General features: G+C 37.9%; 3 protein-coding genes across 13 annotated transcripts; 2 read left to right on the top strand and 1 right to left on the bottom strand.

Annotated features, from left to right (window-relative positions):
• Window positions 1-96,756: 96,756 nt before the first annotated feature.
• DNAAF6 (dynein axonemal assembly factor 6) lies at window positions 96,757-135,737 on the bottom strand. 4 transcript variants are annotated; one of them, XM_032331440.1, is made up of 9 exons: window positions 135,637-135,734; window positions 134,786-135,058; window positions 129,047-129,062; window positions 128,889-129,016; window positions 124,930-125,002; window positions 121,734-121,839; window positions 118,828-118,924; window positions 103,324-103,409; window positions 96,758-98,021 (listed from the first exon to the last, which is right to left on the bottom strand). In XM_032331440.1, the coding sequence occupies exons 3-9, from the start codon at window positions 129,057-129,059 to the stop codon at window positions 97,892-97,894; spliced, it is 633 nt and encodes a 210-aa protein (XP_032187331.1). In that variant the 5' UTR covers window positions 129,060-129,062; window positions 134,786-135,058; window positions 135,637-135,734; the 3' UTR covers window positions 96,758-97,891. The 4 variants fall into 4 exon arrangements, with proteins under 4 accessions (XP_032187329.1, XP_032187331.1, XP_032187328.1 ...); XM_032331438.1 differs by having other exon boundaries at window positions 96,757-98,021; window positions 128,889-129,062; window positions 135,637-135,735; XM_032331437.1 differs by lacking the exon at window positions 134,786-135,058 and having other exon boundaries at window positions 128,889-129,062; window positions 135,637-135,737.
• NUP62CL (nucleoporin 62 C-terminal like) lies at window positions 114,815-227,409 on the top strand. Of its 5 annotated transcripts, none has more exons than XM_032331434.1 (10): window positions 114,815-114,970; window positions 177,407-177,511; window positions 179,015-179,113; window positions 183,728-183,887; window positions 191,823-191,973; window positions 192,248-192,297; window positions 192,657-192,791; window positions 194,943-195,054; window positions 198,789-198,855; window positions 226,511-227,409. In XM_032331434.1, the coding sequence occupies exons 2-10, from the start codon at window positions 177,454-177,456 to the stop codon at window positions 226,603-226,605; spliced, it is 927 nt and encodes a 308-aa protein (XP_032187325.1). In that variant the 5' UTR covers window positions 114,815-114,970; window positions 177,407-177,453; the 3' UTR covers window positions 226,606-227,409. The 5 variants fall into 5 exon arrangements, with proteins under 5 accessions (XP_032187325.1, XP_032187326.1, XP_032187323.1 ...); XM_032331435.1 differs by lacking the exon at window positions 114,815-114,970 and adding an exon at window positions 134,796-134,840 and having other exon boundaries at window positions 179,015-179,089; XM_032331432.1 differs by lacking the exon at window positions 114,815-114,970 and adding an exon at window positions 134,796-134,840.
• Window positions 227,410-231,761: 4,352 nt separating this feature from the next.
• On the top strand, window positions 231,762-285,931 carry RBM41 (RNA binding motif protein 41). 4 transcript variants are annotated; one of them, XM_032330478.1, is made up of 8 exons: window positions 231,762-231,808; window positions 234,889-235,005; window positions 235,573-235,765; window positions 236,057-236,261; window positions 238,146-238,217; window positions 264,852-265,255; window positions 282,584-282,731; window positions 284,745-285,931. In XM_032330478.1, exons 1-8 carry the CDS (start codon window positions 231,801-231,803, stop codon window positions 284,909-284,911), a joined length of 1,314 nt encoding a protein of 437 aa, XP_032186369.1. In that variant the 5' UTR covers window positions 231,762-231,800; the 3' UTR covers window positions 284,912-285,931. The 4 variants fall into 4 exon arrangements, with proteins under 4 accessions (XP_032186369.1, XP_032186368.1, XP_032186366.1 ...); XM_032330477.1 differs by lacking the exon at window positions 231,762-231,808 and adding an exon at window positions 231,817-232,118 and having other exon boundaries at window positions 282,656-282,731; XM_032330475.1 differs by lacking the exon at window positions 231,762-231,808 and adding an exon at window positions 231,817-232,118.
• Window positions 285,932-288,358: the final 2,427 nt, after the last annotated feature.

The raw sequence follows: 288,358 nt of genomic DNA, 5'->3' as shown, positions 1-288,358 counted from the left end.
TGGCATTTCAAAAGACACAGTCTAGTTTCCTTCACATTTTGAAGTGTGTAAACTGGTGTGGACTCCCTCAGGCTACAAGACAGTTCATAAACATAAGATGTTATTATTGCAGTATTAAATAAACAGTAAGATGATTAAGTTTTATTTGAAAAAAATGAATCAGCTTCCTTCACGCTGCTGGAAGTTCTCAAACAAGGTGCCAAACTTCATTTTTAGTGCCTGTTGAATAAACAGCTCACTCAGCTGCCTTTCTCCTAGCAGAGCCTTCTGTCTTTGTAATTTCTGTCACCTCCTCAATGCCGGTGGGGGCCTCGGTAGCCAGGAGCAGTCAGTCTCCTCCCCCTACAATTCTCCAAGGCCTGTGAGGCCAGAACTTGGTCTCATGCTCTCCTATCCAGCCTATGTGACTTGTCTCCCTCCTAAACCATCTGTCAGAATTATGACCAATTAAACTTAACAACAGAAACTCTTGAGATTGAGCCTGTCCAGGCTCCTTCTTCTATTGTCTTTCAATTTCCTATGACCCAGGAGATGAGACTGACGAAGAAGCCTGGGGAAAATTTTCTCCACTAGCCTCACCACTCACTAGTGCCTGGAATTCTCCCATGAGTCTAATTGCTTCCTAATCTGTGATCCTAAAAAGCCCTAGGTAATTACAAATAGCCTTGACAGGGAGAATACATAACCAGTCACGCAAATTGTGGTGTGAATGTGCTTGTCATATCTTTTCCCAGTGAGAGAGTAGGGTATATGAATGAAGAATGATGCAAATATCCCACACTTCAATGGAATGGATGTAATCAATCAGAGTTAGCTGTAACATGAATTCTAGTTTTTCACTAGCTGTTTTTCTTCTATCTCCTTTTTGCCTACCCTCCTTCCTCCCTCCCTACCCCTCTCCCCCTCTCTCTCTCTTGCCTTCCTCCCTCCTTCCCTTCCATTTGGGAGGACTATATAAATGGAACTATTACAGGGGAAATTCCTTCAGTAGACTTTAGTCAAACTGTCAGATAACGGTTAATGGGACTTCAGTGGGAGAGAGTGTTGTAGGGTGAAGAGAGGACCCTGTGCCTGTCTGAGATGGCCCCGATGGGATTTAGCCGCTGTGTAAAGCCCGAAATCCAAGTGGTGGAGCCCAGCATGTGCCACAGGTTTTAGTGGGAGGAGGGTTTTAGCAGCTCTTTTCCGAGCCCAACTGGCTCTTGAACTATTGACTTCCATTTCTTATGCAACACCAGGAGCTTGTCTCCTTACTAGCACCTTCCAGAACATTTTCTCACATATTCCCTCCACTTTTTAAAATTAATTGACTGTTTTTCAGAGCTGTTTTAGGTTTTTGGAAAATTTGAGCAGGGAGCGCAATGTTTCCATAGAACCCCTCTCCCTGTGCAAATGGTTGTTTCTACTATTAACATCTCTTTAAAAAGATTTTATTTTTTAAAATTTATTTATTTATTTATTTGAGAGAGAGAGAGTAGAAGGAGGGGCAGAGGGAGAGAATCTTCAAGCAGACTCCCTGCTGAGTGGGGAGCTTGATGCAGGGCTCCATTCTATCTCCCATGAGATCATGACCCGAGCCAAAACTAAGAGCTGGACATTTAACCTACTGAGCCACCCAGGAGCCCCGATTTTATTTATTTGATAGAGAGAGAGAGAGTGAGAGAGAGAGCAGGGGCAGAGTGGGAGGGAGAGGGACAAGCAGATTCCATGCTGCGCATGGAGCCAGACACGGGACTCAATCCCACAACCCTGAGATCAAGACCTGAGCCAAAATCAGGAATAAGAAGCTATATCGACTGAGCCAACCAGGTGCTCCTACTTCAACATCTTGAACTAGTATGGTACATTAGTTACAACTGATGAACCAATAGTGATACATTATTATTAACTCCACATCAGGGTTCGCTCTTCATGTTTTACAGTTGCATGCATTTTGACAAATGTATAATGACATGTATCCACCTTTATAGTATATCATACAGAATAATTTCACTATCCTAAAACTCCCCCTCACCCCAGTCCCTGGCAACCACTAATGTATCTCTGTAGTTTTGCTTTTTCTAGAATGTGATAGAGTTGGAATTGTGAATTGTACAGTATGTAGCCTTGTCAGACTGGCTTTTTTCACTCAAATATGCATTTCAGTGATATTCATGTCTTTTTTTAAAAAAGATATTTTTGCTTATTTATTTGACAGAGAGAAAGAGGAAGAAAGAGAGGGAGCACATGCACACAAGCAGGGGGAGCAGGAGAGGGAGAAGCTGCCTCCCTGATGAGCAGGGATTCCACTGCAGGGCTCTTTCCCAGGACATTGGGATCATGACCCGAGCCAAGGCAGACGCTTAACCAACTGAGCCACCCAGGCATCCCAATATCCATGTCTTTTCATGGTTTTAGTGCTTACTTCTTTTCTTTGAAGTAAGCATCTACTGTCTGGATGTACCCTGGTTTGTTTCCCTATTTACCTATTGAAAGGTATCTTGGTTGCTTCTAAATGTTGGCAATTACGAGTAAAGCTACAATGTGTGTAGGTTTTTTGTGTGGACATCAGTTTTCAACTCATTTGTAAAATGTGTGTATTTGCTGGATTGTATAGTTAAGACTATATTTAACTTTGTGAGAGACTGCCAGCTCTTCCAAAGTGGCTGTACCATTTTGCCTTTCCACCAGCAATGAATGAGAGTTCTGGTTCCTCCATGTCCCCGTTGTCAGCTTTGGTCATTTTTAATGTTTTGGTTTTCCAGCCATTCTAATAGGTATGTAGTAGGTGGTATCTCGTTTGTTTTAATTTGCAATTCTCTAATGACATGATATTGAGCATCTTTTCATATGCTAATTTTCCATCTGTATATCTCCTTCGGTGAGGTGACTTTTCAGATCATTCACCCATTTTTTTAGTTAGTTTTTTCCTTATTGTTGAGTTTTAAGAGTTCTTTTAATTTGGATATTCGTCCTTCTTCTAATACGTGTTTTGCAAGTATTTTCTCCCAGTCCATGAGTTGTCTTTTCATTCTCTTAACAGTGTCTTTCACAGGGAAGATGCTTTTACTTTTAATACAGTCCAACATAACTACTTTTTTTCTTTCATGAGCCATGCTTTTGGTGCTTATCTGAAAAGTCATCACCAAACCCAGGGTAATCTAGATTTTCTCTTATCTTCCATAAGTTTTATAGTTTTACAATTTTACATTTAGGTCTAAGAGCCATTTTGAGCTAATTTTGGGGAAAAGTGTAAGGCCAGTGTCTAGGTTCACTCTTTTTCCCCCACCTTTTCTTTCCTTTTTTTTTTTTTTTTTTTTTGGTTTGTTTTTGGCTTATGGATGTTCAACACCATTTGTTGAAAAGACTATTTTTTTCTCCATTGAATTGTCTTTACCTTATGTCAAAGATCTGTTGTCTATATTTGTATAAGTCTATTTCTGGGTGTTTTATTCTGTTATATTGATTTATTTGTCTATTCTTGTGCCAATACCACACTTTCTTGATTACAGTACGTCTCGAAGTTGGATAGTGTCTAGTCTTCTTACTTTATTTTCTCCCTCTTCTCCTCCTCCTCCTTCTTCCTCTTCCTCTTTCCCTCTTCCCTTTCCTCTTCCCCCTCCCTTCCCCCCTTCCTCCTCCTCCTCCTCCTCCTCCTCCTCTTCTTCTTCTTCTTCTTCTTCTTCTTCTTCTTCTTCTTCTTCTTCTTCTTCTCCTTCTTTTCCCTTCTTCCTCTTCTGCTTCTGTTTCAATACCATGTTGGTTATCTGGTGTCTTATGCTTTTCCACTTTAACTTTAGAATTAGTTTGTCAGTATCACAAAGGAGCTCTCCAGGATTTTCATTGGGATGGAGTCGAATATATAAATCAAATTAGAAAGATCTTTGTATCTATGTTCATGAGAGGTATTGGTCTGTAGTTTTCTTTTTTTGCAATGTTTTTGTTTGGATTTAATATTAGGGTAATGCTGGCCTCATAGACCAAGTTAGGAAGGATTTCCTCTGGTTCTGTTTTCTGACACATTGTTGAGAATTGAAATAATCTCTTCCTTAAATGTTTGCTAAAATTTAATGGTAAAACCATATGGACCTGTTGCTTTCTCTTTTGGAAGGTTGTTAATTATTTATTCAATCTCTTTAATCAATATAGGCATTTTCAGATTATCTGTTTCTCCTTGTTTGAGTTTTGGTGCCTGTGTCTTTCAAGGAACTATTATCCATTTCATCTTAAGTTTTCAAATTGGTGCTCATTGTTACTGATAGTGTTCCTCTATTTTCTTTTTAATGTCCTGGAATGTCCTTCATATTTTACCCACTCATTAAAAATTATGTTTTGAGTACTTACTATTAAAAGCATGAATTCAATGTGTATTTTTTGAATGCCTGTTATGTGCCAGGTACTACACTAAGGTTGGGGATAACATGATGCCCTCTTGGAACTTATATTCTAGTGAGGAAGACAGACTTTGAGTAAATAGACACATCAAAGAACTATAATTATGATGAATGCTAAAGAAGGAAATAAACAGTAGGGGAGAGAGCTTCTTTTGTAAGGGTGCGCAGGGTTACATTATATCTCAAACTAAGAACTGAGAAGGATCTAGCCTTGAGAAAATCCTAGAAAAGAGCATTCCAGGCAAAGGGCACCGCATATGTAAAGATCCTCAAGAGAAGAAAGAACTTAGCACATAGGAGGAAATGAAATTGATTCAGTGTGTCTAGAATATAGTGAGGAAGAGATATAGTGGGCCCAGAAGAGGTCTGAGAGGTGGACAGGGTCCTGATCTTGGAGGACCTTATAAGCCATGGGAAGAAATATGGATTTCATTCTAAGAGAAATGAGAAGCTTTTGAAGGGTTTTAAGCAGGATAGTGACATGATCTGATTTACATTTTTAAAAGATTACTCTGTGATCTTTCCTCACTGCTGTGAAGAAAATAGAACAGAAGGGAGCAAGAATGATGGCAGGAAAACCAGATGGGAGTTTTGCAGTTGTCTACGCCGAATGAGTAGGGTGCGCCTGGACTTGAGCAGGGTGACCAGACAGTGACAGTTGAAATGGAGGGAAGTAAAACTGAATGAATAGGGATCTGTTTTGCCAGGCACTGGACTGGACATTATAAGTTGCATTATATAGGCACTTTCACTGCTTTCATCCAACCACAGAAGGGTGCCTTCTTCCACCTCCAGCTTCAGGATTTCTTCCTGAAGAACCTCAGTTGCCCAGGAGCCACAGAGTCATCCTGTTGTTTCCCCATCCTATCCCAATAAGAGCTAGGAGTGACTATTATAGCTCCCCTGGCCCATCAGTGACATATGCTCAGGAGACCACTTTTTCCATTGCAAACAGGTATTTCTACATTCCAGGCACATAGGAGAATCTGAGGACTGAGGGTCACTCTTTTCATCTCTCCTAGGTGGGTGACACTTAGAATGATTATTGTTCAGCAGCATTCAGGCTTCTACTAAATGGTATGACAGAAGGAAGAACTTTGACTATCAGCATGATTAGACAGTCAAATGGATTGCCAGAGGAAGTTATGAAGGTTCCTTCAGCCAGACAAGCTGCTGAAATATGAAGACATTATGTATCAACGTGAGCAGCATCTTTATATTCTAAGGGTGGGTAGAGAATGCAATTCAAGTTATAAGGGGAGTAAGGTGGAAGGACATTGTCAATGCTAGGTCATGGTTGCTGCCAAACAATGCAAGTCAGGACTCACAGTCAGGTCGGGGCAGCAGGCGAATTGGGAAGCTAGAAGAACTGACCAAGGAGCTAGTTACCATGAGTTATGAGGGTGAAGCCAAGGTCTTAATCCAGGGTGTGAAACCAAACTGGAAGACACAGACAAAGTCTGGAGTCTGAATAAATAGGCAAGAATGAACCTGCAGTGGTTCAATCCAGGCAGAAGGCAGTGTCAGGAAAATCTTGGTCTAAACGTGGTGTTGGCCTGTAGCTGTGCACCAAGCCAAGTAAAGGGAAATAGGTGGAGATAAAATCAGAGTAGGAAAAGTGTCTTCTGAATGGGAACTGCTGGGTGGTCCACACTGTAGCTCAGCTAGGATGTGCCAGTGGATCCCAGAATAGGGACACATCTACCCTCTGTCCTGTTTTGAACCCCCCCCCCCAAAAAAGATGGAGTTTCATAGATTTTTGTGACTTCAGCACAGTTCTAGGGACTCTAAAGGATGGGGCATCACTAGGCTCATCTCCTGCCCTTGTTCCTTACAATTCTATGGTTAGGAGATATCCTTCTGACCTGGAAAACAGGCTAGAAGTAGAATCAAGTTTACAATACAACCACAAAAAGGAATTTCTCTGACTCTGCCCCTGCCTATATTAGCATCTCTTCAAAGCCTTCCACTAACCCAACTATTTCTGTGAGCCTCCCAGAGGTCTGTCACATAGGTTAATTAACAGAATCCTTTCACCTCCCAGGTGACTTCTACCATGTCCTCCTTTCCTTCTCCAGCATCCTGGGGTGATAAACTGCTGCCAAGGCCTCTGATGCCCAAAACAAAGCCATTGATGCACTGCAGTGGCTGCTGCTTCAGCCACTGTCAAAAAGCTGCCTCCCACCCAAGTGAAACTACAAAAGTCAACGCTTCTGATGTAGTCTGTGTACTTAAGCACCCCACAGAGATTTTAGTGAAATAGTCCTTTAAATTGGTACTTAGTCTTAGGTAGCCTTCTCTGCTTAGAACTCAGGTATGAGCCCTGGGAGCTGGATCAGACGATAACCAAGATAGTGGCTTCTGGTAGCAATTGTGTTGTTGTCATTATTTGGGTTTTAGTCCTCCCTACAAGCTTTCACCCTCCTCTTCAACTGGTTTAGAGTTGGCCCCAAGGGATAAGTATGTGAACTAAACCTGGCCAGTCACAGAACATCTATTGTTCTAGCAACATTGATTGAACCAAATGATGGACACATGATCAAAAAAGTCCAATTGGAAATGTTCCTTGGAATAAATCCATGGACTCTGGGAGACAGAAGGTCTCTGCTAAGTGGTAGCTCTTAGAAGCCACATTTCTAACAATACAGAGAAGACCATCTACAACAAGAGAGGATAAGACAAATGGGGCAAGAGAATCAAAGACAGGTGAGATGAAATAGAGACACAGAGAATTCTGGCCCTGTTGAGTACCCAACCCTGGTTCCTCTGACAATCCGACCCTCCTTCCTAGTCTTTTGAACCAGTCCAGTCCTTATTTTTTTCTGCTGAAGTTGGGTTGAGTTAGATTTCTGTTAACTCTTATTTTAAAATGTCCAGATTAATTACAACCTGAGAGCTGTACTCAAAATCCTCCCTTCCCTTCTACCCTGAGGTCTAAGAGGAATCTTGTAGGTCTGTTCTTTCTTCTATTAGGATGAGATCTTTCCTGAGAAACTGCCTGGGCTTTTAAACAAACAGTTTCCCAGTGGACCCTCCTCTTGGACCCCCCATACAGACGCCAGATGTATGTGAATCTTAGGGTGAATCTAATTTAGGTTGCCAAGTTGGGCCCCTTCCACATAACTTATTCCCTCATTTAATGGATATTTAGTAAGCTCTTACTATATGCTAGATGTTGTTCTAGGAACTGAGAATATAGATGTGAATGAAACAGACATTTCTGCCCACATGAAGCTTGAATTCTGATGAGAAATAGATAACAAACAATTTCACATATAGTATAATCTTATCAGATAATGAATAAAAATAGAGCAGGTTAATAAGCTAGGAACTGATTGAGTGTGGTGTTATTTTAGGCAGTATGTTCTGGAAAGGCCCTCAGAGGAGTGAAGAATCCTGAATGAAGTGATGATATGAGTTGCATGGATATTTAGGAGAAACATATTTTAGGCTAAGGGGACAGAATGTGCAAAGACCTGGAGGTGTGTGATGTGTTTGAAAATAGCAAAGGAGGCCAGTGAAGAAAGGTAAGTTAAAAGAAGAGTGGGAGGAAGGTAGGCCAACCTGCAGAGGTAGCCAAGGACCAATCTGCAAAGGGCCTTGGAGATTGAGGTAAGACATTTATATTTTTTCCTAATTTGTTTTTTTTTAAGATGTTATTTATTTATTTGACAGAAAGAGAGAGCACAAGCAGGCAGACCAGCAGGCAGAGGGAGAGGGAGAAGCAGGCTCCCCTCTGAGCAGGGAGGCTGATGCAGGGCTCCATCCCAGGACCCTGGGATCATGACCCAAGATGAAGGCAGATACTTAACTGACTGAGTCACCCAGGCACCCCATTTTTTCCCCAATTTGATGAATCGCTATTAGAATGTTTTGATCTGAGGATTAAAAGTATGAGGTCGACCCTTTTCAAGAATCTTTCTGGCTTGACCCTTTTCAAGAATCCTTCTGGCTGTGGTGTGGATGATGGACTGTAGGGGGTGGGGGAAAGTGAAAACAGAGAAACCAGACAGGACATTATTGCATTAGTCCAAGTAAGGGATGATGACAGTGTCAACTAGGGTGGCAGCAGCAGAGGCAGTGAAAAGTAGGAAGGTTCAGCATATATTCTAAAGGCAAAACCAATTAAAGCTAATAGACTTTGCTGATAGATTGGACGTGGAGTGTGAGAAAGAGTTAACGATGACACCAAATGTTTTGGCCTAAGTAAGTACGTGAATCAAGATGGTATTCACTAGCATAGGGAAGAGTGGGAAAGGCACAGGTATGAGGATTGGGGAAATCATGAGCTTAGTTTGGGATCAGTCAAACTTCAGATGCCTATCAGACATCTAAGTGGAGGTGTGAAGAAGTCTGGGGAAGAAATCCATGTCAAAGAGATGGGAAGACTTGGGATGGAAAGGGAGTTCCTGTGAAGCAACGACTGTCCCAACCACACCCATGCAGAGCACCTCACACTGCTAATAATCGAAGGAGAGCATGTATCTTCATTTTCTCTTTTCTCATTATCTACTCCCCCCCGCCCAGGGCCTGGCAAAAATTCAAGCTATATGAATTGGAGGGAGTTTTGTTACTGTAAATAGAGGTAGGTGAAGGGACCTTGTTTAGTAGCTAACACATAGTAGGCATCCAATACATGCTTATTGAACTATTTAAGGCTATTAAAAGCATCGTCCAAATAGACCGATGTGAGAGTCAAACCAAACGGACATATGAGGAGAATAGGGGGAAAAGAGGAATACATGGAAATGTGAGAGATAAAGCTTCTCTGACTGCACTTGGGGGAAGAATAAGAGGCAAGAGGAGCAGGAAAATTAAAAAAGAAGCCAATTAGGGAGGGTAAGGTTATCATTAGAAAAGAAAGGTAGAACCGAGCAAGATTTGGCTGCCAGCTTTCCTGCCTGACTCCTGCCAACAGGGTGTGCAGCCTCAATGATGAGGACCTTTTCTTGGCCTTGTACAACAATAGAGCAAGCACAGAAGCAAACTCATAGTTTTGGCATTCAGAGGTCGCAGCCAGGCAGTGGGGATGGGAGCCAGCCTTGATCAATGCAGAATTGATTTACAATTTAATGCTTTTGTGTTTCAAAGTAAGATACTGAGAGAGGACAACTTGGGGGCAGACTTCAAATTCCTTCTGCCAACACTGAAAAACTAATAGGAGGAGCCCACGTCACTGAACACAAGATATACAGACAGGGTGACCTGTGGAAAGGGTATGACAAAGAAGGAAGGGCGAATACCCCAAAGGGAAGGCCAGGAGAGTGCCATACAGAGAAATAGCAAAGGAGGGCTAAAGCCATAAAATAGAAATTGATGGATGAGGGGATGAGGACATTAAAAAGATCTTTAAGAGGCTTCAGGGAATGTAGGAAAGAGGGCAAAGCAGAGATGTCATGTGGAGCATCTTATATAACAAGCAGCTAGTGAAAGCTAATATATAACAAAGTAGAAAGAAGGGTGTGCAGGGGGGGGGACCCCAGCATTTAGTGTCTGCATGTAAATAAAAGTGGACATGCCGTGACTACCGAACTAATGGGGCTTTATTAAAACAAAAGAGGATGCCATGGTCTTCTCTTTCAAACGGAAGAGCTTGGAAGAGTGGTGACCAAGCACTGGTGTCAGCTGAGTGGTGCTAGCATCTCAGTTCTGTCATTTCAAAGGGAACCACTCTGGACAAATGTCTTTGATGTTTAAGCCTCTGTTTCCTTGTCTGTAAAATGGAGACAAGAAAACCCAAATCACAGGGTTGTCACTAGGATTAGCAGTGCATGGTGCCTTGTATGTAGGAGGCACTCAGTATTACTATTGATGCTACTATGACCTTTTCCATGATTAGTCAACAATTTATCTTAGAGAGTGGGGAGGGCCAAAGGGAGAGGGGGAAAGTGAATCTTAAGCAGGCTTCTTGCCCAGCGAGGAGCCTGATGTGGGGCTTGGACTTACAACCCTGAGATTGTGACTTGAGCTGAAATCAAGAATTGGACTGAGCCACCCAGGCACCCCTCAACCATTGATTTATTCAAAAAAATAATAAAATGGACAAAGAGAATACACTGTTGGGGATTGTCTCAGCCCTAACGAAAACTTCTTTGTTTGCACAGTGAAGAAAGAGAGTGAACCAAAGGAGGAAAGGCAAAAGGCATAATCTTAGACATAAAGCCCCATCTGAATAGGAAAATGCTGGTATATAGATAGATAGATGCTAGATAGATAGATAGAGCAAGGAATCAGAGCAGGAATCACATATATAAAATATGGGCTAGGGGATAGTAGATGGGGAAAGGACGAAGATTTGAGTTTGGTGAGTGTTGAAGAAGTGATATTGATCATTTCTGGAAAGGTGTTTGGCGATACAAAATGAACTGTAAGTGGGCAGAAATCTTAAACTTTTTATAAGGCAAAACCCCATGATGGGGCCTTCCCTTGGAGCTCCTTAAGAATTAGCTCCTCATCTGTCTGGCATAAAGCTGGAGGCAGCTCCTATGGAGAGACAGAGAGAGGAACTGGATGATGTTCCCCTTTTCAGAGCTTCCTCTTTTTGCTTTGCTTTTCTTCCAACCCAGCCCCAACTTGTATTCAACTGTCCCAGAGCCTCAGAGCTGAGCTGGTCTACGCATCGATAAAACGCTTGCCTGGGAGAGCTGGGGTGGCTTCTTTTCTTTTCTTTTCTTGGCCATTTGGCTCATTTTAGTAACAAGCAACAAGCAATACAGAGAATACTCAGACTGAGGGGGAAGAGGACAAGACAGACAATCCTCACAGCTCTGGTGAGAGCATGTTCCTGGGGGTGGGGGAAGGAGCATCGCCCACAGAGAAATGCATTTCATCAATGTTTCTGAAGAAGGAAAAAGGAAGGGGACTGTAGACTGAACAAGCCACATGAGCAACCAAATAAAAAAGCTGCCAGTAAGAAGAGCAAGGCATAGAGCAGCCCAAGAATTAAATAGGAGAGAGCTTAGAAATGCAAAGAGCTATCTACCTGCACTGTTCTGCAGGTACAGCCTGGCAGCTTGCCTGGGATCAGGGTCAGGGGACCGGAGAAACCCCAGCAAGAGGACTGGCTACATAATTTGCAGGGTTCCATGCAAAATGAAAATGTGGGGTCCTTTGTTCAGGAATTTCAAGACAATGACAGCAGGACATTAATCAGGTCCGTGCTTTCCTGCCAGTGGCATTCCGTGATACTGCACAGATCCCATACCCAAGAAGCCAGCTCTAACTAGGGACATTTTTAAGTGGATCCCCCAATGGAGACTTGTTATTTCGTTTAAAAAATCAAGATGATAGGGCTAGAATAAGTTTTGTGTTATTTCATTCCAAGTTTTTTTTAATGAATGAAAATTTCTATTTCATATAATACATATATAATATATATTATATTAAAAGAATGCAACTGTATTGTCATAACAGCAAATGAAGAGAAAGCATGGCTGTCTTTTGCAGATGTGTGTGAATGGCCAAGCACCTGTCCTTTAAACAGAAGCTCTGTTTCTTATCTCCATTAGTTGCCCCAGACCTGTGTGATTTTGACTGAAGCTCTGTGGAATGGAGAAAAAAGGTGGAGAAAGCGATTTCCAGTATTCTCCTTCTCCCAGCCCCATACTGCTCAGCATGTCCTCATTCTGGGCTCCTCTCCCAGCTGCCCTCCCTCCCAAATCTTTCCCTGAGCTCTTTAATGTTCCTTCTGCTTATTTGTCACCCCTTGTGGCAGCTATTAAACCAAATCCCTACTTTGAGACTTGGTAATTAAAGGGAAAGAATTAAGCATTTATCCTGCCTTTCCAGTAGGAACTGTATTTCAATATAATTAAATAGCCATAGTTTTACTTTTTTTATTTATTTAACATTTTTATATCATTAATCATGTGCCAAGTCTTATTCTTATAGCTTTGCTAATATTACCTCATTTAATTTTCGTAGCAACCACTTTTACATATATAGAAATTGAGGGACCAATAGTTTAACTGACTTAGTTACACAGCTAGCGAGTGGTGGGACCAGGACTTGAATCCAGATAATCTGGGCTCTAAAGTCTACGCTCTCACCCACTGCACTAGGGTGGCCATTGTTGAATTAGGGAAGTTCTCTTTTCCTGAAGAATGCTGGCTAGTAAATATAGATGAGTGATAGAATTCAAAAACCATTGTCCATCCTGATGTGAATTCATCGATCCAGACAAGGATTTTCAAGTGGGATTAAAACTACTATGACTTGCTGATGGGAAGCTGGACATTTGTATGGTGCCAAACAAATAGTCCACAAACTATTTTTTGGGCACCAAGAGGCCAACTTACCTATGCAACGGACCTGGCTGCCATCATGCTGATGTAGTGGTCAATCATAGCATTACTACCAGGGGAGCAACCAGACATGTGTCTCCTGACCACAGTGCTGTCATATGTGATGCACCACCACATTCGTGTATTCTAGCTAAAGATATTTAACTCTAATATGATCAAGCCTTTGGACCCAACGTCCAGTTTACAGGAAACATATGAGATTGAGGAACAGGCTAAATAACATCACAAACGAGCACATAGACAAATCCCACAAGTGGGATATTCTTTTTTTTTTTTTTAATTTATTTGACAGAGAGACACAGCAAGAGAGGGATCACAAGCAGGGGGAGTGGAAGAGGGGGAAGCAAGACTCCTGCTGAGCAGGGACCCCAGTGCAGGGGCTCTATCCCAGGACTCTGGGATCACAACCTGAGCTGAAGGTAGATGCCCAATGACTGAGCCACCCAGGTGCCCCCAAGTGAGACATTTCTTCAGAACAGCTGGCCTGATCTCCTCAATATGTAAACACAACATGAAATTCAAAGAGTATTCTCAAGTTAAGGAGATTTAAGTGACATCATGAGAATAATACATGACTGTGGACAGAATCCTGATTTGGACAAACTAGCCATAAAGGATGTTTCTGGAATAACCGGGGGAAATCTGAATCTGGGTTGAGCATTATATGATGTTAAAGAATCTGCACGCTGAGGTAAAGAATGAACACAATTATTTTTTTTGAAATGTCCATTCTGAAGTAAATTAGACCTTTCACTCTCATAGAGTGTCTTTATAGAATGGTCTCTCCAGTTCTTTGTCCTGGCTCCCTGCTTGCACGTTGCCTCCTGTAGCAGACACTGCTGGTGGTGCTCCACCTACATCCCTGGGCCCTTACCATTTCTATCTGAGCCAGCCTGGCTTCCAACTGCCAGCCCTCAAATCTCTTTGCCTGGAGGGTTTTCTATGGCCTCCAGAGCCCTCTTGGCCTGAACACAGAGAAAGCCAGAAGTGCCAGGGGTTGAACAACCTCCCTAGGACAGCTCTGAATCAGTGACTTACAGCAGTAGGTTATCCTTCAGGTAGAATAACTCTGAGTGCATGTTCTACACCACTTCCTAGAATTCCTCAGAATGATTAAGCTCTAGTTGTCCACAGTGGTAATTTGATAATATGCCCATTCATTGGTTTTCTTCCTTCTCCTATGGCCCTTCCCCATTCCTTGTTAGGTATTTCCTGTGATCACCTCCCAAACAAACTACTTATGCTGAAATCCTTACCTCAGAGTCTGATTTGGGGGACAATTCAAACTAAAACATTTCTCCTGGAGCCCTCTCCTGTGTGTATTTTTCTTTCTCCCAAAGCCTGAAAGCAAGAAACTGCACCAGCATCTTCTTGGTGCCTGCCTTTTTTTTTTTTTTTTACTTTTTCTTTTACTTTTACTCTCTTGCCGCATTCCTTCTTTGATCCTCACACAATTTACTCTCTACGCCTCTTCACTCTTATCATTTATCTGCATCCTGGTTATTACCCAAGATCCAAGGAAGATTCTAGTACTCTCCTTTACCCCAAATTCTATCATTAGCCTAAGGGCTCCACCACCTCCACCCCTGCCCTGATATGGAAGTCCCAAATCTTGGTTTCTTGACTCCTTCATCTCAGGTTATCTTCAGCTTGGCTTCCTTTCAGCCACTGCCTTAACCACACTGTGGACATCATCATCACCTGGAACCACTCTATCTCTAAAACTCTAAGCTCTAATTTCTGTTCTTAGATTATAAGATCTCACTTCGCCAGCTCTCTTACTCTTTTGACACTTGTTCTTGGACCTTGATGCAGATGCCCTGTAAGCTTCCACCCAGAATCAGTCCTGTAATCTGTATTTTCTATTCTTAAAGACAGTTTGAGAAGATTACTGAAGCTTACTGACATGGTATTCAGCCTCATGTAAACTCTCAGCTCTTAGTCAATCCTTCTGCTTATCACTAGGCAGCAACTGCTCTCTCTCCAGTTATGGACAGTTGTCTAGGTCCCTTCTCATTTCTTCTCAGCCTGATCACTCTTTTTCCAGTTGGGTTTCCATTTTGCCTCTGACTCTTGGCTCTGTTCTCTTTTACAGTTTTCCTTTTGCCATCTAGTGGTGCCATTCTTCCTCAAGGTCTTAGCTCAAATGTTGTATGTACAGCATTTCCTCTGCCTGTCCCTTCAGGACCTCAACAGTGGCTCTAGTCTTGGTCTGGCAGCCCTCCTGGGCCCATCCAACTTCACTGCTTCCCCAGTACTTACCTCCTCCCTTCTCAGTCACTAAGAGGGGATTCAGACAATTCTTATTCATTAGCTCATCATTTCAACAAATTGTTGTTGAGTATCTACTGAGCCTGCTGATAGGCATAGTGCCAGGAACTATGTTAGGAGCTAGGATACATGGTAAATAAGAAAGACAACTCTTGCATGTTGTGACAATACAATTAAAGAAACCCTGATAGAAAATACAAAAAAATTACTTTAGATAGGGTAGTCAGGGAACATCTCTGTGAGGAAGTAACAATTTATTCAAGATTTGAGGGTTGAAGAGGAGTCAGACATATGAAGAAAATTATTTCAGGCAGTGTGAACTACATATGAAAGATTTCTGAGGTTAGAAAGAGCTTCACAAATAATTCAAATACAGAAGGCCAATATTGATAGAGCATGATAAGTTGAGAGGAGAAGAGTAGGAGAAGCGAAAATGGACCAAGAGTCCTCCAGACCATGGGACTACATCATGCAGAGTTTGAATTGAATTTTAAGTGTGATGGGAAGCCATTGGAAGGTTTTGCTCAGGAAATTGACATGATTTAATCTCTATTTTTAAGAGATTACCTTAATTTACAGTTTGGGTGAGAGATGAGTTTCCCTTGGAGTAGGGTAGTAGTAGTGGGATTGGGAGAAGTGGATGAATTAGAAATTCATATTGGATGTAGAAAGATCAGGATTTGCTAATGGGTTGAGAGAGAGAGAGAAGGAGGAATGAGAGTGAGAGAGGAGGAGAGTGCTAATGGGAGAGTGAGAGAGAAGGAGGAATCAACAATGATTCCCAGGTTTCTGACATATGTTAATGTCATTTTCTAAGATGGAAAACATGGGTGGGAGGAGAATGTCATGTTCTGTTTACATGTGTCATGTTAGAGATGTCTATTAGATATCCAAGTAGTGATTTTAAATGGGTGTATATATATATATATATATATATATATATATATATGTCTGACTCCTCTTCAGCCCTCAAATCTTGAATAAATTGTTACTTCTTCATAGAGATGTTCCCTGATTACCCTATCTGAAGTAATTTTAATTTTTTTCTATTTTCTATCAAGGTTTCTTTAATGGTGTTGTAACAATGTGCAAGAGTTGTCTTTCTTATTTACCATTGTATCCCAGCTCCTAACGTAGTTCCATATATATATATATATATGAAACCACTTAAGGAGTGACTTGAGAGAGAGGAGGAACAGAAAAGGCTCAAGACAAAGTATGGGTAACTCCAACATTTAGAGTTCAGGTAGAAGACACTGAGAGTAAAGATTGATAAAAATACTGTATTAAAAAAGCCTAGTGGAAAAGTTTCAAAGAAATATGGAGTGATAACTATATCAAATGCTAATGAAAAGGCTAATATGGTTAGGACAGAAATGTGATCATTGAATTTGGCAACACAGCCATCTTTGGGAACTTGACAAGAGTGGTTTTGTTGAATTGATGGATATGGAAACCACACTGGAGTGGATTGAGGAATAAATAAGTCAGGGAAGAAAAGATTGCATATATAGACAATTCAAGAATGTTTGCTGTTAATGGGTACAGAAATGTGGAGAAGCAGCAGGAGGGAGAGTTGTTTCAAGGAAGAGTTTATTTTGGGGATAGTAAATGCTAACTCAAGTTTGTGTATTGTGAGCATTATTTAATAGAGGGGAAAAGTCCTACAAAAGGAAGTAGTGAGGGGTGCATGGGTGGCTCAGTGTGTTAAGCCTCTGCCTTCTGCTCAGGTCATGAACTCAGGGTCCTGGGATCGAGTCCCACATCAGGCTCTCTGCTTGGCAGGGAGCCTGCTTCTCCCACTCTCTCTCTGCCTGCCTCTCTGCCTACTTGTGATCCCTGTCTGTCAAATAAACAAATAAAATCTTTAAAAAAAAAAAAAAGGAAGAAATGATGGTGTGGCAATGTCTTTTAGATATCCTCTAACCTCTGTCTCTGCTTCTTCCACAATAAAATTCCTGATTCATAGCTAGCCTCATAACCCAGTAGAATAAAGATTATACTTTCCAGCCTTTTTTTGTTGCCAGATGTGACCATGTAACTATCTCTGGTCAATAAGATGTAACCATAAGTTTCAAGTGACCGTTCTTGGGAACCTCCTTTGAAAGACAGCTGGCAATGCCCTTCATCCCATCTTTTGTTCCTTCCTCCATCCAGCTTCATAAAATTAGGACATGATGGCCAGAACTCAAGAACTTTTTAGATCTTGAGAACAAGGTTCACACACAAGGGATATGGTGAGGTGAGAGGAGCTTGGGCTTCTGAGGATTTTGTGGAGCAGGGTCACTCCATAGAGTTTGAACTACCTACCTCCTTTTATGTGTGAGAGAAATAAACTCCCTTGCTTAAGCCACTGTTATTTTGAACCTCTGTTGCTCTCAGTGAAGTTAATTCTAACTGATTCAAATGGGAACCAGTGCATAAATGGAAGGAATGACCTTTAGCTGGAGACAGTTCATCCAACATATCAGAAAGCAAGGGTACAGATAGAGGTAGGTGGATAGATGTTGTGGAAGGTAAGGGAATTCCCATTTAATTCATTCTCTTATCTCAGTGAGGTGTGTGGCAATGTCTTCAACTGAGAATGGAGATGGATTGTAGAGGGTTGTAAGTAGACAAGAGAGGATATCATGCAAACTCATATCTAGAAGAACAAGGAGAAAACTGAAACCTGTGAGGAAACTTACACTAGAGTTGAATTATTTACCCCCTTATTTCTGTCAGCCCCATTTCCCCCCGTTTCTGTCAGCCCCATTTTCCTGGATCCTTGACTCCATGAACAACTTTTTATGCTTGATTTTCTATGGAGTACCCTAATTCTGATATTCTCATCATCTCTATTCTGTATTTCCAAAGCTGTGCCCTCTTCCTTATTTTCCCAGATTGGACTCCCCTGAGATTTCAGTACTTTCCTAAAACTAAACCAGACTTGTCATGCCTTTGTTGAGCTAGATTTGAAGTTTTTAAGAGCCTGCCCCATGCTGATCTGGACATTTACATTTACTTTTTAAAGAGTCATTTATTTATGAGCGAGAGAGAGAATGAGAGTGTGGGGGTGGGGGTGGGAAGGAGAGACAGAGGCAGAGGGAGAGAGAAACCCAAGCAGATGATGATCCCGGCTTGATCTCAAGACCCTGAGATCAGGACCTGAGCTGAAACCAAGAGTCAGATACTTAAATGACTGCCACCCAGGTGTCCCTGGACATTTATATATCTGATCTGCTTGTTAGTCCCACTAGCTTTCTTTCTCTTAAGCAAACTCTAACCATCAACAGACATCCTCCACACTTCTCATCCCAACTTCTAGTTTGCCCATCTTTCAAAGTCTAGCTCTCATCCTACTTCCTTTAGGAACTTTTTCTCACTATTTCAATGTATCTTGACTTTGAAATTAGTGAATGAATAGGTTGACACCTAATTATGTGACTAGAGTTGATTGTTGTAGGAATAGCCACACGTAAGTATCCATATACTTATTATCTGTACCACATAGTTGAACATTTATTACATATGGTCTTCTTCTCCAATGCAATATATGTGATATATGGAAGTTTCTTCCCACTCTGCCCGTTCTTTCCTTGCACATTACCCTCTTACTACAAGTAGGCTTTTTGAAAACAAAAGTAAGGATTCAGAGCTTCTTTTCCTCCCCAAAATGAGGCACTGGAGTCATGCTTCAACATGAAGTTAGTACTAGCAAGAGAGGTTTATACTGTACATGTATCACTCTGAAGAACATGAAGGACCAAAGTCAGTGTTTTTTGGACCATTTATATCAGACTCAACCGGGATAGCTGGTTAGAAAATGGAGACTTCTATGAGCCAAGAGAAATATGTAAGAATGTTTATGACAGTGTTATTTGTAATAACAAAACAAAAAATAAATAAATAAAAACTGGAAACAACCCAAGTGGCCATGAACAGGAGAACTGATAAATTGTGGTGTATTCACACAATGGAATACTGCATAGCAGTTAAAATGACTAAACCATAGCTAAATGCATCAGTGTGAATGAATCGCAAAAACAATGTTGAATGATAGAAGTAAGTTACTCCAAAATGCAAATAATATGATGCTATTATATAAAGTCCCCAAACAAGCAAGCTAAACAGGTATCTTTTGTTCAAAGATATAATCATGTGTACAAAATAATAAGCAAAACAAAGAAGAAATTAACAAAATTCAGCAAAGTGCTTGCCTCTCGCAGGAAGAGAAGAATGCGTTTGGGGAGGGGTACACAGAGAAATGCATTATTTTTAAAGCTCAGTGTTTAACGGTTATTCATTTCATTATTATTCTTTAAATTACACATATATATCATGCACACTCTTTTGTATGCATATCTCACAGTGAAAAATTTTAAGTGTAGATTTCTAGGCCTTGCTCTATCTACCAAACCTGAACTATTAATGGTGAGGTCCTTGGATCTGCATTTTCACTTGGCACTTCCGATGGTTCTGAAGTCTGAGAGCTACTGACATGGGGTCTCCCTAAGTAGTCCATAGACCCTAAAGGATCTTCGTGAGCTCCTGTAGAGCCAGGAGCCTGGTTCTTAGAAGCAGGCTAGGAAAAAACCTCGGAGGTATATGGAAGAGAAGAGGAAAAGAATCTCCAGAGAGAAGAGATCCCAGATACTCCTTCCAGATGTCCTATGAGTGGTCTCATAGAAGGCCAGAAGTTTTGGAAAAATCAAGAAATTTTTTTTTTCATTTTTTTTTTCATTTTTTATTCTTTTTTTAATTTTTTTATTTTTTTTTTATTTCCAGCATAACAGTATTCATTATTTTTGCACCACACCCCGTGCTCCATGCAATCCGTGCCCTCTATAATACCCACCACCTGGTACCCCAACCTCCCACCCCCCGTCCCTTCAAAACCCTCAGATTGTTTTTCAGAGCCCATAGTCTCTCATGGTTCACCTCCCCTTCCAATTTACCCCAACTCCCTTCTCCACTCTAAGTCCCCATGTCCTCCATGCTATTTGTTATGCTCCACAAATAAGTGAAACCATATGATAATTGACTCTCTGCTTGACTTATTTCACTCAGCATACTCTCTTCCAGTCCCGTCCATGTTGCTACAAAAGTTGGGTATTCATCCTTTCTGATGGAGGCATAATACTCTATCCCCAGGGGTACAGGTCTGTGAATCACCAGGTTTACACACTTCACAGCACTCACCAAAGCACATACCCTCCCCAATGTCCATAATCCCACCCCCTTCTCCCAAACCCCCTCCCCCCAGCAACCCTCAGTTTGTTTTGTGAGATTAAAAGTCACTTATGGTTTGTCTCCCTCCCAATCCCATCTTGTTTCATTTATTCTTCTCCTACCCACTTAAGCCCCCATGTTGCATCACCACTTCCTCATATCAGGGAGATCATATGATAGTTGTCTTTCTCTGCTTGACTTATTTCGCTAAGCATGATACGCTCTAGTTCCATCCATGTTGTCGCAAATGGCAAGATTTCATTTCTTTTGATGGCTGCATAGTATTCCATTGTGTATATATACCACATCTTCTTGATCCATTCATCTGTTGATGGACATCTAGGTTCTTTCCATAGTTTGGCTATTGTGGACATTGCTGCTATAAACATTCGGGTGCATGTGCCCCTTTGGATCACTACGTTTGTATCCTTAGGGTAAATACCCAATAGTGCAATTGCTGGGTCATAGGGCATTTTCAACATTTTGAGGAACCTCCATGCTGTTTTCCAGAGTGGCTGCACCAGCTTGCATTCCCACCAACAGTGTAGGAGGGTTCCCCTTTCTCCGCATCCTCGCCAGCATCTGTCATTTCCTGACTTGTTTATTTTAGCCATTCTGACTGGTGTGAGGTGATATCTCATTGTGGTTTTGATTTGTATTTCCCTGATGCCGAGTGATATGGAGCACTTTTTCATGTGTCTGTTGGCCATCTGGATGTCTTCTTTGCAGAAATGTCTGTTCATGTCCTCTGCCCATTTCTTGATTGGATTATTTGTTCTTTGGGTGTTGAGTTTGCTAAGAAATTTTTTATGCCCCATTCTTTGAGCTTCATGTTTAACTGTGCTTGGTGACAAAAAAGGCCTTTTGGGAAAAGACTGTATCTATATACCTTCTTAGATATTACAGACATAAGTAAAGAGACACATTTTTTTTCATGTTACTACAAGCCCCATAGATGGAGTGTCTTAAACAACAGAAATGTCTTTTCTCACAGTTCAAGATCTAGGTGTCTGCAGCGTTGTTTTCTGCTATGGGCTTCTCTCCTTGATTTGCAGGGGCCACCTTCTGGTAATGTGTTCACAGGGCCATGTCTCTTTTCATGCATGTGTTTGGTGTCTCTGTCTGTGTCCTAATCTCTTCTTCTTATAAAGATACCAGTCATATTAGATAGTGCTTACATTAACGATCCCATTTCAACCTAATTAATTCTTTGAAGGCTTATCAGTTGCATTTTGAGGTAGCAAGGGTTAAGAGTTCCCCATATGAATGGGGAGGGTAACAATTCAACCCATAATAGTATGGAACATGTATTTTATTTTTGTTTGCTTGCTTTGGTATCAGCTTCATGGTACCCTGCACAGAGCTGGGCATTCAATTGGTGCCTAATTCATATTGAGTGATTGATTAGTAACTTGGCTAGAAGCCTTGGTGGGGAAGAATCCATAAAGTAATGAATAAAATAGATTCATCTTTCTCTGGAGTTGACTATGGTTGTCTCATGTTCATCAGATTGATTAACTGATCAGTTATTTTCAATTCTAAATAACCCAGGCATTAAAAATCCACAAGACACTCACTCCAAAACATTATAAAGCATTAAGCTGCTTGAAGCCTGAACTCTTGTTAACAGTTTGACATTTTCTTTAAAAGCTGTTGGAATCCCTCTCTCCAGGAAGCCCAGTCAGAGGGAGCTTAGTGTTTTAACTTATCCAAGTCTTTGCAGCAATGAATTAAACATGTATCGAAAAGGGAGGCATCAAATCTTGCAGCATCTTCCTCTCCCATGCTGAGCTGGCACGTCCCAAGGGCAAGGCCAATCAGCCTCGTCATGGAGCGGCAGAGTCAGACAGATTTATTGGAGAGGAGGAAGAAAGCGAAGAAAACCCTTTCCCTGGCAAAGAAAGAACCTTTGATTTCTTAGCTCATCATCCCAGACAGGGCTGCTGAGACTGTTTCTTTGGCTCCCACCAGCACCGGCCCGACCTCTGGGGGATCTGGTAGGCATGTAGGGACTGGGAATGAGGGAAAGAATCAGAAGGTAGGCCCTGTTATCAAAAGTGTGTAAAGGAAGGACACAAAACACACCTGGCCAGACCCTACTAATAACCATCCGTTCTGTTCACACTTTCAATTTTGCAGAGCACATTGACATTGACCACTTGATTTCACCCTTATGACAACTTAGGAAATAGACAGAACAGGTATTATTTCTCTGTCATTATAGATAGTGAAAAAAGAAGCTCGGAAAGGTGGGGATGCATACAAACCGCTGGTGGGAGGTAGAGCTGGGACTAGGATCCAGGGTTTCAGACTCCAAACTCAGGACACTTGCAAAAGACTGGCCCTCCTTGGGTTAAGAATTTACTTTCCTGCCACCCAGATTTTATATAGGGAGAAGGAGGGGGTTATTTGCACTTCAGATTTTAGAATCCAAAGGTAAACTTAGAAATGATCAGAAGACAGTACAAGAATTCAGGGGAAAACCCAGCAGGATTCCAAAGGTCTGTTTTTTACCCCCCATAATTCATTTTGTAAAACCATCTCTGTAAGCTTGCCTTGCTTCTGCCTCTTCTGTAACATCCAACTTAATAGTGACACAGGAGGCCTCCCTGTGTTGAGCCTTGCTTACCTCTTTGGTGTCCCTTCTCTAGTTCTCCACCATAGTGCCACAATCCAGCTACCAGGATGATGAAGAGTTCTAGAATGTGCCAAGATGGTTCACACCCCAGCCTTCTAACACTTGCTCTTCTGCCTCACAGAACACTTTAGTCTCATGTTTCCTCCATTCTCCCAGTCTGTCAGTTCCTTCCTGGTCTCCCTTCTTTCCCTACCATGCAGGACCCCATGGCTAAGCATGAAAACCTCTCCCTCTGCATTGTCTTCCCTTTGCTGACACCCTCATCATTCTACCACCCCCACCCAACCAAATGCCAGCTGGGGAACAGCACAACAATCTCTGCTCCTATGATTTCCAGTCTCTGCAGCCCCACTTATCAGTTCTCTCCCTTGTCCTTGGTCCAGTCCCTCTCACATTTTTCTCAAGGACATTTCCAGATTTTTCCCTACCATCCTCAAGCCCTTTACTCCACCCTGCTTGTCTCACTCTTGGTGGAGAATTTTGCTTCTTACCTCACTGAGAAAATTGAGGCCATCAGGGTAGATGTCTCCAACTTCCTACTCCCTCAACCGCCATACCTACAGTCTCATCTCCATCTGCACTGATCTCTCCTTTCTTATCCTTCAGTTTCAGAAGATGAGGTCCCCTCCTCCTGTTTAAGAACAACACTTTTAGCTAGGTCTTGCACCTACCCCTCCTGCTTCCTCTAGGATCTTACTCTGTCAGATGATTCTTCTCCCCCTTTTCCTCTCTCTCTCTCTCTCAACTGGGTTCTTTCTCTCAGCCTAAAAATTTGAGCCTCTCTCAAAAGAAAACAAAGGGAAAACAAATCTAAACATTTTTATGGCCCTTGGTCCCCTCTAGCCACTATTCAGTCTCTTTGCCTTTCCTCATCTAATTTTCTCAGAAGAGTTATTCTACATTTGCTGTCTCCATATTCTTAATTTCAATTCACTTCTCAACCAACTGAAGTCTGGCTTCTGTCCCTCTCCTACCACTCTACTAAATTCTCTCACTAAAATCACCTATTACCTACTCATTTCCAACCCAATGGGCAGTGCTTAATCCTTTCCAGATTTCTCTGCAGTTTTTGATATTAGTGATCATTCCTTCTTTAAAGAAAAGAAAAACTCTTTCTGCTTCTATGGCTTCCTTGTCTCCTTGTAGTACCCTGTGTACATGTCTCTGTGTGTGAGCTCCTCTTCCTGCACTTCCCTCCTCACTGTTGGTATCCCCCACAGCTGTCCTTAGCCCACTGCTTTTTTCATGTGCTAATCTCTCCCTACGTGATCTCATTTGCCTTCATGCTGGTGATTCCTCTTTTGGTTGGGATATAAAGAAAATTAAAACAAACCCTTGCTCAGATTATCCTCAGATGGCTGGGTGTTGACTTGAGGGCACACATAGACAGATGGGAACTCAGTCAGGTAATGAAGCAACTTTAAGAATGCACAAGTTCCTCCATCTTTTTCTGGGGCCACGTGCTCACTTTCTCTGTCTCTTTGCAGCTTTTTCTCCAGTGTCTACTCTGCTCTTCTCTTTCTACTTCCCAACATCCTCTGCTGACACATGGTTTCCATTCCCTTCTTCAGCTTCAAATGTTCTCAGCTTGTGGTGTCCCAATTTTTTTACTATCTTCCAGCTTCAACTCTCAGTGTTAACCAGAACAACTTGACAGAGCAACTTGACAGAACAATTCTGTCAAGAGCTGGGCACAAGAAGCCCTAGAGACAGTTGGAAATGCAGGCTGAAAGAGTGTCAGCTGGGTCACTGATGACAGCTGTAGCAAAAGGGCAGCAGACTGTAAGAGGATGAGGTCCTGCTGGGCTGCTGGAACTAGAGATGGGATAGCCATCAGGTTATTAATAACTATAACTAGGCTGTGGGGGCCCAGAGATGTGACTGCTTCCAACTGGCTAGGATTCCACTTTTCAAATAAGTCATGGCTTCACACATCTGTGAGTAATGGTGCCATTCTGAAGAGGAAGCCAGAGTCCCATCAACCAATCCCAGGGGTCTTGGCTTTTAAACTACATAGAGAAAAGACAAATGGCAAGGGTTTTGAGATAGGAGGCTGAAAAGCTAGAGATTATGAGTGTGGACTTGACTCAAGGATGTCTAATCCTAAGTAGAAGCAGAGAAAAGCCCCTTCCTCCTGAATACACAGCTCCTCCATCCTCCTGTAATCTCTCAACCACTCCTAGCCCAGACTTCCCCATTTCTATCAAGGGTGTCAATGGCTTTTCAGTCACCAGGCTCTTCTTCACACTTCATCGTTAATTAGTCAAAACTTTCCTAATCTTTCTACAGAATTTCTCTTTGCCCATCCCCAGTTAAGTTCCTGTCATCTTACACTCAGGCTGACATATAACCCAGTTGCCTCCTAAAGCCCAAGGTCTTCAGTGGCTCCAAGAGGTCCAACAGATGAAATCTGTACTGCTGGTCCCATGCTTTCTCTCTAATTTTGTTTCTTATCATCTCCAGCATGAACATTTTTAAAAAAATTTTATTTTTAAGTGATCTCTACACCCAATGTAGGGCTTGAACTCACAACCCAGAGACAGAGTTACATGCTCTATCTACTAAGCCAGTCAGGTTAATGAATCCTTTATTTCTATCAACCTAGAAACTCTGGATTCTCTGAATGCTGCCCCCATTCTGCCCCACTGCCCTTATGCTGTCATACCTATGGGCTTGACTGGGCGATTCCTTCCACTTGGAATATTCTTCACCAATCTCTCTTCTCAGGACATAACAGTGGTAAATATTACTCAGTCCATACTCAGAGTCAAGTCTGGCCCCTGTCATTTATAATATATCAGTGTGATACTGGGCAAGTTATATTGCCCCTCTACCCAAGCTTCAGTTTCTTCATTAGTAAATGTGGGTGAAAAAAATACCATTCAGGGCTGTTGGGAGACATACATAATTCTTTTAAAAAGTATCAGTACTCCTTATTGCAAACAATAAAAAACAACTCTAGTTATGTTCAGAAGAGGAATTTATTGAAAGGGTAGCAGGTTACTCAAAGAATCAACTGAAGGACTAGTTCGGAAAAGGTCGGAGACCAGGGAAGCCTGAGCAGGGTAACCCTCAACTAGCTCACATCTCAGGACCAGTCTAGTTAAAATGCTACCTGTTGACTCTACTATAACCCTGGTACCACCCTTGGACTCCTGACCTATCCCACCTCTGTCTTTTCGATAATTCCTCAGGATTCAGAGTCCTGGGCAAGAAAATCAGCTTGTGCTTGTGCTCTCAGATCCATGGGGCTAGAAGAGGGAATATCTGACCTTTCCGCTTCCCATACATACACAGCCTCATTCCTGGTATATATTTAAGTGCTCAGGAAATGCTAACTTTCATGTTAAATCTTTTCCATCCTTCAAGGCTCAACTCAATAACAGCAATACTATCTCCCCCAGTTTCCAATACCCTTAAATGTTGAGATTCTCACTCAGTTGTCCCAAGTACCTTGTCAGGCAGGAAGGGAGCCGTCTGGGACAGAATCTGCTAGCCGTAGAAAATACAGAGCCAATAAGTGAGAGATTGAAAGCCAGATCTTCTTTCTGTTAAGTTCTATAACAGTAAGATGTATGTGGTGATTACTAGGGGCCATGAACTTTTTGAAGAGTCTGCATGTTTGAATTTGTCTAATCTTAATCTAGCAATAAGATAGACATTGTGTAGTCCAATCTTATGGGGCAGGGTGGCGGGAACTGAAGAACGGAGCAGTTTAATAACTTGCCAAGACCATACTGCTAGTACGTACCAGATTTGAGGTCAGACAGTGTAGCCTTAGGTCTATCCTCTTAACTGCAATATCCAAGCCAGAGTGGTTTCAGTATCTAAGTTCTTAATTGCCATACCATATTGCATTGCAACTCTTAGATCCTTTTTCTTAGAGACTAATACTCCTTCTTCACCAACCAATCCAAGCCTTCCAGCTAGAAGTGATGCCTCATACTCAGTTCATCTCCAACAAGGTAGAGACGTATCCTTTACAAGGCAAATGCATTGATCCACGCCTTGAGAACAAGTGTTGAGCTTGTTGAGCAAGTGTTGAGATTCACTTGTTGAGCGAGTGAATGAGGAAAAAGACAAATGAATTTAACTATGAAAAAATGGGCACTGGGTTCAGGACCAGAGTTGGGGGAGAAGCACAACTCTGGTCAAATTCCATGTCAGGGACTTCGAGGATTCAGGCTCAGGGATGGATAGGAGGCTACCTGAGCATTCCAAAGCTGAACAGAAACCCGAGGTTTGCTGATGATTGGATCCCACTTAGTTTGCTAAGACCGCCATAACAAAACGCCACAGAGTGGCTGGCTTGAACAACAGAAATATATTTCCTCACAGTTCTAGAGGTCAGAAGGCCAAGATCACGGAGCCAGGAGAATTGGATTCCTTTGAGGACTCCCTCCTTGGCTTATAGATGATTCCCTTCTTGCTGCTTCTTGGAGTGGTGGTCTTTCTGTGTGTGATCTTGGGCTCTCATTTGTGTGTTCCAAATTTCCTCTCATAACAACATCAGTTAGATTGGATTAGGGCCCACCCTAAGGCCTCATTTTAACCTAATTACCTCTTCAAAGGCCCTCCTCCAAATATAGTCACTTTCTGAAGTATTGGGGCTTAAGGCTTCAAAATATAAATTTGGAGGGATACAATTCAGCTTTAAAATGGACCCCATCGGGCGCCTGGGTGGCTCAGTGGGTTAAGCTGCTGCCTTCGGCTCAGGTCATGATCTCAGGGTCCTGGGATCGAGTCCCGCATCGGGCTCTCTGCTCAGCAGGGAGCCTGCTTTCTCCTTCTCTCTGCCTGCCTCTCTGCCTACTTGTAATCTCTCTCTGTCAAATAAATAAATAAATCTTTAAATAAAATAAAATAAAATGGACCCCATCTTCTTGTGGCACCCTTGGCTTTCTTCCAACTTTGGTAGAAGGGAAACTGGTGTGGAGTGCAGGCAAATGCATCGAGTCACCTAGGTCTTTTTTTTACATACCCTGGGAGTTAAGGCCTGCGTGGCTCAATGCATTTGCCTCAACCAAGAAGTGGGTAAGCAGTATCCTTTGAGACTGGACTTAAGGTTAAACAGGACAATGCTGGGACTTTAGTGCTCCCTTTCCAGATAGACACGAAATGAAAATTGTGCCATCTGGCTTTTAATATTCCACTTGGGTGCTGTCTATTTAGTTAATAAAAGAAAACCCTAATCGCTGTCCTTTGCTAAGTGAGCTGTTATAACATCTGTTTGAAACCCCACCCACACAAGTAATTAAATAAGCACAGTGTCCTTTGGGGATGAGGCAGAGAAGTCATAGCTGTACTCCCAAAGTTCTCCAGCTGTCCAATTCTCAACCTCCCAGAGTGCTAGTTCATTCGGCAACTATTTACTCAATGCCTATTAACCGGGCCCAGGGGGAGGAGGTGGGAAGAGAGAGAGAGAGAGAGAGAGGAGAAAGAGACTGACTTATAGTTCTTGCCCTTAAGGAGCAGACAGTCTAGTTGGGGGTGGGGAGGGGGGAAGGCTGGGATGCAGATAATACAGTACAGTGATCAGTGTTCTGATGAGAAGGGGCATCTCGCCTGGCTTTGGGAGCCAGAGCAGGTCTTCCCAGAGGAGAAAGGTGAAGAGCTCAGTCCTGAAGAAGTAGAAGTATGTTAAGGACAGGGACAGGCTGGGGTGCTGAGGTGACTATACTGAAAGCGCGGGCAAGTGTGTGCACCAATCCAGGGACTTTCATGCCCAGTTTGTCTATGAGAAAACCCTAGACCTTTCATTCACACTGCATGGTGTCGCTTACATAAAATTGTGTTATTCCATTTTTGTTTTCATGTAAGCCTTACCCCAACACTTTGAAACAGGTAGAACAGGGGATACCATTCCCTTCTGGCAGATAAAGAAACTGAGGCCCAGAACAGTTAACTTGCCCCAATTCACAGTACTCTTAAGTGAAGCAAGCCAGGCTAGAATTCAGACCCTTTGAGACTTGGTCCTTGTTTTCACACATCCCAGGGAGAACCTGCCTGCCAACTCCCCTGGCCACGCACCCCACCGTGGGATACTGCACTTCTTATAGCCCCCTGGGAAGATTTCTTTCTTTCTTTTTTTTAATTTATTTTTTATTTATTTTCAGCATAACAGTATTCATTATTTTTTCACCACAACCAGTGCTCCATGCAATCCGTGCCCTCTATAATACCCACCACCTGGTACCCCAACCTCCCACCCCCCCCGCCCCTTCAAACCCCTCAGATTGTTTTTCAGAGCCCATAGTCTCTCATGGTTCACCTCCCCTTCCAATTTACCCCAACTCCCTTCTCCTCTCTAACACCCCTTGTCCTCCATGATATTTGTTATGCTCCACAAATAAGTGAAACCATAGGATAATTGACTCTCTCTGCTTGACCTATTTCACTCAGCATAATCTCTTCCAGTCCCGTCCATGTTGCTACAAAAGTTGGGTATTCGTCCTCTCTGATGGAGGCATAATACTCCGTCGTGTCTATGGACCACATCTCCCCTGGGAAGATTTCTGATTTGTGTCCACCTTCCACAGTCACCCTTTCTAGGCCACACCTACTCCCCTGTACCCAGCCTTTCTCTTATTTCAAGAATGTGTTCATGCAGAGGGGCTTTTTAAAGGTTCTATTCTAGGGGGTAGGGGGGAGGTGAGGGCAGAATCTGTTCACTAACCAAAATTATTAATACCTGCTGAGAAATCTGGTAAATGATTGTCATTCCACCCAGAGAACAGCGCGCTTTAAGAGAAGATCTCAGTGCACAAAGGATGGATGCCAATGGTAAGAATTTAACATTTTGCCCTATTTTTTTTTAAAGATTTTATTTATTTATTTGAGAGGGATTTATTGAGAGAGATCACAAGTAGGCAGAGAGGCAGGCAGAGAGAGAGGAGGAAGCAGGCACCCTGCTGAGCAGAGAGGCTGATGCGGGCCTCGATCCCAGGACTCCGAGTTCATGACCTGAGCCGAAGGCAGCGGCTTAACCCGCTGAGCCACCCAGGCGCCCCATTTTGCCCTATTTTTGAAGCACCCTCAGATCCTACCATATAAGTGAGTGCCCCCACCCTGCAACATCTGGGACCAGCCCCACCTAGGTGAGCTAGTAAGCTACTCAGCTAGTCCTTTGTGCATAAATTAGCCAAGTGCCTTCTTCTCTCTGAACCCCCTCATACCCAGGGATTGCATCGCCTTGACTCACAGCTGGAGACTGGCCTTGTGGCCTGTTCGCAGCAAGAGCACCCCCTCCGAGAGTCAGCCTGGGATGAGCTAACAGCACACTCCTGCCTCATCTGGAGGGCACCCCCACCCCCACCAGGGGTGCTCCCATGCCATCCTTCCAGGGAGCTGAAGTTTCCCTCGTATTCCCCCTGAGGTCTCTGGGATTCTTGCCAGGTGGGAGCCTGGAGGCAGCCGGCCCGCATTTGTCAGGAGGGGAACACAGAAATCACCGAGCACACATGCTCTCTGCTGACCAAGATGCCTAGGCAAGGTCTGCTCAGGCTCCTGGTAAGACCCCAGGAAGAGAAAGAAGGAGCAAGTCAACGAAGTCCAGAAGGGAGAGCGGCTTTCTGTAGGAAGGCCTTATGCCTGTCATGAGCTGGGGGAAAGCAGTCTTGTCCACTAACTAGGGAAAGGGACTGAGCCTCGTGGAGGCCCGGAGGCACTGGGAGGGAGGCAGGGGGCTCATTCCACACTTTGTCCTTGTCCTCTCTCTCACACTGACAGGTACGCCAGTGAGTGCTGACTCCTCTCTCAGTGAGACTTTTATGGAGTCCTCTGCCTGGCTGGAGAGGGAAGTCCTTTGGTAATCCACACCCCAGGGCCCTCAGGCCCGAGCCCCTGGCCCTGATTTGCCTTCTGGGAATTCTCCCACAGAGCTCCCTCTGGCCCCTGGTCTGTCCTGTCCAGGCCCTCAGCCAGCCCTGCCTTGCCCCCAGCCCCCTCCTTCCCTGGTGAGGGCTCCACAGCTTAATATTTCCCCTTGCTATAAAACTGCCTGGCTACTTTAGCCCTCTGGCCTTGATCTGCCAGATGGGGAGTATATCTCTCCCCCTCCCCCTGCCCTTCATTTTCTTTCTTTTCTGGAATCTGTTTGCCTTCCCTGAGTCTTCACAACTGGAACTGAAATCAGAGCTGTAGAACACACCAAGCCAGTGGTGTAATGAAACTAAATCTCTGTGCAAAATGCTTCTATTTGTATTCCAAATGCTGTTTTGTGCGCCAAAGCTTTTACCAGTAGCCACTGGAGTAACAAGTACTAAATGTAAATCAAGTTAGACCAGCCACAGGTCCCATTCGAAATGACTGGTCAGAAAGGGAAATCCAAACAGTAAAGTGGAAAGGGAGTTTCTTTTAACGAAGAAACTGGGCTTCACATATTCTCTCCATCAAAGTGGTTTTATCTCTCTATCTTTTGTGTAGTACAAAAGAAAGAAATACCTAGAGAACGGAGAGGTTGAAAAAGCAAACTAAGGCTAGATTGCAATGTCTAGGTCAGTGATTCTCAAACTTCTACTTTAATGAAAATCACCTATAGTGGGCTGGGCTGGGCCTGTTGAACTTGCATCCGTAACGGGTTCTCTGTTGGTACAGCTGCTGTTAGTCTGAGGACTGCACTTTGAGAATCACTGCTTTAGGAGCTGTGCCGAGTAGGCTTGAAAGTTAGGAGTCTCTGGTCCTGGGGGAACCTGTCCAGAAGCGGGGACTGCCCCATGTGATCTAGAGGAGTTTTCTAGGACAATGCAGCCAGGCCTTGGGCAGAGCTCAGCAACCTACTCCTGGACACCCTTGGTGGCTGAAGAATATGTGTTACAGCTGGGACGTCCTGTCAAAGGCCCTGTCTCTGCAGATGTCCTCTAACACCTGGTGTCCTGCCTTTCTCTTCCTGGGCGGTGGAGGGAACTGAGGCACCAACAAACCCCAGGACATGTGGCCCATTATGAGCTGTGCGGTAGAGCAGGGGTGGCTCCCAAACTGAGCATGTGTTGGAGTCACTGGGAGAGGGGCGTTCTTGGTAAAACCTTCACTGCTGGGCGACAGCTCCAGCACTTCTGATCAGTAGGTCTGGGACAGCGGTGGCTGAGAATGTGCGTTTCCAGCAAGTCCCCAGGTGACACTGACTGACACCTCTTGGCCAAAGGGATAAAAATACTTCTGTGTTCTTGTGCCCAAGGCAGAGAGGCCTTGGCCATGGAGAGAGATGCAGACCAAGGATCAGGCTGAACAGAGACAGGATTTATTTGGGCATCAGATTGAAAGTTCTGAGAGACTTGATTTTTTTTTTTAGTTAAGGATGAGTAAGAAAAATACGAAATTATTTACACCATTTATACATTCTACCTATTTTTGGAGCTAATTGTTGGATGGTGTTGTTTAGGTGCATCTATTTCACCAAAGGGAAGAGTGAAGAGAACGAACATTTATGAGTTATGTTAAGCTTTGCACTAGGCCTTTTTCATATGTTTCCTTGTTTGCTTCTCATAACAACCATATGAAAAGACGTCGATAAAAAGAAGACATTCCTGTTTTTCCAGAGGAGGAAACTGAGGCTCATCTGAAGAGCTTGGGTAACCCGTCTAAGGTCACACAGCTAAAAGAGTTGGGCTCAGGTCCCAGCTCTGGCTGCGTAGGCTTTTCAGTGGCTCTGCTCATGAATGCATAAAGGACACATCCTTACTCAAAGACCAGAGGCAAGGAGGAGACAGTGTTTTCTGAGAAAACATGATAGAAACAAAGTGTTCCCCATGGACAGAATAATGAGGAAGGGGACTGAGGGCATAGGTTAGGGCTAGGTCGTGGTAGGCCTTGAATGTCACCTAAGGAATTTGTACTTTGCCACAGTCAACGAGGAGTCCCTGCAAAAATGTAAGAGGGGGTGGGATATTAAACTGAGTGTAGCTTAAGAGAATGGGAGGTAGTGGTGAGAGCCGAGGAGGTGCGTTGGTGGAATCAGAGAACCCCAGAGCTGGAAGGCACCCGAGAGCTCCTTAGCACCCATGTGACAGATGAGAAAACTGGGGCCCTAGGAACATGGCCTGTGACACTTCCCCATGGTCACAGCCCAGTTTGGTGGACAGGAACCTGTCCTTCTGCCTCTCGACCCTTCTATCCCATCTTGCTGGCCCCCCACACTGATGCTTCTTAGGCTCCCTCTCCAGCACATCCTTCCAGGAACTTGGGACAAGTGACCTTAGGGACCGAGTCAAAGAGGCTAGGAGAAGCCTCTCCTCGCCCAGGAGCACCCTGCATGGTAACAAGTACATGTGTGTGTCATACAAATCGAGCTACCTGTTCCAGGTGAATCAGCTGGGAGGAAATGCAAGGTGCCTTTCTAGTTCTCCCGGGGCTCCTTCATTTGCCTGCAACAACGGCTGGGGGATCTCAGCCTGGACTAGGCAGAAATAAAAAAGATCAGGGAGGGACGCCTGGGTGGCTCAGTCAGTGAAGCATCTGCCTTTGGCTCAGGTCATGATCCCAGGGCCCTGGGATCCAGTTAGGCTCCTTGCTCAGCAGGGAGCCTGCTTCTCCCTCTGCCTGCTGCTCCCCCCTGCTTGTGCTCCCTCTCCCTCTCTCTGAAAGATTAATAAATAAAATCTTAAAAAAAAAGAGAGAGAAAAGAAAAGATCAAGTAGATGGTTCAGGGCTTTAGACCCTAGACCCTGGATCAGGGCAAGGCTGGCTCTGGATCGGGGCAAGACAAACAGGGGCAGGCTGGAGGCTGTCAGAGGGCCCCACCACACCCTGCTTGAGCATTTCCCTGCTCCTCATTTTGAGGCAAGACCCAGGGTTTCACAGCCGCCACCCATGCTCGGCCCCCTGACAGGATCTGTTGGCTGGAGTGCTCCCTTACAATGTGCCAGCTGCTGCCGCAGGCCTGTTGGGTGGCCAAGTATGTGGAACCTCGTGTTATGGCCTTTTTACTGCCCTGTGGAGCCACAGTGATGCGGTTTGTATGGATTCATTTGCTGCTTTTGTTTCTTGCTGTGCTGCGGCAGCAAGGCCCCGAAAGGGCCCAATCCCGAACTTCCAGAAGCTCCCTTGGCCACTGAGGACCGTCCCTCTGTCTTGCAGAGCTGGGGAGGGGCTGAGAGGCAGCCTCTGACTTCAGCTGCCAGTCAGGAGGCCAGACTCTTGGGAGGACACAAAGGTTTTGTTTAAACACCAAATCCCCCAAGTAGTAAACATACCAGTTCTTAGTGCAGCATTCCCAATGGTCATAGCAAACGGGCGACATGGACCGCACAGCTTAGAAGAAAGCAGTAAACGGGCATTTTTAGAAGTTCCAAATCTTCAATCAAATAAAAATGAGAGCCAAAGCGGGCTTTTAAAATGTTGTGTTTTGTTTAGAGGAAGAAATGGCAGTGGGTCACTCAGCAAGGAAAATTCTGAATGCTCGTTCCAGATATGAGGGTTTTGGTTAGAACACCACCAGAGTGGACATTTGTTATTCCTCCTTCTATATCCTGCTTAATACATGTCCCTCATCTGCAAAGACCAGTCTCTCTCTTTATTAAAATGTTTTATCATGGGACGCCTGGGTGGCTCAGTTGGCTAAATGGCTGCCTTTGGCTTAAGTCATGATCCCAGCGTCCTGGGATCGAATCCCACAACTGGCTCCTTGCACCGCAGGGAGCCTGCTTCTCCCTCTGCCACTCTGTCTGCCTGTGCTCTCTCTCCCTCTCTCTCTCTCTCTGACAAATAATTAAATATAATCTTTAAAAAAATAAATAAAATGTTTTATCATGAAATATTCAGATATACAAAAATACGTAGAATGGTATAATGGACACCCATTTATTCGCCACTGTGTTTAAGAAATAAAACCTTACAAATATAGTGGCATCTCCTGCTTACCGTATTCCCATCCACTTCTCCACTCCCAAAAAATAACACCCTGATTTTGGAGTTTATCATTCCCATGCATGCAAAAGCCTTCTTTGATCTTTGTTAATCCATATTCATCAGGAATTTCAAACCTAGTGCAAAACTCACCTTCTTTGCAAATCATCCCTGATTAATCTCACCTCATTTAAATGTCTTTATTCTCTCCTCTCAGTCTTGTATTTCCACTTTTTAAACTGTATTCCTTTTTACCTGTGGCGTGGTAACAGTATACTACTTTCTTGGGCTTCCTTGATCTCTCCAGCCAGCACTGATGTGAGTTGTTTGTTCTGAAAGGGAGATACAGTTGGCTTTTAAGTAGAAACAGTCTTGGATTCAAACCCTGACTACATCAGTTTCTAGCTCTGTGACCTTGAGCAATCAATTCCTTTCCCTGGGCCCCTAGCTCCTCATCTATCAGATGTGGGTTACATTCAGGTTGCTGTGAAGATCAAGTGAGTAGGGTATTGGGGCTTATCATCCGCAATGCATGAAAAAGTCTTCCTCAATGTACTGAAGTCCATAGCCACCATCAATTTCAAACTTGTAAGCATTGATTTGGTGCTTGTGTTTATTTGATTCATCTATTGGTTACATACTGTCTCCTGATATACTATAATTGCTCTGTGTGCATAAATAAGTTTTGTCTTCCCAGATAAGCTGTATGCTTATGATATGCAGAGAGTGAGCTACACAGAATGATTATTTATCTCCCAAACCAAGACTATTTTGATACTGAGGGTGCTACTAATATTTGTACCCAATCCTGGTATAAACCAGGACTGTCCCAGGGGAACCAGGACAGATGGTCACCCTCGTCACATATCTTTTAAGAATCTCTCCTACTGCTCAGTCCAATGCCATGTAGGGAATAAGTGCTTGCTAACTCAATAGTGAGGAGCGGACCTGAAGGACTGGCAGCCTTGGAAGTTAGCAAACATGGCTAGTCTTACATAGCTCATCCCTTCCTTCCTTTGTCTCTTGCACGCCCTTCTCCTTATTCAGTACTAATGTCACCCCCAAATGGCACATTCATCATCCCAAATTAGCCATTATTAAAGCCATCCATTTGCAGGGCTGCAGCTAAAATGAATTGTGTTATTATTCCAGTTACGGCAATGAATGGCTGAACATCAAAAGCCATTTTGATACTGCAGCAAGAAGGCAATCAATTATTGTGCCCTGCTGGCTTGTCCAAAGCAGCATCTAGCTTGCTTCTGGTGAGCAAAACCCTCCCTCCCTACCTAGTCATCCACATACTTCATGGCACTCAGGAGCTCAGGGAGGGGAAGGCCATATTTTTTCTACCAGTCTCAATCAAAACCCGGGGTCTTCTGGGCTTTGGGGCTGAGGTTTGAGGCTCCTCCTGGTTTATACTTCTTCCCCATCTCCCCTGCTTCTGACCCCTATAGACCTGGGCAGGGAGCCAGCCTGGGTTGAGGTCTTGGTTCCATTCCCTCCTTACCTACACTACAAGCTGGTCTTAACAGAGGCCCAGCAAACTCATTTCTGAACCCCTCCTTGAGTCACAGAGATCCCTGGATCCCCAGCCCAGCTGCCTGGTTCCTTCCCATTGCAAAGATATTAATGGATGAGAAAGGTTTGGGGTGAATCATCTCCCAGAGAGTACTGCATCTCAATAGGGTCTTCATTGCTTTGCCTCAAAGGAGTGGCTTAAGGTCGCAGGGTAGTACAGGGGAGGTTGAGGTGGGGTGACTAGACAGGGTGTTAATGGGCAGACCCTTTCTGTGGTGGGAATAATGATGATAGTGATGGGAATAATAACAGTTACTGGGTTTTGACTGTATATATCGACTATGCTAGACATAAACCAAGCAGTCCAGACTCATTCAAATCATGCTGTGACAATCTCAGGCTGCTGGAAAGATGAACTGAACTAAGGTATTGCAGCCTGTCAACACGTATTTTCGGAGGGCCAAACCGGGTGAGACGCTGTAAGCTCTGCTTCTTCTCATCATCTTGCATTGCAGCTCCGCTGCGTCTTCAGCCAGAGTTCCACACTGAGAGCCTTGTTTTCCCATCACCCCACTTTACTTTACGAGTTAGACCTGGGAGTAAGACTTAGTAGGAGTATGCAGGGTGGAGCAAATTTCCTGGGCGCTCTCCCCCATCAGCAGGTAGTGGGAGACTGGGGCCATGTGAATTAGCTGAAATTAAACTCTCTAAGCCGGATAGTGCCTCTAAGGGCTACCAGAAAGGAATTCATTTGCCTGGGTGCGGTGACAGAAATCACACAAGTCCTGGCATTTTCCTCAGGCCTTGGAAACAGACCTGTGGGCAGACTGTCTCCCACTCCTATTTCCCATCATGTGTGTGTGCACAGGCTCACACACACACAGCCACAGCCTACACACAGTTCCCCTCCCATGTTCCCCATCCCCCCACATCCCCCAGACATACCCACACCTCTACTCCCTACCTACCTCCCCTTCCCTGAAACATACCCCACAACACACACACCGTAGGGAAACTTTCTGGTGAGATCTTCTTAATAAGCGGGCTATAAGGACAAAACACTGTCCTCAAGAGTCAGGCCTCAAATAGTCACTGGCTAATAAATGGATTCTTGGTTAATATTTGCATTGCTTGTGGGAACACAAACAAGACCGTAAACTATATGATCTATGTTTCTAACTGCATTTCTGCCATTGCCCGGAAGAGGATAGATAGAAGGTATTCTCTTCATTTATAGGTGAGAAAAGAAGTATGAGAGGTAAGTGACTTTTCAAATTATGTCACAAATCAGAAGCTGGACTGGCATGACAAATGTAACCTTAAAGCTTCCAATTTGTTTCTTCACTTTTAAGTCAGCTCTGAGTTGAGAGTACTTGTTTATTTGTTCCATTGGGTCAGGCAGAGCCAGAGATTAATGTGGTCTTCCAGGTATCTGTCCAACTCAGATTCAAGCTTGTCCGTCTCTCTTCCAACTTTTTTTTTTAATTAATTTTTTATTTTTAATAAACATATATTTTTATCCCCAGGGGTACAGGTCTGTGAATCACCAGGTTTACACACTTCACTCTTGATCTCTTCCAACTTTTTATGTCCTGATAGAGAGCAATAGCCTTCAAAATACAAGTACCAGTCCTGTAAGAAATCTATTATTTGCCACAATTTAACAGTAATACAAGTGTATTTCTGGTATTTAAAAAATGAAGATAAGCAAAACCATACACAACCTGCAGTTCTACCACCCAGACACAATGGCTGTAAGCATTTTGGTGCATTTCCTTTTTGTCTTTTTTTCTGTGTGCATGTGTGTGCTTGTGTATGAAATGTGTACCTATTTTTCTTTTTTAAAAGATTTTATTTCTTTATTTGAGAGAGACAGAGTGAGAGAGAGAGAGAGTATGAGATGGGGGAGGGTCAGAGGGAAAAACAGACTCCCCATTGAGCAGGGAACCTGATGCAGAACTCAATTGGTCCTGGGACTCTGGGATCATGACCTGAGCTGAAGGAAGACTCCCAACCAACTGAGCCACCTGGGTACCCAATGTGTAGCTATTTCATACCATATTTCCTGCATTCTAAGGTACACATTCTTCATTTCTGACATCAGGATGCATCTTATGATGGATGTCAAAAGTGACTTGCAAATGGCCAGGCAGAGGAATTCACTGTTATATTGTCATCATTGCTGATGTGTGTGCAGACTTAGCTGGGCATAGAGGGCATCTATTCATCTTATTGTCACTTCGGTTGAATTATTGTATTGATAACACTGTTTGTGGTTAAATTTTTAACTTAAATTTGGCTTTCTCCCTCATTGTCACTTAAAATGTCTCCTCAAAATTACACGATGATGCATCATTGAAATGAAAAATTATTGTGTCTTCACAAGATTGCCTGTCATATGCCAGACAATACAATTAAAGGCAGTAGAAATTGCCAAATCTCTTGGAATAGATCATAAAATTTTCAAAGCTAGGAAAGGTTGGTGTGACCGTTGCATGCATTGTTGGGGACTATTACTCAGACACTAAACATCCATCTGTCAAAAGCTTCTGAGTGACTTTCAAGAAAAACTGATTGATTTTTAACTAATGTAATTGAATTGGAAAAAAAAACCCAAAGTAAATAATAAAGAAACTAGGAGTTTTTTTTTTTAAGATATTATTTTAAGTAATCTCTACACCCAACCTTGGGCTCGAATTCACAACTCTGAGATCAAAAGTTGTACACTCTAAGGACTGAGCCAGCCAGGCATCCCAGCAAGAAGTTATGAGTTTAACCAAACAGAAAATGCAGACCAACTCCCAGGATTCTTCTACATGCTTCAATATGACTAAGTCACATCATTATTAGCTGAGGTTATGAAAAGCAGCTGTAGGTTACCACAATATGCTGCTTCATTGCCAATGGCCAAAAGTAATACTGAAGAGTCTTTAAACTCTCGAATGTGAAGAAAGCTTAAACTCTCCTTTTGGGGTTGTTCTTGAAAAAGAAAGTGGTATACAATTGTGTGGATATATGTATGCTACCCAGCAGATTAAAATTTAGGTATATCAAAGGTAGTGTTTATTTTCCTTAAAGCTATTCATGAACCAATGTCTTATGATCTATGTCATCTCTGAATCGAGAAATAATAGTTGGGCTCACATTGTCTGACATAGAGTTGGGATTATGCTTTTTAACTGAAATATCGTAAGCATTTTCAATGTCACTAAATGCTTGAAAACATGATTTTATGGCTTGCTATTTTTTATATGACTATGACATATTTCAACCATTCCCCTATTATTAGACATTTAGTGTGATAAATAACACTGAGGTCAACATCCTTATCTTTTATCAGGGATTACTCAGTTGAAAGACAAAAATTGTTAAGGCTCTTGACACATATTGAAAAACTGCATCTCAGAAAGATTTTGCCAATTTACATTCCCATCTGCAGTGTATCTCCATCAAACATGTTGTTTTTTTTTTTAATTGAAAAAAAAAGTCTTACTAATTTGACAGGTGAAAAAGATAGCATCTCATTTTTATTTACAGTTCATTGATTATGATGAAAGTTAAATGCTTAAAAATATAGATGTTGGGCATTTACATTTTTTGTACAACTTGCCAGGTCATATCCTTTACTCATGTTTACTGGTGTCTCAAGGTGTGTTAGATTTGTTTCTAATAATGCACTAGATGCTGTTGATGCCACCCCATATTCTGGCCCACTTTATTTCACCTGCAGCTGCAGTTTCCAGCATCTTCATAGTCTTCCACCTCAAGTGGATTGCCTCTCTTCTCTGCCTGAGGCTTTCTCTGACACAGTGAAAACTTGCTCTGCCTCCACCAGGTGCAACCTGGAAGTGCAGGATAGTTTACACCAGTGGGGCTAACCTTTGATCAGTGGGGATGGAAGTCTGTGCATAAATATCACAGACTCCCTGTCCTCCAGTGGGAGGATTCGGAGACATGTCCTACATGGTTTCTCAGAGAGTTTCCAGCAGAACTGAGTCCCAGCTGCCCACAGAGTAACTTTCTCATTAACATACTCGTTATTAGCTTTTCTCCTTTCTTTGTCTCACTTTGCCCATTCCCTTTTTGTGCTTCATGAACTGTCTCCCCAGTAAACCTCCTGTACCCAAATCCTTTTCTCCAAGTCTGATTTTGGAGCTGAAAGTAAGAAAAAATAAGCAAGAACAGTGTCTGTCCACACACCTTTTTACCGCAATGTTCCTTCTCTCAAATTGAACTCCTCAGTGCAGATGGTACATTTGAAAACAAACATAGAAAAGTGAATACTATCTTCTTAGTAAATTTTGGAGGGCAGAACACAGCAGTGTGGAGGGCTCAGTCACCAAGGGAATGCCAGTTGACTGCTTCTAAAAACCTTGCCCGAGATAGACTGGACTCACAGTGAGGAGACAAAGGTAACTTTCTGAGTTGGAAGGCTAAAGACCAGAGTCTGGACTGAGTGAATTCAAGAAGGTCAAGTCAACTTAAGCAGGCTCACATGCCCTTTTGATATATGAGACTTCTTTAAAAAGTTTGTATTTATATCCATATCTGTCTATTCTCTCTTTCTCTCTCTCTCCATATATATATATATATATACCAATCTATTAATTTACAATGAGAGACACAATTGTTAACAAGCCAAATGCTTGAGTAGGCAGATCGGTGTATTCTTTTTCTGTGGGCAAGTTGTGTGGGGAGCCAAATAAATTATCAAAAGATTGCTTGGTGAGCATAAAATCACAATGATGGGAGTTAGTCGATTGTAAGAATCTTTCGGATTAGTCAACTTGAAGCACTTTCATCAACTACAGGGACAGCCTTGCCAATGAACCCATAATGCTGGGTTCACTTGGCCAAGATCATTAATTTGGATGGAGCTGGCTTGTTACAGTCATTTCTTTGCTTCTAGCTGGCCAACCACTTTCTATCCACTCCAAACAGTGTATAATACAATTAATTTGGTTTCCACTTACAGAATTACAATTGCATTCCAGTTCTGCTTCCTTAAGATTTGTCCTAGATCACCTTGAGCAGAATTTTGAGAGTTTCCAAAACTTCCAGTTGCACAATTACAGATAATTTCCTGGTTGATTCCCAGATATCTCTAATCCTATCCCTTTACAGTGGATTTTCCTAGTTTAACTCCCATCGTGGCAACTTCATTTACTTTTAATAAAGTCTATATAGGGAGCATCATATAGCTGTCTTCCCACTTATGTTGAGATAAGAACTACTTTCAACTCAACAGATTTCTTACTTCTTTTTCAGTTCCATCTTCCACAGTCACTCTGTGTTCCTGTAACAGCTTTCATCTTGCCATCGCCAGAGTAGTCAGTGCTCATTCTCCTCCCCAAATTCCACACATGCTAGAATGTACTTCTTGTCCTCATTTTTCAATGAATTCATCCATTCCTCAAGATCCAGCTCATATATCACTGCCTCTAAGACTACTTTCTTGAACCACCTCTATTCCTACTCAAGCACCAAAGATACAGAGTCTTTTTCTTAGTGTTGCCACACACCTAATTCAAACTTCTATCATAGCATATACCCCATGGTACTACGATTATTTGCATGTCCATTTCCCACAATAGACTATGAGATCCCTGAGGGCAGAGATTATAGTCTTACTTATTTTTATATTCCCAGAGCTTAGCATAATGTCTAACTCTCAGTAACAACTAAATAAATGAATTACCCAAAGTCCAATAGCCGAGCATCCAGGAAGTGTTATATTTTGAAAACTTTAGTCTTGAAAGACATATGATAGAAAATCATCCTGGGTCATTTAGCAAAGTTGTGTGGGGAACCAAATAGATTATATGTGAGAGAGAGCTATGAACTTATATGATACCATTTGTTAACAAATATTTTGTGCCCAGTACTGGGAAAATAGCAATGAGCAAAACACACAAGGCCTCTATTTCATGGAACTTATATTCTACTGGGGGAGATAGATGATAAGTACATATATAATTAAAATAATTTCTCGATTGCAGCGACTATTGTGAAGAAAATACAACAGGGTGACATGAAAGTAAGTGATCCAGAGAAAAGGCTTATTTGTTTGTTTGTTTTTTGGACTGCTTGGTCAGGGAAAGCCTTTTTGAGTGGGAGACATTTGATCTGATAAGTCAATAATGAGAAGGACCAGCTATTCAAGAATCTGGCAAACAGTACAGCAGGCAGAGAAATGGCAAATGCATGGAGCTCCTGAGTGGCTCCATTGGTTAAGCATCTGCCTTTGGCTCAGGTCATGATCTCAGGGTCCTAGGATTGAGCCCCACATTAGGATCCCTGCTCCGTGGAGAGCTGGCTTCTCCATCTCCCTCTGCTGCTTACCCTGCTTGTGTTTCTCTCTCTCTGTCAAATAAATAAATAAGTCTTTTTAAAAAAAGGCAAGTGCAAAGTCCCTGAGGTAGAAATGGCTTGTGGCTATAAGAATAGAAAGAAGTTCTGTGGGGCTGAAGAATCTGTGTGTTAGGGGCATGGTACAAGATAAGATCAGAAAGGTGGGCAGAGCCCAGATTATGTAGAGTTTTGTAAGCCACAGAAAGATGCCTGGATTTTATTTAAAGTACATGGAAAGCCACTGGAGGGTTTTCAGTAGAAGAGTGATATGTTTTGATTTACATTTTAAAAAGATCACTAACCTGTTGCAGGATAATTATACATAGAAATCATGAATCCCATCAGCAATACAAAACTGAAAGCTATCACTGAATTCTGCTACTTAGGCAGCACTCTGTGTAATGATTCACTAATACAGGAGGGAGTGAAAAACCAACTTAAGGCCCAGTCTATCCTCCAGAAAGTTAGTTGAGTGACACCAATTTTACAGATAGTTGGGCAGGTCATGGGAACCTTTAAAGAGAGATTTTTTAGACTAAGGAATGCAGAATCCATTCCAGTTGGATACTTGAAAGATGAAGAAGGAAGAAGTGTAGTCTTCAGAATGGCCTAGAATAGGCTGATTTCCTATGGTATAGGTATGAAGTAGCTTTTAGCTCACTTCTAGTGGTCAATAGGTATGAAGTAGCTTTTAGCTCACTTCTAGTGATCAATAATCTGTACTGGAAACCCCACTTAAACTACCTAGTTAAGGTCTAGGAGCCCTGGAAGAGAAAAAGGCTAAGCAAGAAGCTATCCACAAAACACCTACTTTACCTGTCTGATAAATCCCTGCAGAGAAACCACACAGCAGCTTGGTCTTATCCTCAGCTCCTCTCTGCCAGCTGTAGGATTTGGAGCAATATAGGTACGATGACACTTCCACCATAACTTAGCCTGTGTGCCCTGTGATGTTCTGTATGTGCAAATGTCCCTTAAAAAACGTTAGGAGACATATGGAAATAGAGGCCCATGGAAGTACCCTGTTAGAAGTTAGGGCTTTTCCTTAGAGTGAACCAAGAAGTCTGTATTCTGCCAAAGCTCAAGCTGGACAGAACATCACCAGCTAGGGAGGAATTTTGAGAGGGCAGAGTTATGGAGGCCATTTTAGTCCCAATCCCTCCCCACAAAGAGGCAGGAGCACTGGATAAGAAAGGCAGGCCCAGCACTCATATCTTGGAAGCTATACATATGGACAGTTGAACCCAGAAGGAGAGAGAGAGAGAGAGAAGGGAGATTTAGAAAGACAATGAGCAGGAAGGCCAGATGGATCCTGCTAACTCCTAGGAATCTAAGGTAATAAACGGCCAGATTTATTAACTGCCAGTGATACTGGTAGACAAAGATCTTGCACAAGAAAGAAAACAAAAAATACAAGGCATTGGGACTGCCTAGGCAGAAGAAGGGGGCAATTAATATTATTTGTCCTCAAAGGATATTTAGAATCCAGGTGTTACAGACAAGGGAATCAGAGCCTAGCAGTGAAAGTGAGAGCAGGGTTTAAAATTCTTTCCCCTAATGGGTACACAAAAATTAAGGAAGTGTCCAGGCCATGGATACAATTGAAATGTCAGGTGGGAAAATTAAAGCTGTTCTAAAAACATCAAGAGAATTTGGCCATGTAGATTAAACTCACAATACAAGGATCTTATCCAGTAATCTGACACCTACGTGGGGGCCCCCAAAGAAGGAAAGGGCCTGAAATTGTTAAAAAACCTTCTTCCTAGGGAGAGGTTATACTGGTCCCTTAGTGAACAGGAGCCCCAAGAAGAGGGCAGAAAGAGAATTGAATGAAGGATTTACATGCTGTGAGTAAAATGGCCTACCCAGTGAGAACAACCTAATGGAAGTGTGTGGGAAGGTCTGATTAATTAACTGACTTGTATGGAGGGATATAATTATAAATCCCCCACAATTCTATCACAGTGACTCCAGTAGGGGCAGCCATTTACTTCATAGCCCTTGAGTACCTAAATCAACAGTGCATGCAGTGATCAATCCCCCTTCCACATGAGACCATCATCCAAAATTGACTGTAGAAGATTACAGATCGTAAATGAGTAGTGCGTGACAATGTACTCAGCCAGGCACATGTGGGATGAAGAGCGGAGAGAGAAAACAGTGACCTAGAGGTGGGGAGCCCTTCTTTGGAAGTTGCTGATTGGCTACTCCAGTGCCAAGAGCCTATTGAGAAATACTCATACCAATCACAACCCACCCCTCTTCTTCAACTTATTGCCGAGCTCCTTCAGCCTCGGGAAATCTGACACCTGGTAAATTGGTGGGAAGGCAGAATGCTATGCTGTCCAGAACCTGTGGGTTAAATGCCAGACATCAGGGGAAGGAGGGAACATCATGGCTCCTATAAAGGGACATATCATGAAGGAGTCAATTTTTATCATATTGTTGGATCTGATGTGTTTGAAATATAGCAGACTGTCCAACTCTATGACACTTGAAAGGTTTTGGCCTGACAGTTCATGATACCTTCAATATGGGTGGCATTTCATTTAGAAGGATATATGACCATTGCCAGAGGAGATATAAAACTGCGAGAGAGACTCCGGCAGCAGTAAGCCAAAGCTCTATTGGTCTTTTTCTCAACCTTGGGATGATCTGTCAAGTCTAAGTTGTATTGTGTTTTCACAGAGCCTTTAGTTGTTCTTCCAAAACATTCAGGGAGGAAGTGGGCTGTAGGGGTAGAGTAAGTAATTACTTTTGGGCCATCGAGTTCTCTCAAATGACATGGCAAAAGATATGAGTAGCTTGACCTCTCCAAGCCTCAGTTTGCTCCTCTGTAAAGAGAAATAACACTTCATCTAATTCACAAAGTTGTTTTGAAAGTCAACAGAGAGAAAATAGATAGGCCTTGTAAACTTTATAAATGTGAAGGATTATCATTTATCACCACCATAGATCAGGGTCAACCATCTTTTTTTTCTTTTTTCTTTCTATTTTGTGTGTGTGTGTGTGTGTGTGTGTGTGTGTGTGTGTGTGTGTGTTAAAAGCCACATAGTAAGTATTTTCAGTTTTATGGCCCACAACAGTTTCTGTCACATATCCTTCTTTGTTATTGTTGCTTTTAAAAGACCTTTAAAATTTAAAAACCATTCTGAGCTCATGGGCCTTATGAAACAGGCCACTGGCCAGCTGTGGCCTGTGTACTATAGAAGACCAATATCTGTTCCAGATAATCGACATACCTTGGGACTAATGATCCATCCTCTCTGTATGTTGTAAGATTCTCCAGACGGTCTACTACCTTGACTCTAAGACTGTAAGAGTTGTCTGAATCTTTCCATTTTTTATTGAGATAAAATTCACACAACATAAAATTCTCCATTTTAACCATATTAAAGTATACAATTTAGTGGCTTTGAATACATTCACAGTGATGCACAACCATCACCACTATCTAACTCCAGAACATTATGATCACCCTAAAAAGAAACTCATAGCATTAAGCAGTCACTTCTCTCTTTCCCCTACCCCCAGCCCCTGGTAACCACCAATCTGCTTTCAGTCTCTATGGATTTGCCTATTCTGGATATTTCATATAAATGGAATCATACAATATGTGACTTTTTATGTTTGGCCTCTTTCATTTAGCACGATATTTTCAAGGTTCATCAGTGTTGTAACATACACACATCACTATTTCATTTCTTTTTATGGCTAAATAATATTCCATTGTATGGACATTTTGTCTATCCATTCAATAATTTGTAGATAATTGGATTCTTTTCTTTTTTGACTAATAAAATAATGCAGCTATGAATATTCATATATAAGTTCTGTGTGGACATATGTTTACACTTCCTTTGGGTATATACTTAACAGTGGAGTTGTTGGATCATATAGTAAGTCTATGTTTAACCTTTTGAGGAACTTCCCAACTGTTTTCTACAGTGACTGCTCCTTTTTATACTTTCACCAGCAATATGTGAGTGTTGAAATTTCTCCACATCTTCAGCAACACTTGTTATTTTCTATTGCTGTTTTTTAAAAATCACAGCCATGCTAATGGGTGTGAGATGGTCTCTCATTTTGGTTTTGATTTGCATTTCTGTGATGACTAAGGATGTCATGTGTTTATTGGCCATTAATATATCTTCTTTGGAGAAATATCAATTCAAATCCTTTGCCCATTTTAAAATTAGGTTGTTTCTATTTCTAGAGTTGAGCTGTAAGTGTTCTTTTATATATTGTGGATAGTAGGCCCTTTTCAGATATATGATTGGCAAACATTTTTTTGCATACTGTGTTTTTTTTAACTTTCTTGATAATGTCTTTTGATGCTCATAGTTTTAATTTGATGAAGTCCCATTTATCTATTTTTTTCTTTTATTACTTTTCTTTTTGTGTAATATCAAATAATCCATCACCAAATCTAAGATCACAAAGACTGATACCTAAGGTTTTTCTCTAATAGTTTAATAGTTTTTGGCCCTTACATGTAGGTCTTCGATCCATTTTGAGGTGTTTTTTTTTTTAATGTGGTGTGATGATTAATTTTATGTGTCAGCTTGGCTGGTCCACAGGAAGCTCAGATATTTGGTCAAACATTGGTCTACATGTTTTTGTGAGGGTGTTTTTATATAAATTTTATATTTAAATTGATAGGCTGAGTAAAACAGATTTCTTTCCCTCATGTGGATAGATGTGATAGAACAAAAAGGCTAACCCCTCCCCTGAATAAGCAAGAATTCTTCCTGCCTTCAAACTGTGATTTTGGCTTTTTTTCTGCTTTTAGAATCAAAATGAAACATAGTTCTTCCTGGGTCTCAAGCCTGCTCCCTTTGGACTGGAACTACACCATTGGTTCTCCTCGTGTTTGGGCCTTCAGATTTGGACTGGAACTACATTTTCCTGAGTCTCTAGCAAAACCCCTCCTCACCTCTCTCTTTTGATGGATAGATAGATAGATAGATCTATATATATACATACATATATATGTATGTATGTATGTATATATGAGAGAGAGAGAGAGAGAGAACCATAGATTTATATCTATCTATCATCTATCTATCTATTCTACTCATTCTGTTTCTCTGGAAAACCCTAATATATATTGTATGAGGTAAGTGTCCAACATCACCCTTTGGGTGTAGATATCCAATTGTCCCAATGCCATTTGTTGAAAAGATTCTTATTTCCCCATTTTATGATATTGCTACCCTTGTAGCATCAAAAATCTATTGGCCACAGATGTATGGGTTTATTTCTGAACTCTCTGTAAAATTCCATTAATCTATATGTCTATCCTTATGCCAGTACTATGGTATTTTGATCACTGTAGCTTTGCAGTAAGTTTTGAAATCAGGAAATGTCTGCCAACTTCGCTTTTCTTTTTCAAGATTGTTTTCGCTATTCAGAGTCCCCTGTAATTCAAAACAAATTTTAGGATCAGTGTACCCTTTTCTGCAAAAAGTCATTTGGAATTTTTATAGGGATCACATTAAATCTGTAGATCATTTGGGGTACTACTGGCATCATACTATTAAAAATCCATAACCATGAGATGTCTTTTCATTTATTTAAATCTTCAATTTTTTTCAACAATATTTTGTTAGTTTTAAAAGTATTGTACCTCCTTGGGTAGATTTATTCCTAAGAATTTTATTCTTTATAATGCTTTTATAAATGGAATTGTTTTCTTAATTTGCTTTTCAGATTGTTTATTTCTAGTGTATAGATACACAACTGATTTTGTATGCTGTTCTTGTATCCTGCAACTTTGCTGAATTAATTTATTACCCCTAATATTTTCTTTGTAGGTGGATTCTTTAAGGGTTTCTATATGTAAGATCATGTCATCTGTAAATAGAGATAGTTTTAACTATTCCTTTCTAATTTTGATGTCTTTTATTTTTTCTTCTTGTCTAATTGCCCTGTTTAGAATCTTCAGTATAATGTTGAATAGGAGTGGTAAGATAACATATTCTTGTGTTGTTCTTGATCTTAGAGTGAAAGCTTTTTGTCTTTCACAATTAAGTATGATGATACATTTGGGTTATTTATTTATTTGTCATTTAAAATATTTACTTATTTATTCATTCATTTATTTATTTATTATGTTCAGTTAGCCACCATAAAGTACATCATTAGTTTTTGATGTCGTGGTCAATGATTCATTACTTGTTCTTTATAAGATTGAGGAAGTTTCCTTTTGTTTGCTTGTTGAATTTTTTAAAAGATTTTATTTATTTATTTGACAGAGATCACAAGTAGGCAGAGAGGCAAGCAGAGAGAGAGAGGGGGATGCAGGCTCCCCGCTGAGCAGAGAGCCCGATGTGGGGCTCGATCTCAGGACCCTGGGATCATGACCCAGGCTGAAGGCAGAGGCTTTAACCCGCTGAGCCACCCAGGTGCCTCATTGCTTGTTGAATTTTTTTAATAATGAAAGGATATTGGATTTTATCAAACGCTTGTTCTGCATTAACTGAAATGACATGTGCTTTTCCACCTCATCTTATTTTTATTTATTTTTTAAAGATTTTATTTATTTATTTATTTGACAGACAGAGATCACAAGTAGGTGGAGAGGCAGGCAGAGAGAGAGAGGGGAAAGCAGACTCCCTGCTGAGCAGGGAGCCAGGTGTGGGGCTCGATCCCAGGAATCCAAGACCATGACCCGAGCTGAAGGCAGAGGTTTGGTCCACTGAGCCACCCAGGTGCCCCAGTTTATTTATTTATTTTTAATTAGGCTCTATGCCCAATGTGGGGCTTGAACTCATGACCCCAAGATCAAGAGTCTCATGTGCTACCACATGAGCCAGCCAGGCACCCCTACCCCCATTATTTTAATATGGTGTATTATATTGATTAATTTTCACATGTTGAACCACACTTGCATTCCTGGGATCAATCCCATTTGTTCATGTTGTATGATCCTTTTAATATGCTGCTAGAATTGTTCTGTTGGCATTTTGTTAATAAGTATTGAGTCTATATTCATAAAGGATATTTGTTTTTAGTTTTCTTTTAAAAAAAGATTTTATTTATTTATTATTTATTTGAGAGAGAGACATAGAAAGTGTGAGTGTGAGTTGGGGGGAGGAAGAGGATGAGGAGCAAAAGGAGAGGGAGATGCAGACTCCCCACAGAGCAGGGAACCCAACACAGGGCTTGAGGATCATGACCTGAGCCAGAGACAGATGTTTAACTGACTGAGCCAACCAGGTACCCCTTCAGTTTTCTTTTCTTTTGATGTCTTTGTCTGGCTTTGGTATGAGTAATGCCAGCCTTAGAATAAGGAAGTGTTCTCTCTTCTTCTATTTTTTGGAAGAATTTGACAAGGATTTCTTTAATTCTTTAAACATTTGATTGAATTTGTCAGTGAAACCATTTGATCCTAGGCTTTTCTATTATAATTCTATTTCAGTAGGGTCAGAAACAATGTCTCTACTTTCTTACTTGATTTTAGTGGTGTGAGTCTACTCTATTTCCTGGTCTGTCTAGCAAAATGTTTGTCAATTTTGCTGATTTTTTCAAAGAACTAACTTCTGGGCTTTTTGTTGTTCTTGTTGTTCTTAATTGTTTTACTGTTCTTTTTATTTCCTTACTTCTATTTGCTTTGGGTTTAGTTTGCTCTTCTTCTAATTCCTTAAAGTAGAAGGTTAGGTTATTGACAAGATCATTCTTCTTTAAATGTAAACATTTATACCTATAAATTTCCCTCTGAGTACTGGGTTGACTCCATCATGTAAATTTCAATGTTGTGTTTTCATTTTCATTCACCTTAAAGTATTCTTTTGTTTCCCTTGTGGTTTATTCTTTGATCCATTCATTGTTTCAGAGTGTGTTGTTTAATTTGCATATATTTGTGAATTTTCCAGATTTCTTTCTGGTATTGATCTCTAATTTTACTCTATTGTGGTATAAAAGCAACTTTGTATTATCTAAGCATTTCAAATTTGTTGAAACTTGTATGTGGTGTGATAGATATGGTCTATCATGAAGAATGTTTTACGTGCAATTGAGAAGAATGCGTATTCCCCTGTTGTAGGGTGAATAGTTCTACATATCTTTTAGGTCTGGGTTGTTAGAGTATTTGTTAAGTCTTCTATTTCCTTCTTTATATTTTGTCTAGCTGTTCTATTCATTATTGAAAGTGGGATGTTGACAGGGTGCCTGGGTAGCTCAGTTGGTTAAGCATCCAACTCTTGATATTTGGCTAAGGTCATGATCTCAAGGCCATGGGATCGAGCCCCATGTCAGACTCCACATTCAGCACAGAGTCTGCTTGTCCCTCTCCCTCCCCCTGCTTGTGCCTGTGTGTGTACTCTCGCTCTCTCTCTCAAAATAAATAAATAAATACATAAATACAAATAAATAAATTTTTTTAAAAGGTGGGATGTTGAAATCTCTAAGCATTATTGTTGAACTGTCTATTTCTCCTTTTTATTCTGTCAGTTTTTGTGTCACACATATTGGGGCTCTATTGTTAGCTGTATATGTTTGTTTTATATCTTCTTGATGGATTGACCCTTTTATCATTATGTACTATCCTTTGTGTTTTATAACGATTTTTGTCTTGATGTCTATTTTGTCTGATATTAATATAACCACACCAGCTCTGCTTTGGTTACCGTTTGCATGAAATACCTTTTTCCATCCTTTTACTTTCAACCTATTTATGAATCTCTTGTCTCCAGTGTATAGGTGCATCACAGTTTTTATCCATGTCTTCAACCTCTTAACTGGAGAGTTTAATTCACTTAAACTTAATGTAATTACTGATAAGGAAAAAACTTACTTATGCCATTTTAGTATTTGTTTTTCATATATCTTACCTCATTTTGACTTATCAATTCCTACTAGCAACAAACTCTCAAGGATTTTGTTTATCTGGGAATGTCTTAAATTCTCCTTCATTTTTGAAGGAGAGTTTTCCAAAATATGAAGTTCTTGATTTAACATTTAGAATATGTCATCCCCCTGTCTTCTGGTCTTTATGGTTTCTGGTGAGAAATCACCTGCTTACTGTATTGTGGATCCATTGTATATGAGTTGCTTCTCTTTTGGTGCCTTCTGAATTATCTTTGTCTTTTTACACTTTGGTTATAACATGTCTTGCTTTCAATCTCTGCATTTCTCTTTCTTGGAGTTCTTGATCTTATTGGGCATGTAGATTCATGTACTTTATTATATTTGGGAAGTTTTTGGTCATTATTTCTTCAAATATTCTCTCTGCACCCTCCCTACCTCCTTCAATGACTACCATTATGCATATGATGGTATAATTAATAGTGTCCCACAGGTCTCTAAGGCACTATTAATTTTTCTTCATGCTTCTCATACTCTTTCATTTGTCCTGTCTTCACCTATTCTTTTTTTCTGGTTCCAGTCTACTGTTGTTGAACTCCTCTAGTGAATTTTTTTATTTCAGTTATTATAATTTTTAACCTGAGAATTTCTGGTTTTTTTTTTAATAATTTCCATCTCTTTATTCAATATATTGTCTTTGTTTCTTGTTACATTTTTAAAAATCTCTGAGCATATTTAAATTATTAATTTAAAACATTTGTCGAGTAAGTCCAATGTCTGAGCTTCTACAAGGACAATTTCTATTAATTTCTTTTGTGTGTGTATGGATCCTACTCTCTTTCTTTGCATGAATTTTTTTGATGAAAATTAGACATTTTGAATATTATAATATGGCCACTCTGGACATCATGTTGTCTTTCCCTCTGCATAGTTTTTTATTGCTCCTTATTGTGTTTGCTCTTGTTTGTTTAGTGACTTCTCTTTAATTTTATAAACTGTATTCCTTATTGTATATGGCCACTGAAGTCTCATTTATTTCAGTGGTCAGTTATCGAGTTAAAAGTCATGAAGCTCTCCTACAAAGATTCTGCCCCCAATCCATCTTCATGATTAAGCATTTTCCTGGTTACTATAAAACTTTCATTAGTTTCCAAAGCTCCAATAAAGTTGATTCTGATAGTTTTTGCCCACTTATGCACTCTTTTTGTGGAGGATATATATTTTGACATGTATTTCTTTGTGCTTGTTATACCAGTCAACACAGTGCTATCACATAGGAGATACCCAATACACGCTCTTTGAATCTGTAGTGTGATAAAAATCTCTATCTTAAAAACTAGATGGAATTCTTCCAGCATCTCCATGTCAAAGCAAATAATTTGAGTGATAATTAGTTTTCTGAGTTCAGCTATAAGCTTTGACATGGTTCAGCAGAGAGCAAGGGTCCTATATAAAACTCAAAATGGAGCAAAATTCTTGACCCAAATCAAAGAAATTCTCTTTCAAGGGGAACCCTTCTGTCTCCAAGTCCTACTACTCTCTATTAATCCAGAGTTACCTCCTGCTATATCAAAAGCCCTAGAAACTCTTTTATCCCAAACAACCCTGATTTCAAGGTCAAACTTTCCAGCACATTGTGCTGATTCTCCCTCTCAGACCTTTTCAGAAGTAACAGAAATTTTGTACTTGTCCATTCTCTCCAGCCTATCAACTCAGTTGTAATGCACCAGACTATCCTTCTAGTATCCAGGCTGCCAGAAAGTGATCATAAATGATAGGGGCTCTTCCCCCGGGCTGTTGGTTTCCTTACCCTTCTTAATTATATAGGGCAACCTGACTTATTCTACAGAGTTTCTTCCTGCCATCATATTATTGGCCTTTAGTTATGAAGGCTTTTGCCTGGAAAGCTGTGTCAGAGGTTAATGTGACTACTTTCTTTTCTCCTCCGATTCACTTTACTGGAAACAAACTCCCCAGAATGCTGCTTAGATAGTTATTTATCTTTATAACTTGAAAAGGCCATGTTCATGCTAAGGACTCTGGGTGAATCTTACCATTGTTGTCTTTCCTATGTCAGTTCCCACCAGTCTCATCAACTAAAAAATCCAAAAACAGACTGCAAAAGAGAGTAGGTCAATAGGATGCAGGTCTTGGCCTTCTAAAGGGCATGGCTTTTTTCCCAAAATGGTTTGTCACTGGACACTGGAAGACAAGGACATGGATGGCTCTCTAGGGCTTTCCATCTTGAATTTGAACAAGCCTGGCCCAGGGTGAATCAATAATGATCTTTGCTTTAAGCTTTTCATCTACCCTAATATGCTTCTTTGAGCAACATCACAGTTAAAACACAGGGTGGAAGGCAGTTTCTTTATATTGGAAGACAGTTACATTTTCTTTCTAGTTCAATCTTCAACTCAGGATTTTAGCTTAGTACTTTCTCTGAGACTTGAAGTTTAGGGGAAGAGTGGGTGGTCCACTCTACTATTTCAGAACTCAAGATTGTAGCTTCTCTGGAGATACTTCCTTCATCTGGAAGGATCAGAATACAAAAATCTGAGTTAGGTCTTGGACGTGGGAGAGCCACAGGACTGAATGGAGAGCAAGGACTGGGCCCGCCACAAAGCCTGGTTCAAAGGTGACCTCCTCTGCGAAGATTTAATGGTTCTCTCCCTTGTGTTTTCAGAGGACCTAAGAAAACCTTAAAATATTATTTTTTTATTTTTATTTACTCAGCTAATATACAAATACATTCTTTTTTTATTTAAATGATTTTATTTATTTATCTGACAGAAAGAGACACTGTGAGAGAGGGAACACAAGCAGGGGGAGTGGGAGAGGGAGAAGTAGACTTCCTGTGGAGCAGGGACCCCGATGCCCAGTGCCTGATGACTGATGACTGATAACTGATGCCGGATGTGAGGCTCCATCCCAGGACCCTGAGATCAAGACTGGAGCTGAAGGCAGTTGCTTAACAACTGAGCCACCCAGGCACACCTACAAATACATTCTTATTTAAAGGATTCAAATGATGCAGAAAAAGATAAAGACCTATTTATCTACTTCCTTGCCCTGCAATCCTAATCCCCTCTTCAAAGGTAACCCCTATTATTACAGTTTGGTATGTCTCCTTCTGGACTTCTTCTATGCACATACAAACACATATACGTAGATATACACTAGAACAGGTACTGTTTTTAAGAATATAAATAGCATAATACTGTATATTACATTTTACAATTATTTTTCCTAGAGATCTTTTCATGAATACACTTCATTCTTACAACTACTGCACAGCATTCCACAATAGGATGTGGTATATACCCCTTCTATAGTGTTTATCATGTAGCATTATAGCTAACAATTCTTCTGTCATCATTGCTACCCCCACCTCCCATTGCATGCTCAGTAGATCAAGCTCTATTAGAGTAGAGATTGTGTATCTTTGGTCTTTACAGTCCCCATAGTGACTGGCATATCATACATACCAAATAAATTAGTGAAAAAAATGAATGACCAAATGATCTGAGAGGCTATTTGCAGTGAAGTCTTTATGTTTTCGGAGAGGTCCAGTAGGATTTAGGAGCACTAGACATCTTGAGCTCTTTTCAGACTCTGATGAGACATTGATAGATCAGTGGTAAAGGGGTGTGTGTGTGTGTGTGTGTGTGTGTGTGTGTATTAGGGTGAGGAAAGGAAATGTATACTTGGAGAAAAAAACCTGTAAGCTGATTTCTCTATCTCCCCAATCTCTTTTTCACTTTTTCACCCTGACCCCCACCCACCCCCACTTACCACTGCCTTTTTCAAAAAGCAGTGGCTATAGGAGGGCCAAAGAAATGGTCTCTGTCTTGCTCAGATGCTAACCATTTGCTAGTTACGTGTTACCAAACGTAGAAATCACTCATCTTGCTCTTTAGTACTCTCATCCGTAAGATGGAATGGCACTGGGAAAGGATACTCATTTTACACTTTGAATTTAGCACTTTTCATTTGAGAATCATAAGGCATTTTTATCACTTTGGTCCTTATCATCTCTGCCTCAGGCCTGATAGTTTGTTATCAGAGAAACATTTACCACTTCATATGCAGATACCTGACATATCTCCAGCAGACTTGCAGTATGTTTCTCATTCACATTTCTTTACTAGGGTGTGAATTACAATCCTCTGCTTATTGAATGATATAAATGAGATCACTTATTTATACTATTACCTACTTGTAGCATAGCACTGTGCTAAAGCTTAAGGGCCATAGAAGAATTTTAAGGTGAGGTTTCTGGTTTCAAGGAGCTTATGATAGGTGGAAAGATTAGCCATTTACATATGAAACATTCAAGTAGAGATACATGATGATGTACGATTTGGTGCCAATATGTATGGTATAAATCTGTGTTGTCCGATACCATAGCCGTTAGCCACATGCGGTCATTGAACAACTGAAGTGTGGGCAGTCAGAATTGAGATGTGCTACAGGTGTAAAATACACACCAGCTTTCAAAGACTTAGGACAAAGAAAAGAATGGAAACTATCTCATTAAGAATTTTTATATTGATTATATGTTAAAATGATAATTTTTTAATATGTTGGGTTAAATAAAAATATGTTATTAAATTGATTTCTCCTGCTTCTTTTCACTTTATAAAATGTGGCTACTAGAAAAATTAAAATTATATATATGTGGCTCTCATTGTCTTTCTATTGAATGGAGCTGGTATAGATTATTAAATGTCCTAAAAATTCATAGAATTAAAAGACTAATGAGCTGGAGTGGCCACAGAGGAGATGGGACTCTTGGTTACAAATAATGAAAACTCAACTCAGACAGCTTATTAAACACACAAACACTCACACAAAAAAGATAGGGGTTACTTTATTGGCTCAATTAACTGGGAAATCTACAGGGTAGGTTCAGACCTATAGGAGGCCAATCATTTACCATGTGAAAAGAACAATTGAGCTTCAAACTCATAATGTCCTAGGTAAGCAATCCAAGCAGGAAAAAGTCTCTTTTCTTCTAGTTTCACGAGACAAGTCCTGAGGAGGACCCTTCATGGCCCAGTCACACCTGTGGTTGGGGGAGGCCAACTTGGCCTGCTTGGTAGTGTCACATGGGGAGAGGGAAGTGTTCTCCAGGGGAGCAGGAATAGAAGTTAGAAAGACTACAGAAAACAAAAGCCATAGTTACTCTGTCCACTACAGCTGGACTATACATATGTACATATGATTTAGATAAGAGTATAAATAAGCTTTAGATAAGCTAAAGTGCCACGCAATGCCAAAAGCAGTCTTGTAATTTCTTTTAACTTTCTTTTCTTTTAATTAAAGTCTAGGAGATAATTTCTTTTTTTTTAAATTTTGCCTCACCACTTCTCTCTGGCATGTAGGATCTCTTCCCCTCTAGAGAGCCAGTGTGGTATGGTGGAAAAACAAGGTTTGTATTGATCTTAGACCCCAAATCAAATTAGGACTCTGCCAGTTAGTTTACATGCAACATTGATAAAATGTTTCATCTCAAATCTCAGTTTCCTCATCTACAATATGAATAGAATAATACAGACCTTAAAAAGTTATGAGAATTTTATGGGCTAACAAATGTAGCAGGCACTCCACTGATAGATCCTCATCTCCTGCCTCTTAATGGTAGAGAACATATTTTAGAAAGAAATATAGAACCTTGTGAAAATAAATGTTTGCCAACCAAACCCTGGATCAAAAGTGCTCTGATTTCTAATGTTTGAAAATTCTGTGGTATAAATACTCTAACCATGGCAGATTTCGAGCCACCAAGTTGCTAAGCCACCAACCAAGCTAAAGTCACTGACCTCAGAGTTGGGAATAGATACACAGAATCAGCTCTCTTCATACCACTTTTACAACACAGTTCTGTCCTTGGACATTTAAACCAGACCACTGCCTCTGTTAAAGGGAAATATAGAACAAGATGGAGAAGTGATTATTTGCAAACACTGTCATGGAAATTCTCTCTATATATTCCTTTTCTGCTTAACTCTTCTGACTACTTCAGATGAATCTCCTATAGCTCTCTCAGCTTTTCTTTGGATCTAGGAGAAGATAAACAATTAGTTTGTGGTTTAGGGTGACCAGGCTCCCAGATGAGTGGAGACCTTTTATTGCAAAAGTTCAAAATGGTTTTCCAGGGAAAACTAGTCAGGATGGATAAACTGAAGCAATAAGAGATCTTGTCTCAAAGGAATTTCACAAGTTTCTCCTCTCTAGTTTCCTTCTTTTAAAAATAAAAGGTTGATATTTGATATTCCTACACACCCATCAAAATGACTAACATAAAAAACAGTGACATCATCAAATGCTGGTGAAGATGTAGAGAAACTGAATCATTCATACATTGCTGATGGGCATGTAAAATGGTACAACCAGTCTGGAAAACATTTTGGCAGTTTGTTAAAAAACTAAACATGCCACTAACAAACTGCCCAGCAATTGCACTTCTGGGCATGTATCCCACAGAAGTGAAAATTTATATTCACATACAAACCTGTGCACCAATGTTCATAGCAGCTTTTTTCATACTAGTCAAAAATTGGAAACTCAGATGTCCTTCAACATATAATGAATGTAGTTAAATAAACCATGGTACAGTCATACCATGGAATACTCTTTATCAATAGAAAGGAACAGGCTATTGATACACGCAGGAAGTTGAAGAAATCTCCAGGGAAATTATGCTGAGTAAAAAAAGACAATCACAAAATGTGCATATTATATGATTTCATTTATGTAACATTCTTGACAAATTATAGAGATAGAGAACTGGCTAGTAATGGTTTCCAGGGCTCAGGGATGGGGATAGGGTGGAAAGTGGAAGTCAATTCTGATATAAACAGCTACTTGAAGGATCTTTGTGGTGTTGGAACTGTTCGGTGTCTTGACTGTTGTGGTGGATACATGAACCTAGGTAATGAAATTGTGTAGAACTTCACACACACACACACACACACACACACACACACTGAGTACAAGCAACACTAGGGAAATCTGATTAAGATTGGTGGATTATATCAATGTTAACATCCTGGTTGTGATATTATTCTATAGTTTTATAAGGTGTTACCATTTGGAGAAACTGGGCAAAGCCTACAAGGGCTCCACCTGTATTATTCCTTACAACTGCATATGAATATACAGTTCTGAATAAAAATCTCAATGAAAAATAAAGTAGAGAATGCTGAAAAAAGGAAAGACTAAAATAAGATCCTGGACCCCAGAGTCCTCCATTGTATAAAGGTCTTTAATCTATTTGCTTCCACCAGATGTCTCATCTTTTTTCTCCATTCATGTCTTTTCTTAAATGCCTGTACTTTTTGACTTATCCAAAATTTGCTAGTGTGTATTGCATGTATCACACATAGCATTCCTTGGTCATTCCTTCCTGTCTCATCTCACATACTTCTTCTCATAGATAGTGTTCTTATTGGTGAACTGTTCGTCTTTTTATAGATCTGGTGACTTAAAAACAACAGTGTGCCGACATTGGCTTAGGGCATTTGCACTGTCAATCTCTGCCTGATCTGGTAGCTTCACTTAGCTCTCTAAGCCAGGCCTTCCTTAAGTTATGCCACTGTCCTCCATCTCATTTATGGGGAGGCAGTCTAGAAAAGTCTTACATTTTAGTCATTTCAGAGTGTGGTGGTTAAGAACAAGAGCTTTGGAGGGGCGTCTGGGTGGCTCAGTTGGTTGAGTCTCTGATTCTTGGTTTTGGCCCACATCTTGGGGTTCTGAGTTCGACTCCCATGTATGTGGGGGGCTGAGCACAGAGTCTGCTTCTCCCTCTCCCTCTGTTCCTCCCCTCCTCAAATAAATAAATAAAATCTTTTTTTTAAATAATAATAATTTTTTAAAATAATAAGAGCTTTGGAATAAGAGATTTGAATCAAGGGTTTGCCACTTAGTAGCTCTGTCCTTAATCTACTGAGTCTGTTGTAAAATGGGGATAATAACAATATCTCACTTGTAAAGTGGGGATAATAATAATTTATACCTCATAGGCTGTTGTGAGGATGCAATGAGATAATTTATATCAAATGCCTAGCATACAATAAATGCTTATTGGTTATTATTTCATTACTCCTGCTCTTTCTGCCCTTAGACCTGATAGCACAGCAAAGCCCATACCCCAAGGCTTTTTTCCATATCCAAGGCCAGGATCCATTTTTCCAGTCTTTTGCTTCCCAATGCCTGGTATGCCTTTGCTGCATAATGCCTTTATAAAGCTAAAACAAATGACTGTAGAAGAATGTGGCTACTGACCAGAGATATCTGAAGGTTCAGTCCAACCCTTATTAAAATCCTAAAGTTATACGGTCCTGCAGTCTTCTTGACTTCTCAGCCCTTAGCTGGGTTTAGCAGTGCCCCATCTAGGCCACCATATCTGTGGGGTAAACATCAAGAAGCTGGTAGCCTTATCCTTTTTTCTGGTCCCACCATATCCCTTAAGCCCTGGAGCTCAACTGATCTCTTCTGCACTAGTCCGAAATACGGTTGTTTTACCCAGATAATTCTAGAAAGGGCAATGGAATAATTCTTCCTTCACAACCTAAGGGAAAATTTTTCAAAGTAATTAGAGAAGAGAAGGCAATACTAACATATTCACAAGTCTTTCTACATGAAAGCTAATAAACAATAGGGCAGTGGTTCTTTAAGGTGATCTCCAGACCAGCAGCATCAGCATCACCTGGGAATTTGTTAGAGATGTAAAATCTTGGGCCTTATCACAGAACTTCTGAATCAGAAACTCTAGAGGTGGGACCCACCCACCAATCTGTGTGTTAACAAGCCCTCCACATGATTCTGATAAACACTAAAGCCTGAGAGCCACTGGTGTAGTGGTTAGGAGCATAGACTCTGAAGTCATATTGCTTAGGTTAGACTCCCTGTGGCTCCATTACCAGCTGTACAAACTTGGGCAAGTTATTTACACTCCCTTGCCTCAGTTTCCTTATCTGTAATACAGGAATAATAGTACTCGCTCCTTTCAACTCCTGCTCTTTTCTCCTCTTGATTTCCTTGAAACTACACTTTCCTGGTTTATCTTATACCTGGCCAGCCCCTTGGCTTCTTTTGCTGCTTCCTTATCCTCTGCTTGACCTCTAAATGTTGGAGGTTCCATGGCCCAGTCCAGGTACTTCTTCCTCTTTTCTATTTCATTATCTCCCTAGATAATGTTATCCAGTCCCACAGCTTTAAGTATTATCTATGTGCTTATATTATATAAGCATATATATTATATTATATATAAGTATTATCTATTAGCTTATATTCCTGACCCTGACAGGGCCCAGAACTCAAGACATGTATATTTCCTTGACACTTCAGCTTGGAATTTTATTAGGCATCTCAACCATTACATGCCTAAAACTGAATTCTTGATACCTGACCAGTCCTTTCTTGAGTCGTCCCCATTTTAGTAAATGATCCCACCATTCACCCAAATCAAGAAACCTGGGAATGCCCCTGAGTCTTCTCTTTCCTTTTATATCCTATATTCAGACCATCACCAAAACCTGTTGGCCCTAACTCCAAAATAAACACAAAATTGTCCTCGTCTCTTCTTCCTACCACCTTACTCCAAGATATCACTCTCTCATGTTGTCTACTTGCAATAGTCTCCTAATTGGTTTCTCTGCTTCTTCTATTATGGTTCCTCCACTTCTGCACTCTGTTATGGTCTATTCTCTGAAACTATCAGATTTTTCAGACTGTAAATCTGATCACCTTACTCCTCTGCTCCACACCTTCCAATATCTTCTCTGAACAAGTATTCAGAATAAAAATGAAATCTGGGTCCCTGACCCAGGCCCATAAGGGGGCCTTGATCTAAACCCTGCCTGTCTCTCCAACCTCTCTCACTTGATTCTCCCTGTTGTTCATGACTCTTCCATCACACCAGCTTTCTCTGTATTTCTCTTACATATCAAGCTACTTCCTGCCTTCCATGTCCTGTAGTAGCTATTTCTTCTGCCTAGAACATTTCTCCCCCATGTCTGAATGGCTGGCTTTTTATCATTTACATCTTGGCTCTAATGTCACCTGCTCAGAGAGCCTTTCCCTTACCAACCAATCGAATTAGACCTTCCATCTCAATCACATCATATAGCACTAATCAAAGCACCTGTCATTATCTATTTGTTTGTATGTTTATCTGTCTCTTTGCACTAGAACATAAGATCCACGAGAATAGGGACCTGTAGATCTTGCTCACTGTTGTATCCCAGTGTCTAGCATTGTGCTGGCATACAAAAGGCCCTCAATAAATATTTGCTGAATTAATGAATATCCTCAAATCATTGTAGTTCTTGGAAAATGGTTATTTCTTCACCTATATGCTGATACATGCCAGAGGTATGTCCCTACATGCCTGCCTATGCTCATACCTAACTTTAGGTTGTTTTCTTCTCTAAGCAACTTTCAGCCCAATACATATATATTATATATAATATATATGAAATGTATATCATATTATATATATACCTATATATAATATTATATATTTATAAATGAATAAATGAAGGAATGATATATATTTATATATAGATAAATATTATTAAACATAACACATTTTATATAACTATATAAATATTATATAATATATATTTCAGATATATTATATATTATACATAATACATATTATATATTTTCATATATATAATATATGATATATTATGTATTATATATTTCACATATATAATATTTATATATTTATATAAAAATGTGTTATGTTTAATAATATTTATCTATATAAATTATATATATAAAATGTGTTCAGTAAATGTTCACGGAATGAATAAAGGAAGGAATGAACTTCTATAACCTCCTCCCTGTTTCACCTAGCACATAGATACAAACAACAGTGATGACCCAGACACTTGCTTAGCCATTACGTTGCCCTGAAGGCACTACCCTCCGACTGAAGTAAGAGGGTTACCTAAATGTAATAATGGAAGAAGGAAACAGTTAAAGTGGTTGCAAAAGCAGTGATAGAATGAGACAGCTGCAGGCTAAAGGTGGTCCTCAGTGGGAAGTGGGGAAAGCGGAATGCTTTGGCCACTTCAGCAGATCTCAAACTTCAGTAGTTATAAGAGAGCAGTGATTCTGATTCAGTAGGTCTGGGGTGAGGGTAACCACCCATCCTCTTTTGTCTGAGACTTTCCCCGTTTTAGTACTGAAAATCCAGTGTCTGAGGAAGATCCTCAGTCTGGGGAAAACCTAGATGATTGGTCACCCTAGTTCTGAGTAAGTTATTTTAAAACACCTCCAGGTGTAAGGAAAAATAAAATAAGATAAAAACAGAGAGAGGCAAACCATAAGAAGCTCTTAACTCTAGGGAATAAACAGGGTTGCTGGAAGGGAGGTTGCAGGGGAATGAGGTAATTAGGTGAAGGGCATTAAGGAGGGCACTTGATGTAATAAGTACTGAGTGTTATATGCAGCTGATGAATCACTAAACTCTACCCTAAAACTAATAATACACGATATGTCAACTACTTGAATTTAAATAAATATATAAATACAAACACGCCCCAGGTGTTTCTAAGGTAAGTGATCCCCAGGCCACTCTTGGAGACACTACAACATAGGTAAAAGTCTTGGTGGCAGCCCAGTTTGTCTTACCAACTCTGATCTCCACTCTGATACCAAATAATAGGGTTGGCTCAGCCCTGCTGCTTTCTTTCCAACCTTAGCTGAAAAGAACACTTTGTGAGGCTTCAATTGATTCAAGAAGATTGAAAATGCAGGGCTAAGTGATTAAAACTCTTACAGATGGAAGAACATTTAAATGCCAAAATTGCTTGAGTACTTCAAAAATAGGGAGAAATGGCCAAATTGTCTCACCCAAAAAGTTCTAAAATAATCAACTAAAAGGAAACACTCAGAATGTGAGTGGCATAGTGTCATTTCTTCCCAGTCTGCTGACCTCTTCACTTCAATGGCTATGGGCAGAGTTGTTAAGTGATCTATGAAATGTTAACCTTTCTCTCATGGCTGCAGATGCTGTCACCAGAATAAATTTGAATTCAGTCGATGAAAAGGTGTCAAAGGACACCAATCTCTCTTTCCTCAATCATCCCCAATTCTTTCAAAGATTTTCTCCTCAGTTGTCACTGTGACTTGAAATCTATTTCAGTTTCTTCACCTTAGATTTCATAGTTAAAGTATATACAATTAAGGACACAACCTTTGGTTTCAAAAAAAAAATCCAGGGTAAAGAGAGCCAGCTACCTAAGTAAAGGAATATTTTCAATATAGATACTATTTATGGTTTATGGTATGTGTTGGCAGGGATGTGAAAAAAATGGGAACCCTCACATCACTGGTAAGAATGTAAAGTGGCACAGCTGTTGCAGAAAACAGTCTGGCAGCTCCTTCAACAGTTCAACATAGAGTTACCATATGACCCAACAATCCAAAGAATTGAAAAAAGAGATTCTAATACTTGTACGCGAATGTTTGGAGCAGCGTTATGACAGAGGCAAAAAGGTGGTAACAACCCAAATGTTTATCGATGGATGGATGAACAAACTGTGGAATACACACACACACACACACACACACACACACACACACACACACATATATTCTCCATTAAAGGAGTGAAATCCTTCGCTCACAATACAGATAAGATGCATGCTATAAAATGGATGAAACTTGAAGACATCATGCTGAATGAAAGAAGCCAGACACAGAAGGACAAGAGAAAAATTATTGTTTAATGGGTACAGAGTTTCTGTTTGGACTGATGAAAATATTTTTAAAGTAGATTGTAGTGGCATACCTGGCTGACTCAGTCAGTAGAGCATACAACTCTTGATCTTGGGGTTATGAATTTGAGCTCTATGTTGGGTGTAGAGATTACTCAAAAATAAAATCTTAAAAAAAACTTTTTAAAAAAGTAGATTGTAGGGGTGTTTGGCTGGCTCAGTCCGCAAAGTGTCCAACTCTTGATCTTGGAGTTGAGAGTTTGAGCCCCATGTTGGGTGTAGAGATTACTTAACATTAAAAAAAACCAATTATAGTAATTATTGTTCAACAATGTGAATGTAATTGATGTCACTGGGTTGTACACTTAAAAAGACTAATGTTTGAAATTATATATGTAATAATAAATAGACCTGATGACAAGTAGGAACTAGGAGGTTGAGGATGGCAGTGGGTTGCAGGAGAGAATGAGGAGCCTGATTCCTTAAAGGTAGTTGCCTGCTAAGTCTGCAGCTTTGAAGATAAAGATTACCTAGGGTCTGGAACTCTGAAAGAAGGATACAGAAGGTGGTATATGAGATGCTACTCAGGTGAGTCATGAAGGTAGTCCTTGGAGCACACTTCCATATGCTACAGAGTACATGGATAGGTAGGTAATCAGCACAAGTCTTGTTAAGTGGAAGTCTGAGTGACTAAACAAGTATGTAGAAGCCCAGCACAGCATATGGTAGGTGCTCTAAGAATTTTGTTGCCATTATTGATTGATGGGAAAAGATGAAGACCTCAATAAATATTTTTGAATTAATAAATTCATATTGTGGCTTCTTTTTGACATGACTTTTCCCTCCATTCCTGAGGAAATCCTGCCTTCATCCCTTAAAACTTTGGATAGACACAGCCTCCTCTGGAAGCAGTTCCAGATTTCATGTCCTTTACCCTAAATAGAAGTGTCTTCTCCTGGGACTATGAGGAGTTATGGAGAGGCATTAGTGCTAGGATTCAAGGGAATATTGGTGCCAGGAAGGGACAGCTAGGCTGGAAATGTCAGGAAGGATTACAGGTTTGCATTCAGAGTTTGTACACAGGACTTTGGGCTGCAACAAAGGCAGGAAACTGAGGGTTAGTCAACAATGAAGTTAAGTGAGGGCAAGCCCCCTGATTGGTAAGAAAAATGAACACAAACTACAAACTGGAGGGAAACCAGTAAACCAATGACCAAGTAACCCAAGCCTAGCCCCCTGATTGGTTTCAGTGACAAACCATGAAGCAGCCTCCCTCTTTACCTTTACATTAATGGCCTTTCCTCCTTCTGGAGCATTCTTTCTCCATTTCTGCATGTAGAAATTCTGCCTTCAAGGCTCAGTACAGACTAAAGCCCCTTTGATGAAGCTGTCTCTGTTTTCATGCCTCCCATCTTCAACAGTAAGATGAAACCACTCATACTGCAGTGAAAGAGAGATATGGGGGCACCAGACCTGGGGGCACTGGGATAAAAGAGATGGGACAGTGCTGGAAGGAAGGACTTAGGTTTTATATTAAGATTTTGCACCTGGGTTTGTTCATTTATATTGCAGTTACTATAAAACACAAAGTAACCAACCCAGGATTCTCATGGTAAGAGCTAAGCCAGAGAGACAGAAACACATGGGTGAAGGCAGGAGGCTGGCTGTAGCATTTAAGAACAGAGGTAAAACTGCTAATTGTCAGAACTGGGATCTGAATCCAGGTTCTTCTGACTCGAAAACTCATGATGCCACCTCCTATAACAGTTGTTCTTACACTTCAGTATGCATCCACGTTAACTAGAGAGCTAGTTAAAATGTAAATTCCAGGGGGGAGGAGTCAAGATGGTGGAGAAGTAGCAGGCTGAGACTATATCAGGTAGCAGGAGATCAGCTAGATAGCTTACCAAACCATTGCAAACACCTGCAAATCGAACAGGAGATCGGAGAGAAGAAGAACAGCAATTCTAGAAACAGAAAATTGACCACTTACTGAAAGATAGGACCAGTGGAGAAGTGAATCCAAAGCAACGGGAAGATAGACCTCCGGGGGAGGGGCCGGCTCCCGGCAAACAGCAGAGCAACGGAGCACAAAATCAGGACTTTTTTTTTTTTTTAAAGATTTTATTTATTTGACACAGAGAGAGAAATCACAAGTAGGCAGAGAGGCAGACAGAGAGAGAGAGAGGGGAGGAAACAGGCTCTCTGTGGAGGAGAGAGCCGGATGTGGGGCTTGATCCCAGGACCCTGGGATCATGATCTGAGCCGAAGGCAGAGGCTTTAACCCACTGAGCCACCCAGGCGCCCCAAAATCAGGACTTTTAAAAGTCTGCTCCACTGGGGTACATAGCTCCAGAGGCTAAACCGGGGTGAAGCCCACACGGGGCCAGTGTGGCCCTAGGTCCCGCAGGGTCACAGAAGGATCAGGGGTGTCAGTGTTGCAGAGCTCGCAGGTATTAGAGCAGGGAAGCCGGCTAGAGAGACAGAGCCGAGGAGTGAGCTCTCAGCTTGGGGTTACTTTGAACTGGTCGCAGCTGGGTGAGCTCGGAGCGCGGCCAGAGGCCAGGGAGATGGGAGTGATTGGGCTCTTTTCTCTGAGGGCGCACTGAGAAGTGGGGTCTCGGGCTCTCGGCTCCTCCAGGTCGGAGAATGGGAGGCCACCATTTTCATTCCTGTCCTCTGGAACTCTACGGAAAGCATTCAGGGGGACAAAAGCTCTCAAAAGCAAACCGGAGCGGATTACTCAGCCCGTCCCCTGGTAAGGGTGGTGCAATTCTGCCTCGGGCAAAGACACTTGAGAATCACTACACCAGGCCCGTCCCCCAGAAGATCAACAAGAAATCCAGCCAGGACCAAGTTCACCTACCAAGGAAAGCAGCAGAATTCCAGTGGAGGAGAAAGTAAAGCATGGAACTCATGGCTTTCTCCCCATGATTCTTTAGACTTGCAGTTAATTTAAAATTTTTTTTAATTTAATTTTTTTTTCTGCTAAATTTTTTTTAACTTTTACCCTTTTCTTTATTTAACGTTTTTAACTAGTTTATCTAATATATATATATATATATATATATATTTCTTTTTTATATTTTCTTTATTTGTTTTCTTTTTTTAATTTTTTTTCTGAACTTCTTTTTATCCCCTTTCTCCCTTCCATGATTTGGGGACTCTTCTGATTTGGTTAACGTGCATTTTCCTGGGGTCTTTGCCACCCTTTCAGTATTTTATTTGCTCCTTCATATACTCTTATCTGGACAAAATGACAAGATGAAAAAACTCACCACAAAAAAAAGAACAGGAGGCAGTACCAAAGGCTAGAGACCTAATCAATACAGACATTGGTAATATGTCAGATATGGAGTTCAGAATGATGATTCTCAAGGTTCTAGCCGGGCTCGAAAAAGGCATGCAAGATATTGGAGAAACCCTCTCTGGAGAGATAAAAGCCCTTTCTGGAGAAATAAAAGAACTAAAATCTAACCAAGTTTCAATTAAAAAAGCTATTAATGAGGTGCAATAAAAAATGGAGGCTCTTACTGCTATGATAAATGAGGCAGAAGAAAGAATTAGTGGTATAGAAGACCAAATGACAGAGAATAAAGAAGCTGAGCAAAAGAGGGACAAACAGCTACTGGACCACGAGGGGAGAATTTGAGAGATAAGTGACACCATAAGACGAAACAACATTAGAATAATTGGGAGTCCAGAAGAAGAAGAAAGAGGGGAGCAGAAGGTATATTGGAAAGAATTATTGGAGAGAATTTCCCTAATATGGCACAGGGAACAAGCATCAAAATCCAGGAGGTTCAGAGAACCCCCCTCAAAATCAACAAGAATAGGTCTACACCCCATCACCTAACAGTAAAATTTACAAGTCTTAGCGACAAAGAGAAAATCCTGAAAGCAGCCCAGGAAAAGAAGCCTGTAACATACAATGGTAAAAATATTAGATTGGCAGCAGACTTATCCACACAGACCTGGCAGGCCAGAAAGAACTGGCATGACATATTCAGAGCACTAAATGAGAAAAACATGCAGCCAAGAATACTATATCCAGCTAGGCTATCATTGAAAATGGAAGGAGAGATAAAAAGCTTCCAGGACAAACAAAAACTGAAAGAATTTTCAAAAACCAAACCAGCTCTACAGGAAATATTGAAAGGGGTCCTCTAAGCAAAGAGAGACCCTAAAAGTAGTAGATCAGAAAGGAACAGAAACGATATACAGTAACAGTCACCTTACAAGCAATACAATGGCACTAAATTCATATCTCTCGATAGTTACCCTGAATGTTAATGGGCTAAATGCCCCAATCAATAGACACAGGGTATCAGAATGAATAAAAAACCAAAACCCATCAATATGTTGCCTAAAGGAACTCATTTTAGACCCGAAGACACCTCCAGATGTAAAGTGAGGGGTGGAAAACAATTTACCATGCTAATGGATATCAGAAGAAAGCTGGGGTGGCAATCCTTACATCAGATCAATTAGATTTTAAGCCAAAGACTATAATAAGAGATGAGGAAGAACACTATATAATACTCAAAGGGTATGTCCAACAAGAAGACATAATAATTTTAAATATCTATGCCCCTAACGTGGGAGCAGGCAACTATATAAACCAATTAATAACAAAATCAATGAAACACATTGACAATAATACAATAATAGTAGGGGACTTTAACACTCCCCTCACTGAAATGTACAGATCATCCAAGCAAAAGATCAACAAGGAAATAAAGGCCTTAAATGACACACTGGACCAGATGGACATTACAGATATATTCAGAACACTTCATCCCAAAGCAACAGAATACACATTCTTCTCTAGTGCACATGGAACATTCTCTGGAATAGATCACATCCTGGGTCATAAATCAGGTCTCAACCAGTATCAAAAGATTGGGATCATCCCCTGCATATTTTCATACCACAATGCTCTGAAGCTAGAACTCAATCAGAAGAGGAAATTCGGAAAGAACCCAAATGCATGGAGACTAAACAGCATCCTTCTAAAGAATGAATGGGTCAACCAGGAAATTAAGGAAGAATTGAAAAACTTCATGGAAACAAATGATAATGAAAACACAATGGTTCAAAATCTGTGGGACACAGCAAAGGCAGTCCTGAGAGGAAAATATATAGCAGTACAAGCCTTTCTCAAGAAACAAGAAAGGTCTCAAATACACAACCTAACCCTACACCTAAAGGAGCTGGAGAAAGAACAAGAAAGAAACCCTAAACCCAGCAGGAGAAGAGAAATCATAAAAATCAGAGCAGAAATCAGTGAAATAGAAACCAAAAAAACAAAGAACAAATCAACAAAACTAGGAGCTGGTTCTTTGAAAGAATTAATAAGGTTGATAAACCCCTGGCCAGACTTATCAAAAAGAAAAGAGAAAGGACCCCAATAAATAAAATCATGAATGAAAGAGGAGAGATCACAACTAATACCGAAGAAATACAAACAATTATAAGAACATACTATGAGCAACTCTACGCAAACAAATTTGATAATCTGGAAGAAATGGATGCATTCTTTGAGACATATAAACTACCACAACTGAACCAGGAAGAAATAGAAAACCTGAACAGACCCATAAGCAGTAAGGAGATTGAAACAGTCATCAAAAATCTCCCAGCAAACAAAAGCCCAGGGCCAGACGGCTTCCCAGGGGAATTCTACCAAACATTTAAAGAACTAATTCCTATTCTCCTGAAACTGTTCCAAAAAATAGAAATGGAAGGAAAATGTCCAAATTCATTTTATGAGTTGATCCCCAAACCAGACAAGGATCCCATCAAAAAAGAGAATTACAGACCAATATCCTTAATGAACACAGATGCAAAAATTCTCACCAAAATACTAGCCAATAGGATTCAACAGTACATTAAAAGAATTATTCACCACGACCAAGTGGGATTTATTCCAGGGCTGCAAGGTTGGTTCAACATCCGCAAATCAATCAATGTGATACAACACATTAATAAAAGAAAGAACAAGAACCATATGATACTCTCAATAGATACTGAAAAAGCATTTGACAAAGTACAGCATCCCTTCCTGATTAAAATTCTTCAAAGTGTAGGGATAGAGGGCACATACCTCAATATTATCAAAGCCATCTATGAAAAACCCACTGCAAATATCATTCTCAATGGAGAAAAACTGAAAGCTTTTCCGCTAAGGTCAGGAACACGGCAGGGATGTCCATTATCACCACTGCTATTCAACATAGTACTAGAAGTCCTAGCCTCAGCAATCAGACAACAAAAGGAAATTAAAAGCATCCAAATCGGCAAAGAAGAAGTCAAACTATCACTCTTCATAGATGATATGATACTATATGTGGAAAACCCAAAAGACTCCACTGCAAAACTGCTAGAACTTGTACAAGAATTCAGTAAAGTGTCAGGATATAAAATCAATGCACAGAAATCAGTTGCATTTCTCTACACCAACAACAAGACAGAAGAAAGAGAAATTAAGGAGTCAATCCCATTTACAATTGCACCCAAAACCATGAGATACTTAGGAATAAACCTAACCAAAGAGGCAAAGAATCTATACTCAGAAAACCACAAAGTACTCATGAAAGAATTTGAGAAAGACACAAAGAAATGGAAAAATGTTCCATGCTCCTGGATTGGAAGAATAAATATTGTGAAAATGTCTATGCTATGTAAAGCAATCTACACATTTAATGCAATCCCTATCAAAATACCACCCATTTTTTTCAAAGAAATGGAACAAATAATCCTAAAATGTATATGGAACCAGAAAAGACCTCGAATAGCCAAAGGAATATTGAAAAAGAAAGCCAAAGTTGGTGGCACCACAATTCCAGACTTCAAGGTCTATTACAAAGCTGTCATCATCAAGACAGCATGGTACTGGCACAAAAACAGACACATAGATCAATGGAACAGAATAGAGAGCCCAGAAATAGACCCTCAACTCTATGGTCAACTAATCTTCGACAAAGCAGGAAGGAATATCCAATGGAAAAAAGACAGCCTCTTCAATAAATGGTGTTGGGAAAATTGGACAGCCACATGCAGAAAAATGAAATTGGACCATTTCCTTACACCACACACGAAAATAGACTCAAAATGAATGAAGGACCTCAATGTGAGAAAAGAATCCCTCAAAATCCTTGAGGAGAACACAGGCAGCAACCTCTTCGACCTCAGCCGCAGCAACGTCTTCCTAGGAACATCGTCAAAGGTAACAGAAGCAAGGGCAAAAATGAACTATTGGGATTTCAACAAGATCAAAAGCTTTTGCACAGCAGAGGAAACAGTTAACAAAACCAAAAGACAACTGACAGAATGGGAGAAGATATTTGCAAACGACATATCAGATAGAGGGCTAGTGTCCAAAATCTATAAAGAAATTAGCAAACTCAACACCCAAAGAACAAATAATCCAATCAAGAAATGGGCAGAAGAAATGAACAGACATTTCTGCAAAGAAGACATCCAGGTGGCCAACAGACACATGAAGAAGTCCTCCATATCACTCAGCATCAGGGAAATACAAATCAAAACCACAATGAGATATCACCTCACACCAGTCAGGATGGCTAAAATTAACAAGTCAGGAAATGACAGATGCTGGCAAGGATGCGGAGAAATGGGAACCCTCCTATACCGTTGGTGGGAATGCAAGCTGGTGCAACCACTCTGGAAAACAGCATGGAGGTTCCTCAAGAAGTTGAAAATAGATCTACCCTATGACCCAGCAATTGCACTACTGGGTATTTACCCTAAAGATACAAACGTAGTGATCCGAAGGGGCACGTTTACCCGAATGTTTATAGCAGCAATGTCTACAATAGCCAAACTATGGAAAGAACCTAGATGTCCATCAACAGACGAATGGATAAAGAAGAAGTGGTATATATACACAATGGAATACTATGCAGCCATCAAAAGAAATGAAATCTTGCCATTTGCGACGACGCGGATGGAACTAGAGGGTATCATGCTTAGTGAAATAAGTCAATCGGAGAAAGACAACTATCATATGATCTCCCTCATATGAGGAAGTGGAGATGCAACATGGGGGTTAGGGGGGTAGGAAAAGAATAAATGAAACAAGATGGGATCGGGAGGGAGACAAACCATAAGTGACTCTTAATGTCACAAAATGAACTGAGGGTTGCTGGGGGGAAGGGGTTGGGGTTATGGACATTGGGGAGGGTATGTGCCATGGTGAGTGCTGTGAAGTGTGTAAACCAGGCAATTCACAGACCTGTACCCCTGGGGATAAAAATACATTATATGTTTATAAAAAAATAAAGATGAAAAGAAAAAATAAAAAAAATGTAAATTCTGGGGCCTCACACCTGAAAATTTGATTCAGAAGATGGGGCCCAGAAATTGGCATTTAACTAAAATTCCCAACTGATTGTAAACTCTGCTGTCCAAGGACCACATTCTGAGAAACTTTTTTCTATTTCTTGGTGCCAATTCCTCAATCCTAAACCCACCTTCATCATTCATGTATACCAATGTGATAGACATCTAATTTTTTTTAATTTTAAAAAATATTTTATTTATTTGACAGAGAGAGAGAGCAAGAGATAGAGAGAGAGCACAAGCAGGGGGCGCTGCAGGCAGATGGAGACAGAGAAGCAGGCTCCCCGCTGAGCAGGGAGCCTTATGCAGAGCTCAATCCCAGGATCCTGGGATCATGACCTGAGCCAAAGGCAGACATTTAACCAACTGAGCCACCCAGGTGCCCCAAGACAACTAATTTTAGAAAAGACTATTTCCCCCCATTTTTGGTCTTGGCACCCTCATAGAAAATCAACTGACTGTGAATGTATGGGTTTATTACTGGATTTGCAATTATATCTCAATTTATAATATATCTCAATTATCTATATCTCAGTACCACATATCCTTTTCATATTGAGAGAAAATTCACATCACATCATACACCATTGTAACCATTTTAAGTGCACAACTCAATGGCTTTCCCCCTAGTTCCTGGTAACCACTAATCTTTCTGTGTCTATAGATTTGCCTATTCTGGACATTTCATGTAAATGCAATCATACAGTATGTAACCCTTTGTGTTTTCAAGATTTATCCATGTTGTAACACATATCAATCTTTATTCTTTTATTCCTTCTTACAACTGAATAATATTCCATTGACTGGATAATCCCATTTTATTTATCCATTCATCAGTTGGGAAATTAGATTATTTACATTTTTTTCCCATTTTGAATAATGCTGCTATAAACATTCATGTACACATTTTTGTGTGGACATATGTTTTAATTTCTCTAGGAATGGCATTGCTGGGTCATATGGTAGTTCTATGACTTTTTGAGAAATTGCCAAAATGTTTTCCACTATGGCTGTTTCATTTCACATTTTCATCTGCAATGTATGAGGGTTCCAATTTCTTTATATCCTTGCTAACCTCTGTTATTTTCTTTTGTTTTTTTTTTAATTATAGCTATCTTAGTGGGTGTGAGGTTGTATTTCATTATGTTTTTTTTAAATATTTTATTTATTTATTGGACAGACAGAAATCACAAGTAGGCAGAGAAGCAGGCAGAGAGAAGAGGAAGCAGGCTCCCCGCTGAGCAGAGAGCCGGATGTGGGGCTTGATCCCAGGACCCTGGGATCATGACCTGAGCTGAAGGCAGAGGCTTTAACCCACCGAGCCACCCAGGTGCCCCCATTATGGTTTTTGATTAGCATTTCTCTAGTGACTTATGACGTTGAGCATCTTTTCATGTGCTTGTAGGCCACTTGTATATTTTGTCTGGATAAAGGTATGTTTAACTCCTTTGCCCATTTTAAAATTGAATAGTATTTTTTGTTAAGTTATATGGGTTCTTTATATAATATTTATAATAAAATCTTATCAGATATATAATTTGCAAATATTTTCTCTCATTCTATGGTTTGTCTTTTTTTACGTTCAATTAGCCAACATATGGTATAGCATTAATTTTTTATATGTAGGTTGTCTTTTCACTTTCTTGATAGTATCCTTTGATGTCCAAAAGTTCTGATTTTTTAAGTTGAATTTATGTATTTTTTCCTTTGCTGTATGTACTTTTGTCATATCTAATAAGAATTTATTACCAAACTCAAAGTCATGCAGATGTTACCCCTATATTTTCTTCTCAAGGCTAGTAATTTTAGCTCTTGCATTTAGGTTCTTGATCCATTTCCAGTTAATTTTTGCATATGGTATGAGGTAAGTGTCCAGGTTCTTTCTTTTGCGTGTGGATATCCAATTGTCCCAGCACCATTTGTTGAAGAGACTGTTCTTTCCACATTTCATGATCTTGGCACCACTTTGAAAATCAATTGAATTTGAGTATACCAGTTTCTATCTGACTATTTTATTGATTATAGGTCCATCCTTATGCCAATACCATACTGTATTAATTACTATTATTTGTAGTATGTTTTGAAATTGAGAACTGTAAATCTTCCAACTTTGTTCTTTTTCAAACTATTTTGCTTATTTAGGGTTCCTTGCAATTTCATATAAATTTTAAAATAATCTTGTTCATTTCTGGAAAAAAAGGCAGTTTTATTTTGATAGGGATTGCTTTGTGTCTGTAGATAGCTTTAGGTGGTGTTGTCATTTTAACAATATTTTGTATCTCAATCCATGAACACACGATGTTTTCCCTGTTATTTATGTCTTCTTAGTTTTTTCCAACATGTTTTATAGTTTTCAGTGTACAAGTCTTGTACCTACTTGGTTAGATTTATCCCAAAGTGTTTTATTCTTCTTGATCCTGTATAATTGGTTTTTTTTTGTTTGTTTCCTGACCAGATTGTTCATTTTTGGTGTATAGAAATACAAATGATATTTGTACATTGATCTTGTATTTTTCTACATTGCTGAATTCATTTTTTAGCTCTAGAAGTTTTTTTGGTGTTGTTATTTAGCCTTTTCTATGTATAGGATCATGCCATCTGTGAGTAGAGTTAGTTTTATTTTTCCCTTTTAATTTGGATGCGTTTTATTTATTTTTCTTGACTAATTGCTCTGGTAAGAACTTTTAGCACAGTGTTAAATAGAAGTAGTGAGAGTGAACACAGTTGTCTAGTTTTGTTCCTGATCACCAGGGAAAACCTGCCAATCTTTCACCATTGAGTATGATGTAAGTTTTGAATCTTTCAAACATGATCTTTATCAAGTTGGGGGATTTCCCTTCTGTTTCTAGTTTGTTGAGTGTTTAAAACAATATTATAGGGGCACCTGGGTGACTCAGTGGGTTAAGTCTCTGCCTTCGGCTCAGATCATGATCTCAGGGTCCTGGAATTGAGCCCCACATCAGGTTCTCCACTCAGTGGGGAGCCTGCTTCCCCCTCTCTTTCTGCCTGCCTCTCTGCCTGCTTGTGATCTCTCTCCCCCTCTGTTAAATAAATAAATAAATACAATCTTTAACAAAAATAAAAAAATAAAAATAAAACAACCTTATATTCATGGAATAAATCCCATTTGGTCATAGTATATAATTCTTTTTGTATGTTTGATGGATTCATATTTTTATAGTATTTTTCTGAGTGTTTTGCTTTTATATTCATAGGTCCACAGAGACCATATATTCATGGTCATTAGTTTTGTTTTATTGTTGTTATGTCTTGGGTTTAGTATCAGGGTTATAAATCATAATATGCATTAGGAAGTTTTCCTTCTTTTCTATTTTTTTCAGAGGAATTTGTGAAGGATAGGTGTTCATTTTTCTTTAAACATTTGGTAGAATTTGCCTTTGGAGCCATCTCATTTGGAGTTTTCCTTTGTACAAAATGTTTTATGTTCAATCCCTTGTGGGAAATGTTCTATTTTTTCTATTTTTTTAAATCAGTTTCAGTAGTTTGTGTGTTTCTAGGAATTTGTCCATTTCACCTGGGTTATCTAATTTGCCAGCATACAATTGTTCATAGAATTCCCTTGTAATACTTCTTACCTGTATATGGGTTGCCAGCGACGGCCTTTCTGTCATTCCAGTTGCAGTAGTTTCAGTCTTTTCTTTTGTAACTAGTCTAGCTAAAGGTTTAACTTTATCTATTCAAAGACCAAATTTTGGTTTCATTGATTTTTCCCTACTACTTTCTATTTTCTATGTTATTTATTTCCTCTTTGATCTTCAATATCGCTTTCCTTCTATTTGCCTTGGGTTTAGTTTGCTCTTCTGTTGTTGTTGTTTCTTAAGGTAGAAGGTAAATACAGCTATAAATTTCCCTCTGAGCACTGGGTTCATTCCATCTCCTATGTTTTTGAATGTTGTGTTTTAGTCTTCATTCATCTCAATGTATGTTCTTATTTGCTGTTTTGCTGCAGTTAAGAATATGTTGCTTAATTTCCATATTTTTGTGAATTTTCTAGATTTCTTTTTGATTTCTAATTTCATTCCCTTATGATCTGAAAACATATTTTGTATTATGTAAAAGCTCTTAAATTTACCAAGATTTGTTTTACGGCATAACATATCCTCTTTCCTGAAGTATGTTTCATGTGCAGCTTAGAATGTGTATTTTCCTGTTATTGGGTAGAATATTGTTTAGATGTTTGTCATTTCTAGTTGGTTAATACTGTTGTACAAGTCTATTTCCTTGCTTCTTTTTAGTCTAATTGTTCTATCCCTTACTGATATGTTAAAATATCCAACTATTATTGTTGAATTGTCTATTTTCCTCTTCAGTTCTGCCTGTATTTGTTTCAAGTATTTTGGATCTCTGTTGTTAGGCACATATATGTTTTAATTTTTGTATCTTCCTTCTGGATTGGTCATTTTAATCTTTTTTTAAACACTTTATTTTATTTTTTATCATGATAAGTGTACTTTTTAATCCTTATTCCTCACTTCCCCCATCCCTGATGATCATTTTAGTCTTATAAAATATTCTACTTTGTCTTTCTAAACAATTTTTGTCTTCATGTCTATTGGTATATTTTTAGTCTAGACACTTCTACCAATCTTTTGATTACTGTTGCATGATATATCTTTTTCCATACTTTAAACATATTTATATCTTCAAATTTTCAAATGAGTCTCTTAAAGACACCATAGAGTTGGATTTTAATTTTTATGTTTTTTGTCAATCTCTATCTTTTGATTGGTGAGTTTAATCCATTTATATTTTTAAAAAAGATTTTATTTATTTACTTGACAGAGAGGGAGAGAGAGAGTACAAGCAAGGGGAGCTATAGACAGAGGGAGAGGGAGAAGCAGGCTCCCCATTGAGCAGGGAGCCCAAGGCAGGGCTTGATCCCAGAACCCTGAGATCAAGACCCAACCTGAAGGCAGATGTTTAGAGCCACCCAGGAGCCCAAGTCCAATTACATTTAATGTAATAACTGATAAGACAGGATTTATGCCTTGCATTTAGCTGTTTTTTTCCATGTGCCATGTTTTTTTTTGTTTTACTAATCCTCAATTACTACATTGTTTCATATTAAATAGATATTTTCTAGTGTACCATTTTAATTCCTTGTCTTTTGTTTTTACTAATATTTTTGAATATTTTTTCTTTTTGATTGCTCTAGGAGTATAATTAATGTCTTAATTTATAAAAATCTAGTTTAAATTAAAACCAAAGGAATTTCAATAGTATTAAAAATATTGCTCTTATATTGCTTTATCTACTCCTTCTTTATCTATATAATTGTCACAAAGTACATCTTTATATTTTGTATCCATCAACATAGAGTTATAATTATTGCTTTATGAAATTATATTTCAAGTCAGATATTAGAAAATGGAGCTACATACAAAAATACATTTGTACTATTATATTTTTCTATGTAGTTACTTTTGCTAGTGCTCTATATTTTTTCATGTTGATTCAAGTTAACATCTTACATCCTTTTATTTCAGCCTAAAAAACTCCCTTTAGTATTCTTGGAGTATACTTCTGCTAGAGATTAATTCCATCAGTTCTTGTTTATCTGTGAGTGTCTTGGTTTCTTCCTCATTTTGAAGGCAGTTTTTCCAGATATAGAATATTTGGTTGACCTTTAAAAGCTTTTTTTTTTTTTAACACTTTAAGTATGTTGCCCCTCTGCTTCCTAGCTCCCATGGTTTCTGAGAAATCAGCTGCTAATCTTATTGAAGATGACTTCTGTATACTTAGCCACTTCTCTCTTATTGCCTTCAAAATTTTTTGTCTTTTGGCTGTTTGATTATGACATGTCCCAGTGTGGATTTCTCAGTTTGTCCTCCTTTGACTTTATTGAGCCTTTTATATGTAATGTTTTTCATCAAATTTGGGTTGTTTATCAGTCATAGTTCTTCAAATATTTTTTTCAGCTTCCTTTTATTTCTCCTTTCCTTCTGAGGTTGACTGTATATATATATGTTGGTATAATTCATGATATCCCACAGGTTTCTGAGGGTCTGTTCATTTTTCTTTATTCTTTTTTCTTGCTGTTTCTCAGCCTTGATAATTTCAACAGATCTACTGTTATGTTCACAACTCTTCTGTTCAAATATGTTGTTGAGCCCCTCTAGTGAAATTTTCATTTCATTTATTGTACTCTTCAACTCCAGTATTTCCATCTGGTTCATTTATTTTAGAGAAACACACACAGAGAGAGAGCACGAGTGGGGTGGGAGGGAGAGGGAGAGAGAATCTCAAGCAGACTCCCCACTGAGCATGGAGCCCAGTACAGGGCTTAATCTCACAACCCCGAGATCATGCCTTGAGCAGAAATCAGAAGTCAGAGACTTAACTGATTAAGCCACACAGGCAGCCCTCCTTTAGTTTTTTAGACATAGTTTCCTTTAGGTCTTTGAACATAATAATTTTGATGTCTGAGTTTCCTTCTGGATAGATCTATTGCTTGGTGTTTTTCCTGTGTTATGGCTATGGTTCCTCCCCTTTTTTTCATTTCTCATAATTTTTCATCAAATAAAGTATATTTTGTAAAATATAATTGGGCAACCCTGAAAATTATGTCATTCCTTTCCCCCAGGGTTTGTTGTTATTGCTGGTTTTTGTTGTTGTTTGCTTGTTCAATAAATTTTCTGAACTAATTCAGTAAATTCTGCCTTCTTTGTCATATGTGGCCATAAAGTCTCTGCTCATTTAGTTTAGACGAAAGCTAATTATTAGCAATTTCCTTAAATGCCTAGAACTAATTATCTTCCAGTCTTTGCCAAGGGGCTCTGTAAGCATGTTGGGCATACCTTCAACTCCAAGCCAGTTTACAACTCTGCATTAGCCTGCATTCCCTAATTGCATAGAACCTGAAAGTCAGCCAAAGGTGAAAGCTTAGGTCTTTTCTGACTGTGTGCACAGCCCTACCTGGTACCTGGTATTCTAGATTACAAGGAATATATAGTAGCTTTTTAAAGTCTCTATGGACAACTCATTTTCATGTATTCCTTTTAAGCTTTTTAGGTAATCTATTGTTTACCCCAACTGTTATCCATTACATCAGGCATCTGTGCCATTAAAATACTAGCTGAAGTCTTTACAATATTAATTTCTTATTTGAAGCAACAAACCATTTTGTTTACATTGTTTCCTATAAATTCAATGAAAGATAAATTTTAGCTCAGTTATAGTCAAGCTATTTCAAAACAATACAATTTTCTAAGCAATTTCAAATGTAACAGAAGATCAGGTTAGTAAGCCTTTCCAGAGTCTTAGTGCTCAATCATTCTAGGCTTAAAAAAAGAAAGAACATTTAGAACAAGCAATAAGTGGGAGAATGCTAGCACAGTTAATGAGAGAAAGTGACAATGATGCCTTGCCTTAACAAGATTCAGAGTTACTAACTAACTTTAAAGCTGTGAAATAGTAAAGATACCATGGTCATGATGGAAAGAGAGTCACAATTCAGTCTTATGTCTGTCTGACTATAGATCCTGTGCTCTTTAATTACTAGGTTATATATTTCCTTTCATCTCTGTATTGTGTCAATTATCTGAAAAAAATCTGGATTTACTGGATCAAGACTAAGTTCCTCTGCTGATTTTCAAGGTCTTCTCTAATTTTTACTTCACCTACCTTGCCAGATTTATTCTCTGCTAATCTCTAAAGCAATCATCCAATTTAGTCAGATTAATTTCCATATTGAATTTCAAACCTGTCATATTCATTTCTTATTCTGGACCTTCACTTTACCCTGTGTTCCCAAATCTAAGCCATTCTACAAAAGCCAGATCAAGACCCATTTCTTGTATGGGGCTTTTCCCAATCTCCTATTCCTCTAAAAATCTATAGAACTTATCATCTGTAGCAAATGATTTTTTCATGATTTTTAAATTGACTTTTAATTTATAAAACATAAAATTCACCCTTTTAAAGAGTACTATTCAGTGATTTTTAATGTATTCACAAAGATGTGCAGTCATATTTTTATTGCCTGCTCTTCACCCCATTGGTGAGAGATGGAGTCCTACTTTAAGGTTATAGGGATGGCCAAACACATGACACCTGACAGTGAACAGATGAGATTGACAGTGATTTGTTAATCACATATACTCAAATCCTGGGGGGGAGTACACAGCTTGCCACACAGGGTCACATAGGAATTATACTCAGGAGCAGAGTGAATAAACAGGAGCTCTAGGAGGCAGGATTTGTAATATCAGGAGAGTGGAGTAATCATTGGTTCCCCCAAGAGGATGTGATTGATTTGTTTGAATAATTTCACAAACTGGCAGGGGACTAAAATATTTTACTTAAGGATAAACAGGAACTTTGCCTGGCCCCCATGATAAAGAATGTTGTTTGGCTTGGACACCTTATCCACAGAAGTGGATTTGGGATGATGGCTTACAGTTAGGCCATTATAACCACACTTTTCCCCTCATTTCAAATGTTAAAGTAGTACATAATATTGAACCATCATAATACTGAACCACAAACCATCACTACTTTCTTTTTTTTTAATATTTTACTTATTTGACAGAGGGAGATCATGAGTAGGCAGAGAGGCAAGCGCAGAGAGAGAGAGATAGAGAGAGAGAGAGAGAGGAGGAAGCAGGCTCCCTGCCTAGCAGAGAGTCCGATGTGGGACCCGATCCCAGGACCCTGAGATCATGACCTGAGCTGAAGGCAGAGGCTTAACGCACTGAGCCACCTAGGCAGCCCCCCATCACTACTTTCTATTTTTAAAAGAGTTTTGCCACCCCAAAAAGTAGGTACATGCTCACTAGCTCATTCTTGCATATTCTGCTTTTCCCATAAATCTACTTTCTATCTCTGTGCACTTGCCTATTCTAAAACATTGATTGTGATACCTTTATAGTAAGTTTTAAAATTGAGAATTGTGAGTTCTCCAACTGTTCTTCAAGATTCTTTGGGCTATTCTGGGTTCCTTGCATTTCTACATAAATTTCAGAATTAGTTTGCCAACTTCTACAAATGAGCCACCTGGGATTTTAATAAGGCTTATGTTGAATCTAATAGATTAATTTGGGTGAATATTACCATCTTAACAATATTAAGTGTTCCAATCCACAACCATGGGATGTCTTTCTACTTACTTAGGTCATCTTTAATTCCTTCCAATAATATTTTATAGTTTTCCTTGTATAAGTCTTACAATTCTTTTTATTATTGTTCTGATTTTATTATTTTTGATGCTAATGGAATTGTTTTCTTAATTCATTTTCAGAAATACAAACTGATTTTTGTATAGAAATACAACTGATTTTTGTATGTTGATTTTGTTTCCTATAGCTTTGATAAACTCGATTATTAGATCTCAAAGGCATTTTTTAGGGTTCTTTGGGTTTTCCTATATGCAGAAATCTGTAGATTTTTAAAAATATACAAAATCTTCTTGTTATCTGAGAATACTGTTAATCTTACTTCTTTCTAATCTGGGTGATTTTTATTTATTTTTTCTTACCTAATTGCTCTGGCTAGAACCTCCAGTAAAATGTTGAACAGAAGTTATAAGAGTGGACCTCCTTGACTTGTTCCTGATCTTAGGGGTAAAACTTTCTGCCTTTCACCATTAAGTATGTTAGTTTTAGATTTTTCATAGATGCTTTTATTAGGGTGAAGAAATTTCCTTCTATTCCTAATTTGTTAAATGCTTTTGTCATGAAGCATATTTAATTTTATTAAATGCTTTTTTCTGTATCTATTGAGATGATCATGTGTTTCATGTCCTTTGTTCTATTAATATGCGGTTTGTTACATTGATTGCTTTTCATATGTTGAAACTACTTTCCATTCCTGGGATAAACAGTATTTAATGCTGGTCTATAATTCATTCTATATAGTGCTAGATTTAGTTTGCTATTTTGTGGAGGATTTTTACATCTATATTCATAAAGAATATTGGCCTTAGTTTTGTTTTCTTGTGATATTTTTGTCTTATTTAGGTATTAGAGTAATGCTGGGCATGGAAATTTGAAGGAACTCTGTATTAGAGTTCTCTGGCGAAACGGAAACAATAGGAGATATATCTCTTTATAGATAATATTATATTTATATATATTATAGTTCATATTTTATATACACATAATATATTACATATACTATATAAATATATTTTATTGTATATTATAGATAAAATATAATATAGTATATGTTATATATTATTTTATATATATATAAACAATTATATATTTTTATATACATGTATAACAAAAAATATATTTATTATAAGGAATTGGCTCACACATTTATGGAGCTGAGAAGTCCTGTGATCTGCCATCTGCAAGCTAGAGACCAGGACAACAAGTGGTGAAATTTAGTATGAGTCTGAATGCTTGAAAACTGAAAAATAAAAAATTAAAAAAAAAAAAAGAAAAGAAACCTGAGAGAACCAAGATATAGATTCTAGTCTGGCTCTGAAGGCCTGTGAACCAAGAGCGTCAGGGGCAAAAGCAGATCAATGTTCTAGCTCAAGCAATCAGGCAGGAAAGACCAAATCTTTTTTCATCTTCTTGTTCTATTTATGCTCTCAAGAGATTAGATGATGACCAACCACAATGCAGAGGGCAAACTGCCTGACTGAGTTCATAGATTCAAATGCTTATTTATTTATTTACTTTTTTGAGAGCGACACAGAGTGAGTGAGAGAAAACATGAGCAGGGTGAGAGACAGAGGGAGAAGAAGACTTCCTGCTGAGCAGGGAGCCCCATGAGGGACTCAATCCCAGGACTCTGGGATCATGACCTGAACCAAAGGCAGACACTTAACTGACTGAACCACCTAGGAGCCCCTCAGATGCTAGCTTCATACAGAAACACTTTCACAGACATACCAAAAATATATATATTATAAGGAAATATATAAATTATAAGGAAACAAACATGTTTAGCCAAATATCTATTTGGACACTTTGTGACTGAGTCAAACTGAAACATAAAATTAACCATCACAAACTTTAGTCTCATTTTGCTCCCTCCAGTGGTTTCCAGGCTGCTTGGTTTTATCATGATTGTGGCCCACTAGTTTTCAAAGTTACTATGGAGCTAGTGAGAGGTTGGAGGTGGGAATAAGGTAAGTTAAAATGCCACAAATCTTGCTGTTTTTACTCAGATTCATCCCTTTTACTTGAATAAGCACTCCCTAAATTCTTGCAAGCTTCTGGTTAATTTTCAGAGGTCTTAGAAAGTTAATTCTTGAGAGTTTTTGCTAGTTTTCTCACTGCTTTTGTGGAGAAGAGGATTTCTTCTGGTGGTTCTTACTCCACCATTTTTGTTAATGTCCTGTGAAACACAATTTAACATTTATATACCATCTTATTTTTTTGCTTTTGTATTGTTTGTTACTCGTGTTTTCCCAACCATAGATTTTTTTTTTTTACTGTGTATTTCCGTATACCACCTCAACAGTGTCTAGCAAAGAAGTTCATTAATCAGCCTTATTAGAATTAAGACTAAGCTCAAGATTATGTCTTTATGTTGAACAGGTTGTATTTAGGAAATAAAACCAGCTGTCATCCACAAACAAATTCCCTGCTTGGTGGAGTATATGCAGCAAAATATGAAACACATCACAGGTGAGCATGGCAAAAACTAAAGAGAGTTCCAAGCTGCAAAGACAGAGTAGTGATGTTATGACCATAATCCTATAGCTTTCCCCGCTTTAAAAAACATATATTTATTTGAGAGAGAGAGAGCATGGAGGAAGAGGGGCAGAAGGAGAAGGAGAGTGAATCTTAAGTAGATTCTGAACTGAGCGCAGAGCCTGGTATGGGACATGATCCCACCACCCTGAGATGATGCCCTGAGCTGAACCCCAGAGTGACCACCCAGGTGCCCCACTCCTCCAACTCTTTTTAAAAGATTTTATTTATTTGACAGAGAGACACAGCGAGAGAGGGAGCACAAGCAGGGGCAGGGGAAAGGGAGAAGCAGGCTTCCCACTGAGCAGGGAGCTTGATGTGGTGCTCAATCCCAGGACCCTGGGATCATGACCTAAGACGAAGGCAGAAGGTTAATGACTGAGCCACCCAGGTGCCCTCCTCCAACTTTTCAAAGCAAAGTTTTATTCTAAAAAATTGTAGACTTCCAGAAGTGACAAAATTTATATAGCATTCTTACAGCTCATCCAGCTTTCCTTAAGGTTATTATCTTGCATAACTATATCAATCAAAACTGAGAAATCTACTAACCAAGCTAGACTTTATCTGGATACCTCAACTGGCTTTTCAAGTCTGTAGTGCAGCAGAGACTGTAGAAGGGAAAAATGGAGGATGCAGACAAAGACTGCCTGAAGTTGTGTAGGGCCTAACGCATCTGAGCAAAAGGGAGCAAGTTGAGGCCAAAGTTCAACATAGGCACTGTTTAGTGTCTCTTCCCTCTGAGGGGTATGCCTTTTTCTGTTGGTTTCTTTGTGGAAGGTGCCTTTGGGAGGCCTTTTTTGTCAATGTGTGGTGGAGGAAATCTTTTTCTTTCTTGCAGAAAAATTCCATGTTAACCTTGGGCTTGCCTTCCCCTGTACTCTTAGTCATCCACAAGGTAAAGTTTGGAAACAAAAAAATTAACCTTTGCCCTTACTATCCACATGTTTAATATTCCTATCCTGAATGTGGTAATATTCAGACAGGATATTTAGATAAAAACACTGCTTAAGTTGAAAGATCATACTGTCTTTTTCTACATGGAGTAAGAAACAAACAAGCAAAAATAAAACAGATTGGCAAGATGAGGAAAACAGGTGCTTTCCAAATTATCTCTAGTTGGATGTTCATAAGAGAATTCTTAAATCTGCACTGGTATAAATTCAGTGTAAGACCTATTCATATATATGAAACGTATTTTAAAGTCAAATAGAAACATTTAAAAATTATCTTGTCAGAAGAGTTGACTAAAAGTGCATGGCACTCAAATTCTGTTACTTTATAATATATTACAAATCATCAACTGCTCTTCTAACAGTATAATTTATGGATGATTTCATGGTTAAAATTAAATGGAAGAAGTCAGAGTGTGACAGTGAATGTTTTAAATGTATTTTATAAAGCTCAAGTCTAGTATTAGGAGGCTAAAAATTAATTGTTCTAAAATAATCTCCAGATGCATGCAGTTTAAAGTAGAAGATGAGGCCTTAAAACTACCAAAAATAAAAATAAGTGGATAATCTATCTATAAATATGCTACATAAAAATAAAATCTTCCTCTTAAAAATACTTTAAACAAAAGTAAAAGGTAAAGAACATCCTGGGGAAAATATTTGTAAAATATATTACAGATAACCAGATTTGATATACTTAATATATAAGTAGTTTTTACAAATAAATAAGAAAAAGTTAAATATTCTGATACAAATATGATCAACAGGAAACAACAATCCTCAAAATAAGTACATAAATGACTAATTAATATATAAGAACTGTTCAACCTCACTAGTACATCTGTAATGTAAGTACCTGACAATTAGCTTTTTTGATTGTGTCTAACATTAAACTTTTGATTGCTGAGGCATCCATTTCAGAAATATCCGTCTCAAATAAACACATTACCAGCTACACAAGTAGATAAAGAGACAAGCCACTCCCACCTACAAAGTTTCCATTTTATTTTATTATTTTTTTAGAGAGGGAGTGGGGTGGGGAAGAGGGAAAGAGAGAATCCCAAGCAGGCTCCACACCCAGCACAGAGCCCAGCAGGGAGCTCCATTTCACAACCCTGAGATCAAGACCTGAGCTGAAATCAAGAGTTAGATGCTTAGCCAACTGGAGCCACTCAGGTGCCCCAGCAAAGTTTCCCTTTTAGAAAGCCCTGGGTGACCTAGGTAACTGACTGATTTTCCCTTCCTGTGCTTTAATTCCCACTTCTATGTTTTAAATTCACCAATGAAGTATGAACGCAGGAGACTCTAGGCACCTCACTCATGACCCAATAAAAGCAGAACACAAACTCTCTACCTGTGACCTCTCTGTGGCCCTGGTATGTTGTCTACCATCCTGAATATGTAAGTAATAATCCTTGTTTTTCCAGAGTTCCCCACTGCTTGTTGTGGAGAAATGTCTTACAATCACAATAGGAAGCATAAGGACCAGTCCAGCCATACATTGTCTGTGGTTGGGAAAATGTGTGTGTGGCCCCAGGCATTCCTAGCTGTTAGTATCAGTATGGACAGGCTGAGACCAGCACAAAACAATGTCAAAGAAGGTAGTCTGTCAAAGTGATATGATGCTATTTTTCCCTTATGAAATTGGAAATGAAAAAGGATGACGATATTTGGGGTTTCTTAGAGTGCAGAGAAATAAGTACTCATATATTTTTGAGGAAGTATATACAAGTATAAACTTTTTGATAGGCAAATTGGCTAAATCTATCAAAATATTTTAAAATGCATTTATCTAGCGATTTCACTTCCAGCAAGAGCACTCTCCCATATACTCTTGCCTTACATGGAGACAGATTTCTGAGAAATTCAGTCTATAATTGTGCTAAGAATATTTATTAACATGTAGAAATATTCAAAATATTATTCTCAGTTATGAAAGCAGACTAACCATTTCCAATAATATGGCCCACTAAATTAACTGAAAAACATTTTGATACAAACTTCAAAAGTACAAGATAAAATATACAAAAACTCTTTTAATTGCACAAATGAAATAAATTGCATAACTGAGCTCACAAGAAATAAAGGAAAACCCCTGGATTCCAGAAATGAAGAGGAAACTGAAAATCAAAGTTGTAATCTTGTGAGTGGAAGTTGTGATTGCCATGAGAAGGGAGTTTCAGCTTTTAAGAACCACATGGGGAGTAGGGAAAGATGGTGAGGGAATAGGGAAAGATGGTGGGGGAGTAAGAGGAACCTAGGCTCACTTCAACCCATGAATATAACTAGATAACTATCAGATCATCTTAAATACTCCAGAAATTGACCTGAAGACTAGCAGAAAACTCCATGACTTAAAGTAGAGGACAGGTCACATTTAAGAAGGTAGAAAGTGCAGAGACATGGTTTGGGAGAGAAGTGGATTGTGGTCAGTATGGTGGTGAGGGAGTGATAGTTGCAGAGAAGGGTGAGAAACAGACTAGCACACAGGGGAATGCATGGGGAAAACACATCTCCATAGCAATTGCCTTGAAAAGCAAGAGGGGCTGAATTTTGTGGGTTCTTGCAACCAGTGAGGCTAAAAGCTGGAGATTTCAAGACCAGCAGGCTTGGCTCAGATAAGAGTCCAGAGGGCATTGGGATTACTCTTGGAGACAAGACAGGGCAAATAGCCTGTGGAACATACCATGTGGAAATAGCGATCTGAAGAGTGCCTGGGGCACACAGTGGGGAGGTTAGTTGCTCCTCTCATAGTGAGTCTCAGAGTGGCAGCATTCACAGAGAGACCCCTCTGGGAACAAAGGAACTGGCAGGCACCATTTTCCCCCACCCTTGCCCCTCAGCATAAGCATAGGACCACCTGCAGGAACCAGCCCGGTGCTGACACTTTTTACCTAACCAGCTCTGTCCCCCTTACTTCAGTGGAACCACCCTTCCCAGTCACGTTTGCCCCAGTCCCAGCATGGCAGGCCTCGTTGTCCTCCAGAAGACTGGCCTAAACCTCTGCCAATACAATGTCTCTTGACCCAGGAGTTTTCCAGAGCCTTAGTTCTGGCAGAGTTGGCAATAAGTCACATTTCACAAGCAGAACACACCTAATTAAAATGAGTCACATTCAAACAAGGGCCAAACACTGCCCACAATAGGCAAAGACAGCCTCTGCAGATGACTGGCCTGAAGAATAAAGCAGCCAGGATAAAATAGCACAGCACATGCAGCACACATTGGAGACAATCCCAGAAGTGCCAGGCCCTGGGGAAGAGGGCACACTACATAGCAGGGAACTATAGGACCTCTTCTTCATAAGGCCATTACCTTCAAGAACAGGAAATATGGGATGACTGGGTGGATCAGTCGGTTAAGCATCCGACTCTTGATTTCAGCTCAGGTCATGATCTCAGGGTCATGGGATCAAGCCCTGCATTGGGCTGTGTGCTTAGTGGGGAGTTGGCTTGGGGATTCTCTACCTCTTCCTCTACCCCTCCTTCACTGTGAACTTTCTCTCTCAAATAAATAAATCTTTAAAAAAAAAGAATAGGGAATGTAGCTGATTTTCATAATACACAGAAACAAGCACAGAGACTTAGATGAAATGAGAAGACAGAGGAATATGTCCCAAATGAAAGAACAGAACAAGACCACGACCAGAAAAATAAGTGAAACAAATATAAGTACCATGCCTTAAAGAAAGTTTAAAGTAATGATCATAAAGATACTCTTAGAACTTCAGAAAAGTGTGGAGGACATCAGTGAGATCCTTAATATAGAGATTTTAAAAAAGGACAGATCATAGATGAAGAGTGCCATAAATGAGATTAGAATCACCCTCGATACAATGAATAGCCAGCTAGAAGAAGTAGGGGAACAAATGAATGACCTAGAAGACAGAGAAATGGAAAGTAATCAAGCTGAACAAATGAGAAAAAAAAAGCATTATGCAAAACTAGAACAGACTAAGGGAACTTAGTAGCTCCCTCAAATATAGTAGCATTTGTATTATAGGAGTCCCAGAAGAAGAAGAGAGAAAAAAGGGTAGAAAAGTTATTTGAGGGACACCTGGGTGGCTCAGTGTGTTAAGCCTCTGCCTTTGGCTCAGGTCATGATCTCAGGGTCCTGGGATCAAGTCCCACATCAGGCTCTCTGCTCAGCGCGGAGTCTGCTTCCCCCCCCACACCTCTGCCTGTCTCTCTGCCTATTTGTAATATCTCTCTCTGTCCAATAAATAAACAAAAATCTTTAAAAAAAAGTTATTTGAATAAGCGATACCTCAATACTTCCTTAACCTGGGGAAGGAAACAGATATCCAAATTCAGGAGACACAGAGTACCCCCAATAAAACCAATAAAAGCAGATCCACATCAAGACATATTGTGATTAAATTGGCAAAATATGGTGAAGAAGAAAAAATTGTAAAAGCAGCAAGACAAAAGAGGACAGTAAGATACAAGGGAAATCCCATAAGGTTATCAGGGTTTTTTTTTTTCTCTTAGCAGAAACTATACAAGCCTGGAGGGAGGAGCATGATCTATTCAAAGTGTTAAATGAGAAAAATCTACAGCAAAGAATACTCCATCCAGCAAGGGTATCATTCAGAATAGAAGGAGCAATAAAGAGTTTCACAGACAAACAAAAACCTTTAAAGGAGTTCCTAACCACAAAACCATCCCAGCAAGAAATATTAAATGGTATCCTTTGAGTGGAAAGAAAAGACCCAAAGTGACAGTATGAAGGTAGGAAACACAAAAGCAGTAAAAATGAATATTTCCATAAAAAAAGAGTCTAAGAACTCATAAAATAAAAGGATGTAAAATATGACAACATACACCTAAAACAAAAGGAGGAGAGGAGAAACAGTGGATTCAAACTTCAATGATCACTAACTTAACATAGACTTCTCTATGCAGAAGATGTTGTATATAAATCTAATGGTAACCAGGAATCAAAAACCACTAATCAATATGCAAAGAATGAAGAGAAAGAAATCCAAATATATAGTAAAGAAAACCAGCAAACCATGAAAGAAAGACAAGAAAGGATCAGAGGAAACCTTCAGAAACAACAATGAAACAAGTAATAAAATAGCAATAAATAGATATCTATCAATAATTATTTGAATGTAAATGGGCTAAATGATCTAACCAAAACACATAGGGTGACAGGATGGATAAAAAACAAGAGCTATCTAAATGCTGCCTATAAGAGACTCATTTTAGACCTGGAGATACCTGCAGATTGAAAGTGAGAAGATGGTGAAACATCTATCATGCAAATGGATATCAAAAGAAAGCTGAAATAGCAATACTTATATCAGACAAAATAGACTCTAAAACAGACTGTAACAAGAGACAAGGAAGGACACTATATCATAATAAAGGGGACAATCCAACAAGAAGATAAAATTGTAAATATTTATCCACCCAACATGGGAGTACCCAAATACATAAAACAGTTAATACAAACATAAAGAACTAATTGATAATAACATAATGATAGTGGGGACTTTAACACCCCACTTACATCAAAGTACAGATCGTGTAAATAGAAATTCAACAAGGAAACAATGACTTTGAGTGACACACTGGAACAAATGGTTTTAGCAGATATATATGCAGAACATTCCACGGTAAAACAGCAGAATACACATTCTTCTCAAGTGCGTATGGAACATTCTCCAGAATAGATCACATATTAGGTCACAAAACAAATTTTTTAAAAGCTAGAACTACTCTATGACCCAGCAATTGCACTACTAGGTATTTACCCAAAGGTTACAAAAGTACAGACTCAAAGGAGCACATGCACCCTGATGTTTATAGCGGCATTATCAACAATAGTCAAACTCTGGAAAGAGCTCAAATGTCCATCAACTGATGAGTTGATAAAGATGTGGTATATAGGGGCGCCTGGGTGGCTCAGTGGGTTAAACCTCTGCCTTCAGCTCAGGTCATGATCTCAGGGTCCTAGGATCAAGCCCCACATCAGGATCTCTGCTCCGCAGGGAGGCTGCTTCTCCCTCTCTCTGTCTCTGCCTGCCTCTCTGACTACTTGTGATTTCTGTCTGTCAAATAAATAAGTAAAATCTTTAAAAAAAATGTGGTATATATACACAATAGAATATGCTTCAGCCATTAAAAAGAATGAAATCTTGACATTTTTAACACTGTGGATGGAGCTAAAGAGTAGTAGTATGCTAAGCAAAATAAGTCAGTCAGAGAAAGACAAATACCATATGATTTAACTCATATGTGGAATTTCAGAAACAAAACAAACGAGCAATGGAAAAAAAGAGAGAGAAACCAAGAAGCAGACTCAACTATAGAGAACAAACTGATGGTCACCAGATGGGAGGTATGTGGGGGGAGATGGGTTAAACAGGTGATGGGGATTAAGGAGTACACTTGTTGTGATAAGCACCAAGTGTTGTGTGGAAACATTGAATCACTCTGTTGTATACCTGAAACTCATATAACACTGTATGTTAACTAACTGGAATTGAAATAAAAAGTTAGCCAAAAAGAACCACAGGGACAGAAGATAAGGTCTTGAGCCCAATGGTCACATCATTAAGTTCCCCTGGAAGGGCTGTACTCTCCATATAAGGTGGACTAGAAAAAAATCTACATCTTTAACAGAGGGAAATTACAAGAACGTTTATCTGTCTGTGTCTAATTTCTAGATGGAAGAAAAAATATCTGTGAATTAAAGCACAGGCCTGAAACTCATGTGGGTTTTTGATTCTAATTTATACTATCTGCATTACCAGGAGCTTTTACCCTGATACTGTTGGCAGAAGCAAAAGTAGAACTGCTTTGAATGGATGTTCCCACAACATGGACCACAAAAGTCTTCACAGAATTTTTTTTAACCAACCCCATTAAAGAAGACATCACGATAAAAAACTACAAGAATAAATTATCTAACGTGAGTGAGAACAAGTAGACACAAACACCAGCAAGCTCAGAATCCTGAGAACCACTGAGCTGGGGTGGGGGTTATATTTGAGAAAATTACCCAGCATGAAGAACAAATAGACATGGAAAGTATGACAGAGAGGCAAAACAACAAGGAAGAGAGAATGAAGGGTGGAACATTAATCTAAGATGCATTCCGGAAGGAAAATAGAATCAGAGAAAGGCAACATTCAGAGGGAAAATGACTGAGGATTTTCCAGGATTGATAAAAAAGACTTAAGAGGTGCAAGTGTCAAAATAAATAAATAAATAAAATTAAATCTATACTCAGATATGTTAGGGTCAAACTGCAGAACACCAAAAAACGAGCATAAAATTCTTAAAAACTGTTGGAGAGGATGTGGAGAAAGGGGAACCCTCTTACACTGTTGGTGGGAATGCAAGCTGGTGCAGCCTCTTTGGAGAACAGTGTGGAGATTCCTCAAGAAATTAAAAATAGAGCTTCCCTATGACCCTGCAATTGCACTCCTGGGTATTTACCCCAAAGATACAGATGTGAAAAGAAGGGCCATCTGTACTCCAATGTTTATAGCAGCAATGGCCATGGTCGCCAAACTGTGGAAAGAACCAAGATGCCCTTCAACGGATGAATGGATAAGGAAGATGTGGTCCATATACACTATGGAGTATTATGCCTCCATCAGAAAGGACGAATACCCAACTTTTGTAGCAACATGGATGGGACTGGAAGAGATTATGCTGAGTGAAATAAGTCAAGCAGAGAGAGTCAATTATCATATGGTTTCACTTATTTGTGGAGCATAACAAATAGCATGGAGGACATGGGGAGTTAGAGAGGAGAAGGGAGTTGGGGGAAATTGGAAGGGGAGGTGAACCATGAGAGACTATGGACTCTGAAAAACAATTTGAGGGTTTTGAAGTGGCGGGGGGTGGGAGGTTGGGGTACCAGGTGGTGGGTATTATAGAGGGCACGGATTGCATGGAGCACTGGGTGTGGTGCAAAAATAATGTATACTGTTATGCTGAAAATAAATAAAAAATAAATTTTAAAAAACTATGAGATACAGCAGACTTTGAAGTTATAAAGTATAGGCCAGGACACAGGTAAATAATCTCTTCAAAGTTCTGAGGGAAAATATCTGTCAACCTGGATTTCAAAATCCAGCTAAATTATTTTTTGAAAGATTTTATTCTTAAATTGTGTGGCGTGAACTCAAAACCCCAAGATCAAGAGTTCCACCCTCTACCAACTGAGTCAGCCAGGCAACCTCCCAGCTAAATTATTATTCAAGGATGAGGGCAGCAAAAACATTTCCAGAAATGAACTGAGAAGATCAAGAATTCATAAATCCTTGCTGAAAGTAATACTGAAGTATTTACTTCTGAAAGGAAGCACTGAGGTGGGAAACGGAATTGTAAGCAAAAATACTGGCAAACATGTGGGTAGATCTAATAAGCATTGATTGTAACAAAAAAATGATGATGATGAATAATTTGGGGCTATGAAAACAAAGTTGGAGAGTCATGGTTTAGTTAAAATTGTCTAAGTCCTTAAATTGTTTAAAGGGAAGGCAGAACTACTAAGAAAATTTAGACATTTTAAATAAAAGGGAAAGAAAGAACCAAAATGTGTAACTTCCAAACCACTAGGAGAAAAATAGAACTTAAAAATTGACTAATGCAGGCACACCTGGGTGGCTCAGCCGTTAAGCGTCTGCTTTCTGTTTAGGTTGTGATCTCAGGGTCCTGGGATCGAGCCCCACATTGGACTCCCTGCTCTGCAGGAAGCCTGCTTCTACCTTTCCTACTCCCCCTGCTTGTGTTCCCTCTTTGGCTGTCTCTCTCTGTCAAATAAATGAAGAATCTTTTTAAAAACATGGACTAATGGAAAAAAAGCATAAAAGAAAAAAAAGTGTAGGAAAAAAACAGAATAAGAAAATAATCTTATAAGGTGATATAAATAAATCCAAATGTATCATTAATCACAATTAATGTGGTTGGACTCAAACTTAGGAGTTTAAAGACATAATCTTGTTTGCATTTAAAAATCAAAAATTTGGGGGTGCCTGGGTGGCTTAGTTGTTTAAACATCTGCCTTTGGCTCAGGTCATCATCCCAGAGTCCTGGGATCAGCCCCAGGATTCTGCTTTTTTGCTCAGCCGGGTGTCTGCTTCTCCCTCTCCCTCTGCTCCTCCCCCCTACTTGTGCTCTCTCTCAAATAAATAAATAAAATCTTTAATTTTTTTTAAAAAATCCAAAATTTAGCTAAATTTTCATAAAAGTCACTAAAACATCCGGGCATAAGAAATGATGGGAAAAGGCCAAATACTAGCCAAAATTGATGTAGCTATGCTAAAGTTAAACATACAAAACATATAAAGCATATAAAATATACAAAGTGACAAATATTACTAAGGATAAAGAGTATCATAGTATATTTATAAAAGAAAGAATTCACCAGGAAGATATAACAGTTCTAAATTTGTCTGCACCCAAATACATTGCCTCAAAACATGTAAGAGAAAACTTGACAGAATTACTAGGAGATACCAATAAATTTTTTTAAAGATTTTACTTATTTATTTGACAGACAGAGATCACAATTAGGCAGAGAGGCAGGCAGAGAGAGAGGAAGGGAAGCAGGCTCCCTGCTGAGCAGAGAGCCCATGTGGGGCTTGATCCCAGGACCCTGGGGTCATGATCCCAGCTGAAGGCAGAGGCTTTAACCCACTGAACCACCCAGGTGCCCCAGAGGTAAATTTAAATACACCTCTCCATGTTGATAGAGAAAGCAGACCAAAAATCAACAAGAATGTAGAAGAATTGAACAGCCCAATTAAAAAAAAAAAACACTTAAATTGATATATATAGAATTCTATACCAAATAATTACAAAATATTCATTCTTTACAAATACACATAGATCTTTTATCACTTTGTAATAAAATTAGAATTCTAAGAAACAAAAATGAAAAAAGAATTTACTTTAAAATTAAAAGAAAGTAGGTTATAAAACCAGTTTGTGCAATATTATCCCTTCTGGGGAAAAAGAGTAGCTATGTTATACATTGAAAAAAAGGTCAAAAAGAGGCACTAAAAATGGTAAGAGTGGTTATTTATGGTTTGTTGGCTTACAAGTGATTTTTAGCTTTGCTTTATTTATTTTTTTTAGCTTCACTTTATTTTTAAAGAGCTTTTCTGTGTTGTTAAATTTTCCTGCATGGAGCATGTAAGCAAATACACACACGCGCGCGTGCGCACACACACACACACACGCACACACACACACATAGTTCCTAATTAGAAAAAAAATCAACAATGAATTGTACTTCAGGTAATGTGTAGAATAATAACTTGCCTGATTTTGGTCATAGCCTCATAATTGGTCCCACAATCTCCATGCTGGCCTAGTTGAATCTCTTTCCCGAAGGATTGAGAATAAAATTCAATTTCCTAAGTTTGGCTTGCGAGGTTTTGCATGACATTGCTCTAGCCTACATTTCCGACCTTACTTGTGGGCGCACTCCCCAGATTCACTCTAATCCAGCAACACGGGCTTTCATTTCCTTGAATTCTCCAGGTTCTTTTCATCTGGTCTTCCCATTTGCTACTCCTTGAACCTGGAAGCCCTGCTGTTCTCCTTCACCCAACACGCTCTTCACCAGTCCAAGTCCTAAGTATCCTTCATGTTTCAGTTGAAGTGTTAAATCCTTAGGGAAGCCTTTTCTTCTCTCACTTCCCACACTAAGTTTGGTTTCTCTGATCAAGATTCTCAAAGCACCCATTTTTTCCATCATAACAGTAAAAGGAAACTTGAAAATAAACGTTTATGTGTTTATTTGGTTATTGTTTGTCTCCCTTGAGAAACCATTTGCTCTATAAGGACAGGGACCACAGATGGTTTGCTCATTGCTCTATCCTCAGCACCTCATACAGTGCCAGGCATGTGGTAAGTGTTCAGTGGGTATTTGTTGAAAGAAAGCATAAATGAATGAATGAATGTACGACTGAATCCTCCTGAGTGCTCCTGGAGATTAATGGAACCAAAAAAGGAAGTCAAGAAGTTCATAAAGGAGAAAGCTAATGATATGCCACAATGGCGGTTTTAACTTTCAGGTCTCCTGGTCATGGCTAAGATTCATTGAAAGGTGCTGACAAGATAAATTTCCTTTTGTATTCTCTTTTCTCCATCTGCTTTATTGGCCTATTCCCCTTTAAAGGAGGGAAGTCCTATGAATTAGTTTTAAAACAAAACAATAACGACAACAAAGTTGTTATATCTGAGGCCAAGGACAGTGAAGTAGGATCCTGTACAGATGGGTCTAAATTACTGAATCACATTTCATTGTCTTGAAGTTCTGTTTCATTATATAATTGATACAGTACCACATAACCAAAGCCCAATTCAAGTTGGCCTGGATATGTTCTATCTTCTCTTCCCCGGACAACTTGTACACATTCAGTCAGCTTGAATAATAATGGTCTTTATAATTAGGGCTGGTGCATAGGAAAAAGAGATATATTTTCTACTGACTCACTGTTGCTTTCTAAAAGAAAAAAAATTGGTTACTTCTTAGGCTTGCTCCCGAGTTTACACTTCAGGGTGTAATCTTAAATTCTTAAAATACAGCCTTTAAAAAAGATGCTGAGGAAGCAAAGTAGGACACTCTTCTGTTCCTGCAATATCGTGGACTTAAATTCACAGACACTAGTTCCTTTTAGTTAATCCTACCTTCAACTCTTGCCCCCATAGAGGAAATCATGGTGCTAATTTCAATGGCAAATTCTCTACAAGAGTTCAAGACATTCACACAACTAGTTTGGCCCAAGTCTCGGTCTTTTCCTTTTATTAGATCTAGTCACAAATTAGACGCTTGGTAGTCACCTATGAAAGTAAGTCTAGAAAACATCTGCTTGAGTATTTAGTCCCCTACTGGTTCATATAGAAGTAATAAATATCTTTCAATTTTTCATCTCTTCTCAAAATTTCACTCCCAATTACCTTCACAGTTCTACAGTGAGGTGTGAGACCTAGTTACATGAGCTTTAAAATGTGATTTATTCATGAATAATTCTGAAATAAACAGGCAATACAGTCCAGAAGAGGCAGATGACATTGACATAATTCATAAAAATAGGTATGGCCAATTACAAATAAAGATAGGATATGAGAAAGAACAGGTTTTGTAAATGCACTATGCTTTCCTTTATATTCCTTTTAAATGTCAAGGATTTTGATACTAAATATACACACAGTACCCCAAAAGGCATTGCTAGTAATTATTAGTGCACAAAAGAAGACTATTTTTAACCCAACTAGATCCAAACATGGAGAGCAAGACTGAGGAAGCAAAATAATGCTGTGTGCTCTGGAGTATTTCTTATTCAAGTAAAACATGTTAGTATGGTACACCAAACTATTTATATCTTTTGTTATTTGTACCTTCCAGAATTGTGAAAGCCTAACCAGAGAACACTGTAAATCATTTGATAAAATCAATGAAAAGGCAACCAAATAAACTTTTGTGGTAATAATAACGACCAACTGCAATGCAACTGATTGTATCATAGTATACTTAATTGGCTTAAGTTCTTCAGACTCCTGAAATAAGTGGACCAACCATTTCATGGTCATATTTCAGTTTTAATTGACCATGCAGTAATCTAACTGGATAACCTGTCAGCTATATCCAGCTATTGCTATAAAAATGGAATAGCTTATGAATATGAGAAAACAATATTTTCCATCAGAGTAATAGAAATGACTGTCAAAAGATCAGGATCTCACTTGAATTGAATTGAGTCCCTTTCTGAAATATGTCAGAGTAATAAAGAAGATAGAAAACATTAACTAATGTTTTCCAAAGTTTTATTTTATTTTTTTTATCACTCCAATGTACCCCTTTTCCTCCTTACTCATGAAGTTTTAGAAGAAATTAATGAAATCCAACTCCCTTTTCAAAGTTGTGGTGACTTCAAGAGTCTCAGTCTCCAGAATATAGAAAGCTTTGGCACTGTTGCATTCCACAGGATGGGGAAGGGTTATCAACAGCTTCCTAAAAATCAAAACAAAACAAGACAAGAAAAAAACCTAGAATCATCTTCCTAAAGAAATATCAAGAAAATATCACTTAATGAATCATTGAAACTAATATGTTAACTAATTGACTTTAAATTTTAAAAAAAAGATATCACTTTTAATAAGGTAATGGAAAGCAATACATACCATCAGAAGATTGGGAACCAAAAAATATTTAGACAGTATAAGTACTGGGTCAAAAATATGCTTAAATAACACAAATAATATACCAGGTTTTTTTTTTTTTTGGCCTTAAAAATCCAAGCAGGGGCTTTGATCCCCTACTCTTTTTTTTCAAAATTGACCCCATTTTGCATTATAGATACATAGTCTCAGCCTTGGTTTATAGACAGAGGAATAGAGCCATTGCAACTTTAAGATGGCTGGATAGATCTGTTGCCAGCCATGCTTACATGTAGATGGAATGTGACTGACTGATACAAATCTGAAAATTGGAATGGTTTTATAATAATTCTGCTAGCACAATCCCAGGTTGAGTCTCCACTACAGGTATAGTTCTTGAAATTCAGGCCCGGAATGATTTTATTTATTTATTTATTTATTTATTTATTTTGTCTCTCTTAATTTTTTTTTTAATTTTTTAATTTTTTTTTTATTTCCAGCATAACAGTATTCATTATTTTTGCACCACACCCCATGCTCCATGCAATCCGTGCCCTCTATAATACCCACCCGGCCCGGAATGATTTTAATACAAGATCAATGAAAGTGCTTCTCTGTGCTTGCTTTTGGTTCTTTCTACTATACATTGACAAAAAGCCCTGTGAGAGATTGCTGGGTTTATTTTGCTGTTGTGGCTCAGTTACAGGATAGCTGTATGCTTTAGATGCATTGCTGGGATGAGACATCCATAATTCTGTCATAGGGATATGAATCTGAATTATGCATGGGGTCGGCACATGCTGGTATCTGCATAAAATTAAATGCATGAAACTCTTGTTACCTCACATTCTCCATAGAGAAGTCTTGAGTATCTCTATAAAAAGTGGGCCGAAAAGCTCTTTTAGAAGGTAAAGGTCCAAATCAGTAAAGTAATCTGGTACTTTTTAGGGCTACTTATTGAATATTTGTAAAAGTAGTGCTTGAAAACGAACTCTTGAAAACCAATTGCCTCTTTACTCATTTGCAAAGGCCTAAGTTAAAGAAATGGGGCTCATTAAAAATATTTATCACGAATATCTGGAACCAAAGGAAATTTTCTGTGACTCTTGTTCCATTCCAGGTATTTGGGGTAGGAAAAACAGCTTTCTATACCAGAAGTAATGCTATCATAATGTATTTTAATATAGCCCGTAATATTTGGTATCTCCAGAAAGTGGGTGCAAAAAATGTTGAGTCTATCTTTTTAAAATTGTTTACAATATAGGTTGAGCTGGAGTTAGATTTGCTTTATCCCTTATTCTACAAATGATAATGTATTCACTTCAAAAATAAAGCAAAGCTCAGTGGTGGTAGCTTCATTGCACTAAAAGACAACTATAAATCAACTAAAGAAGGAGTTCTAATGATAATGTGCACCTCTCTGTCCAGAAAGAAATAAATTCAGAAGAGACAGTTAGTGGCATTGGGATGATCCATCTATCTCTGTATTTCTGTCTAGTCCTTAATAGTATGGCTTCACATACTAAAATTTTGAAGAACAGAAATGGTGCAACTTATTTAGGCTCTTAGGAGAAGGGAAGTATTTTGTCTGTTTTACTGCCTGTTATCTGAATTGAGATTTACATTTAAACAAAATAAAATTCTACAAATACTTATCCATGTACAATTCATTGAAGTACAGGACTCTATCTTATTTTTGTGTCCCCTCAGTGTTTAGCAGAAGACTTTATAAATGTTTGTTGAATGAATAAATAAATGAATGAAAAGCAAATAGGTCACCACAAAATAATATTTGAATACGTACTATAGATTAGTACTATCACATATGAATAAATATTTAAGCCCAATCCCTCAGCCTTTACATTAATAGTATACTTGCTTTTAAGAAAGTGCAGTTTAGACACTAATCAAATGTCTATCCAGTGTTAATTTTCATTATCAATTATTTAAAAGTGAACTATAATATATGAAAGTCAAGGAAAAAAAACCATAAAGTGAATTTTAATTTAGAGACTTACATACTTACATTTATATTAGCAAAGTCAAGGTGATGTTGCAAGAGATTTAAATACAAGACAACCTTGTTCTGTGCATATTCACATAATGTAGTTTTATTTTATGTAGTTAATAAATTATTTTATCTAAATATCTGGGTTAAAAATATACATGGCTTTTTAAAGGTTTTCTATTGGAGCCATAACTATTTTCAAAGCAAGTACAGAAATAGCTACTGAGTTGAACTTCACTACTTCATTTTGAAAGCATTTTTTAAGTTCAAACATCAGTCAATTCTCAATCAATCTGAGTTAAAGGAGCACAGCAAAGGTGAGAATAATCTAAACAGCATTCAACCAAAATTTAACTCATACTTGTATTTATAATATGTTCTTATTATCCCATTCAAGGAATTCATTTATGACATTCTTAGGATTTACTTCAAAAAATAGTGGAACCTCATATGAAGACAAAAATCCTTGGGAAATTATCCACTTTCCCCTATCTTTCCTCCTTTCTATCTACTCCATTTTGGGAATCAACATGCCAAAACAACCAGCTTTTTAAAAATGAATAACTCAAGAAATTGCTTTATTTATTTAGCTTGTATAATTCCAAAAAATCTGGGCTTTATTGATAATTCTAATGCAACTGACTATTATTTGATTGATATTTCTAGTCCATTAAGTTAAAATAGATTCACTTGTTCTGCCTTATACATACAAAAATAGGATATTTTCTCGTACCTTTCTTGGGGTAAGTAAACAGTGTTAGAGGATGTCAAAATTAGAAACTAAAGAAAGTCAATGTAAATATAAATAAATTCAAAAACAAGACACACTTCCAATAACACAATTTCCTATAATAGCATGGCTCCAAAAATGCTCAAGTGTTTGGGAAAATGGTAAAAATGATATAAGCCTCTCTTCAGTCTTCTACCATAATTCATGATTTTTTTCCTAAGAGACAGCACCTCTCTGCACAGAATACTTAATATATTAAAACAGTATGATCCAAAAATTCTAGTGTAGTCCAAATTCTATGTGGACAGGTATCTCTGTATGTGTTTTTCATTTAGTGGGCCCTGATAGATATCTGAAATGACAGCATAGCCAGAGCAGCTGCCTAAAGATTGATGGAGAACTGCTAGGGGAACGGAAATTAACTCCATGGTGTGTAGATATGTATGTGCTTTTAACAAGCACACCAATATCATGGAAGATTAACTGTTCATGTAAGCAATCTTCCTTGCAGAGTTTGTGTGGAAGAGTAAAAGCATATATAATATGAATTTAAAAAGAACAATACTCCTTGAGGTGAATACATCCAATAGTGGATGTAATTTTAATAACATGAGACAATTTCTTGTGAGAATATAGTTTTGAAATGATATACATGATGAGAAAATATTTTCTGTATATTACCTCTAGTTCATTAGGGGTTAAATGCATCTACTGTGGAAATCAAGATTAAGCTACATATGTACACTGGGTTCTTTACACATAGAGGTCTTGTATGAAGGATGTACTTTTTATTTTTTTTGAAGTCCTAAGATCAACAGAGAAGTACTGATACTGATAATGCAAGAAAGAACAGGTGCCAGAAGCTGACTGTTCGCCACACCCAGCCTGAAATGTTCATGAGTTACAGAAAAAGAACCATTGCAATCAACCCAGGTGTGCTCACTGCTATACATTCAGATGAAAAGTGAACAAAGCAGTGAGATATTTAGATATTTTTTCTGACATACACTGGTTTCCACGGATTCTCTCTTTACGGAGTTGGTTTTGAGAGACAGGACTGATTTTTCCAGGTTTCAGGATAAACACTGACATCAGAATCTTACTGTATGTGTTGTGTTTGGGGAAGATAATTTGAACTTGTGTAATAAGAAGAATATTTTGAAAATATAAAAATGTTTAATTCAATTATTCCACTATTACCTGTATTCTTTTTCAATGTAGTCACACTACTTGAGGAACTAGTGATAAATTATTAGAATTTTTATTTTAAGTAATTGATGACAAGACTTTTCTGTAAATCTTTAGATAAACATAATCAAATTTAGCCTTAGGGCTGCACAATAACCAAAAATTTTAAAGATATTGCTTCTCTTATACCATCACTGTATAAAAAAACCACATGAGAGACTTACAACTTATGAGATTTTCACCTCTAGTTATTTTTCTTCACAGATAAGCAAACTGTATCTTAATGTAAATGTCTGTGTTTTGGACACAGTTTTGGTGGTGTCAACCTATTCACAATGTATGGGGGCAAAGCAGAAAAAAATCAGGTGTTTCCAAATATATTTATATTTATATTACGCAGATCAAACATCTGAGTGACTTTTCCACTTTTCTTCAGACTTTAGGGGTAGTGCAGAATAACTATGTATGGAGGTTCCTCAAAATGTTGAAAATAGAACTGCCCTATGACCCAGCAATTGCACTATTGGCTATTTACCCTAAAGATACAAACGTAGTGATCCAAAGGGGCACGTGCACCCGAATGTTTATAGCAGCAATGTCCACAATAGCCAAACTATGGAAAGAACCTAGATGTCCATCAACAGATGAATGGATCAAGAAGATGTGGTATATATACACAATGGAATACTATGCAGCCATCAAAAGAAATGAAATCTTGCCATTTGCGACAACATGGATGGAACTAGAGCGTATATCATGCTTAGCGAAATAAGTCAAGCAGAGAAAGACAACTATCATATGATCTCCCTGATATGAGGAAGTGGTGATGCAACATGGGGGCTTAAGTGGGTAGGAGAAGAATCAATGAAACAAGATGGGATTGGGAGGGAGACAAACCATAAGTGACTCTTAATCTCACAAAACAAACTGAGGGTTGCTGGGGGGAGGGGGTTTGGGAGAAGGGGGTGGGATTATGGACACTGGGGAGGGTATGTGCTTTGGTGAGTGCTGTGAAGTGTGTAAACCTGGTGATTCACAGACCTGTACCCCTGGGGATAAAAACATATGTTTATAAAAAATAAAAAATTAATAAAAAAAAGGAAATAAAGTTGGATGTAAAAACAAAACAACAACAACAACAACAAAAAAAGAATAACTATGTATACTTTAAGAATATTGGCTAAAGTTTTGTTAATATAATACATTATTCTAGTTCTAAGTTTTACTCACTTATCAGGAGTACGGAGGTCAAGAACCATTTCTTGGATGTCAATTTTAATTTCAGAAGGGTTTGTATTTGGCAGTTTAATTTTAACCTGAAAGAGAAAATGAGAAGAAAAATACTGCTGTCTTGAGGAACAGTAAATATGAAGAGTGTAGGAAAATATGGGGAAATGAGAACTAATATTTATTAAGTTACAGCTATGTGTCAGCCTAGACTCTTTCCTCGTAACAGTCTTGAGGGGCAGGATTACCCCCATTTTAAAGATGATGAAACTGATACAGAGAAATTTAATGAGGGCTTGAGGGTAACTGTGTGTAATTGAACTAAGGTCTCTCTGACTCCAAATCTATATAGAAACACGTTGGTTGCTTGTAACTTTCATTGTCTGAAGGTGTGTACTAGTGCACCTGCTAGGGCTGGGGACTTTCAGCTGGCTTTATATCAGTAGACACTTTGAATAAAACGTGGTTAGTTCTCATGTTGGGTTGTGGGTTGGTGATGCCACCTACAGTATCTCAGTGTAAACTCCCATACCACAATTCCTAGAGAAGTGTAGGAGTCCATAAAAGTTGTTAATGTAACAGAAGATAAATAACAACATGATCCCTACACACACACAAAAATGGGACTCTTCATTGGTTTGGTAAGATTTTACTTAAAAATGTCTCATCTCAATTAGCACATGACCCAGCAATTCCACTCCTGGGTACATACCCCAGAGCATATAAAACATATGATGTTTTTGTTCACAGCAGTATTATTCACAATAACTTGAATAAAAGGCACAAACAACCCAAATTTTCATCAACTGATAAATGGATTATCTAATTGTGGTATATCCATACAATAGAATATTATTCAGCCATAAAAAGCAATGAAATACTATTACATGGATGAACCTTGAAACATTGAGCTAAGTGAAAGAAGCCAGGCACATACTGTACGAAATATATTCATATGTAATATCCAGAGTAGGTAACCCATAGAGACTGAAAACAGATTGGTGAATGCCAGAGGCTGGAGAGGGAGAAAAGAGGAGTGACTGTTTAGCAAGTATAGACTTCCTCCTGGGTTGATGAAAATGTTCTGGAATTAGATAGTGATGGTTGCACAACATTGTCAATGTACTAGGTGTCACTCTTAGTGAATTTTGTATTGTGTATTTTACCACAGTAGAAAGTCTCATCTCTCACTCTAATTTAATTAATTCCTTTTTTGATGGAAGTTGATTTATCATCTATCATTTATCAATCTATGTATCTATCATCTATCATCTACCTATTCACCCATCTATCTGAGATGCCATGGCAGATGGTTTCTATAAACAAAAAAAAAACCCCAAAACAAAACAAAACAAAAAAACACAAAAATTTACCTTGAGGTTAAGGTAAACTATGAAGCTTTCTCTAAAATGAGCTATGAGACTTGAAATATCGAACATTGGGTGATTTAAGAACTGGACTGGTATGGATAAAAGTACCAGGTTATGAGGGAAATACATATCAAAATAAATAATGGGGAAAATGGAATTCCTTGTAAGAAGTTTAAAGTAGGCAATAGTGTTTTTTTGTTGTTGTTGTTGTTTTTTTTTTTTAGTTTATTTTTTTAATTTATTTTTTATTTATTTTCAGCATAACAGTATTCACTGTTCACATCCAGTGCTCCATGCAATCCGTGCCCTCTCTAATACCCACCACCTGGTTGTTTTTATAATATAAAATATGTGGACTAATACATGTCTGTGAGTTATATTTTACTTTATTAGATCTGTATATAAAAAAATTGTAAATTGAGCTCTAGAAGTCCTATTTACTAAATATATCCTATCATGGGGTGCCTGGGTGGCTCAGTGGGTTAAAGCCTCTGCCTTCAGCTCAGGTCATGATCCCAGGATCCTGGGATTGAGCCCCTCATGGGGCTCTCTGCTTGGCAGGGAGCCTGCTTCCTCCTCTGTCTCTCTGCCTGCCTCTCTGCCTACTTGTGATCTCTGTCTGTTGAATGAATAAATAAAATCTTAAATAAATAAATAAATAAATAAATAAATAAATAAATCTTATTGCTAGTATTTTCATTAAAGAAAGAATTACCTCCTAATTTATATTTTGAAAATGCAGATGTTCATAATTATAGATGTTTTAAGTGAGATAGAGCATTTGTTTTTATTTCTTTTTATTTATTTATTTATTTATTTATTTTTTTAGATAGAGCATTTCTTAAGAGGTAGTTACAGGTGCTCTACCTCAAAGTAAATGAGCATTCTATTGGATTAAAAAAAAGACCTATTTTTTATAATAACTTCAGATCTGAGAGTTGAGATGCTCTTTAGTTGCAGGATGACTCATATCACCTGGACCAAGGGATGTAAATATGTATTTCTTTAGTCTGAAATATTTAGTTCTTTCAAGGTAAAAGATTATTTCCCCAAGGTTGAAATGACATTTGAGGAAGGAAAAAAATTATAACTTATGTGAAATGTAGATACAACTTCTGGGTAGAACGTAAGAGTGGTTCTTAAAATCATTGGCAACTCTAGTCAAGGGTAATTCAGAAACAACTCATTGATTTTTTCTCTTGAGAAAATTAAAATTGTGTACAAAAATGTTTTCAGAGGAGGGACAGGAAGGAACAAATTAAGTGGAATCATATGCATTAATCTCATAAGATAGAAGGTTCAATAGTAATCTTACCAGAAAAACTCCTAAAACATGAATCAGACTTCTTTAGAAATACTTTTAATGAATTCCCAGAAAAGAGACATGGTTATTTATTGACTTCTGATTATTCCCAAGATCTAACTAGTCCAACATTAATAAGTACAGTATGTCACTGACCAAGCAATTAAAGGAATTGATGTTCCTCTCTTTACATAGGATGCAAATTGATTTATTTCAAAGAATTACTTATCTTAATAGGTAAACTAAGGAAAACTAAAAATTTCACTGGGGACCTTTCAACCTTTTGGGAGCTCAACCTTTGGAGTCAAAATTGGGTATGAATTCTGTTCCTATCACCTATTAGGTATTAATTGCTTAGATTTATCTATTGTTTTACAACCAAAGCCAATTACACCTCCCCCTCCTAATTTGTGGCTCAAAACAATACACATTTTTTATCTCACACATTTTCTGTGAGTTAAGAATTTGGGAGTAGTTTAGCCACGTAGTTCTGGCTTAGGGTCTAAAATGAAGTTCTAACCAAGATATTGACTGGGACTGCATACATCTGATGACTTTATTGGAGCTAGAGGATCTGCATCCAGGGTGGCCCACTCACATGTCTATTGGCAGGAGGCCTCAGTTCTTCACCACATGGACTTCTCCATAGGGTTTAAGGTTGCTTGATTGTCCTTATGAGACAATAGCTGTCTTCTTCCCAGAGTGAATTGTCCAAAAGAGCAAGGCAAAAGCAATGCCTTTTTTACCCCTACATAGCCTCAGAAATTGTACTTTTTCATTTCTGTGATATCCTATTGGTTATACAGGGCAGCCCTATTCAGAGTGCGAGGGGACCACACAAAGGGAAAAATATCAGAAAGTGAAAATCATTGGGACCATCTCATAGGCTGGCTACCACAGTACCTATTACCAACGTCAGTTCAAACCTCTGTCTTCCAGCCTTGTGAATAAAATGTAGCAGGAAAAGATAAACAACTTTAAGGTTTGTGTGAGCCCTTTTTTACACTTTCAGCTTGTCTCTTAGTCTGTCTCTAGGAATGCACTTTGGGACTTTCCTGGAGATAGGTAAAGGTAAGTCAAATTGCTTTCATGGCCCTCTATTTATTCTCCTGTATGTGTTGTAACAGAGCTTTGGTAATATACCAAAGCACTTGGGAGGGGGAGGTCATTAATGTAGGATTATCATTTTGAGTTTTAAATTTCCTCTTTATTGTTTTGTTCTTAGGACAGATTTGTATGACAAGATGGTTCCTGAAATGATAACATTCCTGTAATCTGTAAATGATTAATATAGGCTCCTTAGCTCCTCAGACAAGTGTCTGTGATCAGATTACAAGATGTTGGAAAACTGAAATGAGAAGGCCAAATGGCGAATGTTCCACAGAGGTCATCCATTCTACATTTCCTCTTGAGCTGTCACTTCCTAACAACCAGAATGGAAGAATAAATGAAATATATCTTATATTTAACTTGGCCAGTCTATGTATGCTATTTACTGAAATTCTATTGAAGCTCAAGATATACAGAAGGGTTTGGGCTGAAAATTTAAAAGATATTTAATTTATGGATTCAGGATATTATAAAACTACTTTTGAATTGACAGAAATACAGGAACCACCTCCAATATATTTGATTCTTAGCAAGGAATTTAAGTCTATTTGAGTTTCAATTTGAAACTTAATGTTAGGAAATTTTGATTAACAGAAAAAGTTTGGGTAGGTCTCATTCTGAATTGTTTCAGTAATTTAACTTCCCATTGTTTTACTATGGAAACCCATGTTTAACTATGGAGATATTTTTCCCATTGCAGTCATCTAAGTATTTTACAAAAATCTTCATGAGTATTAATTATCTATAGGAAAATGAAAAAAAAAGTGGTGGATCCCTACTTTGAAATAATATATTTACCTCTGAAGAATAAAACTATAGAGGTATGTGTTCTCTGAAACCAAGACACAAAACCAATAGATATCTTTTTAAAATAAAGGATAAATTTTCTATGATGTTATCACTTCGGCTTTTAAAATTTTATTTATTTATTTGAGAGAGAGACAGAGGGGGGCAGAGAAAGAAGCAGACTCCCCACTGAGTAGGGTGCTAGACGTGAGGCTGGACCCCAGGACCCTGAGATCATGACCTGAGCTGAAGGCAGACAATCAGTTGAGCCACTCAGGCACCCCTGATGTTACCACTTTGAAACATTCCAGTATTATAGTGTCATGCCTGTCTTATGAGATCATAGAAGCACAGCACCTCTTCTCTCACAGGAGTGCTCAGCTCACTCTGAAATAAGAAGAATCTATAGGACCTCCATGTCTCTATTGGCGCCCACAATCACCCCCAAACACTCACGGTCTCACTACCACTAGCTGTCTTGAGACTACCAGAACACAATTCATTATACTTTTATCTCTATTTGTCAAGAGCACAAGAAGCCTCAGACTCCCAAGTCCTTGCTTATCACCTAATAATTACCATCTGGACCTTCATATCCTCTATTTTGTTTCCATTTCCTACCCCTCACCAACTATGAAACACTTCCATAGTTCCTCTGGAACACACAGTCCATCACCCTTTGTCTCATCAGCCTCTGAGTAGTCCTTTCAGTTTCTTGAAATCTGGATCTCCCTTGATGACATTGCTTCCCCAGTCTTCACCATTGGTGCCTGTTTTTCTTTTTTTCCTCCCATTGCATTTGTATCCCTGGACCTGCCCCTTTCCTCCAGCTTTTAAAAATGAGTCATGTCTTTACACTATACCACCAATGACCCTTCTTGTTGGAAACCATCGACCAATTCCTTAAAACATGTTTTAAGAAGGAGAAAGTAATCAAAACAGCAAAATACTGCTGGGTGGTCATCTTAATATCTTTAATAATAATAATAATAATAATTCTTTGTTCTCTATTGATATTTCTAACTTTAAATTTCTTTCTTCAGTGTTGATTTATATATCCACTTAGATAACCTTTCCAATCTCTTACCCTTTCTCATGTCCTTCAAGTCTTTGCACAAATATTTCCTTCTCAGTGAGTCCTTCCCTGACTATACTATTTAAAATTGCAGCTATGGGACACCTGTCTGGCTCAATCAGTAGAGCATGTGACTCTTGAACTCAGGGTCATGAGTTCAAACCCTACATTGGGCATAGAGCCTACTTTAAAAAATGCAGCTACTCAGGCCAGGGTGGTTAAAATATAATGAACGAGGAAGAAAACGTGGTGTCAAATGAAACTGAAAAAGTAGGTAGGTGGCATCATACAAGGCTTCATAGGTCAAGATCAGGAGTTTGGATTTTGTTCTAAGTGCTGTAGGAAGCCAACAAAGAAGTGATGTGACCTGATTTGCTTTTTAAAAGGATCTCTCTGGACACTGTGGAAAGACTGCAAGGAAGGAATTATTGAAGGAGGGAGAAGAGAGAGGAAGGACTCATAACGGTCCAGGCAAAAGATGGTGGTAGTTTGGAACATGATGGTAGTCATGGCAGTAATGAAAATTAGATGGGTTTAGAATATATTTTCAAAGTAGAGCCAATAAGACTTGCTTATGGTATAACAGAAAGAGGAATGAGGGATGATTTAGGCGTTTAGTTTGTGCAGTTGGGTGAATGTTCTTGCCATTTCCTGAAATGATGAAAATCAATGAAAAAGAGGTTTGGGGAAGACAATTAAGAGTTCTGTTTGGGGAGCAACCAAGTGGCTCAGTGCGTTAAGCCTGTGCCTTCAGCTCAGGTCATGATCTCAGGGTCCTGGGATTGAGCCCCGCATGGGGCTCTCTGCTCCGCGGTGAGCCTGCTTCTCCCTCTCTCTCTGCCTGCCTCTCTGCCTCCTTGTGATCTCTCTGTTAAATAGATAAATAAAATCTTAAAAAAAATAAAACTTTCTAAGAAAGAGTTCTGTTTGCGGGCATGTTAGGCTTGGATTGCCTATTAAAGTGAGAGATCAAGTAAGCAGTTGGTTATATGTATCTGAAGATTCTGGGAGAGGCCATGAGTAGAGAAATAGTATTTAAAGCCATTGGACTGGATGGAAAGAGAATACAGAAAAAAGAGACATGGGTTGTTTTGTTTTTTTTTTTTCCCAGAGGCTTAGAGAATTTCAGCCAGGGGAGGAAAAACCAGTGATTTGGGGTCATTTGGGGTCAATAGAGATGAGGAAAGCCCAGTGATTCTGGAGGAAAACCAGGAGAGAGAGGAGTCATTAAAGAGAAAAACATGTTTTAAGAAGAAGGAAGTAATAAAAAAAAAAAACGTAGAATACTAGGTGGTCCATCCTCGTATCTTCAACTCTTACTTTTCTAATTTTGTGCAGGACAACCATTTATTTTTAGGATTGTCCCTCTTATTGCAGGATTTAGAGCATCTCTGGTCCCTAAGTACTACATGCCAATAACATCCTATAACCAAAAATTCCTCTACCCATTTCTAAAAGTCCTTTGGGGGCACATAGCATGACTACTTTTTTACTCTTTGTTCATTCACTCAAGTGACACACAGTAGGCACTCAATAAATATTACAATCGAAGGGATATTTGTCATCAACTGAAAAGCATTCTTAATTTTCTTGTATCCTAAAAAAATTACCCCTAAATCCTGCCTCCCCCTCAACAACCACCTGTTCTCTCTCCACCCCTTCGTTGCTATTCCTCCTCAGAGAACGATCTACATTTGCTGCCTTCTCTTCCTAGCTTCCTGTTCACTTCTCAGCTTTCTACAATCTGGTGTTGGCTCCCAGCACATCACTGAAACTGCTGTCTTCCAAAGGTCACCAAAGACTTCTTAAATGATGAATCTAAAAATTCCTTCTGCACCCTAATCCTGGTTTACCCCTCTATAGCACCGGACACTGTTATGGCTTTCTCCCATCTCTGAATATCTTTCTCAGTTCCTCTTCGCTTATCTACCCCTCAAATACTGGAATTTTCTTAGGGTCAATCTGTTCTTGCTTGCAGGGATTCAGAAGTTTCTGCCTGTTCTCATTCAAGGATTCTGGACCATGTGATTCAGATATTTTGATGAAAGCTCATCAAAATGTAAAATTTCTGATTTTTTTTTTTAACCAAGTAATATGGGTAAGACACATTTCACTTGCGTGCATGGGTGGCTCAATCGTTAAACATCTGCCTTCAGCTCAGGTCATGATCCTGGGTTCCTGGGATCGAGCCCCACATCAGGCTCCTTTCTCAGCGGGAAGCCTGCTTCTCTCTCTCCCTCTCCCCCTGCTTGTGTTCCCTCTCTTGCTATGTCTCTCTCTGTCAAATAAACAAAATCTTTAAAAAAAAGAGACACCTTTCACTCTTATTTCATACCTGACCATAGCCATCGCAAATTCTCCCCATCTCTCTCTCTCCCTGCCCACATGCACTCTGCATCTATCTCTCATTATGGGGGACTTATATTTTCAACTCTACTAATTTTGTTACTATTTAAAATTTTAAATACATCTAACTTTTGTAATCACAAATGTATTAAATCTATACAATTAGATTAGCTTTTAAGGAGGTATTCATCCTTCTACCATCATTATGAAAGAATGTTATGATATTAACCATAAGTGTACATATATTACCAAGAGAACCATTAGAAACTGAATTGAAGGTTTACTGTGCTGCCTGGAGCTGATAATAAGGAATTGTATTACAGCTCAAATATCCTTCTCTCTGACACACAGTCTGATATATAACCAACCAAATAAGGTTAGCATAATCGGAAAGCCTGCAAAAACATGTCCATCCTCTAGAATTTATATGGAAAGGAGAATCTATTCTACAATCAAGCAGCCAAATCCATTTATTCATTAAAGGTAAATGAATACGACTGATTTAACCTAAGAGAGAAAACAGGACTTGAGAAGTAGACCATTCAAGAAACAAGTGAATTCTCAGAAGCTAGGGAGACACTTTGCTCAGAATGATTGATAGCCCTTTTTGAGATGAGAATGTGTGATAAACATGTGACTCCTGGTTGTATCTGCCAGATAGTGACTGATTCCTATCCCATCCTTGACTCTCACCCCATTCTCAGTGAGATTTAGAGATAGAGTAAGGCTCATATCCCAGTGACTGCAGTGATGATGAAAGAGAAACAGGCTTAATGCCTTGCTTTATAGGTAACATCAGAATGTCCCCTTATCAATACAGATACATTAAATCAGAAGAACCAAAATATTATTAATCCATTGCAGGTCAAAAAGAGTATCAAGCTATGTGCAGGCTGCTTTTCCCCTCCTCTAGAATAATTGATGGGTCACTTGGCAGAATATCAATAACCCTAGCCCTATTCACTTTTGGATTTTAGAGATAATCTGCTGTTCAACATGCATGGGTGAAAATAGGAATCCACTGACCTACTTCCCCACTGCACCCATCCCCCTTCCTGCCACAAATAGTCTTATGGAGAAGACAGGCTATCTTCCTACATATCCTTGATACCTTAATTTCCTTTTTCTATGTCCCCCAGCTGGCACCCAAGAGGCCAGGTACTTTGGTCAGCCCTGTTTCTCAGGGGTAGGCAAGTTCTTATTTTTCCCCACCTTGTTTCTGTGACAGCTTTTTGGCTTCCTCCATCATCATTGTTTTTATCTCTAAAGCCATGAGACAGTCTCAACCTTACTTCATTGATCCGATTCCTCTTGGTTTTTGATACCTGGCTTGGAACTGGAGCGAGAATTTCTGATGCCTCTGTGTGAACTCTTCCTCTGAATATTGACCCCATCCCCAAAGGCTCTGTATTCTGTTCTCAGTCCCATTCTGCAAGTTTCTTAGTGTCCCTCTCAACACGTCCCCCTCTCCAAACATAGAGGTACTACCTAAAATCAGTTCTACTTCATTCTAAGCTTGATACAAAGCCAGCACTCAGTGGTAGTATATTCTAATCCTTCAGAGAGCAAACTCCAATTCTGAAAATCAACATCTCCAGTTCCTGTCTTTGAGTTCTGCATGGATTTTATATTTCTAACAGCCTACTGAATGCTTCCAACAAGATTTCTTGCAGGCAGTTTGAATTCAATATAACCAAAACTTAATATTTTTCACTTAGAACTTTGTCTTCTTTTGCATTTCTTACCTGATATTCCCATACCACCAAAAACAACAACAAAAAACCCACCTTGGTTTACTCTTATTCCAGAAGTAATAGATGGTAATTGTAAAAAAAAAAAAAAAAGTCAGATGAGCAAAAAGAAATAGAAACCATTTCTAAGACTACCATCCAGAGATAAACCACTTTACATTCCCATATCTTAATTAATGTTATCACCATTTACCCAGTCACCCAAGCTAGAACTTTTGACTCCTGTTTCTCCCTTACATATCCCATTTGACAAATTTCTAAATCCCATCAGTATTACCTCTGAAACGTCTACTTTGCTCTCTATCCCCACTGCCACACTCTAGGCTCCTGCCTCTCTTACCTGAATTAATGCAATGGTCTCTCAACTGGTTTTCTTACCACCAATCTCCCCAACTCACACCCATCTCCTACCATCACCTCTTCTAATTTTTCCACGATAATCTGCCACTAGAGCTGTTTTGAAATACACACCTAATTGTTTAATTCACCTGCTTGAAGACATTTTATAATTCACCTGTTTGAAGACATTTTATAATTCTAGTGCCCACAAACATCCATAGCTCATGGTGTCTTAGCTGGTGCTGTCATAACAAAATACTACAGACTGGAATTCTGAGCATGCCAAACATGCCAATATGGTTGGTTTCTGGTGAGAACTCTCTTTTCGGCTTGCAGAAAGCTGCCTTCTCACTGTGTACAGAGCAAGCTCTCTGGCATCTTTGTATCAAGACACTAATATCATCATGTGGCCCCTATCCTCATGACCTCATCTAAACCTAATTACCTTCCAAAGCTTCCATCTCCAAATACCATTACAACAGGGGTTAGAGCTTCAACATATGAACTTGGTGTGTGGGGGGGACACAATTCAATCCATAGTACATGGTGTGACATCCAAGGGCTTTTACAACTAACTCTAAACTGCTTATTCTCTTTTCTTTTATTGCTCCATGTCCATTCTGGGACTCCAAGAACACCACAAATAGTTCTCAAAAATATCATATACTTTCATAGCACTAGGCCTTTGCCGATGACACTGTTTATTCTGCTCAGACAGCTTTTCCACCCTGACAAACTACCAAGCACTTCACATGTCCAGGCCAGATGTCTCCTGTATTGTGAGGTCTGCTTGGACCATATCACTTTATACACACTTATATCAAAGTCAAATTGTTTGGGTCCAATTATAGTTCTACCAGATTCTAAGCGTGTGAACTTAATGCAAGTCACTTAACTTCGTTGTGTGTCAGCAACCTCCTCTGTAAAGTGAAAATGATGGCACCAATTTCATAAGGTTGATGTGGGGATTGATGATTTACTATGTGCAAAGTTCTCAGAGAAATGCCTGGCACACAGTAAGTGTTCTATAAATGATTTGCTATTATTATTATTATATCATTTTAAGTAAAAACAAGTATGATCAAAACCTTTATTCATAGGCTGTGAATGTAGGAAAATGGCTCCTTGATGGCACTCTGGTGAACCTGTACTATCCACGTTGGCCACATAGGCAAAGCTCAACTGCTGTTGGCCCCAAGTCTTGGCAGAACATCCTGTGATCCTCCCAGAACAGGGGAAGATAGAGTCTTGTGAGGAGTTGCCTCAAGGCTATTTCTTATCTGCCTTTCTACCCTGTGGGAGGCTCCTTATCTTGCAGGAGGCTACCAGTGAAGCAGTTTCTCACCCTCCTCCCTAGTTCCAATAAGGCATAAGAGCTTTCTACCCCCCTCCCCTTGGGTGTAGATACAGGCTATAAAACAGTCCAGCTACAGCCTAGAGTTGGCTTTTCAGCAACAGAGTGCCCCACCGCTCATGTCACCTGTTATCTGGTCCCTTTAGTTCAGTGGTTTTCCTGTGGGGCAAAGGGACATGTGGAACTGACACCCGGCTGGTCTTGCTTATCCTGTCTGTAAGTAATAACCTTTATGCATTTGGGTTCACTGTTTCCTTATTGAATGGATTTATGGAAGTCTGTGCTGCTGCTTATAGACTGCTTGATCTCTTGATAGTAAGCTCCTTGTGAGAAAGAGAAACTTTTCTATTGTGTTCGACACTGTATATCAAGTATCTGGCCTATAGTAAGTGCTCAATAAGTATTTGTTGAATTAAAAGTACAGCAAACAGGGGTAAATATGTATTCAAGGTTACATAGTCAAGGATATATATCAAACCCATTATGGCAGGATCTTTGTGGGGAGCGATGGAAAGTATAGAGAACAAAAAAGAAAATAAAAAATAGTAAAATCAAAAAAAGTAAAATAGAACAAGACAGGGGCATTATACTCATGAGGTTTAAAGTAAAACATGCATGTTACCTAGGAGGAAAACACCTTCTAGCTCTCTTATTATTCTTCCATTAATTTATATGAATATTTGATGCCTTTACAAGCTTGACCTTATTTTCTCAACTGTAATACAAGGAGATAGGCTAGATAAGCATCTTTCAAACTGTGTTCCAAAGAGCCCCAGTTTTTCTCCTAGGAGCTGCCTCATGGGTGATAGTACCCTTTTATTCAAGGCAGTGGTACTTTTATGTGTTCTCTATGTTGGGCTTTCTCATAGAATTTGGTTTGAAGAAAATGGTTGGCAGCTAAAAATAAAACAAACTTGCAAAAAGCTGACATATAAAGCTGTAGCTCTGAAATGTACATCAGGATGATTACAGTTACTAATACCATATTGAATACTGGGAATCTGCTAAGAGAGTAGATTCCAAGTGCTCTCAACACACACACACACACACACACACACACACACACACACACACACACACACTGGTAAGTATGTGAGGAGAGGATGTTAATAATGCAGTAATCATTTCACTATGCATATGTGTATCAAATCATCATGTTGTACACTTTACATACAATTTTTACTCAAAACATAAAATGCCTAATTATAGATTAAGGCCAGGGAAGCTTGGTAGCTACAAACCCGGTAAAGGAGCAGTAGGCAGAATTTAGATAGTGTAGCTCTTTGGTTTGAGGTTAGAAGGAAAGAATGGAAGATTTGCTGAAGACATACATAATCATAACTGAGAATTTCGTTTAGGACAATTGCTTTGATTTAAGACTCATGAATCCTGCTTTCTTATTTGGAATCTGGGGAGGGTAAAGGAAAGGGTGGTCCTTGTGGATTCTTAAACCCCAAATCACTCCTTGTACTTAAACAGATTGTTCATGCTACTATCTTCTTCAGCTTAAACAGAGGTCTTCTTAAAGTCTCTGTACTGGGTTGTTACATAAAATGCCTAGGTCCAGCCACCAAATAACAAATTTAGCCAGTTCTAAGATTTAATTCCCCCCACATTTTAGTGTTTCTGTTACTGGGTACGTCATGCAATCAATGTGTACAATTAATGGGGTAGCACACTTATTGTTCCTTTGTATTAAATAAATGACAATTTGATGGTCTTAGATCTGGGAAAATGCCATATTACCAACAGGAATAGTAAGCTGATAAATTTGAGCAAGAAATACTTGAGATGTGGTCAATAACCTCTTTAGTCTGAGTCTTACCAGTGGGGTTAAGCAATGATGGTGGATATCATCATTAATATGCCTACAAGACAAAATTCAAGCTACAAATCAGGGGTTATTTTCCCTTTTTTGAGAGTTGGCTTGTAAGTACACCACTGACAACTATTCTTTATTCTTCTTAGGCTCAGAGCTTACTCAAATAAGCCAGGCTATTTCATGCCTGGATACTGCCCCATGTGCTTTACTCTGTTTCTTGGAATGTTGTCCACTGGAAAAATCTTGTCTACCCAATGTTGATCTCTTTCTGCTTTATGACACCATATATGTCACACATATATGCCTCTAAGTATATACTTACCATACTGAATTGCAATGATTTGTTACTTGTCTGCCTCCTTTATTGTAAATTCCTTGAGGGTGATGACTGTATCTTATTTACCTTTGTATCCCTAGTACCTAGAACAGAGCCTGGTGTGTAATAGTACTCACTAAGTATTTAAAAATTGAATATATGCACTATTCCTTATGTTCCACATATGAGTGAAACTATATAATAACTCTCTTTCTCTGATTGACTTATTTCACTTAGCATAATCCATCCATGTCAATGTAAATGGTAGATAAAGTGCAGAGGACAATAGGGGAAGGGAGGGAAAACTGAAGGGGAAGAAATCAGAGAGGGAGACAAACCATAAGAGACTCTTGACTCCAAACCTCTGTTTCCTGGAGTCAGGAAGGTGGGTGAAGGGAGATGGGTTGGGGGGATGGGGTAACTCGGTGATGGACAATAAGGAGGGTATGTGATGTGATGAGCACTGGGTGCTGTATGCAACTAATGAATCATTGAACATTATATCAAAAACTAATGATGTACTATATGTCGGCTAATTGAATTAAGAAAATTGAATATATGAAGAAAATGCAAGAGAAAAAAAAACAGTATACATGTTGTGAAGTGCCATAGCACCAAAAAATATTTCATACATCTTCCATTCCGTGCTGTCTATACCTTATCCAAACCTTCTAAACTCCTGGTAGACTGTCAACACTGAGTTTAACTGTTAATAAGAAGCTGACTTCATTTATGTGAGTTCTGTCTCCCCAGTCGACTAGAAGTTCATTAAAAGGGGGGAGCAAGTCTTCTTCAGCATATACTTGTTGAGTTTGACATAAACTGTGTACTCCTACTCTTGGGTACAATTTGGTTTCCGAGAGTCTTCATTCAGGACACCTTTATTATTAATACTAGTAGCACTTTAAAAGGGAGAGAGATGGAAAGGCTCACAACGGTTATTTACTTAGGGCCCAGAATTTCTCCAGAGTTTATAGCAATCCCCAACACTAGACATCAAAAATGTTATTTTACAGTTATTTAAAAAAGAGGAATTGGGATGTTATTGGAAAACCCTGGGAACTAATTACTTCAAGATCACTTGAAACCTTAACTCATTAGAGTTTGAAAAATCTCCTAAGCTACTTAAACTCACTACTTATGTTACTTGCTTCAATTGGATGTCTTAGATTTTGCTAGTAAGAGAAAACCTGAAGTTCATGCAAAAGATAGATTCCATTTACCATTTGCTTAAGGAAAAAAGATTAAGCATTTCCAATGGGCAACTCAGTACTCCATACTGTAGAGTGTTGTGAGACAGAGAGGGGAAAAGATAGCAGCACAGCCACTGATCTCAGGAAAAGAATTCTCCACACCAGAATTACCAGTGTTTGCTGTCCAAACCGGTTATATCCCTCTTTTTTGGTTAGGCCCAGACTTTTCAACAGGATCATTCTGAGTCTTAAATAGGCAGAAGTAAGGGGATCTCATTGATCTTATTGGTATTGCTATTGTTATTACATAGAATTAGTGTCATTCTGATAAGGGAACGAAGATAACATTTTAGATGTCTTTTTAGAGTTTTAAATTAGAAGTTCGGGTCCAAAAATTAAGAAAAAGTCCCTTTTTAAACTGCACGATGTAAGCTGAGTCATTAGAAAATATAGATATAAGAGATAAGAGAGATTCAGGGAAGGACAGTTTTCACAGGACTAGAAATAGTGTATTATATCTTATGAATCTATTATGTTTATTTGTAAATCTTATCCACATGTGTAAATTTAGTTTATTTTGTATGTATTAGCCAATTTTAAATTGTCAATCCCATTATTCCCTTAGTACCTAAAACATAGCAACCACTATTTTTAAAGAGTTTACTGCCTTGCCTATGGTATTATGCATATAACAGCCAGTCAGTGTAGCCGCAATGGTCATAGGGAAGATAGAGAGGCTCACCACTAGATCTTCACAACATGCGGTTGAAGAGTCTTTTCTTGAAAATCCTAGAAAAATGTCCTCAGTTCCCACTTGCTGTTTGAATATTATCTCATACCTAAAAAAAAAAAAAAAAAGTCAATGATACTGAGACTCAAAAGAAAGCAATTTTCTGTCCCAGAGCAAAAAAAGAAAGAAAGAAAGAAAAAAAAACCCAAAACTACAAACTTATGAGGACATGCTATTACAAAAAAATAAAAGGACTAAAGTGCTGACCATTTCTTTGAGCATGTAGCAGAATCCTAAAGGAATAGAAGTCCAGGAAATTCAGTCAAAAAATACCAAACATGAAATAAATAAAATGAATTGAGGGAACTTCTAATAAGATTAAAAGCAAAAAGAAAAAAAAGGTTTTTTTTTCCTGGAAAATGATGGCTCAGAAAAATTGTAGGCCCATAACCCAGAGTTTGATGGATAGATAGAAATCCTTGTCTGCTAAATTTGAGACACAGAGTTAGAAAATCCAGGTGTAGTTCTTTTTCCGTCATTAACTGTGTGCCCTTGGTCAAATCACAAACTGATGGGGTTCTCTGCTTTCAGATTGTATAATTTATGGGAGAGAGGTAGGTTTGAATTCAGTGATCTCTACAATATTTTCTCCAGGTCTAAAAGTCTATAATAGAAACACTGGTAATGTGGTCAGCACAACAACATTGCAGTATTTAGAATCTAGGCCTATAGAATTCTTACTCTGATGAAAGATTTTCCTGGTATTTCACCTCACACAAGAAGATAATTCACAAATCTTTCTTTTCCCCCACATTTGGGTCCCTAGGGATAGAGTGGTTTACAGAAAGAAGCACCCAACCATAATGTACCCTATATCTTTTTAGACGGAATGAAGTGAGCAAACATTTACAGATGATCTTTACTCTTTAATTCTCCCCTAACGAAGAAACGGTAACTCTCTGGATAGGAAGACTAAAGGACTACCTTGAACTTCTGACCGCTTGCAAACAGGAAAGCCCAAGGATGGAAAAGGGATTTCTCTGAGTTTGAACAGGACTAACAATAAGTAGCTATTTGATATGGGGCACTTTTTTCTTAATAGACTATAACATTTACCTGATATTTACAAAGGTGAAGACAGGTTAAAGCAAAATAGAAAGGTATTGATCCATATGCCCATGACTCCCAAATGGATTTGCTCTAGCTGCTGCTCTTCTCTGCACCTGCAGATGTAATTTTCCAACTGTCTACTATATCCATTTGCCTGGATGTCTCAAAGGCACCTCAGAGTCCACACATCCAAAACCAAACTCATTGTTTTCCCTCTACCTTCATTCCCAGTCCCAGTTAATGGCCTCACTATTCTAATCCACTCACCCTAGTCAGTACCCTCAGCATCATTTCTGACGCTTTCTTGTCATTCATTATATCTAATCAGATAACATATATTCCTTTAAGAATCTCTCAAAGGCCCTCATACTTCTCCCCCAGGCCAGTGACTTAGCTCAGGTCCTTATTACTTTTTATTTGGCCATTTGTGATTTTTTTTTTTTGTGAGCAGCCTATCCCCCTTTTTTCCCAATTTCCTCTTTACTCACTGGGACATTTTGAAATGTACTTGTGTAAGATAGAAAATAAAGATTAAAAAAATCTTATAATTTTCTTCATATCCTGACTGGAGTTCTTATTCATTTAAAACTTTCATGGATGTTCTTTCTACAGAACATCAAACATCAGGATGAGAAGTGAAAGTTTACTCAAATTTGGAACTTGCCACATAAGGATGTTTGACATTCATTAGACAATATGATGAATGAGTGGCTTACTTCATACCTTTCATCGGATGTGTGGGCATTGTATAAACATAACCTGAGATTTACTCTTCATTTTTAAGGTACACACAGAGATGTTTTAAAATCCCCTTTGATCTTTTTTATGAGGTTTATGGGGTTTTTTGACATTGTTTATTTGAAAGCTGGATACATTCTTCCAGTTAATTATCTGCAGTCTCCCACTGCTTCTATTTTCAGAATTGATGTAGAGGACAGAAAGAGAGGGTTGGGTTAAAAAAAAAAAAAAACTTGGACACAATTTTATAGTAAGAATTAGATAAGTTGTCAGATCACTTACCATAGAAGTCCTCAAGAATTCATAAAGTACATTATAATTTAGTAAGTACTGCCTTGGTTTTTCAAGTTATTCTAAATACTCAATCAATATTTTATTTTAGAATACATATATTTAAAGCTTAGTGTATTTAACCATTAATTTCAATTACGAATGTGAACACACTTTCAATTCCTTGAAACTGTGGGTGATTTATTTCATCAGAGTGAAGGGCTATTCATGATAATAATCCTAAATTTCATATTTACAGTTCATATTCATAATTCCTATTGAATAAGCTACAAAGTGAGGCTTCAAGACCGCTTGCAAAATATGTTAAACATAATCCTAAAATCACTAGTAAATAGGTCCAGGTAATAATAGATAATTGGAGAGAGAACACAGCCTTTTACCATAATTGTGGAGCATTGAATAATTAAAAGCAGGTCTTTGACACATAAACATGGTAAAATAATTTGGCTTGTATGAATGCTTGTAACTTAATGGGTTTTCTTTCCCAGTGTTAGATCCACATTAAACAACTAGCCAATAGTAAATATAAATTTGTAATGGAAATGACTGTACGTTTCAGTTTTTGTTTGATAAGAACTGAAAGGAAGGTATTATATTTCATTATTTGTTTCTGCTTCAGAAGGAAAAAAATCATCAATTACACATGCCTTCTGTGTGTCACCATAGTTTTATCTTTTATGTGGTAGAAGTTATTTTATGAATCTTGTCAAAAATAGAATGATATCAGATGACACATCTACCTTAAGCCCCAAACACATTCCTGGCCTCATGTGACTTACTCTGGTATTTCTCTAACATCCCACATGTCCTCATGCTCTGCTCCCTCTGGAACCTCTTCTGGATTCCAGATATCCTCGCCGTTTTCATCACTGCTTTGAGGGATGACTGTGGAGAAAGGGAAGATAAAGCTGAGGCTGTTTCTATTCTTCATGCTCAGTTTGGGATCATCGAAGTAAAACATGTTCTATTTGTAATCACTAGTTTGTGTTTTGGTCCAAACAAGCTAACTTAGTAAAAAAAAAAAAAGTAGAATTTTTGAATCAATCCACAAACAGTACATTGTAAAATTGTAATAACAGTCGTAAAAAATTTGGAAACAACATGTAAGCAAAAAGAAGAAAAAAATCATCTGTAATCCAACTACCCAGAGATAATCAGTGATCGCATTCCGGTCTGTATGTGTACATACAACATATAATGTGTAATATAACATATATATGTTAATATATGTTATATGTATATATTATGTATATATGTATATAATGTGTATATGTATATAATATGTATAGATACATACATATTATATACATATACACATTGTATACATATACATATATACATTGTATATACAGTATATATACAGAAATGTATATATATACATTATATAAACATATATACATATACATATACATGTATATGTATATGTTTATGTTTACATCTATATATACATTATATATACATATATATGTACATATATACATATACATATGTATGTATGTACATATGTACGTATATACATATACGTTATATAATGTGTATATACATTATATATACATGTGTATATACATATGCGTACATATATATGTATATGTATATATAATGTATATATAATATATAATGTATATATAATATATAATGTATATATAATGTATATATGTATATGTATATAATGTGTATATGTATATATGTGTCTATAAGGTATATATGTATATGTATATATAATATATTATATATGTATATATTGTAACATATATATTACATAATATAACATGTAATATAACATATAATACATACTCTGTATGTGAAAGAACATTTTATATGAAACATATTATATATAACTTACATATGTAAAGAAATATACTTTTTTTTTTCAGAAACATCAATAGGATCTTATGTCCAACATTTACATAAAAGAACCAATCAAACATACAATCATTTGATCCGGGGAGCCAATGCCTTATTTTGCTTTGTGTATTACTATCTAAAAATTTTGATACCTGTGTCATAAAAGCATGACATAATTCTTAGAAAACATCAGTTATAGAAACTGAAAACAGGGGCACCTGGGTGGCTCAGTGGGTTAAGCCTTCGGCTCAGGTCACGATCTCAGGGTCCTGGGATCGAGCCCTGCATCGGGCTCTCTGCTCAGTGGAGAGCCTGCTTCTCCCTCTCTCTCTGGCTGCCTCTCTGCCTACTTGTGATCTCTGTCAAATAAATAAATGAAATCTTTAAAAAAAAAAAAACTGAAAACAGTGGATACAATGATCATTTTTTTTATTAAAAAAAAAAGATTTTATTTGGGGCACCTGGGTGGCTCAACTGGTTAAGCAACTAACAGCCTTCGGCTCAGGTCATGATCCTGGAGTCCAGGGATCGAGTCCCAAGTTGGGCTCCCTGCTCAGCAGGGAGTCTGCTTCTTCCACTGACCCTCTCCCCTCTCATGCTCTCTCTTTCTCTCTCACTCTTTTTTTGGTTGACAGAGAGAGATTGAGAGAAAAAGAGCGCAAGCAGAGGTGGCAGCAGGAAGAGACAGAGGGAGAAGCAGACTCCCTACTGAGCAGCAAGCCCAAAGCAGGACTCTTTCTCAGGACCCTGAGATCATGACCTAAGCTGAAGGCAGACACTTAACACACTGATTCACCCCAGTGCCCCAGTGATAATTTTTTAATCTAGTATTTTCCTCATGTAGATGTGAGCCTCAAAGAAAATCTCTATCACTTGTCCTTTATGCAGGACTAAGCATATACCTGGGTTCTTACGTGTCATCTTTAAATATTTAAAAGCAAATGAGGCATGGAAAAGCCCAGCTTACATTTGTTCCAACATTAGGTGCAGAACATTATTTCAAGCTCTCCTTTCAAGCATCCCCAGAAATGCACCTGATTACCAGGTTTTCAATACTGCCAACTCTTTTGTAATTGTCTGCTTCTGTCTAGCATGAGCTTTGCAAAGCCTAATTACAGATTTCATATAAAATAGTTTGCATATGATTCATTTTTCTCAGAATTTAGAGGATATTAGACATACACTATCAGAAATTCAGGCAGCATAGAAACACATCAAAATTTGAACTAGCCTTCCAACATCTCTTGAATGAGGCAAAGAGACTCTTGAGTATGTAGGGGATAATAACTGAAATTTTAAAACCATCCCCTCAGACCTCATTTTAGCCATTATTTTAAACATTTTCCAGATAAAATCTTTAACAATCAGCTAAACTGATGAAGGAACTTCACTTCCTTTCCCTGTTCACCCTCTGGTAACTGTCATCATGACAGAATTAAAGCTTTCTATATTTTTGAAGATGTATAAAATGCTCAACTCTGTGAAAACGTATGGGCCAAAATGGTGGGGAAAATCTCCCCCAAATATTTATTCTAGTTTATAGAAGCCGTGACTATATACATCACTTCATGGGCTTTAATTTATAAGCATTTTGATATAAGATAAAATTGTGTAGCTATTTATTGTGTTCTCCAAAAGACTATTAACTCGATGGGAGCAGAGACCTTTCTATTTTGATCTTCCTCATAGCTCCAGAGATGTTACTACCACCTGGTACACAACAGGCTTTTAATAAATATTTTTTGAGTGAATTAATGAATTCTGTAAAATTGCCAGAATATAGCAGGGTAGAAGATGAAGAAACTAATCATTTTGGGAACTAGACCTTAAGTAATAAAAAAGTTGTTTAACCACACATGACTTTCTTGGTTTTACTTCTCAGGATATATACCAAAAAGTGAACGTCAATAATTCAAGGCAAATTAATTTCCATTAATATAAAAATGACTTACCTATAACAGTAGAATAAAAAAAGCATCTTTATATGTAAACGACTGTTCATCATTTCCGCAATTATCTGAGTTCATCTTTGACAAACTCTAGTGTTAGTATTACTCTCCTTATACTTTTGCTCCCAGAGAAAATATTTTACTGATTATACTGATCTATATGCTTTGTTAAATAACTTACCTTGGAGCTCTTCTGTTGTTGGTGGTCCAATATTCCCAGGACCCATGGCTCCAAGGACAGATGAACAGTTTGGCTTGGAGAAAAGAAAAAAGGTCCAACAAGTAATTATTACTTGTGTAACCTTTATGTCCGGTAATGCTTTGAATTTGATAAGCTTTCCATATAAAATTTCATAGAGCTTCTCATTTAATCATCATTGTTATACAACAAAGCGACAGATGCCAAGTATTATTTAGAACGTGTTTTCCTTTTCCTTTCAAAAAGTATTTAGTTTAATAGGCCGAAAGGCAGAACTGATCTTTGATCAGACAAAATCCCCAGTTCCAGCCCAGTGAATTGTGTATCCCTGCGGATAGCGGAATGAACCACATTCATCTCTTTGAAGGTCAGAACCAAGTATTAGTATAAAAGCATCGACACTTTTGGGTTTCGGCAGTGTCTTGCCAGAGTTAGATGGGGGATGGAAAAGGACGGGAAAGTTTCATAGAAACAAAAACAAACCACTAAATAGAGTCTTAAGTATTTAGATATCAAAGGACTCATTCGAAACTCCCGGTAACTGATTTTACTTTTTTTCCTCCGGGGACCTGAAACACTTTCTAGTCACTCCACCTCATGACACTGAACTAATGGATTTAAACAGAAACCCCAAATTAAGAGTGTCAAATACACGCTGAACCACTTCAGTCATCATGCAAGTTCATTTTGCCATCCCCTCTGCAAGCAAACACACCGTCATAGGACTGCCCCTCTATTCACCAGTACAAGAACAATTTTCCTTTTTTCAACTAAGTATGATACGTATTACACTATCAGAATAGTGGCAACCACCTCATTGGTCCCTCTCCGGGGTCTTTTGATAATTCAAGAAATCCCAATATTTTCCTAAATGTTCTTGCTGATGCCAGACTCTGAAGCTCCAGTTTACTCCATTGCTGACAGTCAAAACATTGTTCTCTCCCTGGATCCTGGCAAAATAGCACATGAGGCTCTCTTTTCTCAGGCCCCTGCCTGGATCTCCCAAGACTTCAGGTATGTACAAAAGTTACAGTGTCCTGTTTGGGCAAGAGGAATAGTGTTTGTCCTTGAAAGCTGGTGGAAAAACTCACCTGTGTCTTTATTATGCTAAACTATTCCAACAGCTATAAATCAGAAATTAATCTGTAACATCTCAATGGCTTCTAAGACAGTAACCATTCCTTTCCAAAAGGTGCTTCAAAAGTGCAATGTCTCTGGTTAAGGTGTTACAGACAGTTTTATGTGGAAATCCCAAGACGGTACTCTACATTTTTTTTTCGTTTTAATCACTAAGGTCATACAAAGTAGTAGTGCTTTCCTTAAGTTATTAATCATCAGAATACTAATAGTCAATCAGGGCAAAGCATTTCTTGGAACATGAGGGCTTCTTGTTTTGTGGAGTGACTCCTTCCAAGGAAAATTAAAATCCATGGAAAGGAAAACTTGAACATTCCTAACAAAAATTGGTATGCCCTCCCTGCATAGTGATGATTGGATCAGTGAAGGAGGGTTTCAGTTTATTAACTTAATGAAAATAAACGATTAAAATCAAATTTCAAGTGGAATGAAAAATGAGGATAATAAAAATATTAAAAACCATCTTGCAAGTGTTTTCCATGAAAATATCATTTCAGCCTTTACCATGGAGCCACATCCCATTATCTGAGAAATTTATCATTGCAGTTCATGCCACTTTGCAATAGGTAAGAGAGTTAGAACAACTTGGTTAAGGTGTCTGTGGAGTGGTGAACCTTATTTCCCACAGGTCTTAAGATTCCCATGTGAGTTTAAAAAACACTCTCTTCCTAATCTCCCAGATTCTTAGCAATGCATGGTAGAGATGGTGTAAATAAGCCAACGTGTATACAACAGTTCTAATGTTGTTTTCAGAGAGGATTTTCAAAAACAGATCACTCTTGTGATCATTCCACAGTTCCCAAGATTAATACATGTTAAAAAATGAAAAACAATTTCTCTCCTGGAAAATTTAAGAGTTCATTGGAAACATTAATTATTCCCCACTGTTCTTATACTCCAATTCTATATCCTCTAATGATATCTGTACTCCAGTGTCTGAGTGACCAATTACCTCAAAATTGCTGGTAACCTAGATACACAGAATCATACATTATTACAGTAATTTTCCTCTATGAATTGTACAATTTGATAAAATTATCCTCGTCTATTCCCATAATCACTCATCTTTCTCCTAGAATCACCTCTAGATGCAAATAAACAACTCCATATGTAAAGGCCAAAGAGAACAGGCTTTGTTACCAGGGAAAATCTTTCATCTTTGAATCTGTCCCAGTTACAAGGTCCACTCACCTTTCTTGAAGACTGCTGTTTCTCAAATATTTAATATGCTTTTTGCATAAGACATAATCCTACCCTTCCCAGGATGTATCCTTCTACTTCAGCTTAAGGTAACCAAAATGTACTTGCTTTCCCAACTTGATACCTTGCTCCTAAATTTTTCTCCAGTGTCCTGTGTGTTGTATATATTCAATGCTATCATTAATGTCCTGATTTTTGTTTGGCCTCTACTAACTTTTCCCTGACTAACACTTCTTGGATTCTGGCTCCAAGCTGATTGTTTCCATCCAAAAATTTTATTCCCATTGCACATCTTCCTTGATTCTGTGCCTTCCACCTAAACTCTTCTTGGGAGGTGGAAGTTCCATCCAGTGTTGATCTGAGCCACTGAATTTGCTGCCTATTCAGATTACATTTGTTTTTCCACACAATGGCAGAAAAGAATTTGGGGGGATGAGCAGACTGCTAGCATGCTCACTGGAAATGGTTTATTCATGGAAAATTGGGCATAATAACAACTTCACTAAGATCATGTAAAGCAAATTGATATATTCTATTATTGTGTGAGATTTCTGGCCCAAATTTTGTTTGTCTTCATGTAGGCAGTCTGACAGCTGAGGTTTGCTGATACCTAAGAAGCAGGAGAATGGAGAGCAGGGGCTACATAGAAGTATTTTGATTATTCTGGGAATATGGGCAGTGACTGAAGGTCACTTTATGGAACTATCCTACCCAAAATGAAGCCCACCTTGCTGCAGCAAGCCTCCCTGGGGCTGCCTGCCATGATCCCAAACACTATCCAACAAATCAGATTTCACAGCTATGTGTGAGCATATACCCAGAAGTCAATTTTAGTAAGCTAAAATTATAGTAGTTTATCCCATTATATGGGTCAAATTGTTCTCTGTTCTGTTGTCATGTGTGGACAAATTTTTAAAAATTAAGGGAGCTGGCAAGATTTCATTTCTTTTGATGGCTGCATAATATTCCATTGTGTATATATACCACATCTTCTTTATCCATTCATCTGTTGATGGACATCTAGGTTCTTTCCATAGTTTGGCTATTGTGGACATTGCTGCTATAAACATTCGGGTACATGTGCCCTTTTGGATCACTACGTTTGTATCTTTAGGGTAAATACCCAGTAGTGCAATTGCTGGGTCATAGGGCAGTTCTATTTTCAACATTGGGATAAAAATATATGTTTATAAAAAATAAAAAATTAAAAAAAAAATTAAGGGAGCTGGTTTGTGGGGGCCTAATTAACACTGTCTCATGGAAATTATTTGTTTTATAGAAATACTGTCTAGGCTTAAAAATCCAAGTTACCACTCTCTGCAATGGTTGTCAAGCATTCTTTGGCCATAAATATAAATTACAAACATTTTGAAATGTGGCTATTGCTACAGAACTATTTTCCTAGTGAGTGTTCAGGTAATTTAGAAAAAAGATAATTATGTTCGCTAGGAATGAACCAGAGGTGATACTCTCATGTATAACGACTCCTGCAACCTCCTGTTGGATGACACAACATTGCTCCCACAGCAAGGTTGGAACGAGTTGTTCAAATACAGTTTAACAACTTAGCGTGAATAGAACTAATTCATCTCTAAGTATACAACCACCTGTCCAGGCTCAAAATCATCCTCTTCTTCGGGATAAAGTAGCTTAGAGAGGGCTTGCAGAGCTGAAACTGAAGAAATTGTTTCAATTTCCATATTTTCATATTCTAGATTTTCAGTTTCCATATTTTCGGTTTCCACATTTTCAGATTCCATATTTTCAGAATCCATGTTCTGAGGAAGAAGATAATCAGAAAGAGATATTTTGGTTTTCTGTTTCATTGAAGACCGAAGATTAAATTTTTAGTCAGCCCTTGATGATGCCTAGCATTATACCACCACCTGAGAATTCTAGCAGGTTGGTTCGTTGGCTTTAGTGAAGAGTTCACACAAAATAATTGAACTGTTTTATGGTTATCATAGTGATACTATATATGTATATAACGAAAATTTTAGGAAATAACACATTAAAAACGTAAATAAGATCACCACGACTTATAATCCTACCAGCCTTTAAATTAACCCTTATAGGGGCGCCTGGGTGGCTCAGTGAGTTAAAGCCTCTGCCTTCGGCTCAGGTCATGATCCCAGGGTCCTGGGATGGAGAATCAGGCTCTCTGCTCAGCAGGGAGCCTGCTTCCCTTCCTCTCTCTCTGCCTGCCTCTCTGCCTACTTGTGATCTCTGTCTGTCAAATAAATAAATAAAATCTTAAAAAAAATAATCCTTATAGTCACATTTAGGGTAGGAATTCAGGGTCCTTAAACATCTTGGAAATGTCACAGACTTTAATGAATAACCTGCATAAAGCTTATTGCAAATGATTTGGGCATAAATATAATGGGAATCTTTTCTACATCTCTGCTCATATTTTTCAAACGTAATTTTATAAAACTAACTCACGGAAAACACTTCTTTAGTGCTGTTATTAAATGATCCACTAAAATTTCTGCATTGTGCCTAGAACAGTAATACAAAGGGATTCTCAAATGTGTGCTCATACAAAATCACCTGTCAAAATCAATCTGCATGCAGATGGTATTTTACAAACCTTCTGTTTTATTATGTTTTACTATTATTTTGACTTTCTTTTTTAAATGGAAAACTGATCTTAATGCTTATTTAAGATGTCAAGGGTATGAAACACATGTGAAATAGCCTTGTATGTCTAGCGTAGAGGCAGTATATCAGAGTGGTTTAGAGTAAGGTCTCCAGAGTCATGCTGCCTAGATATGTATCTATCATTTACTTTGCAGCACTGTGACATTGGGCACATCATTTAAACTCTATACACCCCATCCTCCTTACCTGTAAAATAGGAATAATCATAGTGCTACCTCATAGGGTTATTACAAGGATTGAGTAGCTTCACACACGTCAAAAAGCTTAGAACTCTGCCTCGCACACATTCTAACCATTGTAAGCACTCAACATATGTTAGCTATTATTGGTCCTTTAAAATTTTAATTTTGCTGGGCATGAATATCACTTCTAATAATGTCAAATAAGTTAATGATAAAACTCATTACATTGGAAACTCATTAAATTGGAAAAGGTAAAATAAATGGTGATAAAACAATCTTCTCTCACAGTATGGTCTGGTAGTCTGCTATGGAAATGAATAATTGACACATATTAAATTAAACAAAGAGGCTCTTGTTTATATTTCAAAAGTTCTAGTTGATTATGTGTTCATTAAATATTTACTGAACATTAAAAGCAAAAAGTTTATTGACACATTTTCTACCTTTGACAACAAAAGGGGAAATGGATCCAGGTCTCAGATGCAGTGATATGAACAGTATTTCAAGTTGAGATTGCACAAACAATGAGGTTTTATAAAGCAAATATAGCAGAAACTGTTTTATTATTCCAGCATTTCCACCCCTTACAAAATTGTTGTGATGGCCTTATTATTATTATTTTTAAAGATTTTATTTATTTATTTGACAGATCACAAGCAGGCAGAGAGGCAGGCAGAGAGAGGAAGGGAAGCAGGCTCCCTGCTGAGCAGAGAGCCCCATGCGGGGCTCGATCCCAGGATCCTGGGATCATGACCTGAGCCAAAGGCAGAGGCTTTAATCCACTGAGCCACCCAGGTGCCCTTGTGATGGCCTTATTATTAATAGCAATGTAGGTGAGAGAGTTTGCTAAAATATGAAAAACTGCATAAAATTATCATTATTATTTGGCACCATACATTGTGCCTGCATACACAGATACTTGATGATGAGCCTTGTGAGAGCTTAATGGTGGGCCGGTGAGAGGGGAATAAACTGGAACCGGTAAAGCAAACCCAGAAGAAGGGTATTCAGAAGTTCCAAATACCGGGTCTGAGGTAGCAATCAGAACTCCTATTCATTTATTTTCATCTGCTTGGCAGGGACATGGCAGCAGTTTGGGGATATGAGCAGTGTTTCAGGGCAGAAAGATTGAATAAGTATGGTTGTAGGGAGGTCTGTTTAGGTGGAACAGAACCCTGGTCCATAGGTGGGGATAGAGGAGGCAGGGTCTGACTCTTGAGGATCTTTGAGGAGCTGGCAGCTAGACGAAGGTTCAGAATAGGGCAGGGCTCAACATCACCGCAGGAAAAGAAATCTAGGTACCAAATCATAGGCTTTCTCATGTTACTCTGGGCAGCTACGTTATGAAGTGAGTCTGTCGTTCAGTGAGTACAGTGGATACTGGATTTAGGGAAAGCAGATTTATTCTAAATCCCTACCAGTTGGGAAGTAGCTCTGACCTGGCTCTCTGGTGAGAGACAGGGTGGTGTGGACAGTGGGAAGCCATCCCTTTAAGCCGAGAGTCTCAAAAACCAGAGCTGGCATAGAGTCAGCAGTTTATGAATACTGAATGAAGCATGATTAAACTCACACGGCTATTGTATTTCAAAGTAGTCACCTTAGAAGGTTATACGCTGATGTAAATTATGCTATCAGTGTTCAAAATATTTTGGAATTGCCTTCATATGTATCACCAAGAAAACAGGTATCATTATGGTATCACTCAGTTTGATTATACAACAGATTTGTCTCCAAGTGATTTCTAGATGTATCAAGATATCACATCTACTTTCAAAATATGAAGATTTGCTGCTTTGAGATTCAAAAAAAATGTGCTACAGGCCTCAAGGCGATTCTAAGAGTATTTTCAAAGGTAATTTAAGCCATAGCAACAGCAAGTGGATAGACTCCCAAAGTGACTGCTTTCAAAGGATGCCCCTTCTTGGGATGTATGTTTGAGTATATAACAAATCATTCACAATAATTTATAGTAACACTCTATATATCTCAAGCACATTGGGACTTAGACTTCTTAAATTCCAAATTAGGCTGGCATAAAATGGCACAGATTCATATGTAGCTAAATGAGTGTAGAGATGTCATAATGAAATTGGCACTCTAGCAAAAATATTTTTACTATATCAACTGTAATAACCTGCAAACACAAAATAAGAAATCAAAATATGCTTGTTGATATATTTTGAGAATGAATCACCAGTACTTTGTGAATAACTAAATAGTTCAAAGGATCAAGAGAAAAACAGTGATGTGAATTTTTGGAAAAAAATAGTCTAAATTTAATAGAAATACAGATTCTGCCACCTTTTTTAGAAGTCTAAAAATTAACAATAGTTTATTAAGCTTTGTTGAAAACATTTATTTGGCAGAAACAGATCAACTGGACAAACTAAAGCAAGATGCCTTTTTACAGTGTTATTTATTTGAGGGATATCTTTCACCTGGAAATTTGACATGCATTAGTTTCCTCTTCAGCCTGGCAATCAAAGTCCTTTAAGATATCACCTCAACCTAATTTTGCCACTTCTTACTTATTCTTCTACATGCAATCTGTGTTCTGTTAAAAACTGAACTTCTTATTAAACATACCCTGTGACACGTCGGTGGCTCAGTTGGTTAAGTGTCCGGGTCTTGAATTCGGCTCAGGTCATGATCCAAAGGTTGTGGGATTTGCTTTGGAATGCTTTCTCCTTCTTCCTCTGCCCTTCCCCACTCCCCAAGTAAAATCTTAAAAAAAGAACTTATGATCTCCTGCCTTTATACCTAATGTATACTTCCTTTTGCCTACTCAGTGTAGTGTAGTGATTTAAAAAAAAAAAAAAAAAGAAGAAGAAGAGGAAGGAGAAGATTCTAGAGTGCCACTGCCTGAATCTGGTATTACCACTTAAATAGGCCAAGAATAAATTGAAATTCAGAAAATTTAAGTAATTTCATTAAAAACAAAATATATTGCTAAATCGATTTGAGATTTGGTTCTTAGAAAATAAATTTTCCACAAGTGAAACCATATGATAATTGACTCTCTCTGCTTGACTTATTTCACCCAGCATAATCTCCTCCAGTTTTTGATACAAAAGTTGGGTATTCATCCTTTCTGATGGAGGCATAACACTCCATTGTATATATGGACCATAAGGAGAGGAGAAGTGAGTTGGGGGTAAACGGAGGGGGAGATGAACCATGAGAGACTGTGGACTCTGAGAAACAAGCTGAGGGTTTTGGAGGGGAGGGTGGGGGGTTGGGAGGGCCTGGTGGTGGTTATTAAGGAGGGCACATATTGCATGGAGCACTGTGTGTGGTGCATAAACACTGAATCTTGGAACCCTGAAAAAATAAAATTAAAAATTTTTAAAGAAAAGATAAAGAAAATAAATTTTCTGTGCCCTTTGCTTTCATTTCTCTCACTCTCCTTTGCTAGGCAAATTCCAAAGGCAACATTTTCCAGATAGAGCTTATGATTTGCCCACATCAACTTCAGTCCTTACGGCCTTCATACATAAAGGTGTGATTGGGGGAATCTCTCTTCATACCAGCCACAAAAAGCTAAAAAGACAGACACTTCAGAAACAGCTCATTACGGAAACAGAGAAACCAGTTAGGGACTAAACAAGTATGGGTCCAGACGCCTGGCACTGAAGCAGCATCAGAGATTAAGTCAGACTTTGGTTATGAGGGCTGGGGTTGTGCCTTCTCTTTCATTTGCTTCCACCCACAGTGTCTGTAGGGATGGCTCTTTGACTTGAACTAATTGGAAAAAATCTAGGTGAAATTAGTGAAAACCCTGAATTACAGACTATTCAAAAGGAAATATTTTATTAATTCAAGTATATATAGTAAATAAAACCAGGGTCATAAAGAATTACCACATAATATCCTTTGAGAACTTGTTTGATAGGTAAACACATACCCCTATGTAAAGCACTGTTTACAGCTGGATGATTTCAAATTATTCAAAACTGATTTACTCTCTTAAGTATATTTGGCATTTCTTCTGCAACTTTATTTACATAGTTCTTATTTGGCAATTCCTGTATTAAAATCTTCTGAAAACACAAAAGTTTTCTTCTGAAAACAGATGCTATTAGCATCTCTGCCTATGTCTGAATTAAATTACAGTATACTGGCTATTTTTTTTTTTTACATTTTTGACATCTATGCACATCAATGATTAGTAAAAATAATTCATTTTTGACTTTTTCTTTATAATATGAAGAATGATTGCCTTTTTTAGGAATGTCATAAAATGTACCAAGTCTTAAGTAACTATGAGGACTTAACAGGGTTTTCTTACAAATTTAAAATATATTCAATAGAAGATGATTTTTGGAAATACCTGGAATATTTCATATATGACCTTCCTTTGATTTAATACTTCCTCTATTATTCTTTATTTTAGACAGACTTAATACACTTGGCAGTAATCTTTCTCTCATTCTCATACTCCGCCACTATCTAAAAAGGAGCTGAGACAGCAAATTTTCCTTCAGTACTTTTAAATTTTCTCCCTAAGTCAAAAGGCTTGTTTAATTTCTTGGGGGAAACAGTCTCTGTTCTGAATTCTTGTCATAATAGGAAGCTCTGAGAAGAAATGACTCCTAACTCTGATCAAATTGTTCTCTCCTCATACACAGATTTTTTTTTTTGACACTGTTTCTTACCTTTTAACAAGTATAGTCCCACGACATAGAATACTCAATCTCTGATCAACTGTTGGTGAGTAGCAGCCTCGCTGAGGTTAAGTACAAGTAGTCTTTGCACACGACGCTTTAGCCCACTCAAGCATAGTCTAACTGCTTCTCCATCCTCAACGGATCTGACCAACGGCCGTTGGAACCCTCAGGCCACAGTGTTCACATTCTCGCACACAGGATATTGTCCACGCAGAAAGTGGCACCGGCCATTTTTTTTTCAGTTTGAACAACGTTATACCCCTTAAAAAATAAATATCTATGTAGATATCTATCTACATAGATAGATATATATCTACATATCTACGTAGATATATATATATCTACGTAGATATCTATCTATCTATATCTATATCTATATTTATATCCCATCAAGGCACTCTGGGTAGATCATGCCTGTACGTGTAAAACAAAAGGAACAGTGGGTGCCTTGGAGCGCCCAGATCTACCTATAAGGAGACAGTTTTCATTCTCAAATTAATGTTAAAACCATAAGTGCGTGTGAGTTGACACAGGCATTGTGAAGCCTTCGTGTGTTCATTGGCCTTCAGACGGTCAAACAGCATTTATTCCCCGGCATGGTAAAATTGACCCATCTCTCACTCACATCCTGAATAGACTGAGTTTTGTTATAGCTGCCTCCTGCTTCTAGTGTCCAGGGAAGGAAAACTTAGGGAAAAGGTCTGTACTCTTTGCGACTTGTGGCTTTTTTTGGGTAGCTTTCAGAGTCGTGACCACTCTAGAGTTCACCCTAGTTTTCCCGATAGCCATGGCATTTGGGGACCCTTTCTTTCCCCCTTCTAAGGTTCAGGTTTCCTCACCTGGGTCAGTTTTCGGGTCGCTGGCTGGGCTCCGAAAATAGACAGCTGAGAGCTCTGCGTCTCTCTGTTGCCTAGGTAACAGTTTTGTTGCCCCCTCCACCCACCACCTCCGGGTTCCCGCTTGACTTTCCTGGCCAATCACAGAAGAGTTTCCTTTGAAACAGCCCCAGAATCAACCAATCCGATCGCGTGCCAGTCAGGGTCAATGGCCGCCCTCTGTAGTTAACTAGGTGGACCCCAGTTAAGCGTCTGTCTCAGTTAGCGTCACTCCAGCGGTACCCAGTCCTCTGTGGAGGACGGTTTTTTTTTTTTTTTCCTGCTCGGATTAGGCCGAGGCCCGCCTCTCTGGCTGCAAGACAGTCTTGGAGGTCCTATCCATTTACTTTGGGTCTGTGACTGCGAGCGGCAGAGGCGGCGGCAGGCACCAAGGTAAGTTTGTGGGGATTTCGTTTGTCCCAGTCCTCTGCAGGCTCGCTCATTACGCTTTTTCCTCACGTGAATTCCAAACCGGACAATTCCTCCCGTGGACCTGGGACAACCGGGGTGGAAGGATAGGCTCGGTGGCTCGGGGGTTGAGGTTTTGCTGTAGCTCTGCACGCGCTCCCCACGCCCCCTCCCCACCCCGCGACAGAGACACGTTTTGTGATTCCTTCCCGGCTCAGCGTGTGTGTCTGTTTATACCCACGCGCGCAGTTAAGGCGGTATGGTGCTTCTTTTCCTCAGCCCAGCTTGTGTGTGTGGGGAGGGGGCGTGTAGGGTAGGTTAGTATCGCGCTTTTCCTTAGCTCGTCTTGTGTGTGTGTGTGTGTGTGTGTGCGCGCGCTCGCGCGAGTGGTGGGATCGTGCTTCTTTTCTTGGCTCAGCGTGTGTGTGTGTGTGTGTGTGTGTGTGTGTGTGTGTACGCGCGCGTGCTCGCGTGAGGGGCGTGTTTGTGTGTAAGGTGGGGTCGCGCTTCTTTTCCACGGCTCAGTGTTTGTGGGTGTGTGTGTAGGGTGGGATCTCACTTCTTTTTCTCTGCGGTGGGCAAGACTTCTGGGCCCAAACCCTTGGGGGGAGCATCCCTGCGGCCGCCAGACCTACAGCCCACTCCCAGTAACATAGAGGACCTAGTGCCCTTCTTTTCCCGCCTTGGAGTGGAGAAACGCTGATGCGCTGCCGGCTTGCCGCTGCTTGTCAATCTGAGTGTCTTCACTTCACGTAGAGGGACAGTTGTGACACTGGTTTCCCGTGAATTCCGTGGTTTGGTTTTAAACAAACGGGGGAAAAAGGGAGATGGCTTAATAAGCATTTGGAGTTTTCAGAAGTGATTAGTTTTGTTGGATAGTGGAGCCCCTAATTCATTATTTGAGTGTTGTAAGCAAAGAGAGATAGGATGGCTTTAATGGATGGTTACTTTTGATTATTCACGGATTGGAATTCGATTAATGAGTTAACTAAAGTGCTGTCCTTCTTTTGGCTGTCATGTTTTTCTAGCTTCCACCTTTTCTGGTGAAGGCGAGGGTCAAGCTTGAATAATTTGTCCATTCTACTTGTTATTACCACAGCAAACTAAAGAAATATTTTCTAGATTGCCTAGAAGTAAAGTTACTGGCTTTTTGGCCAAATTAATTATACCACAATATCCCTTATGACTATAGATGATTAGAGTTTAAGTATCTTAAGTTTTTCTATTTCTCTAGAAATTTGTGGAACTTTTCTATATGCTATGCTCTTTCTTTCTTTGAAGACTTTATTTATTTATTTGACAGAGCTAGAGAGCACAAGCAGGGGGAGCAGTAGAAGTAGAGGAAGAAGCAGGCTTCCCACCGCGCAGGGATCAGAGACAGGGCTCCGTACAGGCTCCATGCGGGGCTTCGTGCGGGGCTTGATCCAGGTCTACGGACCAGGACCGAAGCCAAAGGCAAAGGCTTAACCATCTGAGCCACCCAGGCGCCCACTATGCTCTTTCTTGATTTTTTTTTATTACTGTTCTGCCTCATTGTGCATTATCCTAAGTCAGTAATGCCTAGCTAGTACTTCTCAGACCTTTTTCCTGTGACTACAGTAAGAAATAAATTTTTTGTTGTTGCCAAGTATATACGTATACAATATATAATTGACAGCCATTTCACAAAAACAATGCAATTCACTCTGGTAGTCTCTATTATGTATATATTTTTAATGTAGCCATAATCCACTAATGAATTCTTGTTCGCAGTTTGAAAAACACTGGCCTTCCAGTTTTGGTTTTCAAACTTGTATGTATTTAGGAATCACATAGGATGTTTGTCACTTTGGGGAAGGAAGAAAAATTTTCTCTGTCCCTCAAGATTCTTCTAGCTGGACTAAGACTTAAATTGACATGAGACAGATTAAGAGGAGAAAATGAAATTTAATTTTGTACATATGGGGAATCTACAGACATGAAATTTCAGACAGGCAAAATGAGGTATAAAAGTCATCCAGAACTAAGGAGAAAATGGGGTCTGGGATTTCAAAGGAAAGGAACACAACTCACAAGAAGATGAAAAGGGATATATGTTTGGTAAACAAAGGTTTGCTGCACCATTTAGAAACTGTAGGACTTAGAGAGGACTTTAATCAAACAGGTTTTGCTAGGTTCCTTCCTGTCTACTATACCTAGTTCATATTCTAATGTTATCTGTGGTGATAACTCTCTTGCTGGAGCAGGTCCTTTATCTAAAATCTTTTAGGCTGCTGTGGTGGGGGGGAAGGTCAGTTTCTTCCTGAGTCTTTGGACTTTGTTTTCAGCTCAGCATAGTCTTCATGCCAAAGTGGCTCATCTTGGGGCAGCCTACCCTTGGCCTCTAAATTGCATATACAGATTTCCCTGGTTCCATGAATTGGTTCTGTGTCTGGTTGGGAAGGTGGGTCATATAACATATTTGAAGTGCTTGGTACAGTGCCAGATATTCAAGTATTTGGTAAATAATAGTTTACTTCTTGGGAAGCAAATGCTATTTATCTTTGGGGATACAGTTCCCTCTTCAAGGTTTGGCCTGCCCCTAGCAAGATGCAATTGATGTTAAGTGCTGTTTTTCCCAGGGTTTAGGAGGTAGGAAAGTAGGGAATGAGCCCTGGATCTGAGATGAATCTTAGAGTACTTGACTTCCATGGAGAATTTTGTAAATACAGAAACTTAGAGATAGAAGAATACAAACATTACAGCGTTTCAGTGATTAGCCCAGGATCACATTGTCAGTAAATGGATTTCAGAGATAGAACTCACTTAATGAAGTCTAATATTCTTTTTTTTTTATTTCTTGAAGTCTAATCTTGATAGCAGGTCAGATTTAGAGGCAGAAGTTGAAACAGGAAGAGAGCTTCTCTGACTTGCAGAGTCTACAGAATTTCAGGCTTTGACAGGCTTTAATGAAATGAAACTTGAGAGATCTAAAAAGTAAAAAATACACCTAAAAGTTTTTGTGGGTTATAGCTATGAAAAAGGGATTTAGTTTACCTAATACTTCTATAATATATAGAACTGTCTTAAACCCCTACTTAAGTAATTCATTAAGCCAGCACTAAAAGACATTACATAAAAAAATATTTTATTTATTTATTTGAGAGAGAGAGCGTGAAGGAGTGAGAGAGCACAAGCAGGGGGAGCCGCAGAGGGAAATGGAGAAGCCTACTCCCTACTGATCTGGGAGCCTGCCCACTTAGGCTTGATCCCAGGACTATGGGATCATGACCTGAGCCAAAAGAGAACAGATGCTTAACTGACTGAGCCACCCAGGCACCCCATATGTACCCATATGTTTGAATTATCTTAATATTTTCTTATATAACTTGTTCCTTTTATTTAATACTGTTCTGGGAATTTTTTCTATGTGATTGAGAGTTTTCAAATTTTTTTTCTTTTTAATGGTAAAGATATTTATGTTTCTATTTAAAATCTACTGTGACTTTTTTTTTCACACTTCACAGCACTCACCAAAGCACATACCCTCCCCAGTGTCCATAACCCCACCCCCTTCTCCCAACCCCCCTCCCCCCAGCAACCCTCAGTTTGTTTTGTGAGATTAAGAGTCACTTATGGTTTGTCTCCCTCCCAATCCCATCTTGTTTCATTGATTCTTCTCCTACCCACTTAAGCCCCCATGTTGCATCACCACTTCCTCATATCAGGGAGATCATATGATAGCTGTCTTTCTCTGCTTGACTTATTTCGCTAAGCATGATACGCTCTAGTTCCATCCATGTTGTCGCAAATGGCAAGATTTCATTTCTTTTGATGGCTGCATAGTATTCCGTTGTGTATATATACCACATCTTCTTGATCCATTCATCTGTTGATGGACATCTAGGTTCTTTCCATAGTTTGGCTTTTGTGGACATTGCTGCTATAAACATTCGGGTGCACGTGCCCCTTTGGATCACTACGTTTGTATCTTTAGGGTAAATACCCAGTAGTGCAATTGCTGGGTCATAGGGCAGTTCTATTTTCAACATTTTGAGGAACCTCCATGCTGTTTTCCAGAGTGGCTGCACCAGCTTGCATTCCCACCAACAGTGTAGGAGGGTTCCCCTTTCTCCGCATCCTCGCCAGCATCTGTCATTTCCTGAATTAGTAATAGCCTCCTAAAGTTCCATAGAGTGAGACGGCCATGATTCACTCAGCCTAACTAATCCAACAACAGAACATTTATTTAGGGTAATTCCATGTTATCAATAATGCTGTAAAATTTGCGTTTTTTTTTTTAAAGATTTTATTAATTTATTTGACAGAGATCACAAGTAGGAAGAGAGGCAGGCAGAGAGAGAGAGAGAGAGAGGAGGAAGCAGGCTCCCTGCCTAGCAGAGAGCCTGATGCAGGACTCGATCCCAGAACCCTGAGATCATGACCTGAGCTGAAGGCAGAGGCTTAACCCACTGAGCCACCCAGGTGCCCCTAAAGTTTGAATTATTTAAAATCATTTATATAACTTCTACCTTCCATGAAACTCAAGAGGAATCCTAACAGGAAGGCCAGGGATCTGGACCTGAGATGCTAGTTTTGGCTCCAGTTAGATGTATGAATTTACCTATCTAGGTTTCTGTTGCTAGAGCAGCAGTGATCAACCATGATATCTATTGTGATTATGAATTAGACTGAATGTATTTTTTGTGTAATAGGCATAGATATTTTTATCTTTATAAATATATTTAATAGGTATAGACATTTTAAATAATTTTCAAATGATTTACTTTAAAAGATGTATGAATCGTAGCAGATTCAAGCAGATTCAAGTGCTATAAAAACACTCATTCTGATTAGCTTTCTTTATGGATATCTTTTCCAAAGATGATGAGTGTGTATTCATTTGTAATTATAAAATTTTTTTTGTAAAGGAGCCAATTAAGTTGACTGGGAGAATAAAAGCTATAATTGGCCTTTATTAGCACATCTCCCTTTTCAAAGTGCACATATTGTCTTATTTTCTGTCATTCTAAACACTAACTAGTCCTTTCCAAAATTCTAAAGTATTTCAGACAAAAGTACAGAGACTATTCTACACCATCATCCACATACCTACCAAAGATTTAATGTTTGTTAACATTTTGCCGTATTTTCTTTTGGTATTGTTTTTTAAAGAACTAAAACATTATATAGTTAACTCTTTATACCCCTTCCCAGTCTCATTTCTTTCCATCCCAGAGATAATTGTCCTTCTGAAGTTGTTGTCTATTTTCCCAATCTATGTTAAATGTGTTCAAATATAGATGGCCATAAATGATTTGTAATCTGTTCTTTTAAAAAAAAATGATATTTTATTTGTTTATTTGAGAGAGAGCTGAAGGCAGATGCTTCACCAACTGAGCCACCCAGGCGCCCCTGATTTATAATCTCTTCTTTTGTATGCCTTTATCATTTCCATCAACGTGTTCCATACTTGTCTTCTCAACTTACTTACTCTTCTGCAACTTTTTTGGGTCACCATTGTTTTTCAGATTTATCCAAATTGCTAAATATAGATAAAGTATCATTTATTGCTGTATTCCATCATGTAACTATGCCACTTTAAAAAATCTCTAAACCCTTATTGTTGTTGGACATTTAGGTTGTTTCAAGTATACAAATATTCATATAATCCATACAAATACTATACGGTTCTAATATGAAGTTCCTAGAATAGACAAGCTCATAGAGACAAAAAAATAAAGTGAATATTGGGAAAGGGGAATTATTTTTCACTGCCGAACTCTGGCACTGAGAAGGTTTTATAAATGAATAGTGGTGATAGTCGAACAACATTGTGAGCTTACTTAATGTCACTGACCTGTATGCTTAAAATGGTTAAAATGGTAAATTTTACATTATGTATATTTTACCACAATCATAAATGACAAACCTAAGAATTATGCTTATTTTTCAAAGGCATATACTTGGTGGCCTTGTTTTTTGTGGAGTCAAGCGCTGAGAGAAGTGAGTTTTATTCTTGTTTTTTTAAATTAATTTATTTATTTTCAGCATAACAGTATTCATTATTTTTTTTCAAGATTTTATTTATTTATTTGTAAGAGACAGAGGGAGAGAGAGCAAGCGAGCACAGGCAGACAAAGAGGCAGGCAGAGGCAGAGGGAGAAGCAGGCTCCCTGCCAAGCAAGGAGCCCGATGTGGGACTCGATCCCAGGACCCTGGGATCATGACCTGAGCTGAAGGCAGCTGCTTAACCAACTGAGCCACCCAGGCGTCCCAGTATTCATTATTTTTTCACCACACCCAGTGCTCCATGCAATCCGTGCCCTCTATAATACCCACCACCTGGTACCCCAACCTCCCACGCCCCCCACCACTTCAAAACCCTCAGATTGTTTTTCAGAGTCCATAGTCTCTCATGATTCACCTCCCCTTCCAATTTACCCCAACTCCCTTCTCCTCTCTAACTCCCCATGTCCTCCATGCTATTTGTTATGCTCCACAAATAAGTGAAACCATATGATAATTGACTCTCTCCGCTTGACTTATTTCACTCAGCATAATCTCTTCCAGTCCCGCCCATGTTGCTACAAAAGTTGGGTATTCATCCTTTCTGATGGAGGCATAATACTCCATAGTGTATATGGACCACATTTTCCTTATCCATTCATCCGTTGAAGGGCATCTTGGTTCTTTCCATAGTTTGGCGACCGTGGCCATTGCTGCTATAAACATTGGGGTACAGATGGCCCTTCTTTTCACGACATCTGTATCTTTGGGCTCAATACCCAGGAGTGCAATTGCAGGGTCATAGGGAAGTTCTATTTTAAATTTCTTGAGGAATCTCCACACTGTTCTCCAAAGAGGCTGCACCAACTTGCATTCCCACCAACAGTGTAAGAGGGATCCCCTTTCTCCACATCCCCTTCCAACACATGTTGTTTCCTGTCTTGTTAATTTTGGCCATTCTAACTGGTATAAGGTGATATCTCAATGTGGTTTTAATTTGAATCTCCCTGAGGGCTAGTGATGATGAACATTTTTTCATGTGTCTGATAGCCATTTGTATGTCTTGATTGGAGAAGTGTCTGTTCATATATTCTGCCCATTTTTTGATATGATTGCCTGTTTTGTGTGTGTTGAGTTTGAAGAGTTCATTATAGATCCTGAATATCAACCTTTTGTCTGTACTGTCATTTGCAAATATCTTCTCCCATTCCGTGGGTTGCCTCTTTGTTTTTTTGACTGTTTCCTTTGCTGTGCAGAAGTTTTTGATTTTGATGAAGTCCCAAAAGTTTATTTTCGCTTTTGTTTCCTTTGCCTTTGGAGACATATCTTGAAAGAAGTTGCTGTGGCTGATATCGAAGAGATTCTCTAGGATTCTGATGGATTCCTGTCTCACGTTGAGGTCTTTTATCCATTTTGAGTTTATCTTTGTGTATGATGTAAGAGAATGGTCGAGTTTCATTCTTCTACATGTAGCTGTCCAGTTTTCCCAGCACCATTTATTGAAGAGACTGTCTTTTTTCCACTGTATATTTTTTCCTGTTTTGTCGAAGATTATTTGACCATAGAGTTGAGGGTCCATATCTGGGCTCTCTACTCTGTTCCACTGGTCTATGTGTCTATTTTTATGCCAGTACCATGCTGTCTTGGTGATCACAGCTTTGTAGTAAAGCTTGAAATCAGGTAACGTGATGCCCCCCATTTTATTTTTGTTTTTCAACATTTCCTTAGCGATTCGGGGTCTCTTCTGATTCCATACAAATTTTTGGATTATTTGCTCCAGCTCTTTGAAGAATACCGGTGGAATTTTTATTGGAATGGCATTAAAAGTAGATTGCTCTAGGCAGTATAAACATTTTAACAATGTTTATTCTTCCGATCCAAGAGCATGGAATTGTCTTCCATCTTTTTGTGTCTTCTTCAATTTCTTTCATGAGTGTTCTGTAGTTCCTCAAGTACAGATCCTTTACCTCTTTGGTTAGGTTTATTCCCAGGTATGTTATGGTTCTTGGTACTGTAGAAAATGGAATCGATTCTCTAATTTCCTTTTCTGTATTTTCATTGTTAGTGTATAAGAAAGCCACTGATTTCTGCACATTCACTTTGTATCCTGCCACGTTGCTGAATTGCTGTATGAGTTCTAGTAGTTTGGGGGTGGAGTCTTTTGGGTTTTTCATATAAAGAACCATGTCATCTGCGAATAGAGAGAGTTTGACTTCTTCATTGCCAATTTAGATACCTTTTATTTCTCTTTGGTGTCTGATTGCTGTTGCTAGGACTTCTAATACTATGTTGAACAAGAGTGGTGAAAGTGGGCATCCTTGTCTTGTTCCTGATCTCAATGGGAAGGCTGCAAGCTTTTTTCCATTGAGGATGATATTTGCTGTGGGTCTTTCATAGATAGATTTTATTCTTTTTTTTTTAAAGATTTTGTTTATTTATTTGACACAGAGAGAGATCACAAGTAGGCAGAGAGTCAGGCAGAGAGAGAGAGAGAGAGAGAGGCAGGCTCCCCGCTGAGCAAAGAGCCTGATGCGGGGCTTGATCCCAGGACACTGAGATCATGACCTGAGCCGAAGGCAGCGGCTTAATCCACTGAGCCACCCAGGTGCCCCGATAGATTTTATTCTTAAAAATGAACTTTAATTGGGATGCCTGGGTGGCTTAGTTGGTTAAACATCTGCTTTTGGCTCAGGTCATGATCCCGGGGTTGTGGGATCCAGCCCTGCATGGGACTCTCTGCTCCACTGGAGCCTGCTTCTTTCTCTCCCTCTGCCAGTGGCTCCCCCTCCTTGTGTTCTCTCTTGCACTGTCAAATAATAAATAAAATCTTTTAAAAAAATGAATTTTAATTAAGTTATATTATCCAAATCTCCTTTTCATTGTAAAATGATAGTTTTTGAAAATTTTTTTTAAAGATTTTATTTATTTATTTGACAGATGGAGATCACAAGCAGGCAGAGAGGCAGGCAGAGAGAGAGGAGGAAGCAGGCTCCCCGCTGAGCAGAAAGCCCGATGCGGGGCTCGATCCCAGGACCCTGAGATCATGATCTGAGGCGAAGGCAGCGGCTCAACCCACTGAGCCACCCAGGCGCCCCAGTTTTTGAAATTTTTAAATGACTGCTATTACTTGTAGGCTTGTATGAGGTTTTTATGCATACTGTGCTTCAGAAGTCTATGGGTTTTTTGTTTGTTTGTTTTGCTCTACTTCTCAGTGTTTTGGGGAAATGGGTATGCCTTTGAGGCTGGGTTCTTTGTGGGTTTTTTTGCATTTGAATGCCATTCCTTTGGGGTTTTTTGTGGTTTGGTTTTTGTTTGTTTTTTGTTTTTTTTTACTAGCTCTCTCAAGTGTTTCACTCTCTTCTCTTTCTCCTCCCTCTTCCCCATAACCCCGTTCTTTCTCCCTTCCTCAAATCCCCCCACCCCACTCGGTGCTCTGCCCTCTTGGGTCCCTCTGCCTAGATGCCCAGTTTCCCAATAGCCATGCCTTCTCTTTGGGTCTCTGCCTTCCACGCCTGCCCTCTTGTGAGTCCTCCTCCTGCACACACTCCCCCCCCACACTTCCTGCTCACTCTTATGTCCCTCTCAGGACTTCGAAGATTCTTGTCTCTTTAGTCCTTCCGCACACCCTCCCCTTTGGTCCCCCACCCCTGGTGTCTTCCCTTTTCCAGTTTTGTAACTGCTGTAGGCATTCACTGATAATTGAGACCTGTTTCATGGCAATTTAGAGTCTTCCACCATGTCACACTTTTTTTTTTCTTTTTTTTTTTTTAACCATGTCACACTTTTAATATTTGGCAATGTGGTCTTAATTTTGGAATTTTTAAAATTTATTTTATTTTATTTATTCTTGTTGGAATTAAAAAAAAAAACCTTTTTCTAGCTCTTAAAATAAGATTCTGACATAGCTTTGATATGTTACTGGATGAAGGGGGGAAAAGCACTTAATGTGAAAGATAATTGGTGAGTTATACTGCTTACAATGTTTAATATGAACTCACAACTAATATACCATTTTCAGTAGCCCTGTATTTTATTGTGGCATAAAATAAAACAATCATCATTACAAGTTTGCTCCCTTCCTATTTCCCTAAAAATGGGCTAATTTCATATCTCCCTATCCATTTCTTTTCTGGGGACCCAAACATTCAGAATAAAATATTAGTAACTCAGTTTCTACTTCTAGAGTTGGCATCCATAGCTATCAGTGGCAAATAAGGACTCTACTGTACTTGGAGGCTTACATTTTTCTACTTTCTGGGAGGCTTTTTTGGTGAAACAAGGGGTTTCTTCAGTGCATTTGTACTTTCCCTTTGTTTTTCTACCTCTCCTTAGTTTGGTAATTAATGATATGTTAAAGAATCATATGTATTATCAGAAGTTGCTATTTATAGGGATGGCTTTGTAACATGACTAATCATCTGAGATCATTTAGTCATGATGTTCTTGAGAAGGTGAAGTGAATTAGTGGAACGCCACGGTTGTCAAGTACCCAGGCCATTTAGGGGGAATGTGGCCAGCAAGGAAAAATAGTCTATTTGCTTCTGAGAAGGTAGGAAACATTTTTAACAAATTACATGGCTTGGGGCGCCTGGATGGCTCAGTAGTTAAGCATCTGCCTTTGGCTTGGGTTATGATCCTGGAGTCCTGGGATCATGATCCCTGGGTCCTTGGGCTCCCTACTCAGCGGAAAGCCTGCTTCTCCCTCTCCTACTCCCCCTGCTTGTGTTCCCTCTCTCACTGTCTCTCTCTCTGTTAAATGAATAAATAAAATTAAAAAACAAAACAAAACAAATTACATGGCTGAGCTGCTATGCTAGTCACTGCTTTAACATCATTTTTTCAAGTAGTATCAGGGAATAATGGCATGAATGATCCCCCCAAATCATTTATATTTTATAAGACAGAAGCCTCTAAACATTTGTGCTGAAATAGTTTATTTCAGGTATTCTGGTTTGAAATTACTTTAGTTTGAAATTACTGTGTTTGAGATGCAGACTTCTCTAATAATGTGTTGCTTACACTAATATTAAAATGGAAGTTTTGTGTCCATTTCCTTCACTGACTAGTTGCTTGGCCTTGGGGAAGTGTATTAATATTTCAGAGACTCAGATTCCTCAGATATAGAATGGAGATCAAAATAACTTTATGATTTGCTGTGGGTAATTAGAATATAAGGAGTTTCAGATTCAATAAATCCTTTTATCTTTTCCCCCTTCATTTTACCTAAGAGATTCAAGAACTTAAGTGGTAAAGGATGTGTCCTGAAATAACCTACCATATTTGTTGATCCCCATTCAGTTCTTCTACTACCCAGAACGCTCCTAGGTACAATAAATGATGACAGGTTGTATAAAGAGAAAATAATCTCCATGCCAATAAATTAGATAGGTATGTGGTAATTTTTTTGAATTCCAAGTTGAAATCCAGTTTATGTTCACTCTCTGGGCCTGCTATAAGAGTATGATATCTCTGATTTGCTGATCCTTCACTGACAGCAAGGAGAACCCCAACATTATACATTGGAAAGCGTTCATATAGCACTTTACATTAAATCAGGTAATGTAGATGAAGGGCCCTTCATAAACTTATTGTTAAAAAACATTTTGGTTACTCATTTAATGGAACTGCCAGAATTGTCGAGGTCTGCAAACTGAGGCTCCAGTGTGTTTAAGTGACTCTACAATCTGATGGGCAACAGTACTCATTGAATGGTTTTCTTCCCATCCGGCTGTTGAGTTAATTGAGTAAGTCCCATTGAGGTTGGACTGTCTGGCAGGGAGCATCTGCCCATTTCTACAAACCTTTTCAGTGAGCTCTGATGATTTCTTTGGGCCTAGTGGGTTTTCTGAAGAAATCCTTTACCATTTGGTATTTCTTTCTTTGAATATGTGTGCTTGAGTTTAAGGCATCCAAAATAGAACTGTGAGCTGGGTCAACAGAAGCAACTGTAGTTTTGTCAACTTTAAGCTCCTATCGTCAGGCAGTGTGGATGAAGAGAAATAGAGGTTGTCATCAATGACAGAGACAGCTATCTCCACTCATATCCATATATAGGGAGTACAGACTTGTTTTCCATTTTTTAATAAAGCAGTGATATACACAGGGAAGCTAAAGTGTGTGAAGATCCTGTTAAAAAGGATAGGGAATATGGATTAATTTCATACTGTTAGAAAAACATGAATTTAAGTCTGTATGTTAAAAGGAAGAATTAAAAAAAACATACAAATTAATAGAATATGCAATTTCCAAGCATGGGAGAAATAAAAGGAATGAAGAAAATTCCATGAATCCAAGTATGTAAACAAAGATAAAAGATGTATATTGTGAAGGACCTCAATGAGAAAGGAATCCATCAAAATCCTTGAGGAGAACACAGGCAGCAACATCTTCGACCTCAACCACAGCAACTTCTTCCTAAAAAGGGCTGGTGTCTTTTGATTTTGTTAACTGTTTCCTTTGCTGTGCAAAAGCTTTTGATCTTGATGAAATCCCAATAGTTCATTTTTGCCCTTGCTTCCCTTGCCTTTGGCGTTGCTCCTACACTGTTGGTGGGAATGCAAGCTGGTGCAGCCACTCTGGAAAACAGCATGGAGGTTTCTCAAAATGTTGAAAATAGAGCTGCCCTATGACCCAGCAATTGCACTATTGGGTATTTACCCTAAAGATACAAACGTAGTGATCCAAAGGGGCACGTGCACCCGAATGTTTATAGCAGCAATGTCCACAAAAGCCAAACTATGGAAAGAACCTAGATGTCCATCAACAGATGAATGGATCAAGAAGATGTGGTATATATACACAATGGAATACTATGCAGCCATCAAAAGAAATGAAATCTTGCCATTTGTGACAACATGGATGGAACTAGAGCGTATCATGCTTAGCGAAATAAGTCAAGCAGAGAAAGACAACTATCATATGATCTCCCTGATATGAGGAAGTGGTGATGCAACATGGGGGCTTAAGTGGGTAGGAGAAGAATCAATGAAACAAGATGGGATTGGGAGGGAGACAAACCATAAGTGACTCTTAATCTCACAAAACAAACTGAGGGTTGCTGGGGAAAGGGGGTTTGGGAGAAGGGGATGGGATTATGGACATTGGGGAGGGTATGTGCTTTGGTGAGTACTGTGAAGTGTGTAAACCTGGTGATTCACAGACCTGTACCCCTGGGGATAAAAATATATGTTTATAAAAAATAAAAAATTTAAATTTTCCTCCAAAAAAAAAAAAATAAAAAGGGCTAGTGTCAAAATCTGTGTCAGGATATAAAGTCAATGCACAGAAATCAGTTGCATTTCTTTACACTAACAACAAGACAGAAGAAAGAGAAATTAAGGAGTCAGTCCCATTTATAAATTGCACCCAAAACCATAAGATACCTAGGAATAAACCTAACCAAAGAGGCAAAGAATCTATACTCAGAAAACTATAAAGTACTCGTGAAAGAAATTGAGGAAGACACAAAGAAATGGGAAAATGTTCCATGCTCCTGAATTGGAAGAACAAATATTGTTAAAACGTCTCTTCTACCTAAAACAATCTACACATTTAATGCAGTGCCTATCAAAATCCCATCCATTTTTTTTTTCAAAGAAGTAGAACGAACAATCCTAAAATTTATATGGAACCAGAAAAGACCTCGAATAGCCAGAGGAATATTGAAAAAGAAAGCTAAAGTTGGTAGCATCACAATTCCAGACTTCAAGCTCTATTTCAAAGCTGTCATCATCAAGATAGCATGGTACTGGCACAAAAACAGACAAATAGATCAATGGAACAGAATAGACAGCCCAGAAATAGACCCTCAACTCTATGGTCTAATTTTTGACAAAGCTGGAAGAAATGTCCAATGGAAAAAAGACAGCCTCTTCAATAAATGGTGCTGGGAAAATTGGACAGCCACATGCAGAAAAATGAAATTGGACTATTTCCTTACACCATACACAAAAATAGACTCAAAATGGATGAAGGACCTCAATGTGAGAAAAGAATCCCTCAAAATCCTTGAGGAGAGCACAGGCAGCAACCTCTTCGACCTCAACCGCAGCAACTTTTTCCTAGGAACATCGCCAAAGACAACAGAAGCAAGGGCAAAAATGAACTATTGGGATTTCATCAAGATCAAAAGCTTTTGCATGGCAAAGGAAACAGTTAACAAAACCAAAAGACAACTGACAGAATGGGAGAAGATATTTGCAAACGACATATCAGATAAAGGGCTAGTATCCAAAATCTATAAAGAGCTTAGAAAACTCAATACCCAAAGAACAAATAATCCAATCAAGAAATGGGCAGAGGACAGAACAGACATTTCTGCAAAGAAGACATCCATATGGCCAATAGACACATGAAAAAATGCTCCACATCACTCGGCATCAGGGAAATACAAATCAAAACCACAATGAGATATCACCTTACACCAGTCAGGATGGCTAAAATTAACAAGTCAGAAAATGACAGATGCTGGCGAGGATGCGGAGAAAGGGGAACCCTCCTACACTGTTGGTGGGAATGCAAGCTGGTGCAACCACTCTGGAAAACAGCATGGAGGCTCCTCAAAATGTTGAAAATAGAACTGCCCTATGACCCAGCAATTGCACTACTGGGTATTTATCCTAAAGATACAAACGTAGTGATCTGAAGGGGCACATGCACCCGAATGTTTATAGCAGCAATGTCTACAATAGCCAAACTATGGAAAGAACCTAGATGTCCATCAACAGATGAATGGATCAAGAAGATGTGGTATATATACACAACGGAATACTATGCAGCCATCAAAAAAATTAAATCTTGCCATTTGCAACAACATGGATGGAACTAGAGGGTATCATGTGTAGTGAAATAAGTTAATCAGAGAAAGACAACTATCATATGATCTCCCTCATATGAGGAAGTGGAGATGCAACATGGGGGGTTAAGGGGTAGGAGAAGAATCAATGAAACAAGATGGGATTGGGAGGGAGACAAACCATAAGTGACTCTTAATCTCACAAAACAAACTGAGGGTTGCTGCGGGAGGGGCGTTGGGAGAAGGGGGTGGGGTTATGGACATTGGGGAGGGTATGTGCTATGGTGAGTACTGTGAAGTGTGTAAACCTGGCAATTCACAGACCTCTACCCCTGGGGATAAAAATATATGTTTATTAAAAAAATTAAAAAATAAAATCTAAAAAATGAAGATGTATATTGTGGCAAATAAAAAACATAAAATAAGATGAAAGACATAAGTCTAAGCCTATGAATAGTTAAAATCAATGTAAATAAAGTCAGTCATTAAGAGACTCTTAGATTAAAATTTTGCAGCTTTGCTGTTTACAAAAACTGTACTTAAAATGATTCAGAAAGGTTGAAAACAAAGGAATGGAGAAAGATACAATAGGCAAATACCAACCAAAAGAAAAATTGGGAGGCAGCATTAATGTCAGACAAAATATGATTATAGGCAATTTGGTAATAAACAGACATTTCACACTGATGAAAGGAAGAAAATCTTCCAAGAGGCTATCAAACACAAATCTATGCCCGTAACAACATGGTCTTGAAATACATAAAACAAAAAGCAGTGGGATTGTAAGGAGAAATTGACAACCCCTAATAATAAATGGAGGCTTTTTAAACACCTTTGTCAGAAAATGGTTAAAGAAAATAGATTGAAAAATGAAAAAGTATAATATGAAAGATTTAAGATCTAAATGAGATGGAAGGGAGAGAAACTTTGATGCCAAATTCTTAGTGACAAATGCATTTTTAGTGCAAATGTGACTCTTTTTTGTTGTTTCTCAAATTTTTTAGGTAAGAAATATTTAAAGGTACATGCTACATTTAACAGGAAGATTCTTAAATTACTTCCAAAAGAATAGAAGGTCCACAAATGCAGGGGGACAGGAAGAAACATTCCACCTTTTGTTGCCTACCAGAAAGGACTCCTTTGGCCTGCAATGTGACATTGACAATACCTAAATCCCAAAGTGTCGATTTCTGTTACAGCCTCACAACCATGGCTTGACAACAATTTTTCTGTCAACATTTATATTATCATATGATTATATTTCATAAATATATAATACATATAAGTATGTATCATGTAATAGTAATATATTATTATAATATAGGTTATAAACATAATACTTAAAACCTCGGGAGAGTGGTACCCTTGGGAATGTAAGAATAAATATAGCAAAAACTCTTCTCTGCTCAAGATGCCTCTCTTCCTGTGCCTTCTAGGACTGAGTGATTACACTTGAAATGACCATTTGGGGCTTACATTTTAAAAGGTTTAAGATGTATATATGGCTTAAAAATAAGCATGTTGCAACTATGCTGTCTTGATGATGACAGCTTTGTAATAGAGCTTGAAGTCTGGAATTGTGATGCCACTAACCCATTCAGGTAAATATTGTCCTTCAGAATTACCCTAGGGTAGATGTTCACTTATATCCATGCCACAAATACTACTCAAAATACCATATTTCATCCATTTTAAGAGGTAAAGTTTTTCATATTTTAACATCTCTGAAGTTGAAAAGAGTCTGAATGGTCATTGGTGTTTTACAATCCCTTTTGGCCAGGTGGCAGTTGCAGCATCAGAGTTGTTCCTGTATGCACACTTAATATCAAAATGTCTAGGATCAAAACTTGCCTAATGGGTGGCTTGGGTGGAAGCCCTGAGACAACGGGGGATCATGTTCAACTCCTAGAAACCAGTGGTTCTGGGGAGAGAATGGTGGAGATTGTTAACCAGATCTAGTTACTGATTATGCTAAAATGAAAGAAAAATTTTGCTAGTTTACATATTTGCAAAGCTGACTTGAAAGCATAGTTAAATGGCTTTTAGTTTTCTTTTTTTTAATTAAATTTATTTTTTAAATAAACATAATTATGTTATGTTAAATAACAAATATGCTAAATAACATAATTACTAAATTCCTGTACAAGTCCTAGCAGTTTTGGAGTGGGGCCTTTTGGGTTTTCCACATATAGTATCATATCATCTGCAAAGAGAGATAGTTTGACTTCTTTGCTGATTTGGATGCCTTTAATTTCTTTTTGTTGTCTGATTGCTGAGGCTAGGACTTCTAGAACTATGTTGAACAGCAGTGGTGATATTGGAAATCCTTGCCATGTTCCTGACCTTAGCAGAAAAGCTTTCAGTTTTTCTCCATTGAGAATGATATTTGCAGTGGGTTTTTCATAGATGGCTTTGATAATATTGAGGTATGTGCCCTCTATCCCTACACTTCGAAGAGTTTTGATCAGGAAGGGATGCTGCACTTAGTCAAATGCCTTTTTAGCATCTATTGAGAGTATCATATGGTTCTTATTCTTTCTATTATTAATGTATTATATCACATTGATTGATTTGCGGATGTTGAACCAAACTTACAGCCCTGTAATAAATCCCACTTGGTCGTGGTGAATAATCCTTTTAATGTACTGTTGGATCCTGTTTGCCAGTATTTTGGTGAGAATCTTCACATCTGTGTTCATTAAGGATATTGGTCTGTAATTCTCTTTTTTGATGGGATCCTTGTCTGGTTTGGGGATCAAGGTGATGCTGGCCTCATAAAATGAGTTTGGAAGTTTTCCTTCCATTTCTATTTTTTGGAACAGTTTCAGGAGAATAGGAATTAATTCTTCTTTAAATGTTTGGTAAAATTCCCTTGGGAAGTTGTCTGGCCCTGGACTTTTGTTTCTTTGGAGATTTTTGATGACTGTTTCAATCTCCTTACTGGTTATGGGTCTGTTCAAGTTTTCTGTTTCTTCCTGGTTCAGTTATGGTAGTTTATATGTCTCTAGAAATGTATCCATTTCTTCCAGATTGTCGAATTTGTTGGCGTAGAGTTGCTCATAATATGTTCTTATAATTGTTTGTATTTCTTTAGTGTTAGTTGTGATCTCTCCTCTTTCATTCATGATTTTATTTGGGTCCATTATCTTTTCTTTTTGATAAGTCTGGCCAGGGGTTTGTCAATCTTATTAATTCTTTCAAAGAACCAGCTCCTAGTTTCGTTGATTTGTTCTTTTGTTTTTTTAGTTTCTATTTCATTGATTTCGGCTCTGATCCTTATTATTTCTCTTCTCCTGCTGGATTTAGGCTTTCTTTCTTGTTCTCTCTCCCTCTCCTTTAAGTGCAGGGTTAGATTGTTTATTTGAGACCTTTCTTGTTTCTTGAGAAAGGCTTGTACCACTATTATTTTCCTCTCAGGACTGCCTTTGTCGTGTCCCACAGATTTTGAACCATTGTGTTTTCATTATCATTTGTTTCCATGAATTTTTTCAATTCTTCCTTAATTTCCTGGTTGACCCATTCATTCTTTAAAAGGATGCTGTTTAGTCTCCATGTATTTGTGTTCTTTCCAAATTTCCTCTTGTGATTGAGTTCTAGCTTCAGAGCATTGTGGTCTGAAAATATGCAGGGAATGATCCCAATCTTTTGATACTGGTTGATACCTGATTTATGACCCAGGATGTGATCTATTCTGGAGAATGTTCCATATGCACTAGAGAAGAATGTATATTCTGTTGCTTTGGGATGGAATGTTCTGAATATATCTGTGATGCCCATCTGGTCCAGTGTGACATTTAAGGCCTTTATTTTCTTGTTGATCTTTTGCTTAGATGATCTGTCCATTTCAGTGTTGATCTTTTGCTTAGATGATCTGCCCATTTCAGTGAGGGGAGTATTAAAGTCCCCTACTATTATTGTATTATTGTTGATGTATTTCTTTGATTTTGTTATTAATTGGTTTATATAGTTGGCTGCTCCCACGTTAGGGGCATAGATATTTAAAATTGTTAGGTCTTCTTGTTGGACAGACCCTTTGAGTATGATATAGTGTCCTTCCTCATCTATTATAGTCTTTGGCTTAAAAATCTAATTGATCTGATTTAAGGATTGCCACCCCAGCTTTCTTCTGATGTCCATTAGCATGGTACATTGTTTTCCACCCCCTCACTTTAAATCTGGAGGTGTCTTCGGGTCTAAAATGAGTATCTCGTAGGCAGCATTTTGATGGGTTTTGGTTTTTTATTCATTCTGATACCCTGTGTCTTTTGATTGGGGGCATTTAGCCCATTAACATTCAGGGTAACTATTGAGAGATACGAATTTAGTGCCATTGTATTGCCTGTAAGGTGACTGTTACTGTATATTGTCTCTGTTTCTTTCTGATCTACTACTTTTAGGGTCTCTCTTTGCTTAGAGGACCCCTTTCAATATTTCCTGGTTTGGTTTTTGAAAATTCTTTCAGTTTTTGTTTGTCCTGGAAGCTTTTTATCTCTCCTTCTATTTTCAATGATAGCCTAGCTGGATATAGTATTCTTGGCTGCATGTTTTTCTCGTTTAGTGCTCTGAATAATCATGCCAGTTCTTTATGGCCTGCCAAGTCTCTGTGGATAGGTCTGCTGCCAATCTAATGTTTTTACCCTTGTATGTTACAGACTTCATTTTCCGGGTTGCTTTCAGGATTTTCTCTTTGTCTCTAAGACTTGTAAATTTTACTATCAGGTGATTAGGTGTGGACCTATTTTTATTGATTTTGAGGAGCGTTCTTAGCATCTCCTGGATTTTGATGTTTGTTCCCTTTGCCATATTAGGGAAATTCTCTACAATAATTCTCTCCAATATACCTTCTGCTCCCCTCTTTCTTTCTTCTTCTTCTGGAATCCCAATTATTCTAATGTTGTGTCGTCTTATGGTGTCACTTATCTCTCGAATTCTCTCCTTGTGGTCTAGTATCTGTTTGTCTCTCTTTTGCTCAGCTTCTTTATTCTCTGTCATTTGGTCTTCTATGTCACTAATTCTTTCTTCTGCCTCATTTATCCTAGCAGTAAGAGCCTCCATTTTTGACTGCACCTCATTAATAGCTTTTTTTAATTTCAACTTGGTTAGATTTTCGTTCTTTTATTTCTCCAGAAAGGGCTTTTTTCTCTCCGGAAAGGGTTTCTCTAATATCTTCCATGCCTTTTTTGAGCCCGGCTAGAACCTTGAGAATCATCATTCTGAACTCTAGATCTGTCATATTAGCAATGTCTGTATTGATTAGGTCCCTAGCCTTTGGTACTGGCTCTTGTTCTTTTTTCTGTTGTGAGTTTTTCCGCCTTGTCATTTTGTCTAGATAAGAATTTCTTTCTTCTCCTCTGGAATTCCGCTGTTCTCCTTGGTGAGTAAAGTTGGTCTTAGCTGGGTTTCTTGTTGATCTTCTGGGGAAGGGGCCTGTTGTAGTGATTCTCAAGTGTCTTTGCCCCAGGAGGAATTGCACCACTCTTACCGGGGGCTGGACTAAGTAATCCGCTGGGGTTTGCTTTGGGGAGCTTTTGTTCCCTGAGTGCTTTCCATAGAGTTCCAGAGGATGGGAATGAAGATGGCGGCCTCCTAATCTCTGGCCCGGAGGAGCCAAGAGCTCGGGGTCCCGCTCCTCAGTGCGCCCTCAGAAAAAAGTGCCCAACCACTGCCATCTCCCTGGCCTCTGGTTGGGCTTGTAGGAAAGTGCTCAATCGGTCGCACTTGGAGAAAAGCGCCCAGTTGCTTCCGTCTCCGTGGCCTCCAGCCACGCTCTGAGCCCACCCAGCTTGCAACCGGTTCAAGGTAACCCTGAGCTGAGAGCTCACTCCTCGGCTTTGTGGCTGTAGCCGGCTTCCCCGCTCTAATACCTGCAAGCTCTGTGACACTCAGACATCCCCAGTACTTCTGTGACTCCGCGGGATGTGGGGTTATACTGACCCCGCATGGGCTTCCCCCCCCATCCCGGTTTTGCCTCTGGAGTGATGTCCCTTCGTGGAGCAGACTTTTAAACGTCCTGATTTTGTGGTCCGTTGCTCCCCCACTTGCTGGGAGCCGGCCCCTTCCCCCATGGTCTATCTTCCCATCACTTTGGATTCACTTCTCCATAGGTCCTACTTTTCAGAAAGTGATCAATTTTCTGTTTCTAGAATTGTTGCTCTTCTCTTTGATTTCCCGTTGGATATGTAGGTGTTCGCAATGGTTAGATAAGGTATTTAGCTGATCTCCTGCTTCCTGATGCCGTCTCAGCCTGCTACTTCTCCGCCATCTTGACTCCTCCCCCTTGGCTTTTAGTTTTCTTAATGAGTTCCTCTGCTCTATTTAATCTTAAGTTCCCAAGGGTACCACCGTCCTGAGGTTTTAAGTGTTATGTTACCCCAAATTATGTTATAATAGCATATTTTTACATATCATCTAATATATAGTTATTTATTATATATTTATGATATAAAGTTATATGAGAATATCATAAATTTTGACCAAAAAACTCGTTGTTGTCACCATTTTTTAAAAAGATTTTATTTATTTATTTGAGAGAGATCAAGTGAACAGCAGAGGAGGAGAGGGAGCCGCAGAGGGAGAAGCAGGCTCCCTGCTGATCAGAGATTTCCCAATGCAGGACTCAATCCCAGGACCCTTAACTGGCTGAGCCACCTAGGCACACACCTTATTTTTAAAAAAATATTTTATATATTTACTTGAGACAGAGAGAGAGAGAGCAACAAGCAGAGGGAAAGGAAGAAGCAGGCCAGGGAGCCTGATGTAAGGCTTAATCATAGGACCCTGAGATCCTGACCAGAGCCAAAGGCAGATGCTTAACTAACTGAGCCACTCAGGTGCCCCATCACCATGGTTTTGATACTGTGTCAATAGTGCTTCTGGTGGCACAGAAGACATAGAAGAATTGAGTTGATAATTGGATTCTGAATAGTTTTTTCTTAAGGTATGCATGTTTGATTAAAATCTGTCTACATTGAAAAGAGCTCTTTCAAGAAGTATAAAAAAATTTAAGTGATAAGAAGGAGTTATGACAGGGTTTTTTTTTTTTTCCTTACTGGTGCATAAAGTAATGGGACTCTTAACTTTGATGAAATATTTTTTGAAACTGATTTCTTAGAATTGCCTTTCAGAGCTATTGTTTAAAAAATTGATCTTTAGACACATCCCATTTTATAAATTTTGGCTCAGATAGAGTTCTAAGTACATAGTGATTTTCCCTTAACACTTTAAGATATTCCATCATCTAAAATTTATTGTTGCTAATGAAGAGCCTTCTTTCAAACTGGTTGTTAGTCCTTATTAGGTAAATTTGTTTTTTTCTCTCTGGTGATGTTCAGATTTTTCTTCTCTGTATTTAAAACTGTCATATTTCAGTATATTGCATATAAAGGGTGTGCGTGTGTGTGTGTGTGTGTGTGTGTGTGTTGGTGGTGATGGTGGGAAGGGGTTGCCTGCTTGCACATGGTGACCTTTTGAACCTGAGGACTCATTTTTCTTCAGTTCCAGCAAACTCCTTTATTAACTCTTTCAGTATTGCCTCTGCCATTCTATTTTTTTTCCTTCTTATATTCTTTCTGGATACATATTGAAGCTTTTCTTCTGTTTTCATATCTCTGCTCTCATTTTTCAGGACTATAGACTCCCTACTTAGAGGTTTTATAATTTGTGTCTGTGAGTTAATTCTCTGGGGGCTTTTTCTAACCTTGTGTCACTAAGAAGTGGAGGAGTCACCTCTGTTGTATAATGTCCTGAGCAACCTACTTGGCATTGAAGGTTTTATCAGCTCCTAATCGGTTTTTATGTTATCCTTTGAGACTGAAATTTCTACTCAATAAAGATAAATGGAATTTGAGCCATCTATGAATGTCTTCTTCACCAGCTTGGGATTCCTACATGTTTCCATCGTCTTTTCCATTCTCTTGTAGATCTTTCCCAGATTTAAGCTTCACGAGGCCTCTGCTGATTGAGGAGCCTTACCCTGTGGCCTCAGATCATACCCATAACCCATCATATCTCTAGCTGTTAAGGAACGTACCTCATTCAGGTCTCCCCCTTGGGCTAAGCAGCTTCATATTTTGCTTATAGATAAAAATTCCTTCTCTGTCTGGCCCCCAAAAAATTGTCCTGTGTCTTCAAAACCCCTGCTGTGTGCTTTTAAAAACATTTTTTTGAAGTGCTTTTTAACCAATACTTCTAGGAGTTTGGAGTACAAGAGTTTGGAGTACAAGAGTACAATTTGGCTTCTAGCTAACATCTTGACTCGAAGGGCTCATTGACATTTCCGAAATTTGTTTTCTTCCATGCCTCTCTTACCCATATTTAGTGTCTGGAGTCTTAAGTGAGTTTCATTTTGGAGGAACTGGTATCCCTCCAGGTGGGTTCACTTTTGGCTCTGTAGACAATAGCCGCCAGTTCAACTACCAGGTTTACATTCTCTATACCTGGTCCAGGAGGGTTTAAGTTTGAGACTCCACCCCAACTGATTATAAGTGAGTTCCTCTTCTACTGGCCTGTACTGATTCAGTAACACAGCTCCTGCTCCACAGACTAAAGAATTCAGCTTAGGAATACCAGTTGTATCAACTCCTGCCCCAGAAGGAACTGGGTTTTCTGTAGGGTAAGAGCAGTACCCTTTGATTCTTTTAGTGGGGACAAAGGTAATCATCTCTCAATGACAAACTTGCCATTTAGAGTATGGAAAGGCCAAAGAAATGGTATGGCATTTCTATGTCAACTATTTGGAATTATGCTACTCATTCCCAAGATCATCTTACAAACTGAAACCATCAGAGATTTAAGGCACAAGGCACATTGAATTCTGATCTTGATTTCTCTTCATTTTATGTGAGCCATAGGAAGAGTACTCACTGAATTTTGGACATAATTCATCTTGAAATGAGGCTACTTGCTTATTAAATCTCTCTCTTGAGAGATCTTTATCTATTGATCATTGTAATGACCTTGAATATACATTTTTCCCTCCTGCATTTCAGAATTTTATTTTATTTTTTTTAAGATTTTATTTATTTATTTGACAGAGAGAGACACAGCAAGAGAGGGAACACAAGCAGGGGGAGTGGGAGAGAGAGAAGCATTTCAGAATTTAATTTAATTTAATTTTTAAAAAGATTTATTTATTTACTTATTTATTTATTTGACAGAGAGAGAGAGAGAGATCACAAGTAGATGGAGAGGCAGGCAGAGAGAGAGAGGGAAGCAGGCTCCCTGCTGAGCAGAGAGCCTGATGCGGGACTAGATCCCAGGACCCTGAGATCATGACCTGAGCCGAAGGCAGCGGATTAACCCACTGAGCAACTCAGGTGCCCCACATATCAGAATTTTAAAAGGAGCACACTTTTCATGCCTTTCTATGTAAATCCAGATGGATCCAGCCATTTCTTTTGGTAGTACCTGGTGGTCCAATGAATGCTGGAGTATTTTCTCTAGAATTCTCCCTGATTCCGTTATCTAATAACTTGTAATATTTGGTCATCTTTCCTTCTGTATTGAGATAAAACCTATGAACAAAATCTCATAAACTGCTTATATTTAAAACTTATTTTGGTGGAAACTACATTATCTAGCTGCCATTCAATGTGTCAGAACTATTATATTGATTTTGTTCCTCCTATTTAAATAAATGCACCAAAATTACACTTGAGCAACACATGCTCTCACACAGCCTGCAATGGTTAGAGGGGCTTTGGGCTGGGTACCAAGCAGTGTCCCATGACACTGGGTGACAGCATCTAGCCTTTTGTTTTTGGCTCTGTTACTCAGTCTGCAACTGCCACAGGTTTCTCCTTCATCATTGGAAGTACACCCCAGGCTGGGAGGGCCAGTTTCAATGCTTTCTCTGCAGTGGAGAATGCAGCTCAACCAATAGCATTTGCAGGTTTACCACTCACTCCTGCTACTCTGCCTCTGGTGGCACAGTTGCTACACAACCAGTTGTGCCTTTCAGTATCCGTGGACAGCTGACACAGGTAAGGTTGGGACTCTGCTCTCCAGTGGAGAAGCACAGCATTCAAGACCGATTTTGAGATTCTTGTTTGGATTGCTTCAAATCCAAATATGACTCACTTCTCTTGCTGGAATTTAATGTTATTGATGAATGTGATAGAAATTAAGTCCAAACTGCTCCTTCTGGTGTTTTAGGTTTAGAACCAAAGAATGTTTGTTTTGGAAAAAGTTACAACCTTCTGAGAAACCAACAGTCAAGATAATTCTGCATTTAGTAATGCTAGTTATACTGAAATGTTTTGATCAATTATTTAATGCTTGTGTTTAGCATGTATATTTTTATTCATAATCTGTTGGTATGTTCTGTTTTCTGTTTTGAAAATAAAACTCCTGAAATAAAATTTATCAGGAGGTACAATAGAAAAGCAAAGTATCTTGAGGGCGATGTAAAATTTTAGCGAATATCAATAATGCAATAAGTCACTTATATGTTATGGCTGGGGAATGGTGAAATATTTTGACTGGTAGAAACAGCTTACATGTGTGGGTTACCAGTTTCCAAATAATTAAGATTCAGTAGAATACATTTAACCTATATTGAACATTAATGAGAAGCCATTTAGGATCTTGCTGAACAAAAACACGCTTAGTAAAGAGTTCTGGTTTATAAGCTGTATAAACTTGGTTTTATTGTAGATGCATTAGATAGTTTAGAATTTGGGAAATGCACTGAGATGTTAATACATTTTATTTTATAGTGTATTTTATTAAATTAGATATTCATAGTAATAATTTCAGAGCTTTGGGAAAAAACCAAAATGGAAAAAAAAATTTTAAATTACAGATAATATAGAACTAAATTATTTATAATTTGTAGTAATGATAATACCAATTTTGAACGGTTGGCATAACATTGTAGGACATAAAGAGATGAAGTGGAACACTGAAATAATTATGATGCTGGAATATTTGGTCACTGCCTTGCTGGGGGGGCTTCACTGTAATTGTATACAAATGAATTTTTTGTGTTAGAAATAATGCATAACTGTTATTTTAAAAATCTAGGAAATAAATGTTTGAGTCTCAGCTCTGTTCATTACTAGTTCTGTGACCTTGGGCAAGTTATTTTACCCTCTCAATGATTGATTTGCTCATATGTAAGTGCTCAACACTTACCTCATAGGGTTGTTGTGGGGATTCGATAAGTTAATATAGGTGAAATGCCTAGAACCTTGTCTGACATGTAATAGGCACTCATGGGTAACTATCGTTGTTTTTATGAGAATGTACATTTCCCTACAGTGTTGCATATGTTGGCTATTCCTTTTCATGTGTTTTTTGATTTGATAGCTTTATAGTGGAGATAATATCAGCATTATCTTGATTTACATTTCTTTAATTACTAGTAAGATGACTCCTTTTCAGATTATTTATTGAGTAATTATATTTGTGTGTGTTTGTGTGTATGTGTGTGTGTGTGAGAATTAAATCAATTCCTTGTTTATATTTTTTCCTGTTTTCTAATACATTTGTCTTTTTCTTGTTGATAATGCAGTTACAGTATCATAACTCTTTGATATTGTACAAGAAGTGTTTGCCCTGTTAGTTTGCATTTTATTTTTCTAAGAGTTTTATAGACATTAAAAGATCCTAATTTTTTTAAAATTAAGCTTTTTATTTTGCCATAATTATAGATTCTCTTGCAGTTGTAAAAAATAATAGAAATTCCACATACCTTTTGTTAATTTTCTCCTAGTGTAAATGTCAGACATTATCATAGCCAGGATGTTGATCTGGATAGTCAAGGTATAGACTAGGCCTGTCACTACAGGGATCCTGCATTTTGCCCTTTCAGAGCAGCTGTTCCTATAATTTTATCATTTCAAAAATGTTATATAAATGGAACCATACAGTATGAGGTATTTTAGAAATGGCTATTTATTTTAAAGGAATGGCTATTTTTAGCTCAGCATAATTTCCCATAGATTCATCCAGATTGTTGTGTGTATCAGTTGTTTGTTTTATTGATGCGTAGTATTCCATGGTGTGGATGTGCTGCAGTTTATGTAACTATTTGCCCATGGATGGATATTTGTGTTGTTTCTACTTGTTGGCTATTGTGAATAAAGCTGCTGTGAACATTTATGTACAGGTTTTTTTGTGAACATAAGTCTTCATTTCTCTTGGATAAATGCCCAGGAGTACAATTGTTGGATCATATGGTAGTTGTATATTCAATCTTATAAGAAACTGCCAAACTGTCTTCCAGAATGGCTGTACCATTTTACATACTCATCAGCAAGTATGTGTGATCCAGTTTCTCTGCTCTTCACTATCATTTGGTATTATCACTGTTTTTTGTTTTAGCCATTCTTGCAAATAGTGATATCATATTGTGGTTTTTATTTATATTTCCCTAAGGGCTAATGATGTTGAACATCTTTTCCTGTGCTTGTCATCTGTATATCCAATCTGTTCATGTCATTTAGAGTCTGAAAAAAAAAACATTCAAAAATAGTAATGTATTATATGGGTCCTTTTCATGTAGGGACTTGAAAATGTCAGTGAATAATAGGGTTTTACAAAAGACAGAAGTGCTGATCAACTGGGATTTTTTTTCTCTTATTGTTAGATTTATACCTGAGTGTTTTCTTTTTTAAAGTGATTGTAAATGATACTTTATTTTAATTTCATACTAAATTATTGCTAGTATGTAGAAATACAGTTGATTTTGTATGTTTATCTTGTATCCTGTGACCTTACTGAACTCATTTATTCTAGGAGGGTTTTTTTTTTTTTGTAGATTTCTTAGGATTTTCTACAAAGACAGACATGTCATCTGAAAATAGGGACAGTTTCATTTCTTCCTTTCCAATCTAGTTTTTTTCCCCCTTGCTTTAATGCAGTAGCTAGCAGTTCTAGGACTATATTGGATAAGAGTGATGAGAGCAGGCATCCTTCCTTTTTCTCAATCTTAGGGAGAACCATCTAGTTTCTCATTAAGTATGGTGTTAGCTGTAGTTTTTTAATAGATGCCCTTCATCATGTTGAAGATGTTCCTATCTACTCCTCGTTTTTTGAGACTTTTACTATAACTGGGTGTTGAATTTTGTAAAAGCTTTTTCTTCATTAGTTGATATGGTCATATGGTTCACATTGATTGAATTTTCAAATATTATACCAACCTTGCACCCCTAGAATAAATCCCACTTGGTCATCATCTTTAATCTTTTTATACATTGCTGAATTCTATTTGCTTATGTTTTGTTTGATTTTTAAAAATTCTTTCATTCATATTCGTAAGGGATATTGACATGCAGTTTTTCTTTTTGATACTGTTTTTTGTTTTTGTTTTTAGATTTTATTTATTTGACAGAGATCACAAGTAGGCAGAGAGGCAGGCAGAGAGAGAGGAGGAAGCAGGCTCCCCGCCGAGCGGAGAGCCCGATGCGGGGCTCGATCCCAGAACCCTGGGATCATGACCTGAGCCGAAGGCAGAGGCCTAACCCACTGGGCCACCCAGGTGCCCCTGTTTGTCTGGTTTTGATCAGGGTATGATACTGGTTACATAAATGAAGTTGGGAAGTGTTCTCCTGTTTTATTTTCTGAAAGAAATTCTTCTTTAAACATTTGGTAGAATTCCCCAGTGATACCATCTGGACTGGGAGATTTGTTTTTCAGGAGTTTTTAAATTATGAATAAATTCCTTAAGTTATAGGGTTACTCAAATTATCTATTTTATATTAGTGACTTGTGGTAATTTGTATTTTTTGAGTTGGGCCATTTCTTTGAAATTATCAAATTTGTGAGCATAGTATTATTCTTTTGATGTTTACATGGTATGTCATGATACCCTGTTTCATTACTGATATTGGTAATTGCATTTTCTGTTTTCTTTTTCAGTCTTAGAGGTTTGTTAATTTTATTGATGTTTCAAGAATCAACTCTGTATCATTGATTTTTTTCTATTTTTGTTCTCCATTTTATTGATTTTTGCTCTTTAGTATTTTCTTTCTTCTGCTTGCTTTGAGTTTATTTTGCTCTTTTACTAGGTTTTCAGGTGAGAATTTGGATGATTGATTAGAAACTTTTGTTTTGTTTATATTTGTCATCCTTCTGTTTTCTGTTTCTTGCCTTCCTATTGATTACTTGAACATGTTTTAGAATTCTATTTTGGTTTAACTACAGTATTTTTGAGAGTACCTCTTTGTATAGCTTTTTTAGTGGTTGCTCTAAATATTACATATATATGTATATAATATAACTTATATAGTATAGTGTATATATATAATAGTCTACTTGTCATCATACCTGTTTTTGTGAGGTATAGAAACCTTTCCCAGGGTGCCTGGGTGGATCAGTCTATTAAGCATCTGACTCTCATCTCAGGGTTGTGAGTTCAAGCCCTACACTGGAATCCACACAGGTAGTGGAGCCTACTTAAAAAAAAAAGAAAAAGAAACCTTTCTCTCTGTATGTACCTTAACCCACCCTTGTATGCAATGTAATTGTCTTAAAATATTCTGTCTATGTACATTTAGAAACATATCAGGGTGGGTTATAATTTTGGCTTCTACCATCAGACAATTTTAAAAACTTAAGACAAACAGGAAAACCTATTGTATTTACCCATGGTTTTGCTTTTCTATTTGTTGTTTCATCCTTCCTGAAGTTCCAAGATTCCTTCTTTTGTCAATCCCTTTCTGTTTAGAGAACTTCCTTTAGCTGCTCATTTAAGGTGCTCTGTTTGCAACAAATTCTGAGTTTTCCTTTTCAGAATCTTAATTTCCTCTTCATTCCTGAAGGATATTTTCACTAGCTATATATAGGATTCTGGGTTGGCAGTTCTTTTCTTTCATTACCTGAAAAATATGGTGATACTTTCTTCTTGCCTCCATGGTTTCTGATGAGAAATCTGTCATTTAAAGTTTTTTCCCTTATAAGTTAGACACTGTTTTATCTTTAGTGTTCAGAAGTTTATTTATTCTGTATGTCTTAGTGTAGACTTCTATGGTCTGTCATCCATTTCACTGATTCTAGTCTATCTGCTCTATTCTGCTGTTGAATCTTTCGACTTAGCTTTGTGTTTTGGTATTGTCTTTATCAATTCTCAAATTTCCATTTGGTTCATTATATCTTTTATTTCTTTGCTGAGGTTTTCTTGTCATTTATATTTTTTTCTGGTAAGGCTGTTCTTTTCACATGTTTCAAGTGGGTTTATAATTTCTTGTTAATGCATTTTTGTCATGGTTGCTTTCAAATCTTTGTCAGTTAATTCGAACCTTTCTGTCATCTTGGTATTGTCATTTTTCACTCAGTTTGAGACCTTCCTGGTTCTTGGTAGGATGAGTGTTTAATTGAAACCTGGACATCTTATTATAGTATGAGACTGAATCTGATTTAAACTTTTTTTTTCTTAAGCTGATTTTATTTGACATTGCTGTGGCAAGGGAAGTAAAAGGTACTGCTTCATTACCCTAAGGTGGGAGTAGAACTTCATTTTCCCCCTTGGTCTCCATTGTTACCCAAGGCAAGGGTTTCCCAGTTACTGGTGGGCAAAGGTGGAAGTTCTTGGTCCCAGTGTGGTTTCCATTGTCACTGTAAGGAGAGGGTTCATAAACTGCTGGCAGAGATGAAAAACCTGGCTCCCTACTTGACCTTCTCTGTTATTTGACCACTCTGGTAGGGGTATTAGGACACCTCATTACAGTCTCTCATGGGTAGAAGTTTAGGCTCCTTTCTTAGTGTTTAGTGCTTAGTAGGTAGGAAATGGGGCCATAGTTTATGTGATATTGGTTATACTAGAGTGGTTATTGTCTAAAAGTTTTCTGTCCTATTAGTCTGCCCCTTTCCTTGTCTTTTCTATACAGATCAGGCTTTTGTTGGGACCTTTATGAGAAGGGTCTGTATCCATTGGTATTTCTGGGTTGCTAGCCTATTCAGCCCCAAGCCTGGCAAATACAAAGCAAAAAGAAAACCTGTGGACCCACCACCATATATCATTCCTTGGGACTCAAGATCCCTATCTGGTTTGCCTTCTTCTCACAACTTTTTAGGGTCTTCTTAGGTTTGTTTTATGTATAATGTTTTATGTATAATGTTTTAGTTGAATAGGGGTTTTATTTGAATAAGGAAAAGTACATGTATCCCATTTTCGTGGATGTCCTTAATTTAATTTTTATATTATCACATCTCTTATTCTTCTGAGTTTCTCTCTCTGGACAAATAGGCCTTTTCCATATCAAGATTCTTAATTCTTAATTCTTTTTGTACTTTTATTTGGGTTTACATTTATAGGAATCATTTTTTTCTAAATGATTAGTGAGTTGTTTTAATACTTCATTAAATACCCATTCTTTTTCTATTGATTTGAGATGCTGCCTTCCACATACAGAAAATTATTATATATGATTATTTCTGCTTCTGGACTTCCTATTCTGTTCTATTGATCTGCCGTTTATTGTTCTAGTATCACCATTTTAGTTATTGTAGCATGCCCTACTGTCTTTAGTGTAGGGCTACCTTTCCCAATCCTATTAAGAAAATCCTATTAAAAAAAAATTTGTGGCTATTTTCTAGGGCCAATAGTTTATTAAAATAGTTGCCAAGTTGCCTTGGTGGCTGAGTCAGTCACCTGACTTCAGCTCAGGTCCCTGATCTCATAGCCCTGGTCAGCCCCAATTGGATTTCCCACTCAGCAGGGAGTCTGCTTGCCCCTCTGCCCCTGCCCACCCCCCTCATGCTCTCTCAAACAAATAAATAAAATCTTGAAAATAGTTGGCATTTTCTTATGTTCTTAACCATCGAGGAATTAAGGCTGATTTACGTATCCTTATACCACTGGATGGAGAAAATTATATTGAACCCTCTTCTAGTCCGGGGGTTCTCAACTGGAGATGGTTTTGACCCCTCTCCTAGAGGATATTTGGCAATTTCTGAAGACATTTGTGGTTGTTGAGACTGGGGAGGTACTACTGGCACCTACTGGAGAGAGCCTGGGGACGCTGCTTTTGACTTTGAAAATAAAACAGCCAGTTATTTTGCTAGCAAAATAAGTTTGTTTGAATAGCAGAGCAATTTCAATTTTGGACAAGCAAGCTGTGTTAAAGCCACAGGCAAGTCTGGAGAACAAAAAGAGAAGAAAGCTCCTTTATAGAGGAAAGGGGGGCGTGGTTAGGAGGGGCTGTTGTAAACAAAAAGTCCACTGGAGTAAACTGGGAGTAGGAAGTGTGGCTTTAAATTGCCTGAGTCGTGAAGTATCTCATTGGCCAAGTTGTTGCTGCGCCAGGAGAAAATCTTCCTCCTGCTCCTGTAGTAAAAGGTTTTTTTCCCCCTCTTAGGGCCTGCAAAAGGCTGCAACAAGTGATATGGCATGAGAGCTCCCCCTTCTGGCCTCCCAACCCCATTTTCAATGCGGTTTCCTTGATTCCGTTTCACACTGCAAAATATCCTGCAGTGCATATAAAAGAAAACCTTGTGTCCCCTACACTCAGTACCTCTGACACCAAATATGGAGGGTTCTTCCCACACCAACCAGCTCCCTAACCCGGGACACCAGCTGGATTTTGGTTTCCTACATTCAGTTATGATGCTCATTACCTGGAGTTACCACAAGACCACACATTTTAAGGGTTTAGTCCTACAAGACTATCTACTGCTTCAGATACCAATTAGGAGTCCCAGGTTGTCACTTGTACTTCTGACTAATTGCTCAGAAGGTGGGGGTTCCCACGACTCTCTCCTTGGGTCACTAATTTGCTAGAACAGGTTAGAGAATTCTGGAAAACACTTTACTTACAATTACTGGTCTATTATAAATGATACAACTTAGGAACAACCAAATGGAAGAGATGCATAGGCGAGTATGGGGGAGCGGCCCAGATCTTCCTAGTCTTCTCCAGACATGGTCACCCCTTTAGCTCCTCCATGTGTTCACCAACCCATAAGTTCTCCAAACCCCTTCATTTAAGGTGTTGATGGAAGTTCTACTCTGTAGACATGATTGATTAAGTCATTGGCCAATGGTAATTGAACTCAATCTTCAGCCTCTCCCATTTCCAGAGGTCAGAGGGTGGGATGAAAGTTCTAACCTGTAATCACTTGGTTGGTCCCTCTGGTAACCAGTTCTCATTTTTAAGGGCTCTTTAAACTTCACCTTATTAACATAAATCAGGCTTGGTGGTTAAGGACTTGTTATAAATAATCAGAGGCTCCTTTCCCCTTTATTGTTCCTGGAGCTATTTCAGGAACTCGAGACAAAAACCAAATATTCTAACAAAAGATGCCTCTAACACTTTTACCACTTAGGAAATTCCAAGGGTTTTAGAATTTGTCCAGGAAAGGGGACACAGACCAAATATGCATTTCTTACTATATCCCAGCATAGGCTAGTCCTCCACAACAAAGAATTACATGTCCCCAAATGTTGAAAAACCCTGCTGTAATTCTATGATTAGGAAAACAAGACTGTCTCTTAAATCCTTTATTTAAGAGTAAGACTCCTTTAACTTAAAAGCAAATCATGTTAAATGGCATTTGCTTCCTCAGTTACCTCTGCATATGTGATTGAGGGTCAGGCCCTGAAATTATGCCAGTACCCAAGACAAATCAGGATTTTAAAATATGGGGATAAATGAAGTGCAAATTCAATTAGCACTAGTGAAGAAGTTTCCATAATATGGCCAGTTATGAATACAAAAATCAATAGTGTTCCCGTGTTTAAGTAATAGTAGTTTGTAAATATATAAATGGAAAAAGTTCCCATTAACAATTTCAACTAAAAATTTAAAGTGTCTAGCAATAAACGTTTAAAATGTGCATGACCTATATGAAGATAACTTCAAAATTCTACCTTGGAATATAATAGGAGACATGAATAAATGAAGATACCCACTGAATGTGCAGACTCCATATATAAGAATGTCATATATCTCCACATTTATCTACACATTTAATGTAATTCTTATAAAACCACAGTTGGAATTGTTAAAAAGCAAAATTCAACCGAATACATTTGAAGATTTAATTGGCTTTTTAATTGATTCATGAATTGGGCAGCTTCCCATCTAGCAAGTAGAGAGATGGTGTGAGGAACTGTACAAAACAGAAGGTTTTTATGGGAAGGAGGATGGGGCAAGAAGTTATTAGCAAAAGAAAAGAAAGGATTGTTTCTGGCCAGACCTCTTTTGGGTGGTAGGGCACAGCAGGGTTTTTTTTTTTTTTTTTATCATGCAGATTACCTTCCTGGTGCAGATCAGGAAATTTCAGATTGATTTTTGAAAGGTCACATTTCTGGAATAGATTGAAAGTGTAATTAAATTGTGGTTTCCTGTGGTGGGGGACAAATGACTCCCAAATTGGGCTTCTTTTTTTTTTTTAATGGATTTTTTTTTTTTGAGGAAGGAAAGGAAAGAGGGACTTGAGTATAGTTGAATCTGGGGGAATAAATGTATGAGTCTAGTCAACTCTTTTTTTTTTTTTCCAGAGAGATAAAGAGTGCTGGAAGCGAGGTGGGGAGGGACAGAGGGAGAGAGAGAAATCTTTTTTTTTTTTTTAAGATTTTATTTATTTATTTGACAGAGAGAGAGAGATCACAAGTAGGCAGAGAGGAAGGCAGAGGGGGCGAGGGAAGCAAGCTTCCCGATGAGCAGAGAGCCCCATGCAGGGCCTGCTGCTGGCCGACCCCAGGACCCTGAGATCACCACCTGAGTTGAAGGCAGAGGCTTATTAACCCACTAAGTCACCCAGGTGCCCCAAGAGAGAGAGAAATCTTAAACAGGCTCCACACCAGCCCAGTGGAGAGCCCAGTGTGGGGCTCGATTTCATGACCCTGAGATCATAACCTGAGCCAAAATCAAGAGTTGGTTTCTTAACCGACTGAGCCACCCAGGTACCCCTCAACTCTTTTGTTTTCTAAGGAAAGTAATGATGGAATACTTGAAGGAAAATACATGAAAATGTATGTTAAATTTATTCTCTTATATTGTGTAATGTAAGAGCACATGAATTCTCGTACTATAGTAATTGAAACTTCTTTGGGGAACAGTGATAGAAAAATTTTTAAGTCTAGAAACAAACATGGGTCTGTGAAGATGGCATTTCAAATCTGTGGGGAGAAAGGATGGGGTAGTGAGTAAATGAATTGTAGTAGCTGGCTAGCCAGGTGATTTGGGGGAAAGGGGATAAATTTTTGCCTAAGAATATCATTAAAAAGAAAACCACCTCGGGTCCAAAATGTTGTCATTTAGGTTAAGGCCCCAAGTCAGTAAACCTGGGCTTAATACCTAATCTAACTGTAGTTTCAATCTCCCAGAAATGTAAGTCTTAACTGGTCTGTCAGGAATTTTCTGATAAGCACCCATGAGGTAATCTGTCACATGGACATCTGCATAATAAGATTCTCTGCCCTTTCCTATAAGAGAAGGTGATCCTGCCAGAAACAATCCTTTCTTCTTTTGCTTATAACTTTCTTGCCCCACCTTCCTTCCTGTAAAAACCTTCCACTTTATGTAATTCCTGTGAGCGCCCCTCTGCTTGTTAGATGGGTTACTTCCGGATTCATGAATTCTTTAATAAAGCCAGTTAGATCTTCAAATTTACTCCACTGAGTTTTGTTTTTTAATAAGATCAACCAAAAGAAATACTGGGTGAATTAGAGGTAGAAAATGAGGCCATAAACATTTAAAAAGCTCAGGTAAATATGAAAATATGTAAATAATATATCTTAGGTTGGGGAAAGAACCTTTGTATAATTTAAAATATGTAATATATTCAGTCAAATGGTTTACAAATAAGACTATACATAGTATACATGGGTATACTGTACCCCATCTACCCTGCATTACCCCTACCCACTCCACTGCCTCGATTCAGCTGACCACTATGACTATATGTATCCTTCTAGAGTTTCTTCATGAATTTGCTAGCAGATTAAAAAAATATTCTTAGCCCTCTACCTTTATTTTTTTACATAAATGATAGTATACACAGTGCTCTGTACTTTGCTTTTTTAAAAAAATATTTCTCATTCTTTTTTAATTTTATTTTTTCAGTGTTCCAAGATACCTTGCTTTTTAAACTTGCTTATTTATTTATTTATTAAGATTTGATTTGTTTATTTGAGAGAGAGAGAGAGTGAGAGAGTATGAGAGGGGAGAAGGTCAGAGGAAGAAGCAGACTCCCTGTGGAGCTGGGAGCTGGATGTGGGGCTCGATCCTAGGACCCTGGGGATCATGACCTGAGCTTAACCAACTGAGCCACCCAGGTGCCCTAAACTTACAAATTTTATATACTTACTATAAATATTTTGGAGATAGGTCTTTTCATATCAGTCACTATATAGACCGCTCCCTCAGTATTTTTTTGTAGTATCATAGAATTCCATGGTCTAGATGTGCTAGAATTTATTTATTCAGTCCCTTGCTGGTGGGCATTTAGGTTGTTTCCTCATTTGTTAGTACAAACAGTGATGTCATGGCTCTTATTTTACAGGTCATTTTATAGGTGTACAGGTAGATCTTTGTGGATAAATTGTGAGAAGAAATATTATTGGTCCAAAAGATAGGTTCATTTGGAATTTTTCAAACATTGGCCCCTTGTTTTCCAGAGGGGCTCTACCCGATTTACACTCCCGTTAGGACCCTCAGAGGCTGCTTATCTGTTCACAGTGTCCTTAACAGAGTGTGTTACTAGTTTTTTATTTCTCACATCTGTTTGGTGAACTCATTCTCAATATAGTTATAATTTGTGATTTTCTCCTAAAAATGATGTTGAACACCTTTTTTTTTTAAAGATTTATTTATTTATTTATTTGACGGACAGAGATCACAAGTAGGCAGAGAGGCAGGCGGAGAGGAGAGAGAGGAGGAAGCAGACTCTCTGAGAGCCCGATGTGGGGCTCGATCCCAGCACCCCGGGACCATGACCTGAGCCAAAGGCAGAGGCCTTAACACCCTGAGCCACCCAGGCGCCCCAGATTGAACACCTTTTGCAATGTTTAAGTGGGGAAGCCTTTTGAAACATATCATGGAGACATAAACCATAAAGGAAAAAAATGATGGAAAGATTTGACTACATAAAAAAAGAAAACCAAAATAAAATGGGGCTGAGAAATTTTTGCAACATTTTTTTTAGAGAGGGGTAGGGGCAGAGGGATAGGGCTCGATCTCATAACCCTGAGATCATGACCTGAGCTGAAATCAGGGGTCAGTCGCTCAACAGATTGAGCCACCCAGGCATCCCACCACATTTGGCTAAATAGCCTTGATATACACTTCAATAATAAGATAATACTCTAGTGAGAAAATTAGCAGATGACATAAATAGGCAGTTTTGGATGAGGAAATTAAAGTAGCCATTAAGCCCATAGTAAAAATATAGCCTCACCTGTTAGTAATGAATTACAAATACTAAAACACCTTTGCTATAAAACTGATCATCTCTTTAAAAGTATACTACATGTGGTGCTTTTTCTAGATGAAACATGGGGATATTCGACAATACACATTTTAGATAGTTGAAGGTATGTGGTAATGTTCCCCCTTCCTTCCCAGCACCTTTGTACCCTTCACCCTCAGTGGCCTTAGTTAGATCTTTTGGATAGCAGAGTCTTACATTATATATTGCCAAGAGTTGTTCAGCAGTTGGATGTAGGCAGCAACAGATTCAAGTGCAGTTACTTATTAAGTACTTTATCCGTTTGAAGAGGAAATAGAATGTCATTATGTATTGGAGTCTGGAAAAAGTGGGTTCAATTAAGCAGAAACTTTGAGTACTTATTACCATGTGCCATGTACAATGATCTACAATGAGGATGAAAAGATAAACTTTGTGTTTAGTTAACCAGTGAATCTCATTTGTGTCTTTATATACTTCATTTCTCTAGCTTTATTTTTTTGTACTTTTTATTTGAAATTTTAAAGCAAGAGGCAGGTAGTCTGTTTTCTGAAGCTTTATTTCAGACTTCTATTTATTATTTTTCCATAAAATATTATGAATGTTATTTTTATAAAATATTATGTAATTCATATACCATATAATTTGCACATTTAAAATGTACAGTTAATTGGATTTTGGTATATTCACCGAGTTGTGTATCATTACTGCAGTCAATTTTAGACTATTTTCATTACCCTCAAAGGAAACTCTATAACCATTAGCAGTCACTGTCCGTTCCTCTCTGTCTCAATTCCTGACAACCACTAATCTGCTTTCTGGCTCTAGAGTCCCTTATTCTGCACATGTTATGTAAAAGGAGTCATAAACTATGTACTCTTTTGTGATTAATTTCTCTCACTCCACATAATGTTTTTAAGGACTCATCCATGTTTTAGCGTATATCAGTGCTGCTTTTTCCTTTTCATGGCCAAATAAAATTGCATTTTGTGGATATACCACATTTTATTTAGCCATTCATCAGTCCATGTTCATTTGGGTTGTTTCTACCTTTTGTCTGTTGTAAGTAAGTAATGATACTGTGAACATTCACACACATGTTGTTGTGCAGATACATGTTTTCATTTCTCTTGTGTAGATACCTAGGAGTAGCATTACCGGGTCATGTGGTAACTCTATGTTTAACACATTGAGGAAGTGCCAGAAAGTTTTCCAAAGGGGCTGTACTATCTTAACGTGTTCATCTGCATTGTTAGAGGTTCCCAGTTTCTCCACATCCTCACCAACGCTTGATATTATCTGGCTTTTTGATTATAGCCATCTTAGTCAGTATCAAGTAGACTCTCATTGTGGTTTTGATTTTCAGTTCCCTAATGACTAATGACATTGAATTTGTTTTCATGTGTTAGATGGCCGTTCGTATCAGCAGCTTGGTATCTTTCTGACCATTCTTTTGTAGTCATCTCTCCCTCTGGTCACAGCCTGGAAGGAATCTCTACTTTTAAGGATTTATATCATTAGATTTTGCTTACCTGGATAATCCAGGATAATCTCCCTATCTCAAGGTGCTGAACCTTAATCACAACTGTAAAGGCCTTTTTGTCAAGTAAGGTAATACGTTTGCAGGCTCTGGGTATTATGAGGCAGCTATCCTTGGGGACCATTTTTCCGCCTACCATACCATCTTAACAATACTAAATCTTCTGATCCACAAAAATGAGATCTTTCCATTTATTTAGGATGTCTGTCTTTAATTTCTTGCATTGATGTTTTGTATTTTCCTGGTTATAAGTCTTGTACTTCTTTTGTTAGATTTGCTCCTAAGTATTTTTTTCAGCAATTATTAGTGGAATGATGTTCTCGATTTCATTTGTGGATTGTTCATTGCTAGCATATAGAATTGTAATTCATTTTTCTGTGTTGATCTTGAATCCTGCAAATTTGTTGAACTTGTTTAATGTTCTAATAGATTTTTTTTTGTGGCTCCCTTAGGATTTTCTGCATTCATGATCAAGTCACCTGTGACTAGAAAAAGGTTTATTTCTTCCTTTTCAACCTAGATGCCATTTATCTTGCTTTCTTGTCTAATTGTTCTGGTTAGAACTTCTAAGGTATTGTTGGGAAGAGCAGACATCCTTGGTTTGTTCTTTTTTTTTTTTTTAAAGATTTTATTTATTTATTTGAGAGAGAGAGACAGTGAGAGAGAGCATGAGCGAGGAGAAGGTCAGAGGGAGAAGCAGACTCCCCATGGAGCTGGGAGCCCGATGTGGGATTCGATCCTGGGACTCCGGGATCATGACCTGAGCCGAAGGCAGTCGTCCAACCAACTGAGCCACCCAGGCATCCCCCTTGGTTTGTTCTTGATGATGGTGGTAAATTATGCCGTCTTTCACCATTAAATACGATGTTAGCTGTGGGTTTTTTGTAAATGCTCTTTATTATGTTGAAGAAATTCCCTTCTCTTCCTAGTTTGTTGAGCATTTTCATCATGAAGATCTGTTCCATTTTCTCAAATCCTTTTTCTACTTCTTTTGAGATGATCCTGTTTTTTTAAATAATAACATAATCGAGATATAAATCACATATCTTAAAATTCACCCTTTTAAAGTGTACAATTCAGTGTTTTCAAAAAAATATTCACAGAGTGTCCAATCATAACCACTATGTAACTCCAGAATATTTCCATCACCCTCGAAAGAAACCTGGTACCCATTAGCAGTCACTCCCTGTTACCCCTTCCTCCTACCTCCTAGCATCCACTGATCTACTTTTGGTCTGTGGATTTGCCTATTCTGGACATTTCATATAAATTGAATCATACAATATGTAGCCTTCTGTGTCTGGCTTCTTTCATTTAGGGTAATATTTTCAAGATTCATGCAAGGTGTAGCATGTTTGAGTACTTGATTCTTCTGATCTCAGGAGGAGGACTCTTCAACTTCCTCTTTCCCTAGTTACCCCTGGTAAACTAGCTGGCTTATAGCCTAAACTGTTACTCTCATGAACCTGCTTGCTTCCTCTTAAATGTTTAGCACCAAAAATCTCCATTTTTTTTTGAGAGAGTCCTTTGGGTTGAATCTCCTCATACTCCTTTTCAGATAAAGTCATTACTTTCGGGTGTAGTTTGGGAGCTCTCTGATTTTATGTGCCTCCTTTATCCCTGGGCAAAAACCTTTGAAACAGTGCTGTGGGTGTTGTGTAGGGCCGTTTCCTCTGACCCTCTTGCTTATTGCTTCAGGCATGGAATCTAAGTCTTGTGAGCTGGGACAAGGAAGCCAGGGTAGGGGTAACCTGTGGGGCCTGGTGTAGAGCCTCTACCCTATGAATGAGGCCTGACTAAATGTAGAAGTCCCTCAATTCCTGGCTCTACTTGCCAGGAATTTCAACACAGTAAATATGTGTTAGAGGTGATTTGCTGGCTGCTTGGCTTTCCCAATGAAATACTATATCCCTTGGTTGGGAGTTGGCCACTCCCACCTGGAGTGTGGCTTTCTTCAAGGTGAACAGGGGGATAAAGGGAATGAAGGGAATGGGTTGTGGTTCATATACTAGACTCTAACTGGTATAACTCAGTCTTAGCAGATTTTCTTGAATAAATGTTCTTTATTTGCTGTATATCTTTTGGACGATATCCTGAGATTTCAGATTGTTTTCAGTATTATTTTTTATACCAATTATGGTGTTTCACTGGGGAACAGGTCCCTAGGACTTCTTATGCTGCAGTTCTAGAAGTGGATCTCCCTTTTACATTTACTTTTCCAGTAAAGTAGAATTTCTTTGTTATGATGGTGCTAGAAGACTGGCTATACTATGCAGTACTGATAAACTTTTTTTTAAAAATCAGGCTTTTTTAAGATAAATTTGTTTATTTACTTGAGAGAGATAGAGAGATGGGGAGTGAGAGCAGAAGAGGGGAGAAGGTCAGAGGGAGAAGCAGACTCCCCATGGAGCTGGGAGCCCTGTGCGGGACTTGATCCTGGGACTCCGGGTGCTGGGATCATGACCTGAGCTGAAGGCAGTGGCCCAACCAAGTGAGCCACCTAGGCACCCTAAATCAGGCTTTTATTATGTTTTATTTATTAGATATCATAGTATCTGATTTTCCTTGCTCTGTTACAGTTTCTCCTATAAATGAATCTTGTTATAATGGTATTTTATTTTTTAAAGAACTGTTCTTTGGTGACATATTTTTCTGTTTATTACTTTGATTTTTAGGTTTTGCTTCAGCTTCGACCGCTGACGCCACTACTTGTTCAAGCACCATGCTGTTTACTTCAATGTCAAATGCTTCTACTTCCGCTTCTGCTACTGGGCTCTCTTGTAAGTTACTGGTTGCAAAGAAAATACCCGTATTTTGCATCAGGCCACTTAACTCAATTTGCCAATATAAGCTATGGGTCTCTTGCATCTCATAAATTATCGTTATGCTTGTACCCATCTGTAACTGCTGCTATCAATAGTAGCATTGCTTAAGAACCTAATTGTCATGGCTTTTAACTGTAAATTTTATGTTAACATGATTATTCCCGCTTAAAGTGATAATTTTAAGCATATAATTCATTAATGCTGTAATATTTTGAAACAACTTCTTGAAACTAATGGGAGTAAGAAGAGTGGGAGTTTTGCCAAGTATATCTGAAGGGAAGAAGTCTTATTATCTATGTGAGTAAGATAAAATAGGAATTAAATGTTGGAGCCTTGCTATCATATATTCTTCTAGATAGACCAGGTTTGTGGTCCTTACATTTTACCTCTCAGAAGTGATGGATGGCAAAAGGACCAGTTTGGGGTTTTAATTAACACTGTGTGTTGCCTTGTGGCTTCTCTCCTTGAAGAGGAACATCTGGATGCCTTGAGCTGAGAAGTGGGATATTAATTATCTTGTAACCCCAACATCCTTGCTATGTATCTTCCATTAGTACAATAACAGCAAATGTTGAGCAATTCTTTCTTACAGGTCCATATAACTGACTCTGCTTTTGAGATATCTTCACAGTGCCATGCCATTTGTCATTAGACTTTGTTGTTGTAACCCTAGCTATAATATGGTCCCCCCACAGGCCTATTAGAGCAAGGTTGTCACCATTCCTAGATATAAAACTTGCCAGAAATTGCTCATGCCTATTTCAGGATGAAAAATAGTGGTCTGTTGTCCCTGTCCTCTTGTGAAGTTGGAATAGGCCAACATTAGTTAGAATTGCTGGTTACCACTTGAATTGTATTTTCTACCAAATAGACTTCCAGTTTTGAGATGTGACTGGGATTCTGGAAGCCTTTTGATATATGTAAGCGATGTCCTTCTCCAGTACAACAGAGCTCGTGAATATGACCACGTCTGAGGTTGGAAGTTATAATTGTTTAATGCATTCCACTTTCAATCAGACTTGCCCTCTGACCTCTGACAGGCTTGTTTTCATTCCTGTCTTTGATGTCCTTGCTCACCAAATGAAAAGAAATCTTGACCATAGTATTTTTAAAATTAACTTTAATGAGGTCTAACTTAGATATAAAATAACTTATTTTAAGTGTATAATTCAGTGATTTTAATAGGCTGAATTGCATAACTACCACTCAAACTCTAATCCAGTTTTAGAACATTTCTGTCCTCCAAATAAGATCTTTCAGCCCCAGACAGCTACTAATCTATTTTCTGTCTCCATAGATTTGCCTTTTCTGGATGTTTCTTGTAAATGGATTGACTGTAGGCTTTTGGAGTTCAGCCAAAAGTTTCTAAAGGACTCTTCAGATGAAAGAGACTATATCTAAATTGCTCACTGTTTTAAAATTAAAGTGTAATAGGTAATATTATGTTATTCTCTGCAGTTGGTGCTCCAACAACTTCGACTGGAACATTTGGTGGCATAACTTTGGGATTTGGATTAAAAGTCCCTGGAACAGGTGGAGCAGCTCATACTGCTTCTAGTAAGATTTGAGAATTATTGGGGTGTGTGATGTGTTTGGATGCTCAGTGGAAATGTGCTGTATAACAAGCAGTAAGTTGTGTTCCATAGCTTTTAGGACTGTCTAAGTAAGTTGTGATCATTTCATCAGAGTATGCAAAAGGTACACCAGTAGTGATGACTGCCAAAGTATAGTGAGACATTTGATACCAATGATGCTGCTTCTTTGAGATGACCATACTCAGCACTGCTTTCAAATTCTTGTCAACTTATAAATTGAAGAAGTTTTAGTATTGATCATAGTGTTTACGTCGATCCAATATGTTGGCATTGATAGTTCTTTTTCCCTAAAACATAATTTAAGTTTTGACCTGTACTAAAGTTGACCGTATCCTAAAGCTGATTACAGGAGTTCCCATCCTAAATTTGTTTCTGCCAGTTAGGAGCTACTTAGGTTGTAGGTTGATGAGAACTTGGCTAGTTGTAGCCTTGAAGCTTATGGTGAGCTGGGTGGTTAGGGGTCAGTTGCTACTCAAACCTACCATTTAAGTCATTCTCCGTTCTGGGAAAGTCTTATTTGTTTTATTTTAAAAGTTTACAGAAGGCTGAATAAATCTTTCCTCAAATCTGGTCTAAATTAAAGGTCACTCTTTTCTAATTTTAAAATAATTATTCCTAAACAGAGGTGTCCACCATCTATTTTTTTATTCTTTTGCATGAGTGATGCTTATCTGAGTTTGTGCTGTGTACTAGGCAGCTGGCCAACCTACAAGAGTTCTGAAGAGTGTGTCTTGAGGACTTTACAGGTTACCATATTTGCGAATACCATAACCCATAATTTTCCCTGTAAAATGCTGAACAAAACTGATTCTTTCAGACATGGGTTGAGTCACTGAAGGATGAATTGGCAGGCTCTTCGGTGACTCTGCCATAACCCATCCCCTCCCCAGCTAGGTCTCAGATTCCTTCCTACAAACTGGTACCTTTGCTACTAACCCATCCCTCCTGGCCATTCCATCCACCATTAATTTATATACCCATCTCCCTGTCAGACGTATCTCAACTTGACACCCTTAACCTGAAGTTGGTTTTTTCCCCCTAGTCACTTTCCTTCTCCCCAAGCATATTTTCTTGCTCAGACGCTTCACCTCACAAATCAACCTTGTAGGGCAGCTTTCAAGTGTCTGTGTTTGCAGATTTATTGTCAATTGGGATTATTCTCTGCCCTAAGTATAATCAGCAAGTTTTAAGAGAAGGTTGCTTCTTATCAGTCTTATATCTTTTGTGTGGAAAATGTTTGTTTGGATAGGAAAATTGGATAGTAGGATGTTTTAAAGGATATTTTCACTATTTTATATAACAATCTTTAAGACCATCAGAATGAGATTTATTTAAATGCAAATGTGGTGTGCATTTATTTTGTATTTTTTATGGAACTGTGCTTCCTTTTTACTATGCACATAATGTAGAGTTGACTGTATTTAGTTTAGATCAAAGTCATAACGCAAAATCAAACTGGGATGGAATCTTTCATTCTCAAATCCATTACTTTTTGTTATTAATTGAAATACTTTTGTTATTTGAGTATTATCTTCTATGCCAGAGCTAATTTACACCTTTTAAAAATACTGTAAAAAATAAAGAACAAAGATAAATGCTGTGTAAAAAGGTTAAAATAATCATACCATTTTTTTATGACTCAAGATTCTTTTGTGTTTAGGTTGACAGGTATTAATTTCCTAAAGGTATTATTCATCTTTGTGGAGATGTTTTGGTAGTGATGGTAGTTGCTTGCTTTTTTTTAAAATAAAAATTATGCACACATATATATATATATATATATATATATATATATATATATATATATATATCAATCACTGTATCTAGAGTGAATGATTTGGTGTTTATCTTTCCAGCCTTTTTTTCCCAACACATACAAACATACACTGAATTTGTTTTACAAAAATGGGATCATTATAAATACAAACACATTTAATCCTAGAATCTGCTATTTTCTTATATGTCATTTGTCCATGCTAGGAAATACAGATTACTTTAAAAATAAAGAAAAAGAAAAAAACAACCCTTGGGTGAAGAAAAGCTTTTTAAGAAGGACTCTTTCTTAGTTGTTTTTCTGTTTTCCATCTTGAATGTAGTAGTTACACAGTTTTTGAATGAATTAATAAAGGAAGGGTCTCCATAGTGTGATTAAGTTTCAGTATTTCTGGAGGGTTTCTTTTCAGATAAGACTTTATTCTCGGATGAAGACTGATGACATAGAACTGTAAAGAATGCCACATGGAATCCAATCTATAATCTTCCCAGTGTTTTGGGTGATTAAGTGACCTCAGAGATTCTTTGTGACTAGATATGCTCTTTCCCTGTGGTGTTCATTCCACCCTCACAAAGGCTAACTCAAAGAATCAGGGAATTTAGGTGCCTGGGTGGCTCAGTTGGTTGAGTTCCTTCAGCTCAGGTCATGATCCTGGAGTGCTGGGATTGAGTCCTGCATCAAGGTCCCTGCCTCAGTTGGGGGTCTGCTTCCCCCTCTAACCTTCCCCCTCTCATGCTTACGCACGCGCTCTCTCTCTCTCTTTCAAATAAATAAGTAAAATCTTACCAAAAAAAAGGAATCAGAGAATTCTTGTAAGGATTCCTATGGCCAAAAGGGAAATGGAATCTTTTGGAAATGTAACACAGGTAATATCATCACACTGAACTTTAAAGAAATGGAATTTAAGAGTTATTCTAAAGGAATAGGGACCTAAATCTATTGGATAAACATAATTCAGTTCTATTCCCTTAGTCTTCTCTTTTGTAACTTCCCACTGGTTTCCTTACCTCTTTTTCTACCTTACTATTTTAGCTTATTCTTTTTTTTTTAAATCATATTTATTTATTTGATAGAGAGAGAGAGAGTATGTGGGTGAGCAGGAGCATGAGGACAGGAGGGGCAGAGGGACAGGGAGAAGCAGGCTCCCAGCTGAGCAGGGAACCTGATGCAGCCACTGGATCCCAGAACCCTGAAATCATGACCTGAGCGGAAGGCAGGAGGCACACACTTAACCAGCTGAGCCATCCAGGTGCCCCTTAGCTTAGTCTTCATTTTGACTTGCTCAGAAGCCTTAATTCTACTTCATATCCATTCTCTGTTGGTTCTTTCAACCCCCCTGCCTGTAGTTGGATTCTTTCTACACTTTTGGGAATATTTCCAAATTTCTGCTTATAATCTGATTCTTACCCTATTTCTGGAAATATTTCTGTATTTCTACCTATAGTCTGATTTTTTCCATAGTTCTAAATTTTTAAAAATGCGATTTTGACCCATTTTATCCCTGCTTGGCTAGAGCTTTCTGTGTCAGACTTGTATAGGCTGCCAGTAGTATGTGAGATGGATACCATGCTTTGGATACCCACCCTTGTCCCAGTCAACTGTGAACCAGGAGCAAAGGACAGAATTCTTGGAATAAAGAAAGAGTATCTGAGCTTGATCCCTGAGCAGAAATGAGAAGGCCAGTTTCCCTCAGTATAGGCTGTGCCTGTTTTGGCAGGCAGCATGATTTATGTATTTATCTCGTATGGTCATTAACCTGAAAATATTGCTAATTGGGAAAGCAAGGCTAATGTAAAACAAACAATTGTGTACATATGATAATGTATTTTTATAACAAATTTCTTATTACAGAAGCAGCATCTATTGATTACAAAGAACATTTGAAAACAGAGAGAACCAAAAAGAAGAAAACATTTGCAGTCCCCACCAGCTGCAGTTTTCTGAGAATTACTCTTTAAGTGCTCAGTGTGTAGGAAAAACCAAAAGTGCTATGGAAGTTCAGAAAACCAAGGGATGATGATGGAGTAGAAGAGAAGTGGGTGACAAATATGAGGAAGGAAGAATGTGAGTTAGGCCATGAAATATAGTGAGGATTTCATCTAGAGAGGGCTAGGTATTCTAGTAGGGGTACAGTGGAATAAGACATGTAAGAGAGAGGCCTGGGCTGTAGATGAAAATTTAAGAGACTTTCACCTATTAGGCTGTTGAAGATATATGCCTAGTATGGGCTATAACATTGAGAAACAGGAACTCTCCCTTACTGATAGAAATGTAAATTGGCAAAATCTTTTTGGTTGGGCAATATGGCAAGATATATTAAAATTTATAGCATGCTGACCCTTTGATCCTGCAATTTCATTTCTAGGAATTAATCACACAGGTACATTCATGTAAGTATGCAAAGACATAGATGTACAGAGAGTTTGTATAAGATTGCAATTATTCTTTCCTTGGAAGTTTAGTAGAATTTTTCAGTGAGGTCATCTAGGTCTGGAGGTTTTTTTAGTGGGAAGAGTTTTGAGGATTGATTCAATTTCTTTAATGATTATAGGTCTGGTTAAGTTGTAAATTTTCTTTTTCAACACACATATCCAGGATTTTAAATTTTTAGCAGAAAGGTTAATCCGGATGTCTGGCCTGCTGTATATCACTTCATATTACAACAGTGTTGAGTGCTAATCCACACAACTTTGAGTTTAATTTCACATTTAAAAAAATGTTTCTCTAGCTTTTATCCTGAGTGATCAAGGACGAAATAAAATAAGTCTCTTATTTCTTACTAATGTGCATTTTATTTTCCAGCTACAACATCAACGACAACCACCACCACTGTCACCACTACCACCACCACTACCACAACCACCAGTGGCTTTACCTTGAACCTAAGGTCACTGATGTCACCTGGGATTAATAACATTTTTCCAGTTGGCATTAATTCGCTGCCATTTACTTCGACTGTTAAGTAAGGCTGTTTCTTTGAAAATTTATGTGAATTTTATTTTATTTATCATGTACAAGGTATAATTTTCTTGTATAGCGTTTGAAATTTAGATAAATGACTCAGTCAAAGTTGCAGATAAAGGATTTCTGTAGCTTAGGAAGTGGAATGATTAATAGCGCACCTTTGTTTTATTACCATTATAAAATGATTATTACTAATAACAGCTAACATTTACTGTGCAATTACTGTATGTTTAGCTAAGTGACAGTGCTTTACAAACATCATATCATTTAATCCTCACAATAACTCTATGAAATTGTGCTTTCTTTTTTTTTTTAAATGTCCATATGGACACATTTTTTTTTTTAAAGATTTTGTTTATTTATTTGACAGACGGAGATCACAAGTAGGCAGAGAAGCAGGCAGAGAGAGGAGGAAGCAAGCTCCCCGCTGAGCAGAGAGCCCGATGTGGGGCTCGATCCCAGGATCCCTGGGATCATGACCTGAGCTGAAGGCAGAGGCTTTAACCCACTGAGCCACCCAGGGCACCCCGAAATGGTGCTTTCTTTGTTCCTACTTTATAGATGAGAAAACTAGAGCATGTAGGAATTTTATACTCTGTCCCTGGTCAAGGTTGAGCCTGGATTAAAATTCAGGCAGTTGAATCCATGCCATGTTCTTCTCTAATTGTTTGGGTTTTTAATTAATTTTTAAATTTTGAGACCATTGTAGAATCACACGTGCTTCTAAGAAATAAACAAAAAATTCTGTGTGTCCCTTACCTAGTATCCCTCAATAATAACATCTTGCAATGCTGTTGGTACAAGTGGTACCATCAAGATAGAACAATTCCATCAGCACAAGGATCCTTCCTGTTGCCCTCTTATAGCCACACTCACTACCATCCCCTCCTTTCCCTGATCCTGGGCAGTAATGAATCTGTTCTCCATTTCTATAATTTTGACGTTTAAAAATGTTACACAAATAAGTTCTAAATTACTTGATCTTTGGGCATTTTTTTTTCTAGTCATACTTCCTTGAGTTTGTCATGTGCATCAATAGTTTGTTCCTTTTTATTTCTGAGTAGTAGTCAATGGTATTGTAGATGTACTCTATAGTTTACTTGTTGATGGCCATGTTGATGGACTTCTAGGTTGTTTCCAGTTTCTGGCTGTTATGAATAAAGCTGCTGAGAAAATTTGTGTTCAGGTTTTTTTTTTTTAATGAGTGTAAGTCTCATTTCTCTGGGATAAATGCCCAGAGTGCAGTTACTGGGTGGTATGGTAGTTGCATGTTTATTTTTTTTAAGATAATGCCAAATTCTTTTCCAGAGTGACTGTGCCATTTTACATACTTGACAGCAATGTATGAGGGATCCAGTTTGTCCACAGTCTCACCAGGATCTGGTGTTGTCACTATTTTTTATTTTAGCTCTTCAAATATATGTGAAATGTTATCTCATTGTGGTTTTAATTTGCATTTCCCTGATGACGAATGACGTTGGACATCTTTTCATGTGTTTATCTGCCACCAGCGTATCCTCTTTGGTGACATATCTGTTCATGTTGTGTCTTTTGTCTGTTTTCTACTTGAATTTCTTTTTTTAATTTCAGGTATTGAGAGTTATATATTCTAGGTTCAGTCTTGTCAGATATGTGGTTTATAAATATATTCTCTAAATTTGTAACTTGTCTTTTTGTCTTTTTAACAGGGTACTTTGCCGAACAAAAACTTTTAATTGATGAGGTCTAGTTTATCAGCTTTTCCTTTAATGGACCATGTTTTAATGTCAAGTTTAGGAGCTCTTTGTCTAACTCTAGATACCAAAGATTCTCTTATTTTTTTCTAAAAATTTTACAGTTTTATATTTTGCAGTTAATTTTTGTATGAAGTATGAGTTTCAGAGTAAGGTTCATTTTTTATTTTGGTCTGGGGTGTCCAGTTTTTCTAGCATCATTTGTTGAAAGACAGTCTTCAACTTCCTCCATTGAATTATTTGTATACCTTTGTCAAAAATCAGATGGACATATTTGTGTCAAATGTTTATTCTGTCTCAGTTGATACAATATTTTAGGATTTTTCCTCTTTAGCTTAATGATATGGTGAATTACACTGATTGATTTTCAAATGTTGAGCCAGCCTTACATACGTAGGATAAATTTGACTTGGTCATGACATACCATTTTTTTAATACATTTTTGGATTAGTTCACTAGTATTTTGCTTAGGACTTTTTTATTTAAGTTCATGAGAGATATTAGCCCATAGCTTTATTTTCTTTCATTTTTTATTCTGTCTTTGCTTTTGGTATGTGGATAATTCTAGCCTCATAAAATGATCTGGGAAGTATCCTCTTCTGTTTTATAGAAGGAATTGTAAAAATTGTATTAAAATTGTATTTGTTAAATATATGCAGAATTCTCCAGTGAAACCTCTAGGGCTGGATATTTCTTTTTTGGGTGGTTTTAAGTTACAAATCAATTTCTTTAATGGTTCCAGGACTATTCAGTTTATCTGTTTCATCTTTGGTAAATTTTAGTAGTGTGTGGTATTTAAGGAATTGGTTTAGTTTTCTAAGTTGTTGAATTTATGACTATAAAGTTGTTGGTGGTATTTGCTTTTTGTGCTTTTAATAGCTGTTTCATTTCTTCTGTTGGTGTTCTGTACCTTTCTTTTATCAATTTTATTCATCCTTTCCCAAAGAAGTAGCTTTTATTTCACTGATTATTCTCTATTGTTTTCATTTTCAATTGCATTGATATCTACTATTTATTATTTTTTTTCCTTCTGATTGTGTTGGCTTCATATTGCTCTTTTCCTAGTTTCTTGAGGCATGAACTTAGATTACTGATTTGAGACCTTTCCCTTTTCCTAATGTGAATGTTCAATGCTATAAATATCCTCACCATTGCATTAGCTGTGTACCACATATCCTTTAAAAAAAATTTTATTTATTTATTTGAGAGAGAACGAGGGAGCAAGCAGGAGTGTATGTGAGTGGGGGGAGGGGCAGAGGGAGAGAGTCAAGAGTTTTGATCCCTGGACCCTGAAATCATGACCTGAGCTGAAGTCAGATGCTAAACCAACTCAGCCACCTCAGTGCCCCTGTGTACCACATGTTATATTATGTTGAATTTTCTTTTTCATTCACTTCTGTCTACTTTTCAAATTACTTTGTGAATTCCTTTTTGACCCATAGATTATTTAGAAGCATGTTGTTTAATTCCCAAGTGCTTGGAGATTTTCTTGTTTTTTTTTCAATATTGATTTCTAGTTTGATTCTTTTATAATCAGAGAACATGCTCTGTATGACTTGAGTCTGTTTGTATTTCTTCAGGTTCATTTTATAATGAAGATAAGAGTCTTTCTTGGTGGCTGTTCCATAGGTCCCTGAAAGTTGTGTTTTCTGTATTGGGTGGAGTGTTCTATATATGATGATGAGTTCCTACTTCATTGTATTTTCAGATCTGTATCCTTGCAGCTTTTCTCTCTATTGCTTCTTTCAGTTGTGGAGAGTGGCAGTTTGAAGTCCCCAACTAGAATTGTGGAATGCTCTGTTTCTCCCTTTAGCTCTAACAGTTTTGCTTTTTGTATACTGAGGTTCTGCTGTTTGGTTGCCTACCAACCAATGCCTACCATTGTTGGCCTTTCCTGGTGATTTGATTCCTTTATCATTATCCAGTGTCCCTCTTTGGTAATTTTCTTTGCTCTAAAATTTACTTTATCTGCTATTAATATAGCCATCTCTTTTAAAAAATTAATCTTACTTGTATGTCTTTTTCTATCACTTTACTTTCAACTCATTTGTGTCTTTGTATTTGAAATGAGTTTCTTGTTGATAGCATATGGATGGATCATAATTTTTATCCAGTTTCTGCCTTTTAGTTGATATATTTGGCACATTTACATTTAAGTTAATTATTGATACGTTAGGGCTCAAATCTGCCATTTTATTATTTGTCTTTTGTTTGTTACTTCTGTTTTTGTTTTTCTTCTTTTTTTTTAATTTCCCTGTGGGATACTCAAACATTTTTAGGGTTCCATTTTGTTCTATTTTTATAATGTTTCTGAGCATATTGCTTTATATAATTTTCTTACAGGTTGCTCTAGGTATTACAGTATACATATGTAACTTCTAACAGTCTGTTCATGTTGACATTTTACCACTTTGGTAATTCCATTTAGCACCCTTAACTCTTCTTACCTTTTAAGTTTAATTATCTCCAGTATTTCCTCATGTACATTGAACATGATGTTATGTGCTGTTATACTTTTTGCTTTAGCCATCAAATATGACTTAAAAATTCATGAGAAGTTGGATAGTCTATTATACTTACCCTTTTTGCTCATTTTGACTTCTTTCCTTTAAGAAGTTCCAAGCCTTCTTCTGTTTTCATTTTTATTTTCTGATTAGCCAATTATCTTTATATATATATATATATTTTTTTTATTAATTTATTTATTTTCAGCATAACAGTACTCATTATTTTTTCACTACAGCCAGTGCTCGTGCCCTGTATAATACCCACCACCTGGTATCCCAATCTCCCACCCCCGCTCTACTTCAAACCCCTCAGATTGTTTTTCAGAGTCCATAGTCTCTTATGATTCACCTCCCCTTCCAGTTTACCCCAACTCCCTTCTCCTCTCTAACTCCCCATGTCCTCCATGCTATTTGTTATGCTCCACAAATAAGTGAAACCATATGATAGTTGACTCTCTCTACTTGACATATTTCACTCAGCATAATCTCTTCCAGTCCATGTTGCTACAAAAGTTGGGTATTCATCCTTTCTGATGGAGGCATAATACTCCATAGTGTATATGGACCACATTTTCCTTATCCATTCATCCGTTGAAGGGCATCTTGGTTCTTTCCATAGTTTGGCGACCGTGGCCATTGCTGCTATAAACATTGGGGTACAGATGGCCCTTCTTTTCACAACATCTGTATCTTTGGGGTAAATACCCAGGAGTGCAATTGCAGGGTCATAGGGAAGTTCCATTTTTAAATTTCTTGAGGAATCTCCACACTGTTCTCCAAAGAGGCTGCACCAACTTGCATTCCCACCAACAGTGTAAGAGGGTTCCCCTTTCTCCACATCCCCTCCAACACATGTTGTTTCCTGTCTTGTTAATTTTTACACCATTCTAACTGGTGTAAGGTGATATCTCAATGTGGTTTTAATTTGAATCTCCCTGAGGGCTAGTGATGATGAACATTTTTTCATGTGTCTGATAGCCATTTGTATGTCTTGATTGGAGAAGTGTCTGTTCATATCTTCTGCCCATTTTTTGATATGATTGCCTGTTTTGTGCGTGTTGAGTTTGAGGAGTTCATTATAGATCCTGGATATCAACCTTTTGTCTGTACTGTCATTTGCAAATATCTTCTCCCATTCCGTGGGTTGCCTCTTTGTTTTTTTGACTGTTTCCTTTGCTGTGCAGAAGCTTTTGATTTTGATGACGTCCCAAAAGTTTATTTTCGCTTTTGTTTCCTTTGCCTTTGGAGACATACCTTGAAAGAAGTTGATTAGTCAATTTTCAAAAGGTACACTTGCCAGCAACAAAAATCTTGCAAGGGAATATATTTATTTTCCTTTCACTTCTGAAGGACATTTTCACCAGATAGAGAAGTTGTGGTCAACAGGTTTTTTTTTTTCTTTCAGTACTTGAAAACTGTTGTGACACTTCCTTTTAGCCTCCATGGTTTAAGATGAGAAATCTGCTGTCATTCAAATTGGTAGTACCTTTTAAGTAATGTGTTGTTTCTCTCTGGCTACCTTCAAGATTTTTCTTTCTTTCTTTATCCTCAGTTTTCAGAAATTTAAGTATTATGTATCTTAGTGCAGCTTTCTCTGAGTTATTCTGTTTGGGATTTGCCCAGCATCTTGAATTTGTAGGTTTATGTCATTTGCCAAATTTGGGAAGTTATCACCTTTATTTTTCAGAATACTTCTTCATCTAATTTTCTCTTTTCCTCCTAATCTGTCATCCTCCAATGGTACAAATGTTATCTCTTCTGTTATTGTCCTCTAGGTTCTTTTGATTTTTTTTTCATTTTTGTGTCTTTTTTCTCTTTGCTATTCTGTAAATTTTATTGATCTACTCAAGTTCACTGATTCTGTCCTTTGTCATTTTCACTCTTGTATCAAACCCTCTAAGTGAGCTTTTTAGTTTCCAGTTCTATAATGTAATTATAATATAATTTCCATTTGGTTGTTTTTCATAATTTGAGTTTCTTTGCTGACATTTTCTAGTTTTCATTTGTTTCTAGAAAATTCCTAATTGCTTGTTGGAGCATTTTTTTGATGGTTGCTTTGAAATTCTTTTAGAGAATTCCAGTATCTGATACCTCTCAGTGTCAGTGCCTTTGGCTTATCTTTTCTCTTTTGAGTTGTGATTTTCCTGGTTCTTGATAAGACAGATAATTTTAAGTTGTATCATAGACATTTATGTCTATTATGTTAGGGGAGTCTGGGCCCAATTTTAATTTTTTCAAGTCAAGTAATCCTTTCATTGGGGTATAGTACAAGGGTTGGGTGTGTTTGCATCTTCAGCTTCCTACTAGACACTGCCCATACCACCCCAGGACAAGTGGAGTACTGACTCATACTGCCTCAATGCAGATGAGTGGTATGAAAGTTCAGCTACCCACTCAGCCCAATTGACTCATTCCCCATGAAAGTGGGGCAGCGGGTCATACCACTTCATTGCCTCAAGTGGGGATGTAAGCTCAGCCTTCAGCTGGGTCCCTGGGACGCCCAAACAAGAGGAAGTGGGGGACTAACTCATACTGCTTAGTTGCTGCAGAGCAGAGGCAGAATTTCAATTTCCTTTTGGGCACCACTGGTGGAAAAGGAGTGAGGAAGCGGGTTATCAACTATTCTGCATCTTATCACTTCATTCAGCCTCTTGATGCTGGTTTGGTATGGAAGCTTAGCTCCCCACTAGGCCTCATGGACACAGGTTCTAGGGAGAAGGAGGTTGGGGTACTGACTAGCCCTGCTTTGCCCTGCCTCATTCAGGTTGATTTCTCCAGTAGGTGTGGAGGTTAAGCTCCTCACTGAGCCTTGCTGACACCAGGGGTGGTGGGAAGTAGAGTCCTTACTAGCTCCAGCTTGCATTGCTTTGTTCTGTCTCAGTGATGCCAGGTGGGTATAGTGGTTAAGCTCCCCATTGGGTCCCACTGACACTGGAGACAAGTGGTGAAGCCTAATGGTAACTAATCCTTTCTCACTCTACTTTATTAAGTCTTATTGCCATTGGGTGGATATTTAGATTCAGCTTGTCACTGGCCTTTGCTGACAGAACCCTGGTAGAGGAAATAGAACACTACCTGCCTCTCCTGAGCAAAGAATTGATGATTACCTCTCTGCTTCGCCCTGCTGACACTGCTCCAGCAAAGGAATCAGAGCATTGCCTGGTTCTGCCAGTCACAGACTGGAATTTCAGCTACTGCTTAGCTTATTTGATAACACCTGGCAGGGGAGTCAGAGTTCTGCTTGGTTCTGCCCAGTGGAGGATGGACGATCAGCTGCCTACTTTGTTTTGTGGATGCTACTTCGATTTGGAATGGATAATTTTCACTAAGAGCTATGGGGAGAGGGAGTCCTATCTCTAGCCACATGTACCCAGGATGAAACTTGCATCATGCTGAGCTGAGGGCAAGGGAAGGGAGAAGGTGTGGCACAGAATTTAGCTGTTCTTACTGAAATTTGGTAGATTTCTTAATAGATTTTTTTAAATTTGCTGTATTCCTTTAGGATAATTTCCAAAGATTTTAAAATGGTTGTTTTAAAAATAATCTTGACTACCTATGCTGGTTCTGTTGGGAAGCAGGTCTGGAAAATTCATGTGATAATTTCTTCTCTAAGTCCTCCTGTGTTATTCATTTTAAAAATATGGTTATACTTTTAAAAATGTGATCATATGGTCTTACTGTATCCTTTTTTAGTTCAATTATAACTCCCGTGATGACTTATGGTCAGCTGGATGGTCTGATAAACAAATGGAACCTTGATTTAGAGGATCAAGAGAAGTACTTTCTTCACCAGGCCACTCAGGTCAATGCTTGGGATCGTACCTTGATTGAGAATGGTGAGAAGGTAAGAAGATAGTCTCATTAATCTACCTGTATTGTACAAGTATTTTCAAAGTCTCAGTAGTCTGCCTGCATTGTATAAGAGCACAGACCTGTTTTGTGGTTAATTTTCTATCTCAATATTGGTGATCAACTGAAAAATATTTTCCTTATGTAATGAGTGTCCTGAATTAGGAAATTGTTGATATTTGAAGTGTATATGAGAAAATTAGTATTGCCTTAAAATTATAACATAAATTCAAATATTTACATTATCATATTCTTGTGTTCCTTTATAGATTACTACTTTACATGGAGAAGTGGAAAAAGTGAAACTGGATCAGCAGAGGTAGAACCTTAGACTCCCTAGGTTGAAAGATTAAATATCTGTTTCTTTGTCCATTCTTTTTTCCTTGTTGTAGTTTTTTTTTTTTAAGATTTTATTTATTTATTAGAGGGAGAGAGGGGGAGAGAGCAAGCACAGGCAGACAGAATGGCAGGCAGAGGCAGAGGGAGAAGCAGGCTCCCTGCTGAGCAAGGAGCCCAATGTGGGACTCGATCCCAGGATGCTGGGATCATGACCTGAGCCAAAGGCAGCTGCTTAACCAACTGAGCCACCCAGGCATCTCTCCTTGTTGTAGTTTTTGACATTTATTATGACACTCCAAGTTCCTTTCATCAGCCCTTCCGTTGACTTGTTTTTTCCAGGCTGGAACAAGAATTGGATTTTATCCTGTCACAGCAGAAGGAACTGGAAAATCTCTTGACCCCTTTAGAGGAGTTTGTGAAGGACCACAGTGGGGCTCCTTATCTGCAGCTCGCAGATGAGGATCATGGGAAGACGTAAGTAACTGAATAAAGATCAGGGAATGGGGCAAGACTTAGCTACTTAAAAAAAGGAAAAAATAGAATTGAAGGGCAGGTAATAAAAATTGGTAGAAAAGGACAAGTTCTCGTAGTTGCCATTTATCAACCTACTTGGCTGTTTTCCATTTATCTTTTCAGGATGCTTGAAAATGAAGTAATCGTTCCGGCAGTTTTGTTTTATAGCATTTTGTATACTTACTAATCTCAAGCTTATACATGACCACTGTAAAGTTTTTATATTTGTCAAGTTTGCTCTTAAATTAGAAATACAAGTTTTATGTGTGTGGTATCATAGTACCATGGGATATTTATGGTGTCCTGTTTATATTGACTCTTTTAAACTTAATGTTCATGCAATTGCTTCAGTGATAAATCACTATTTTAAAGGCAATTTGTTAATCTGGGGGGCAGACTGCATTGCTTTCAAAAATTGAATGATTTTATCAGTGTCTTGGGCTGAATCTGTGTGTGTGTGTGTGTGTGCATATGTGATTCAGTCTTTTTGTTCATGATATTTCCAAGCAAGTGTCCTCACAGTAACTTCTTCTCTCTGGAACTAAAATTTGGTAATCAGGCCAAATAATGAAGTATTGTCTAAATGTGCTACATAAACCAGACTGAGACCAAATCAGACTCCCTTTGGTAATGGACTATTAGTGAGTTAAGACTGATCTTATTTTCTAAAAGCTTGCAAATTAACTTTTTTGTAGGTACATGAAATACGGCAAATACAGCTAATCTGTATGGGCCCTAGTTCTTTTTTTTAAATTAACATATAATGTATTAGTAGCCCCAGAGGTACAGGTCTGTGAATTGTCAGGTTTACACCCTTCATAGCACTCACCATAGCACATACCCTCCCCAATGTCCATGACCCCACCACTCTCTCCCTACCCCCCTCTCCCCCCGGCAACCCTCAGTTTGTTTTGTGAGATTAAGAGCCTCTTATGGTTTGTCTCCCTCCCAATCTCATCTTGTTTCATTTTTTTCCTTCCCTGTCCCCAAGGCCCCCACTTTGCCTCTCAAATTCCTCATATCAGGGAGATCATATAATTGTCTTTCTCTGACTGACTTATTTTGCTCAGTATAATAGCCTCTAGTTCCATCCACGTCATTGCAAATGGCAAGATTTCATTTCTTTTGATGACTGCATAGTATTCCATTGTATATGTATACCACATCTTCTTTATCCTGGACCTAGTTCTGTTTCTGCTTTTGTATTTCAGCCTTTGTGAATCAATTTTTTTCTCTGCATTTGTTTCTATTCATTCTATCATTTTTTGAAGCCTAGAGAGTTAAATTTTTGGACATGTAATTTGAAGGGATAATAGAAACGTTCTTTTCCATTATTTTTATGTAGTCAGATTTATATTGTGGAATCTTTAGTAGGATTTTCAGCAATCAAGGAAACCAAGTACCTTTAAATACTCTGGGACAGAAAGGCAATAAATAGTTAACAATATTTGTTAACTATTGAATCCTTTAATCTTTATAGATTTTAAAGTTGAAAAACTCTGATCACTTTAATTCATAAACATATTATTGACTAGGTTAAGTGTGTTATGTATGTGTGTAAATATTTTGCGTGGAAATCTAGTTTGGAATTTAGCCAACTAATATTTGCTGTGTACTTAGAAGATTTATCTACCTTTGATTACTGTTAATCTCATTTCTCAAAATATCTTTTGTTGGATGATGGAGTATATTTATGTAAGGTTTTACTTTGAAAATTTATTTAAAATCATTGAAGACATCTCAGCACTTAATGAATACACCTAAACACCAAATAACTTACTATGTATCTAAATGTCTTACGAGTTTAAGAGCTAAAAAGAGCTTTGTTGCTTCAGAGGTCCCTGGAACATTATCCAGAAGGTAAATAGGTGACTATAAAAATGCCGAGTTGGTTAAAAGCCTTCACCTATGGAGTCTTTTTAGAATATGGTAATAATAAGGTCATGAATGCTGCCTACATAAAAATGTGCCATTTGTCATAACTGAGACTTACTTAGAAGGCAGGGGGAATTGGTGCAAATCCAGCTGGCAGTATCATAGTCGTATGTCAGTAACAAGACATAATGGAGAAAGAATTTCTTGTTAATCTCTTTATTTTACCTTCTTTTTCAGTTACAAATTAGCAGAAAATATAGATGCTCAGCTGAAACGAATGGCCCAAGATCTCAAGGACATCGTTGAGCACCTGAATAGAGTTGGAAGTCCTGCTGACACTACTGACCCGGTGTGTGAACTACTTTATCTATTTAGACAACCAAGATTTAGTATGAAATTAGCATTCTGTGAGTTCCTTTAGCTGGTCACCTTCTCCTGTCCTCTTGTGCTCCTTACCTGCTTCTATAGATATGAACTTGGGGTATAGTTAAGTGGGGCAAGAAATATTTAGGAGCAGAAAAGGTTATGAGATTTTTTTAAAGGTTTTATTTATTTATTTAATTGACTGGGAGAGAGATAGCAAGAGAGGGAACGCAAGCAGGGGGAGTTGGAGAGGGAGAAGCGGGCTTCAGGAAGCCCCATGAGGGACTTGATCCCAGGACCCAGGGATCATAACCTCAGCCGAGGGCAGATGCCCAACAACTGAGCCACGCAGGCACCCTAAGGTTATGAATTTTTGTGATTATTCCCAGGAGGGTAAAATAAAGGACTTTCCTCCCTAAATTTTCAGGGGTTTCTCCCTGTTCTTCACAAAGCTAAATATGTCCCTGTATTTGTTTTTCTGTTCCCTTACTCATTGGTTAATTCATTCCTCTTTTCACATATTTTTCTGTGTATTCATATAATTGTGAGTATATGTGTTTGGGTTTATTAGGTATATCCAGGCAGGCCTGAACTTACAACTGGGTTATGTCTTAAATGTTTGATAAGTCAACTACTTGAGTCTTAAAATACATTTTTTCATAGAGACTTTGTTAGATGTGGTTATTAGGTTTCCACCTGCCTCATAGGATCTACCTACCTCATAATGTAAGTGTATTTTAGCATGGGAAAATAAAGCTGAGGCTCCAATTAGAGTTGAGATGTTTTGAATTATTTTGGCCATAAGAAGTGTTTGATACTTTTCCCCTTTATCTATGGCCTAATTAAAGAGCTTATTTCCTCTGCCTTTCCAAGTTGTCTTAGCAACTAAATGGGAGCTCTTTTTTTTTCCCCTCTCTCACTCTATGGGAGTAGTGGTAAGAAGATTCTTCCCATTGTAGGAACTGCCATTGTACATTCTTGGGACCAAGATCTGGGTTGGTGAGGACAAAGGATATATATTGTGATTATTCTTTAGTAAGCTCTTTGTCCAGTCGTACAGACGGTCCTTATCTATTTACACATTACTAGCTTTTTTAATTATAAAGAGACAGCATGGTATAGTTGAAAAAGCATTAGAATTTTATTTAAGTCACTTAATCTCTCTGAATCTTAGCTCCTTCTTTTGCAAAATGTCAAGGGTCGACTTAAATGATCTTGAAATCAGCTATAAAAATTATGCCATTCTCTACTTTGGGTGAATCTAAAATTGAACAAAGATAAATATAAATTAGTCTGGGATTATCCATGCTACCATCTTCTTGTGTTCATATAGATGATCAAAGAGTTGACAGATTGTAAGTTTTCTTTTTATGAAATACTAGCTCACCATTGTGATGATAAAGTCCACAATTCTATGAAACAATTTTTATGTGTAAATAAATACATGCAGATTTAAGCATGAGGCAGAGGTGAAGTCTGATCTCTCTGTGTTGAAATAAAATAAGTTTCTGAACAGAGTAAGTGAAAAGGGACTATAATCCTATCCTTATCCTTTTTCTCTACTTAGCCTTGGATTGTTTTATTTTATTTTGGTAGTGGGGAGTAAATGCTGTGAGTCTTTTGTTTTTGTTTTTCTGTCACAAGGGTGATTGAAATGTTTAAGATGAGTGAATTAAAGATAATTGCTGCTCCATAGCAGGACAAAAGAAGCAAGAGATCAGCAACAATTCATCTCTTTTCTCAGATAGCATAAATGATTGGGTGAGAAGCAGAGAAAACATTTGCTGAACAATAATATTCTTGAAGATAATTTATTGTAACCAGATCAACAAATCTTCCTTACTATAGGCCATACACCAGAGTAGAAAAATAGCCACAGTGTTTAATAGTATTCACAATGATGGCATTTACCTGTTTATTTTTATTGTTTGTATGTGGGGTGGGGGTGGAGGGAGAGGGTATGGGGGAGGGGGTAGTGGGGAGGGGGTACGGAGGAGATGGGAGAGACCACCTGACACCTAAAATTTTTATTAAGCAGATACATATTATGGTATATGGTCTTCAGTTACCTTTTCTTACAAAAACTCATTGTTCCTACTACAAGTTGTATTTCTATTTGTTATGTTAAAATGCATTAAATTTCTGTTTTCATTAAATACTGTTCTTTCAAGTGTAGTAACATTTTCATTTCCTCCTACTTTTATTTAAAAAAATTTTGAATGTCTAGCGTGTCTCATTACAAAGTTATTACATATACTTACTCAATGTATTATGCTTGGGAAATATAGAAATCTGTGAAGAAAATTAAATCATCTCTATTATCAGTACCCTGCTGATAATATTAGTATATTATTAAAAATATTAGTATATTTTTTCCAAGTCTTTTTGCTATGCTGGTAAAAATTCTCCTTTTGTTTTAAATAACATTGGAAGCATACATATATACAGTTTTGTATTCTCTTTTCATTTCATATTCTTTCACATGTTTTCCTAAAATTTTAAGCATTCTTTGAAAATTTTGGAAATCTTTGAAAATATTAATGACTTTATAATATTTCATTAGAGGTGACTTTACCACAATATATTGAATTACTTTTTTAAATTGGTGGAAAGATCGTTTCCAGTACTTCGCCATTATACACTTGATCTCTATGACCACTTATGTATAAATTTGATTATTTCCTCTGGATAGATACCTAGAAATAGAATATATTGAGTTAAAAGATATGAATATTTTAAGACTGTTGATATATATTGTAAAAATTTACATTTTGAAGGGCTGGGTCAATTTTTATTACTATAGGCTGTATAGGCATCCACCTATTTTCTCCACACAGTTGACAACTGAGTATTACCATTTATTAAAAATTGCTGACTTGGAAATCTTGCTCTTTGCAAGAATATGGTTGGAACTTGAGGGCATTATCCTAAGTGAAATAAGTGAGACAGAGAAAGACAAATACCATATGATCTCACTTATGTGTGGAATTTTAAAAAACGCCAGCACCAAAAATACAAGCTTGTAAATACAGAGAACAGATTGGTGGTTGCCTGAGGCAGGGGTTGGGTGGTGGGTGAAATGGGTGCAGGTGGTCAAAAGGAACAAATTTCCAGGTATAAAATAAGGTATGGGGATATAATGTACAACATGATAACTACTGTTAACAATACTGTATTGCATATTTGAAAATTACCAAGCGATTAGATCTTTAAATGTTATTATCACAAGAAAAAAATGTTTTTAACTACATACTGTGATGGATGTTATTAACAAGACATATCGTGGTGATCATTTTGCAATATATACAAATAGCAAACCATTGTGTTAAATGCCTGAAACTAATAGAATGTTATTTGTTAATTATACCTCAACAAAATTAGCTGATTTGGTTGAAAAAAGTAATGTTTTAAATTTTATATGCATTTCTTGTCTTGTGAAATGTCTTTTAATATTTGTTTTTAGTTATTTTTATACTGTGATAGTCAGTGTCTTATTGAATTATAGGAATCAAATTCTTAAGTTACAAAATAGATTGAAGTAATATAAAGATGTAATGAACATTACAAATATGAAATAGCAGAAAAAGCCATTAATATCTTATATATCCTCAGTCCATTTCTTACCCCAAAAATGAAAAGTCACTTCCTAATTTCAGTTTTTTATGTTTGCTTTATCATATCAGAATTATCATAATCTAAAAATTTTGTATGTGTGTTTAGCTCCAGCAGATCTGCAAGATCCTGAATGCTCATATGGACTCTCTACAGTGGATTAATCAGAATTCAGGTGGGAGTTTATTTGTATTGTGAAGCTATCTGTTACTGCAGTTAGAAAATGTGATGCAAGGGGCGCCTGGGTAGCTCAGTGGGTTAGGCCTCTGCATTCAGCTCTGGTCATGATCTCAGGGTCCTGGGATCGAGCCCTGCCTCAGGCTCTCTGCTCATTGGGGAGCCTGCTTCTCCCTGTCTCTCTGCCTGCCTCTCAACCTACTTGTGATTTCTCTCTGTGTCAAATAAATAAACAAAATCTTAAAAAAAAAAGGAAAAGAAGATGTGACGCAAGTCAGGTTTTGTGCACCGTAACCATGCTCAAATGAGAGGTTGGTTATAGGGATATTACTTAACTTACAGTATGTATACATTAATTCTGAAGAACTATAATTGTTGGTTTTTATAAAGTGGAACATGGTAAGAATAAACTAGAAACTAATGAAAATAGCGGCTGTATGGGAATGAGGTGGAGGAGATGGGGACAGAAGCAGGACTTCTGTATGTTTATATCTTAGTATAGTTTTGACTTTCTGGCCCACATAAAGTTTAAATACTCAAAAACTAGAATTAAAGCCAAAAATACTGGGAAGGAAGACAAATGCTAAATTGAATACATACAAATTGAAACCAGACAAACCTATATAGCTATAACATAATCATGCAGCTCAGATAACTTTTTTTTTAAAGATTTTATTTGACAGACAGAAATCACAAGTAGGCAGAGAGGTAGGCTCAGAGAGAGGGGGATGCAGGCTCCCTTTTGAGCAGAGAGCCCAATGCGGGGCTCGATCGCAGGACCCTGGGATCATGACCTGAGCTGAAGGCAGAGGCTTTAACCCACTGAGCCACCCAGGCGCCCCGCTCAGATAACTTTTGAACATGGTGTTCTTGATAGTACATTCTTACTAGGATATAATCTTAAGGACAGAAAGAACTATAAAGAAATCTTTTTTTTAAATTAAATTAATTTATTTTCAGTATAACAGTATTCATTATTTTTTCACCACACCCAGTGCTCCATGCAATCCGTGCCCTCTATAATACCCACCACCTGGTACCCCAACCTCCCACCCCCCCCCGCCACTTCAGACCCCTCAGATTGTTTTTCAGAGTCCATAGTCTCTCATGGTTCACCTCCCCTTCCAATTTACCCCAACTCCCTTCTCCTCTCTATCTCCCCATGTCCTCCATGCTATTTGTTATGCTCCTCAAATAAGTGAAACCATATGATAATTGACTCTCTCTGCTTGACTTATTTCACTCAGCATAATCTCTTCCAGTCCTGTCCATGTTGCTACAAAAGTTGGGTATTCATCCTTTTTGATGGAGGCATAATACTCCATAGTGCAAAGAAATCTTAAAAAGTTATTGTTAGTTTCAGAATTATATTATGTTTCTATCTATTCTAATATAACAATATTATTGCCATCCTGTATATTGTAGGGTAAAACAGAGGCATAAGGATAGTGATGGTAATGGAAGACAAGATAAAATAGAGGATATTATTCTGTTCCTTCTTTTTTGTTTGTATTATAAATTTGATGCAAATATTAGTATGACTTCTGCTCCCTTGTTATGTTTATATAAAGGGCCAAGAAGCAATGACACCCCACTAGCAAAGAACAGCACATCAAGCACCTAAATCTTGGTGTCTAAATACCATTTCTATTAAAAGTAACCAAGGCTTCTTGGGGAAATATCTAATCTCAGGTTTCAGGCAGGGAATGTACAGGGTGAGTTTGGCAATTTTTTATTTTTTATTTTAATTTTTTTTAGAGAGAGAGAGAGAGAGCAAACACGGAGGGAGGGGGCAGAGTAAGAGAGGAGGAGAGAGAATTTTAAGCAGGCTCCTTGCTCAGCACAGAGCCTGACTTGGGGCTTGATCTCATGACCCTGAGATCATGACCTGAGTAGAAATCAAGAGTCAGATGCTTAACTGGCTGATCCATCCAGGTACCCTGGGAACTTTTTATGCAAGCAAATAGATTGTTCGAAACTAATGGGGTTATATCAGGACAAGCCCATTGTGCTTGAATGGGCTTCTATTGACCAAATTAGGATAGTTTGAACATCAAAAAGAGTATCAGTAATGGATTATTATAATACCCTGAGGGGAGATATCCATGAATCTGCAGTGATGGGGATTCAGAGGGGAGGGAGAGAGAGAGAAATGGGATGTGCAGGGAAAAGCTTTTATAGAAGTGTGCCAGCTAATAATTGTAGAGAGAATGATGGACTTAGAGAACTGCAATTAAAAAATTTTTAACAGAGCATTTTTATTAAGCCTACCCTGATCTTGAATACCTTGCCTCATTTATAAAATGTTTCAGCTGTCAGTCATTTCTTGGCAGAAAAAGTATGCCAGAAGGAATGGACCAAGTACAAATTGCATGTTACTGAGTTAATTTATAAAAGCAGTTTTGTTGAAGTATAATTTGCATACCGTAAATTTCACCCATTCTAATTGTATAGTTCAGTGAGAAAGTCACCACTTTGCCTCCCCAGCATCATGATGATTCAAGCAAGGGTCATCAGTGAATGCTAATACTACTGAGTCTAAGATTGTTGAGGAACACCTTTACAACAGAAATATCTGACAAGTACCACTTTAAATAGGTGATACATTTTAATGTCACTAACAGTGGAATAACTCGATGTGCCTCTTGATCTGACATGATAAGAAATAAATAATACCATATATGTAATTTTCTTATCAAAACTGGTTCATCTGAATCTAATCATAAAAAAATCAGACATTCTACAGGTGAGATATTTTGAAAGATAATGTAGTATTCTTATAAAAAAAAGTTTAACTGAATAAAATCACAAGAAAATAATCAGATATTCTATGTGTAACACATTGTTAAACATGTGGGACTTTTTAAAAAAAGTCAGTCATGGGGGGTGCGCCTGGGTGGCTTAGTGGATTAAGCCTCTGCCTTGGCTCAGGTCATAATCCTAGGGTCCTGGGATCAAGGGATCAAGCCCCGCATCAGGCTCTCTGCTCCCCAGCGAGCCTGCTTCCCCCTCTCTCTCTGCCTGCCTCTCTGCTTATTTGTGATCTCTGTCTGTCAAATAAATAAATAAAATCTTTAAAAAAAAGTCATGGGAAACAAAAAAATTCAAAACCAAGTTAAGGGGATTGTCTCAGATTAAAAGAAACATAACAATTAAGTCTATTATGTTAATTTTGGATACTGGATTAGAACCAAGAAGACATTTTTCTCTTTTGTCTTTTCTTCTTTCCTTCTTTCTTTCATTCTTTTGTTCTTTCTCACTCTCGTTTGCTTTCTTTCCTCCTTTCTCTCCTTGCCTGCCTTCCTTTCTTCTTATTTTTTATTGAGGTATAATTGATCTATATCATTATGTTAGTTTTAGGTATACAACATAATGATTCAATATATACACTGTGAAATGATCATTATAATAAGTCTAGTTACAATCATAAAGAATTACAAAAAAACCATTTTCTTGTGATGGGAACTTTCAGTGTTTACTCTCTTGGCGACTTTCAAATATATACTACAGTATTATTGACTATAGTTGACATGCTGTACATTACATCCCCGTGACTTATTTATTTTATAATTGAAGTTTGTACCTCTTGACTCCCTTCACCCATTTTGCCTTTTCCCCTCTAGCAAGCACTGTGCTGTTCTGTGTATTTATGAGTTTTGTTTTTTGTTTGTTCATTTGTTTTGTTTTTTAGATTCCACATATAAGTGAGATATGGTATTTGTCTTTGTCTGACTTATTTCACATAGCATACATAATACCCTCTAGTTCCATCCTTGTTGTCACAAATGGTAAGATTTCATTTTTTATGGGTGAGTAGTATCCCATTGTGTGTGTGTGTGTGTGTGTGTGTGTGTGTGTGTAGTGTGTATACCAAATCATCTTTTTCTAAAAAAAAAAAATTAATTCCAGTATAATTAATGATGTATTAGTTTCAGGTGTATAACATAGTGATTCAACAATTTCTATACATTACTCAGTGCTCATAATGATAAGTGTACTCTTAATTCCCCTCACGTATTTTACCCATCTCCCCACCTACCTCCTTCTATGTTCCAAATCTTCTTTATCCATTCATCCAGCAATGGACACTAAAGATTAGGGCCATATCTTGACTATTGTGAATAATGATGCGATTAACATAGGGCATGTTTATCTTTTCAAATTAGTGTTCTTATTTTCTTCAGATAAACACATGGTACTGGAATTGCTGGATCATTGGTGGTCCTTTTTTTAAAAATTTTTGAGGAACCTCCATACTGTTTTTCATAGTGACTGCACCAACTTATATCCCCATAGCCCCACCAAAGTGCATGAGGGTCCTTTTTTTCCCACGTCCTCTCCAACACTTATTATTTCTTACCTTTTTGCTAATAGGCATTCTGACAGGTGGTGGTGATATCTCATTGTGACTTTGATTTTCATTTCCCTGATGATGACTGATGCTGAGCATCTTTTCATATATCTGTTGGCCGTTTGTGTGTCTTCTTTGAAAGAATATCTATTCATGTCTTCTGCCCATTTCTAATTGGATTGTTTTTCTGATATTGAGTTGTATAAGTTCTTTATATATTTTGGGTAATAACCCTGTATTGGATATATCATTTGCAAATGTCTTCTCCCATTCAGTGGGTTGCATTTTCATTCTGTTAATGGTTTCCTTTGCTGTGCATGTTTTTTAATTTGATATAGTCCTATTTGTTGTTGTAGTTGTTGTTGTTTTATTTTGTCACCTTTGCTTTAGGAGTCAGACCCAAAAAAACGGTTGCCAAGACCGATGTCAAGGAGCATATCACCTATGTTTTCTCAAGAAGATGTTATTTAGAACAATTGGGGAAACTGGATAAGAATTTTGTATTAAATGATATTAATTAATTTTTTATTTTTTTACATGTGTTACTGTGGTTGTGTAGAAAAACATTTTTATTCTTAGAAGCTGTATGCTGCATTATTTAGAGAAGTGTCATGTCTAGTTTTCTTTCAAGTGATTTGACAAAAATCTTGTGAAAAGAAAGAGATTGAGCAATTTGAGGCAAAATAGTAACGGGGGATAATCTACATAGAGGATATACAAGTTTGTGATTTTTTACTATTCTCTCAACATTCTGTAGATTTAAAATAAAAATATGGGGGAAATAATTTTTATAGACTTTTGCCTAAAATATGGAATATTAGTGAGACCTCAGTAATTGAGATAAATGGAGGCTAGTTAGGCAATCAGTTTTTTTTTTCTTTTTGAAGACGTAGTATGAAAATAATACAAATTTTCTCATTTCTCATTTCCAGAATCCTCATTCTCTTCATTCATAGAGGTCATCAACCCTGAACTTCTTTAGCTTTTTTCCCTTCTAGACATACCTATACCATCCTCAACTAGGTATAGAAACTATCCTTTTCTAAACTCTTTTGAATCAGAGTTCTATAGAACTTAACAGAGTTGAGTTCTATACTGCCTTAGTATTCATTACCTGATAGTAAGAAGTTTCTGGATGGGTTCAAGTCAAGGCATTACCACTTAATAGTTGTGTGACCTTAACTGTTACTTAATCTCTCTGAGTCTATATCCTCATTTGAAAAATGAGGGAGAATATTTACCCTTCAGGGTTGGTGGGTTTTTTTGTTTGTTTTGTTTTTTTTGAATAAAGACTAAAAGAAACAATGTTGAACTTTCTTAAGCAGTGCCTGGGCCAGGTTGGCAGTCAGTAAATAACAGTGGCAGAACTGGTTATCAGAGATTACTGTGTATATAGGAGAGAGAGGGGGGAAGAAAGAAAACAAAGCCATTTGATTCGAAAGATAGCTATTAAATTGGCCTAGGAGGCAGTTCCAGGAATATTATCACTGAAAATTACCTACCTTGAAGAAGTTGTAAGAATGGCTAAGATGTGGGAGAATGTCAGTGACTAGAAAACACTGAGGAATAAGATTATGCAAAGTTTGACTCTGTTGTCTTTCTGTATGTTGCATGTTTTCCTACAATGAGCAGTGCATCTTGGGTAGAGTTAGGGGATGTCAAAAAGTAAATATGCTGTAAAGAGAGATAACAGTAATTTTTTTTTTCTCTTGGCTGGGATCTTCTTTGTCATAAGTAAAATATCAAGGCTCTCAGCCAGTGCTTTCTTACTAATAAAATTAAGGTTGCTAGTGCTGCAGAGGACTTACTTTATATAAATGAAGAAACTGTGGCCCAGACAGGTTAAATGACTTCTCTAAGAACACACAGTTACAGGCAAAGCTAGGCCCAGAATCCAAATTTCCTGATTACCAGAACAGTATTTTTTCTCCTTATGCTCTCAAAACAATTCTAATGTAGGCATCACTGGATGTGGAAAAAAAAATCTTAATCATGTACCAACATTAGAGGAGAAGGGTTTTCCAAGTATGATAGTGGTAGTACTTTGTGTGGGACATACTTTCTAAGTGTCTGGGTAAATTTCCTAGTCAATACAGGGTAAAAAGAGTAAGACTTTGGATAGTAGTGATTTCTGGGAGTTACTTTTTTGCTTAAAATTCAATTGAGCTGGAGACGCAATGAGGTTTCGCCTAGGTTCTCAACTGAGAAAGTGGAGGTCATGATGAAGAGGGGGGAAAGCCCAGTAATTCCTGATGCTGTGGAGTCCTTTTTGCTGTTCCCACCTAAGCAATCTTTCCTTTTCATATCAGGAAATAACATGATTAAGTAATGGAGAGTGTCAGGCTTCAATTATACTAAGAGAGTTTTGTTTTGTTTTTGGTGGTGGGCATGGTTCATTTTGCTTTTTAATAGTTAATGAGATCATATCTGCTGAAATGGTCTGTGGACTGAGAAGTTTAAGGTTAAACTTCTCAACAAGTCCTTTTACTCACATGCAAGTGATAGTTCTAGAAAACCTAATTAATGTGTCATTTTAACAATGGAAATAATATATTTTTTCCTAAAGAAAAATCTCTGTGTAGTTTTGTTTAGTTAAAGAGTTTATTTGTGAGAGAGAGAGCAGAAGCAGGGGAAGGAGCAGAAGGACAGGGAGAAGCAGGCTCACCACTGAGCAGGGAGCCCAAGGCAGGACTCCATCCTTGGACTCTGGGATCATGACCTGAGCTGCAGGTAGATGCCCATAACTATATAGGTTTTAAAAAATGATTTTAATGTCAAAATCTGTATTTTAAAAGGTTTCTGGGAAATGTTTTTGTGATTGAATATCCTTAACATTGGTTTGAATTTTTTTCCTCTTGTAAGACATAGCAACTGTAATGTTAATAGGATCATGTATTTACCATAAGAATTGGCTTATCTTTAAAAGTGACTTAGAAACCACACAGTATATTTTAAATATGTTTAAAGATTGCACTGTCCAATCAACTGTTCAGTATTTAGGAGTGAATTATAGAGATGAAGCAGGCCCCCTTTTCCCTCTAACCTCCATAGAACTGTGATGGAACTGAGCTGGAAAGTGGTCAGAGAGAAGTACAAGAGCATTGAGTCAGGGAATGTCTGAACATGTACTGATATTGACCTGTTCTCAAATTTGATAGTCATCCATTTTTTAACATTATTTTTGCCCCCTTTCTTCCTGATCAGGATAGATAATTGAGAGTTAAGAGTAGCAACAGTTAAATACCACTTTCCTCTCTTGTCTTTCTCTGTATAAATTTATGGCCTTATTTCAAGGTTTGCTTGATGGCAATGCTGCAGTCACACATCTGTCTTCTGAGTTGGCAGTCACTGAAACTGCAGCAGCTCCAGCTCTTCTGGGACCACTTAGGACAGAGTTGACAATCAATCTGGGCTAATTTGCTATTCATTTTAAATATATGGAGCTCCTTCTCTTAGAGAGTGGGGGAAGTAGGGGTGAAGGACAGACATTTTTTGCTTCTCCTTATACCAAACCATTGTCTATAACATTAATATTTATCACATGCCACAATGAAGGGTGGACAGCATAAAAATCTTAAACTTATCATTATTTAGAAGTTCCTTGAGTATTTTCATGGCGTTTTGCTTTTTTGGTGAGGTGGCCAAAAGTATCACAACTAAAATATATTTCACCCATGATCTTTGCAGTCTCTTATGGGTTATAACCCCATAATTATTTAATAGCCACTCACAACACTTTGACTGCTATTTAGGGAAGAAAGGGAAGACTCCTTGGAGTAACTAAAAATGCCATAAGGAATTGTGTGCTCTTTCCAAAAGACAGTCCCATTAGCACCGGGTCTCCGATCACCTAGTTTTTCCTTTTTGTTGTAAAACGTTCTCAGTTATCTAGTGTGGTGTGACTAACTCTTGAATAAAATGCCTTTAGGATCATTTCAGAGAAGCAGTTTTTTGTGATATGTCACAGTTGTAATTCATTTTTACCCAATGTTAATATTTATTATTTGAGGGGACTATATTAGAGTTTTCAGGGTTGGGTATTTTTAAACCTTTTTTTAAAAGACAAAATGGAGGTAGATTTGACATATAACATTATATTATTCTCAGGTGCACAGTGCCATGATTCAATATTTGTATATATTGTGAAATGATTGCTACAATTAGGTTGACATATGTCACCTTACATAGTTACAAAAAAGTTTTTTTCTCATCACAAGAATCTTGTGATGACAACTTTTAATATCTGCTTTCTTAGAAACGTTTTTAAAAAGATTTTATTCATTCATTTGAGAAAGAGAGAGAGAAACAGAGAGAGCACAAGCAGGGGAAGAGGCAAAGAGAGAGGAAGAAGCAGATTCCCCTTGAGCTGGGAGCTCAACATGGGACTCGATCCTGGGACTTGGAGATCATGACCTGAGCCAAAGGCAGAAGAGGCCCAGCCATCTGAGCTACCCAGGCACCCTCTTAGGAACTTTCAAATATGCAGTATGGTATTTAACAGTGCCATATTTTTTTAAAGAAGCTTGGTCCAGATAAATGCTTTAAAACTATTTTTATTAGTTTACTTTCATCCCTCTTGTATCTGAAGAGCATCAAATGCTGAGATGCTAAAAGATGCCTTTGAATTCCAAATAAAATATCTTCTTTGTCTTTCATCCTCTAAAATAAAATCTGAGGGGGCGCCTGGGTGGCTCAGTGGGTTAAAGCCTCTGCCTTCGGCTCGGGTCATGTTCTCAGGGTCCTGGGATGGAGCCCTGAGTCGGGCTCTCTGCTCGGCGGGGAGCCTGCTTCCTCCTCTCTCTCTGCCTGCCTCTCCTCTCTCTGCCTGCCTCTGCCTACTTGTGATCTCTGCCTGTCAAATAAATAATAAAATAAAATCGTTTAAAAATAAAATAAAATCTGATTTACTGGTTAAGGTGGCTTCTTTTACCTCCTCTTTTTCTTAAATTCTTTGAGAAGTCTTGGTGACATTGGTTGATCAGTGAGGTCATCTGTTGTGCCCTGGAGTGTAGTGTTCCACTTCAGATACTTGAGAAGCAAATGCTCTTGATCTGCCAGAGATGTGGCTACTCACTCTAAGGGTCTCTTGAACTCAACAGAGACAGGTACTTGCTTCTTCCCATGGCAGTTAACTTAAAGGTATTTTATGTCTTTCCATTGTTTAATGAGCTACCTCCTTGTCTCCACCACCCTTTACAGACAAGATAGATTTATTGTCACATTATTGTTCCCTGATCCTAAATAATCTCTTGTAGGTAAGATTAGGGTACGAAGGTTAAAAATGATGAAGTCTTCAGCTCCTGTTAGGAAATAGTGTGTGATGGTTAACATTCTCAGAGCTCCACTTCTATAATTCCTTTTCTATATGTAAATCCAGATTTGAAATACACTCAATGCATCTGCAAAATTAGATTTCTCACTAATCCTGTTTATGTACATTTTGTGCCCAAGTGAATTTCCTCAGCTGGAGAGCCTCCCCAGATGAATTATATGTAACATGATTTAAATCACTCTCAAATAGCTGGATTTATATTGTTTGTGAGATATACAGAATTTTCTCCAAAGCAATTTTCTTCCTTTTAGTGACTAAAAACTATAAATATGCTGGTGTCTTACTATAATGCTGTTTTGGGGGCCATGCTCTATGACCATCTCATAGATAAAATGGCCTGATAGTATTTCACTGATGAAATTTCTCCCTAGATGGGGTTCAGATAGGCCTGCCTTATTTTGAGCACTTCAGTGTTTGAAAGGACAACGAATAGCATTATTCTGTGGTGCCAGTTATTAGCTCAGCATAGTACTTTTTCTTTAAACCCCTCACAGCATTTGACAAACAGGCACACTGTAATAGAAAAAGCACTCGTAGATGGGAGTCTGAAGATACGAATCCTGATATCATTTTTCATGAGCTTTGGCCTTTGGGAAGCTACTGAACCTTACCTTCTTGACTTTTTAATTCTCTCTATCCTGATGGATATTGTGGGACTCAAATAAGGTGATAGGTATAGCCATTTTGAAAACTGAAGTACTGTTTAATGGGAATGTGTTCTCTCAGATACAAGTTAAAACCGCATAGCTGTGACTCTTAAATACAAAACACCTGTTATGGGCTGAGGCACTGTTAATCAGTGTAGGAGGTATAAACATGAATGGTGCACTGCCTTGAACAGGTTCAAAGTGTGGGGGGTGGAGGCAGCAAAGAAAGAGAAACCTAATCTTTAGTTGATTTCCTGGAGGAAGTAAAATTGAAATGAGGCTTGAATAGTAAGTGATACTTCAATAGGATAACTGTCTGAGGACCACTTAGGATGTAATGTAATGATAATTCTACTACCTTGTTTCTGCCATGTCGTTTCCAAGAATTCAGGATACCTTCACCATCTTTTCTTTTTATGCCTTTCCTTGAAATGTATATTTTATTAATTTTGTGTGAGGGGTAGTGCTATACACAAGCAGAGTATCCACATCACCAACTTAATGTGTCAGTAGCAAGACGGGGACGAGCATTCCCATAGCACAGATGAGAGCTTTGTTCTCTAGAAGTACTCTTCTTCCCATCAGACCATAGTACTGAGAATTCAAGTATATTTATTCTGAGTGTTACTTCAATTTTAATAAGCTGGGAATCTTCTTAAAAGTAGCTAAGACAAATAGGAGGACAGTGTCTTCTCTCTCTCTTCTTTCCTTGCCCCCTTCCTATCTCGTTCTTCCCCTTTCTGAATCAAAAATAATCCTTAATTATATTCAGCTCCTGCGATTTCAAGGTTACTTTTAAACAGCATCCTAACTGAATACAAAACCTTAATATATGGCTCTAGCTTAACAGGCATGCAGCAATGAGGAAACCTAGATCATAAAGCTAAAAAGATGGCCAACATATTAAATAGTGAGAACAGATTTGTTAAAACTATCACATCATGTAAACTGGGGGTCATATTATGTGCCTATTGAACAGGCAATTCTGGGAAAAGAGGTAGGGAATCCAAACCTTATTTGTGTGTGTTAGTCTTCATCCTTGAAATTTTTACACATTCTACAATTTGAGTTAATTGTACATTACAATGCTGAAGAAATAATACAGAGGTCTATTTATTCATTACCTAGTTTTCCCCAGTGCTAATGTCTTATAAAACTGTAGTACAGTAACACAACCAGGACAAGGACATTGGCATAATCTGTCTTGTTCAGATTTTCCTGGTTTTATTTGTATTGCGTTTGTGTGTGTTTCCTTATATGCAGTTTTATCACGTGTAGGTTTTTGTGTGCATTACCATAGTTGAAATACAGAACAGTTCCATTACCATAAGAATTCCTCCTATTTCCCTCTTATTGCCACACCCACCTTCCTCCCACATCTCTAACCCAGTTCCTAATTGCTAGAAACCACCAATCTATTCACCCATTTCTAAAATTTTATCATTTTAAGATACTATATAAATGGAATCGTACAGCATATAACCACATGGGGTTGGCTTTTTTTTTTTTTTCTCAGTGTAGTTCCCCTGAAATCCATCTAAATTACATGTATCAATGGTTCGATCCTTTTAGTTGCTAGTCAGCTACTCCATAGCACGTATGCACCACAGGTTATTTTACACATTTACCAGTTGTAGGACATGTGGGATGTTTCTAGTTTTTGGCTACTCACTAAGCCGAAGGCAGACACTTAACCTACTGAGTCACCCAGATACCCCTTGTTCGTTTGTTTTAATGTTTTGAGACTTTATTATATATTCTAGGGTATATGCTAGTCCTTTGTTGGCTCTGTGGTTTGAAGATATTTTCTCCTAGCCTGTCATTTGTCTATTCCTCTTTAGATTTTATTTGACAGACAAAGATCACAAGTAGGCAGAGAGGCAGGCAGAGAGAGAGGAAGGGAAGCAGGCTCCCCACTGAGTGAAGAGCCCGATGTGGTGCTCAATCCCAGGACCCTGGGATCATGACCTGAGCTGAAGGCAGAGACTTTAACCCACTGAGCCATGCAGGTGCCCCTTGTCTATTCCTCTTAACAGAGCTGTTCATAGGATAAAAGTTTTTTAATTTTGAATTTCTCCATTTTTTTTAATGGATTATGCTTTTGGTGTCAAATCTACGAACTTTTTGCCTAGTACTCTATCCCAAAGATTTTCTCCTTTTTTTTTGCAAGTTTTATTGTTCCACATTTTACATTTAAGGCTGTAATCCATTTTTGAGTTAGTTTTTCTTTAAGATGTGAGGATTAGATCAAGGTTCTTTTTTTCTTTCTTTCTTTCTTTCTTCCTTTTTTTATTGCCTATGGGTAGCCAGTTGTTTCAACACCGGTTGTTGAAAAGACTGTCCTCCCTCAATTGAATTGCTTTTGCATCTTTTTCATATATTAGTTTGGCATATGGATTTCTGGGCTCTCTATCCATAGATCTATATGTGTTTCCCTCCTCTAATATCACACTGTGTTCACTATTGTAGCTGTATAGTAAGCCTTAATATATGGTAGAGGGATTCCTCTCACATTATTTTTTTTCATCAAGATTATTTTGGCCATTTTAATTCCTTTGCCCTCTCATAAAAATTTTCTGGGATTTGATAGAAATTATATTAAACCTGTAGATCAGTTTAGGGGAGAATTGACATTTTTACTATGTTGAATCTTTCCATCCATGAGTGTGGCATAGCCCACCATTTATTTATTCGCCAGCATTTTGTAACTCCTCGCATCCACATTATATATGTTTTGGTTTTATTAGATTTATACTTAACTATTTTATTTTATTTGTAGTAATTACAAATTATATTGTGTTTTAAACTTTGGTTTTCATATGTTCATTGCTAGTGCATAAAAATGCAATTTGTTTTTATTTATTTTTATTTAAATACAATAGCCAACATATAGTACATCATTAATTTTTGATGTAGTGTTCAGTGATTCTTTAGTTGTGTGTAATACCCAGTGCTCATCACATTATGTGCCCTCCTTAATGTTCATCACCCAATTACCCCCTTCCCCTACCCACCTTCCTTTCTACAACCCTCAGTTTGTTTCCTGGAGTCAAGAGTCTCTCATGGTTTGTTTCCCTCTCTGATTTCTTCCCATTCAGTTTTCCCTTCCTTCCCCTATGATCCTCTGTGTTATTTCTTATACTCCACATATGAGTGAAACCATATGATAATTGTCTTTCTCTGATTGACTTATTTCACTTAACATAATTCCCTCCAGTTCTATCCATGTTGATGTAAATGATAGGTATTCATCCTTTGTGATGGCTGAGGAATATATACGAACCAAATCTTTTTTTAATTTTTTAGACTTTATTTATTTATTTGATAGAGATTACAAGTAGGCAGAGAAGCAAGCAGAGGGGTGGATGGGAAGCAGGCTCCCTGCTGAGCAGAGAGCCTGAGGTGGGGCTCGATCCCAGGACCCTGGGATCATGACCCGAGCTGAAGGCAGAGGCTTTAACCCACTGAGTCACCCAGGCGCCCCTAGCCATTCATCTGTTGAAGGACATCTCAGCTCTTTCCACAGTTTGGCTATTGTGGACATTGCGGCTATGAACATTGGTGTGCAGGTGCCCATTCTTTTCACTACATCTGTATCTTTGGGGTAATAACCCCAAAGTAGTGCAATTGCTGGGTCATAGGGTAGCTCTATTCTTAACTTCTTGAGGAACCTCCATACTGTTTTCCAGAGTGGCTGTACCAACTTGCATTCCCACCAACAGTGTGAGAAGGTTCCCCTTTCTCCACATATCCTCTCCAATGTTGTTGTTCCCTGTCTTATTAATTTTAGCCTTTCTTGTATGTATGCTTGCTGAACTTACTTCTTATATCTAGGAATTTTTGTTTTGTTTTGTTTACTCCTTGAGATTTTCTACATAGGTAGTTATATCATCAGCAGATAGGGGAAGTTTTATTTCTTCCTTTCCAATCTGTATGCCATTTATCTCTTTTCCTCACTTTGTACTGGCTAGAACTTCCTGTACTATGTTGAATAAGAGTTATGAAAGCAGACATCTTTGTCATGTTCCTAAGTTTCTATGGAAAGCCTTCAGTCTTTCACTTTAAGTACAGTTAGCTGTAGACTTTTTGTAGATGTTCTTTATCAAGTTTAGGTAATTTCATGCTCTTCCTGACTTGCTGAGCATTTTTATCATGGATGGATAGTGGATTTTGTTGAATGCTTTTTCTGCATCAATTGATATAATCGTGTGTTTTTTTTTCTTCTTTAACTTGTTGATATGGTGAATTGCATTGATATATTTTTTAAATTTAAGTTTTGTCATCATATAATGCAACATTACTTTCTGGAGTAGAATTCAGTGATTCATCACTTACATACAACACCAGTGATCATCACAAGTGGCCTCTTTAATACCCACCACCCATCTAGCCCACCCCTCACCCACCTCCCTTCATCCATCTTCAGTTTGTTCCCTGCGTAAAGAGTCAGTTATGGCTTGTTTCCTTCTCTCCTAAGATTATCTTGGTTGAATTTGTATAATTTATCGTTTTCTAGGAGTTGGTACAATTCTTTGTTGTTGAATTTATAAGCATAAAGTTTTTCTTAGGATTTCCTTTTGATACTTTTAATGACCACAGGATTTGTGTGATCTGCCCTGTTTCATTCCTTATATTGGTGATTTGTGTTTTCTCTATTTTTATTTTTTTCTGTCTTGGTAGAGGTTAATCAATTTTTATTAATTTTTTCTGCAAAGAATCAGCTTTTGTTTCATTGATTTTTCTCTATACTGTTCCTGTTTTCAGTTTCATTAATAACTAGTCTTTATTATTTCCTTCCTTTTGCTGGCTTCAGGTTCATTTTGCTCATATTCTATTTTCTTAAGGTAGGAACTTAGATTATTGATTTGAGACCTCCCCTTATCTCTAATAGTGTTCTCTTTTAAGGCTCTTCTGAATATCAGCACTTCTTAAACCTCAGTTGTCATCTCTAACCATCAGTTTTACTTATGGTTCTTTTACTTTGCATTATAAAGCTCTATGTTAACAAACATCTGCACATAGATACCCCAAAGGCGCCTCAAATTAAACTTGTGTAAAGCTAAACTTATTATCTTCACTCTCTCCTGGGCCTCCCAGATCAGTAACTCCAACTCCTTCAACTTTTCTTTTTCTCAGCTAACAGTTGCTATTATTTGCTCAGGGACTTATGGTAGACTATTTCTATTTCTTTCAGTAAGTGATGATGATTATACTTCTTAATAGCTCCTGAATCTTCTTTTCAGTGGATTACTATCACTGCCTTATTTCAGGTCTTTTTCATCTACCACCTTGAAAGTAGAGGGTAACGTTTTTTTTTTTTTTTAAAGATTGTATTTATTTATGTGATAGACAGAGATCACAAGTAGGCAGAGAGGCAGGCAGAGAGAGGGGTGAGCAGAGAGCCCAATGCGGGGCTCGATCCCAGGACCCTGAGATCAGGGCCTGAGCCGAAGGCAGAGGCTTTAACCCACTGAGCCACCCAGGTGCCCCAAGGATAAAGTTTTTAAGTAAGGTTTATGAAAAACATCAGCTTCTCTCTCCATACCCTGTTTTCCACCCCTAGAAACAATCATTTTCAATTATTTCAGCTGGTTTTTTTTTTAATATTTCTAGATCTCTAAATACCATGTATACTTTACTTTTTAGTTTTTCCATTTTAGGCCTTCTGTATTGGCTTCCCCAAATGGGAAGTAAGGATTTAACTCTTTTATACCACCCTCATTTTGTGTATATGTGTATGTGTGTGCAGTACAATATACCACCATACTGCCCCCCAGTATATGTACATATTACATTTATAGAAGCATATAAATATATGCATGTAAGCACACTTTTCTGTCATCTTACCAATATAACCATATCATAAATTACACATAGAACAATATTTATTGTTTTAATATTTAAGATTGCATAAATTTTATTTACAGCCAGGCCATATAGCATATTATATTGTCTTCTTTCTTTTTTTTTTAAGATTTATTTATTTATTTATTTGAGAGAGAGAGAGAGAGTGAGTGAGCAGGGGGAGGGGCAGAGAGAAAATCTCTAGCAGACTCCCCACTGAGCATGGAGTCCAATGTGGAGCTCCATCCTAGGACCCTGAGATCATGACCCAAGCTGAAATCAGGAGTCAGGCACTTAACCCAACCGACCCACCCAGGCACCACTATCTTACTTCTTTACAAGTTTCTGTTTTCCTCTGAAGTTTATTTCATCATTTGCTAAATTTTCTATATACTTACCAGTAAGTAGTTCATTCTCTGATAGGTGCTTTTTCTTTAAACCCATCAGTTTCACCTTCTTGGATTCCTTTCTCCCAGACCCTGTAATCCCTCTACTCCCGAATCCCTAATCTATTATCTGGTATCATTGCTCTCTTGGTTTACTACTCAGCTAGGTTCTTCCCTCTACAGCAATCTTGTATTCCATCTATTTCTTTCTTTCTTTCATGGCTCTTATATTTCCCTTTTTATGGTTTATTCCCTTGTTTTAGTATAACATGTATTTCATCAGCTTCCTGAGAGAATGCATGGGAAGTAAGTATTTTGAGATATTACGTATCTGAGGTCTTTTTTTATTTCAAGTGTAATTAACATACTGTGTTATAATAGTTCCAGGTGTACAATACAATGATTCCACAATTCTATACATTTTTTTTCTCACTGTAGCACATACCCTCCCAATTTCATACATTTCTAAGTGCTCAGTCAAGAGAAGTGATGCCTGGGGTGCCTGGGTAACTCACTTGTTTAAGCAACTGCCTTCAGCTCAGGTCATGATCCTGGGGTCCTGGGATTGAGACCCACATTGGGTTCTCTGCTCAGCAGGGAGCCTGTTCCTCCTTCTCCCTCTGCTCTTGCCCCTGCTCATACTCTCTCTCAAATAAAATCTTTTAAAAAGAGGTAAGTATACTCTTAATCCCCTTTATCTATTTCACCTTGACCCCCCAATCTACCTGCCTTCTGGCAACCACCTGTTTGTTCTCTGTAGTTGTCTTGTTTTTTGTTTGTCTCCTCTTTTTATTTGTTTGTTTTGTTTCTTAAATTCCACATATGAATGAAATTGTATGATATTTGCCTTCTCTGACTGATTTCACTTAGCATAATACCCTAGGACTATCTATGCTGTTGGAGATGGCAAGATTTCAGGGGATTTTTAGGGCTGAGTAATATTCCAGAGTATATATTCACCACATTTTTAAAAATCTGTTCATCTATCGATGGACATTATGGTTGCTCCCACATCTTGGCTACTGTAAATAATGCTACAGTAAACATAAAGGTGCCTGTGTCTTTTCAAATTACTTTTTTGGGGGCACCTCGGTGGCTCAGTGGGTTAAAGTCTCTGCCTTCAGCTCAGGTCATAATCCCAGCGTCCTGGGATCAAGCCCCACACATCGTGCTCTCTGCTCAGCGGTGAGCCTGCTTCCTTCTCTCTCTCTGCCTGCCTCTCTGCCTACTTGTGATCTCTGTGTTATCAAATAAATAAATAAAATCTTTAAAAAAAAACAAGTTACTTTTTTGGTTTTCTTTGGGGAAAGGTCTTTATTCTACCCCGACAACTGATAGTATTGGCTATCAAAGTCTAGCTTGGAGGGCGCCTGGGTGGCTCAGTAGGTTAAAGCCTCTGCCTTCGGCTTAGGTCATGATCCCGGAGTCCTGGGATCGAGCTCTGCATCACGCTCTCTGCTCAGTGGTGAGCCTGCTCCCCCATCTCTATCTCTGCCTTTCTCTCTGCCTACTTGTGATCTCTGTCTGTCAAATAAGTAAATTAATTAATAAAATCTTTAAAAAAAGTCTAGCTTGGAAATAATTTTCTCTTAAGCATTTGAAAATGTTGTTGATTGTCTTCTAGATTTGAGGTCCATTCTGATTCCTAAACCTTTAATGTGACCCCTTCGTTTTCATGTTTTTTCCCGCTATGGAAGTTTTCAAGATCTTCCCCACAATACTGAAATTTCAGATGTGCCTCCATGTAGGTTTAATTCATCCACTGAGATGGTATTCAGTGAGCTTTTCCAATTAAGAAAGTGATTTATGTCAGTTTGGGGGAATTTTCTGGAATTAGGTTTCTGCTGTATTTTTGTTAAATTTTCTCAGATAAGTACTCAGCTTTTTATTCCAGTCTTTCTACTGATCTTTGCTTCCTGTAAATCTTTTTAGTTCGCAAGAGCTTGTAGTACTGTTTTATGGTGTGTGTGTGTGTGTGTGTGTTTTAAATAGCATCCAGTTCTTATTTCATGGATTCAGTGTCTTCACTCTGACGATATTACTGATTTTTAAAAATGTTTTATTCTTCCTGGGGCACCTGCATGGCTCAGTTGCTGAAGTGTCTGCCTTTGGCTTGGGTCATAGTCTCAGGGTCCTGTAATTGAGCCAATGTCAGGCTCCCTGCTCAGTGGAGGGTCACCTTCTCCCTCTCTCTGCCCCTCCCCCCGTTCATGCTCTCACTTTGTCTCAAATAAAAAAATCATAAACAAATATTTTAGTTTTCCTGGATTCTGTCTTCCAGCTTTCTTTATCTTTGCTTTGTTTTAGTTTTTTGGTCTTTCTATTTATTTATTTATTTATGGGGGAGAGAGAGAGAGAGAGAGAGAGACAGGAGTCAGAGGAGGGAGGGAGAGAAAGAGAGAGCATTCCAAGCAGACTACGTGCTGAACACAGAGCCCAACATGGGGCTAAGTCCCACAACCCTGAGATCATGACCTGAACTTAAACCAAGAGTCAGACATTTAACCTATTGAGCCACCAAGGTGTCCCTGGTCTGTCTTATATTAAAGATATTCCTCAACACTCTGGTGATTCTTGGTTTTCTATTTATATTCAAGAATGAGACATTAAACTGTAGATGGATCTTGCTAATTTACTATAGGATAATTTGGCAAGACCTTTTTACTGGAGGATCTCCAGCCATTACTTTTAGAATTTTTAGGATTCTTCTCTTCAGTTGGTCATTTCTCCAAAGAAGAATCTTTCAGCTTTTGGCTAGAGACTAATAAGCCTAGTGGTACGCCAGTGTTCTTGGGGCTGTTAAAAAAGGGATTGGAGCTCAGTGCTTAGATTGTAGACTTTTACTTCATCCCTTGCAAACTTTCACTTATATTTTTGGTACAGATACCTTGTCCTCAGCTCTCCCTGGTGACTCTGAGCCACAACCACCTGGTTTACCCTTTCTAAACAATAAGTCCTCTGCTAGGCTTGGGTAGGGAGAATTACCCAGATGATGCGGAATGGAGAGATCTGCCTCTTACTGACTGCTTACAGTCCCACTTTAAGCACTTCTTTGAATTACCTAATTCTGCTAATTCCAAATCCTTTTAGCATTCTACCACCACAGTCATCATTCCTTTCTACAATTTATAGGTGAAAATATTTCCATTGTTCAGTTGCATTCCTCCGGTTACCAGTGAAGATCAGCATTTTTAAATATTTATAAACAGTCTGTATTTCCTTTTTTAAGCTGCTTATTTGTATCTTTTGACCATTTTTTCAAGATGTTTTTTACTCCAACTGCCCCAATTGTTTTTCTAAAAGGAAAATAAGAGTTATACTATAGCAGTGTTTATGAAAGTACATTGTTTCCTTTAGCCATGAATTTAGTATTATCTAATAATTTTTATATGTGGGGGCCCCTGTGTGGCTCAGTGGGTTAAGCCTCTGCCTTCAGCTCAGGTCATGATCTGGGGTCCTGGGATCGAGCCCCTCATTGTGCTCTCTGTTCAGCAGGGAGCCCGCTTCCCTTCCTCTGTCTCTGCCTGCATCTCTGCCTACTTGTGATCTCTCTCTGTCAAATAAGTAAATTAAATTTAAAAAAATTAAAAAAAATTTATATGTGTAACTTAAAATAATTATAGTAGAGCACTGTTAGGGTTTAATGAGCAACTCACTTATTTTCATAACTTTATATGAATGTCTTTTAATCTTTACCTAAAATATTTGCAAGTAGGTTTAGATGAAGAAAACATCTGTCCCATACACAGAATAGGACTGGCTAGAAGCAATTTTACCAGAATCTTCTTGGGAGGTGCAAGTGATTTTTAGGAAATGTTTTAAACACACTAATCTATCATCTTAAACAATGGCTGTTTAAAACTCAGAGTTGTGCAAACATTAGACAGTCCACTAGAAAACATTTCTATTACCCTAAAAAATTCCCTTTTGCTTGTTAGCAATTGATCCCTGTTCCTGCCAATACTTTTTCTGTCTTTAGAGATTTGTACTTTCAGGAGAGTTTATATAAATGGAGTCATATTATATGTGGCCTTTGCTGTCTGGCAAAATGGTCTGAGAGATCATCTATGTTGTAATACATATTAGTACTTCATTCCATTTATTGTTGTGTATCATTCCAGTGTGTGGACATCCACATTTTGCTTATCTGCTCATCAACTGATTGATATTTGTGTTTTATTTTCCAAATACAGTTTTCCTTTAAAGTTAGATCCATAATGCACCTTGAGTTTTTTTTAATTTATTTTTTATTTATTTTCAGCATAACAGTATTCATTATTTTTGCACCACACCCAGTGCTCCATGCAATCCGTGCCCTCTATAATACCCACCACCTGGTACCCCAAACTCCCACCCCCCACCCTTCAAAACCCTCAGATTGTTCTTCAGAGTCCATAGTCTCTCATGGTTCACCTTCCCTTCCAGTTTCCCACAACTCCCTTCTCCTCTCTAGCTCCCCATGTCCTCCATGCTATTTGTTATGCTCCACAAATAAGTGAAACCATATGATAATTGACTCTCTCTGCTTGACTTATTTCACTCAGCATAATCTCTTCCAGTCCTGTCCATGTTGCTACAAAAGTTGGGTATTCATCCTTTCTGATGGAGGCATAATACTCCATAGTGTATATGGACCACATCTTCCTTATCCATTCGTCCGTTGAAGGGCATCTTGGTTCTTTCCATAGTATGGTGACCGTGGCCATTGCTGCTATAAACATTGGGGTACAGATGGCCCTTCTTTTCACAACATCTGTATCTTTGGGGTAAATACCCAGGAGTGCAATTGCAGGGTCATAGGGAAGTTCTATTTTTAATTTCTTGAGGAATCTCCACACTGTTCTCCAAAGAGGCTGCACCAACTTGCATTCCCACCAACAGTGGAAGAGGGTTCCCCTTTCTCCACATCCCTCCAACACATGTTGTTTTTTGTCTTGCTAATTTTGGCCATTCTAACTGGTGTAAGGTGATATCTCAATGTGGTTTTCATTTAAATCTCCCTGAGGGCTAGTGATGATGAACTTTTTTTTATGTGTCCAATAGCCATTTGTATGTCTTGCTTGGAGAAGTGTCTGTTCATATCTTCTGCCCATTTTTTGATATGTTTACCTGTTTCGTGTGTGTTGAGTTTGAGGGGTTCTTTATCGATCCTGGATATCAAACTTTTGTCTGTACTGTCATTTGCAAATATCTTCTCCCATTCCGTGGGTTGCCTTTTTGTTTTCTTGACTGTTTCCTTTGCTGTGCAGAAGCTTTTGATTTTGAAGACGTCCCAAAAGTTTATTTTCGCTTTTGTTTCCTTTGTCTTTGGAGACATATCTTGAAAGAAGTTGCTGTGGCTGATATCGAAGAGATTACTGCCTACTTTCTCCTCTAGGATTCTGATGGATTCCTGTCTCATATTGAGGTCTTTTATCCATTTCGAGTTTATCTTTGTGTACGGTGTAAGAGCATGGTCTAGTTTCATTCTTCTACATATAGCTGCCCAGTTTTCCCAGCACCATTTATTGAAGAGACTGTCTTTTTTCCACTGTATATTTTTTCCTGTTTTGTCGAAGATTATTTGACCATAGAGTTGAGGGTCCATATCTGGGCTCTCTACTCTGTTCCACTGGTCTATGTGTCTGTTTTTATGCCAGTACCATGCTGTCTTGGTGATCACAGCTTTGTAGTAGAGCTTGAAATCAGGTAACGTGATACCCCCAGTTTTATTTTTGTTTTTCAGCATTTCCTTAGCGATTCGGGGTCTCTTCTGATTCCATACAAATTTTTGGATTATTTGCTCCAGCTCTTTGAAAAATACCGGTGGAATTTTGATTGGAATGGCATTAAAAGTACAGATTGCTCTAGGTAGTATAGACATTTTAACAATGTTTATTCTTCCAATCCAAGAGCATGGAATGGTCTTCCATCTTTTTGTGTCTTCTTCAATTTCTTTCATGAGTGTTCTGTAGTTCCTCAAGTACAGATACTTTACCTCTTTGGTTAGGTTTATTCCCAGGTATGTTATGGTTCTTGGTGCTATAGTAAATGGAATCAATTCTCTTATTTCTCTTTCTGTATTTTCATTGTTAGTGTATAAGAAAGCGACTGATTTCTGTACATTGACTTTGTATCCTGCCACGTTGCTGAATTGCTGTATGAGTTCTAGTAGTTTGGGGGTGGAGTCTTTTGGGTTTTCCATATAAAGAATCATGTCATCTGTGAAGAGAGAGAGTTTGACTTCTTCATTGCCAATTTGGATACCTTTTATTTATTTTTGTTGTCTGATTTGCTGTTGCTAGGACTTCTAATACTATGTTGAACAAGAGTGGTGAGAGTGGGCATCCTTTTCGTGTTCCTGATCTCAACGGGAAGGCTGCAAGCTTTTTCCCATTGAGGATGATATTTGCTGTGGGTCTTTCATAGATAGATTTGATGAAGTTGAGGAATGTTCCCTCTGTCCCTATACTTTGAAGCGTTTTAATCAGGAATGGATGCTGGATTTTGTTAAATGCTTTTTCTGCATCCATTGAGAGGACCATGTGGTTCTTCTCTCTTTTCTTATTAATTTGTTGTATCACATTGATTGATTTGCGAATGTTGAACCATCCTTGTAGCCCAGGAATGAATCCCACCTGGTCATGGTGGATAATCCTTTTAAGGTGCTGTTGGATCCTGTTTGCTAGGATCTTGTTGAGAATCTTAGCATCCATATTCATCAGTGATATTGGTCTGAAATTCTCCTTTTTGGTAGGGTCTTTGCCTGGTTTGGGGATCAGGGTAATGCTGGATTCATAGAAAGAATCTGGAAGTTTTCCTTCTGCTTCAATTTTTGAAATAGCTTCAGGAGAATAGGTGTTATTTCTTCTTTGAAAGTTTGGTAGAATTCCCCAGGGAATCCGTCAGGTCCTGGGCTCTTGTATTTTGGGAGGTTTTTGATCACTTCTTCAATCTCGTTACTAGATATCGGTCTATTCAGATTGTCAGTTTCTTCCTGGTTCAATTTTGGGATTTTATAGTTTTCTAGGAATACATCCATTTCATCTAGGTTGCTTAGCTTATTGGCATATAACTTTTGATAATGACTTCTCTTGGTTGTTTCTACTTCCTTGTTGTTAGTGGTGATCTCTCCCTTTTCATTCATAATTTTATTAATTTGGGCTTTCTCTCTTTTCTTTTGGATTAGTGTGGCCAATGGTTTATCTATCTTACTGATTCTTTCAAAAAACCAGCTTCTAGTTTCACTGATACATTCTACTGTATCTCTGGTTTCTACCTCATTGATCTCAGCTCTAATCTTGATGATTTCCCTTCTTATATGTGGAGTTGGTTTGATTTGTTGTTGATTCTCCAGTTCTTTAAGGTATAGAGATAGCAGCTGTGTTCTGGATTTTTCAGTATTTTTGAGGGAGGTTTGGATGGCTATGTATTTCCCCCTTAGGACTGCCTTTGCTATATCCCATAGGTTTTGGACCGAAGTGTCTTCATTTTCATTGGTTTCCATGAATTGTTTCAGGTCTTCTTTGATCTCCTGGTTGATCCAAGCATTCTTAAGCAAGGTGGTCTTTAGCTTCCAGGTGTTTGAGTTCCTTCAGAACTTTTCCTTGTGATTGAGCTCCAGTTTCAAAGCACTGTGATCTGAGAATATGCAGGGAATAATCTCAGTCTTTTGATATCGGTTGAGTCCTGATTTGTGACCCAGTATGTGGTCTGTTCTTGAGAAGGTTCCATGTGCACTTGAGAAGAATGAGTATTCTGTTGTTTTAGGATGGAATGTTCTGTATATATCTATGAGGTCCATCTGGTCCAGTGTATCATTCAATGCTCTTGTTTCTTTATTGATTTTCTGCTTCGATGATCTGTCTATTTCTGAGAGAGGTGTGTTAAGATCTCCTACTATTAATGTATTCATATCAATATGACTCTTTATCTTGATTAACAGTTTTCTTATGTAATTGGCTGCTCCCATATTGGGGACATAGATATTTACAGTTGTTAGATCATCTTGGTGGATAGTCCCTTTAAGAATTATGTCCTGTCCTTCTGTATCTCTGACTACAGTCTTTAGTTTAAAATCTAATTTATCTGATATGAGAATTGCTACCCCAGCCTTCTTTTTAGGCCCATTGGCATGAAAGATGCTTCTCCATCCCTTCACTTTCAGTCTGCGTGTATCTTTAGGTTCAAAATGGGTCTCTTGTAGACAATATATGGATGGGTCCTGTCATTTAATCCAATCTGCAACCCTGTGCCATTTTATGGGCGCATTTAGGCCATTCACATTGAGAGTGATTATTGATAGATACGTTTTTATTGACATCATGTTACCTTTGAAGTCTTTCTTTCTGTAGATTGTCTCTATATTTCTGTTCAGTGCTATTCTGAGGATTTTTCCTCTTTTATAGAACCCCCCTTAATATTTCCTGCAGTGTCGGCTTGGTGGTTGCATAGTCTTTTAAGCCTTGCCGGTCTTGGAAACTCTTTATCTCTTCATCCATTTTGAATGTCAGTCTTGCTGGATAAAGTATTCTTGGCTGCATGTTCTTCTCAATAGTGCCCTGAATATATCTTGCCAGCCCTTTCTGGATTGCCAGGTCTCTGTGGACAGGTCTGCCGTTATTCTGATGGGTTTTCCTTTTTAAGTAAGGAGCCTCTTTGTCCTAGTGGCTTTCAAGAGATTATACCTATAATTATGATTTCTCAATTTGACTATCAGGTGCCTTGATGTTTTTCTGGAATCTATAATCTTGGGTGGAGACCATTCGGCCTCTAGTACATGAACCCTGGTTCCATCGCAAGATTGGGAAAATTTTCATGAAGAACTTGTTCCACTGTATCTTCTAGACTTCTTTCTTTCTCCTCCCCTTCAGGGATTCCAATAATTCTGACGTTGGAACGTTTCATGGCATCATTTATTTCCCTGATTCTGTTTTCATGGTTTCTAAACTGTTTGTTCCAGGATTCCTCTTGATCCTTTCTGTTTGTCCTCCAGATCACTAATTCTATCTTCTGTCTCAGTTACCCTAGGTTTGAGATAATTTAAATTAGATTGGAACTCTTTGAGACATTGTGAACCTCAGCCCTGGTAGCTTTTAGCTCTGCCCTAACATTGTGAACATCCTGTCTGGTCGCTTTCAGCTCGGCCCACCTTGAGTTGTTTTTTGTGCATAGTTAAGAAGTAAGGATTCAAATTCATTTTCATGTAGGTAACCAGTTGTCTCTGCACTATTTGTTGCAAAATACTATGTTTTCCCCCACTGAATTGTCTTATCACCTTCATCAAAAATGAATTGACCAGAAATATAGAGTTTTATTTTTGGACTTTCTGTTCCATTGATCTCTATGGCTATCCTATGCTAGTATTACACCATCTTGATTAATGTGGCTTTGTAGTAAGTTTTAAAATTGTGTAGTGTAATTCTTGCAATTTATTATTCTTTTTCAAGATTGCTTTGCTATTCTGGGTCCGTTCCATGTAAATTTTAAAGCTTTTCTATTTCTATAAAAATAGCTTGCTGGAATTTTCATAGGGGTTACAGTGAATTTGTAGATTAGCCTGTGAGGGATTGCCGTCTTACCACTATGGAGTCTTTTAATCCATGAACATGGGATTCCTCTTCATTTCTTTAGATCTTAATTTCTCTTAGCAATGTTCTGTAAGTTTTGGTGTACAGGTCTTATACTCCATTTGGTAGGTTTATTTCTAAGTGTTTTAATTCTTTTTGATGCAGTTGTGAATGGAATTGTTTTCTTAATTTCATTTTCATATTGCTCAATACAGTTCATTTTAATCTCAAAATGTATATGGTGTATTTCCCCCAATTATTGACTAGTCCTGGCATTTATCTTCTAGTATGGTATATAATTTCATAGACCTACAGGAACCAGTCCCTAATACATATCTTCAGAACTGAACTCTGGGCAGTTAAATTTTAGGAGCAATTTTTGCCCTCAAATAATGAAACTCCTAAAAAATGTAAAGTATGTTAATATAGAAATAGTCCTGAGAATTTAATTTGAAGACATGACAAAATATTTATAGAAAGCTCTCTTAATAATGCTGGCTTGTGTTGCTCAACATTTCATTGATTTAAAAAAAATTTTATAAATGTATTCCTTAATACATTATCAATCAGCAAATTAAGTAGATTTTGCTTATGTTGACAATTCTGGCCTCAAGTTAATGGTTTGTTATAGTGCTCATTGTGCCTCTGTCACACTGAAAAATGTAATTTAGTGGTTAAAAAAAATTGCACCCTGCAGTTATTAGGAAAAAAAGGAGATGTATTTTGGCAGGCTCAATGTACACTGTTTTTCTAGCCTTTCAGTATATAACCATTAGTTCTTAAGGTATAATCTTGCAAAATGTCTGTATGTCATAAGATGGAATGATGTATTCTTATACTTTAAAACTGAATAACATTGGGGCTTTTCCAATTGGCTGAAGAAAACTGAAGTATGTTGTTTCGAATTTTTCGTGTTTCTCTTGTGATTTTTTTTTTTTTTAATCGTTGGCACCAGCTATTGCTTATTGGCTAGTAAGCATTAATGAACACTAAAACAAATGACCAACTGCACATTAATAGAAAAATCTAGATTATCATGCTTACTTTGACAGCTTATTTTTACTATAGAATATTGCTGTTTTATATGGTAAAATTAATGGTGTTTTGTGTTGCTCTGCTCCCAAGCAAATTGAGGACCACCAAGTTAAATAAACCATTAGAAAGGAACAGAAATGTGAATATACTATGTGTACTAATTTGCTCATAGACAGCAAAAACCTGTACCAGAATCTATAACCTCAATTTAATGACTACCTTGTATAGCACTTTTAAGCTGTAATGAGTAAAAAGCAGTTTTCACTTCTCTTCAACAAAACATAAATGTCAAGTAGACAGTTATTTACCAGAAAATTAGAGCAAATCAAGAATGGTCTTGTCCACTCTTTTAAGTTTCTAAACAGATTATTTTTTCCTGTATATTCTAATAGTTAAAGCTATTAAATAAAACTGATGTTTTATAAGTCATATTGAAGTGAGAATGTAAGCTATTCTGTTCCTTGGACATTTTGACCTCAAATTAATGATGCATGACTTTTCCTCCTGTAGGCATGCTGCAGAAGAAGGTAGAAGAGGTAACACGGATTTTTGAGGATCATCGTCGTGCGGAGCAAGAACACAATATCAGAATTGCTTTTGATTGAACGACCACATATTCTGCATGCTGTTTTGGGATTATACTTTATCTACAAGTTTTTATGATGTGAAATAGAGTAGTATTCACAATTAACTACTTAGTCTTTGGTTACAATGAATTTTTCTTGTGGTTGGTTTGATTTTTTTTTTTCAATTAAATATTGTGCTGTTGAGAATTATACTGTAGTTTGGCTTTTAGTAGTAGCAAACTGTGACTGTATTAGCCCTCTTGGCTCTAGGCAGTAACCTATTACATGTTGACTCCGTGTGTGTAATTTGTATCTTAAACTCTCCTAGATCCCATATTCTACCAGCAGCACACATTGTCCTTCTTCCTCTAACCGGATCATCGAGAGATGTTTGCCAAGAAATAGATTCCAGCTAGTCTTTACTGGGTGTCTGCTTTCAACATGTAGTGCTAGGTACCGTAGTCTTTTTCCTCAAAGGAACTTACTGTCTAGTTTGAGATATAATTAATGCCTGTCTGTATGAAAACAGTATAGATCATACAAAGAAGTGTGTTATAAAGTATAGAAAGTGTGAGAAATTTGGAGAAGAAGAAATATTAGAGTAGATTTAGTTCTTGAATTAGGTTATGTTAAAAAGCATAAGGTTCAGGCAATTCATATATTTTTGATGTACGGATAGTCTGGTATTTTATTTGGTTTTAGCATATAGTTGCTGGCTTTTGGACATTTGTTTTTCAAGAAAAAACCTTGTTCTTAGCTTGGGAACAGTCTGATCTCTTGTGTTACATGTTTTACCTGTCATAAATAAAGGTGATATTCTAAAAAATAAACGTATAACGTGAAAGCAAACTTACTTAAAAGTTCTTGAGTGACTAGAGCTTAGTCGACTATAATTACTGAGCTAAATTTCTCTAATACTGACTGTACATGTGCAGGGGGGTCCTGCACATATTACAGGAAGAAAATATCTTTGAAATGAGTACTAGTGATTTTCACCACCTTATAAGTAAACTAAATATCAACGTATATGACCTTTTCATTCCTACCCAAACTTCTCAAAGTAGCAGCTTATCAGGTAAGCTTTTGTTACCACTCAAAACTTTAGAATATGAAAATAATCCAGAGACAATTTAATTTTGTGGATGATTTCTGTAGGCAAAGAGCTTTTGGCTATAATTTTGAGTAATCTCCAGTTTTTGAGCCTAGTGTTGTTTCTGTTATACCGTAGATAAGAGATTTTCCTTATTGTTTTTGGAGATTTAACTCTTATAAAGTAGTTGGTGTATGAATTAAGTTCTATGCTCAGGTACATAGTATATTAGTGGAAACACCGGATTTAGTCTTGTCCCTACTTAATTAACTGGACAAATAATTTCATTTTGGGTATCATCTTTCATCTCTCCCATGAAAGCATTTAATCATATGAATAAGTTCTTTCCAAGTAAAAGAAATGATTTTTCATTTCTCTGAAGCTTTGTGATTCCTTTATGTCCTTTCACAAATGATACATGCTTATTCTAAAGTTCCTCAGTGAAATGAGGGGCTCATGTATTCCTGCTGGATTTGTACTGGGAGTTCTAGGGTTTTTTTTACTCCCCAAGAGCTGGAAAAACGGTGGGTGGCGAGGGCTTCCAGATCAATGCAGTTAACAATATAAGATTTACTGGCAGAATCTCCATGTACTGGAATCTGCAGTCTTGGATTAATTCATCTCTAAGGTTCCTTTTGACTTGGATTCTAACGTGTGTCTAGAGAACATGACATTGTTGAACAAATATTAATTAAAAGATCGCAAATAACCCATTTTAAGGCAACATTTTTGTTAGGTACTAGAGTCTTGAGCCTCTTCTAACCATTATTCAAGACCAGCTAGGATTTAGCTGAAGGAAAATTTCTTAAATTTGTCATGTTATTAAATTTGACAGTTGTAGACTTTTCTTTGTCCTTTGAAAAAGATGCTGTATTTATTTTCTCTAAAACAGCATTTATGCTATCTTATTTGGGGTATTTGAAAGACATGCACAGTTGATTTCTCTTAATATTGGATGAGTGATGCTAGCCCTCTTCTAGAGAAGAGTTTTGGTTTTAGCATCTTCTTCCACATCTGGAAATTATCATTGTTTCATAATGTACTCATCAGAAATGTGCTGCAAACAAAGCATCTGAAAAGGACAAACACTGAAAATATATCTGTGTTAAGGAAGAACTTCTGGCTTAATTAAACGAACCTTATTAAATTGTCAGAAAGACAAATAAGGCATATTTTTCAGTTTGTCATAAATTCTTCTGAGATGAAATTGTGAAATTACCTCATGGTAAGATGTCTGTGTCCATGAATAACATCTACAACTCTCAAAGCTTTTTGTGAACTGTCTCAAAGCTTTTATACACTGTCTCCCTTTAAAAGCAGGGAAAGGCATGCCGTGGGAAAAGAAATAGCTATTATTCCACAGTTAATACGTTTGGCAGAACTAGAAATAGCCTGTTTTTCCTTCTAGTGCAATTTTCTGAATGTTTGTCCCTTGCTACCAACCCCTGGGACTAGCTACAGTTATACACAGGTACAGAGAGTACTTCCTCGTGACCTTGCTTTCGAGTTGCAGTTCCACTCTACATGTCTTTTTAGCCATTTATCCTCTACTCATCCCACCTAGATGGATTCCTAATGAAGTGTGTATCTCTTCTGTGCCGATAGGATGTATGTCTTATTCGAAGTCGTACACATGTCTGGTATAGTATTTGTTCCACCCTTTGCCACTTTCCCAGGGGACAAACACACCAGCAGCTTTGGCAGATTTTCCCATCTACTTATGGATTGATGTGTCCATTGAACAGTTTGGTTGAGCAGCAGAATTCAGCCTCACCATCATACAGGATTTACCTGGTACAGGCTTTGGTATGACCCACACTTTGTGCACGCTTACATTCTTTCTGTGCTCTCTGCGGGAGCCACAAAATAGTACATGTTATACCAGCATTCATTCATCCGTGTCCTTCAAGAACATACATATAACAGGTTTTGGATAGCTCAGATACTTTCTGTGACCTTTTCAATCTGTAAGAAGTTCTTAGGAAGTACAGTGTCTTCTAGGAGCTGCTCTTTGTCTTATCCTCTAACTTGAGCATGGGAGTACAGAAAGTTTGAAGAAGTTCTACCAGATGACAGAATATTTGCTCATAGATGACCACCTATCAAGTGACTTTAAAACCATACTTTTATGTAACACTTTATGGTCACCCTATTCAGAGGTACTCTCCCAATTTTACAGATGAGGAAGCTGTCCTAGACCAGTTAAAGAAACTTCCTGAAAATCACATAGTCTTATAACTTGCAAAGCAAAAGATCAAGTCCAAACTGCCTACTATGTTCTCTCTAACTATGGGAACTGAGAAATCCAAACAGTGTGCTCCCCAAACACATGATCTTTTTCTTTTTTTTATTCTTTGTGGTATAAGAAGGGTCCCTTTAATTAAAAAAAAAATGTTGACTAGGTAATAAATATTCAAAAATCAAAGGTATAAAAAGTGAAGTTTTTCCCCACCCTTTTTGCTAATCATCCAGCTCCCCTACCTGGAAGCATTCATTTATCACTGGTCTCTATGTTTTCCCAGAGGAATTTGATGCATACACAAGCATACATACATATAATCCCCCTCCTTTCTTTTTACACAACTGGAAGCATACTATTGATACTGTTCTGCACCTGGCTATTTCACTAAACATAATTTAGATTGTTCAGTAGCAGCCCACAGTAAACTCTGTCATCTTTAGGACTGCTGCACAGTTTTACATTGAATGGATTTATTACATTTGTGGGTATTTTATGTTTGCAAAATTTGGTTATAAACAATGTTGCAGTGAATAACTTTACATGTAAAATACATATAAACTGGTATATGTGTATGAAATATATACACATAAAATACACATGTACATATATACATATTACACACACACACACACACACACACACTTGACATATAGTATTGAGGATCCTATTCAGAGAGGTTGAATTTCTGTTCTGAAGGAAATGGGGATTTATGGTTTCAACTGTATCCTCACATTACCTTCCATAGAGGTTGTACCAATTTATGTTCCTACCAGCAGTGTGTAATGAGAGTGCTTATTTTCCCACAATCTCAACAAAAGTAATGCGCCCTCAAACTTCTGGATCTTTACTAATCTTGCAGGTGAAAATGTTATTTTAGTGTACTTTTAATAAACTATTTTTAGAACAGTTTCAGATATATAGAAAAGTTGTATAGTACTGGGTTGTGTATACCTCCACTCATTTAACCTTTAGTGTTAACATCTTTATAATTCTGGTATATTTGTCACATCTAATGAATGTTATAAACTAAAGTGCATAGTTTATTCATATTTTTTTAGTTTTTACCTAGGGCCCCTTTTCTGTTCCAGAGTCCCATGCAGGATATCACATTACATTTAGTCTTTATGTCTCGTTTGGTTCCTTTCGCTGACACGTTCTCAGACTTCCCACGTTTTTGATAACCTGCACAGTTTTGAGGAGTACAGGTCATATATTTTATAGTCCTTGTACTTCGAAATTTCCATCGCACTTATTAAGTGAGATTAAACTTCTTTTCATATACTTAGGGATGTTTGTATTTCCATTTCTGGGAGCTCAGAGGTCATGGTCTTAACCACTATGCTATACCTCTCTCTTGATTCAACCTAATCTTCAACAAAACATTCATAAGGACTTCTGATTCTCAGGGTAGGAAGTACAACATCTCCTAAGCTTCTGTTACAGTTAGAGAAAACCGTTAGTGCAGGTGATCCGGTCAAACTTGTGTCTGATCACGGACTACACTGCAGAGGATGGATCAGGGGCCCAGATGGAAACAGCGGGTAGGCTCGATAATAAGTCCTTGAAAGCAGACCAGGGTTTTTAATAGGCATACATTGGAGGAAAAATAGAGGAGCCAGGATTTGGCTATTTTGAATGAGACAGTCAAGAAGTCTCAAATGACTCCTAGCTTTATGAGCTGGATATTTTGGGTGCTGCCGTTAACCCGCAGGAGAAATATTTAAACAACTTACAACACCTTACTCGGTAGAGTACGTACTCTCCGTTTCTTTAGCTCTGAGCGACTACAATTCCCAGAGCCCCGTACTCCACCACAATCCCCTTAGAGTCTGCCGCACAGAGTTCTGGGACTTGAAGTCCGCGGCCTATTCACCCAAGTTAGAGATAGGGGCCTGTGGAAACATGAAGAGGTAAGGGCTTCTCTGAGAGCAGGCGGCGAAGGGAGCTCTCATCTACCTTTTAACTTTGAAAATGGCTTTTATGACTTTGTGTTTGGGGTATGTCACGTTGTCGGGATGCGATTTTGTGTGAGCGGGAAGACAAAAGAGGAGGGAGGAGGGGAGACGGGCTAGACAGGCCTGCGGGGCGAAGTTCAGGAAGGGCCTCCGTCGCCGGTTCCCGTAGGAATGCCTTGCCAGCACAGGCATCTAGGCCACGGCTCCGGCCCCGGGAGCTGCACGGATGCTGTGGCTTCTTACTACTTCACACGGACCCACCCAGGTAAAAGGGTCTTGGCCGACTGATGCCCAGTGCGGGAGAAAGCCAGGCCAGCTCTTCCCCGTCCCGCCCTACCTCCATCTCATCCTCGGAAGGGCACACGGTGGGGGCGGGAAGGGGGGGGGGTGTGTTTTTTTTTTTTTTTTTTTGCAGTGTTTGTTTACTAAGGAAGACTTTCTCGGGCCCTGAGAGCATGTAGAGCTTTCAAATCTTAACCTAAGCTACTGATACTTTGTTTCTAAAAATTTAGACGGAAAGTACAAAACGGGCTCAGTGTATCATAGGGAAAGAAAAGCAGCGCTGTAAGCAGTTCCCCCTACTGGTTCTGCAGGAAATGGCAGCTTTAACTTAGCTGGTCATTGTTGAAAGCCGGAGCTTCACAGTTGTTGACAGTACACAATGGCTTTTTTAAAGGATCCTCATTAAATTAGTTTTGGATTCACTGCAAAGTAGAATAATCACTCTGGAATAGAGCGGTGCATTTAAAGTTCTGATATTATGCTCTCCTGTATTGTTGGTTTCTGCATCTTTTAAACAAACGTTTCCCTGCCTCAAAATGACTTTTAAAAAATGCTTATTGTGATATTTCATACATGCAAAATAATGCATATGTACAGTCTAAAGAATAATAATAGATTCGGACCCACTAAAGCTTTAGAAATAGAACATTAGCAGTGTCTTATGGGTCCCTTGGGGGCGCCTGGGTAGCTCATTCGTTGGGGTCTGCCTACAGCTCTGGTCATGATCCCAGATTCTGGGATGCAGCCCCTCATCCAGCTCCCTGCTCAGCGGGGCCTCTGCTTATCCCTTGACCCCTCACACTGCTTGTGCTCTCTCTCACTCCCTCTGTCTCTCAAATAAATAAAATTTTTTAAGAAGTCCCCTGTGTGCCCCTCCCTGATTGCTTCTCCTTCCTCCTTTCTCCCTGAGGGGATCACCATCCAGAATTTGGCTTTAATCATTACCTTGCTTTAAAAAAATAGGTCCACCACAGATGAATTTATCTCTAAACAAAATGTTGCTAGTGTTATCCATTTTTGAACTCTGTAAATGGATACAGACTGTATGAATTTTTCTGTGACTTGCCTTTATTTCACTCGGCATTTCTTTTTGAGGTTCATGTGTACTGATGTAGTTAACTGGGGTTTATTCCTTTCAAAGCCACTTTAAACATAGTAAGAAATTTCAGAATTTTAAATAATAAATAAAAATTGAGATACTTAGAAGGAAGTTTTTTTTAAAACCATGGGCCTAAGGAAGGATATTTTAAAATTTTCTAAAAATAGGCCTCAGTCTTTCTAGAGTATGAGATCTTGCTCATAACCCAAATGGTAAAGGACTATTTTATAAAGAAGGTATTTCATACTTGTTTTTCTCTTGGAATTAACTCATTTCATTTTTGTCTTTTATCATCTGTTGTTGCATGCTCTACTGGTCCTGCTATTTACACTCTAGTAAGAGTTTTTCACTTACTTAGGATTGGCTAGTTTATAGCATTACCTAGATTTCTACAGAGTAGTGCCTCAGCTATAAAGTGTCATGACCCTCTTTGCATTTGTTTCTATACTCTCTGGAGATCTGCTCCTCTTTCACAGCTCCAGATCCTGCCAACACAGATGACTCGAGATTTCCATGTCCAGCCTCAGACTCTCACCTGTACAATTCTTCCATCTCTCGGTTTCCTGTTAGCCAGTATCACTTATACTGTCACCTCAGACTCAGTATGTCTTTCATACTGAGCATACAAATATCAGCATTCCTGATATTTCATGCTGGCATGTCAGTTGTAATAGGTAGTTGACTCAGCCTGGCTAAGACAATACTGACTTTCCCCTTCTGAAAACATTTATTCCATCTGGATTTTCCTCTTTCCTTCATTGGTACCATTATTCTCATAGTTATACAGCTTGAACTTTCAGGTTTATCTTTGACTTCTTCCTTACCCCTGCCTTCAAAAGGCCTCGCTCATCTAAGTCTCCTTTTCTGTTTCCACTATTACCACGCCAGTTTGAACTTTCTTTGTGTTATGCTCGACAAATTTAAAGAGTTTCCCAACTCATTATTCTGGTTTCTTTCCTATGAATCCACAAGACATAGTATAACCACATTCATTTTCCTAAACCATCATTTGTACCCTGCCACTTAACTGCCTAATAAATTGCTTTCTGATATCTATACATGAAGACCCAGGCCCCTTAGTTGGAGTATTTAAGGCCTTTCAAAATCCGTGTCTAATTACCCCCTCCAAGATTATCTCCTAGTGCTTATATGTGAATGCCAACTGAAGGGAGCTTCCTATTCCCCAGAACATATTTCTGTCTCTTCTTATTCAGCCTCCCTTTTCTTTCCTTCATCATACCCAGTCCTTCAAATGCCAGTTTAAGAATTACCTTTCCAAAGTCTTCATTTACCATCCTAGCTCCCAGTCATCTCGTACTTTTCTCATCCTCCCTCTCTCCCCTTCCCTCTCCCTCCTTCCCCGCGTAGGCATACAACACAACACATATACACAGGCCCTAAATAAATTGCAAGCTTCTTGAGGATAGGGACTGTGCCTTGAATATCTTTGACTGCATCAGTACCTAGCACAGTGCACTGCATGGAAGTAGGTATTTAGTAAACATTTGTAGGATGAATGAATGATGAAGGGCAACAAACAGAAGGGTGTCTTCAAACAAATGGGGTCACTACTGGTAGATAATATAGCTAAAGAACATGTTTTGAGATTGACTATTTCTTCTGCTTTCTGTATACATTCTTATATCTGCTCCAGGGTAAATAGCTGTGTGAAAAGTGGTGAGCATGTCCTGGAGGAGTTGGAAACAGAAGGGGAGAGGCAGCTGAAAAGCCTCCTTCAGCATCAACTTGATACCTCTGTCTCCATTGAGGAGTAGGTATTGATTTTGCGAACAGGTAGAGTATCATAGACCCTCACCTCCAGGTGGCCGACGCCTCTGAAAGGCCGGATGGAACACTCCTCTCCCACTCCCTTTTCCTTGGCCAACTTCTACTTATTGGACAGCATTTTGCTTCTGTGTCTCTTCCTCTGGGAAGCCTCCCATATCCCACTAAGTCTGGGCTAGGTGCCCGTTCCTGTCTTCCCTTAACATACATAACACTTGTAACCCAATAAGATCATTGTCTGTTTACTTGATTCTCTTCTGCAAAAGCAGAAACCATTTTTATCTTTTTTTGCGGTTAAATGCTCCGTACCTGGCCCAGTGTCTGATGTGTAGTAGGTATTCAGTAAATATTTGATTCACTCATTTATTGGCCCTGGGTGAGGGGAATAAGGACAGAATTCCATGTCATTGCAGTGGTGCTGTCAGCCTAGAAATAGGCCATGAGAGAGAAATCGCTAGTATGTTCCATTGTGCCTCTTTTAATGGCTAGTCCTATTTCTGTAAATTGTGGTAACCTGAAGATATTCTTAACTTGCTTCCTGCTTGTTTTGCAGATGTGTGTCTAAGAAAGAGAGCTTTGCTCCTGGTACTATGTACAAGCCCTTTGGGAAGGAAGCAGCTGGGACTATGACTTTGTCCCAGTTCCAGACACTGCATGAGAAGGACCAGGAAACTGCTTCTCTTAGGGAACTGGGGCTCAATGAAACAGAAATCTTGATCTGGAAGAGCCATGTTTCAGGTGAAAAGGTGAGTGGGGCCACTTTTATTTTTCCTAAAGAATCAAGGGGAAGATCGCTTCCTTTAACACTGAGAGCCTTTTCATTTTTAGTTCTTACCAAACTGAGCTCTGTATGTGAGTTTTCTTTGGTTTCTGTGATAGGGGTCTTGGTAAAGCTAATGTCTTCCTTGACTTTATGAACACCTCTATGAACAGTCACCTCTGGTCCTTCACCAGCTTCTTTTTTATCTGAGGCATTAGATCATCACTTTCAGGCTGTGTTCTCTATGACACATGCCATCTCATTTCTCTGGTTTCAGAGGACAAGACTGAGGGCAACCCCGGAAGCAATCCAGAACCGTCTTCAAGATATTGAAGAAAGGATCTCGGAGCGTCAGCGCATCCTCTGCCTACCACAGAGATTTGCCAAGAGCAAACAGCTGACCCGGCGAGAAATGGAAATCGAAAAGTCTTTATTTCAGGGAGCCGATCGGCACTCCTTCCTCAAGGCTCTTTATTACCAAGGTATGTGATTGCCACTGACTTTAATGTGCTCTTTCACTGAGAAAGATTTAACAGCATTAAATATGAAGAGTTAGTGAAGGGAGTAGGGGAAGGACAAACAATCAGTCTCCTTGAGGAATGTATATGTCCGTGGCAGACACAAATATGTACATAGTCAGTTGTGATACCACATGGAAATCACTGATACAGAGATGTGAATAAAATGCTAAGGGAGCACAGAACATTGAACATGGAAGTCTAGTTGGGGGGAGTCAGGAGTTGACATTTGTACTAAGCCTTGATAGAGCAACAGTCATTTGTCAGGTAAATAAGGTAAGAGGGCATTACAGATAGTAGGTGAACAGGAACGGGTCTGTGAAGGGACATAGTGCATCTAGGGGACAATGAGAAATTCATTGTGGCAGGAAGTATGGGGCACAGCAGGGGATGCGAGGGAGTGACACTGGAAAGGGAGGTAAGGCTAGACTGTGAAGGGTCTTTGGGCTGAACTGTATATGAGCACAAAATATATAGATAAATGTTATGCATCTTAACCAGAAAGTATTAGTTTAACAGATAAGTTTTGCTAGGCACTGTGGGAGGTGCTCAGAAGTTTAGGAAATCGTTCCTGACCTTGTAGCAATTATAGTCTGGTTGGAGAGAGAACCATGTAACATTTGGTGACAACACTGGATATAGTTGTTAAGTGCTATAGTTCATAGGAGGGAAAGGCCACCGTGCTTTGGCATAACTGAAGAAGGCCTCTCAGAGGAGGTAAGATTTCAGTGCTCTTTTAATACTACCTATTCTGTAGTAAGGAGAAGGAAAAGCAATTCATTTGCAGCAGATGGTATGAACACTATTGGGTGTTTGGGGCTCTTGTGAAAGACCAGGTTAGAAAGGTAGCTAAAAATTTTAGACCTTATTTGGTGGGTAGTAGAGACCTGTACAGAGTCAGTTATTCAGATAGTTTGGATATGGTGAAAGGATTCTGAGCCAGGAGTAACCCGGTAAAAGCAGTATTTGAAAAGGATGAATCTAGTGGCCAAAAAAATAGGATGAGACAGAGAAAGAACTGAAAGCAGCGAGAATGATTTAGGAGGCATTATGGTCATCTAGGCATGGAGATCTAGACTAGAATGATGGCAGTGGTATTGGAAAGAGAGGTAGGTGTGGTTATAAGAGACATCACAAAGGAAGAACTGGTTAGACTTACTGACTGAGAATGAAGGAGGAGGGTCGAAGGTGAGGTCAGAGACAACCCAGATGTTTTCAAGCCTGTGTGACTTTTTAACAACTGGCAAAATTAAGGAAGTCTTTATGGGGAGTTTCTGATGAAAGACGAGTTCAGTTTGAAACATGTTGATTTGGTAAGAATGGCAGGATCATTAAATGCACTTATTGAGAAGGTGGTCGGAAATGCAGCAGGGAAGTCAGTGGAGTGGTCAGAGCTGGCTGCATAGACGTGGCAATCACGGACACTCAGGTGGCAGACAGGTAAAGCCATGAGCATGAATGAATGCTTTGTTAGAGACAGAGACCATAGACATGGAAGAGCAGTGGTGAAGGAAGGAATGAAAACAAGTGAACAGCCTCTTGTGGAGAGACCTAGTATACTGATTATACTGATTAAGAGCATGAGCTCTGGAGGCAGACTACTGGAAAAACCCTGGCTCCCCCACTTAGCTAGCTTGTGGTAAGATGTTGGGCAAGTTACCACCCTACACTTCAGTGTCTTCATCTTGTAAAATGAGAATATTAATAAGACCTACATTCGTTAGGAGGATTAAGTGAGGTAATACATGTAAATCACCTAGAGCAGTACCTGGTATTTGGGGTGGGTGGGTGGTGTATGAATCTGTTCTGTTTCCTATCTTTGAAACTCCTTGCTTTAAACCTTCACAGCATACCACAAAAAGACAAGTGCAGACAAGTACATGACCTCAATGAAGAGGAAGATAAAATTAGGCACAAAAGGCAAGTCGAGAGTTTTCTTACAGTGTTAGATTTAGGAATGTAACATAGGGTCCCAGACTTCTGAGTTGAGTGCTTATTTAATTCCATATTCAGTATATGACAATGTTTGTAGGAAATGATCCAGAGGGAGCCATTTATCCTGATAAAGAATATTAAAGAGAGGAGATATTAAAAGTTGTAAAACTTTTACATTTAGTGTTGTTAATTTTTTTTCTCTATACCTTTATGTTATTGTACCAGACATAAAATGACCTTAATGATTTTTGGATTCTATTTCACAACTCATTCTGAATCTTTTTATTAATCACTAAAGTATAACTATTATGATGATGATGGTATAATAGCAATATTCTCTTTTATTTTAAAAATGAATTTACAATAAAATTGTCTGTTTTTCTTTCTTATTTTTTCCTTGGTGTATAATTCCATGAATTGTAAATCATGTAAATCATGTAAATTCATGTAACCACCACCACAATCAGGATAGAGAACAGCTTGATCACTCTAAAAGTCCCTCATCCCATCATTGATGGTCACCCCCAACTCCACCCATAATCTTTGGTAATCCCTGATTTATTTTCCATCACTATGGTTGTGTCTTTTAAAGAATGTCATAAAGATGGAATCGTACAGCACATCATCTTTTAAGTGTGGCTTCTTTCATTTAGTATAATGCCTTTGAGAGTCATCCAAGTCGTGTGTATTGATAGTTCTTTCATTTTGCTGAGTAGCATTCCATTGTGCGGATATTCCAGATTTGTGTATCCATCTACCCATTGAAGTGCAATTTGGGCTGTTTCCAGGTTATGGTGACTATGAATAATACTGATACAAACATTTTTGTACAGGTTTTTGTGTGAACATAAATTTTTATTTCTCTAAGGTAAATAAGGAGTGGGATTACTGGGTCATATGGTAAGTGTTTGTTTAACTTTATAAGAAGCTGCCAAACCATTTTCCAGAATGGCTGAACCATTTTGCATTCCCACCAGCAATGTATGAGAGTTCCAGTTGCTCTACATCTTTGTCGGCATTTGGTATTGTTGGTATTTATTTTAGTTCTTCTAGTAGCCGTGCAGTGGTATCTCATCGTAGTTTTCATTTGCTTTTCTTTAGTAGCTAATGATGTTGAACATCTTTTCATGTGCTTATTTGCCATCTTTCTATCCTGTTTGCTGCAGTGTCTGTTCCAATCTTGTGCTGGTTTTTAACTGGGTTGTGTATTTTCTTCATGACTTTTGAGAGTTCTTTACATGTTCTAAATGCAGTTCTCTGACGGATATATGATTTGCAAATATTTTATCCCAGTCTGTAGCTTATCTTTTCATTCTCTGAACAGTGTCTTTTGCAGAACAAACTTTTTAAGTCATGGTAAAATATACCTAACATAAAATTGACCATTTTAACCATGTTTTCAGTGTACAGTTCTGTGGCATTAAGTATATTCACATTGTTCTGCAACCATCATCACTATCCACCTCCAGAATTTCTTTCTCTTCCCAGACCGAAACTCTGTACCCATTAAACACCTTCTCCCCTTACACTCCTCCCCTTTGCCCCTGGCAACCACCATTCCTTCTGTCTTTGTGAATTTGACTACCCTAGGTGCCTCATATAAGTGGAATCATGCATTTGTCCTTTTGTGTCTGGCTTATTTCACTTCATGTCTTCGAGGTCATCCATGTGTCAGAACTTCCTTCCTTCCTTCAGGCTGGATAATATTCCATTATATGTACCTATCACATTTTGTTTATCCCTTCGTTTGTCCGTAGACACTTGTGCTGCTTCTGCCTTTGGCTATTGTAAATAATGCTGCTGTGAAACTGGATGTACAAGTGTCTGTTCAAGTCCCTGCATTCAGTTCTTTTGCATATATACCCCGAAGTGGAATTGCAGGATCATATGCAATTCTGTGTTCAATCTTTGGAGGAACCACCATACTGTTTTCCACAGAGGCTGTATCATTGCACATTCCCACCAGCAATGAAGAAGGATTCCAGTTTCCCCCACCCCCTTGCCCGACACTTAAATTCTTTTCTATTTTGTGACAGCCATTCTAGTGGGTGTGAAGTGGTACTTTGTGTGGTTTTGATTTGCATTTCCCTAATGATTAGTGATGTTGTGCATCTTTTTCATGTGCTTTTTGGCCTTTGTGTACCTTCTTTGGAAAAATGTCTGTGTACTGCCTTTGCCCATTATTTAAACTGGTTGTTTATTTTTTGTTGAGTTGTCAGCTTTTTTTGCATATTCTAAATTTAATTCCCTTATCAGGTAAATAATTTGCCAGTATTTCCCTTCATTTCATGAGTTGCCTTCTCACTCTGTTGATAGTGTCCTTTGATGCACAAAAGCTTACGTTTTTGGTGAAGTCTGATTTGTCAGTTTTTTCTTTTGTGACTATGCTTTTGGTGTCATGGCCAATAAATCATTGCCAAATCTAATTTCATAAAGGTTTTCTCCTATGTTATCTCCTGAGCATTTTATAGTTTTAGCCCTTATGTTTAGGTCTTTGGTCCATCTTGAGTTAATTTTTTATATATGTTATAAGGTAAGGATCCAACTTTGTTTTTTGCACATTGATAATCTAGTTTTCCCAATACTACTTGTTGAAAAGACTGTCCTTTACACATTAAATGTTCTTAGCACCCTCTCCAAAAATTATTTGACCATAAATATGAGTCTGTTCTTAGGCTATCCATTCTATTCCACTGGTATGTATGTCTGTGTTTATGCCAGTGCCACACTGTTTTAATTACCATAGGTTTGTAGTAAGTTTTGAAATCAGAAAGTGTGAGACCTCCAACTTTGTTCTTTTTCAAGATTTTCACTATTGAGGAATCCTTGAGACACCATATGAATTGTAGGATGGGTTTTTCTATTTCTGGAAGAAATGTCATTGGAATTTTGATAGGGATTTTACTGAATCTGTATAGCACTTTAGGTAATATTGACATCTTAATGATATACTATGTCTTCAATTCATGAACAAGGGGTGTCTTTGCATTTATTTGTATTTTTAATTCTTCTAGCAACATTTTGTAGTTTTTAGTACACAAGGTTTTTTTTGCCTCAGAGCAGATGTTTTAAATTTTTATATAATCCAGTTATCCAATTATCAGAAAGAATTTTTCTTTCATATTATACTTTTTTATGTCAAAGAACTCTTTGACAGCAGATTATGAATAAGATTTTTCTTTAAACAGTTTAATGGTTGTATATTCTACATTTAGATCTATGATCTATTTTGTCTTGATGCTTTTATAAAGTGTGGGGTTTAGGTTAAGGTTCAGTTTTTTGCCTGTGAGTTTCTAGTAGTTTCAGCACCATATGTTGAAGAGAGTATTTTTCTCTATTTACTTGCCTTTGCATATTTTTGTCAGAAATAAATTGGCCATATGTTTGTGTTAATGATTGTGTTAGTAATTAACTTCATAATAAATGGTGAAAGACTGAAATATTTCCCTCAGTATCAGGAATAAGACAAAGATGTTCACTCTTGCCAGTTCCATTCACAGTTGAATGAAATTAGAAATCAGTAATAGAAGGGCATTTAGAAAATGTACAAATATGCAGAAATGGAATGACACTCTACTGAATAACTGATAGATCAAAAAGAAGTCACCAGGGACATTAGAAAATGCTTTGAGATGAATGAAAACAAAACTTAACATACCAAAACTTACATGATGCAGTAAAAGCAGGGCTTAGGGGGATATTTATAGTTATAAATTCCCATATTAATAAAGAAGAAAGCTCTTAAATTAATAACCAAAACCTTTTACCTTAAGACCTATAAAATTTTTTTAAAAGCTAGAATAATTTGTCCAAATCCTTAGACTGTGTAATGCCAAGAGTGAACCATAATTGTAATCATAGTGAGTCAATGTAGATCCATTAGTTGTAAAACTATACCACTCTGATGGGGGATATTGATAATGGGATAGGCTATACATGTGTGGGAATGGGGTAATGTGGGAAATCCGTGTACCTTCCCCTCAGTTCTGCTGTGAACCTGTAACTTCTCCAAAAATAAAGAGACTACAAAAAAAAAAAAAAAAGAGAAACCTAAACCCACATCAAACTGAAGGGAGAAAATGATAAGCTTAGAGCAAAAAAATAATAATAATAAAAATAAAAAATAATTTAAAAAATACAGAGAATAGGCAAAACCAAAAGTGGTCCTTTGGAAAGATCAAGAAAATTCAGAATCCTTAGCTAGACTTACCAAGGAAGGAAGAAGAATGAAGAATTTCTTATACCCTGCTCTACTTTGATTCTTTTTTTGCATGGAGCATCTTTTTCCATTAACTTTTTAAAAAGTCTAAAGTGTATCTCTTTCTCTTTCTTTAAAAAGATTTTATTTATTTGAGAGAGAGAGAGAGAGATAGCAACAGATCACAAGCGAACAGGGAGGAAAGGGAGAAGCAGGCTCCCCACTGAGCAGGGAGCCCAACAAGGGGCTCCATCCCAGGACCTGGGGTCATGACCTGAGCTGAAGGCAGATGCTTAGCCGACTAAGCCACCCAGGCACCCCTAAAGTGTATCTCTTATGGACAGCAAATAGTTAGGTTGAGTTTTCCTTTTTTAATCTACTTTTCCAATTGAGTGTTTAGTTCATTTATATTTAATCTATGTAATTGGAATCTTTTGCTAAAATAGGATTTGGTCTGCCATTTTACTCTTTGTCGTCTTTCTTTTCTTCCCCTCTGTTATTCCATTTATTCCTTCACATGAAGTAGGTTTTTCCAGTATATAATTTTAATTAACGTGTTGCTTCTTTTACTATCTTTTTAGTTGCTTTTTTAATAGTTGTCTTGGGGATTATAATTAACATCTTAGTTTAAAAAAAAGGTTTGTATTAATACTGACGTAATTTCAGAAATACTCAAAAACTTAGTCCTTTTTATCTGTTTTCTCCTTCTTCCTTTGTACTACTACTGTCACACTAATTACATCTTTATAGATTTCAAGCTCATCAGCATAGTATTAAAATTATTTCATTATGTAGTTATTTCCTAAGTCAGGACAAGAAAATGAGTTACAAAGACAAATACATATATACTGTTTTTTTTTATGTTTTCCTATACAGTCAACTTTTTATAGTTTTCTTTTTTTGAGTTCCTGAAGAGTGTTCATTTATTTCAGCCTGAAGTATTCCCTACAGTTTTCTCATAGGGTAGGTCTTATAGTGATGAATTCTTTTAGTCTATGCTTATCTTGGAATGTCTTAATTTCTTCTCTGTTTTTATTTTTTTGTTTTTTTAAGTTTTTTTTGTTTGTCAGTTTATTTATTTATTTGACACAGAGAGAGCACAAGTAGGCAGAGGGAGAAGGAGAGGCAGGCTCCCTTCTGAGCAGAGTGCCTGATTTGAGACTCGATCCCAGGATTCTGGGATCATGGCCCAAGCCAAAGGCAGATGCCTAACCAAATGAGGCACCTAGGCGCCCCTCTCCTTTAGTTTTAAAGTATAGTTTTTTGCCAGTCTGAAGTTTTTGGTTGATAGTCTTTTTCCTTTAGCACACCAAATATGTCATCTTACTGCCTTCTGGCCCATGTAGTTCCTGTTGAGCAGCCAACTATTGATCTTATTTAGGACTCCTTGTCCATGATGAGTCTCTTCTCTCTTGCTACAGTCAGGATTCAATCTTCATCTTTTGATTTTGACAGTTTGGCTACATGTCTGAATGTCTCTTGGACAGACTCCAAATAGGTCCCTTGAGTTTGTCCTACTTGGATTCTTTCAAGGTTCTGTAATGTGTAGATTAATGCTTTTCATCAATTTTAAGAAGTTTTCAGGCATTAGTTCTCCAAATACTCTTTGTGCTCTTTCTTCTTCTGAAATTTCCATTATGGATATGTTGGTGTGCATGATGCTTACCCACAGGTCTCTAAGGCTGTTATTTTTTCTTTATTCTTTCTTGTTTTTGCTCCTCAGAGTAATCGTCCTTAGATGAGTAGTCAACATATCTTCAAGTTTGCTGATTTTTCTGTCAGCCCAGATCTTCTGTTGGGCCCCTCTAGTATAGTTTTCATTTCAGTTACTGTACTTTTCAACTCCAGAATTTCTATTTAGTTCTTTATTATAATTTCTGTCTCTTTATTTTTATTCCCTATTTGGTAAGGCATTCTGAAACATTCCTTTAGTTCTTTATACATGGTTTTCTTTAATTGTTTGAAGAACTTTAACAACAACTGATTAAAAGTTTTGTCTGAGAAGCCCAGTGTGCTTTCTCATGAAAGCTTCTGTTGACTGTTTCTTCTTTCCTGTGTATGGGCCATGTTCTCCTTTTCTTTCCCTCTTTTTCAATGTCTTTGTCTTAATCAACTCAGGCTGCTATAACAAAGAACCATCAACTGGGTAGCTTATAAACAACAGATTTGTTTCCCACAGTTCTGGAGGCGGGAAGTCTGAGATCAGGGTTCCATTATGATCAGGTTCTGGTGAGAACCCTGTTTTGGGTTTCAGAGTGCTAACTTCTTGTTGAACCCTCACATATCAGAGAACAGGGAGAGGAAGCAAGTTCTCATTACTTCTATAAGGGTACTGACCCCATTCATGAGGGCTCCACCCTCAAGACCTTATCTAATCCCAGTTACCTCCCAAAGGTCTTCACTTCCTATTACCATCACATCACCAGTAGGGTTTCAGAATACCTGTTGGGGGATGGGGGACAGATATTTAGTCCAGAGCAGTCTAACATTTTTTCGGTGCAAATGAGTCAGTTAAAATAATGTAATGTGACAATTCTGAAAGTCATTTTCCCCCACACACCCAGGGTTAGTTGTTCTTGATGTTTGTATAGTGACTGTCCTAGACTAATGCTGTAAATTTGAATTCTTTGTCATGTGCAGCTGCTGAAGTCTGTTCAGTAAGCAGAGTGGTCCACTAATGAGTAGAGAAAGTTTTCCTTAAGTACCTTGAACCAAAAAGTTCTATCAGCCTTTGTTGAGGGTGTTTGTGTTGCGTCCCTCCTTCAGTGCCCCACCAGGCAGTTTGCAGCTGTGCCTTAGACTTCACTTCCTACTTGTTCAGAGCCTCAAGGTTAGCCAGAGGTGAGAGATTAGTGACTTCTCAGGCACTAACTTTCCTGGGCACACACATAGCTCAGCACATGTTTGTTACCTTCTAGAGTCCCAGGAGTATGTCTGAACTTCTCAGAGCCCCTTATGGACATCTCATTTTCTCTTTTTCTTTCTTTTTTATAAGAACACTAAACAAATTTTTGAATGTACAATGCAATATTATTATATAGGCACAACATTGTACAGTGGGTCTCTAGATCTTAGTCATTTTGCATAGCCAAAACTTTATAAACTTTGAATAATAACTCCCCATTTTCCCCTTACCCCAGCCCCTGGAAACCACCATTATATTCTCTTCTTCTTTGTGTTTGATTATTTTATATACCTTACATAAGTTGGCAGCATTTGTCCTTTTGTGCCTGGCTTATTTCACTTAGCAGAATGTCTTCAAGGTTCATCTGTGTTGTCAAGGTGGCAGGATTTTCTTCTTTTTTTAAGGCTGAATAATATCCCATTGTATGTATATACCACATTATCTTCATTCATTGATGGACAGTTACGTTGTTTCCGCATCCTGGCTGTCGTGAACAGTATAGCGCTGAATACAGAAGTACGGGCTCTGATTTCAGTTCTTTGAATGAATACTTAGCGGTAGGGTTGTTTTAACACATGGTATTTCTATTTTTAAACTTTTGCAGAAACCTAAGTGATCTCTGTAGTAGTTACACCATTTTACATTCCCACTGAAAGTGTATAAAGATTCCAGTTTGTCCAGATCCTCACCAACACTTGTTATATTTTGTTTTCTTTGATGTTGGCTATTTTAACAGTTGTGAGGGGATATCTCACTGTGGTTTTGATTGCCATTTCCCTGATGATTAAGGCTCTTGAGCACTTTTTCATATTCCTGTTGGCCATTTGTATATCTTCTTTGGAAAAATGTCTATACTAATACTTTGCACATTTCTTAATCAGGTTTTTAAATTTTTTTTTTGTTTTAAGATTTTATTTATTTATTTGACACAGAGAGAGACATAGAGAGAGAGCCTAAGCAGGGGTAGTGGGAGAGGGAGAAGCAGGCTTCCCACTGAGCAGAGAGCCCGATGTGGAGCTCTATCCGAGGACTGTGGGATCATGACCTGAGCCACCCAGGCGCCCCAGGTTTTTTTATTTTAATTTTTAAATAATTTTTTAAAATTTATTTTTATTTATTCAAAAATAACAGTATTCATTACTTTTTCACCACACCCAGTGCTCCATGCAATCCGTGCCATCTATAATACCCGCCACCTGGTACCCCAACCTCCCACCCACCCGTCAATTCAAACCCCTCAGATTGTTTTTCAGAGTCCATAGTCTCTCATGGTAAATAATTTGTTTAAAATTTGAATTCCAGCGGTCCCTGGGTGGCTTAGTGGATTAAGTGTCCAACCCTTGCTTTTGGCTCAGGTCGTGATCTCATGGGTTGTGAGACTGAGCCCTGTGTTGAGCTCTGTACTCAGTGGGCAGTCTGCTTAAAGAGTCTCTCCCTCTGCCACTCCCCCCATTCATGCTTTCTCTCTCTCAAATAAATAAATAAATCTTAAAAATTTTGAATTCCAGTATAGTTAAGTTGAGTTGTAGGAGTTCCCTATATGTTTTGGATATTAACCCTTTATTGGATATATGGTCTTTCACTCTGTTAATTATGTCTTCTGCTGTGCAGGTTTTAGTTTGATATAGTTCCACTTTCTATTTTCGCTTTTCTTGCCTGTGCTTTCGTAGTTATATTTAAGAAATCATCACCACTACCAATGTCAAGACAATTTTCCTCTGTTTTTTTCTAGGAGTTTTAGAGTTTCAGGTCTTCTTTTTAAGTCTTTAATCCATTTTTAAAATATTTTTAAATTATTTTTTAAAGATTTATTTATTTATTTATTTATTTATTTATTTGACAGACAGAGATCACAAGTAGGCAGAGAGGCAGGCAGAGAGAGAGGGGGAGGCAGGCTCCCTGCTAAGCAGAGAGCCTGATGCGGGGCTCGATCGCAGGACCCTGGAATCATGACCTGAGCCAAAGGCAGAGGGTTTAACTCACTGAGCCACCCAGGTGCCCCAAGTCTTTAATCCACTGTTAATTGACTTTTGTAACCGGTATAAAATAAGGGCCCCATTTCATTCTTTTCCATGCGGAGATTCAGTTTTCTAGCATCATTTATTGAAGGGACTATCCTTTCTCCATTGTGTATTCTGCCACTCTTGCCAAAGACCAGTTGACCATATATGTGAGGGTGTATTTCTGGGCTTTCTAGTCTGTTCCACTGGTCTGTATGTCTGTCTTTATGCTAATACCATGTTTTCATTGCTATAGCTTTGTAGTATATTTTTGAAAACCGTAAGTGTGTGCTCATTCCCTATGTCTTCTTTTAACTTTTTTGTCGTCCTCTTGTTAGCCCCAACTGGTAATGCTTTCTCAAGCAGCTACAGTGTTGAACAACCCTCACCAATTCGTTTTGACAAATGCCTTAGGGCTGGGCTGTTCTGCAGAGTGAGATGTGAACCAAGTCAAAGACAAACCCTCAGATTATAGCTTTTCAGTGAAGTACTAGGCTGGTCAAGCAGTGACAGTTCTCTTAGGATGGGGCTTTTGGTGAACTTCAGACTGCTCTACTTCCTATAAGATCAGCTAAGCTGCTGTTTTATTTACAGTTACCACAGTTGCAAGATTGTTGGCTTTCAAGGCTACTGCAAAGTTGGAGAGAGGAAATCATGATTACAGAAAGTTGAAATGCAGTAAATCTTACTGTTCTTAGTGAGACTCAGCTGTTTTTCTTGAGTAACTGTTCTTCCTATTGTTGTATGCCTCTATTTAATTTCCAGACTTATCAAAAGTTTAATTTTTAATGAGTTTTGGGTTTATGGAAAGAGCGGATTTTCAAGGTCCTTACTCCAACATTCTAGAACTACTTTCTGTCCATTTTACTTTTATCCTATCTATATTACTATATTTGAAAGTAAGTTTCATTTTTTTTAATGAGTTTACTATAGAATGTAGTTAGGTCATTTTTCCCCCCACTTTTTTATTGTGTTATGATTGACATAGCATTAAACTCACTAATTTTAAATGTACAGTTCGGTGACTTATAATAAATTTACAGAGTTGGTCAGCCATCATCACAATCTAATTTTAGAACATGTCCATCACCCGAGAGATGGTTCTCAGTCCCTTTTTCTTCTCCCAGCCCAGATAGCAACTATTCTATTGTTCCTCTCTATGAACTTGCCTATTCTGGACATTTCATTATAAATGGGACCATGTGACCTTCTTTAACTTACTTAACACAGTGTTTTAATTATTCCTAGAACTAGTACTCTTCCCAGAACTAAGGGATTTCCTAGTCATGGAGGATTTGTATGCAAACTGAGCACATCTTCCATAGTCAGCCAGGCAGTTTACAACTCCATTTTAACCCTCACTTCCTGCTTATGCAGAGACTTAAGATTAGTCAGGTAAGAGCTTAGGGTTTTTTCTAGTTTTTCCTGAGCGTGCATACAGCTCCAGCCATGAGGACAGGCCTATGCACATGTGTGGCCTTCTAGATTCCTGGAAATATGTTGGAGCTTTTCTCTGCCCTCTAAGGACATTCCATTCCCCCAAATTTCTGTCTAGGCGTTTTTGGTTAACCTATTGTTTATCCCAGCTCTACCACCTCAGGCAGGGGAAGAATTCACCAACTGCCTCTGAGTATTTTTTTTAAAGGTTTTATTTATTTATTTGTCAGAGAAAGAGAGAGAGCACAGGCAGGGGGGACAGCAGGCAGAGGGAGAAGCGGGTTCCCCGCTGAGCAAGGAGCCTGATGTGGTACTTGGTCCTAGGACACCAGGATCATGACCTGAGCTGCAAGCAGATGCTTAACGGACTGAGCTACCCAGGCACACCCTGCCTCTGATTATTTTTGACAAAAGTTCTGGGGAAGAAGGCTCTGAGCACTGGTTGGTGAGCTTTGAGTTACATCAAGGAGAGCCTTGCCTGTGAAATCTTCCAGGAAACTACTAGAAAGGCCACCTAGATGACTGTTCTCTGACAGTGGTGCTTTGGAGGTATTCCAGCCCCGTTCTTCCCTCTCTGGTAGCCGCCAGGCTGCTGGTTTTCACTGGGATTTCACATTGTTGGTTTTCAAGGTTACCACGGACCTGGGAAAAAAAGGGACAAGGAAAGGGCGAGTTAAAATGCCACAAAATTTATTATTCTTGCTGAGGTTTAGCTATTTTTATTGAATAAATATTTTTCAGATTGCTGCAGGCCTTTGGTTAATTTCTAGAGTCCTGGAAAGCTGATCCTGATGGTTTTTGACAGTGTTCTCATTGCTTTTATGGAGGAGAAAATTTCAGGAGGTCCGTACTCTGCCATTTTCACTAATGTCACCTCTCTTAACAATATCTTCTGAAGCTTGGAAGTTTGTGATTTTGGCGAAGTCAAATTTACTTTTTTTCATGACTTCTGCTTTTGGTCCTATAACCAAGATTTCTTTTTTAACCCAAGGTTGCAGAGATTTTCTCATACGTATTCTGTTGCAGGACTTACAGTTTTAGCTTGTACATTTAGGTCTATGAACCATTTTGAATTAATTGCTGAATTACACGTCATGTAAAGTTAGGGTTACATTAATCTGTTTTTGCATGTGGGTATCCAATTGTCCTGATACCTTCAGTTGAAAAGACTATCCTTTCCAAGTTAAATTGTCTTTTGTGAAAAACCAGTGGACTATAAATATAAGGGTTTTTAAATGCTCTCTCTCTATTATTCTACTCTTTTTTGTTCTGATTACTTTTCAGCAATCTCATCATGCTGTGTCTGGGCATGGGCTCTTTGTTATTTCAAATTCTCACCTGTTCCACCTGCTACTGTGTAATTTTTGCAGTCATCAAATGTTCCCTGAATTTTCGCCAGGTTTTAGAATTGTATTCAGTGTGAGAGGTAGGGGTGAAGTATGGTTACTTCTTACATAGAAACAGAATTTCTAATAGCTAATCATTTTTGAGGGCTTATTTGTGCCATTCCTTGTGCTAAGCATTTTGTATGTTTGCTCATTTAACTTCATAATAACCCTGCAAGATAGTGGCAGTATTATATCCATTTTACAGATAATGAAATTGAGCTTCTGAGGAGGTAGGCAACTTTCTCAAGGTCAATTGTTAAGTGGCCATGCTAGGACTTAAATCTAGGTCTGTTATTATGTGAACATCAGTGGTCTTGATCATAGCATCTGTGTTGGGGATTTGAGAAGATTTTTTGGTTTATTAAGTGTGATTTTGCTGTATCTTTTTTTTAAAGATTTTATTTTTAAAGGTTTTATTTACTTATTTGACAGAGAGAGAGGGCAAGAGAGCACAAGCAGGGAGAGGGAAAAGGAGCTGAGCAAGGAGTCTGATATGGGACTTGATCCCAGCACCCTGGCATCATGGCAGGCAGATACTCAACCAACAGAGCCACCCAGGTGCCCCTGATTTTGCTCTGTCTTGAGATAAACATTTTTGGGGGAGTAACACATATCCCATCTTCTAACCTTAAATCAGTAGGAAAGCAACATACATCATCTCTAGAAATAAACTTCCTCTGAAATCTTAAGCCCCAGTATATTACTCTGACCACAGCCTATTTCTTTTACTTCTGGCCCTCGTAACTCTCTTCGACCCTGTTGAAATCTCCGGTTCCTTGACCTTTTTATTTTCTCCCAATCTGTCATCCCCTTCATGTCTGTCTTTCCTTGCACATCTTACTTAGACCCCCTCACCCATTATTTACTCATGTTCTTGCCAGTGAAGCATTCTTTTTGTATCCTTGTCTGTGTGCCATACCCGCCTGGCAAAAACCTCAACCCTGAATCAATCCAACTAATTGCCTTCTTTATTTCTGCAGCATAGTTTTCCAGCATTGCCAGAGAACAATTGTATAATTTACTGATTAATGCCTCTGCAGTTTCCTCATGTCTGATCTTGTCTAGAGCCTTCTTGCTTATTCAGCAGTGTATCTCCTGGTCCCTGGTCAGCTCTCCATTTCATTCCTTCCATATACTCTTTTAGATCTTCATTATTCTTTCCATCCTCCTGTTTCATTATTTTTAGCAGATAGGTTTCCTATTTCAAAGGAAACATTGTCATTGATAAGAGCCTTCATCTGCTTTCTGCCTGACTCTGCTAACTTCTGCATCCTGAGTCTTTATTTTCTTCCATCTCAGCTCAGTGGTGTAGGTACATCCTTTGTGCCTTAAGTTAATCTTTACACATTTGTGCTGGATCCTAGCCCTATGATCTCCTGAGGGATCTCAGTCAGTTATCCCCAGTATTGCTTCTTTCCTTTCAGGATTTTTTAAAAGGCTTTTATTTATTTATTTGACACAGAGAGAGAGAGCACAATCAAGGGGAGTAGCAGGCAGAGGGAGAGGGAGAAGCAGGCTTCCTGCTGAGCAAGAAGCCCAATGTGGGGCTTGATCCCAGGACCCTTGGATCATGACCTGAGCTGAAGGCAGATGCCCAACTGACTGAGCCACCCAGGAGCCCCTCCTTTCAGGATTTTAATATGCTTTTTACTACCTGACGGTTTCCGTAGTATGCATACTCCTACCGGGAGCTATCTTTAAAAACTGATAAAGACAGGGGTGCCTGGGTGGCTCAGTGGGTTGGGCCTCTGCCTTCAGCTCGGGTCATGATCCCAGGGTCCTGGGATCGAGCCCCACATCAGGCTCTCAGCTCAGTGGGGAGCCTGCTTCCCCCTCTCACTCTGCCTGCTTCTCTGCCTACTTGTGATCTCTCTGTCTGTCAAATATATAAATAAAACATTTTTTAAAAAATTGATATAGACAAAAATGCCCTTCAGTTGTTTAGCTACTTGAGCTAACAATATGTTAGATTCTCTGCCTTCACTATACCATAATGAATAGCACTTGTTTTAAAAATTGAAATACCAAAATGAGAGAATTAAATACATATGTTAATATTGTTTTGATATCTATATAGGAAATGATGTTTCCCTAGTCTTTAATGAAAATTTTCAAACACACAGAAATGTTGAAAAAATTTTATTACAAATATCCATTATATTACCAACTAGATTCTGTCATTAATATCTTATTACATATCTGTCCCTCCATTCATCTATCAACCCATCTTACTTTATTGATGTATATAAAAGAAATTGCCAGGGGTGCCTGGGTGGCTCAGTGGGTTAAAGTCTCTGTCTTTGGCTCAGGTCATGATCCTGGGGTCCTGGGATCGAGTCCCACATTGGGCTCTCTGCTCAGCAGGGAGCCTGCTTCCCCCCCACACACTCTGCCTGCCTCTCTGCCTATTTGTGATCTCTGTCAAATAAATAAATAAAATCTTTAAAAACAATAAATAAAAATAAATTGCCAGTGTAAATACATATCCCCCTAAATGATTCAGTATGCATATTGTTAACTAGAATTAAATATTTAAATTTTTTTCTTTGATGTAAAATTTGCATGTCATGAACTGCACAAATTTCAAGTGTTCATCCGTGAACTTTTGACTAGTATATACATTTTTGTAGTGATGTATTGGCAAATGTTTAACAGCCGGCTCTTCAGAAAGTAAAAGGGCTCTGATTTGTTTCATTTGCCAGTTTCCATGCTGTACATACTTGCATGGCAACTCTTAAGCTACCAAAGTGTTATCACTGAAAATGGAGTCTGGAAGACATGTGTCTAATCATTGGGCCATTTCTAGCATACCACTATGCATCTGTGTAACCTAATCCATAGAAGATTACCACCATTCCAGAAAGTTTTATCATACTTCTTGTCAGCAATTTCCCAGAGGCAACTGGTGTTTTGGTTTTTTTTCACTATAGATTTTCCTGTCCTAGAACTTCAGATAATTGAAATGATATCCTTTGTGTTCTTTCTGTAAGGCTTCCTTAACTGAGCAGTGTTTTTGAGATTCATTCCTATTGTGTATGTCAGTCATTTTTCCTTTTCTCTGCAACAAAATTTCTTAGAAGAATTTTCTAAAATCACTGGATTCTTTTTCTAGGACTGCCATAACAAATGGCCTCAAATCTAGTGGCTTAGAACAACAGAAGTTTAGTCTTTCACAGTGGTGAGAAGTCTGAAATCAAGGCGTTGGCAGGGCCATGCTCTTTCCAAAGGTCTCTAGAAGCCTTCCTTGTATTTTCTAGCTTCTGGCACTACCAGCATTCCTTGGTGTTCTAGCTAGCTGCATCATTCCAGTCTCTGCCCCTGTCATCACATGGTGGTCTCAGTGTGTGTCTGTGTCTCTGTGCCTTCACATGGCCTCCTTATAAGCACATCAGTCATTTGAATTAGGGCCCACCTTAATTCATTGTAATGTCATCCTAACTCGTGACATCTGCGAAGACCCCCTTTACAAGTAAAGTCATGTCTGAGGCTTGGCATGGACATGAATTTCGAGGGTACACTATTCAACCCAGTGTAGTCTGCCCTCTTGTCTCCAAATATTCATATCCATCTCACACACAAAATCATTCACCCCATTGCAACATCCACACAAGTCCTAACCTATTCCAGCATCAAGTCTAAGTCCGAAAGCTCATGTGAATACCAACTTAAAAAGTCTCAAGTGTCATTATCTAAATAATCAAAACCAGGTGTCAGCAAGGCCCTGAGTATGTTCCACCCTAAGACAAAATTCTTCTCTGTCCAGAGACCTGTGAAACCAGAGAGATTATCTGCTTCCAAAATACAGTTGTGAGACAGGCAGAGAATCAGCATTCCTACTTTGAAAGGGCAGAAAGGAAGAAATAAAGGGGTTATTGGTCTGAAGCAAGTTAACAGCCCAGCAGGGCAAATTCTGTTAGGCCTGAGAATAATGCTATAGGCTCAGTGCTCTGTCTTCTGGCCCCCAGGGGCGGTCTTGATCTCTGGGTCCTCTGGGATAGCCCCACCTTCTCAGCCTACCAGGTGGCTGTAGCCCCACCCTCATTTGCTTTTGCATCTGTGGCTTTGCCTTTGCAGTCATCCTTCATTTTGTCCCATCTTTGTCACTTTCGCACCAGGCTGGGGTTTCTGCTGGTATGCAGTTCTTTAAAAACCTTATTGATCTCATGCATGTCAAGAGACCCATATAATCAGTTATAAGGGTTTTCCACAGGTCCTTTCTGGATAACCCCTCCTCTCTTCCTGGCTCCTGATGAGATAGTTGATTGCATCCATGAGTCACACACCTAACCTCTTCAATGAAAGTCTGTCCAGCCACACCATTGGCCTGTTTCCAGAGCACATTGTTTAGATACACGAGAATCTCTAGATCATCAAGTGCTGGTTTCTTTTTTCACAGAACCTTCCTCAATTTGTCTCTCTTTTCTCATCATTTTATTATAAGCATCAAAGAGAAATCAAGATGCATCTTCCACACTTTGCTGGGAAATCTTCTTAGCTAAATACCCACTTATAAGTGAAGTCCACCCAACAGCAAAACTCGATTCAGCCAAGTTTCTGCCACTTGATGACAAAGATTGCCTTTCTTCCAGCATCCAATAACATGTTCATCATTTCCTTCTAATGCCTCACCAGAAGTACATTTTCTAATGCTCGTATCTCCAGCAGTGTTCTGTTCATGATGATATATGTATTCTCTAAGATGGTAGAAGCTTTCTCTGTTATCCTCTGTACTTCTGAGCACTCACCAGAACTGCTATTTACACCCGTATTTCTACTGACAGTCTTCAAGGTAACTGACCTTTTGCTGTCAAGCAACTCAAAAGTTCTTCCAGCCTCTAACCATTACTCATTTCCAAAGGCACTCAGACATTTTTAGCTATGTGTTACAGCAGCACCCCATTTCCCAGTGCAGAATCTATTAGTTCCCTAGGGCTGCTGTAACAAAGTACCATAAACTAGGTGACTCAAAACAACAGAAATGTATTCTCTCACAGTTCTGGAGGCTAGAAGTTCAAACTGAGATGTTGACAAGGTTGGTTCTTCTGGAGACTCTGAGGAAGAAACTGTTTGGTGCCCCTCTCCCAGTTTCTAGTGGTTGCTGGCTATCCTTGCCTTGTACATGCATCACTCCGATCTCTGCTTCTACAGTTAGGTGACATGTATGTCTGTGTGTCTGTGTCTCTACGTGGCCTTCTTAAAAAGACACCAGTCATTGAATTTAGGACCCACTCTAATCCAGTATGACCTCATCTTTTGTGAAGGGGTTGTCCCAGCTGTATCTGCAAATACCCTATTTCCAAATAAGGTTACATTCTGAGGTTCTGGGTGAACATGAATTTTGGGGGGATATTATTCAACCTGGTATACTGAGTTATCTCCTCTTTACTGCTTACTTTTTAAAAAAATTTTTTTAAAGACTTTTTAAAATTTGTTTGAGAAAGAGAGAGAAAGCATGAGCAGGGGGAGTGGAGGGAGAGGGAGAAGCAGGCCAGGGAGCCCAACATGGTGCGATCAATCCCAGGACCCTGGGATCATGACCTGAGCTGAAGGCAGATGCTTAACCAACTGAGCCACCCAGGTTCCCCTAAAAAAATATTTCTAATAATGAAATGGATCGTGCCAGAGAGTATGTAGCACTTAGGGACAGTCAAGTCAGGAAATCAAACGTTGCCAATACTCCAGAAGTCCCTGTACGCTCTGGAAATCACATCTCCCTACCTTCCAGATCTAACCACTGTCTTGACTTGTGATAATAATTTCTTTATATTTTTACCAACTATACATATATTGCTAGACAGCGGTTAGTTCTTCTTGTCTTTAAGCATTCATTATATCAATAAATAGTACTGTATGTATTCCACTGGGTCTTCCTTTTCTACCTACTGTTAAATTTGTGAGATTCATCCATACTTCAATGTATAGCCATAGTTCATTGACTTTCACTGTAGTATAGTATTCCTTTCTATGGTTATATTAGCATTTATTTATCCATTTTACTGTAGTTGGACATGTGGGTTGTTTCCATTGGAGGGGGTGCTGTAAATATCAGTCCTGTTACTGTTACCATTTTTGTACATGTATCTTGGGACACATGTACAGGAGTTTCTCGGGATGTATACCTAGGAGTGGACTTGAGGGGTGAAGAATTCCTACCTGTTCAACTTTATAGATGTTACCTCTTTTGTGAAGGGATTGTCCCAAGTTAAAAACCTACCAACCACGTGCGAAGAAGGTTCAGGTTGCTCCATATCTTTGTCCACACTGGGTATTGTCAGACTCCAATCTGATGGGTATTTACTTATATTTCAGTATATTATCTTTCCCTTTCTTAATTAGCATTCATTTATATGACTTTTTACTTGACTAGGGTTTAGTAAGGTCTTGTTTGCCTCAACCTTTCAAACATGGAGAAAAAGTGAAAGAATAGTACACCCACATCCTTCACGTACATTTACCAATTTCCTCTACACTAGAATGTGTGTTTGTGTAGTTTGTGTATTGTTAAACAATTCGAAAGTAAATTTCAGACATTAAGAGGTTTTACTCTTAAATACTTCCATTACGTCTCTTCTAAGAAAATAGATATTCTCCTGTATAATCATGGTATTATGATCACTCAAGCAATTTAGCATTATTACACATACTATCTAATAATACAGTTTCTAATTAAATTTCTCAATTTTAAATTTAGGTTGTAATCAGGGATCACATATTGCATTTAGTTTGCTTTATAACAGTTCTGTGTGTGTGTGTGTGTGTGTGTGTGTATGTGTGTGTGTGTGTCTGTCTATCTTGCAGGCATTGATATTTTTCAGGAGTCTAAGTTCAGTTTGTTTTGTTTGTTTCATTACGGTTTTAACTTCCTTCCCTTGATATCTAATGAGGTTGGAAACCCTCTCACACATAATTGGCCATTTGGATAGCCTCCTTTGTGAAATGACTGTTCAGTTCTTTTGTCCATTTAACAAATGTTCCCTGAATATCTTTCCATCTGTTCATATCTGTGTCCAGGTGCAGTCTTGGTTCAGAGGTCATTTTAGGCCTGTATCAAAGCAGTGGCTCAGCCCCAAAGCCCTGGGATCTCAGTGATCACTACTTACCTTCAGTAGTGCTACAGAGAAATGGGGCTAGTAGGAAAGTGTTGTGATTTATGTTCTGAATATTCTATTTCCAAATTACGTCTCTCATCTTACATGCATTTCTTATAAATTTGTACAAGTTCTTTATTATTGTGGATACTTGCTCTTTGTTGGCTGTATGTGTTGAAAATGTCTGTTTCCATTTTGTGGCTTATCACTTCATTCCCTTTATGGTGTCTTTTGATGAATAAAAGTTCTTCATTTGTATGTAATGAAAATCTATTAATTTTTCTTTCTACTTTGTAATTTTTGTGCTTTGATTAATGAATCCTTCCCTACATGAGCTCAGGAAGATATTTTTCTTTATTCTAAAGACTTTATGTTTTTGCGTTTCACATTTAAGTCTTTGATCCACCTGGAGTTGATTTCTGTATATGGTATGAAATAGGATTTCAGGTTTTGTTTTGTTTTGTTTTTTGCCATATAAATAACCCTCTATCCCAGTACTATATTTTGGAAAATGTACCTGCAGTGTTGTTATATTGCTAGTTCTGGGATACATCAAGTGTTCATATATGCATGGGTGTTTTTATTGGCTTCTCTCTTTTGTTCCTTTGGTCTTTTTGGCTATCAGTATACCAGAACTAGTATGACACTTTAGCTTTTTAAATGTCTTGATCTCTGGTACAATAAAATAAACCAATTCCTTCTACCTTGTTCTTATTCCAGAGTGTTTTGTATACTTTGATACTTTGTTTTTCCATGGAAATTTTAGAATCAGCTTGGCAAGTTACACACACATACTCAAACACATTCTCTTACGTGGTTTTGATGGAGATTCCGTCGAGTATTTAAATGAATTGAGGACAATTGACATATTTACAGTATGAATCTTCAGATCTTCAAAGGTGAATATGCTATATCCTCTCATTCATTTAATTATTCTTTTATGTCTTTTAATATATTTTCCCTATTTTCTGTTCTAACATTTTGTGAGATCAATAGGTTTTTTTCTTGATTTTTAAACAGCTTCATTGAGATATATAATTTATATGTGGTAAAATTCACCTATTGTAGGTATTCGATTAGGTGATTTTTAGTAAATTTATTGACTTATGCAGTCATCGGTACAATCCAGTCTTTAGGACATTTCCATCACTCTGCTAAATTCCCATCAACGTAGTTGCAGTAGATAACTCCCGTGCCTACCCCAAGCCTTCTGTCTCTATAAATTTGTTGTATGTAAGTGTTTCATATAAATGGAATCTTACCAATACGTGATCTTTGGAATTTGGCTTCTTTCAGGTAACGTGTTTGTGAGGTTTGTTCATGTAACCTGTATCAGCATTTATTCCTTCTTATTACTAAATAATTTTCCATTCTATAAATATACCACATTTTATTTATCCTTTCGCTGCTGATGGCATTTGGGTTATTGTCCACTTTTTGGCTACTGTGAATAATACTATGAGCATTCATGTCCAAGTTTTTGTATGGCTATGTTTTCATTTCTCTTGAGTGAATGGAGTTTCTAGGTCATACAGTAACTCTATATAACCGTTTGAGGAACTGCCAAACTGTTTTCCAATGTGGTTGCATCATTTTACTTTCTCATCAGTGATGTATGAGCATTCTTACTTCTTTACATCCTTGCCAACACTTGTTATTCCCCTATTTTTAACAGCCATACTTGTGGGTGTGTACTGATATCTCATTGTGGCTTTAATTTGAATTTCTATAATAGCAAATAATCATGAATGTTTTTCATGTGTTTATTAGCCTTTTTAATGTCTTCTTTGATAAAGTGTCTATTGAATTCTTTTACCCATTTTTTGATGGGGTTGTTTTCTTAGTATTGAGTAGTAAGAGTTCTTTATGTATTCTGAATGTAAGTACTTTATAAGTTATATGATTTGCAAATATTTTCTTCCAGTCTGTAGCTTGCTTTATTTTCTTAATGGTGTCTTTTGAATCACAAAAGTTTTTAATTTTAATGAAGTTTCCACTTATCGATTTGTTTCTTTATGACTTGGGCATTTTGGTATCATGTGAAAGAAATCGTTACTGAACTCAAGGTCAGAAAGATAGTCTCCTGTGATTTCTTCTAGAATATGTATAGTTTTAGCTCTTACAATTACAGATCTGTTATCTGTTTTTAATTCATTTTTGTGTGTGGGATAAAGATTCTAAGTTCATATTTTTAAATATGCATGTCCAACGGTCCCAGCACTATTTATTGTAAAGACTATTATTTTCTCCATTGGATTGTCTTGGCACCTTCATAGAAAATCAGTCGACCATAAATGTAAGTGTTTATTTCAGGGCACTTGTTTTGATTCCATTGATTCCATTGATGTATCCTTATACTCTGAATGTCTACCTTTATTTAAGTTTTGAAATCAGGTAGTGTAATTCCTTACTTTATTCCTGTTTTTCAAAATAGCCTTGGTTATTCTAGGCCCTTTGTTTTTCCATGTACATTGTAGAAGCAACTTGTCAACTTTTTTATAACAGAGCCTGCTGATACTTGATAAGGATTGTGTTGAATCTGTAATTCAACTTGGGGAAAACTGCCGTTTTAATAATATTGACTATTATAATCCAAGAACATGGAATGTCTCTTCCTTTATTTAGTGCTTCTATAATTTATTTCAGTTATGTTTTATAGTTTTATTTTTACAGGTATTATATTTTTATTAATTCTTAAATATTGTTTCATTTTGATGCCTTCCTTAATACCCATCACCAGGCTTACCCTCACCCATCCCCCTACCCCCTCCCTTCTAAAACCCTCAGTTTGTTTCCTGGAGTCCATAGTCTCTCATGGTTCATCTCCCACTCCGATTCCCCCCACTTCATTTTTCCCTTCCTTCTCCTAATGTTCCACAAATAAGTGAAACCATATGATAATTGACTTTTTCTGCTTGACTTATTTCACTTAGGGTAATCTCCTCCAGTCCCATCCATGTTGATGGCAAAATTTGGGTATTTGTCCTTTCTTTTTTTTTTTTTTTAGAGATTTTATTTATTTTATTTGACAGAGATCACAAGTAGGCAGAGAGGCAGGCAGAGAGAGAGGGAGGAGGAAGCAGGCTCCCCGCTGAGCAGAGAGCCCAATGCGGGGCTCGATCCCAGGACCCCGGGATCATGACCCGAGCCGAAGGTAGAGGCTTTAACCCACTGAGCCACCCAGGCGCCCCGTGTATTTGTCCTTTCTGATGGCTGAGTAATTTTCCATTGTGTGTATGGACCACATCTTCTTTATCCATTTGTCTGTTGAAGGGCATCTCGGCTCTTTTCACAGTTTGGCTATTGTGGACATTGCTGCTATGAACATTGGGGTGATGCCTCATCTTTAATTCTTGATTTTAGTCAATTTTGTCTTTTCTCTTGGTTAGTCTAGCTAAGGGTTTGCTATTTTGCCAAACTTTTCAAAGAATCGGCTTTTAGTTTCATTGATTTTCTCTCTTTTTCTGTTTTCTATTTTACTGATTTATTCCCTAATCTTTATTATTTCCTTCTTTTTCCTGGCTTTGTGTTTAGTTGTTCTTTTTCTAGTTTCCTTAGTTTGGAAGCTCAGATTGTTGGTTTAAAAGCATTCTTCATTTCTGATACAGTTGTTTAAAGCTGTAAATTTCTCACTTAACATTGTTTGATTTGCATCTATAAATTTAGACACTATGTTTTCCTTTTCATTTAGTTGAAAATATTTTTAAAATTTCCTTTGTGAGTTCTTTTACCTATGAGTAATTTAGAAGTGTGTTGTTTAATTTCTAAATATTTGAGTTTTCTCTAAGGATACAAACGTAGTGATCATATGTGATTTCATATGTACTCACATGATTCAGACTTTTTAAATTTTTTGAGATGTATTCCTCACTTTGGGGCTCTCACTCTAATATCAGCATGATAGATTCCCTCACTTTCTTTAAGTCATATCTCTTAAATGTCACTTTCTTAATGAGACACTGAGTCCAGCATTAAAATTCCAACTACTACTACTACAACCCCCTAGCACTTCCAATCACCCATTATACTGCTCTGTTTTTTCCATAGCACTCATAACCTTCTGACATACTATATAATTCACTGAGCTCTATGAAGATAGTGATCTTTGTTTTATTTACTGATATATCCCAAGAATCTAGAATAGTACCTGAGTCATAATAGTCACCGAATATATATTTTTGAATGTATACATTAGAATATTTATCCACTTGGTCATATGTAGCTGAAATTTGTTCACTTTCATTAGAATATAGTATTTCATTATATAAACTGACTACAGTTTTATAATTGATTCTTAGATGGACATTTATATTTTTGCCAGTATCAGGCTACTTATAAGTAGCACTGATCTAAACATTATTGTTATTGTGTCCTGGTACACATATGCCTAAGTTTCTCTAGGGTATATATGTAGGAATGGAGCTGACTGGTCATATTATGATATATTCAACATCAGTAGATAATGTTATAGTGATTCGTGCTGTGGGTACACATTCCTACCAGCAATGTATAAGGGTGTCATTTCTTTACAATTTCACTGACATGTGATATTGGTGTTCTTTTTAATCTTTTGCCAGTATGGCAGTTTCCTATTAATATCCCAACCCATTCTTAATTAGCATTTCCCTGAATTCCAGTATGGTTGAGCATTTTTGTGTGTATTTATTAGCCATGTATATTTCCTCTTTTATGAGGCATCTTTTCATTTGTCTGCCCCTTTTCTTAATGGTTCTTTACCAGTTATTTATGCTGCAGATATTTTTCCCATTCTATGACTTTTCTCTTTATAATATTTTTAATGAACAGAAGTTTTAAATTCTAATATAGTTGAATTTGTCAATATGTTCCTTAATGGTTAATGCTTATGAGCTCTTAAGAAATCCTGCTATAAATATTCTTATACCTTGCTGGTGGAAATGAGGAATAATACAACTCCTACAGAGTGGAATTTAGCAATATTAGGAAAAATTACATACACATTTACCCTTTGTCTCAGCAATGCCTTCTCTTGTTATCTGTTTCAGAAATATACTGGAAAAATACAAAATCATGTATGCACAAGGCTATTTGTCAGGGTGTTATTCATAAAAACAAAGAAGACTGGATATAACACTAATGTGCCTCAGGAGGGGAGTAGTTGAATAAACTAGAATAAACCAGTAGTTGGATAAACCTCATAGAGTACTGTGGAGCTATCAAGAGGAAGGGGAAGAGCTCTACATGTTAATATGTTATCTCCAGGATATGTTGTTAAGTGCAAAAAAGTAAGTTGTAGAACAGTATTTATAATAAGTTACCTTTTATGTAGGAAAGGGATGTAAATAATGAATGATATAGATACACACATATAGGTGTTGTGTGTGCACCCCTATTAGCTTATATTTAAAAAAAAAATAATGGAAACATAATATCAAAACCTAATAAAAATGATTACTTAACGGAGAAGGAAAGGAATGGGATGAAGGGGACAGAGATGGAGGTGAGACTTCTGTGAAGGTACTGTGTAACACAGTTTTCACTTTAAACTCATATAAATGTTCTGCATAATAATGAAAAGGGAAAAATCAGTTCCTAAAATACATAAATAACCCAAAGCAAATAAACCTACCCTTAAATAAAGCAGGTAATGTAACCATCCAGAAAAAACAACTGTGTAAAGGGACTTTAAAACATTTGTACATTACTAATTTGATATATTATTTTAAGGACAAAAATAACTGCAAAGATGTATGAAACTGTACTTAGTAGTTTTATCATTAATAGTTATCTTAGTATTTTTTGACATTTTAAAATTCTATAAATATGTTATAGGAAAAAGCTAATAAATAAGTTTGTTAATATCATTGAGCCAGTATTTTAAGCATATGTGAAAAGAGATACAAGTCTAAAATCAAGGCATTTGAGTAAAAAACTTGTAATCTTAAATTTAAAGTGGAAATACTAGTAGGAACTAATGACTTATTTTTCTTTTAAAAGAATTTCCTAGCTTTTCCACTGAAAAGGCCTAGAAGCAACAAAACAATTCAACAGCTATGAACACAGCTAGCAACACATTGTGGTTTCTAAATACTATTTCCAATTAAAAAGAGCCAGGGATCCTTGGAGAGATAATCTAGGTTTGAGTCAGGAAATATTCAAAATGAACTTGTGACATCTTGCTGTGCCAAAAAACTGGAAAACACAGGAGCCAATTTGAAGGGACTTATTGGTCCCAAGTGGGATAATTTGACCACTAAAAAGAATAAATATTACATTTAATTGAAGCACATCCAACATATAAAAATGATTTTACAGTTATACTAAAAATAATAATTGGTCACTATTGGAAATTTCTAAAGTACCGTACTTTTTTAGTTGATAAATACTGGGGAAAAAAAATCAAGCATTTGTCCTACCTTTCCTGTATGAACTATATATGGGGAAACCAAATAATTGACGGTAAGTTCATTACAGAATTCCAGATAATAAATCAAAAGAAATAATAGAATTAATAAATATAAAATAAAATAATTAGGGGACCTCCATTTTGCAGCTTTATAATAAATAACAGATCTAAGCAATGGTCATTAATGGATGCAAGACCCATTAGTTGAGTGGGAAAACTTTATAATGGAGGGATTAGACTAATACCACCTGAATATGCTGATCAACTTTAGTGCCATTAAAGTGAGACGGCCACACATGTGCCTTATGACATGATGTAATAGGGAGTACATCTCTACCTATGGACGATTGTTGCCTAAAATACTGAACTTGAATCTAATCAAATCTCTAGATCAGCACTATCTTAATGCAGCTGTCCACAATGATGTAAATGGTTTCTATCTATTCTGCCCATTACGGTATCTACTAGCTACATATGACTATTGAGCATTTGAAATGTGACTAGTTTAATTGGGGAACTGACATCTAAAACATTAATTTAAATAAATTTGTGTGGCCAGTGACTATTGTATTAGCATAGATCTAGATTTAACTGCCAGTTTGTAAGAAATAGAGGGTATCAAGTTAACTTGAGGATCAAGTTAAACAATAATGTCAGCAACAATGTCAAATTTCATTTGTTCTCTGAACAAATGATGTGGTTCCTCTAATAATTCAATAAGATGGAGAAAAAATGAGTTGGAGGGGTGGAAAAGACGGGGCACTGTTTTAAAATCAGAGACTTAAAAGATGAAACAGCCAAAGCCTGGTTTAGATTTTGCATCAAACATCCAAGTATAAAAAGATACCTTTTAAGATAATCAGAGCCATTTGAATATGAACTTAGTAGTAGATGATACTAAGAATTAATTTTGTCAAGTGCGATAATGCCATACTGGTTACATTTTTAATGTCTTTATCAGTTAGGTGCATGTACTTGCATGAATCTGAGAGTGAGCCCCTCCTTAAATTTTGCACCTGAGGTGCCTCACCTGCTTCACCATAGTTCCAGCCTTGCTTGAGATGCACCACATTAAAATAGCTTTATACTATTGTCATTTGTCAAACTTGCCCCAGCAAAGTTTCTGTGTCTGAGATCCAAGATTTAATTTTTATTTATTTGTCAAAGGTTGTGTTGGTAGGCTTTGTAGAACTTCCCTATCTCTTTGTCTTGATCTAGATGAACCCCAAAAGAAGAACAAAGGTGATCCCATGAACAACCTGGAAAGTTTTTACCAAGAGATGATAATGAAAAAACGTCTTGAAGAGTTCCAACTTATGAGAGGTGAACCCTTTGCTTCCCACTCACTGGTCTCAGCTACATCAGTGGGAGATAGTGGCACAGCTGAGAACCCGTCATTACTCCAGGACAAGGGAAAACAGGCAGCACAGGGTAAAGGTCCCAGTCTCCATGTGGCAAAAGTTATTGATAATTCACCTGAGCAGTGTTGGACTGGGCCTAAGAAGCTGACGCAGCCAATAGAATTTGTCCCAGAAGATGAGATCCAGAGAAATCGTTTGTCAGAGGAAGAGATCCGAAAAATTCCTATGTTTTCTTCATATAATCCAGGGGAGCCAAACAAGGTATAGGCCAAACCAAGAAAAAAAAACATGGGTTGTTTTCATTTTTCTTTACCTCTACCTAAATTAACACTTTTAAATTAGCTTTGGTTATACCAAGGAATCATGACATAGGCACTGTGATTGTGTTTTTCCTTGACTTTGACTATTAATTCTCTGCGAACTATATACATAGCATATTTCCTATGATGTTCTTTGTGGTTTCCTAAGGTCCTAAGCTACCCTTAGAATTTTAAAGAAATCTTGATGAGACCCCAGTCCTCATCTACTAGAGGTCTTGAAGTGAAGGAAGAGTAACTTCCAGTTTCCCAGGCTAGTAATAAATCAAGTAATATTCATAGGACCACTGTATCGGGTAGCCATTGTGCCTCTGTAATTAGTCAATAAATAAGTGGCCACCTGGTTGTGAGTAGGGTCTACTGTTATTACGTGAGTATTTTTCTTTAGAATGCTCCACCTGGCTTTCATATGACATGACTTTAAATTTCTGATACTGAACAGCAAAGTGAAAGTGCAGGATCTCTTAAATCTTGAGAAATTGACAAATATGTAAGTAGAGTTGTAAATAATCCTTGTTTTATTGATCACATCATTATTTCACATTACTGGTGTATGTTAGATCCAGAATGGAAAACTTTATTGTCATGTCATTCAAAGAGGCCGCACAAGCCCCTGGAGCATATACTTGGTTGTGTTTAATTTAAAAAACAAAACAAAACAAAATAATGTTAGCTTCTGGCTATCTCTGAATTTAAAAAAAAAATAAAACACATTGTAGATGAGGGATATTAAAACAGTTTCCTTTGAGTGATTGCAATTCTAATATATTCTTGCTGTTGGTTCAAGGGCAGCTTGATTTGTGTTTTTTTAATAATAAAATATTACTATTATACAAAAAGTTATAGAGAATAATACAGCAATACCCTTATACCTAGCCAACCATCTTTATCAGTTCTTGGTAGTTTCCATATTTGCTTAATTAGGAAAATAATAGAACCTTATAGATAGACCTGAAGACTTCCATGTATCCCTCACCAGTCCCATTTCCTGATCTCCTCTGCAGAGGTAACTACTATCCTGAATTCGTTACTTATCATTCTGATGCATGTTTTATATTTTTACTACATATTTATATATTAATAAGCAACATATAGTTTTACATATTTTAAAATGATGATATCATACTCTACATATCCTTCTACAACTTGCTTTTTTAACTCAATATATAAAATGTTTTTGAAACTTATTTTAATAATATAAGAAACTATGTAGTATTCCATTGTAGAAATATACCATAATTTATGCATTCTCCTGAAGATATTTTCTTTTTATTTTTGCTATTACAGACAATTATGCAGCAAGCATTGTATGTACCTCCTACTGTATATGTACAAGAGTTTCTCTAGAACAGTTTTCCAAACTTTAGGTTGGAATTAGTAGGTCACAACAAGCAATTTTTTAATGAAACATAATGGAATAGAATAGAAAATATCAAAGTACATTCTAGAGAGTAAGGGTGATTACTGTTTCTGGAAAGAGCTTTTGGTTTGGTTGTGTGTGTGTGTGTGTGTGTGTGGTGTATGTATGAGGGCCAGAATGTAAAATGCATTTCTTCCGATAGATTTCAGTCAAAAAGTTGGAAAAATCTTGTTCTATTGCCGTGATTCTCAAATGCTAGTATGCACCAGAATCACCTGGAAGGCTTGTTATAGCACAGATTGCTGGGCTCCACCTTCAGAATTTCTTAATTAAGTGGACCTGGTGTAGGGCCTGAGAATTTGCATTTCCAACAAGTTCTCATGAGATGCTGATGCTACTGGCCCAAGAGTGACAGTTTAAGAATTACCGTTCTAGATTACATTCCTAGGAGTGGAATTACTATGATATAGGGTATGTATGTATTCAACACCATGAGCAGGGTTTCAGGAATCTCTTTCATATTCTTGCAAAGACTCTTTAGTATTGGACTTGTTATTTTTGCCAGTATAAAATGTTTGAAGGTATCTCATTGATTTAATTTGCCATGTTTCTGACTGGCAATGAAGTTACGCTTATAATTATACATTTGTTAGCTTTTCAGTAATCTTGTGTGTTTTGCCTGTTTCTTTTCTTTGCCTATTATTTGATTGTTTAGTTTGTCATATTATTTACAGAAAAAAAATTTTTTTTAGCACGGGCTTGAACTCAGGACTGTGAGATCAAGACCGGAACTGAGATCAAGAGTCAGATGCTTAACCGACTAAGTCACTGAGGTGCCCCAAGAAATTATTTTTAAATTCTAGATGCAAACATGTGTTGTTTGTTTAGCAAATATATTCACCCAATGGGTGGCTTTCTTTTTAACATTATTTATGATGTCTTTTGTTAAACAGAAGTCTCTCATTTTAATGTAATCAAGTCATCAGTATTTTATTTGATGGTTTGTGCTTTTTGAGTCATTTTAAGGAAATCTTTCCCTACAAACCAACAAGAAGTATACAAACAACCCAATAAAAATGACCAGAAGATGTAAACAGGCAATTCACAGGGGAAAAACATGAATAGCCAATTGCCTACAAAACTTATTAGTAATCAAAGAAATGCAGAATATAACTACAGTGTAAACCTATTTAGTATCCATGAAGTTGGCATACTTTTAAAGGCCTGACAATGCCAAGTATTGGTGAACATATGGAGTAGTAAGAACTCTAATATGCTGCTGGATGAATGTAAATGAAGACAATCATTTTTATGAACATTGTGGCAATTCCTAGTAAAATAGAAGATGCTCATACACTAAAAGGCCACAGTCCCACTCCTAGGTTTCTATCCTAGAGGAACTCTTATACATGCATATTAGGAGATATTATGAAGATACTCACTGTAGCATTGTTTATAAACAACACTCTTGTTCATCAGCAGGAGAATGGGTAAAGCATGGTGTATTCATAAAGCAGAATACTGTACAATATAGAAAATGAATAAAATAGAACTACAGGTATCAACATGCATGAAACTCACAAACAATTTTGAATGAAAAAAGCTACTTGGTTTCAGCTCCAACATGTAAAGTGTTTGGAAGTTGTCACTCATGCCTTATAACAAGAGAAACCGCTGAACAAAGGAAACAGCAATGATTTTTCTTGGACCCATCAGAGAACTGAAGTCACAGAGTAAACTGCAACCCCCAAATCTGATGAGGCAGGCAATTATAGAGAATCACGGCTTATCAGGATGAAAAAGCACTGGCGCCATGAACTGGTAGGGACAAGTGGTAACCTTGACAAATTTCTGGAAGCAGAATGTAGATTGTTTGACAAACTCTAGGGGCCTCAGTCTATGAGGGCCTTCACATTTGCATTACTTTTGGTTTCAGGAACTCCACTAGGTTTCTCAAGGGGGAAGGGCCAAGAAACAATCTCCTGTTCCTGGCATAGAGAAGGAAAAAGTAATCATTTTGAAATATATCCAGAGGTTCGACTAACAGAGGGATACCCAGCAAGTGAAAGAACTTTACCAAAGCCTTCAGCTTGCTAGAAGGGAAATTATCCAACTCCAGATGCCTCTAGCTTTCCTGTCTCATCTAAGAGAGAGAGAAAAAAAAAAAGCTATGAAACACTTGTGAAGGTTACAGGCTGGGATCACAGGCACAGTAAAAGACTTGAGACTTAATTATGAGATTACAGAATGTTTCTCTTGCTCCACACTTTATCACTACATCAATAGGGCTTCAGTGCAATAGCTATGGATTACAGGTAAAAGATTTGCAAGGCTCAGAATCTAATGAGTATTTAGGGAAACCCCCCAAAAGAGGGGGAGAATAAACAAAGACATTAGAAGTAATTGAAACCTCTGTCACCTACAGCTAGAGTGAACACTAAACACTGCCAACTCCTGGCCAGATTAACAAAACTTTCTACTAATGCCCTATTTACCTTAGTTCCTCTTAACTTATAAATCATGTCCAGCTTTCACCAAAAATTCATAAGGCATGCTAAAAGAAGAACCACACTCTGAAGAGATAAAGCAACCATCAGAACCAAACTCCTCAGATATATAGGTTTTGGAATTATAAGATATATGGAATTTAAAATAACTGTGATTAATATGCTAAAGAATCTATTAGAGAAAATACACAATATGCAAGAACGGATAGGTAATGTAAACAGATAGAAACTCAGAATCAAAAGGAGATGCAAGAAATCAGCAACACTAAAAAGAAATACTTTTGATACCCTCATCAGTAAACTGGGAGTGGTCAAGGAAATAATCAGTGTGCTTGAAGACATGTCAGTAAAAACCTCCCAAACTGAAATGCAAAGAGAAAAAAGACTGTAAAAAAAAGGAAAATAATAGCTAAGAACTGTGGGACAATTTCAAATGCTGTAACACACATGCTATTGGAATACCAGAAGGAGAATAAAGAAAAGGAACAGAAGAACTAGTTGAAGTAGGAATGGCTGACAATTTTCCAAGATTAATGACAGACACCAGACCACAGATTCAGGATCTGGAAAGACAACCATCTAGGGTAAATACCCCCCAAATACCCCTAAGCATATCATGTTCAAACACAGAAAACTTAGACAAGAGATCTCGAAAACACCCAGAGAAAACACTTTAGTTATAGAGGAACAATAAGAATTACACTGGATTTCTGGTCAGAAACCATGCAAGCAAGAAGAGTGAAATATTTAAGGTATTAAAGGGAAAAAAAAAAACCCATCCACCTAGAAATCTATATCCAGCAAAAAAAATCCTTCAAAAGTGAACAAAAAAATACTTTGTCAGACAAACAAAAACTGAGGGAATTTGTCAGCAGTAAATCTGCCTTGTGAGAAATATTTATTTTTTTAAAAAAAGGTCTTCCAGAGAGAAGGAAAATGATATAGGTCAGAAAATCAGATCTCTTCAAAGAAAAGAAGAGTATAGGAGAAAGAAGACCTGAAGGTAAAATAAAATCTTTTATTTTTTCATTTTAAAGTGATTTAAAAGATGACTGTTCAAAGTAATAATAACAATATGTTAGGCAATTATAGCATATGGGAAAATGAATGTTATAAAACAGGAATGTTATAAGAGTAGAAGGGAGGAATTAGTATTTAGTGTATATAACTGTTACAAGTTATCTGTACTACCTGTGAGATGGTATAATGTTCAGAGTGGACTTAGATTAGTTGTAAATGAATATTGTAAACTCTAAGGCAACCACTAAAAATTATAAAATGAAGTGTAATTGATATGCTGAAAGGGGTGAAAAATGGAATCTCAAAACGATATCTGTTCTCTACAATCTTTTCTACAAAATAGAAACAGAGGGAACACTTTGTAACTCATTTTATGAAACCAACCTTAGCGTAATACCAAAACCAGATAAAGTCATTGAATAAAGCAAAACTATAGACCAATATCGTGATCATAGATGAAAAATCCTAAATTTTAGGAGAATAAAAATATTTGATTAAAACATTTTGATTGAAAAAATCAAGATATTAAAAAATCACAACCAATAGGGTATCAAAATAGTTATGTACCATGATCAGGTAGGAGTTTTCTAGGTATCTATGGCTGATTCAACATTTGAAAATCAATTAATATTATCCACCATATCAACAAACAAAAGAGGAAAAATCGTATAGGTATTTCAGTTGATAAAGAAAAGGTATTTGACAAAATCCAAAAATCATTCATAACAGAAAACTCTAATCAAACTAGGAATAGAAGAAAATATCCTCAATTTGATAAAGAATATCTACAAAACCCTACAGCTAACATTGTACTTAGTGGTGAGAAACTGAGTGCTTTCTCCTTTGATCAGGAATAAATCCCCTCCCTATTACTTTTCAGTATTGTGCTAGAAAAGCTAGCTAATGCAGTAAAATAAGAAAAGGAAAAGCACACAGATTGAGAAGGAGAAAATAAAGTTGTCTTTTTTCACAAATGACATATATGTCTGGGTAGAAAATCCCAAAGAATCAACAATAACAACAATGTGAAATAACTACTGGAACTAATAAGTGGAATGTAGCAAGGTTGGAGGATACAAGGTTTATATACAAAAGCCAGTTGCTTTTCTTTCTACCAAGAAATGAACAATTGAAATTTAAAATCCAATACTTTTTTATGAAAGCACCACAAAAAAGTGAAATACTAAATTATAAATCTATCAAAATATGTATAGGATCTATACACACAAAACTATAAAACTGTGCTGAAAAATTAAAGAAGATCATAAATAAATGCAGAGATATCCTATGTTCATGGATTGGAAGACCTAGTATTCTTAAGATGTCAGTTCTTCCCAATATGTAGATATGTAGATTCCACACAATCCCAATAAAATCCTGGCAAGCTATTTTGTGGATATAGACCACTGATTCTAAGTTTGTATGGAAAAACAGAAGGCCCACAATACCCAACATAATACTGAAGAAGAACAAAGTGGGATGACTTATACCACACAACTTTTAGATTTACTATAATCAAAAAGGATAGTTTGGGTTAAAAAAAAAAAAAGATACGTAGATCAGTGGAGCAGAATAGAGACTCCAGAAATGGAATAGAATAGAGACTCCAGAAATAAGCTCACACAAATATAATGGACTAATCTTTGACAAGGGAGCAAAGGCAATTCAATAAAGGAAAGATAGTTTTTTCAGGCAGTTGTGCTAAAATAACTAACTGGTTACCACATGCAAAATCGGAATCTAAACACAGATCTTAACGTTATTTAAAAAAAAATTAACTCAAAATAGATTGTAGATCCAAATGTAAAACACAATACTGTAACACTTCTAGAAGAAAATAGAAAATCTAAATGACCTTGTGTTTGGTGATACATTTAATAGATACAACACCAAAAGCATGATTTATGAAAGAAAAAAATTGAAAAATCATACTTTGTTAAATTTATAAACTACTGCTAGGTGAAAGACATTTTAGAAAATCAAAAGACAAGCCTAAGAATAGAAAAAAAATTTGTAAAACATGTCTAATAAAGGACTTGTATCCAAAATAATCAAAGACCTCCTAAAACTCAACAGTAGTAAAACAACTCAATTAAAAAATGGCAAAATAGGGACGCCTGGGTGGCTCAGTTGGTTAAGCAGCTGCCTTCGGCTCAGGTCATGATCCCAGGGTCTGGGATCGAGTCCCACATCAGGCTCCTTGCTCGGCGGAGAGCCTGATTCTCCCTCTGCCTCTGCCTGCCTCTCTGTCTGCCTGTGCTCGCTCGCTCTCTCTCCCTCTGTCTCTGACAAATAAATAAAATCTTAAAAAAAATGGCAAAATGTAAGAACAGACATCTCAGAAAGGAAGTTATATACATCTCAAATAAGCATATGAAAAGGAGCTCATCATCATTTGTCATCAGAGAATTAAAAAATAAAACAACAGTGAGATGCCGTACACTTATTAGAATGGCTAAAATTCACAATAAAACTGACAATATCGAAGGCTATTGAGGTTGCTGAGCAACAGGAACTCATTCATTGCTTTTGAGAATCCAAAATGGTACAACTTCTTTGAAGTCAGTTTTGTAGTCTTACCAAGTTAAACATTGTTTTGCCATATAATCCAGAAGTTACACTTTTAGTTATTTGCCCAATTTATTTGAAAACTATTATTTATACAAAAACCAGCATGCAAGTGTTTATAATAGTTTTACTCAATTGCTCCAAACTGGAAGCAGTCAGGATGTCCTTCAGTAGATGAATGGAGACAATCACCTGTGCTGCATCTATATGGTGGAATATAATTTGTCAATTAAGAGACATGATCTGGCAAACCACAGAAAGACATAGAGGAACTAATGAGTATATTAATAAGTGAAAACCAGTTTGAAAAGACTACATATTATGTAATTCCAATTATATGACATTCCAGAAAACACAAAAACATATAGTAAATGATCGGTGGTTGCCAGGAGTTTAAGGGATTGGGAAAAAAAGAATAGGTGAAGCACAGGGGATTTTTAAGGTAGTAAACTTACTCTATATGATAATATAATGGTGGATGCAAGATACACATTTGTCAAAACCCATAAAACGGTACAGTATAAAGAGTGACCCTTAGTGCCCACAAATATTAAAAACCATTTGAGAGGTAGGGGAACCCCAGGAAAGAATGCAGACTCTGACAAGGGAATCTATGTTACAAATACGTGAAGCAACTTCAGTGAAGGTATGGGGTGTGAAAGGTACTGACTTAAGCATCTTTGGAAATATGTAGAATCTAGAAGACTAAAAACAGAGCTGCATATAATCACTGTATCCTAGTTAATAAGGTTGCGTCTCATGGAGGTACTGGTTAGCAATCCTGATACTGATACATGTGTATTATGAGATGGAGCAATTAAGTAAATGGATGGCAGGTGTTGGGAGCCAGGTTTCTCACTGGTGGAATTTACAGATAAGCAAAGGAAAGAAACTGGAATGATCCATTCAGTAGTTTAGAGTTAGAGACATCAGTATGAAATCATGTTTAAATCGACATAGATATAGATGGTTACATATAAAATAATTATCGATATGTATATACACACAGGTTAGTATAAATATATGATTTTTTTCCCTGTCAGCTGAGAGGATCTAAATGAAGTGATACTCCAGTAGCAACAAGCATCTTCAGCACCCAAATTGTAGTTTGTAATGCCATTCTCTAATGAAGGAATCAAGGTGGCAACTGGGTGGCTCAGTTGGTTGAGCATCCAACTCTTGGTTTTTGGCTCAGGTCATGATCTCAGGGTCATGAAATGGAGCCTGCTTAGGATTCTCTTTCTTCCTGTCCCTCTCCTTCTGCCCCTGCCCCCCTACCCCCTCCCCTGCTTGCGCTCGCGCTCTCTCTCTCTCTCTCTCTCTCTCTCTCTCTATATATATATATATATATATATATAAAAGTAACCAGGGTTTCTCAGAGAAATGACTGGCTCTAGAACTGGGGCAGGAAGTATACAAGATGAAACTTGAGCATTTTGTAGTGAGAGGAAGTAGGAAGTGCTGAACATACCAGCATAAAAACATTGTTGGGTATATGTCAAAGAAGCACGGGAGCCAACTGAAAGTTTCTAGTGACCAAAATTGGAACAATTTGTGCAGCAAACTTAGGTAAATTAATACTGGATTATAACCTAAAGTATAGGATAAATAGCTGTGACTCCAGAGTGATAATAAAAATGATTGAGTAAATCAAATAACTGGGGGAGAGAAGGCAAATATCCCTCACAGAAGAATTCTAAATAATTTATATAGATGCTCCATCTCAGACTAGGGGAGCATAACTTTCTACTCCTTAGTTTTGAGCTCTTGAGTGACTTTGAAACAGTACAGTATGGAAAGGCAAGACAAAAGAATAATACTGCAGTGTAGAAACCTAACAAACAGTGCCTCAGCCAGGTAATCAAGGCCAGCATCAACACTCATTAATAATGTTGATAGCATGCATGCTTGATATGTGACCCAAACTGCACTTTCCTCTCTGGTCTTCCTTCTCAACCCATAACCCCAATCTAACCGTGAGAAAAACAACAACAAAAAAAATCCTAGTAGTGGGCCATCCTACAAAATATCTGACCAGTACTCAAACTGTCAAGATTTTTAAAAACAAGGAAATTCTGAGAAACTACCACAACCAAAGAGGAGCCTAAAAACACAGGAAAACTAAATGTACTCTGGTACCCTGGATGGAATCGTGGAACAGAAAATGGACATTAGGGGAAAACTAAGGAAATCTAAATAAACTATGGACTTTGGTTAATAATAAGTTATCAATATCCATTCATTCATTTTAACAGTGCACCATAGTAATGTAAGATGTTAGTAGTGGAGGAAACTGAGTGTGGAGTTACAGGAACTCTTTGTACTATGTACTGTCAGTTTCTCTGTAAATCTAAAACTGTCCTAAAAATAGTCTCCTTTTTAAACATTAAAACAGATACCTGCAAAAGAGTGCATACAATATAATACTATTTATATACTTCAAAAACATACAAAATGATACTGTATATTGCAGAATGAGGCCCGGAAGTTTCATCTTGTATTATCACTTGAATATGTTTTTCTGTTTCACAGAAATGTTTATCTTGTTTTTGAGCCTAGCTGTATTGTTGTGCGTACCTTGATATATATGAATATATATATGTGTTGTTAATACATACATACATCTATATCCATGTAGATGGATGTGTGTGTGTGTGTGTGTGTGTGTGTGTGTGTGTGTGTGTGTGTGTGTGTTTGGAGCAAAGAAGATGCTCCCAAGCAAGAAGTGACCAAGCCGCCTCGACCAGAAGTCTTCTTCATTTTTTAAAAGTGTTCATATCAAAGGGAACAATCTTAGTATGGATCTTTCCTACTTGGTGAGAAACTTGCAGTATGTTCCACATACTCCTTTCTATAGTTATCTTATTTGATGATGCTTTTACTTTAAGTATTTCAGAGCCAAAACTCTAGATCACTTGAATTCACTTAAGTGAATCATAGGTCAGTTAATCTGTGCCTTTGCCTTTAAGTTACAAGTATAGTTAAATGCTAAGTATGTAAATACCTAGCTTCTAAAGCCTATGACACATAGAGTCTCTTGCTTATTATAGTGTTTAATATATTTATTCATATTTCAGTGATTACCTTATTTAAGTGGGCTCTGTTTTCTGGCTCTTTGCTTGTGCTGCTTCTGTCTGAATTCTTCTCAAGTTCCATTTAAGTATAAATTATATAATTTATTCCAGCTAACACATAGAGATTTTTTCCTCCATCTTTTTTTATAGTAATAAAACATGTAAGTTGAGATCTACCCTCGTAACAAAATCTTAAGTATACATTAGAGTATTGTTAACTGTAGGCACAGTGTTGTATAGGAAATCTCTAGAACTTTTTCATCCTGCATGACTGAACTTTATAAACATTGAACAGCAAGTTCCCATTTCCCCCTCCCCCAGTCCCTGACAACCACTGCTGTTTTTGCTTCAATGAGTTTGACTGCTTTAGATACCACATACAAGTGAAATCACGTAGTATTTGTCCTTCTGTGACTGGCTTATCTCACTTCACATAGTGCACTCAAGATTTACCCATGTTGTAGCATATGACCAGATTTCTTTTTTCTGGCTGAATAATATTCCACTGTATGTGTGTATACCATATCTTTATCCATTCATCCACGATGGATGTCTCTACCTTTTGGCTATTGTGAACAGTTTGCAATGAATGTATGTATTCAGATATCTCTTTGATATTCTGATTTTAATTCTTTGGATAAGTATCTGGAAGTGGGATTGCTGGATCATGTAGTAGTTCATTTTTACTTTTTTGCAGGACCTTTAAAATGTTCTCCATAGTACCTGTACCATTTTACATTCTGCCAGCAGTGTGCAAGAATCCTGATTTGTCTACATCCTTTTCAACTTATTTCCTACATGTATTTATTGGGAAAATGTTTAGTTCTTGGGCCCATTTTTAAAAAATTGTGTTGTCTTTTTGCTGTTGGGTTCTAAGAGTTCCTTATATATTTTGGATATTAACTTCTAAGTTAATATCCAAACTTAATTCTTAAATATCCAAACTTAATTCTGTTTTTTGGATATTAACTTCTAAACCATAAGATATATGGTTTCTAAATATTTTGTGCCATTCTGTACATTGCCTTCTCACTTTGCTGATTGTTTCCTTTGCTGTACGCAAGTGTTTCAGTTGATAAAGGTCCCACTTTATTTTTGCTTTTGCTTCCCATGGTTCTGATGTAATAGTCAAGAAATCATTGCCAAGGCAATGTCATGAAGCTTTTCCCCTGTGTTTTCTTCTGGGAGTTTTAGAGTTTAGGACTTATGTTTAAGACTTTAATACATTTTGAGTTGATTTTTGTGTGTCATATAAATTAAGAGTCCAGTTTTACTCTTTTGCATGTGGATACCAGCTTTTCCCAACACCATTTGTTGAAGGAACTATCTTTTCTCCATTGTGTTTCTTGCCCTTCAGTTGACTGTATATGTGTGTTGCCCCTCAGTTGACAGTGTATGTGTGGGTTTATTTCTGGGTTTTGTTCTGTTCTAGTGGTCTATATAACTGTCATTATAGTAGTTCTCTGTTTTGATTATTATAGATTGGTAATATGTTTTGAAATTAAGAGGTGTGAAGTCTCCGTTTTGTTATTTTTTCAAGATTTCTTTGGCTATTTGGGGGGTCTCTTGTGGTTCCCCATGAATTTTAGGATTTTTTTTCTATCCCTAGAAAATACTGTTGAGATTTTGATAGGAATGGAATTAAATCTGTAGATCACTTTAGGTAGTGTATAAAATTAAACAGTGTTGTCTTCCATCCCATGAATATGGGACAATTTTGCATTTATTTGTGTCTTTAATTTCTTTGAGCAATGTTTTGTGGTCTTCAGTGTACAAGTCCTTAACTTCCTTCATTGTTTTTTTTTAATTGAAGTATAATTGACGTATAAGAAGCTGTACATTTTTTTTTGTTCAGTTGGGTTTTTTAGTATCAATTTTTTAAAAGATTTTGTTTATTTATTTGAGAGAGAGAGACAGAGATAGTAACAGAGGTCATGAGTGGGAAGGAAAAGGAGAAGCAGGCTCCCAACTGAGAACAGAGCCCAGTGTGGGGCTCAATGCTAGGAACCTGGCATCATGACCTGAGCCAAAGGCAGACACTTAACCAACTGGGCCACCCAAGTGCCCCAGCTTTTTATTTACATTCTAGTTAGTTAACATATAGTGAAATGTTGGTTTCAAGAGTAAAATTTAGTGATTCATCACTTACATATGACAGCCAGTAAAGCTGTATATATTTAATGTGTGTACCTTGATGAGTTTGAAAATAAGTGCACACCATTAAACCATCACCAAAACAATGCCCTAAACTTAACCATCACCTCTAGAAATTTCCTCCCTCCTTTTTCTTGGATAGCATTTAACTAAGATCTACCCTCTTAATAAATTTTAAGTATCTAATACAGTATTGAACACTATTTGCAATATGCTGTACAGTAGATGTATAGGACTTCTTCATCTTGCATAAGTGAAACTATATGCTGTGATGAACATCTCCCCAGTTACCCCTCCTCCTAGCCTACTGGAAAATATGATTCTATTCCGCTTTTATGAGTTTGATTATGTTAGATGCCTGATATAAATTCCTATTTAGTATTCTACAGATTCTCATATAGTATTTGTTCTTGTGTTTGGTTTATTTATAGTGTCTTCCAAGATTTGTTTTTTTAAGGCCAAATAATATTCCATTGTATTTATACACATTTTCTTTATCTATTCATCTGTAAGTGGACGTTTAGGTTGTTTCCATATCTTTGCTATGGTAAATAATGCTGCAGTGAACAAAGGAATACACATATTTCTTTCAGACCCCAATTCCAGTTCTTCTGGATATATACCCAGAAGTGGATTGCTCGATTATATTTGAGTTCTATTTTTAATATTTTTAGGAAACTCCATACTGTTTTCCACAGTGGTTATACTCATTTACAGTCCCACTAACAGCATACGAGGTTTAAAATTTCTTCATATCCTCACCAACACTTACTTTTGTTGTTATTGTTGTTAATAGCTATCCTAACAGGTGTGAAGTGATATTTCATTGAGGTTTTGATTTGCATGTTCCTGATGATTAGTGATATTCAGCATCTTATATACCTGTTAGCCATTTGTATGTCTTTTTTGAAGAAATGACTATTCAGGTCTTTCAGGTCTTTTACCCATTTTTAAAATTGGGTTATTTGGGGGTTTTGGGGGGTTATTTTATGTTAGGAGCCCCTTATATATTTTAGATATTAATCCTTTATCAAATATATGATCTGCAAATATTTTTTCCTATTCTGTGTATGGCCTTTCCACTTTGCTGATTTTGTTTGCTCCTAATTTTTGTATGCATCCTACAACTTGACTGAATGTATTAGTTTTACTTGTGTTAAAACAATTGTGGAGTTTTTAGGGTTTTCTACATATAGGATCTTGTCATATACAAACAGATGTGATTTTAATTCTTCCTTTCCCATTTGGATGCCTTTTATTTCTTTTTTCTTGTCTAACTGCTCTGGCCATGACTTCTAGAACTGAGTTGAATAGAAGTGACAGGAGTGGGCATCCTGGCCTTATTCCTGATCTTAGAGGGAACGCTTTCCAGTTTTTCACTGTTGAGCATGACATTAGCTGTGGGCCTTTCATATTTTCCCTGTATTGTGTTGAGGTAAATTCCTCTTATTCCTAGTTTCTTAAGCATTTTTATCGTGAAAGAGTGTTGGGATTTTGTCAAGTGCTTTGTCTGCATCTGTTAAGATGACCATGTGATTTTTATCTTTTCTTCTGTAATGTGGCATATCACACTGATTTTTTTATGTGGAACCATCCTTGCATCTCAGAGATAATTCACTTGGTCATGGTATATGATCCTTTTAATGTGCTTTTGAATTCATTTTACTGCTTTTCTGTTGAGAATTTTTGCACCTGTATTCATCAGGGATATTGGCCAGTAGTTTTCTCATAGTGTCATTTTTTCCCTTTTGGTATCAGGGTAATGCTGGCCTCATAAAGTTAGTTTGGGAATGTTCTCTCCTCTTCAGTTTTTTGGAAGAGTTTGAGAAGGGTTGGCAGTAATTCTTCTTTAAATGTTTGGTAGAATTCACCCATGAACCCATCTGGTCCTGGGGTTTTCTTTGCTGGGAGGTGTTTTTTGTTTGTTTGTTTTGTTTTGTTTTTTGTTTTCGAAGAGACTCTTTTTTAAAAAAGATTTTATTTATTTGACAGACAGAGATCACAAGTAGGCAGAAAGGCAGGCAGAGAGAGGAGAAAAGGTGGGCTCCCCGCAGAGCAGAGAGCTCAATCCCAGGACCCTGGGACCACGACCTGAGCCAAAGGCAGAGGTTTTAACGCACTGAGCCACCCAGGCGCCCTGCTGAGAGGTTTTTGAGTACTAATTCAGTCTTGTTGCTAGTTCTAAACCTCTTTAGGTTTTCTGTTTCTTCATGATTTAGTCTGGGTATGTTGTATGTTTCTAAGAATTTATCCTTCTCTTCTAGGTTACCCAATTTATTGGCATATAGTTGTTGGTAGTAGTCTCTTGTTGTTGGTAGTAGTCTCTTGTAATCCTTTTTAATTCTGTGGCATTAGTTGTAACATCTCATTTATTTCTGATTTTGAGTCGTCTTTTTTTTTCCTCAGTTACGCTAAAGGCAGTCAATTTTGTTGATCTTTTTTTAAAAAAACAGCATCTTAGTTGGTTTTTTTTTCCTAATCTCTTTTGTTTATTTTTGCTTTAACCTTTATTTCTTTCCTTCTGCTAATTTTGGGCTTAGTTTGATACTTACTTTAGTTCTTTAAGTTGTGGAGTTGCTTATTTGAGATCTTTTTCTCTTCCCTCCCCTCCCCTCTTCTCTCCTCTCCTCTTTTTGAAGTAGCCTCCAAAGCCCAAGGTGGTGCTTGAACTCAAAACCCTGAGATCAAGAGTTGCATGCCAGCCAGATACCCCTAAGATCTTATTTTTTAATGTATGCATTTGTGACTATAAAATTACCTCTTAGTACTGTTCTTGCTGCATTCCATTAATATTGTTACGTTGTGGTTTCATTTTCATTTGTCTAAAGATATTTTCTAATTTCTCTTCTTATTTCTTCTTTGACCCATTGGTTGTTCAAGAGTATGACATATAATTTCCACATATTTGTAAATTTTCTTGTTTTCCTTCTGCTATTGGAATTGAGGTATTGAAATGTCCTAGTATTAATTGTGTTGCTATCTATTTCTGCTTTCAGTTCTCTCAATGTTTGCTTCATATATTCAGATGCTCTGATGTTGGGTACATATAAATTTATACTTGTTATATGTTCTTGGTGAATTGACCCTTCTGTTATTATATAATAACCATTTTTGTCTCTTGTGACAGTTTTGACTTAAAGTCTATTTTGTCTGATAGAAGTATGGCCACCCTGCTTTCTGTTGGTTATCATTTGTGTGGAATATCTTTCTCTAGCCTTTCATTTTCAGTTTATATGTGGCCTTAAAATATAAAGTGAGTTTCTTGTAGACAGCTATAGTTGGAACTTGTTTTTTTTATTCATTTGGCCACTCTGTGTCTTTGATTAGGGAGTTTAACATACTTACTTGTAATTATTGATAGGGAAGGACTTACTATCCCCATTTATTATTTGTTTTCTGTCCTGTAGCTCATTTGTCCCTCTTTTCCTCTCTTGAAGTCTTCCTTGTGTTTCATTGGTTTTTTAATAGTGATGTGCTTTTTTCCTTTCTTATTTTGCATATCTTACACAGGTATTTTCTTTAGGGTTACAATGGGGCTTCCTTAAAACATCTTATAGTTATAACAATTTATTTTAAGCTGATCAGAACTTAAATTGCATTTGAGGGCTCTTTATTGTTTTCTTGAATGTTATTTTTTTAAAAAATAGCATCCCATTTCTAACAGAATATTGTCTCATTTCTCTTAAGAGTATTATTAATGATTTTTTGAAGTTTTCTTCACCCTGCATGATGTTTTTTCCCATTTGCTTTCATTTCAGTTTGTTCTGTTCTCTCTTTGACATTAGAGGCTTTCCTCAGATTCCTGGTAATCTGTGCCCATATTTATGAGTAGGGGGCCAAAAAGCAGATTGGAAGCTCTGAGCACATGAGCAGCCCTTGTTGACTTTTAGCTTCATTTTAAAATTATCTGGCTGGTCTATTTGTTGGAGAAATTCCCAATGCCAAACCAGTATTTTTTTTAATCTTTTCTCTTGGGGCTCATCATATTTAGTGTGCATTATTTCTCTTAATCCCCTTTTGTTCAGTTATAGTATTTACACCCTCATCTGTGTCTGGCATTCCCCATATTCAGCAAATGAGCTACCACTATTCACCAGGATTGGGATTGGCCTTTACCTAGTAGCTAATTTTAGGAAAAGGTATTTAAGATCTAGTTGACTTTTAAACAACTTTCAACCTACCTACCTTATCTTAACCTTATCCCTGTACATTCATTCCCAGAGGTACGTGAAGCTATCTAAACTGTTTGAGGATTCTTAAGTGTGTACTGGGTTGGTTCCTGGCTTTCCCCACCACTGGTTTAAGATTCAGCTTTCTTAGTACACTTATCTAATTATTTTTCAGTTTCCAGAATATTGTTGCTATTGCTTCATTTCCTTGTTCTTTCAGATGTGTGTGTGTGTGTCTGTGTGTGTGTGTGTGTGTGTGTGTGTTTAAGTCCCTATAGTTTTAGAGAGTTTTCTGGAGGGAGTGAAATTAGATGCATGTATTCAATCTGCCATCTTTATCTGGAACTAATTCAGACCAAAGTGAAATAGTTGCCTTACCTTCCTCATGTGATATTTCTGTTGATCCTCGGTTTATATTAGGTGTTATACTTGAAGAACCTTAGCCCTCGGGTGACCGAAAGAGATCTTGTCTCACTGTTCGCTCGGTTCCAGGAGAAAAAAGGACCACCAATTCAATTCCGAATGATGACTGGACGAATGAGGGGGCAGGCTTTTATCACCTTTCCCAGTAAGTAGCCTTATCTGGACAATTAATTGTAGCATCAGTTCATTGGAGATTATTTATACCCCCTCTAGTTTAAATCTAGCCCTTTGATTTCTCCATAGTATATAAGAAGTATGTGCTTGAAGAAGCACATGGGAAGAAGGAAAGAGAAGTAAGGGAAATGTGTTTTCAGTGTTCCTCTATCCTCCCTTCTGTGCTTCCTCTCCTCCATTGACAATACGTGACTGGCCACTGTATCCCATTGTCCTCAGTTTTCCCTAGTCTTGGCACTTCCTTCTATCAAAATGTACCTTCCCTTTGCTGATGACAGTATTTCTAGTTCAAGTTATAGTACTTATTAATATATTGGTATTCTGGTCAGCATACTTGTACTTGCCTTATGCCCTATTCCTTTGAGACTAAGAGACTATAAGTTAACGTGCTAATTCACTAGTAATTCATAATCAACTAGTGAATGATGTTAAATTATTTTAACAATTGTTTCTATCTTAATACATGACTTCAGTATTCTAATTAAAAGAGAATAATGATAGAGGAATTTCATTTTCTATAACAGACCAGACTGTTTATTTTGGTGGAATCTGGGGAGGAGCTACACCTTTCATTATCCCTAAACTATCATTACTTATAAACAGCCCAGTTGTCCATGTATAGGCAAGTGCTTTTACATGTAAGCAGTATCAAAACTCCCCTCCACTTTTTTCATACATTCTTATATTATCTTTCCTATCATGTTGGAGGTTTGTGGGTCTTCTATACTAGCAGTTTTCAGTCTTTTCAGGTATGAGGGCCCTTTTTAAACTTAAATATATTTTATTGGTCTCAGGTTACTATGACCCATTAATTGAAAAAATATATAATAAAAAGATTTTATAAACTAAGTACTTTAAAGTAAATAGTTTTTTACTAGTAACAGCAGTTTCACATTTGAAAATTCTCAGTATATACATATGTGGGACATAAATTGGTTTAGTCTAAAGACATTGCTTATTTGCCTGTGATTTCACAGACTCTGGGCAATAATTCCACTTCCAAATTTCCCACATCCAGGCTCTGAGGCCCATAAATTGAAAACCCCTGCTATATACTGTATACTCCCGTACCTCAGGCATCCATGTGGGTGTAAGAATTCTTTTTTTTAAAGATTTTATTTATTTATTTGACACAGAGAGAGAGATCACAAGTAGGCAGAGAGGCAGACAGAGAGAGAGAGGGGGAAGCAGGCTCCCTGCTGGGCAGAGAGCCCGATGCAGGGCTCAATCCCAGGGCCCTGAGATCATGACCTTAGCTGAAGGCAGAGCCTTAACCCACTGAGCTACCCAGGCGCCCCAGGGTGAAGAATTCTTTTTTTTTTTTTAATATTTTATTTATTTTTTTTTGACAGAGATCACAAGTAGTCAGAGAGGCAGACAGAGAGAGAGAGGGAGAGGCAGGCCTCCCACGGAGCAGAGAGCCTGATGCGGGGCTTGATCTCAGGATCCTGAGATCATGACCTGAGCCGAAGGCAGAGGCCCAACCCACTGAGCCACCCAGGTGCCCCTGGGTGTAAGAATTCTTAAACTTACTTATCCTAATGAGGATTCCCACTCTTCCATCAAAAGAAAAAAGTAACAAAATGTTAACATGATAACATCTTTTATTCATGTCATCTATTTTGAAAATGATTTCATTATCACAACACCTGTAATCTGTTATCTAAGAGGTTCATATATTATTATTTATAGCTTAGCTTAGCTTTCTTTGGCACACTACGTTCTTATTTCTTTAACCTTATCTTTGAATTAGGAGGCACTCTCATACATCCATTTTAAGTTTTTATTGTCATTATTCTTAGCCATTAGTTTAATCTTGCTGAGTTATACAGATTTGAAAATATAGAAAAGAGAATAAAATTAAATAACTATATAGCCTTATAGCCTGTATTTAACTCTAAGGCAAAACAAAATAAACTAGACTTGGAATAGAATTGAATTATTAAGCCCTATGTAAATTGATATTTTTTTCATTCTCTTTTAGGTAAGGAGATAGCAAGGCAAGCATTATATCTAGTAAATGGATATAAACTACGTGGGAAAATATTGGTGATAGAATTTGGAAAGAACAAAAAGCAACGGTCAGATCTCCAGGCTGCTTCTCTCATATCATCTGCTACAGATAACATGACAGAAATCAGTGGTAGCTAAAAGATATATAGATGGTGAGTCCCAGGAGGTCTTCCTTGCATCAGAATCTTGGATCTAGTATTTGTGTATAGATAGAGTTTGGATTTGAAGAAGAGAAACTGAGGGAGAGAAAAATTAAGATAATCCCTCTCAGTTTCAGGATGAATTGGTAGAAAACACTTTTTATAATCAAAGACTATATAGGACAGACATGCCAAGTATGAAATATAGGATACAAAAAGTATCATTTTCTCAGGATAAATTACAAATGATTATTTCTAAGGATTTTTTTTAAATCTTTATGATTTATCTGGGGTCTTCAGTATTTGTCCATAAATATAACATTCTTTCTAAGATCTCCTCCTATATGCAGAACCAAAAAACTAATTAAATGTTGAAATACTTATTTACTAGAGCTCCCTATTATCCCTAATTATAACCACCTAGTAAATAAAGGACTAAGACCCCAGGCCTAAACATCAACAAATGCTGTTGAGTGGGAACTATCAGCAGTGACAATATGTATTTTCATAAATCAGTCCACATATTTAATGAATGCTTCCCCATAAAGTTACCAGTGTCTTCAAAAAGCTATATATTTTTCTAATTTTAGATCAAAATATTGATGTTCTCATAGTCATTTAAGCTAGCTACCATTGAGTAATCATTGAATTCAAAGCAATAAACATTGAATGACTATTTAATATATGTTATATATTAGGTATATGAATTTACCATTAGGTATATGAATTTACCCTAAAGGAGGATGGGAAGAAAGCAGTCTCTAGAAGAGAGCCACCCATTCCCAAATCCCTCAGTTGTGTGCTTGTAGTTGCTGGCGAATAGCAAGAAAATATGATATAGAGGATGTAGTACAAACTTTGGAATCAGACCTGTGTTTGAACTTCACAGCCACACTTATCACTTCATGACCTTGGCAAGTCACTTTATCTGAGCCTCAGTTTTCTCATCTATTAAATGAGGATAATAATATTACTTACCTCACCGGGTTATAAGTATTAAGTGAGATGATATTATTTTGGCTGAAGAACAGGAAGAAAAAAAAATGAAGGTTGAACAGAGAGTAGGACCATTAATCACTCCAACATACCTGTAATGAAAGGACCAGAAAAAGAGAAGAGAAAGAAGCAGAGAAAATATTCCAATAAATAATGGATATAAATGTCCCAAATTTGATGAGAAGCATTACCTACACATCCAAGAATTTCAACACACCCCAAGTAGGATAAAGAAGAAGTCCACAGACACATCATAATAAAAATGCTAACAGTCAATGACGAAGAGAAACTCTTGAAAGTAACAGGAGAAAAATGAATCATTACTTACAAGAGAACGAACACCAGTCAGATTAACAGCTGACTTCCCATCAGAAACAATGGAGGTGGCAGTTGAATAACTTATTCAAAGTGCTCAGAGAAACCAACTGTCATTATAGAACCCTGTATCCAATAGAGCTGTGTTTTAAAGAATGAAGATAAAATGTAAGTCTTCCCACATATCATAAGCTGTTGTTGCTGGCAGACCTGACTTCACAGGAAATACTAAAGGAAGATCTTCAGGTGGAAAGCATTGACCTCAGATAATAATTTAAATCTACCCATATAGAAAAGTAGCATGGGTAAAGGTAATTACATGAGATAGTCTAAATGCATTTTTCTTCTCTTACTTGATTGAAAAAGTAATTTTGTAAAACAATATGTACATAGTTGCAGTGTTGGGTTTATAACATATAAAACTGCAATATATTTGCCAATAACAGGCCATAGGAGGTGGATGAGGCAAAGCTGTATTGGACTATAGAAATGACTCCAGATGGTAACTCAGATCTACAGGAGCAAGTGAAGAGAAAAAGAAATGGGAATTAAGAAAGTAAATATAAAAAAGCATCAAATATTTATTTGCTTTTCTTTCTTCTCTGAGCTTCTTTAAAAGACATAAAATTGTATCAGTAATAATTATAACAGTATATTGGGTTAATAATGTGTAGAAATAATATGTATAACAATAATAGTACAATAAAGTGGGGGAAAGAAATAGGTTCATATAGGAATAAGGTGTTTATATCATTGGAGTTAAGTTTCTGTATATCTGAAGTCAATTCAGTTAAGATTTGTATGGTAAACCCTAGAGCAACCACTATGAAACTACCTGAAAATATGTAGTAAAAATATTATTAAAGAAATTTCAACCTTTCATTAGAAAATATTCAATGCAAAAGGATGAATAGAGGAACAAAGACCAAAAAAAACCCCAGAGACACATAGGAAACAAATAGTAAAATGGCAGTCTTAAGTCCACCTATATTAATAGTAACAATAAATATGAATGGATTAAACAGTCCAGTCAAAGAGAGTGTTAGACTGGAAAAACAAGCAAGATTTACCTCTAGGCTATTTGTTGAAGTCACACTTCATATTCAGAGATACAAACGAGGCACCTGGGTGGCTCAGCTGTTAAGTGTCTGCCTTTGGCTCAGGTCATGATCCCAGGGTTTTGGCATTGAGCCCCACATCAGGCTCCCTGCTCAGCGGGAAGCCTGCTTCTCCCTCTCCCACTCCCCCTACCGGTGTTCCCCCTCTCGCTATCTCTTTCTCTGTCAAATAAATAAATAAATAAAATCTTTAAAAAAAGGATAAAAACAGATTGAAGGTAAAAGGATAGAAAGAAGTATCAGATGGCAACTGTAAGCAAGCTGGAGCAGCTGTACTAATATGTAATAGACTTTAAAACAAAAAATGTCATTAGACGTAAAGAGTGACATCTTACAATGATAAGAGAGTCAGCCCATCAGAAAGAGCAAAATTACATATGCAGTAGCAACAGAGTGCCAAAATACACGAGTTAAAAACTGATTTAAATGAAGGGAGAAATCCACAAGTCTACAGTAAGAGTTGGGGTATTCAGTATCCCATTTTCAATAATAGAACAATTAGATAATAAGGAAATAGAAGACCTGAACAGTACCATAATGAGCTAGACCTTAAAATGATCTATAAAACACTATACCCAACATGAACAGAGTGCACATTCTTCTCAAGGGCATATGAAATACCTCTAGAATAGATCATATCATAGACCATAAAACAAACCTCAGTAAATTTAATTTAATGCAAAGTATGTTTCTGACTCCATGGAATGGAATTAGAAATCAATAACAGAAAGTTGAGGAACTCAGAAACATGAATTGGACATACTTTTAAATGACCAATGGGTCAAATAAAAAAATCACAAGGAAAATTGGGAAATCCTTTGAGATGAATGAAAATGAAGACATGACATACCAAACATGGGATGCAACTAAAGTAATGCTTGGGGGATAATTTATAAATACTAATACTAATGCCTATATTTAATAAGAAGAATAATCACATATCGATAATCCCATTTTATGCCTAAGACACTGGGTAAAGAGCAGACTAAATTTAGAGTAAGCAGAAGGAAGAAAAT

The sequence above is a fragment of the Mustela erminea genome, chromosome X (assembly GCF_009829155.1).
Source record: "Mustela erminea isolate mMusErm1 chromosome X, mMusErm1.Pri, whole genome shotgun sequence".
Classification (NCBI taxonomy): domain Eukaryota; kingdom Metazoa; phylum Chordata; class Mammalia; order Carnivora; family Mustelidae; genus Mustela; species Mustela erminea.
The sequence above is the reverse complement of the archived record's forward strand: the minus strand, read 5'-3'. Positions and strand labels throughout refer to the sequence as shown.

Coding starts and splice junctions, on each gene's coding strand:
- DNAAF6 (XM_032331437.1), bottom strand. CDS start 129,059: ATGGATTCTGAAAATATGGAATCTGAAAATGTGGAAACCGAAAATATG. Junction 125,003..128,888: donor ATTTTGAGCCTGGACAGGTG/GTTGTATACTTA, acceptor CTTTTCTCCAAG/CCAAACTGTTCATCTGTCCT. Junction 98,022..103,323: donor GACCTCCGTACTCCTGATAA/GTGAGTAAAACT, acceptor TTTGATTTTTAG/GAAGCTGTTGATAACCCTTC.
- NUP62CL (XM_032331434.1), top strand. CDS start 177,454: ATGCTGTTTACTTCAATGTCAAATGCTTCTACTTCCGCTTCTGCTACT. Junction 191,974..192,247: donor TGATTGAGAATGGTGAGAAG/GTAAGAAGATAG, acceptor GTTCCTTTATAG/ATTACTACTTTACATGGAGA. Junction 192,298..192,656: donor GTGAAACTGGATCAGCAGAG/GTAGAACCTTAG, acceptor TGTTTTTTCCAG/GCTGGAACAAGAATTGGATT.
- RBM41 (XM_032330475.1), top strand. CDS start 231,898: ATGTCACGTTGTCGGGATGCGATTTTGTGTGAGCGGGAAGACAAAAGA. Junction 232,119..234,888: donor CTTCACACGGACCCACCCAG/GTAAAAGGGTCT, acceptor TATCTGCTCCAG/GGTAAATAGCTGTGTGAAAA. Junction 235,006..235,572: donor ACCTCTGTCTCCATTGAGGA/GTAGGTATTGAT, acceptor CTTGTTTTGCAG/ATGTGTGTCTAAGAAAGAGA.